At 59.5% G+C, this 273,264-nt stretch overlaps 11 protein-coding genes across 15 annotated transcripts; 9 read left to right on the forward strand and 2 right to left on the reverse strand.

Annotated features, from left to right (window-relative positions):
- Nucleotides 1-3,755: 3,755 nt before the first annotated feature.
- On the forward strand, nt 3,756-46,269 carry LOC135894375 (signal transducer and activator of transcription 5B). Of its 2 annotated transcripts, none has more exons than XM_065422434.1 (19): nt 3,756-3,809; nt 34,432-34,569; nt 35,377-35,533; nt 36,031-36,120; nt 36,359-36,533; nt 37,158-37,288; nt 37,407-37,558; nt 38,020-38,175; nt 38,625-38,804; nt 39,364-39,451; nt 39,533-39,655; nt 40,357-40,449; nt 40,971-41,177; nt 42,165-42,259; nt 42,347-42,477; nt 43,603-43,758; nt 44,087-44,138; nt 44,974-45,081; nt 45,238-46,269. In XM_065422434.1, the coding sequence occupies exons 2-19, from the start codon at nt 34,442-34,444 to the stop codon at nt 45,362-45,364; spliced, it is 2,349 nt and encodes a 782-aa protein (XP_065278506.1). In that variant the 5' UTR covers nt 3,756-3,809; nt 34,432-34,441; the 3' UTR covers nt 45,365-46,269. The 2 variants fall into 2 exon arrangements, with proteins under 2 accessions (XP_065278506.1, XP_065278507.1); XM_065422435.1 differs by lacking the exon at nt 3,756-3,809 and adding an exon at nt 13,742-13,770.
- A 3,716-nt stretch (nt 46,270-49,985) lies between these two features.
- Nucleotides 49,986-55,626, forward strand: GHDC (GH3 domain containing). Its single transcript, XM_065422662.1, has 8 exons — nt 49,986-50,241; nt 50,430-50,566; nt 50,905-51,478; nt 51,747-51,936; nt 52,797-52,868; nt 53,136-53,269; nt 54,476-54,564; nt 55,426-55,626. The coding sequence occupies exons 1-8, from the start codon at nt 49,986-49,988 to the stop codon at nt 55,624-55,626; spliced, it is 1,653 nt and encodes a 550-aa protein (XP_065278734.1).
- Nucleotides 55,627-73,265: 17,639 nt separating this feature from the next.
- Nucleotides 73,266-86,660, forward strand: LOC135894545 (inactive phospholipase C-like protein 2). The gene is made up of 5 exons (XM_065422661.1): nt 73,266-75,677; nt 76,470-76,673; nt 77,137-77,212; nt 80,791-80,900; nt 86,475-86,660. The coding sequence occupies exons 1-5, from the start codon at nt 73,281-73,283 to the stop codon at nt 86,658-86,660; spliced, it is 2,973 nt and encodes a 990-aa protein (XP_065278733.1). The 5' UTR covers nt 73,266-73,280.
- Nucleotides 86,661-89,371: 2,711 nt separating this feature from the next.
- On the forward strand, nt 89,372-91,458 carry HCRT (hypocretin neuropeptide precursor). Its single transcript, XM_065422850.1, has 2 exons — nt 89,372-89,434; nt 91,003-91,458. The coding sequence occupies exons 1-2, from the start codon at nt 89,372-89,374 to the stop codon at nt 91,456-91,458; spliced, it is 519 nt and encodes a 172-aa protein (XP_065278922.1).
- A 3,040-nt stretch (nt 91,459-94,498) lies between these two features.
- On the forward strand, nt 94,499-124,368 carry KCNH4 (potassium voltage-gated channel subfamily H member 4). Its single transcript, XM_065422811.1, has 17 exons — nt 94,499-94,574; nt 103,808-104,041; nt 104,504-104,690; nt 105,004-105,118; nt 107,798-108,041; nt 108,393-108,550; nt 109,455-109,662; nt 112,151-112,345; nt 113,616-113,815; nt 114,227-114,476; nt 115,321-115,535; nt 119,538-119,576; nt 120,057-120,409; nt 121,369-121,453; nt 122,081-122,114; nt 122,160-122,209; nt 123,763-124,368. Exons 1-17 carry the CDS (start codon nt 94,499-94,501, stop codon nt 124,366-124,368), a joined length of 3,249 nt encoding a protein of 1,082 aa, XP_065278883.1.
- A 6,253-nt stretch (nt 124,369-130,621) lies between these two features.
- Nucleotides 130,622-162,609, forward strand: RAB5C (RAB5C, member RAS oncogene family). 2 transcript variants are annotated; one of them, XM_065422537.1, is made up of 6 exons: nt 130,622-130,712; nt 152,215-152,480; nt 158,313-158,464; nt 159,790-159,912; nt 160,846-160,939; nt 161,396-162,609. In XM_065422537.1, the coding sequence occupies exons 2-6, from the start codon at nt 152,315-152,317 to the stop codon at nt 161,509-161,511; spliced, it is 651 nt and encodes a 216-aa protein (XP_065278609.1). In that variant the 5' UTR covers nt 130,622-130,712; nt 152,215-152,314; the 3' UTR covers nt 161,512-162,609. The 2 variants fall into 2 exon arrangements, with proteins under 2 accessions (XP_065278609.1, XP_065278610.1); XM_065422538.1 differs by lacking the exon at nt 159,790-159,912.
- A 3,168-nt stretch (nt 162,610-165,777) lies between these two features.
- Nucleotides 165,778-166,389, reverse strand: LOC135894700 (heat shock protein 30C-like). Its single transcript, XM_065422838.1, has one exon. The coding sequence runs from the start codon at nt 166,387-166,389 to the stop codon at nt 165,778-165,780; it is 612 nt and encodes a 203-aa protein (XP_065278910.1).
- Nucleotides 166,390-169,040: 2,651 nt separating this feature from the next.
- LOC135894665 (heat shock protein 30C-like) lies at nt 169,041-169,652 on the forward strand. Its single transcript, XM_065422804.1, has one exon. The coding sequence runs from the start codon at nt 169,041-169,043 to the stop codon at nt 169,650-169,652; it is 612 nt and encodes a 203-aa protein (XP_065278876.1).
- A 2,117-nt stretch (nt 169,653-171,769) lies between these two features.
- LOC135894674 (heat shock protein 30C-like) lies at nt 171,770-172,345 on the reverse strand. The gene has a single exon (XM_065422812.1). The coding sequence runs from the start codon at nt 172,343-172,345 to the stop codon at nt 171,770-171,772; it is 576 nt and encodes a 191-aa protein (XP_065278884.1).
- Nucleotides 172,346-174,533: 2,188 nt separating this feature from the next.
- On the forward strand, nt 174,534-188,954 carry KAT2A (lysine acetyltransferase 2A). 3 transcript variants are annotated; one of them, XM_065422452.1, is made up of 18 exons: nt 174,534-174,752; nt 175,955-176,078; nt 176,294-176,439; nt 178,232-178,321; nt 179,223-179,404; nt 180,054-180,245; nt 180,527-180,633; nt 180,870-180,980; nt 181,740-181,876; nt 182,211-182,419; nt 182,899-183,025; nt 183,896-184,006; nt 184,121-184,264; nt 184,751-184,865; nt 185,509-185,545; nt 186,079-186,142; nt 186,523-186,607; nt 186,963-188,954. In XM_065422452.1, the coding sequence occupies exons 1-18, from the start codon at nt 174,534-174,536 to the stop codon at nt 187,154-187,156; spliced, it is 2,394 nt and encodes a 797-aa protein (XP_065278524.1). In that variant the 3' UTR covers nt 187,157-188,954. The 3 variants fall into 3 exon arrangements, with proteins under 3 accessions (XP_065278524.1, XP_065278525.1, XP_065278526.1); XM_065422453.1 differs by lacking the exon at nt 174,534-174,752 and adding an exon at nt 175,331-175,345; XM_065422454.1 differs by lacking the exons at nt 174,534-174,752; nt 175,955-176,078; nt 176,294-176,439; nt 178,232-178,321 and adding an exon at nt 178,746-178,753.
- Nucleotides 188,955-191,003: 2,049 nt separating this feature from the next.
- On the forward strand, nt 191,004-203,675 carry DHX58 (DExH-box helicase 58). Its single transcript, XM_065422511.1, has 13 exons — nt 191,004-191,084; nt 193,088-193,274; nt 194,164-194,365; nt 194,985-195,175; nt 195,646-195,762; nt 196,065-196,191; nt 197,260-197,451; nt 197,984-198,240; nt 199,959-200,108; nt 200,718-200,879; nt 201,209-201,399; nt 201,946-202,042; nt 202,750-203,675. Exons 2-13 carry the CDS (start codon nt 193,107-193,109, stop codon nt 202,921-202,923), a joined length of 2,028 nt encoding a protein of 675 aa, XP_065278583.1. The 5' UTR covers nt 191,004-191,084; nt 193,088-193,106; the 3' UTR covers nt 202,924-203,675.
- The last annotated feature ends 69,589 nt before the right edge of the window (nt 203,676-273,264 follow it).

Genomic DNA, 273,264 nt, shown 5'->3' on the forward strand with positions numbered 1-273,264 from the left:
CCGCTGGGCTGGGCCCTGTGGCATGGGCAGAGATGTTTGCAGAAGGTCAGGCTGTGGTTAATAGCCCTGCGGGACACCAGATCCAGTGCTGGGGGGACAGGTGCTTCTGGCCGCCATGTGTGACCCAGTCGCCCCACGTTGGCAACAGAGCGGGGTTGCCTACACCAGGGCCGGCTCCAGGCACCAGCTTGGCACACAGGTGCTTGGGGCGGCCACTCCAGAGAGGGGCAGCAGGTCCAGCTATTCGGCGGCAATTCGGCGGACGGTCCCTCACTCCCGCTCGGAGCGAAGGACCTCCCGCCGAATTGCTGCCGCAGATCGCGATCGCAGCTTTTTTTTTTTTTTTTTGGCTGCTTGGGGCGGCCAAAACCCTGGAGCCGGCCCTGGCCTACACACACCCAGACAGGCCTGTTTCCCCAGTGGCCGCCACCTTCACGGTATTTCACCAAAGAGGCTGTGGGGGGCGGCTCTGCTGCAAGCTGAGAACTTGGTGGTTGCCATGCCTGCCGTCTTTTAGAGGGTAATAACTGTCCTTTGTTGGGGAAACAGAACCAGTGGAGATGAGTTGCAGCTGTTACAGTTGCTGTTGGTGAAGTCTGATCCCTTTTCCCAAGGAGAGACAGAGTTGGGGGCGTCGTATCTTATACTGGACCAACTTCTGTTGGTGGAAGAGACGAGCTTTCCAGCTTCCCTGGGCTCTTTGAGTGTCCCAGCTATATACCGTGGCCCAGATTGTTAAGCATAAGGGGTTATTAACATGTTGCAAGAAACCACTTCAAGTGAAGTGGGCAATTAACACTTCTGCAATCTTGGGACAAAGGAGGGTTAGTAGGTTACCAATTGTTATAATGAGCCGTAAAACCAGCATCTCAAGAAGAGACCATGCTGTCAGTAGTATCTAGCCGAGTTATCTGAGTTCCCAGGCTTGTCTTTTGAAGGTGCCGTGTGGCTTTCCTTTGACCACAGGGGCTGATAGGTCAGATCTGGAGTGATCGCTTTGTGAAGCCTGTTCGCCCACAGGTGATGGGGTGTTTTGTCTTGTATCATTTTCTTGGTGAGTTCATTCCAGAGTATAGCGATTGTCTGATTTCACCCACATAGTTCTTGCATTAGATACACTTACTGAGGTGCACCACATGTTGTGACAGGCATGTGTAGGACCCATGGATCTGGAAAGGTGTGTTGTGGGGGGGTGTTCATCATCGTAGCTATGGAGATATGTCTGGAGGATTTAAATCGGAACCCCAGCACCCCTGGGGCTAGCTGGGGCCAGATGGCTTCTTGAGTGCAGCTTTTCTGTCTCAATTAGGGCCAAGTGGTCTTCCTGGCTTCAGTGGGGCCCGTTTGGGAAGGAAAGATCTGTTCACCGTGAGCGTGGGTGTCTGCGGATGGCCCTTGGAAAGTTGGAAAGTTCTGTTCAGCAGAGTTCACAGGCTGGTACTGGTAGTGAAACTGAAAGCCCAGCAAATCCCATGTGGCCAGCAAGAGTGCTGAAGCAGAAGCAAACAATACTGAGTATTGCTTCCTGCAGCAGAACCCTGGCTACAGGAACTGCCCAGCAGATGCTGCCTCTGGGCCATTATCCTGTCTCCCTCAGTGACCTACACAGGAAGGCAAAAACCCCAGCCTCAGGATGTCCACAGGCAGCCCTGGGCACAGACAGCTGCCTCTTAGAAGCTGCCCTTGCCAGCACTGCAAGGGGACCCTGCACATTTGATAGCTCAGTGGTGCCTGTGGCCATGGGTTAGTAGCTGCTCTCCATCCCTCACCCCCAGCGGTGTGGGGTCCGTGTTATGGAGAAGCACCATACATACATGGGAGGGAGGGGGCAGCTGTGACTCAGTGTGGCCCAGGGAGGAATTGGAAGCCCCGGGGAGCCAGAAGAGCCAGAAATGTTGCTGGCTTCTCTTCCCCTTCCGTCTTCAGGAGCGACAAACCAACTTGCCTGGGCCCCCAATGACACGCAAGGCCCACTTCACACAACAGGAAGTTCTGACCCCATTGCAGGGAAACCAAGCCACTGACAGTGACTCAGACTTACCGGAGTTATAGTGACCCACCTTCGGGACATCCAGGCTTTATTATCGTAACTCTCTGCACTTAGGCATGAAACCACCAACCTCAGTGCTACAATTGGGTCAGAATCCAGCAGCCCGTGCACTTAGTAACACAGGCTGCTGGGAGGCCATCCCGCAGTACTCCGTTTTGCCTTGGGTCTCCTACAGGCAGCTGCCCTGCAGTGGTAAGGAACAGGTACCATGACAGGGGTATTAAACCTTGTGGATCAGGGCTCACACCAATCTCTAACTACCAGAGACCAAGATGAGACTACATAGGGGCAGATTATCCCACAACTGCTTCCCAGAGAGCTCTTTCACCTCCCTGGGAAGCATGCGCTGTTGGAGGTGGGATACTGGACCTTTGGTCTGATCCAATTCCTACATTCCCAAGCAATACCCTAACTATTGCAATTGGGGACGCTCCCCTTATTCATGTGTGTCTAATCTATTTGATCTTCAGCTGTATCCTGCAGCAGGGAGCATACGATTTTGTGTTCCGCCTTTGCCTCACTGGTGCCACAAGCTAACCCCTTCTCCTGCCACCCGCAGAGGGGAAGCCAAGCCGGTGAGAACTGGAACCCCAACTCCAGAGGGAAAGGCAGCTGCCCTGTTGGGGGGGGGGGGGGGTTGATCCCTGCCCCTGCCCCACAGAGGGGCAAAAGGAGGCACAAATCCCATTACTATTCACTCTGCAAGTCACCTCTACTGTTCTGCCGGCGGGGGGGGGGGGGGGGGTAAAGAGGGCAGGGAGGAATGTGGGGCTGCACTGGGGATAGGAAGGTGAATGGGGCTGTGGGGGCAGGTAATCACAGGGCCGCCCAGAGCGGGGGGCAAGTGGGGCAATTTGCCCCAGGCCCCAAAGGGCCCCCACGAGAATATAGTATTCTATAGTATTGCAACTTTTTTTTATGGAAGGGGCCCCCGAAATTGCTTTGCCCCAGGCCCCCCGAGTCAGTGGGGTGCGGGGGGAAGGGGTAGTGGGTACCTGGGGGGGGCGGTACCGGGTGCTGGGGCCATGGGGAAACCGAGGGGGCGGTCCCAGGGTGCTGGGCCCATCAGGGGTTTGGGGGGGTGGTCCTGGGTGCTGGGCCCATAGGGGGCTGGGTCCCTTGGGGGACTCGGGGGGGGGGCGGTGCCGGGTGCATGCGGGGCCGGGTCGGGGGGGGGGCGGGGCCGGGCCGGCGGGGGGTCCTGGGCCCCGGCGGTGCTGGGCCCATGGGGGGCCGGGTGCATGCGGGGCCGGGGCGGGGCGTCCCGGGCCCGGAGGGAGGGCGGTGCCGGGTGCATGCGGGGCCGGGGCGGGGCCGTGCGGGGGGGGGTCCCGGGCCCGGAGGGAGGGCGGTGCCGGGCCCATGGGGGTCGGGGGGGGGGGGGGTCCCGGAGGGAGGGCGGTGCCGGGTGCATGCGGGGCCGGGGCGGGGCCGTGCGGGGGGGGGTCCCGGGCCCGGAGGGAGGGCGGTGCCGGGCCCATGGGGGTCGGGGGGGGGGGGGGGTCCCGGAGGGAGGGCGGTGCCGGGCCCATGGGGGTCCCGGGCCCGGAGGGAGGGCGGTGCCGGGCCCATGGGGTCGGGGGGGCGGTCCCGGGCTCGGGTCCCCGCACCGGGCGCTGCGCTGGGCCGGGGGGCGGTGCCGGGGGGAGGGACCGGCGGGGGCGGTGCAGGCGGCGGCCGGAGGGGGCAGAGCCGGCCCCGGAGCCGAGTCGGGAGCAGCCGCCGCGGAGCGAAGCCGGAGCCGCCGGCGCGGCCGGAGGTAGGAGCGGGCCGGGCCGGGCCGGGTTTAGCTCCGGGGACGCCGCCGCCACCTGCGGGCCGGGCCCGGGGACACCGCGCGGGCCGGGCCGGGGCCTGCGGGCAGCGGGGCGGTAAACAAGGGAAGGCGGCAGCGCGCGGCCTGGCCGGGGCTGCGACACAGACACAGCCAGACACTGACTGACTGACAGCCATTGACAGACAGACAGACACAGGCTGACTGACAGACAGACACAGGCTGACTGACACAGACAGACACTGACTGACTGCCATTGACACACACAGACACACACTGACTGACACACACAGACACACACTGACTGACTGACAGCCATTGACACACACACAGCCAGACACTGACTGACACACACAGCCAGACACTGACTGATTGACAGCCATTGACACACACAGACCCAGGCTGGCTGACACACACACAGCCAGACACTGACTGACACACGCAGCCAGACACTGACTGACTGACAGCCATTGACACACACAGACCCAGGCTGACTGACACAGACAGACACAGGCTGACTGACAGACAGACAGACCCAGACTGACACAGACAGACCCAGGCTGACTGACACAGACAGACCCAGGCTGACTGACACAGACAGACACAGGCTGACTGACAGACAGACAGACACTGACTGACACACACAGACACAGGCTGACTGACAGACAAACAGACACTGACTGACAACCTTTGACAGGCTGACACACACAGACTGACAGCCAAACAGACACTGACTGACACACACAGCCAGGCACTGACTGACTGACAGCCATTGACAGACAGACAGACACAGGCTGACTGACACAGACAGACACTGACTGACTGCCATTGACACACACACAGACACACACTGACTGACACACACAGACACACACTGACTGACTGACAGCCATTGACAGACAGACAGACACACACTGACTGACACACACAGACACACACTGACTGACTGACAGCCATTGACAGACAGACAGACACAGGCTGACTGACACAGACAGACACAGGCTGACTGCCATTGACACACACACAGACACACACTGACTGACACACACAGACACACACTGACTGACTGACAGACACTGACTGACACACACAGACAGACTGCCATTGACAGAGAGAGACTGACTGACAGGCTGACACACAGAGAGACAGACAGACAGACACTGACTGACACAGACAGACAGACCCAGACAAACTGCCATTGACAGGCTGATGCTGCTGGGCTGTTGGGTGAGACAGGCCCAGACAGACAGACCGTCACCGGTCTGGGCCATCCCGGGTGGCTGTGGGGAAAGCGAGGCAGGAGGAGTCCCGTGGGGCGCAGGTCCCTGTGCTAGGAGGTGACGGGACCCCCATTTCCCTCTCACCCGTGGCTGGTGCTTCCCCGCCTGCACTTTGAGCTGTGAACGCAGGGGGCGGATTGCTTTGGCTCCCCAGTTCTTGGGATGGGGTTGTGAACCTGGTGAGAAGAGCAGGGCATTTACCTCCCAGATGCAGGGTGAGGACATTCCCATATGCTGCTCTCTCCCCTCCTAAGTCCTTGAAGGAACCTCACACTCCCTCCTTCCGGAAGAGAATGGTGTTCCCAGAGCCATCAGAACGGCCAGACTGGGTCAGACCACAGGTCCATCTAGCCCAGTGTCCTGTCTTCCAACAGTGGCCAATGCCACGTGCCCCGAGGGAATGAACAGCACAGGGAATCATCAAGTGATCCATCCCCTGCCGCCCATTCCCAGCTTCTGGCAAACAGAGGCTAGGGACACCATCCCTGCCCATCCTGGCTAATAGTCACTGATGGACCCATCGTCCATTAATTTATCTAGTTCTTTTTTGAACCTGTTAAAGTCTTGGCCTTCACAAAATCCTCTGCAAAGAGTTCTACAGGTTGACTGTGCATTTGTGAAAAACTACTTCCTTTTGTTTGTTTTAAACCTGCTGCCTATTAATTTCATTTGGTGACCCCTAGCTCTTGTCTTATGACAAGGAGTAAATAACACTTCCTTATTTACTTTCTCCACACCAGTCATGATTTTATAGACCTCTATCATATCCCCCTTAGTCGTCGTTTTTCCAAGCCAAGAAGTCCCAGTCTTATTAATCTCTCCTCCTATGGCAGCCGTTCCATACCCCTAATAATTTGTGTTGCCCTTTTCTGAACCTTTTCAAATTCCAATCTATCTTTTTTGAGATGGGGCGACCACATCTGAACGCAGTATTCCAGATGTGGGCGTACGTACCATGGATTTATATAGAGGCCAGGGTTAGTGCGTGATCCCTTTCGTCACTGCGGGTGTCCCCGCTCTTAACTGGCACTGTCCTGCCATCAGCCTGGCTCCATTGTTGCTCAGTGAAGTTGCTGCAGACTTTGGGTTCAGATGTTTTTATCTCGTGCTGTAGTTCAAAGCGCTGCATGAAAGTCTGGTCCTGGTGATTGCACTCGGGATAGTAGCTGATTTGGCTAGAGCCGGGGGCGTCTAGTGCAGGAAAGCCACTCCCACCAGCTGTGTCTAATTGAGCAGTTTGGGAACAAACCAGCTTCCATTGTTTTGCTAGCTCCACCGATGGTATTGGCAATGGTGCTAGGGTAAGGCCTTGCTTCTATGCAGACAGTGCACTGCTTAAACTACCCCAATGCAGCTAAAGCCGTGTACCTGCCACCCCTCCTCCCCCCATGTGGCTGAGGTTTTGCCAGTATGACAGGGCTTTTACCCATATAGCTTATTCCAATATGGGACGGACAATACGATATATTGGTACAAGGCACCTTTATATGGGTATAACTGCATCCTCAGCAGGGATCGTACTGGTACACCTACGTCAGTAACAAATCACCCGCCAGCCCACATAGGTATTCTGGTACAAAACCTGTGGTTGGCCAGACGTAAGAGAGGGCAAGAGTGTGTGTGACTGCAGTGTTGTACAACGGGGCACTGACCTGGTCAGGGCCTCTAGGCCCGACTGCAATATGCATAGCTAATAATACTTTCGACCTGCTTGAAGCAAAATTATGCAACATGGTGGTAAAAAGGCTTGTGCTTTCTCTGCACCAGAGCTAATGCCGTGGTAGGAGACCACCTGAAGAACCCTAGCTTAGGAAGGCAAGGAGGGCAGGAGATATTGCAGGATGGGTGAGTCAGTGACAGGGCAGAGAAGATGCCAGCCACGGAGGACAATTTGAACAAGTAAAAGAAATGGAATGTTTTGTGTTGTCAAAGCCCTGATCCTGTAATCGGACCTGTACGGAGCCCCATAGACTTCACCAGGACTACGTACGAGTGCATGGGTCTGTCTGCTCGGGTCCAGTTGTTGGATCGGGGCCTAACTGTACGCGTCTGAAATGCACAGCCCCCAGATTGTATTGCCCAGAAACCAAAGTGAAACCAACATCTTGGTTTTAGAGTTGTTTTGTACCTGCCCTTTGAAGAGGGGATTTCTTCAAACACCTGCTTCACATGAGCCAGGATGGGGTGGGGAGGAAGTGTTAAAGTCGGCCAAGAGAGGTAACGGCTTTGTAAATATTTTGGTCATTGTGAAACTCAGTGTCACTAAACCCGACGTAAAAAACCCCAACCCTTGGGTGCAGGCCATAGGTAGTTTTTGCAGTGTCAGTACCAGGGCCTTACTGCCGGCAGTGTGTTTGTGTGGTGAGAACAGAGACAAACTACTTAATTCAGTTCTCAAGCTGGTTGCATGGAATCTCTGTGTCTCAGTGAAATTCACATCCTGTCTCACAGAACCGGCATAACTTCTCTTCTTATCCTAGGTAAGGCCTATGGGGTGTGAAAGACAGGTCTCGTGTGGCCATCACCCAGTGTCCTTTCTAGAGTGACCTCCATACCATGCTTGCGGTATAGGGCATTAGTCTGAAATGTTGGACTTCTCGCTCTTCCCCACAACACTATCCCCTCCCCCAACCTACTTCAGTGCAGACAAGGTGTCTTGGCCTGGGAATGATAGGCCAGTTAGGATTGGCTGGCATGGTAGAGTCCCTGTCCTGGAGGTGACTGTGAGGATGGAGGTGAGCGTTCAGCCTGCTGCCTCGCTCCAGGTACCGTTTGCATTCCGTGTTGCATGGTGGGAGAAAGTGGATTTCCCCTCCGCAGCTTAAACCTCCAGGGCATGTTGCCATAGTCTATATTATTTGTATTATCATAGCACCCAGGAGACCTACTCATGGACCAGCACCCCACTGTGCCAGGCACTGTACAAACAGTACAAACCAGATGGTAGCATGACACTACTTGGCACTTCCCCATATGGGTCTCTTTGTACGTAGGTGTTTCGTTTCCTAGCCTTGTGTGTCATCCCGGGAACTGGGCTGAGGACAGTTGAAAAGCTGAAATCCAAACAACTGAAGAAAGGGTAATTTTCATTTTTTTTAATGAGGCAAAGGGACTTTTGGTAGCTTTTGTCTTCTTCTCTATTCGGTTTTTAACATTACCATTTTGTTTCAGATTCAGTAGTGGTTGATAGAGTGACACTGCAGAAAAACCTGCAGGGCTTAGGGACAGGGACTGTTTGTAAACGGCTTCTGGCTGTGGAAGGGAGATCTGATACTCGAGTAGCACTTCACACCCTCCCAATGTGGGGCAATCACAAACAAGGCCTGGTAGTCACTCCCTGTTGCAGCACTGCAGCTCCACCTCCCCCCCACCCCATGCAGACATGATTTACACTGGTGCAATGTGACTTGCACCAGGGCAGCTTACTCCAGTTTCAGACTAGGATAGGCAGCAAGGTGCAAATTGAGTTGGCAGTGGTGCAAATCCACCAGTGGTGGATGTCCCAGTGTAGACCAAGGCAGAGCATCACTAGCCACCTCCCTGCTCCATGATTATCCCTGTGTTACTGATGAGGAAGAGGAGGCCTTGCCCAGGGTCACCCAGGGAATTATTGGCAGTCTGGGAGTACAATTTGGGAATTTTTGGGTGCTGGGTTTCTGCCCAGACCACTAGACGTACTGCTTGGAACCCAGGGGGCGTGAGCAGCAGGGTGGATTACCTTGGTCTAGTCTGCAGGAACTGTACTCACCTGGTTGGTTCACATCTGGTAGCTCTCAGGAATGTGCAGGCTGAATTAGACTCTGGCCCCTCTCGAGGCCGGGGTCTCACTTAGCACCAGCGCTGTACCAAGCTGTGGGTGGGACAGAGCTGGGCAGCACTGGCTGCCCCTTACAGGGCTCTGCCCCATGTTGTGTAACGTGTTTAGAGCAGGAAGTAATCTGTGGGATCTTATTTCATTCACCGCGCTGCCCTGGGAGCCGATTTGGGGGCTGTTCGAGGGCTTGTGGGTAGTAATACACTTCAGCTCCAGCCTGTTGGGCCTACTGGCCAGACTGCACTTTCCCTACTGTATTATGAGCTCAGGTTCTGGTAACGCCCCATGGGTCAGTTACCCAGCCCAGCTGAAGGCCCCCAAATTAGGTGGTTGTTTCTTTGCAGTAGCACTGGCTGCATGCCAGCACCTTTCCAAACATGTAAGGACGGCCCCTGCTCCCGGGGACTCGCAGCTGAATGACAAAGGTCAGTGGAAGCAGGGCACAGACAGGCAGCTTACGTACAGCTCATACTCAGACCCAGGAGATTCACTATCGCAGCAGGGCAGAGGTGTTTTTAAGAGGGACTGAAATGTGGGCAGGCTGGGGCCCAGCAAAGGAGCTCAGGGCGGTTCAGTGTTGCCTGCGGGGCCGCCTGGGTAAGGCCTGGGAGAATCTGGTGACAAAGCTGGCTGCCTTAGCAGAGTACATTGGCAAAGAGAAGCTGCTCTCTAGCTTAGAAGCAAAGTTTTGGAGACTTTTTTGTTTTGTTTTGTTTTGTTTTGCTGAAGCCTAATGTACAAACCCTTCCCTTTGGAAAAGGAAAACCCTGCGGAGACAGGCAGCGGTGGAGTTGCAGGTCTCAACCCCCTATGACAGCGGGAGACTGGCCTGTCTAATGTCCAGGCACTCAGATGTGAGGAGCAGGAGGCAGCTAGATTCTAACATTCGTTTACGAAGCGAAGCTTTTCCCACTCGTTTGCCCCAGGGATGTTCAATTCGTCCCTGGAAGAGTAAGAAGAATCTCCGCTTCTGGCAGCACTTTGAGCTGCTGTCCAAGCACAGGGCCGTTGAACTGCGTTGGCACTCAGCGCATGTCTGACTGTGGGTGCTGAGCTCCTGGGGAAAGCAGACCCTGCGTGGCCTGGCGTTTCTGCCTGTGTCTGCGCGCTCGCTCCTGCGGGATCCCCCAGCGAGGCCTGGACCCGTGCTGGGTGGCTGCTGCTCCGATTCAGTCCCCTGCTGTAACTCGGCTGCAGGGTATTCGCCTGGTGTGGTTTCAGTTCCCTTTTCATGGTGATATTGAGAAGAGGGCGGACCCCTTGTTCTGCCTTCCGTATCTCAATATTGGGCTGACTCAGTGATGCGGGTCCTGTTTCAAATGTCATCATCACCTGTGAGGGAGCGGACCCTGGATGGGTGTGGGTGTGGATGGAGCCAGCCAGAGACACTTCTTCCCTCCGAGGCTGTTTGCTCTAGGGAAGTGGTGGGGCATGGGGACGCTGGCACAGCACCTTTCGCAGAGTTCATAGCGTATACGGTTAACTCCTTGAGTGCTGGTGAGGCAGAGGGCGAGTGTCCTAGGGCTTGTCTATGCATAGAAGCTGCACCGGGATAGCTCACACCTCTTGGCTGGCCTGTGTTCATGCCGTGGCAAGCAAGCCGCAGGCATCGCTTTTGGAACTCTCTACCCACATGGTGCTGTGCTGGCTGGTTGCAGCCCGTCGCTGTGCAGGTTGGTGTCCCAGGATAACTCGCCTGCCTCCAGGCCAGCAGCATTCTAGGCTATTTCCGGGGTGGCTTTGGGACGCAGCCTGGAGGCTGGAGGAATGTGCACTGGAGTCATGCTCTCAGGATGGATGAGGGAACAGCAGGGGCTGCAGTCAGAGGTGATGTGGAAGGAGGTGCCATGTGCCAGGTGTAAGGGGCGCTGAGAGAGCCTGTATTGCCATAATGGACAAGTAAGACTGTCTCCTGCCAGTGCTTGTACTGCGACAGCCCTCTCCTCCAGCCCCTAGGGGCACCCCTGGGTTTGGCATGGCACGCAGGATCGGTACCTCTCTGACTCCAGTGTCAGAGTCAGAAATCAGCAGAAGCTCTCGAGTGTCAGCTGGGGGTTCCCGTGTTCCCTTCAGGAGCAGGTTGGCACCTGCGGGAGAGCGGATGCCCACGGTTTGATCATGAAGAGTGATGGTAGAGTCTCTCGCCTTCCAATGCAAGTGACAGTCCCGTAGAAGAGGACAGGGTGGCAACAAGGCCATGCTAGCGGTGCCCAGGGCACTGTGGGGAATGTTTGCTCTGCTGGTCTGGGGATGGAGCCCAGCAGCCGGCAGGGTTCTCAGCACTTGATTCGCTGCCATATCTCAATGGAGCTGCCTTGCTGAGAGCCGGGGAAGCTTTGACCCCAGATAAGCAGTGAAGTCTCTGCTCATGGGATTTCCCGGCTCTGTCTAGCTGATGCAAAATCCCTGCTCCCTGCGCTCACCACTGCATAGGTGTGATGGAGCAGTTGGTGGCTGTGCGCCGGAGAGTACAGTGAAGAAGCACCTTTGACTCAGAAATGGCTTTTGTGCTGAGCAGGAATTACTGTAGGGGCGACTTGGACGTACCTCTGAGTGATCCAGGTGGGGATCATCCCTGCAGAATTCAGCCGACTGCCAGGTTTTCCTAGACACATTGGCGCGTACGTTCTCTCTGCGCTATAGAACTTTACAGCTAGGGTCGGCAGAATTGGAGACTGATTTTTTTATGAGTTCAGCAGATAATACTGATGCTTATTTTTAAGCATTTTTTTCTTCAATTTTTATCAATTTGAAATTGTCACAGTTGCAGGAAATGTTGGGGGTGTCAGACAATAATTATTTAACGACAGTCTCTAGTAAGTTCTCAACCAGCATTTTGCTTACTTTGCCTATCTGTTCATTTTGATTATTACTGATGGGAGTATTTTTTTATCGGGCTGTGTGTGTACAGTGAAATCAAGGTTTACCAACATTTATTGATTAAAATCTAATCCTTCCAAGCCTATTTATAGCGTCATTGAGAGAACCCTATAGAAGTGAGCTCATTCTCTATTAAATTCTGTAGGGGTTTAGAGTGATTTCTATAGGACCCCCATTGGTTTCATTCCCATTAAATTCTTTAGGGCCTTTTAAAGGCCCTCTCTGCTTGGTGTCACTGTATTTCTGTGTTTGGTTTGAATGCACCCAGTATGATGCCTTGGGGTACATGCACATCACAGCGTTTCATGTGGCCCCTAGCTTCCGAGAACACCCTGGGAGGGAGCTGTGGGGCCCAGCAGGCTTTAGGATCTCCAGGTGAAAAGGTGGTTGTAGAAGTGCAGCGTGTTACCCTCTAGTCTCTAGAAAGGCCCAGGTGGTGCTCGGAGCCCCATGGCAGGAAATGTGAGTCAGACACTTGGGGGAATCCACTCAGCTGGTTTTAAAAGCCGCTTTCTCAATGCGTTTGGCTTGAAGCCACAGGCAGCCAGGTGGGGGTGGGACCTGTTTGCAAGAGGGGGCAGGAGCAGGAAGTCCCAACTGGTGGGGCACCTGTTCCAGTCCAGGGAGGGCTCAGGCCTGTCCAGCCCCATGTCCCTGACCGGTTTCTGCTGCTTTTTGCCTCTTGGCCACCCGGGGAGCCTGCCCCTTCCCAGCGCTCTGGTGCAGCAGGCTGAGCGGATGGGTGGGGGCTGGGCTGGTAGCTAGGTAGAGTGCATTGGGGGCCCCTCGGGCACACAGGTCCTTGCCTCCAAAGGACAACACTGTCCCAGCTGGAAGCAGTGAGTGCCTGCTCCGGTCCTGCTGAACCAGAGCCACCTGCAGTGCTTTGCCCCAGCCACAGGCCGGTTTCCCCCAGGTTCAGCCTTTCTTCCCCTACAAGCCACGGCCTTGGTGGTGTCATTGCTGAGACCGGACGTCATCTGGGAAGCAGCCTGAGCATCCGGAGCATTATTTGAATGGAGGAAAGTCACTGGAAGGAAGCCCAGGTCGACAGAGACCCGAGCCCCTTTCCCCAGTCCCGCGGCTCATGCGGGAGGCTCACTGAGTCAGACCCCAGGGGAGCCCAGCAGCTTCTGTCAGCTCATGGGGGTTCGGTTTATAAAACTCCTCGGGTGCGGAGAGAGAGGGGCCGTCACTGCCAGGGTGAGGAGAGGTGGTGCTGCTGGTTAAACGTAAGCCTGGCCCTCCCGATTCTCTTACTGGGGGGCTTCCCGGATACCTCGCTCATCACCCTCCTGCTTCCCTGAGCTCCGTCCTGAATGCTGCCCTTGAGCCAGAGGGGGTAGCTGGATCCTAGGGATCCCTTTGCTTGGCTGAGCCAGGCTCTCGGGCTCCTCCGTGGTAGCCAAAGCAGCCTCGGCAGCTGTATTGTTTTCTGATGTGCCTTTCCCGCGGTGGGGAGTGGATTGACAAACCCAGGGGCTTTGGTCCTGCAGCCTGTTCGCCCAGGAGCAGCCGGTGTGTTGGAAGGGCCTGAGCCGGCTCTGCCTGCCTGAAACGGACATGCTGGGTACAGGGATAGTTTTAGCCTGGCAGCCTCTGCCCCTTGCTAGAAGGTGCTTTGCCGTCAGCTGCTTCTCCCTGCAGCGTTGGGAAACGTCAGGGGGAGGCGCGTATGTGTACACAGCTTCCTGGATGATAGGGGTGAGCTGAGCTGCTGATAAAGCGGAATCCGCCCATCTAGCTGCACCAGAGAGGGGACGGGAGTGCTTGTTGCTTGCAAAACAAAATATGGTCGTTGGTGCACATTTCCCCTGCTGCAGACGCTCACGTTCGGCTTAGTCCGGGATCCAGGTTTTACCTTGTAACAGCAGGCTGGATTCCCACCAGGGCTGTACGGCTTCTTGCCCTGGAATGTTATAGTCCAGCCATAACATGGTCACGGCTTGTTCTTTATTTAAACAGTTGGTTGGTAAGTTTTGCAATCTCTGCTTTCGCTCTGGCTTCTGACCTCCTTGCTGTTGTGACATGGACATTGTGGTTTGCAACATGGCTGTGTGTGTGATCGGGGGGATTGCTAGGGTTTTGTTAGACACCGTGCGGGCGGCTCGCTCTCCGAGAGTGCTCTGTGCTCCATTGTTGATGAGAAAGCCGAGTGCGGTGAACACATTCCTGTCTGCCTACTCCCCGTGCACAAACGCTGGCTCTTCAGCTTGGCCTGTTGTGTGTCATAACCCCTTGCCCAGGCTGAGGACGGGTGTCCAGTGCTCGCGAGTCTCTCCCATTTGTTGTTGTTTGGCCGCGGCATTTCTGCTGTGCGACGCGTGTGCTGGGCATGGCCTCTGCAGCCCGACGGGCCCATTAGTCACCGGTGCCTTTTAGAAGTGCTTAGAATGGGAGTGCTGCTTTCCCAGGGCAAGGGGCTGCGATGCCAGGACGTTCCCGGGGTCCCTGTTTCCCAGGAGTCCCGAGGGGAAGAGAGCAGAAACTGCACATGTTTCTGGTAGCTCAGTTGGCAGTGGGGAGGAGGGGGAGGTTGTCAGATAGTTTAATCTTAGGATTGTCACCATATGGGAGCAAGCTCCTTCCCCAGGGTCTGTGCTATGCCTGCCTCCCGAAGGGCCGTGTGGTCCCAGCTCCGCTCCCCCCAACCTCTCCATCTCCCTTCTGTATGGAGCGAGGAATGAGTTCCCCCTGCCTCCAGCCTGCCGCATGCCGGCCAGCTCATCACACCAGTTCTTGCTTTGAGCCTCTCGTTTTTCCGGGCTCCTCTGTTAGTCGTATTTCTAATTTTAGTCTCCATTTTTTTAAAGTCCCTTTTCCAAATCTGCTCTCCAGGGACTTTTGTTATACACGTGTCTGCCTTTAACCCCCGTCAGCAGCTGTCGGTTCAGCACAGTTGTTTGGTGTGTTCAGAAACACTCGGTTTATTTCCCAGCAGGTTTCCAAGGATCCGTTGATTTTCCATTTCCACTGAGCTTCCTTCGTTCTTGGTCCATGGTTCACACTAGCCCACTCTTCTTCCTCCTGTTTAATGGGCCTTGTGAACCATTCCTCTCGCTTTGTTTGCCATGCGGCTTGGTCAGGAGTCGCTCACCGGTGGAGAAACACGGACAGAGTAGGGCTATGGAGCGTGGATTTCTGGAGTGCTTCAGAAAGCCAGAGATGTTTGGGGATGGGGGCTGCAGGCTCTAGGATGGCCCGGGTGGGTTCAAACTATTCTTGCGGGACGTTCTGGTCGCTGAACCTTGGCCCGGGCGATTTCTGTTGTGCAGTTGCTGTTGGGGTGCGAGAGGCTGGGGGAGCCTGGGCTCATGGGGGAGACACACAGAAATGAACGTGTCACATTTTTGATCAGATGAGAGAAAGCTTCATCAAAGCGCAAGCCTGTGAGCGTGATGCCAAATCCCAGAAGCTTTACAGACAGAGACACCTTCATAGCTCCTGGGCCATCCAATGTGCCAGGTCCCAGCCCCTGACAGGCCCCAGGGACGTGCCAGAGCTGGCGTGGAGTGCAGCCGGCAGTACCGAGAGGGGTGTGTGAAACTGTTCATTGCAATGTATGTCAGCAACAAAGGAGTGAATTTCAGCTCGTCTTTAACCCATCTTGGGCTAGGTGCCTGCAGTCAGAGCTGGTTTCCAGGGGTTTATTGGCAAAGGAGAGTCAGCGGGGCTGTGATGGGCAGGTTCAGGCAAGGTGTAGATGTGCTGGTCACTAGTCTGGAGTTGGCACGCGGGTGCCCACCTGGCTTGGGGGTGCTGGTCCGTTCAGTGCAAAGGGTTTGTCGCTGTTGGCGTTGGCATCCCGGAAGAGGCTGTGCCTGCCCTTGCCCATGAAGGGTTTAATTGAGAGTGGCCCCAAACTCCTTGCAGACAAGGCCTGGTTGGTTTGAGACGTAGGTGTGGCTTTGCAATGCCCCGGGCTTGGCTGAGATCTGGAAAAAAATGATGTGGCTGCTTCCCAGGTCAGACATGGACCCTTTCCCGGCTCCCTTTATTCCTCCCCAGGTCGGATATGGACCCTTCCCCGTCTCCCCTTTTTGTCTCTAGTTGAAGCAGAAGGCAAACCTAGCTCTGTTTGTCGGGCGGTGCACCTGCGCCATGCAGAGCGGCCCTGCGAAGGCCAGTTACTGGCAGTGGTATCGGGCTGCATTAGGGTTAGCTGCTGATGGACTGATGTACCCGAGTCCCCTCCCTGGGGTGTGGTCAGGGCCACTGTAGGAGCAAGTCACGTTCTTGCGCTAAGGTGAGCGCCGGTTTCGCACGTGCTCTGAGGTGCTGGGAGTTTGTCAGCTACGCGGGGACGGCTCGGCTGCTCCAGAGACTCAGACGACCAATGGGTTTTTATTTCAGTATTTTGGGGGGTGGCCTCTCCATAACGTAACCTCCAAAGCTGGGGGCAGCTTTGCACAGAACAGTTTTCCATTGAAAAATGCAGGTTTGTCGAAATCAAAACGTCTTGTGGGACTGTTTCAATGTCAATTAAAATGTTGATGGAAAAAGTCCAAATGAAACGTGATTTTTATATTAAAGTAGTAATGTTAATACAATGTTTATGTAATACTCAATATTAGGAACATATTGCATTGTATTTCATATTTTAATACAATGTAAAAGTCAAAATGATAAAGGGGAAACAAAATATTTCAGTGGTCCCAAATCAAAACAATTGTTACATTTCGTTTTGCAGGAAATTTTGAGATTTCAGCTTTTTCTTTTCAATCCAGAATGGTTTTATCCCAAAATGTCAGAATTTCCCCCGGAATAGAAATCCCAGCTCCTGAACTCTAGTCAAATCCAAAACTCCTCCCCCCATCTCAGCCCAGAGGAGAGTCTGTTTTCCTTCCCTCCCCTGTCTGATCTGACCACCCCTTTCACTGGGTTTCCAGGCAGCTTCTCTCCCCACGCAGTTGGGGGATCCTGTGGGGTGAGGTCGAAGTCTCCTGCAGTGCACTCAGGGCACAGAAGAGCAGAGAACGTCAAGAAATCCCAGTGGAGCTGGGCTCTGCCAGTTTGTATGAGGCCTTTCCCCAGGTTACTATCCCTTGGTTCATTTCACTGGGCTGCTCTGTTGCTTCTCCGGAGCTTGGCGCTTGCATGCCGGAGCCTGGCTTGCCCACGCCGCTGCTTGGTGCCAGAGCCCAGCTAGCCCATGCAGCTGCGCGGAGCCTGGTGCCCGGTGCTGGAGAACGGAGGCTGTTGCTGCCCGGAGGCCCTGGGCGTCAGGTACCTTTCTCTTAACTGGATACGCATCGGCCACAAATCCTCACGCGAAAGAAGCCGGTTGGTCTGTGTTTCTCCTTCAAGAGTCTCTCTGGAAAGCCCAGCTGCTTTGCTCCTTGGCTGGGGAGGCAGAGCTGCTGTGGCCATGCCAGCGGAGGAGAGCCCAAAAGCCCTAGTTTGGGACCCACGAAGGTTCAGAGAGCAGCATGTGGGCTGGTTCACCCCCCTAGCTGGCTGATCGGCACCGTAGCAGCTGTTGCTCTTCGGAGGGCATGGAACGCAGGATATCTTCACTCCAGACCTTCCGAGTGGGGGAGAGGGCTGCCCTGCCCAACAACTGGCTGACTGCAGCAAAAAATATTAACGGGCAAACTTAGGTGCTGGTTGTCTGAGCCTCTGCCTTGCTTGCCCATCTTGTGTCCCTGTGAAGTGTAGCCTTGTGTAGGAGGCGTTCTGGGAAGTGGATCTGCAGCACAGACCTCTTGCTTTCTGAATGCCAAGATGGCTTTGATCCTGGCTGTGTGGTCAGTACGTCTGTAACAGAATCCTGCGCAAGGATGGGCTCTGAATAGAGCATCAGATCTCAGCTGATGGGATGGGTGCGGAACAGTAACGTCTTAGGGACGGCGGGGGTGGGGGGGCGAGCTGGCCTGGGAGTCAGGAGGGCCCATTGTGTGATGCTGGGGGAGTCTCTGCACCCCAGTTACCCCATCGATGGAATCACTAGCCTCCTCTGTGAGGTGCTGGGAGATCCCTGGGTGCAGAGCACGGTCAGGGTTGTGCGGCAGTGTGATCTGGAGAAATGTCGGTGCTGGCGTTATGAGCTGACGGGCTTGCGTTGCCGTGTGTTAGCCAGTGTGTGGCAGATGCACACGTGTGGAAACGTGTTGTGTAACTGATCTCACGTCTCAGCTCTTCCCTAAAAATATTTGATCTAGGGCTGGCAAGTGATTACAAAAATTAATCACGCTGTTAAACAATAATAGAATACCATTTATTTAAATATTTTTGGATGTTTTCTACATTTTCAAATATATTGATTTCCATTACAACACAGAATACAAAGTGTACAGTGCTCACTTTATATTTATTTTTGATTACAAGTACTTGCACTGTAAAAAACAATAGAAATAGCACCTAATTCACCTAATACAAATACTGTAGTGCAATCTCTTTATCATGAAAGTTGAACTTACAAATGTAGAATTATGTACAAAAAAATAACTGCATTCAAAAATAAAACAATGTAAAACTTTAGAGCCTACAAGTCCACTCAGTCCTACTTCAGCCAATCAAGTTTGTTTACATTTGCAAGAGATAACGCTGCCAGCTTCTTGTTTACAACATCACCTGAAAATGAGAACAGGCGTTCACATGGCACTGTTGTAATTGGCGTCGCAAGATATTTACTTTCCAGACGCACTAAAGATTCAGATGTCCCTTCGTGCTTCAACCATCATTCCAGAGGACATGCGTCCATGCTGATGACGGGTTCTGCTCGATAACGATCCAAAGCAGAGCGGACTGATGCATGTTCATTTTCATCATCTGAGTCAGATGCCACGAGCAGAAGGTTGATTTTCTTTTTTGATGGTTTGGGTTCTGTAGTTTCCGCATCTAAATGTTGCTCTTTTAAGACTTCTAAAAGCATGCTCCACACCTCATCCCTCTCAGATTTTGGAAGGCACTTCAGATTCTTAAACCTTGGGTCGAGTGCTGTAGCTATTTTTAGAAATCTCACATCGGTACCTTCTTTGTGCTTTGTCAAATCTGCAGTGACAGTGTTCGTAAATCAAATAACATGTGCTGGGTCATCAACTGATACTGTTATAACATGAAATATATGGCAGAATGCGCGTAAAACAGAGCAGGGGACATACAATTCTCCCCTAAAGAATTCAGTCACAAATTTAATTCACGCACTATTTTTTTAACAAGCATCATCAGCATGGAAGCACACATCACACTACTTTTGGAATGGTAGCCGATGCATGAAGGGGAATACGAATGGTTAGCATATCTGGCACGTAAATACCTTGCAATGCCGGCTACAAAAGTGCCATGCGAACGCCTGTTCTCACTTTCTGGTGACATTGTAAATAAGAAGCGGGCAGCATTATCTCCTGCAAATGTAAACAAACTTGTTTGTCTGAGCGATTGGCTGAACAAGAAGTAGGACTGAGTGGACCTGTAGGCTCTAAAGTTCCACATTATTTTGTTTTTGAGTGCAGTTATGTAACAAAAAAATCTACATTTGTAAATTGCACTTTCACAATAAAGAGATTGCACTACAGTACTTGTCTGAGGTGAACTGAAAAATACTATTTCTTTTGTTTATTATTTTTAAAGTGCAAATATTTGTAATAAAAAGTAATGGAAAGTGAGCACTGTGCACTTTGTATTCTGTGTTGTAATAGAAATCAATATATTTAAAAATGTAGAAAAACATTCAAAATATTTAATAAATTGGTATTCTGTTGTTTAACAGTGTGATTAATCGCTATTAATTTTTTTAATCGCAGTTAATTTTTTTGAGTTAATCATGTGAGTTAGCTGTGATTAATTGACAGCCCTCATTTGATCTCTAACTTCATAAGGCTCCTGATGGAACGGGGCTGCAGTGTCCAGGAGACTTATTAGCCTAGGCTTCCAGGAGCGGATTTCCTTTGGCAAAAGTCACTTAGGCCGTGTCTAGACACCCAGCTTCCACTGATTTAACTGAAATGGATTACAAACTGGTTTAGTGATATGGGTGAAACACCCTAATTCTGGCTTTTAATTTTCTGCCTCTGACTCTCTTTAATTCAGCTTAAGAGAGCATCTGCTTAAGCTAACTCAGTGTCAGGCATGCCAAAATCAATGTACAAGGGTCCATAAAAGGGGATTGGTCACACCAGTTTCCACACCGATTCAGTTAAATAGTGCAACAGGACAAGGGTTTCGTCTTTATCCCATCACGAGTAGAAACTTTGCTTTAAAATGTGTCTTTACAAATTGTGTTTCCTGGAGGGTGAAGGAAAAATACAGTTTGTTCTCTGACGGAGGCTGGAGCATCGTGAAAAGATGGGAAATCTCTCCCGAGACGGAGCGCTGTTTGCTTTCAGCGAGGCTAAAATTGCTAAGGCTCTCGCTTCACTCGGCCTTGTCGATCCTGATCTGTATCGCAGGAGCAGCCAGAGGCCCGCTGTCTGGGCGCTGCACAAACATGCCACAAGGAGCTGGCACTTCTCAAGGGGGTTTTGGTCACAACAGACATTTTAAAACAAGTGTTTAATAGTCATTCCTCTGAGTCCATAAAGCATGAGTAGTGACCGATTGCTGCCTGGATCGGGGGTGTCCGTCCGTCTGCTGGCTGGCTCTGCTGCCCCCTGCTGGCACGGATGAGCCTTGCTTTCTGTGTGTAACTTTTTGCAGGTTAAAATGAGTGACTGGTAGAACTGCCTAGCGCCAGCTGTCCTGTAGGCAGGAATCCTGAAAACTCCCCGCGCATCTGCTGGTGCCCCTCAATCCTGACCCACAGCCCCCCAATGCTCTTCTAGCCCTGGGTTGCTCCCCTCCCGCTCTGACCCTGCCTATCCCTCATTCTTGACGGGCAGTGCCCCGGCTATTCTAGCCTGGGCCCCAGTCGCGGCTCTGTCGATGGACCTTGGTCCTGTCCCCCCCTCACCCTCCCCAGCTGGTTCAGGCCTGACCGCTCTCGAGTGGGCTGCCAGGCACGGCTGTTCCTGGATGTGGACAGTGTCCCTGAAATTACTTTGATTGAGCTTTCCTGCTCCCATGGTGAGCCCCCGTTTTCCCCTTCAGGCCAGGACTCCAGAGGAGAAGAGAGAGGGCGCTTGCTGTATAGCCCGGCCCCCTGCCAATCAGTGTGAATGCAGGGTCCTGGCTGCTCCCCCCACTTCCCATGGCAGAGGTGTGGACTGGTTGTGGAAGGTGAAGGCAGCCTGGGGGTGCCTGTGACAGTGCTGCAGTGTTCCCAGGAGCAGGGGGCGCATGCTGCTGCTGGCGAGATGAGCTGGCGTTTGCCATCAGTCTCCCCAGCCCCTTTGCTGTGTCCTGCGGTTACACTCCGTGCTGCGGCTCTCAAATGCCCCTTAGCCAAGCCCAGGCGCTGAAAATCCCTCGACTCCCGTTGGTGCCTGTGGGCATCGAGGGCACTCGGCACTTCCCCAGATCCAGCCTCGAGTGACTCCATGTCCCTTGTGTGGGTCGCAAGAGGGACGAGGATTTTGGGTGCCTGACCCTGTTGTGCCTCCTCCCTGTGGGAATAGGCTGGGCTGCCGACCCTTGCCACAGCAGCGTGGACCGTCACCCAGCCTGTGCCAGCAGCCGTGGCGTTGTTTGGAGGGCGGGAGGGAGGGTGGGGGAGAAGCCGGTGGACGATGTTTCCAAGTGCACTTGACTCAAAGGAAGGAGTTTGTAAATGTCAAGCTACAGCCCCCGCCCTGCCTGGCTGGTGTGGATTGCAGCTTCTGAGCGTAGCCACTGAGGCCCCTGCATAGCGCCAGGGTGGCACCAGTAGGGCACTGGCGAGCAGGGGAACGCGCCAGCTGCTGTGATCAGCAGCCTGGGACGTCAGAGTCTGTCCTGCTCAAGGCGAGGGAGGCTGGCCAAGATGCAGGGTCTTCCTGCTGCCCCTGAAAATGGCGCAAGGAGCTGACTTGAATGACTCAGCCGGAGAACGGCACCAGCTTTTTCCCACCTTGTTCTAGGCAGCCTCAGCCGGCCGGGCTCTGGGCTGGCCTGTGGCTCAGACTCGTGACTTGACCTGTGTCCGAGCCATTGGCGCCAGCCACAAGGGACCACGTTCCCAGAACCCCCCTCCCTCCCCACGAGTGTGCACAGAAAATGGCCTGAGATGCTGAAAGCTACTGGGGCCCCCCTAGGGCCGTCTGGGCCCAGCTTGGCAGCTAAGTGGATTTGTCCTATTGTATGTGCTTGCCTGAGCGTAACAGATACAATGAAATTGTGTCTCCAGGCCCGTTCCCCACTCAACCATGTGTAATCCTTGGCTCCCTTCGCCCAGCCCAGCCCGCCCGTGCCCACGTTGTGTCTGGAGACAGATTAGCAGCCCTGCCTAGGCACCAGCTCATGGCGGGCCTGCCAGAGGATGTTGAAGGGCTGGCAGCCAGTTTCCTCTGGCAGGGCACGGGCTCCCAAGCCCTGGGGGAGCTGCCTCCCCTAGAAATGAATCAGACGCGGCAAATTCCCTGCTGGATTCCCTGTTCTGGCTGTGCCTGTCCAGGGTAGAGTCCTGACTCCTTTTGAGGGATTAACTGGGGCAACGGAAGTGGCCAGAAGGTGTCTCTGGAGCCATGGATGCTCTCCTTCACCGTCCAGGCCTGGCATTGTGAGCCACATCCTTCTGGCTGTGCGCGAGGTTGGGGTCCCCTTTGGGGGGCCGTCTGGTCAGCACTGCATGGTGTGTCAACCGGGGTTCGTGCTGCCCGGACGCCGGCAGTGGCAGCAGGCTGGGAGTGTGTCCCCAGAGTGGCTCTGCGGAGCATCCAGCGGGGAGTGGCAGGCAGTGTGTTTTGTACAACAAGGTTACGCTTTGCAGTGGGGCCCTGCCGAGCCTCTGTCTGTATCTGGGAGGGTTTTGTTCAGCCAGCGATTGCATTATGGAGATCGAGGGCAGGCCTGGCCGGCCGGGAATCTCTGCCCCAGATTGAGATCTCAGTGACATGGCTCATCGTGTAGGGAAAATACCTTGTTTGATCCAGTGTGTCGGGTTAGGGACTGAGAAGAGCGGCTGTCCAGCAGCATGTGGTCGCTGCAGCTTTGGCCTCCGCCACCCCTCGCGCACCTCATTGAAATGCACCACAGCGTGTCTGCAGCGCAGCCCTTGCCCTGCGCTCCCTTCCCACTCAGGAAAGGTGGGGAGAGCTAATCCCGTAGCCCAGGAGCCAGCAAAGGTGGGGAGACGGCTGCAGAGCACCCAGACCCTATTTTATATCCTGGCCACTGTAAACGCTTGAAATAATCTCTTGTTTCTAAATGTGTCGCTTTATCTACACTCCTCCGTGCTGGGAGTCTGCTCCTCTGTTTTGGTAGGGCTGATGTGGGCGGTGCATGGCTCCGGGTTAGGGCTTGCTAAGCCCTGTTTGCTCTAGCAGGCAGCGAGGAACCAGCCTGGGGCTCTGGGAATAGAACTGGAAAGGGACTGCGCTTTGGGGAGCAGGCGGGGCCTGCACATTAGGTCACGAGCTTTCCGTGCTGACTGCCCAGCTGAATCCTCCACCAAGCCGGGGGTGTGTTATCCCAGCTGCTCTAGTCATTCTGAACGGGCCTGGGCGAAGCCCGGATGAGGGCAGACCTGCCTGCTGTGCTGGGGAACCCACTGGATCTGCAGCCCCGGAGCGCAGACCTGCCTGGGGTTCTGGGGAACTCACTGGATCTGCAGCCCCGGAGCGCAGACCTGCCTGGGGTTCTGGGGAACTCACTGGATCTGCAGCCCCAGAGCGCAGACCTGCCTGGGGTTCTGGGGAACTCACTGGATCTGCAGCTCAAATCACCCAGGGGCTGCCCCTTGTAACGACCCCCGGGCTTGGTCGCCTGCGGGCTCGGGTCTGGGAGCTCTGGAGCCTTTCCTGCAGGCAGGTTTAGCTGTGGGTCGGGGTTAGTTCCGCCGGTGGCCCAGCCAGAGCGTTTCAGCACAGAACGGGGGGGGCGGGGGGGGGGGGCGGGGGCAGCCAGGTGGCAACTCCGCTGCGTGTCCTAGCCAGACGAAGTGCGAAGGAGCGGCTCCCGTGGGAGGCTGGGCTGGGCTGGTTGCACTCAGGCCAGCAGAGCCCGGGTTCCTGGGCCCCTTACTGCAGGGGGGTACGCTTCGGGTTAACCCTTGATTGTCCCCGTGTGCTAGCCGCTGGCTTGCTCTGCTGCAGTGGAGGGAAGAGGGGGAAATAGTGCAGGCCTCGGTCCTTCCCTGGCTGCAGGGAGAGGCACGGGGGCACTGGGCTTGCTGGGCCCTTTGGGAGGAGGGAAGTGGCTGGATGGGATGGAGCTGGCTGAGCCGAGGAGGCGGCCGGCTCGGAGTTCCTGCCCTGGGGAATCCCGTCTGAGCAGGGAAAGCCCCTGGGCTGTGGCAGAGCCTGTACAGTGGTGGGTCCCTGCTTTGTGCCTCGCTGGCTCCAGCTGGTCAAGCCCCTGTCGCCTCTCCCCCCCCGAGCGAGGGGAATTGGGCCGCGTGGCCACGGGGACCGTTATTAAAGTGCCACCAAGGCCTGTCTAATCCGTGTCTGGGTTTATCCACAAGGGGGGCGCTGGCGTTAATAGCAGAGATTAGGCTTTCCCAGGTCTTGCTAAGCCGCCCGGTCGCGTCCTCCCGGCCGGATTACTGTCTGCAGAGCTGCTCCTGCACGGGGGCTCTAGGCATGGCCATGATAGCCCCCGTCCCCACGGCCGAGCCCCCGGCGGCTCTGCTCCCTTGGGAGGGCTGCGAGTCGTTTTCCTGAGCCAGGATTGAGATTCCTCTCTGGTGTACGTCCGGGCGGGGCAATTCTCGAGAGTGGCGCCAGAGTAAACTCAACAAGGGAGGGAAATCGGGCCCTGGATGTGCAGCGCTTGGGTCTGCGCCGGCTCCGGCTATGCCCGCCCTTCCCTTCCCATCCCATCCCATCTGCAATTCCTAAACACGCCCTGCTCCAGAGTGAGGGCTGGCTGTTCTTTCAGGCACAGCTGGCTCCCCTTAGGACCCGGCGAGTTCAACTCCATCTCCTGCATTTCCTGTCCCCTGGTAGCTAAGTTTCAGTGCCCCTGAGATTAGGTCTGGCTTGGGGTCTCCAGCTGCTTAGTGCCAGCGTTCCAGCAGGCAGCGTGCGATGCCTGGGGAGGTGAAGGGAACAGCTCCTGGCTCCAACCTGCGAAGGGGGCTCTGGGTGCAGACAGCCCTCGCCAGGTCCCTCTCTGCAGCGGAGCAGCGATGGAGCCACGCACACCGCCCGGCTCTGGGGGGAAGCTGGTGTGGCCAGCGTGTTGAGCTGCGTGTGTTGTTCCCATGGGGCCGGAACAATGGTGCATGTGGAGCCTCCTTCCTTGAGCCCGGGTTGCCAAGAGAATTGGCGCGGAGGGCTGGGAAGAGCCGCGGATCCCGGGCACTCCCTGGGTTGGGCTCTGCAGTGTTCACTCTGAAACACTCGCTGATTTTCTCTGTGAAAGCGTAACTGCCATCCGCTTGAGACCGCCTCACTGGGCTTTGCGTGGGGTTCCTGCAGCTCGGCATTCAGGATGCTCTGGGTCTGGGATAACTTTCAAACTCTGTGAGCCAGCCAGGGAACCAACCGGCAGGAAAGCTGCGCTGTGAGTGTGTTTGTACTGCGACACCTTGGCAGGCCCAGCCTCTGCTGAGCAGGGGGGGCTGCCTGCCGGGGAATGAACGCCTGGATGGATTGGCAAAGCTTGTGGGTATTTCTGCAGAGAGTTCAGAAAATACACAGTCCCTGTGCTGCAGCAACCAGAGGATGGCCTGGGCCTCAGAGTAGCATGTTTGAAACCTGCCCTGGGATGAATGCACCCTTTGACCTTATGCCACGGAAAAGCATGTGCTCTAATGGACTGAGTGCCAGGCTGGGACCCAGGACTCGTGGGTTCTGTTCTCAGCTCTACTACCAAGCTCCCCGTGTGCCCTTGGGCATGTCTCCATCCCTCTCTCTTTGTGCCCCATTTTCCCACGTGGAGTAGTTTAGACAGCCTGGTGGTTAAGGCATATGGGGCCACTGTGAACTAGCCCTCCCCCCCATTGCTGCCACTCATGGAGCTGCTGGGACGGGCAGTTTGGAGGGAAATGCTGGTGCAGATGAGGCTGCAAAGTGCCCAGATGCCATCTGCGAGAAATCTCTCATTCGCTGAATGGCTGTTTTCATTCAACTTCAGGTTTTGTTTGTGAGGAGGTTTCTCAGGGTGGCCAACTCCTGCGATTGCATCACACGTCTTACAATACTTGCAATACTTTTTTGCAAAGCCCCAGCTCCTGGAGTCACGTGAAATCTCCGCTTTCAGTCCTCTATTGTGGTTGTATGTTTCTAGCCCTCATGGCTGCAGAGAGAAGCCTGAAAACCCCCGAGTGGGACCCAACAGCAAAGCAAAGGACTCCAGCATTGATTTGTGGTTTTTTGAACTAATCTCAGTATTTTGGCCTGACTCCTGCTTTCCAAGTACTTGACACTGGTGAATCTGATCACTGCCTCCTGCATCCAGAGGGAATGAACAGAACAGGGAATCATCAAGTGATCCATCCCCTGTCGCCCATTCCCAGCTTCTGGCAAACAGAGGCTAGGGACACCATCCCTGCCCATCCTGGCTAATAGCCATTGATGGACCTATCCTCCATGAACTTATCTAGTTCTTTTTTGAACCCTGTTTACAGCCTTGGCTTTCACAACATCCTCTGGCAAAGAGTTCCACAGACTGACTGCATTGTGTGAAAAAATACTTCCTTTTGTTTGTTTTAAACCTGCTGTCTGTTAATTTCATTGGGTGACCCCTAGTTCTTGTGTTATGACAAGGAGTAAATAACACTTCCTTATTTACCGTCTCCACACCAGTCATGCTGGCCCTGCAGAGGATAAAGAAATGCCCCATCAGAAGCTCTTTATGAGGATTCACAGCTTATTTTCCTCTTGTTTCTCCTGCCATTTGGATTCTCTCCACAGGTTTTTCTGAGGGCTTGTCTACATGGGGTGTTATTCCGCAAGAGCTAGTCCTGATTAACTCCACTTTACCCCACCACACATGGAGCTAATCAGGAACAGTTGAACTACTTTTACTTCACACCCTGCCTGACTCCAGGTGGACTTTCATGTGCAGACCAGCCCTGAGTGAGATGTCGGTATTTGGGCAGCGTCGTTATGTGCCGGCAAAGAATGTAAAGGTCCAGGTTGGTTCAGGGTCTTGCCTCTGAACTTTCAATTCATACGTGGCTCTTCAGAAATTTCAGGCAGGGAGCCAGTCCCCTCTCCGGCGTGTGTCTGCTCCTGTGTGTTTCTGGCCGATACACTATCAGGGAGGACAAGTGTATGTCGAGTGTGAGCTCTGAGATCCAGTCAATCTTTATTCCACTGCTTGGTCCCTGAGTGGCGGGTGGCAGAGTAGGACATGGGGTTACATATCGCCAATGTGATTACTGTGTGCCTGAACTATTGTGTTTCCATGGCAACTTTCATCCTGAAAGATCCCCAAGCACATCGCAGAGTGTACGGAGTGACCGGTCTCCTCAGAGATGCAGCCAGCTCAGGGGCAGAGCAGAGCAGCGTTTTAGCAGCACAATGCAAGAGTGTCAAGACCGGAAGCGAGGAGCTTGGGTGCAGTGGTAGTGAGGGACTTCCGGGAAGCAGAGCACGGATGATGGGAGTTGGAAGGGCACCCGAGTTAACAGTGAAAAGTACCGTGAGTGCTCAGAACGCATCTTTCCCACCTCCAGCGTCTCTCCCCCTCCGCTCCTCCAGGTGCCACGTTGGCGTCACGAGTGACTGAGAGGAGAGCGCCTCCTGCTGGAGCGTTCATGTGGCAGCACCAGGTTTCTCGTGGGCTCTGCTGCGCTGGTGACCCCGCCCAAGCGTCGAGCCCGTGGGGGCACGTGCAGAGCTGCGGGCTCTCGACCGTTGGGTTTCAAAGGCTTTGCCTGTAGCTGGGCCCTTCGCCTTTGCTCTCAAGAGGAAATATTTTATTTCCACAACTGATACTGTCTCTCTTCTGTGAGTGCGGAGCAGGCCTTGACGTTCCCTTCCCTCGCTCGCCTGGCACAGATCGTTCCAGTGTGGGCTGTCAGGGGGAGCGCGGGCTGGCCTGCGTGGAGCAGCTGGTTCTTTGTCTCCAGCTGCAGCGAAAGACTGGCAGGGCGAACGCCGTGCTCTTCTGCAAGAGAAGAACAAAAACCTGTTGGTGCACCGAACCTTTAGAGCAGCCTGTCTCCCCAGCACAGCTGGTGCCAGCGCCGCCTGAAACAAACGCACTGGAAACCACAGGCAGACGTGAAGCGACCCAACCACACAGTCGGTTCCAAAGCGAAGGGCTTGCAGGCAGCATGGAGGAGAGGTGAGGCGTTCACATCTCCAGCTCTCCTGTCCCTGGGCCCTGGCAGGGTTTGCCGGCTCTTCTGGTGAGCTTCCTAAAGCTCCAGCCTCTGGAATCCTGAGATTGTGTGAGAATCTGTCTGAAGGGAAAGGAAGTTTGTAGCCTGGTGGTTGCAGAGAAAGGCTCGGGACATGGCGCCTGCTGGCTTTATCCTCAGAAGGCAAAGAAAGGAACCCAAGATCTGTGTAGGGCTTGCCTTGAGATTTGTGAATGCTTGGGTTGGCCATGCTGCTTAGAGAGCAGTCCCCTGGCCAGTGGGCTCTGGGCTCTCATCCCTCCTCGCCCATGGGCCCTACCCCTTTATGGGCTGGAGGGGCCCCTGCTGAGCTCCTAAGGCACTGGTGGTGAGCCCAACCTCCCAGAACTTCACTCCAGGTGCTGCTTCCGAAGCATGCCTGGGGCCGGGCTAGTGGCTGAATGGTGCCAAGCAGTGAGCGCACAAGTGATATTAAAATGGAGGCGAAGGTGCAGCAGCCAGCGCCTGCTCGCGGGCTCAGCCTGCCAGCTGCTGGGTAGAGTCTGGGGCTGCTTCCTTGCCTGACCCTGTGCTAAGAGCAGTGACCTCGGGGGAGGGAGCCCAGGCGCCAACACAGGCTGTGCAGTGGTCACTGCGAAGCGGGAGAGGCCAGGTGTGGGCTGTGCAGTGGTCACTGCGAAGCGGGAGGGGCCAGACGTGGGCTGTGCAGTGGCCACTGCGCAGCGGGAGAGGCCAGGTGCGGGCTGTGCAGTGGTCACTGCGAAGCGGGAGGGGCCAGACACGGGCTGTGCAGTGGTCACTGCGAAGCGGGAGAGGCCAGGCGCGGGCTGTGCAGTGGTCACTGCGAAGCGGGAGAGGCCAGGCGCGGGCTGTGCAGTGGTCACTGCGAAGCGGGAGAGGCCAGGCGCGGGCTGTGCAGTGGTCACTGCGAAGCGGGAGAGGCCAGGCGCGGGCTGTGCAGTGGTCACTGCGAAGCGGGAGAGGCCAGGCGCGGGCTGTGCAGTGGTCACTGCGAAGCGGGAGAGGCCAGGCGCGGGCTGTGCAGTGGCACTGCGAAGCGGGAGAGGCCAGGCGCGGGCTGTGCAGTGGTCACTGCGAAGCGGGAGAGGCCAGGCGCGGGCTGTGCAGTGGTCACTGCGAAGCGGGAGAGGCCAGGCGCGGGCTGTGCAGTGGTCACTGCGAAGCGGGAGAGGCCAGGCGCGGGCTGTGCAGTGGCACTGCGAAGCGGGAGAGGCCAGGCGCGGGCTGTGCAGTGGTCACTGCGAAGCGGGAGAGGCCAGGCGCGGGCTGTGCAGTGGTCACTGCGAAGCGGGAGAGGCCAGGCGCGGGCTGTGCAGTGGTCACTGCGAAGCGGGAGAGGCCAGGCGTGGGCTGTGCAGTGGTCACTGCGAAGCGGGAGAGGCCAGGCGTGGGCTGTGCAGTGGCACTGCGAAGCGGGAGAGGCCAGGCGTGGGCTGTGCAGTGGCACTGCGAAGCGGGAGAGGCCAGGCGTGGGCTGTGCAGTGGTCACTGCGAAGCGGGAGGGGCCAGGCGTGGGCTGTGCAGTGGTCACTGTGAAGCGGGAGGGGCCAGGCGTGGGCTGTGCAGTGGTCACTGCGAAGCGGGAGAGGCCAGGCGCGGGCTGTGCAGTGGTCACTGCGAAGCGGGAGAGGCCAGGCGCGGGCTGTGCAGTGGTCACTGCGAAGCGGGAGAGGCCAGGCGTGGGCTGTGCAGTGGCACTGCGAAGCGGGAGAGGCCAGGCGCGGGCTGTGCAGTGGTCACTGCGAAGCGGGAGAGGCCAGGCGCGGGCTGTGCAGTGGTCACTGCGAAGCGGGAGAGGCCAGGCGCGGGCTGTGCAGTGGTCACTGCGAAGCGGGAGAGGCCAGGCGTGGGCTGTGCAGTGGCACTGCGAAGCGGGAGAGGCCAGGCGTGGGCTGTGCAGTGGTCACTGCGAAGCGGGAGAGGCCAGGCGTGGGCTGTGCAGTGGTCACTGCGAAGCGGGAGAGGCCAGGCGTGCCAGGCATGGGCTGTGGAGCACTGCGAAGTACAGGATGGCCCTGCTGGAAGAGGGACTTTTTCACATGGCCTGATGGCAGGAAACATGCTTCCAGGGTAGGCATCACCCATCCCCTCCTCGGAGCCGCTTCCTGGGCACAGCCAAGGGTGCTGTGTGTTCTGTGCCTTTCGTGAAATGCCTCCCCTTCTCCCCTGCTGTCTCCCTACCCCCCCATGGCAGGCATTTCAGCTCCTTGGGCAGGTCTCTCTCTCCTGGCATTGCCAGGTGTCCAGGGCACGTCTGGGCCCTGTAATACCAAAGCAGCAGTGAGTGCTGCGGGGTGGGGGGGTCACAGCTCGTGTTGTGGCCCACTGAGTACATGTGATCTGTCAGGCCTGAGGTCAGCCTCCTTCCCTTTCTTCTGTGCCCTGTTGAAGAGCAGGAGCAGCCAGGCATGGAGACCCCCAGGTGCAAACACCCACCTGAGGCCCTGCAGTGGGCCGCTGCCCTGCTGGTTTTATGGCCTGTCTTCAGCTGAGTGAGACACTTGTGCTGCTGCCGGCCCCACGCGGCCTCGCGCTGGCGCTCCCAGCGAGCGTGGCTGGATCTGCGCACGGCTGCGCGCTCGCTGCAGCGGCAGGGAGGAAGCTGCCAGGAGCCCAGCGCTTGCTGTTTGGTCTGCGAGAGGCAGCTGACATTTTGGAAGGAAATAGCTGCTGTTCGCTCCTTCCTGTAGCAGGGCAGCCTGTGGAGCAGCAGCGCCGGGCTGTCCCTGCGGGCGCGAACCCTTTGCCAAGAGGCAGGATCCCCCTCGGTGCCCAGGTGCCTGGCAAGGCGCTGCCAGGGCGGTGCATGGGGCAGGGCAGAGCGAGGAGAACACCTGTTCCTGCCGTGAGTATCCCCTGCACTCGGGGAAGGGACCAGCAGCTTCTGACCCGGCGCCGAGAGAGAGATTTGTCGCCAGGGCCACCGCTCCGTGCTGGAAGCAGTGAGTTTGCTGCCGGCCCCCCGGCTCTCCAGCAAAAGCTTCCGGGGGCATTGGCGAGATGCCAGCATGGGAAGGTTCTGGGTCTGTATGGCACTCCGCTCTGCACAGAACCTTTCCTCCCCCCCCATGCTCGCAGCCCCCACTGCTTAGCAGGAGCTCGGGAGTCGCCAGATGTGGCATGAGGCTCACAGCTGCCTCGTTGGGGTGTGCGGGGAAGTGCTGTGCCCTGGGGCCCCAGAACAGCTCGGACTGAGATAGGGTTCGGCTGGGGTCCAAGGGGTCATAGCCCTCCCTGTTCACAACGTTATGAAATATTTGTTCCCCTCGTAGGTACTTACACCCTTGAACCGTCTCTGTGTTAAGCTAAATAGACTGTGCTCCCTGAGTCTGTCACTGTAAGGCAGGTTTCTAACCCTTTCAGCATTCTCGGGCCTCTTCTCTGACCTTTCTCCAATTTACCAACATCCTGCTGGCACCAGAACTGAGCACAGGATTCCAGCCAGGCCAAACACGGAGGTAAAATAACCTCTCTGCTCCTGCTCAAGAGTCCCTGTTTCTGCAGCCCGGGATCACATCAGCTCTTTTGGCCTCAGCGTCAGGCTGGGCACTCATGTTCCGCTGATTATCCCCCACACCCCCCACATTTTTTTTGGAGTCCCTGCTTCCCAGGGGAGAGTCCCCCTCCTGGAAGTACGGCCTACCTGTAAATGGGGTGCGGGAGATTGGGGCCAGGAGAGATAGGGCCTGAGGGTTGGGAACTGGGAACCAGGGAGGGAAATAATGGGGTGACTGGTTCAGCAAGGAGTCTGGACTGAGAACTAGTGAGGCAGGAGGAAGGAGGCAAGGGAGACCGATCTAAGGAACCTGGGCATGGGGGGAGAACTGGGACTGGCTGGGCAAAGAGGCTGGAAAGGCACTGATATTGGACAAGGAGATCAGGGAGGGAGCCTGGGACTGGGAACCAGTGGGCTTGGGGATCATGGGGGGAGGCAGGAAGAGGCTGGGGTGGAAGGAGAGAGGCAGACTGGACTCAGAGCTGGCAGGGAGTGGGAGGGAGACAGGGTCTGATGGAGGAGGGCACTGGAAGTGAGTGGAGAGGAACTCCAGATGGGCGGCTAGGACTGTCTGGGTAAGGAGACTGGGACTGATGAGAAACTGTGGAGACAGGGACTGGTTGGGTGAGGAGAATGGGACTGAGAGCCAGGACTGGGACAGGTTGGAGGGGACAGGGCAGAAGAGGCCAAGCGTAGGGGGAATGGGCAGAACACACTCCCATCCAGAGCCTGGAACCCATGGCTTCTAAGGCTCAGCGTTCCTCTGCTGTCGGGAATGAGGTGAAACCACCGGCTAAGGGGCTCATCCTCCTCTAGCTTTGGTCCAGGTATAGAATGACAACCTGCTACTGCTGTTGGTTAACACTTAGCTCAAGTGGCCGAGGTCTGTGTGGTGGATGTGAAGGTCCAACCCTGCTGATGACTCCTGGGGATCGATGTGAAGTCACATGATGGAGTTCATGTTTGGTGGATTCTTCCCCAATTCATTTGGTTTCCTAAAAACCTAGGAAATTGCACAGAGAAAAGTGTTTTAAACGAATGTTAATAAGGGTGCGAAGTCCAACACTCAGCAGTTAGGAAGTGCCAAAGGAAGGTTGCCCAGGCATTAATTGTGGCATTTCCTAACTTTTCAGTGCTTGATTTGAACCCTGAGTCATGTTCTGTAAGGTTGTTTGTGCTTGTGGTATTCATACCAGCACCCTAGGCTGGCGCTGCTCACCCCGGCCCATAGTGCCTCATTGCACCACCTGTAAAAACTCCCTGATGGACGAGTTGTTTTTCCAAGACCTGTCAAGCTGGACGAGGGAAGCTCTTGCTGGCTCTCTGTCCGGCCGTTCTATATTTGCCTCCAGGGATTGCATGTGTTGCCGTGTGTGCTCTTGCTACGAGCCAGTTTAAATGCCTATACCCCCAGAATAAAGTGCAAGGCAGGAGCGTGGCTGCGCGGCGCGGGCTGGGCCCGGAATAGAAGCTGGCACCTCTCCCCTAGTGTTTGGAGAGTCTGACTGGCCTGAAATAGCTCCAAGAATCTGATTTCAGAACCGACCGCGACCTTGCCCGTTTGTTTTCTCCAGAGTGTTTGTGTACAGTTGAGAGCGGGCGTGCGCTGAGCGTGCTCCCAAACCCAGGGCCCCCGCGGTCTGCGTGCTGCAAGGACCTCGCGGGAGGCACATAAGACCCCATCCCTGGGCTGGCAGCTGCGCTGTGGCAGATGGGCTGTCCTGGATGAAGGGCCCTGAATGCTTGGTCATTTCATGGTCCCATGGCAGGTTAACAGGGCAGCGACATTTCTGTAGCAGAGCTGGGTCTCTCTGCCCCGAGGGCTGTGCTGGGCGAATCCCCGAGAACCTGTGCCATGTGCATGTGGGTGATTCCCAAATGGGTGCTGGCCCGTTCCGTCACACCCTTGGCCAGCTCCTCCCATCAGCTGCTCAGGGAAGGCGGCCAGGGAAGGTGGTGTGGGGCTGGGGGGCCGGGGAAGGCAGGCGAGGGGCCGGGGAAGTTGGCTGGGCGCTGGGGGGCGGGGGAAAGGCGGGCGAGGGGCCGGGGAAGGTGGCTGGGCGCTGGGGGGCGGGGGAAAGGCGGGCGAGGGGCCGGGGAAGGTGGCTGGGCACTGGGGGGCGGGGGAAAGGCGGGCGAGGGGCCGGGGAAGGTGGCTGGGGGCGGGGGGAAGGCGGGCGAGGGGCCGGGGAAGGTGGCTGGGCGCTGGGGGGCGGGGGGAAGGCGGGCGAGGGGCCGGGGAAGGTGGCTGGGCGCTGGGGGGCGGGGGGAAGGCGGGCGAGGGGCCGGGGAAGGTGGCTGGGCGCTGGGGGGCGGGGGGAAGGCGGGCGAGGGGCCGGGGAAGGTGGCTGGGCGCTGGGGGGCGGGGGGAAGGCGGGCGAGGGGCCGGGGAAGGTGGCTGGGCGCTGGGGGGGCCAGGGAGGGTGGCCGGGGAAGGCGGGCGAGGGATCGGGGAAGGTGGCCAGGCGCTGGTGCGGACATTTCCTCTGCGCTGGTCAGTTCCCCTTTTCCCCTTTTCACAGTGGATGATTTTGCTTGGCCAGACCGAGGCTGAGCTCTCTGGGAGCGTGCTAAGGGAGATGGTTATTGCGTTGCATGCGATTACAAGGGACTGTACATCACTGGATTCTCCAGGGACTCTCCCTGGGAGACGGAGGGGGAGTCGGAACCTGAGTCCCAGCAGTGCACTGTGATGTCAGAGCCAGGAAGTCTCTCTCTGCGTTAGAATAGAGTCTGCCCCGGGCAGCGTTGTCTGATGCTGCTCTAGGCTGGGGGCACAGAGGGCCCTTCTCCCCCTCAGTGTTCATGGAGGGTCCTTGCCCTGATGGTGTCTCCTTGCCCCCCAGGTTCTGAACAATGGCCGTGTGGATCCAGGCCCAGCAGCTGCAGGGAGAGGCCCTGCGCCAGATGCAGGCGCTGTACGGCCAGCACTTCCCCATCGAGGTGCGGCATTACCTGTCGCAGTGGATCGAGAGCCAAGCATGGTAGGTGAGCCTGCCCCGTGGCTGCCAGACACGCTCCAGCCGGTCCTTCGGGCCTTGGCTGCCAGGTGCCCTGACAAACCTATGTCTAAGGGGCTGGAAATGGGGCCGTGGGCTTGGCCTCACCGACCCGCTAGCTCCCGTCACCATGTCTGTGGGGGATCCCTGCCGAGCGCTACACTCCAGAGGCCACGGCACATAGACCAGCTGCACAGCCACCTCTCGCCTGTCTCCAGGCAGGGCCAAGGCATGGGGGGGGGGGGGGGGGGGACACGGGACGGGACTCAGAGCTGGGAGAAGGCGGAAGGTTAAGGCTTCGCGGGGTCCCCTGGGCTGTTGGGCAGTCCTGGGATCTGACAGCCCCACAGCTGAGTGGAGCCTGGCCTAGCAGTTAGAGTTGAGCCTGGGGACTCTTGGGTCCGACCCTCCTCCTCCCTGTCCCGCCACCTGTTCTCTGGGGCCTTGGCCAGTCGCTACTATGCTCCGGGCCTCACTTTCCCCTTACCCACCCCAACGAAAGCCAGGGCCCTCCCTGTCCGTGACCCACACGTCTGGCCTGGGGGCATGGCTGCAATGGGGGGCTGGCACTGTGCTGGGGGGCAGGCTCAGGGCGGGGCTTTGCTCCCATTCGCTCTGGGCTTTGTGTGGCGGGTTGGCTGGATCGTCCCAGTTTGCTGAGGGACAGACACACGAGGGGCCTCACTGGCGGGGGGTTGGGTTCCCCCAGCAGATACAGTCCCTGCGCCGAGCTGGGGCGGGCAGGTCGGGCCCTAGCTGAGCCCTGCCCCCCCCCTTCTCTCTCTGTGCCAGGGACTCCATCGACCTCGATAACCCCCAGGAGAACCTCAAAGCCACCCAGCTGCTGGAGGGGCTGATCCAGGAGCTGCAGAAGAAGGCGGATCACCAAGTGGGCGAGGACGGGTTCTTGCTGAAGATCAAGCTGGGGCACTATGCCACGCAGCTGCAGGTCGGTGCCCGGAGTCGCAATGGGGCAGCCTTGCTCCTCGTGCCCTGCCAGGGGCCGGCCACTCCCACTGGGCGCTCCCCCGTGGGCTGGCCAAGCCTGGCGCGGAGCAAGGGGCTGAGACAGCAGCAGAGTGCGTGATGGCAGGTGCCGTCTCTCCCCTCCCCTCACCGCGTGGGGCCAGCGCATCCCTGAGCCCCCTCTGCTGCTGCCCCGAGCTCCCTCCCCTGCCAAGTTGCAGCCCCCCCAGCCGCTGCCATCCCCCGCGGGCTCCTTGTCTGGCCATGGGGAGCTGCCGTCCTGGCATGGGCTGGCTGGGGTGACCCCCATCCTCACCCACGTGCCCTGGGAGCGGGGATGCCGGCAGAGTAGGTTAGGGCAGGAGCAGCCCCCCTGCCCAGTGCCCTTGGGACCCCCTTTGCCCCCAGCCTGGGGCGGTGAGAGCCCCTGACTAGCCCCGCTCTGCGCCTGGCTCAGGGCCTTTGCTTTCCCCCCTGCAGAACACGTACGACCGGTGCCCCATGGAGCTGGTGCGCTGCATCCGCCACATCCTGTACCACGAGCAGCGGCTGGTTCGGGAGGCCACTAACGTGAGTAGCCAGGCAGGGGGGCCTTGTCTCTCTCCCCTGTCTCTCTGGGGCCCGTGGACACTGCCCCAGCCCAGCCACGGGCACCTCACCCTGTGCCCCCTCACCCCACCCTGTGCCTGTGGCTCCAGCCACTGCCCCACAGCGTGAGCCTCGGCCTCTGTGCTCTGGGGCCCATCGCTGCCCCCCATGGCAGTCCCCGAGGCCCTGCCTCTCCCTGACCTGACGCCCCCCTCTGCAGAGCCCCTCCCCGGCCAGCAGCCTGGCGGACTCCATGTCCCAGAAGCACCTGCAGATAAACCAGACCTTCGAGGAGCTGCGTCTCGTCACCCAGGACACGGAGAACGAGCTGAAGAAGCTGCAGCAGACACAGGAGTATTTCATCATCCAGTACCAGGAGAACATGCGCCTGCAAGGTGCGGGTGGGGGGGCTCTAGCCGTGGGGAGAGGGAGAGGCCGTGGGGATGGGCTGATGGGGCAGGGACCCGCAGAGCAGAGGCAGCTTCGCCCTGAGATCCCGTCCTCGGGGAGACACCGACCCGTGCCAGCAAACGTCCCGAAGCACTTGCCCCGTCCCAGCTGCCGAGGGGGCGCCAGGCGCTGGGGTCCGGCGGGGGGCTGCAGCTGGCGCAGAATGCTGCCTGTGCAGCTCCGTGCCTCGCGCCCCCTGCTGCCCACTCCGCCCTGGGACCAGGGGTGTCTGGAGGGGGTCACAGCCCCCCTCCCCCCCCCCGGCACGGGGGAGACTCTGCCGTAGCATCTGGGGGCTGGGGCATCGTCTCACCCACCCTCCGCGCCCCCGTGAGGAGGCTGCAGGTATCTGAGCACCCACGGGACGGTTCCCCTCCCTCCACAGTCCCATGGGAGTCCCCAGCTCAGCACTGTCCCACCGGCTCCGTGGGGCTGGGGAGCGAGTCCCGAGTGCCCCCCCTCATCCTCAGGGGCAGGCCTGGTGTAGGGGTTCTGGGGATGCTGCTGAGGGTCGGGGAGCCCCCGGGGCAGGCGGGGCTCAGACCTAACGCTCTTGGCCTCCTCCCCAGCTCAGTTCTCCCAGCTCTCCCAACTGGGCCCCCAGGAGCGCATGTCCCGCGAGACGACGCTGCAGCAGAAGAAGGCGTCGCTGGAGGCCTGGCTGCACCGGGAGGCCCAGACACTACAGCAGTACCGAGTGGTGAGTGCCAGCCCCGGGGGGACCCCACTCCTCTCCCCGGTGCCAGCAGGGGGCGATGACGCCCCCGTGCGGTGCCGCTGCCTGCCCCGTCCCACGCTAACACCCCGTCCCCTCACAGGAGCTGGCGGAGAAGCACCAGAAAACCCTGCAGCTGCTGCGCAAGCAACAGACGACCATCCTGGACGACGAGCTGATCCAGTGGAAGCGGCGGCAGCAGCTGGCGGGGAACGGCGGGCCCCCCGAGGGCACCCTGGACGTGCTGCAGTCCTGGTGCGTCCGCCCCTCCCAGTGCTGCCCCGTGGGAAACGGGGGCTGGGCACCCGGGAGCTGCCGCTTGGCCCCTGGGCGGTTGGCTGGGAAACCAGGGAACGGTGCCACCGGCAGCAGGGAATCCGGGGGGGCTGCCCTGGGTCCCAAGAGGCTCCCCCGGGGGGTGACCCTGGCAGGTGACGCTGCCCCCGCTGGGGTTGTTAGTCCAGGGCACTAGGGGTCACCTGCCCCCATCGCCAGGAACGTGGGACTGGATTCCTGGGGTGGCTGAGCTCCCCACAGGGCGAGGCTAAGGCCGGACCGCGACGGCCTGGGGGGACCCCGGCCTGGGGGGACCCCGAGGGGGGCGCGCAGACCGGGAGCCCCATGACCAGCAGACACGGGACACCCAGGCCTGGGGCTCCGTGATGTCCCTGGGCCTTGCCAGAGCACTGACCTGGCCCGGGGGCCCCTCGCCCCAGGTGTGAGAAGCTGGCCGAGATCATCTGGCAGAACCGGCAGCAGATCCGTCGGGCCGAGCACCTGTGCCAGCAGCTGCCCATCCCGGGGCCCGTGGAGGAGATGCTGTCCGAGCTCAACGGCACCATCACAGACATCATCTCCGCCCTGGTGACCAGGTACCGCTGGGGGCAGAGCTGGGCTGGGCCCCGATTGGGTCTGGGCATGTGTGCGCTGGGGTGTCAGAGTTGGGCTGGGCCCGGCTGCCCCACACAGGCTGGGGGGCCGAGGCTGAACTCGGGGCACGGTTGGGATGAGGTTCAGGCTCTGACCTGGGCAGGTAGGAATTGGGCTGCGAGGGGCCAGGGGCTGGCTGGATCGGGGGGTGGGGATGCTGCTGGCACTGCGGGGCGGGTGGCAAGAGAAAGGGGCTCGTGGGGCAAGTGCTTTGGGCGGGAGGGGATACGGCCTGGGGACTGGGAAGGGGGATCTGGGTGCAGGGGCTGTGAGCTGGGGTGGGGATGTGCCAGGTCGTCCCCCCGCCCCCGCGCACGTCTGGCGGTCGTAGCTCCGGCCCCCGGCCCCATCTCACAGCCGCAGGCCCCGTGACGCTGGCTCCTCCCCCCAGCACCTTCATCATCGAGAAGCAGCCCCCCCAGGTGCTGAAGACGCAGACCAAGTTCGCGGCCACGGTGCGGCTGCTGGTGGGGGGGAAGCTGAACGTGCACATGAACCCGCCCCAGGTGAAGGCCACCATCATCAGCGAGCAGCAAGCCAAGGCCCTGCTGAAGAACGAAAGCACCCGCAAGTAATGCCCCCCCCCCGCCCCTGCCACTCGCCCGGGGCAGGTCCTGGGAGACGCCCGAGCTGGCCCCGCTGAGCCGCGCGGCTCCTGTTGGGTCTCGGGGGGGAAACTGGGGGGCTCTGTCAGGGCCCTGTGGGGCTGGTTCCTTGTTCTCTCTGCGTCCCATGCTCACGTAGCCTGGATCCCCTGGAGCGTCCAGCACAGCGTGTGGCTGGAGCTGCCCCCTCTCACACCTGGGGTATCGCTGAGCGGAGGGAGGGTCAGCCCCACGCCTGTGGGGTTGGCAACTGGCCCCTTTCCCAGCACCCCCAGTGGGGTCCAATCCCCAGGAGACCCCCCTGCCCGGCCTGGTTGGCACATGGGGCCCCGTGTCCCCCCAGGCCCCGAGCCACTGCCCGTTCTCTGAGCCCATAGCCGGACTCCAGGCCCCTGAGTGGGTTCCCTGGGCCCAGAGGGAGCTTCCCCCCATGGTGACTGTCGGCACCGCCCTGCCCCCCAACGCCCCATTGCAGTCGGAGCTGGCCCAGTGCCTGCCCTCCCTGACCTGCCTTTCCCATTGCAGCGAGAGCAGCGGGGAGATCCTGAACAACTGCTGCGTGATGGAGTACCACCAGGCCACGGGCACCCTGAGCGCCCACTTCAGGAACATGGTGAGAGCCAAGCCCCCGGCACCGCCCCCGTCCCCCGCCCCCCCCCCGCCCACCTCTCACGCCCTCTCCTGCCTCCCGCAGTCCCTGAAGCGCATCAAGCGCTCGGATCGGCGCGGCGCCGAGTCGGTGACCGAGGAGAAATTCACCATCCTCTTCGAGTCGCAATTCAGCGTCGGCGGCAACGAGCTGGTCTTCCAGGTCAAGGTAAAGCTGGTGCCGCGCTGGCACCGCTGCCCTGGGCCCTGCCCGGCTCTGGGCCCTGCGCTGGCACCGCTGCCCTGGGCCCTGCCCGGCTCTGGGCCCTGCACTGGCACCGCTGCCCTGGGGACTGCCCGGCTCTGGGCCCTGCGCTGGCACCGCTGCCCTGGGGCCTGCCCGGCTCTGGGCCCTGCGCTGGCACCGCTGCCCTGGGGCCTGCCCGGCGCTGGGCCCTGCGCTGGCTCCGCTGCCCTGCGCTGGCTCCGCTGCCCTGGGCCCTGCCCGGCTCTGGGCCCTGCACTGGCACCGCTGCCCTGGGCCCTGCCCGGCTCTGGGCCCTGCGCTGGCTCCGCTGCCCTGGGCCCTGCCCGGCTCTGGGCCCTGCACTGGCACCGCTGCCCTGGGGCCTGCCCGGCGCTGGGCCCTAGGAGCCCTTCTGGGGCTGGTGTCAGGCTTGGCCGTGTCGCCCGTCCCCAGAATGGCGTCTCTGGGTTGAGGGAGGGACCCAGGAATTCCCGAGTCTCAGTCACTAGCTGGGGCAGCCCCAGGGGGTGCGGGGTCCGTGGGGTGGGCATGGGGGCGAGGAGCACAGGGGGGCTTGGTCTGCTTGAGACTCGCCCAGTGGCAGTGGGGGAAGGGCAGGACCCGGAGCTGGGTCCAGCCCCACCCCCGCCCCACACTCAGCCCGGCCCGGCCGGTTCCCACAGACGCTGTCCCTGCCCGTGGTGGTGATCGTGCACGGGAGCCAGGACAACAACGCCACGGCCACCGTGCTCTGGGATAACGCCTTCGCCGAGCCGGTGAGCAGCCAGCGCCGCCGGGGGGCAGATTCCCACACCCAGGGGGCCTGCCCCCCGTCACTTGGGGCCCAGATCTGCAGTGCCCTTGGGCCCCCCACATCAGCAGGTCCCTTGATCTGGGCCCCCCTCACCTGGCCCCTCCTGCAGCCCTCTGTGTTCTCGCCTGGGCGGTCTCCCATTTCTGCCCCCATCCGGCCTCTGCGCCGGGAGCGCTGCGGGAGGGGGACAGGAGTTCTGGGGAGGAGGAGTGGGGAAGGAGCTCTGAGAGTGGGGGGTGCAGGGGGAGGGAGAGGGGCGCTGGGGGGTGAGGGCCAGGGGGAGGGAGACGCTGGGGGAGGGCAGCTGGGGGAGGGGGTGCAGGAGGAGGGAGGTTGAGGTGGAGGGGGACACTGGAGGGCGGCGCTGGGGGGGTGAGGGCCGGGGGAGGGAGACGCTGGGGGAGGGGGGGTGATGCTCCCTTCTCCTGGGGCTGGAGCCCTCCCCGCTGGGTTCCCTGAGCCAGGCGCCGCCCCCTCCCGCAGGGCCGGGTCCCGTTCGCCGTGCCCGAGAAGGTGCTGTGGCCCCAGCTGTGCGAGGCGCTCAACATGAAGTTCAAGGCCGAGGTGCAGAGCAGTCGGGGGCTGACGAAGGAGAATTTGCTCTTCCTGGCACAGAAGCTCTTCAACAGCAGCAGTGCCCAGCTGGAGGAGTACAGCGCCATGGCCGTCTCCTGGTCCCAGTTCAACAGGGTGAGCTGCGCCAGCGGGGCCCGGGCCGGGAGGGCGCTGGGGGCGGGGCGGGGGAAAGGATCCTGTGGTAGCTGAATGGCATCACTTGTGGGTACTGAACATAAGAACGGCCGTACCGGGTCAGACCAAAGGTCCATCTAGCCCCGTGTCCTGTCTACCGACAGTGGCCAATGCCAGGTGCCCCAGAGGGAGTGGACCAACAGGCAATGATCAATTGATCTCTCTCCTGCCATCCATCTCCATCCTCTGACAGACAGAGGCTAGGGACACCATTCCTTACCCATCCTGGCTAATAGCCATTAATGGACTTAACCACCATGAATTTATCCAGTTCTCTTTTAAACTGGTGAGATGCCACAGCAGTGCGCGTCCCCTCGGGCTCCTGGCCAGGGCAGCCTGGCGTGGAGACTTGCTGTCCCATCGGGGCAGCCAGCCAGGAATCCCTTTGGCATAGGCTGGCGGGCGCATCTCGCTGCAGAGCAGCGCACGCAGGAGCAAGAAGCAAATGGTGCTGAGAGACTGGGAGGGATGGGACCCCAGGACCCTCCTGCCAGGCACTGGTCTCAGCTCACGCTGGCGCTGGACCGGCTCTCCTCTCCCAAGGAAGCTGGCAGGGATGGTGGCAATCCATAACCCTCTGGGTTAGGGGCCCGGCACTTCCACTGTGCCACTCTGCTGCCTGCCTCCCTCCCTCTGGCTAGCACAGGAGAGATGGCGGGCTTGCCTGCCCTGGCAGGACTGTGCCCATAGCTGCTCCCAGGAGCACAGCCTGCTTACAGGGCACCTGGCGCTGAAGGGGGGAACTCGGTACCCAGTGCCCGTTCCGCAGCCAGCGTTCAGAGTGATGCCCACATGCACGGTAGGTGTGTGCGTTGCCCTGGTGCCAAGCCAGGTCTCCCTGTGGCCAGAGTGGGGCTGGGGAACAGGAGTGGCTGTCGTAGGGCATGCTGGGCTCAGAGACGCTCAGGGTCTTTTGTAATTACCCAGGAAAACTTGCCAGGGCGGAATTACACCTTCTGGCAGTGGTTCGACGGGGTCATGGAGGTGCTGAAGAAGCATCTTAAGCCTCACTGGAACGACGGGTGAGAACCTCCTTCCCATAACGGCCGGCACTGCACAGCCCCCCCCCACCCGCCTGCCAGCCCCTCACCCCCCTCTCTGTACTCCAGGGCCATCCTGGGCTTCGTCAACAAGCAGCAAGCGCACGACCTGCTGATCAACAAGCCGGACGGGACCTTCCTGCTGCGGTTCAGTGACTCCGAGATCGGGGGCATCACCATCGCCTGGAAGTTCGACTCGCGTGAGTCAGGGTGGGCCCGGGGCAGCATGGAACCAGACCCGTGCCTGGGGCTGGAACGGGGCCAGCTCAGCCCTGGCGTGTGAGTCAGTTGATGGCTCGTGAGCTGTGCGTGGTGCAGAGCAAACCCAGTCATCGTGCTGGTGCAAGCCCTGTCCTGCTGTCTCACCTCGGTCACCATTAACTGTACCAGCACGACAGCCTCCGCTGGCTGGCTGGGAGCCCTGGAGAGCCTTTGGAAAGGGCAGCTTTGGCTTTTCTCTTTCTAGCTCAGAACACGTGACCTAGGTTGCTCCAGGCTGTCACAAGGATTCTTTTCCCATTTATGAAATCCAGGGCAGTCCATTGGGCGGCGGGTCTGTGCTGAGCAGTACGGTAAATCTTCCAAACGGTGTTTTGTCACGAGAGCTGTGTTTAGAGAGACCTACGTGAAAATACAACCAGAGCAGAGGCCTTCTCTGTGTCCCTCGCAACGAATGAGACTCCATGTTAAACCTGAAATAACATCAGGGCTCTGCTTCGCCTCTGGCTCTCAGCTCCGCCTGGCCCGTCGCAGAGGAGTTTTCGTTTCACTTTTGTTTCTAGTTAGTTTCACTTTCTGGCTCTCCCTGGAGCTGTGGTGTGATGGCGTGTTGCAGGGGTGCGGGTGAGCGCGAAGAAAAGCTGTTTTCATTAACTTGAGATTTTAAACCAATATGCTAGTGAAACGTGTCAGAGGAGTTTGTACGTCCTGAATGCAGCGGCAGCCCTGGCGCGCCGCACGAGCTGGTGGGAAACTCACGGGACTTGAATTGAAAGTCTGGTGCTATTTGGGTTTTTTCTTAAAGCCCCAGGTCCCGGGCTCAGGCGATTCCATGAGAATCTCACCTTTCGTGTACACAAACAGTATGTTTCCAGCCCTGGGGCAAGCAGGGCGGGAATCCTAAAGCGCAAAGCCAGAAGGTGGAGAAAAAGAACCCGATGTTGATTCTTATTGGAGGTCTCATGATTTTGAAGCCAGTCTCGCGATTCCTCGAGGCCTGAGTCCTAGGGGCCAGCTGTGCCACACAAGGGCCTGACTGGAGCAGTGGTGTTGCCCGCGGCTCCGGACTCTGCGTCTCACTGTCGTCTCTGCTGTTGCGTTTCTAGCTGAGAGGATGTTTTGGAACCTCATGCCCTTCACGACCAGAGACTTCTCCATCCGCTCGCTGGCCGATCGCCTGGGTGACCTCAATTACCTCATCTACGTGTTCCCCGACCGACCCAAGGACGAGGTCTTCTCCAAGTACTACACGCCGGTTCTCTGTGAGTCGCTCTCGGCGCTGGGCTCTCCACTGGCCTGTGCTCCCCTCACCCTGCCGCGCACACACCCTCAGACTCTGGGGCCGTGGGAGCTGGCACCAGCTCGTACCCCTGAGGGCCTGGCCCGTTAGCAGCGATCGGTTCCTCTTGGTGGTGTCTGGCCTCGTGGCACAGAGACCCGAACCCAACGGCGCTGACGGGCTCTCTTGCTCGTTGGAGCCCTCGTGCCGACCGGCTGCTAGCCCAGGTGACGCTGTCAGGTCAGTGCCTGGAACGTCCCCCGGCCTTTCCGTGCCTTAGCACTGTCTCCTCTCTCTCGCCCTGTCTGCAGCTAAAGCCGTGGATGGATACGTGAAGCCACAGATCAAACAAGTGGTGCCAGAGTAAGTCCGTCTGGGTGTGCGTCTGTCTGTCCGTCTGGGCATGCATGTGTCTGTCTGTGTGCTGTCCTCGGCCCGTGTCTCCCTCTGCCCCTCCGTTATCACCCCTTGCTGAGGAAATGTCGGATTCTGACCAGTGTCCCAGCCCCGAGTCTGTTCCGTAGCCTTGTGCCTTACCAGGGGATGAGGTACCGGGTGGGGGAGAGCTGCTTGCCCTGTTGCTCACACGGGGGCAGAGCAGATGGTCAGGGGAGGAGCGCTCCAGGCTGGCGGCCCCGCAGGCTGCAGGAGGAAGTGATGGGTGTCGGGATCCTGTGACAGGGCTGGAGCCTGGCTCTGGCGCCGGGTGTGTGCTGCACTGGGAGGATTTAAAACACCCCTGAGAAGCGAACTGGCCAAGGGGGTGTTTGCTGGGCAGTTGGGAGGGGCTCGCGTGGGCCGAGCAGGATGTGCACAGACGAGGCTGGTTCTGATTGTGGCTGTCCCCACTGGCATGGCTTCCCCTGGACCGCGTGGGAGGGTGTAAAGCACCATCCGTGCAGCTATGGGCACGGCCTCCTTCCCCCCGGCCCCGGGGGAGCTGAGCGCGGCATCGATCCAGGAACTGGACCCGTGTGAAATCCCTCGGCCCCCTCACTTACAATTAGTAGCCAGAGGCCACGGCGCCGAGCTGGTGGACGGGGCTGGCAGGACAGAAGCTGCCATTGCAGCCAGGGAGAGGAACCGGCAGGCTGGGGCAGAGTTGCAGTCTGCCCTGCAGTGCAATGCCTCCTCGCCCCCACGCTCCAGTCACCCTCCCCATGGCCCGGCTGACGCGCCGGCCCCTCGTCTGTTCCAGGTTTGCCAGCGCCTCCGGGGATCCCGCCGCCGGAACGGTCACCTACATGGATCAGGCGCCGTCGCCGGCCGTGTGCTCCCAGCCGCATTACAACGTCTACCCACAGAAGTAGGTGCTGCTCCTTCCCCGGCCCTGAGCCGCGTTCCGGGGGCGAGGGGCTCCCCGTGCTGGGGGGGGCGTTTAGCTGGAGCACGCTGCTCCCGGCCCCCCGGCGTGGCTATTCTGGGATGCCTCCCCCAGGCTCGCCCTGTCTCTCTCTCTCAGTCCCGACTCTGTGCTGGATCCCGAGGGCGAGTTCGACCTGGACGACACGATGGACGTCGCGCGACACGTGGAGGAGCTTCTGCGGCGGCCCATGGACACTCAGTGGATCCCCCACAGCCAGTCGTGACCCTGTGCCGTGGTACGGCCCGGCCCGGCAGCCGTGTCCCTGGGAGCCGATCCGGGGAGCATGCCCCGTGGAGAGCAGCCCTGTGTTCGTGTCTCTGTGCGTGGGCCCATGTGTGGGGGGTGCTCATCCGGGGGCTTTGCTCTGCGCCAGCTGCAGTGTCCATGGCTGCGCTTGGCTCTTTGGTGTTTATCCCCGTGTACTAAAGGCAGTGGGCTTGTCGTATGGTTTCCTTATCTGTTACTTTGAGGCCTGCCTTCAGCTTCCCGCTTCTGCAGCGCTGCTCCTCCCCGTGCAGCAGATCCCTGGAGCCCCGTGCGTTCTCAGCGCCCACTGGACTCGGATCCCTACCCTTGGGCCCAGGGGCCTCTCAGCGTGGGGGGCGGGCCTGGGAGTTTGTTTGCAGTAATTGTCACATCTAGGACTTTCGTGTTCAAATTCTTTCCTTTTGTTACCAGCTCCCCCGTCCCGGGGGGCATGTGCGTGTGCGTTGGGTCCTGTTTGTGTGCGCAGAGACCTGGGGGCAAAGACTCTTTCTTCTCAGCCCAGGCAGCAGCATCTGCGCCTTGGGCGTGGCTTGCTGGGAAGGCGTCCCACCGGGGCCCTTTTCTCCTCCCGGTTCCTGCCTGGCCCGTGTCCGCTCAGCCAGTGGGACGCTGCCCTTCCCCCCGGCCTAGAGCTGGGGGGTGTTTAACAAACCCTGAGAGGAAGGAGGGGGTTGCAGATGGACACGACTGCTCTGTGTGCAGGAGGAACGGGGCTCCCGGCTGGGGTCAGGGCAAGGCGCGGCTCAGGCTGGGGGTGAGAGGCTGCTGGTCCCCCCCCCTCGGGGTCCCGCCCTCCCTCCGCATCGACATTATTTTTCTATGGCTGAGTAAATAAAGCACAGAATATTTTTTTAACACAAAGCTCTGGATTCCGCGTGTCTCTGTGGGAGCACCAGCTCTGGGCTCAGCAGCCCGCTGGCGTCCTGGGGAAGGGTCAGACAGAGCCCCTGGGGCTGGGGCTGTCGGTGGGCCGGGCAGCAGGTGTTTGAGCCCAGGGCTGAGCCGCACCCTGTGCGGATGTCCTGCCGAGGAGCTGCTCTGGGGAAAACGCTGCATTTGCCAGCTGGGTTCAGTGGTCAGACTCCGTGGGGGCAGCCAGGCGGGAGGACGGGGCTGCCCCCGCTTTCTAAAGGACTTGCAGCAGCCCCCAGACGATCGACTGGCTGGGCTGGCCCCGCATGGCTGGAGGCAGCAGGCGCCGAACCTGGCTACGGGCTTGTAGGGGCTGCAGCCAGGCCCTCGCCCCTCTGCCGCTTCCCTGTGTTCGGAGTGCCCTTCGCTGCATGAGGGGAGCCGTGCCGCTGGGTCAACCCTGATCCACGTCTGTGCCCAGAGCCCCATGAGCCCGGACCCAGAGGCACCGTGCTCCTTCCAGCTTTGCAAAGGACGCTCCACAGTGCGTTCTGGGCCGTGGCAGCGTGAGCCACTGGCGAAGCAGCGCTAGGGCCAGGTGGGTCCCAGCACGGACACCATTTGCACCAGTGCTGTCTGTCCTGGTTTGAACCTGGGACAAGCTGCCCCGGTGCAAAGCGTGGCTGCCCCCAGGCGTTGCATTAGTCGCTGAAATTCCAGAGCCCTGGACGCAGGCAGGGCATGTGGGGAGGAGGCCGGGGAGCGTTGTCCGAATGGTCTGTCCCTAACCTGTTTCAGTGCTGCAGTCAGCGGGGGCAGCTGGTGTGTGAGTGTGTGCTTGGCTCAGCTGCAAGTCCTGCACGTGGCCTTTCATGTGAGTAACTCCACAACCACCTGCTTTGCCAGGCTGCACGTCCGCAGGGCGAGGCTGGGGGCGAGCCCCTGGCCCTGCAGATTGGGCTGAGATGGTCCTCAGAAAAAAAAAATTCCATTCTTTTTTTAAAAAGAAAAATTCTCTTGCCAAAGCCCCGACCAGGCGGGGATGAGTTCTCGTCTTTTGGAATTACAAGCGAATTTCAAAGAGAAGCAGGAAAAGCTTTGGTGCGAGGTTAGATCACAACTTTTGTAGAAAGGAAAAAAATATATATAATTTTAAAAACAGCCATGGTGAAACTTTTTGATAATTTTATTTAAAAAAAAAAAAAAAAACCCACCAGAAAACCTTGTATGTGGAAACTGAATTATTTCAACTGCCTATTTTTAGTGTTGCAGTCTGCTCCTGACTTGCATAGGCACTAATAAAGTATTGTCGACTCTGCCGGGGGCTGCAAAATTGTATTTTTTTGTGTTTACAATACAGGCCCCATCTGTCCTGACCGCTCCCCCCGGGCCCCCATCTGCCCTGCCCCCCCTGCCCCGCAGTGTCTGGCCCTGTATGCCCCACGCCATCTGACTGGGATGGGAACTCCTTCGGTGCTATTTAAGCCTCCAAACACAGTGCCCGATAGCCTGGGGAACTCCCTGCCACAAGAGCAGGCTACAGGAAGAGAACTGGATCTTTACGGCACGGCTCTGATGGGGCGGCAGGGATGCCAGCCACCCTCCCATTGGCAGGGGCAGGAAGAAACTCCTTTGGGGGGCAGATTTTCTTGCACCTTCCACTGAACTAGTTGGGCTTGGCCTCAAGTTGGAGCCAGGAGCTGAGGGCTGGGAGCCCTGGGCAGTGCCTGCTTTGCTGTGCTGGGGATGGCAGCTGCTGCCCGGGCAAGGGGCCTTGGAGACGTTGGGGGTGTCATGGAGGCAGGGGAGGAGCAGAGACAAGGGGCTCATCGACCTGCTGGCTGGCAGCTGGGGTTGGGCTGGCCAGAGCTGTAGCCTACTGCCCGTCACCATGGTGTCTGGGCCCCCGCCCCTTAAAATGGATAGCAGCAGCCAAGTCCCTGGTGGGATCCTGGGGGCCCCGGCTCTGCTCCCGTGGGGAGGGGAAAGCTCTGCTGTGGGTCTCCGGTTCGCTGTTTGGGATGTCGGGGCCGCGGGGGGCGGCGAGTCGCTCACTGGGGCAGAAAGGCCGGTTCCAGGGGGAAGGTTTGGTGATTCCTGCCTCTGGCCTCGCCCAGCTCCCCGGGGGTGGTGCCCAGAGCCCTTGGCCTCAGGATGCTGCGATTAGCGCTGCCGGTGCCCCCCCACTCCCGGCCCTGGCCCCCCCCAGCTCTGCCGGTACCCCCCCCCCACTCCTGGCCCTGGCCCCCCCCAGCCCTGCTGGTGCCCCCCACTCCCGGCCCTGCCCCCCCCGCTCTACTGGTGCCCCCCACTTCCAACCCCTGGCCCTGCCCCCCCCAGCCCTGCAGGTGCCCCCCACTCCCGGCCCTGCCCCCCCAGCTCTGCCGGTGCCCTCCACAGCTCTGCCGGTGCCCCCCACTCCCGGCTCTGCCCCCCACAGCTCTGCCGGTGCCCTCCACAGCTCTGCCGGTGCCCCCCACTCCCGGCTCTGCCCCCCCAGCTCTGCCGGTGCCCCTCACTCCTGGCCCTGCCCCCCCCAGCCCTGCCGGTGCCCCTCACTCCTGGCCTTGCCAGCCCAGCCCTGGGTGCCCCCTGCCCCGGGGGCCACAGGGGGGGACCCCCGTTCTGGGGGGTGTCAGGGAGTTTGGGGGAGACCAGGCCCTGCACCCCCCTTCCTGCGATTCACCAGGACTCTCAGCCAGCCAGTAAAGCAGAAGGTTTATTTAGACGACAGGAACACGGCCCAAGACAGGTCTTGCAGGCGCAGACAACAGGACCCCCTCAGTTTGGTCCATCTAGGGGCCCCAGGGACACCACAGCCCCATGGGGGGGGGGGGGGCAGAGCCCGGGGGGGGTCATTCGGCATCTGGCCCTTTAAGAGCGGAGGCTGCTCCCGTCCTTTTAATTCTCCGTCAGTTCAGCAGGAGGCGGGATATCCGGGGGGGGCGACACGGGGGGGGGCTGGTAGGAGACGCGGCTCCCAGCGGGGCCGGGGGCACTGGGGGGCCCGGGTGGGGCACTGGGGGCCATTGAGGTGTTGGGGGCCCGGGTGGGGTTGTGGGGGACACTGGGGGCCATTGAGGTGGGGGGGCCCGGGTGGGGTTATGGGGGGCATTGGGGGCCATTGAGGTGTGGGGGGCCCGGGTGGGGTTATGGGGGGCATTGGGGGCCATTGAGGTGTGGGGGGCCCGGGTGGGGGTGTGGGGGGCACTGGGGACCATTGAGGTGTGGGGGGCCCAGGTGGGGGTGTGGGGGGCACTGGGGACCATTGAGGTGTGGGGGGCCCGGGTGGGGTTATGGGGGGCATTGGGGGCCATTGAGGTGTGGGGGGCCCGGGTGGGGGTGTGGGGGGCACTGGGGACCATTGAGGTGTGGGGGGCCCGGGTGGGGTTGTTGGGGGGCCCGGGTGGGGGACACTGGGGGCCATTGAGGTGGGGGGGCCCGGGTGGGGTTATGGGGGGCATTGGGGGCCATTGAGGTGTGGGGGGCCCGGGTGGGGGTGTGGGGGGCACTGGGGACCATTGAGGTTTGGGGGGCCCAGGTGGGGTTGTGGGGGGCATTGGGGCCATTGAGGTGTGGGGGGCCCGGGTGGGCACTGGGGGCCATTGAGGTGGGGGGGCTAGGTGAGGTTGTGGGGGGCACTGGGGGCCCGGGTGGGGTTGTGGGGGGCACTGGGGGTCCATGTCTCTCTCTGTGCTGACAATCCCCCTCCCCACAGGGCCGCGATGCTGCTCGCCGGGCTGGCCGTGGCGCTGGCCCTGCTGCTCTGGGCCTGGCGCTGCCGCCCGGGGGGCGCGGGATGCTGGGGGGCCCGGCGGCGGCCCTGGGGGCTCGTTCTCTGGCACTGGCTGGCGCTGCGGGTGCTGGGCCGGGCCGTGGGCTGGCAGCGCCGGCACCTGGAGCAGGCGTCCAAGGACGTGCGGCGGAGCCAGGAGCGCCTCCTGCTGCGGCTGCTGGGGGGAACCGGGGCCGCGGAGCCAGGTACCGGGGCAGGACGTCGGGCGCCCGCGGGCAGGCAGGGCCCGGTGCTGGGCGAGGGTGCCAGCCCCTGGGCCCTGGCCCCTTGTGGGCAGCCCAGAGCCCGGCGGGGGGATGGGGGTGGGCTGGGCCTGCCCCCTCCCAGCAGGGCGTGGGGGGCTCAGCCTGACCCCGGCACGTTCTCCCCGCAGACTCGGCCGTGTTCCGGGCGCGTCACCCCCTGGCAGAGCGCGGCTCCAACGGGGGCGAGACCCCTGCCCACCCGGCACTGCCGAAGGGGCCCTGGGCTCTGCTTCGGAGCAGCTGCACCGCGGACTCCCCCCTGCAGGTACGTGGGGGCAGCCGGGCAGGTCCTGCAGGCCAGGGCTCCCCCCTCCCCCGCGGGTCTCGGGGCCTCTTCAGGGTGCCCGGGGAGGAATGTGCCTCGGCCCCCATCCGTGTGCCACACGGCCCTGCTGCACCAACCTGGGGCTGAGCCAGAGGGGGCTGGGGGGAGGCTTCCCCCAGTCGGGTGACTGAGTGGGAGAAAGCTACAGGGGAGGGAGGTGTTCCCCCGGGGGTGGGGAGGGAGGTAGGTGTTACAGGCTGGTACCCGGGGGTGGGGGAATACAGTGACTGTGTCTGGCTGCCCTGGCTCTGTCTCCATCTCGCTCTGTCCCCACCCAGGGGCCCGTGTTGTACCTGGACGTCCTGAGCAGAGTCTTCCCGGAGGCCCTGAGCCCGCGGGGCACTGCCCGCTTCTCCTGGGCCCAGGGCAGCTCCCTGCCGGCCGCAGCCTGGCCGCTGCCCACCTTGTACTGCACTCCGGAGGAGGCGGGCACGGTGCCCTCGCGCGCCGCGGCCCTGTATGTGCAGCTGTTGTTTGCCCTGCGGGAGCGGGAGCTGCGGGCGCTGGAGGCCGGGCTGGTCTCGGAGCTGTACGATGCCCTGGGCGTGCTGCGCGCCGGCTGGGAGGGCCTGGCGCAGGACCTGGCCTTGGGGAGGCTGAGTCCCCGGCTGGAGCTGCCTGAGGGGACCCGGCGCCGGCTGGAGCAGCTGCTGGCTCCTGACGCAGCGCGGGCGGCGGAGCTGAGGGCACAGTGCGCCAGGGGCTGGGACGGTGTCGCCCGGCGCCTGTGGCCGCGGCTCCAGGTGGTGGTGGCGGCAGAGCCCAGTGGCGAGCAGCTCTACGGGGAGGCCCTGCGGGAGTCGGAGTGCCAGGGCCTCTCCTTCTACTGCCCCTTCTACGGCGCCGCAGGAGGTAAAGGGGCATCGGCCGGGCCGGGCAGGGGCAGGTCAGCGCCGTGTGCAGGCAGCAGCCCCGTAAGCAGCGCCCAGTGGGGGGGTGCAGTGCGCCCCAGCCCTGCGTAGCAATGGGGGGGCCAGCGCTGGCTGTGAGGGTGTTTCCAGCCCCCCGCCCCCGAGGCAGCAGCAGCTCTATGCTGCACAAGGGGGCTGCTATGGGTCTGTCTGCGGGGGCCGGGGGGCCGTGTGCTCTCCCTGCTGACTGACCCAGTGTCCCCCACCAGCTCTGCTCGGGGTGAACCTGTGGCCGGAGCAGCCCGACTCCCGCTACCTGCTGTGCCCAGACTGGGCTTTCTGCGAGTTCCTGCCGGCGGGGCCGGGCTCTGAGGGGCCCCCGGGGACCGTGCTGCTGGCGGACGTGCAGGGGGGCAAGGAGTACGAGCTGGTGCTGACGGCCCAGGCTGGATTGTCCAGGTGCCCCCTTTCCTGCCACCCCCACACGCCCTGTGCCCCACACCAGTCCCCTCTGCTCCGCCACCCCCACTCGCCCTGTGCCCTGCACCAGTCCCCTCTGCTCCGCCACCCCCACACGCCCTGTGCCCCGCACCAGTCCCCTCTGCTCTGCATCCCCACAAGCCTTGCATCTCCCACCAGTCCCCACTGCTCCGCCACCCCCACGCGCCCTGTGCCCCGCACCAGTCCCCTCTGCTCCGCCACCCCCACACGCCCTGTGCCCCGCACCACTCCCCTCTGCTCTGCCACCCCCACACGCCCTGTGCCCCGCACCACTCCCCTCTGCTCCGCCACCCCCACACGCCCTGTGCCCCGCGCCAGTCCCCTCTGCTCCGCCACCCCCACACGCCCTGTGCCCTGCACCAGTCCCCTCTGCTCCGCCACCCCCACACGCCCTGTGCCCTGCACCAGTCCCCTCTGCTCCGCCACCCCCACACGCCCTGTGCCCTGCACCAGTCCCCTCCGCTCTGCACCCCCACGCGCCCTCTGCTCTGCACCCCCACACGCCCTGCGTCTCCCACCAGTCCCCTCTGCTCCGCCACCCCCACACGCCCTGTGCCCCGCTCCAGTCCCCTCTGCTCTGCCACCCCCATACACCCTGCGTCTCCCACCAGTCCTTTATGCTCCACCACCACCCCATACACACCACACCAGTCCCGTACGCCCCGTGCCCCCTGCCCCCACCTCTCAGCATCTGCCCCCCACCCCCACCCCAGTATGCCCCATGCCCCCTGCTGTTCATGGGAGGCCGCGATGGAATGGGGCCGGTTGCGGGGGGATACGGCCGTGGCTCATGTTCTCTCTCCCCCTTTGTCTGTTAGGTGCCGCGTCGGGGAGGTGCTGAAGGTGGCTGAATTCCACAACCAGTGCCCCGTGGTGGGGCTCGTGCGCAGGTGGGGAGAGTCAGCTCCACACACTCCCCCTGCCGGCTCCCCACTCACTCAGCTGCTGCCTGGGGAACGCTGGGGACCAGATGGGAGCTGCCCCTGCAGGGTGGTTTGGGGGGAGGCTGAAGTGGGGTGGGGGCTCCCCTCCCCAGTGCTTTGAGGGCGGGGGTGGGGCTGTTCTGGCCAGAAAGTCTGAGGCCATGGCACTGCCCCCTGCTGGCAGAGGTGGAGTCACCTGATTCCCACCCTCACCCCCTGCCCTTGGCTCCCCAGGCTGAGCCAGACCCTGAGCGTGCGTGGGGAAGGCGTCCCCGAGGAGCGCTTCTACCAGAGCCTGCGCCGCGCCGTGGCCATGTGGCCGGGAGCCCGGCTGGTCGATTACGTCTGCGCAGAGAGCAGCCTTCTGGGTAAGTGTCGCTCCCGGTACCCAGCCCCATGCTGGCCTGGCCGGGCCAGTCCTGGCCAAGGGCCCTGTACGCATCCTAGGACTCCTGGCTTGAGACGGCCTGGCCCCCCTCTGCCCCACTGGCTCTGCCTCCGGGGCTGCTGCTCCTTTCAGCACCCCTGGGTTTGCCTGACCCTGACTGTGCTCAGGCCCGGCTGGCCGTGCCCCCAGCCTGGCTCAGCTGGGCCTGGTTGTGGGGGTGTCACGGAGTCCCCGGGCGATGCTCTGGAACTGCTCCCCACAAAGCCAGGCAGGACTTTGGGGAGCCTCCTCTCCCTCGGAGCAGACTGTCTCCAGGGCAAGAAGCTCACACGGCTTCACCTCCTGGGTCTGACCTTGGAGCATTCAGCATATGCCCCTCTGTGCGCTTCCCACAGCGAGTCCGCCCCGGCGGGGTCCTGGGGAAGCCAGAGGGTCCTGCACCCCCACTTCGAGTCAGGCGTGATTCTTAGCCAGCCAGTAAAACAGAGGTTTATTAGATGACAGGAACAGGGTCTAAAACAGAGCTTGTCGGTCCAGCGAACGGGACCCCTCGGCCGGGTCCATTCTGGGGCCCAGTGAGCCAGACACCCCCGTCTTCTGCCCTCACTCCTAGTCCCCAGCCAGCTCCAAACTGAAACCCCCTCCAGCCCCTCCTTTCTGGCCTTTGTCTCTTTCCTGGGCCAGGAGGTCACCTGATCTCTTTGTTCACCTTTAGCTATCCCCTTGCAGGGGGGAAGGGCCCTGGCCATTTGTTGCTAGGAGACTTAAGAAATGCATAGGGGAAATGGAGGCACCTACACAGTATTCAGAGGAAACATTAAGACCAGTCCTACTTCCTCACAGGGGGCTGGTGAGACGGCTGGGCAGGAGGGGGCCGAGCTGCCCGGGGCTGTGCCTGGCACTAGCCTTGGTGTTGTGGAGTGGCCCGGCTAGGCTGGGTGAAGCCCATTGGATCCCCACGTGCGGTCCAGATCCCAGTGCTCCGCTGAGGAGGGAGCGGCTTGATGACAAGATGACACCTCCTGGGAGCGGCTCTGTGCCTGTCGAGCCAGGTGCTGCCCCAGGGTGGTCTGGGTCCCTGCCCCGCCACAGGGTTTTTCCACCCCCATCCCTCAGCTCCCAGCGTGGGGTGTCTCTCCTGCCCTTCCAGCTGGGTGGGTTAACGTGGGTCCGTGCTGCCCCCCAGGTGCCTCCTCCGGGGTCTGCGCCCCCCATTACCAGGTGTTCGTGGAGCTGCGGGGCGTGCGTGATCTGTCGGAGGTGCAGCGCTATAAGGTGAGCGGCTTGGGGAAGCAGCGGCACGGGGCAGGGCTGGGCAGGGGCAGTTGGTGCCATGGGCAGGTGGGTGTCCCCCTGCCCCTGCCCCTGGAAGGCTTTGGGGGGTGGAGCCCTTCCTCCTCCAGCCTGCAGGAGGGAGCGATCCTGCCAGCTCGGGGCTGCTCCCAGCACGGGGCTTTGGCCCCAAAAGCGCCGCACAGGTCCCCCCGCCTGGCCTGGGGTTTTCCCCCGGGGAGGTCTGTGCTGCCATGGCTGGGGTTGGCCACTAGGTGGCAGCACTCTCTGATCAGGTGCCCAGGTCGGCTGGCTGCAGAGCCGGACCTGGACGTGGAGCGCTTCCAGCTGTGCCGCTGGGGACAGGGCCTCGGCTCCTTGTGCGCTCCCGGGCTGGGAGCGCACAAGGGTGCACACAGCAATGTCTGGGGCAGAGAGGGGCACCGTCACCCTCACGGCGCAGGGGGGCACTTGGTACAGCAGAAGAGCCAGATGCTTGGCCAGTGGAACTCCTCGCCACAAGGTCTGACTGAGGCTGGGAGCAGAGCTGGATTCCAAAGGGGCCTGGATGTTGCCAGGGGTAACGAGACCCTCCAGATGCAAATGAGAGGAGAAAACATGGATGGGGGAGAGCCCCTCCTGCTAACAGTGTCCCGGCACTGCAGGGCATCTGGCACCTTCCCCCGGCCGCAGCTGGGACCGGCCACTGTGGGCAGAGGCGCCTGGGCTTGCCGGGCCCAGCCAGGCCAGGCTGGCGACCTGTGGGGTTAGAAGGAGCTTTGGGGCACGTGTGAGGTGGAGGGTCTGACGCGAACCTCGGCTCCCGGGGCCTGAGCTCAGCTGCACCCCTCTCTCTTCCTGCAGCTGGATCAGTGTCTCCAGGAGGATTTTCTGGTCTACAAAACCTTCCGCTTAAAGGGCAGCATTGGGCCGGTGCGGCTGCACCTGGTGGCGGCCGGGGCCTTCAGGGAGCTGCGCGATGCTGCGGGCTCCCTGGGCCCCATGGCCAGAGTCCTGAGGGAGAAGCGCCTGCTGCACTTCATCCAGAGCAGAGTCGTCTCGTGAGGCCGGCCAGCCCTGCGGCGCCGTTGGCCCAGCGTGCCCTCGCTCGGGCTCTGCTTGTGCTGCTGCTCGCAGGGGGGCAGGGAGGGTCCCTGGTGTGGGGCAGGAGGCTGGGGAGGTCCCGTGGGGCGGCTCCCTGTCTGGCAGAGGCTGCCCGCAGAGCTGGTGGGAGGCACGCACAGCGTTTCATGGTGCTACCGCAGGCGGGGGGCCCTGTTGGCGCGCTGCATCCTGCGTGGCCTCCCCGTCACAGAGCGTGCTGTGGGGAGCCGCGGGCCCCCGCCTGCAGCCCAAGGGCACGGGGCAGAGTGGAGAAGTTGCCTGATCCCGCCCCTGAGACCTGCCAGCTCCCTGCGTTCGGGGCCCGACCTGCTGGCGATGCTGCGCCAAGCATGGCCCTGTCGGGGAGCGGCTTGTCCACCAGATGGCGCCAGCGTCAAGTTCACCGCCCAGCTTGGCGCCAGGTGCTGGCTGTTTGGAGACCCAGCCCCCGGCGTGGGGAGAAGCAGGGCTGGCTGCCCTGTGCCCCCAGGTGGGGAAGGAGGTTTGCCCGGGGCAGAGGGTTGAAGAGGTTGAGGCGGCTGGTGAGATCAGGGCTGATCGCTAAAGGGCAGCAGCTGCCCCTTCCCCATAGTCTCTGCTGCTGGCAGCGGGGCAGCGCAGGGCTGGTCTCCCCATGGCACAGCTTGGGGGCCGCGGCTCAGAGAGGCCCGGAGCCTCTGGGGCAGAGCCAGGAATCGAACCCCGGCTAATGCTCTGACCATTGCACCCTACTTCCTCCATCAGCGGAGCTTGCTCCTGCTCCCCCCCCCCCCCGCCCCCCAGCAGCACGAGGGCTGGCTGGCTGGCTGCAGAGGAAGCTGCCCCCCCGGCTGGAATTTCTCCTCTCCCGCGGCTTCGTGACTGTGATCCTTCCTGACACATTTATTACAGGCGTTCTGCTTGTGCCTTTTGCCCCAGGCTCTGCCTTTGCAGCACCCTTGGAATGCAGCCACCTCTGGGGTGGAAGGTGGTGGCTGCAGAAGGGAGGCCAAAGACATGGGGGAACCACCCCTGGATCCTGGGGCCCGCACAGCGCTGACAGGCCCTTGGTTTGCAGGGCTGGGAACTAAATCGTCTGCTCCGTGGAGCTGAGCTGGGGCTGCTGGGAGCTGCAGGGCAGGTATGGATGTCTAGCACCTGCCCCTGGCTTGAAGCTCCCAGCTAGGGTGTCCTACATTGTGCCAGCAGCCTGGGTCACGGCGCGTCGGATCTGCTCCTGCGCTTGTGCGGCCCTGCAAGGCAGGGGCTGGGGCTGGGGCTTGGGAGGCCGAGATCGCCGGCAGCCCGTAAACTGCTCTGCAGCACGTGCCCTCCGGTTTATGAAACAATGGGCTGGGGGGGGGGGGCTGCTTTTAATGTTTCAAAAAGCAAAATAAAGACGGATTATCTCTGAACATAACCACCGGGCCGTGCGCTGTGATTGGGGCTTTAATCCCCATTAAGAGATTTCTAGCTCAAAGGCCGACTCTGGGCTTGATTAACGAGTTCCCCTTGTATCTGTTACGAGGCAGCCGCCCCATGAATAGTTCACCAATTCGGCATCTGTCGAGGGGACCCTGGGACCGTCTGGCTGCCTTGGAGATCCCAGCACAGCGGGCACAGGAGGCGGCTCTTCCCAACAGCTTGTTACGGGTTTATTCTGAAGGCAACTGAGCTGTGATGCGTAGGAAGCCTGCTGGGCGGACAGCTGGGCCTGGGGTCGGGAAAGCAAAGCCCCTCGCAGGAGGTCTTGCCTTAGGAAGACACAAAAAGCAGCCCCCAGCGTGGGACTGAAATTGCTCATCAGCCATAGAAAATACGCTGGCAAAAGGCCCTTGTCCAGCCTTGCCCCCCCGCCCCGTCCATGCTGGGCGAAAAGTTTCAACCAGCGTTCTGGTTGCAAGTGGAGACAAAATGTTGGTGGGCTGGGGCAGGGAGAGGGGCCTGGAGCTCTGCTGGGAGCCGGCACGCCTGGCCTCGCGCCAGTGGCTCCCGCTCTGCAAAGCGCATGGTGCAGGCGGCTGGTGAAAGCCCCCTGGCTGGATTCTGGGGGGCAGCTGGCTCCGTACAGCACCCCGTCAGGGCCTGCTGCGTGCCCAGCCATCAGCCAGTGAGTTAATGGGCCCGTTCCCTCCTGCAGGCTCCGTTCAAATCCACCTTCTGCAACACCCCCGCCCCCCCCGGGCTGCATTAGGGGCAGCCGGCCTCCTGCAGTACCTGGTGCTGAGCGATGCTTTGCCGTGGTCAGAGTACGCCTGGCCCGCTCCAAAGCACTCGCTGGTCCAGGGCCCCCGCCTGCTCCCTGGGCGGCTCAGGGCAGTTTGAGATTAACTCTGCAGGGACAGGCACTGACCGCACAGTAACCCGGGCGGCAGGGGGGAGCAGCCCGAGTGATTTCAGCCCTGGCTTGGCTTGCAGGAATTCCGTCTGGTCCTCGGCGCGCCTGGTGGGAGCTGCGGGGCCTTGCCTCCGCTGGATTGTTTCCTGCTGTGGGGGCAGCAACCGTGGAGACCAGGGTGAGCCCTAGACAGGAGATATATACACATGGACGCAGCCTTCCCAGAGGCGCACTGAGCTGTTCCCCATCCCGTTCTTGTCCCTGTCCCGATGCCCTGTGCTAGTGAGCGTCCCGCGGCGCTGCCCTCCCTGGGGCCCATCCCTGCGTTCTCTAGGCGGGAGCCCGCAAGCTGCTCGCTTTATTTTCTTTTCCTCGCTGCCACCTGCTCCGGTGCCAGGGTGGAAGCCGGGTTAGTCACTGCTATCGAACGGGAACGTCTGTGTGTCTGAGTGGACGTGGCCAGGGCAGCCCGGGGCATTGCACACACGGGGTCAGGGACCTTTCCTGCCTGCAGTTTGGGGCCCCTCACATCCCGCACTGCAGGGAAGCGGCAGGGGGTCCGTCCCTCACAAGGGCCCACACCAGTGGACGAATTCATTTCCTCCCCTTAGCGCCCCTCTGTGTGCGATGAAGCCCAGCCCGTTCGCTCTGCCTAGCTGACGGCGGGCTCCCGGGGCCGGGCTGCCAGGTACAGTGGGGCTTTGCATGGAGCTTATCTCCTTACGCCTCCCTCCCTGGAATCAACGGAGACTGGCGGATTGCAGCAGGCCCAGTGCTGGGGCGGCTCTAAGCGCTCACATGGGGTGATTAGCTGCTGCTGCCAGGCACCGAGGCTGCTGCTAGGAACACCTCAGCCTGCTGGCCTGAAATGACCACTGGCTGCTTTGCAAACCTGAATGCGTTGGGTTATTTGTGTTCAGGGCCGCCCAGAGGGGGGGCAAGTGGGGCAATTTGCCCCGGGCCCCGCAGGGGCCCCGCGAGTCCTGGCCTGGCGGCGGTCCGGGTCTTCGGCGGCATTTCGGCGGCGGGTCCTTCAGTGCTGCCGAAGACGTGGAGCGACTGAAGGGCCCCCCCGCCGCCGAAGACCCGGACCGCTGCCGGGTGAGTACAAGCGCCGCAGCTCCCCCGCTTTGCCCCAGACCCCCTGAATCCTCTGGGTGGCCCTGTTTGTGTTATGGTCACCCCTGGAGATCCCAGCTGAGATCAGGGCCCCGTCGCGCCGGGCGCTGCCCAGACCCCAACCGAGATCAGGGCCCCGGCGCGCCGGGCGCTGCCCAGACCCCAACCGAGATCAGGGCCCCGGCACGCCGGGCGCTGCCCAGACCCCAACCGAGATCAGGGCCCCGGCGCGCCGGGCACTGCCCAGACCCCAACTGAGATCAGGGCCCCGTCGTGCCGGGCGCTGCCCAGACCCCAACTGAGATCAGGGCCCCGGCGCGCCGGGCGCTGCACAGACCCCAACCGAGATCAGGGCCCCGGAGCGCCGGGCGCTGCACAGACCCCAACCGAGATCAGGGCCCCGGCGCGCCGGGCGCGGCCCAGACCCCAACTGAGATCAGGGCCCCGGCGCGCCGGGCGCTGCCTGGACCCCAACTGAGATAAAAGAGCGAGGTAAGTTCATGGAGGATAGGTCCATCAATGGCTGTTAGCCAGGCTGGGCAGGGATGGTGTCCCTAGCCTCTGTTTGCCAGAAGCTGGGAATGGGCGGCAGGGGATGGATCACTTGGTGATTCCCTGTGCTGTTCATCCCCTCTGGGGCACCTGGCTCTGGCCACGGTCGGAGGACAGGACACTGGGCTGGACGGGCCCTGGGTCTGACCCGGTCTGGATGTTCTGATGCGCTCAGGGCCCCCATTGTGCAGGTACCACCCAGCCCTGGCAGCACAGGGCCCCCGTGGGCTGGGAGTGGCCCAGCTGCACAGAGCTCACAATCCGGATCAAACAACGACCACAACAAGGGTTAGGAAGTAGGTGGGGCGGGGGCAGTAGGAGCCATTCTCACTGTTTAGAGAGGGAAGTTATGTGCTGCCAAGCGCCCGCTCCTGCCCCCCCCCCCCCACTGACTGACTCTGTGTGGGGTGGGGGGGCTGAGGTGGGAGGCTTGGGGGGCAGACGAGGTGAGGAGCGGGGGATCCTGCTGGGGGTAGATTGGGGGGCTAGGGTGAGTGCTGTGTGCAGGGAGGGTGTTTGTGGGGCTTGATAGGGTTGTGTTGGTGGGTGCCTGGAGTGGGGGGGAGCAGTTTGTGCTGGGGAGGGGTGGGGGCTGTATTGGGGTGTGTGGGGGTGCAGATGGTGTGGGGGTGCAGAGGGCGGGGCTGTGTGGGCTGGGCAGATAGGGCAGGGGTGTTTGGGGCACAGAGGGGAGGGGGTGCAGAGGGGAGGGGTGGGGGGATGCAGAGGATGGGGTGGATGGAGTGGGGGGATGCAGAGGATGGGGTAGATGGGGCGGGGGTGTTTGGGGTGCAGGGGAGGGGTGGGGGTGTTTTGGGTGGGGGGATGCAGAGGACGGGGGGTGCAGGGGGTGGGCGCGGGGGGCGGTGTCGGCTCCCCGGGGGCGGGCTGGGCTCGGACCCCCTCGCCCCAGCGCGGCAGGGGGTCAGGCTCGGAGCTCGGGGCGGGCTCGGCTGGGCCCCGCCCCCGCCCCGCCTCCCGGCAGAGCCGCGCGGGGCTGCGGGGCGCGGGGCGGCGGAGCTGGGGAGCGGCCCCGCCGCGGAGCCCCGAGCCGGGGATGGCGGACGGGCCCCGGGGCGGGGGGAGCCCGAGCTCCGGCTCCGGCAGCAGCCGCGAGAACTCGGCGGAGCGGAGCCCGGTGCCCGCCGCGCCCCGCGCCAGCATCATGAAGGTGAGACCAGGACCGCGGCCCCCCCCGCACCCCACCTGCACCCCCCCGGCTTCCCCCCGCATCCCCCTGCACCCCCCGTGCCCCCCTGCACCCCCGCATCACCGCCCCCGGCCCCCTCCGGCCCCCCGCAACCCTCCCGCGCCCCCCTGCACCCCCCGCATCCCCCCCACACTCCCAGTCCCTCCGGCCCCCCACATCCCCCTGGCCCTTCCCGCATCACCGCGCCCCCCTGCATCCCCCCGGCCGGGACCCGCATCACCGGCCCCTTCTTCTCAGTCCCCCCACCCGCCCCGCCACCCGGGACCCCAGGCCCCCGCATCCCCCCTGCCCTCCTTGGCCGGGACTTGCATCATCTGCCCCCCCCCCGTGCCCCACATCCCCCCCAGACCTGCATTCCCCCTCCCCCACCGGATTGGGACCTGCATTAGCTGCCCCCCCTGGACCCTGGGACCTACATACCATCCCCCGGCTGGGACCTTGGGGCCCCCATCACCCACCTCCCCCTGGCCAGGACACTTCCCCACCCCCACCCCCCGCACCCAGACGGGATCCTCATCATGCTCCCCCCATCTTCCCTGCTCACCTGGCACCGCTGCCCACTATTCCCGCACCCTGCCTGCCCCCCCGCCCTGCGCCCTCCCTTCCTGGATGGGACCAGGGACCCCCCTTCCTCTGGGTATCCCCCCATCCAGAGCCTCTGACCCAGCTCCTGTTTCCCTCTGGGCCTTCACTACATGTCCCCCCCTCCCTAAGGCTAATCCCCCCAAGCCCTCCTCCCTTCAGCTCACTGACAGCCTCCAGATACCCCTCCCCCACCAAACGGGGGGATCCTGCCCCAGCCCCCACCCCTTGGTAAACGGCTCCACCATTGGGGCTGACTGGGGTAGAAAGCAACGGGGGGAGCTGGCTGGTGGGTGCCCCCACGCGCCCTGGGGGAGGCAGGCAGGGCGAGGGGGCCTGGGGGAGCGGTGGGGGGCAGGGGGGGCTGTTCACTTGTTCCCATCCAGCCTGGTCTCTAGGTGATGCTGAGCTGTGGGGGGCTTCCCAGTTGCTCGGAAAGGTTGGGGGCGAGGCCCGGGGCCCCCATCGGTATCTGTCTAGAAGGCGCTAGGCCCCATGGGGTGTCAATGCGGATTGGCTCTGGATTGACCTTGCTGTACCTGCGAGCGGGGGAGGGGGCCTTGCACTGTGGCTCTTCATCCAGCTCCCAGGGGTCCCCACCCCGGGTGTCCGTGTTTATCTCATGCCGGGGGGAGAGGGGCAGCTCCAGGTTTCAGGGCAGCTGGCAGACTGGGTTGTCTCGGCGCCTGCTGGGACTGGCAGCGACCCCTCTGGGGAGGCGCACAAGGCCTGGCCCGGGCCAACCCGTTGGGTTCAGGCCGGGGGCTGGCCCCTGATGCTCTGGGCTTGGAGTTCAGCCAGGTGCGCACAGCACCAGTGCCGGGTTGTATGCGCCTTGGGACAGGGCCTGTCTGGGGGATGTCCCCCCGGCTTGCCATGCACAGGCCCCCTGGCAGCCCCCAATCGCCTGGCGTCCCGAGGCCCCAGGGCTGGGGTTAGGAGCGGCTCTGTTCAGTGACGTTGAGGGCTGTGCATGGGGAGGGGACGTTGCTTCTGCATTCTGGGGGCTTCACCCCCTTTTTCTTGGTGGATTGGTGCGTCCCCGTGGAAGGAGGAACTTTCGAGTGGCTCCCTGCCTGACCTCTGGGCACTCGCTCGCAGGGGAAGTCTCTTGCTGGAAGGTCGAGGGAGGGTCTGAATGTGCCCCCGGTGAGGACGGTCCTGGGGATGCGCCGGAGCTGGGGGGTGGAGAGTCGCACGTGTATTTCTAAATCTGTCCCCCAGTTGTGCCTGCGTCACCATTGCTGGGCCGTGCAATAGGTCGCCTTTGTCCAGAGCCCGCCTCCTCTCTTCTCACAGCCTATTTTAAGATGAAATTGCTGCTGTACTATTAATACCTGGCGTGTGGGCTGCTCCCCGTGCTGCTGGCCCCTGCCCACGCCTCCTTTGTCGAGCACCGCGTTGTCTTGGCAAAGGGAGCGTTCGCGATCTTCGTAATGTGCGTACAGGGCAATTACAGCGCGATTGTTCCCCGTTCTCCAGGCAACTGAGCAGCCTCATTGTGTTCCCGGGGCCCTTGTGGGACGGTTGTGAGCGCGCTGTGGGTGGGAAGGCAGGGCGCGTGAAATGGACCGGGAGCGGCTCCCCGAACGCCGCGGCTCCAGCTGCGCTGGCCAAGGTTCCCCAGAGGTGCCCGCAGCCAGAACCGTTCGCAGCTCTGCCCTCGTTTTCCGCCCTGCCAGCTGCTTGCTGAGTTGATTTCCCCGAGTCTGGGAGACGTAGCAGGGCTCTGCAGGGCCTGGAATGACCCATGGTCCAGCTCATGGACTGTAAGGCCAGAAGGGACCCTGTGATCATCTTGTCTGACCTCCTGCCTGTCGCAGGCCACAGAACCTCGCCCACCCCTCTTGCAATAGACCCCTCACCTCTGGCTGAGTCACTGACGTCCTCAGATCAGAGATTCCACCATTGATGCCAGTGTAACCCTACCAGGGACCCGCGCCCGTTAGCTTGCAGCCAAAGACGTTGGAGAGGAAAAATGCCCACGGAGTATCTTACTGGTGGCCCGAGAGTCTCCCTTGGAGAGGCCCTTGGCCGTCGGGGCAACGGGGGGCATATCTATACGGGGTGGTGCCGTCTGCAGCCAGCGATCGTCCCTGCGGCTGGGCGTGCAGAGACTAGCGGCGCTGCAGGAACTGGCTGGATCTACGGGAGGGTCTTACGGACAAGAGGCGGGAATTGCTGCCTGCGCCCTGACGGTCACACTGAGGATCGTAACTGTCCCCTCTGGCCTTTGAATCGAATCCCTTCTCTGAGTCCCACTGAATGCCTGGGCACCCTGGTCCCCTTGCCTTGACGATCTCCTGCAGCTGTGAGTTCCACGGGTTAGTTCCATGCTGGGCTTGTCTCTGCCCTGATCCCAAGTGCGCTCTCCTCCAGATGGTGGGATGGGGCGAAGAGGAGTCCAGTCGCTATGTGACACGGCTCGTCGCCGCTTGCTCTTTGGGGGCTGCTCAATGCAACTGCCCCAGACCTCCGCTCGCCCCGTCAGGCTCGTGCTTTTCCTGCTGGTGCCCGTTCGGAGGCAGCTGCTGTGCCCTCCTCCCAAGAGCCACTGCGGCTTGGGCCTTGGCATGAGGGACGGCTGCATCCGGTGCCTGGACTCTGCCCCGTCCCTGCCCCAACGCTGCTCTGGGTCTCTGTGCCCGTGACCCCACGCGAAGGTTAGCTCTGGAGTTGGCCTGGGGGACTGGAGCTCCGGGCGGGGGCGGGGCTGCAGAAGGGGTGTTTGGCAGGGGCAGTTGTGGGTAGAACGACAAAGCAGCCCCCACGGCCACGTCACGTAGTTGACGTCAAGATGGCTCTAGAGCAAATGTCCTTCACCCTAATTGGATCCCGGCTCCTGCCTTGCTGGGTTCCCCGCACGCAGCCGGCTAATCTCGCCTCTGCTGGGGGGCCGGGCAGCTCCTTTCCTCTTGGCACTTGCCTTTGTCCGAGGCCTGATGAGCTGGCTGGGCCTGCAGGGCCTGGATTGTGGGTGGCAGCGTTTGTCACATGGCGTTGGAGGCGCCTGGCAGGAACTGGGCAGCGGGTCTCTCCTCTTTCCTGAGCGGGTTTGGGAGCTTCCCCCAGCACGGAGCGGGAGCCACATGGCACCTTCAGTCCTCGGCAAAGACCCCGACGCAGGGGCCGGCTGTGAGGGCCGGAAGGGCAGTTCTGGGAGGAGTGGGCGTCTGGCTGGAAGAAAGGCCGAGCACTCGGACCAGGCCCGTCGGGTTCGCCCTGGGCCAGCACCCAGCACAGGCCTCGCAGGGCAGCAGTAAACGTCTACAGTGTTCGAGTGCCCCCAGGGCAGGAACCCCCCTAGACCTGACCGCCCCGCCCCGGGGGCTGTGGGGGTGGGTATCTCACAGGCTGGGCCCGTGCCAGCCCCTCGCTGCGGGCGGCAGCTGGTGCTTCTTGGCAGGGAACAAGCCCTGGCTGAGCCCAGCCGCCCGGAGGGGGGCGCTGCCCGCCTGGGCTTCCCGTGGCCGTGGGAGGCTGAGGGGCTGGGGCTGAGGGGCAGCCACCTGCTTTCGAGTAACGTGGCATTGCCCCCCCCCCCCCCCCGTGGCCCCCGCTGCCCTGGAGCTGAACTCAGCACAGGGCCTTGGCGTCTCTCCAGCGAGCAGTGGGGCAGGGCACCTGGTTTCTGTAGCCGGGGGGCCCCGCTGCGGTGGCTCCGTGTTAGAACATTACCCCCAAGGCGGGGATCTTGCGACTGTTCCTCAGGGACTCTCCCGCGCCGTGGGATGTCTGGGGGGCCGGGCGGGGGGGCAACTCTTGGCGTGAGCCAGGGGCCCAAGTGGTGGTGAAAGAGCCTCTCTGCTACGCATGTGTCTTCCCAGCAGCACGGCCTGAGATCCAGACCTGCCCCCAGCCTCCCATGGCCGAAACTCGGCTGCTTTCAGTTCCTCTGTGTCTCACGGTCCCCAGCAGCCAAACCCCACGGGGTGTGAGCAAGTTACCCAGAGCTCGGTGCCCGATCGGCTCACGGGGCCTCGGAGGCCAAAGCAGCGAACCCGGACGGGGCCCTACGCGCGGCAGGTCACTGGCCATGGAGCCGTGGCAGGTACGGCATCGGAGCCCGGAGAGAGCCCGGCATGGTGCCGGGGAGCGCAGGGAGCTGGTGTTTTGGAAGGGGTTTGGCACGGCCCCTAGTGCCTGAGGGCGACCCGGAGGGGACGTCCCAGGTTGTTTTGGCCCGTGTGATTGGCTGAGCGGTGTCGGCTTCTCCTGCAAAAGCATCTGTCTTGTGCCTGGCCTGGCAGGCGTGACCGGGCGTGCCACTCGCCCTGTGCTGTTGTGGTGCATTCGCTGCCCCCGGCCGCGGGGGCATGCGGTGAGAGCCACGCTGGGCACCTGTGCCTCAGTGGTGCATGGCGCCCCGCGCCCCGTACTGCCCCTGGCTGCCAGGGAGTCTCTTTCCTCTGCAGCATGGACAGCTGCAGTGTCCAGGCCCGGCCCCTTCTCATCTCGGCAGGAGCCCCGGTTCCCTGAGCCGCCTCCGAGAGCTTCCCTGGGCTGGGCTGTGCATTGCTCAGGTACTGGCTGCCGAGACGTGAGGCTTCCTCTTCCTGCCCTCGATCAAGGCTCACGTAACCGCCGGCAGGAGCTGCCTCGCTGGGCCGGAGTCAGGCAGTGTGCGGTTAGCTCCATCCTGTACCGGGAAGCGAGTCTCTGTACCATCTGCAAAGCGCTTGGCGGGGCCGGGGCGGAGCGTGCCGCTGCGTGTGCCAAGGCGGGGGTGCCTGGCGGGGGGAGCGCCGAGTCTGGCTATCCTGGGGCCCAGGAGCAGGGCCGCTCTGGCAGCACGGACCAGCCGCTCAGCCAGGTGCCATCTGACCTAGGTCGAGCAAAGCCGGCCTGGGGCGTCTCCGCCAGCTGGGGTCACCCCCAAGTGCAGCGCAGAGAGGCCAGAGTGCTTGATGCAGTGGCAGCCTCTCCCCGTGCGTCCAGCCACCACTGCCCATCAGCACCCGGCGACCGCGTTCCCCGAGCGCGAGGGACAGGCGGGCCATCGACCAGCCCCCCAAAGTGAAACCATCACCCCACCCCCAGGTTGTGCCCCAGCTAGGTCGGGGGGTTCCTGCTGACTGTACTGGGGGGCACCCAGGCATTGGGGGGTGTCGGCCTGACATGACCCCCCAGCGGCTGGGTCTCAGTCCAGTCGTGTGGACTCTAGGCCTGTTTCTCCCTGGCAGGCGAGGACAGGCCTGCGAGGTCACATCTGGCATGGAAGCCGTTTGATCAAAGCAGCTCCCCGCCCGGCGGTTCCTTTCCGGGTAGATTTCCTGTTTTCGGTTCTGGGCCAGGGCAGGGCTGTGCAGGGCGTGGGGCGAGCAGGGCGGTGCCTCTGGGCCGTGACCCCGTGTGTGCAGCCGACCCTGCTGGGAACACAGCCCCCACCCCTGGGCCGGGGGCTGCGGGAGGGGCAGAGAGCTCCCTGCCTTGGACGGGAGCCGTAGGCTCAGGGCGCGGAGCTTCGCCCCTGTGCTGAGCGCCCCTTCCAGGCTGCTTGGGGTGCAGCGACGGCTGGTCTGGTCTCTGCTCCACGGGACCCGTTCTCCCCCCGCCCATGCAGGGGGTTCCCCTGGGGGCTCCGCGCAGGAGCGGTGGGTGCAGGACAGCTGGGAGGGGGTTGGAGCATGGGGCCTGCTCAGGGAGAAGGGGAAGTACCCTCTGATTGCCAGCCAGAACCCCCAAACTGGAGCCAGGATGAGAGTGGGGAACCCCCCAAGCACTGCCTGGCCCTTCCCTGAGCTGCGGAGGGAGCCAGCCCTCCCCCCCGCCCCGCTGGGCTCGCCACTCGCCCCATGGGAGCAGGGACGTCTCCCAGGGGGTTGTCTCCGTGTCCCGTGGCTGCGCCTGGCTCTGGCCAGGGGGCTGGTGGATGGCACCCGGGCATAGTAACCGGAGTGATGCCACGTTCAGTACCTCCCCGACCTGACTCGTCCCTCCGAGCTCACCCCCTGGGAACCCCGTGACTCGTTCCCCCGCCCCGTGAAGGGCTGCTGGAGTGGGGGGAGCCGGCCGGTCCCCGGGACGACTCTGCCTGTCGGTGGCCTTTGGAACCTGCTCCTGGCCTGAGTTTCTGCCCAGTGCTGGGTGCAAGGTGCCAGCGAGCCAGGTGGGTGTCGGGCGCAGTGTGATCGGTGCCAGCTCCCATCCCCTGCACATGTCCCCTGGGCACGGGGAATCCCTGGGCAGGATGTGCCCTGAACCGATGTCCCGCTGGGAGCCCTGTGCCGGCCAGTCTGCTGCCACCACCCCATGCGGCCTATTGCCCAGCCTAGTCCAGACTCCCGCGTCGGGGGCGGGGGTGGGGCTGCAGCGCCCAGCCCATCAGGGCCCCGATCCTGGCTGGGGCCGCTAGGTGCCACCAGAACGGTGTGCAGGCTGCCCTAGCCCCGCGCCTGCTGCCCCCGGCTAGGTCCTCGCCGTCCAGCTGGTGCTGGCTGGGGCCCTTTGCCGCTGGCCCTGGGTGCTCTGCCCGCTCCCTGGTGCCTTTAAATACCGCGGCCTCTGCCCCCCAGGTCCTGCAGCGTCCCAGGCTGGCGCCTCGGCAGGTGGCAGGGTCTCTGCCGGGCAGGAGGCGCTGTGGGGCCCTGGGGCCCAGCCCCATAAGTAAAGCAGCTTTGGCTGAACCAACAGTGGGTGTTTGTCTTGGGGCGGGCGCGAGGGCCCGGCGGCTGGTTAGTTCTGGCCTGGTGGGAGCCGGGAGCAGGTGCCTTGAGCACCAGACGCTGCCTGAGTCCGGTGCAGCTTGGCCGTGACCCCCTCCTGTGGCTGGTTGGGGGCCCCTTGGTGGGTTCAGCTTGTTTCCCACCAGGGCCAGCGGCACCGACCGGCTCCCTGCCCACCTGCAGCCCCACAGGACCCAGCTCTGGCTTCTGGCGCGACCGGCCCAGTCTCGCTGGCGGACGCCTGGTGGAGCAGAGGCTGCTGGCGCCGGGCTGCCTCTCCAGAGCAATCTGGCAGCGAGGGGGGAGCAGAAGCCAGGGGACGCAAGCGGATTGTGAAGCTGCTAACGGCACGTGTGGGGGATGCAGCGGGCCCAGGACCCGTCGGCGTCACCATCAGCTGGTGACCGAGAGCAGAGGAGGCGCCAGCCCCCAGCTAGGGTGGCCCCAGGCTCCACCGGCTGTTTTCATGTCCTGCCTTATCCTGGTCTGTATGCTGCTGGGCTCTGGTTTGGAGCATCCCTGGGGTCTGTGCAGCCCCCTCATGGGCCCCCTACGGGCTGTGCTGCCAGCCTGGCCCCGGTGCTCTGCCATCAATAAAGGGACGATGCACCCTAATTAAATCAGCATGGCATCTGTGCAGCCGGCGCTTGGGCCACGTCTGTGTCGTGCTGCCCCGCTCTCCGGGCTGCGAGCGTCAGCACAGGGAGGGGCCTGTCTCCTGCCAGAGCTGGGGACGTTGGGAGTGGGGGGTTTGTGTCCTGGGGTGTTCATACCTTTAACAGAAAATATCTGCCGGTGCCCCTCACTCCCGACCCGCAGCCCCCTGCTAGCCCAGCCCTGGGCTCCCCCCAACACTGCTCTGCCTGAGACCCTCCCGACTTGCAGCCCCCTGCTAGCCCAGCCCTGGGCTCCCCCCAACACTGCTCTGCCTGAGACCCTCCCGACTCGCAGCCCCCAGCTAGCCCAGCCCTGGGCTCCCCCCAACACTGCCGGTGCCCCTCACTCCTGACCTGCAGCCCCCTGCTAGCCCAGCCCTGGGCTGGTGGCGCTGAGCCTGCCAGCCCCCCAAACTGTACAGTGGCTTCGTAATTGGAACAGCCCCAGTTTCTGTCGGCTCCTGGGACGACCAAAGGCGGGTTGGGTGCTGGTGCCCTCCCAGCTGGTGCTTTACCCCTCCCCTGGGAGTGGAGTCCCAGGGCTCTGCAGGCACTTCGGGCTGGTGGATGCGTCTGGAAGCCCCGACCTGTCCCCCTCCCCCCAGAACTCAGCCCCCCAACCTGGAGATTTCGTCCTTCCCAGGGAGTTTCTATCCCTGAGAGAGCAGCACGTCAGGCTTCCAGCCCTGAGCGCCAGGGCCAATACACAGTATAGACACTGCCTGTGTGGCCCGGCTGTTTCAGGAAGGGAGGGGCCGATGGACTGACCCGGGCCAGGGAAGGGGCAGCCGCAGGGACAGGGCAGCCGGCTACTTTGCCTGAGGTTTCACTGCCGCTCTGGGTTGCCCCAGGCCTGGCTCCGGAGAGCAGCCCTCTAGGGTGGGGGACAAGCAGGGCCCTCTGAGGGCAGCCGTGTGTGTTCCCTGTGGGCCTTGGCCTGGGGGTCACAGGGCAGCCCGGTAAGGGGTCGCTCCTGCTCCGACACAGCCCTGCCTGGGGCGGGGGGGGGGTCTGTCCCTCCAGGCATCCAGGTCCCGGTGCTGGGCTCTGCTGCCAGGCCACGCTAAGATGCAGCCTTCAGCAGGGCCTGGGCCACAGGCCCCCCCCAGGGCTGGCTTTGGGGGATACCGTGGTGAATGGGCCCCATGCGGGGGGGCAGGGGCCTCTCCGGGTAGCCAGCTGGGCAGGCAGGGGGTGTCTGTGGCGTTTTCTTTTCCCTTTGCGGGTGTCTGTCGGGCGCAGGGCACCTGGGGGTCTGGCATGCTGCTGGGGGGGCAGTGCCATCGCTGGGCAGGACTGAATTGTAGCGCCAGGGTCGTTAGCGCTGATGGGCTAAGGGGGCTGCGGGCACGTCCATCCCTGGGGGGAGACGGGGGCAGGTTCACGGTGGGGGGCAGGGGTCTGGACTCATGGGGCAGCCCAACAGGGGCCCATGTCAGAGCTGGGGCCTGGGGCCAAGCTGCTCTAGCCCCAGGTCTGGTGGGGCAGCTACGATGGGCTGGACTGGGCTGTGCAGGGAGGAAGCCCCGAGTGGCCAGGCCGCGGGGGGGGGGGGGAGGAGTGCGGGGGGAGCAGCCGGCAGGATCCTGGCTCCCGGCCTTGAGAGAGAGGAAGGAAGGAAGGAAGGAAAACGGAGCCTAAACAAGCTGGCTCGGCCGAGCAGGAACCTCTCCCCACTGGGCCACGTGTGTGGGGCTGGTAGAGCCGGGGGCTCCCCTGAGGGTGTGGGGGCTGCTTAGTGCGCAGCCCAGGGAGCCCTGGTGACTCCTGGCTGAACAAGCCACGTGCCGCTGGCTCCGGGTCTCTCAGCCGCGAGGGGTGTGTGTGGGGGTGTGTGTGAGGGGGTACATGAGGGGGTGTGGGGGTGCGTGAGGGTGTGGGGGTACATGTGGGGGTGCATGAGGGTGTGGGGGTGGGGGTGCGTGAGGGGGTGTGGGGGTGCGTGAGAGGGTGTGGGGGTGCGTGAGGGTGTGGGTGAGGGTGTGGGGGTGCGCACGGGGGCCCCTTGCCCGATGGCGACGGCGACGCCTGGGTACCTGGCAGGGGCGGGGGAAGTTCAGTGGGGCTGAGCAGGATACGGGGATCAGGCCGCGCCAGCTGCTCTTGATTGGAAAATCCTCTGGATTAAAAGGGCAGCAAGTCCTGCTTGGGGGGGGCTCAGCAGTGGAGCCACGTGGGGGAGACACTGGCTCAGCGCATTTCTGCTCGGGGGATGAGTGAGGCCCAGGGCTGGGCTAGCAGGGGCTGCGGGTCGGGAGTGAGGGGCACTGACGATTCCTGTCAGCTCCTTTGTTTCGTTTCATTGTCCCGTTGCTGCTCATTGGCAAAGGCCAGGCAGGGACCAGCCCCTGCGGATGGTGCCTGTCCGTGAGATCCAGCCGAGGCTGCTGTGTCCTTGGGCTCCCCCCCCCCTTCACCTCCTGGGCCTTGATGGGCCTCGCAAAGCGCCCCCAGCAGGATCCCCCCCCGCCTGTTGGGCTGAGGGGTCTGGTTTGCTGAGACCCGGCTACTCCCCCGACCCCTTATCTCCTAGGAGCAGCCCTCGGAGGCTTCCCTTTGAAGAAACCCCAGGCAGGATCTGCTCATCCCAGCCCCAGGCCTCCTCCAGCTGTTCTCTGCCCCCCGGGAAGCACCCGCTGGGGAGGCTGGGCAGGGGGCAGGCTGGGGGAGCTCCCTGCTCAGTGGGGGCAGGGGTTGGCATGAGGCTGGGGGAGCTGGGTGGGGGGCAGGGCAGGGGTTGGCATGAGGCTGGTTGCCCGTGGATGCTGGGGGCTCCCCAGCTGGTCTGGGAGGTTTCAGGGCCACGGGGCTATTTTGTCTCTCCAAGGCCTGAGCCGGTGAATCACCTTGAGACAGAGCCCTGTGGGGGAGGGGAGCTGGAGCCGGGATCCCCCCCTCCCCCCCAGCTGCTCAGCATGAGCGGCTAATCGTCTATGGGATGGTCGGTTCCTTCACCTCCAGTTCCCGCTTGCTGGAATCTGGATCGTGGTGCCCGTTTGGGCATTCATTCTGGGCTGCGGGTCGGGAGTGAGGGGCACCGGCAGGGCTGGGGGGAGCCCAGGCTGGGCTAGCAGGGGCTGTGGGTCAGAGGAGAAGCAGATGCCGGGGCACAGGGTCCGTGTGCGGTGTCATAGGGAGCACACACCGCCCATGGGGAACCGGGAAGGGCCCTCAGGAAGGCGCCTCCTGCCCCCAGCTCCCAGCAGGAAGAGCTCAGCAGCTGGCTGGTGGCGGGAGGAAGGGGGCGGGGGTCCCTGTGTGGCGGTCGCAGGCCATGGGAGGATGTGCCCTATATTTAGCTCGAAAGGGCCACGCTGGCTCCAGCCTTATCAGGCCCCTGCACCTTGCCGGGACGGAAGGAGGGACAGAGGCTTTGAGGCGGCCGCTGTCGAGCCCCTGTCTGGGGGCTGGCTGGGGGGTCACTGCCGGGGGAGGGGGGGTTGGGCCTGTCTGGGGGCTGGCTGGGGGGTCACTGTCGGGGGCGGGGGGTTGGGCCTGTCTGGGGGCTGTCTGGGGGGTCACTGCCGGGGGGGGGGTTGGGCCTGGCTGGGGGCTGGCTGGGGGGTCACTGCCGGGAGGGGGTTGGGCCTGGCTGGGGGCTGGCTGGGGGGGTCACTGCCGGGGGAGGGTTGGGCCTGGCTGGGGGCTGGCTGGGGGGTCACTGCCGGGGGGGGTTGGGCCTGGCTGGGGGCTGGCTGGGGGGGTCACTGCTGGGGGGGTTGGGCCTGTCTGGGGGCTGGCTGGGGGGTCACTGCCGGGGGGGGGGGTTGGGCCTGGCTGGGGGCTGGCTGGGGGGGTCACTGCCGGGGGGGGGTGTTGGGCCTGTCTGGGGGCTGGCTGGGGGGCCCTGCGGGGGGGGGGGGGTGTTGGGCCTGTCTGGCCACCTCACAGGAGATGGACCAGCTGCTCCGAACAGTTTTTTCCCTCTGGAGCAAAACCAACCGTGGCAGTAACGCCGGAAAGAACCAGCCCCCCATGAGGGCTGCGCTGTCCCCTGTGCGGCTGGGCAGGCTCCCTGAGGGGCGTCGAGGGGCCTGAGTTTGCCCCCAGCCGGTTCGCTGCCGGGAGCACAGGGTTTGCGTGGCCCTAAGGTACAGGGAGAAGAAGGGACGTGCCCAGGGTCACCCAACAGGGCTGGGCCGGAGCTGGGCCTTCCCCCCAGCTCCCTGGCTTGAGCCCGAACGTCTGTGCTCTGCTTCGAAGGAGCCTGCCCGCTGCTGGGCTCCGGCCCTGGGCAGTCGGTGCCAGGGCTGGGCTGGCAGAGGGGCCTGGCTGCGTGACGTCTCCGTGTCAGCAGGGGCAGGAGTCCGCGCCTGGGTCCCGTGAGCAGATGGCGCTCGCCCCAGTCCCTGTGCGGGGCGTCGCCCCTTGCCCCTCCGGTCTGCCTCTGCGCAGCCCGGCCCGTGGCCCGGCCTGTCGGTCTCTGCGCCGGGCCTGACCGCTGTGTTCTCCCTCTGCAGGACGGCTCTCGCCAGAGGCCAGTTCAGAAGAAGAAGACCGTGTCCTTCAGCACCATGCCCCACGACCGGAAGATCAACAGCACGGCGGCCTGCATCTCCTTCATGCTGCAGGGCTGTGAGATGAAGAAAGTTCGCTCCAACTCCCGCATGTACAGCCGCTTCTTCCTGCTGGCCCCGGACATGCGCTGCCTGCGGTGGGAGCCCTCCAAGAAGGACTCGGAGAAGGCCAAGATCGAGATCGAGCTGGTCAAGGAGGTGCGAGTGGGGAAGAAAACGCCTGTGCTGCGCAGCAACGGCCTCTCCGACCAGTTCCCGGACGAGTGCGCCTTCTCCATCATCCACGGCGACAACTACGAATCCCTGGACCTGGTGGCCAGCTCGGCCGAGGTGGTGAACGCCTGGGTGATGGGGCTGAGGTACCTGGTGTCCTACGGGAAGCACACGCCGGAGGCGCCCGAGGCCGGCCATCCCAGCCTCCGGACCTCCTGGATCTCCTCGGTCTTTGAGGTGGCGGACCTGGAGAAAGTGGGCCGGATCCCCGTGGCCCAGGCCGTGCAGCTCATCAAGGCTCTGAACCCGGGCATGAAGGCCTCCACCATCGAGCTGAAGTTCAAGGAGCTACAGAAGGCCGGCGAGCGGCCAGGGAGCGACGTGGCCTGCGACCTGTTTGTGGAGGCCTATTGCGACCTCTGCACCAGGCCCGAGATCTTTTTCCTCCTGGTCCAGTTCTCCAGCGACAAGGAGTCGCTGGGGCTGAAGGACCTACTGACGTTCCTGGAGGTGGAGCAGGGCATGGAGGGGGTGACCGAGGAGACGTGCCTGGAGATCGTTGGCAAATACGAGCCCTCCAGCGAGGGCCGGGAGAAGGGCTACCTGGCCATCGACGGCTTCACCCGCTACCTGCTCTCCCCCGACTGCTCCATCTTCGACCCGCAGCACCGCCGGGTGTGCCAGGACATGACGCAGCCCCTGTCCCACTACTACATCAGCTCGGCCCACAGCGCCTGCCTGCGGGAGGACAGCTCCTGGGGCAGCGCGGGCCTGGGCGGCTACGTCATGGCCCTGCGCATGGGCTGCCGCAGCCTGGAGCTGGTGGTGTGGGACGGCCCGGACGGCGAGCCCCTGGTCTCCGGGGGCCGCTCGGCCGCCTCCCGCGTGGCCTGTCGCAGCGTGGTGGGTGTGATCGACCGGTACGCCTTCGAGGCCTCTGAATACCCCCTCATCCTGTGCCTGGCCGTGCGCTGCTCGCCCGCCCAGCAGCGGCTGATGGCGCAGTGCCTGAGGAAAACCCTGGGCGCCAAGCTGTACCTGGACCCCCCCGCCCCCGAGGAGGCCTACCTGCCCTCCCCGGAGACACTCAAGGGCAGGGTCCTCATCAAGGGTAGGAAGCTGCCGCCCAGCTGCCACGAGAGCGAGGGGGAGGTGACGGACGAGGAGGAGGGCCCGGGCGAGGCCGACGGGCGGCGCAGGCTGCGGCTGAGCAGGGAGCTGTCGGCGCTCGTGAGCCTGTGCCAGGCGGTGCCCTTCCGGGACTTTGAGGCCTCGCGGCGCGGGCAGCGCTACTGGGAGCTCTGCTCCTTCAGCGAGGTGGAGGCCGGGCGCTTCGCCAGCGAGTGCCCCGCCGAGCTGGTGAGCTACAACAAGCGGTTCCTGTCGCGGGTCTACCCCAGCCCCCTGCGCATCGACGCCAGCAACATGAACCCGCAGGACTTCTGGAAGTGCGGCTGCCAGATGGTGGCCATGAACTTCCAGACGCCGGGGCTCATGATGGACCTGAACGCGGGCTGGTTCCACCAGAACGGGGCCTGCGGGTACGTGCTGCGCCCCGCCGTCATGCGGGAGGAGGTCTCCTACTTCAGCGCCAACGCCAAGGACTCGCTGCCCGGCGTGCCGGCCCAGCTGCTGCACCTCCGGGTGATCAGCGGGCAGAACCTGCCCAAGCCCCGGGGCTCGGGCGCCAAGGGCGACGTGGTGGAGCCCTACGTCTGCGCCGAGATCCACGGCATCCCGGCCGACTGCGCCGAGCGGCGCACCAAGACGGCGCTGCAGAGCGGGGACAACCCGGTCTTCGAGGAGAGCCTGGAGTTCCAGGTGAACCTGCCTGAGCTGGCCCTGCTGCGCCTGGTCGTGCTGGACGACGACTACATCGGTGACGAGTTCATCGCCCAGTACACCATCCCTTTCGAGTGCCTGCAGAGCGGCTACCGTCACGTGCCCCTGCAGTCCCTGGCCGGAGACCTGCTGCCCCACGCCACCCTCTTCCTGCACGTGGCCATCGCCGACCGGCCCGGCGGGGGCAAGGGGCAGCGGCGGGGGCGCGCCGGGCGCCGGGGCCGGCGGCTGCGGGAATACACCTCCGCCAAGACCACCGGCATCAAGGCCATCGACGAGGTGTTCCGCACGGCCGGCCAGCCGCTGCGCGAGGCCACCGACCTGCGGGAGAACATGCAGGTACCGCGCCGGGCTGGGGGCAGGACGCCTGGGTTCTCTCCCTCTCGGGGAGGGGAGTGGGGTCTAGAGGGTTGGAGTGTCTGGGGGAGGGGCGGGGGTCAGGACGCCTGGGTTCTCTCCCCCTCGGGGCGGGGAGTGGGGTCTAGTGGGTTGGAGTGTCTGGGGGAGGGGCAGGGGTCAGGACGCCTGGGTTCTCTCTCCCTCGGGGAGGGGAGTGGGGTCTAGTGGGTTAGAGGGGCTGGGAGAGGGGCGGGGGGCAGGACGCCTGGGTTCTCTCCCCCTCGGGGAGGGGAGTGGGGTCTAGTGGGTTGGAGTGTCTGGGGCAGGACGCCTGGGTTCTCTCCCCCTCGGGGAGGGGAGTGGGGTCTAGTGGGTTGGAGTGTCTAGGGGAGGGGCGGGGGTCAGGATGCCTGGGTTCTCTCCCCCTCGGGGAGGGGAGTGGGGTCTAGTGGGTTGGAGTGTCTGGGGGAGGGGCGGGGGTCAGGACGCCTGGGTTCTCTCCCCCTCGGGGAGGGGAGTGGGGTCTAGTGGGTTGGAGTGTCTGGGGGAGGGGCGGGGGTCAGGACGCCTGGGTTCTCTCCCCCTCGGGGAGGGGAGTGGGGTCTAGTGGGTTGGAGTGTCTGGGGCAGGGGTGGGGGGCAGGACGCCTGGGTTCTATTCAGGAGGCCCCCAGCCTGTGTTTGTGTCAGCGCCCCAGGCCAGGCTGCGCAGGCTCCTAGCGGGGGCTGTGGCCCTGCCCCCCCCACGCAGCGCGCAGTGGGGGGCCCGGCTCACCTGTTTCTCCGTCTCCAGAACGCCCTGGTCTCCTTCAAGGAGCTGTGCGGCCTGGCGCCGGCGGCCACCATGAAGCAGTGCATCCTGACGGTGGCCGCGTGGCTGCTGCGTAGTGAGAGCGCCCCCAGCGTGACGCTGAACCTGGGCCAGCAGTACCCCCCCATGGAGGCCCAGGGGCCCGTCCCGGAGCTGCTCCGCAAAGTGCTCACTGCCTACGAGACCGTAAGCACCTGCCCTCCCCTCGCCGGCCCCTTGCTCACGCATCGTCCCCTGGCCTGGTCCGGGAAGTGCCAGCCCCTCCCTGGGCCGGGAGAGCAAGTTCCCAGCATGGCCTGGTCCTGCCACCTGCCGCGCTGGCAGCCGAGCCCCTGCGGCCCCTCGGGGTCCCGTAGCCAGCGCAGCCCCTGGTGCCATCCCAGCGGGTGGCAGGAGTCCCGCTAACAGCCGGAGCCGCTTCCTTCCTTCGTGCTCCCCGGAGCTGGCACCTGGCCCGGGCATCGCTGGGAGCCGGGAGGCCTGGCCGGGGGAGCGTCTCCTCCCTTCCCCCCGCCCCCCAAATCTGGAGCTGCCTCTTTCAAGGCTGGAGCTGGGGGGAGCCTGCGTGGGCCCGTGCGGGAAGGGTTCCCCGGGGTGCTGGGCTGCCCCTCGTCCTGCTCCCTCACTCCCCCCGTCTCTGCTCCCACAGACGATCCAGACCAGCCGGACCCTGATCGAATCGGCCGACGCTGTGCACAGCAAGCTGATGCAAGCCCAGCAGGCGGGTATGTGCCGCAGGGGGCAGGCGCCGCTGGGCCCGGCTGCAGAGCGGGGTGGGTTTGGGGGCCCCGACTCTGCTCCCCCCGGGATGCTGGGGGGCTGTGGGCACCTGGGGCCACAGGGGGCGGCCTTTGTGCTGGCACCAGTGACACCTGCTGGCAGGACGAGGTGCGGTGCTAATGGGGCCTCTGGGCGCCCTCTTGGCTGGAGGTTACCTGGCCCGTCCCCCCCCTCCCCCCCTCCCCGGGGCTGGATGGGAGCCGGCGCCCCTGGAGGGGAAAGACCCTGGGCCCAGCCAGCCAGCTGGGGCAGTGACCTCTCCACGCCCAGCCACATGGGAGTCTGCTGGGCTGCTCCACCCCCCCCCCCCCGGACCTCCCGTGTCTCCTGTTTCCCAGGCAGCCGAGTGGCGTTGCTGGGCAGGGAATGGGGCTGTGGGCGTGGCGGGGGCAGGGGTATTTGGCTTACATGGGGTGAGCGTCTAGGACACGGCTCTGTCCCCCTCCTGACTGCTCCCAGCTGAGACACCCGATCGGTGGGGCGAGCGCCTGGGCCCCATCCTGCTCGAACTCCGTGGGGGGCCAGGGCACGAGCGAGCCCCAGCGCCCGGCACTGAGAGGTGGGCAGCAGGGCCGCAGAGGGGCCGGCGCTGGGGGAGCGGAGCCGTACGGGGGAGGCTGACGAGGAAGCAGAGAGGAATCGTTAACTGCCAAACCCCGGAATATAATTAGCATCAGAAATAACAGACTGGGGCTGACGGCGTAAGTGGCGACGAGTGTTGTGGCATAAAAGACACGTGGCTGAACCCACACAGGCAGGTGCTGCTGTCAGGCTGTGCCAGTGCCCCTCCCTCCGGGCCCCCATGCCTGCTCGCCTGGCCCTGGGCTCCCCCAGCTCTGCCGGCGCCCCTCACTCCCGACCCGCAGCCCCCTGCTAGCCCAGCCCTGGGCTCCCCCCACCTCTGCCGGTGCCCCTCACTCCCGACCCGCAGCCCCCTGCTACCCAGCCCTTGGCTCCCCCCAGCTCTGCCGGTGCCCCTCACTCCTGACCCGCAGCCCCCTGCTAGCCCAGCCCTGGGCTCCCCCAGCTCTGCCGGTGCCCCTCACTCCCGACCCGCAGCCCCCTGCTAGCCCAGCCCTTGGCTCCCCCCACCTCTGCCGGTGCCCCTCACTCCCAACCCGCAGCCCCCTGCTAGCCCAGCCCTTGGCTCCCCCCACCTCTGCCGGTGCCCCTCACTCCCGACCCGGAGCCCCCTGCTAGCCTGGGCTCCCCCCAGCTCTGCCGGTGCCCCTCAGTCGGTGCAGCGCTGGGCGTGGATCATGGCACCCAGGAGTGCCGGGGGTCAGAGCGCGCCGCGCCCTGGCTGGCTGGATCCTGGGGGAGCACCAGGACCTTGGAGCGCTATAAATTAGCCCGGGATCTCTGCCCCTCCCAGGCCCAGGGCCCCACAACCTGCCCTGCCCCCAGCATGGACCCTAACGCACACTGCGGGGGCCGGATCCCCCCGAGTTAATAACCCGGGGGGGGGGGGCGTGGGGGGATGATTGACAGCAGGTGGGCGAACCGCAGTGCGTGGGCCTGGAGCCGGCACTGCGTTGGGGGGGTAACGCGCTCGGGGCGGGGTGCAGGGTGTCCCTTAACCACTCGTGTGCCGTCCCCAGTGGGAGCAGGAGAGTCCAGCGGGGCCAGCTCAGCACAGTGCCCGCGGGGGCGGGGTGTTACTGCACCTCTTCACTTAGTGTCGGGTTGGTGGGGGGTCGCTGTGGTGGATGGGGGCCGTGGTGGGGGGTATCAGGGGGGTGGTATCTGTGTGGGGTCTCGGGGGGGTGTGTGGTATCGGTGGGGGGTGTCTTGGGGGGATGGGGGCCATGGTGTGGGGTCTCGGGAGGGTGGTATTGGTGGGGGGTGTCTGGGGGGATGGGGGTCGTGGTGTGATGTCTCGGGGGGTGGTGGTATTGGTGAGGAGTGTCTGGGGGGATGGGGGCCATGGTGTGGGGTCTCGGGAGGGTGGTATTGGGGGGGATGGGGGCTGTGGTGGGGGGTATCGGGGGGGTGTCTGGGGGGATGGGGGTCGTGGTGTGGGGTCTCGGGGGGTGGTGGTATTGGTGAGGAGTGTCTGGGGGGATGGGGGCCATGGTGTGGGGTCTTGGGGGGGTGGTATCAATGGGGGGTGTCGGGGGGGGAGCTGCCTGTGCTGGGTAGGCCCCCATAGCACTCTCGGCTCCAGACACTGAGAGGCTCGGCAGGCGGCGAGGGAGTGGTACCCCGTGCCCCATGGCCCCTGAACAATCTCCCTCCGCTGCCTGGGGGGGGCACTACATGGCCATGTGTGGTGCTGGCTGCCCCCCCGTCCCAGGGCCTGTTGCACCAGGCGATCGCTGGGGCTCCCAGCCCTGCCCAGCCCCCCCCCCCCCCCCCGAGGCTGGTGCGGTCGTTTCCCATCAGCGTCAGCAGAGATAACGAGCCGGAGCCCTGAGCTAATGAAGGGGGATCCGTGCGGGGGGCAGGCAGGGCCCTGCGTGAGCTCCCACAAGGAGGAGGGGTCTTTGGGGGGGTCACCGGGCTCCCCCACCGGGCTGTGCCGGTGCCCGTGGTGGGGCTGGGAGGGGCTGTTCTGCAGGCAACTCCCAGGCTTCTCGCTCAGCAGAGGTCTGGGGGTGGGGGGGCGGCCTTGGCTGCTCCCTCCCCCGCCGGCTCTCGAGGCCGTTCCCTTGTCCCCGGCGCGGAGGACGCCAGGACGCAGCTGAAAGCTGCTGGCTCGTGCGTGGGAGGCCAGCGAGTCCGCGGGAAAGGCTCCTGCTGGGGGCGCTGCACCTTGTCCCTTCCCACACGGGCCCCCCGGCAGCACCGCCTGGGCAGACCCCACTGGGCCAGTGTCACCATCTGCCCAGCCAAGGGCTCGGATTGGGCCCGGTGCCACCCCCTGGGGCGACTCCTCCCTACGCGGCTCGGCCCTGGAGCCCGCCCAGCCGCCTGCTCCCAGGGGCACAGGCCCCCCAGCCACCGTCCTGTGGTGCTGCCATTGCAGCTCCAGGCACTCAGAGCCCGGGACTCCCATGTACACCCCGTCCCTGGCTGCAGGGTGCTGCCGGCCCCACGCCGGGGCCCACGGGAACCTGCCGCTGCTCCCCGCAGGGTTGGTGACAGCAGCCACCTGGGCCCTGCCCTGCCGCTGGCTGGGATCACACCTGAGCCGGGCGTCGGGCGTCCCGTGCACCCTCTGGGCTCGGGCCTGCACCGGTCCCCTAGGGGCAGCCAAGGGCCCTGCCTTACTGGGGACCCCCCTCTGTGACATGGAATTCCCTTGTTCCTGCCTGAGTGGGGTGCAGTGCTGGGTATCTCCTGACCCCAGCCCCCCTGCTCTCCCCTGCCCATGGGCTGTGCACGGGGCGCTGTTCTGGGACAGCGACTCCTCGGGGGCTCCTTGTGCAGCCGGGGCACCAGCGAGCAGCACAGGGCGATCACCATATGGAGCCAGCCCTGGGCACCTTGCTGCCAGCTTTGCTGTGTTCCCGGTCGCTGTGGCCCCTCCGGTCGGCGCCAGCAGCTCCGCCTGACGGCTCCCCTCTGCTCCGCTCCCCAGGGATGGATTTCCACAAGGAGCTGCGCCGGCTCGAGGCCGAGGAGGGGCTGACTGGCAGGAAGCTGCAGAAGGCCCTGGAGAGCTTCGCCTGGAACATCACGGTGCTGAAGGTAACACCGGGGCCTGGCTGCTGGCGTTGGGGGCCTCCCTCGAGATTTTCCTCTGCAGTGGTTTTCTCTTGACTCAGTTTCCCCCGTGTTAAAGGAGCCCTGGAGACTGGAGCCCGAGGACCAGTGGGACCGAGAGCCGGGATCGCTGGGCCCATCCCTCCCCGGGTCTGTTTCCTCACCTGGACCTGGGACCTGGGGCTGGCCTGACGGGGTCTCATGGACTCACAGATCGTGCCCATTCGTGGCCCCGTGCGGTCCATGGGGGGGTGCCCCTTTCAGTGAGACAGCCCTTCTCGGGGGTCCACTCTCTCTCGGGGCCAGGCCCCTCCATCTCCTGGAGCCGCACCTCTCTGAGCCTTAGCACGTCTGTCTCTTGCCGTGGGCCCCCTCAGGGAGTCCCCTCGCTCCGGGCCCCCGGGGCCTCCACCCCCCGAAGGGGTTGATGCATCCCTGTTCTCTAGCCCGAAGCGACTCTCAGCCAGTGTAACACAGGAGGGTTTATCGAGCGTTGAACACAGCACAGGAAACTCTCAGGGCCTCAGGCCTGGCCTCCCTCAGCCCAGCACATCCCAGTCTCCCCTGCATCCAGGTGGGCTCTGCCTGCTCCCCCTCTCCAGCCCTGAGCCCCCCTGCTTCCTAGCTGGGCCTCTGAGATCCCCGGCCCCAAGCCCCGCCTCTGTCTATTGTCTTCTCTCCAGAGAAACAGGGTTGTAAACAGGGTCGCCTGGGCCTCCTCTGGCCCCCTCGGGCTGGAACCGTCTAGTCAGGTCACCAGGGTCCTCTCTCCGCAGCCCATCGTCCTCCCACTGGCCAGAACCGGCTGCGACTCCTGAGCTGGGTCTCCAGGTTGCCAAGTCACTGGTCGCTGGGGTCTCCATTCTCCAGGCCATCGGCTGGGGTCCCAAGTTCCCCCCTCCGGTCCTCTGTAACAACAAACTCCCTCTCCCCTCCCTCGTTAAACCAGTAGCCCCCAGGGACACTGAGTCCCACCCCCTCTGGATGCAAACCATTGGAAAAACAAGGAAAACACAAGAAAATCCCCCACTTCGTCACATCGGGTGACGCTTCTGGGGGTGGTGGGACGCCAGACCGCGCCGGGTGACGGTGTTTCCTCTGCCGCTCGGAGTGCTGGGCCGGGACGCCCAGGAGAGCGATGCCCATGCTGAGCGTTCGCGTCACCTCCACACGTAGCAAACCCGGCCAGATTCACATGCCCACGGGAAGGGCGTTATCCCTGCGCTCCTAGGGGGAAACTGAGGCACGGGGGAGGGAATTCCCTAAGGCCACACTGAGCGTCAGTGGCGGATCCAGGAATGGAATCCAGGAGTCCCGCTCCGCTCTTGCGGTGCTAGCGCTGGCAGCTGCCCCTGTGCATCCTGCCGGGGTGGTCCTAGCTGTCTGCCATGCCCTCCCCGGTCCCTGCTGATTGTCTGCCTGCCCCTGGCTTCCAGGCCCCTGGCTCCCAGCCCAGCCTTGCCCTGGGCCCTGCTTGGTGCCGGCTCACGTGGCAGAGCTGAGACTGCCGGGGAGCCAGGCCAGCGGGGCTGGGCGCAGTCCAGGCTGCAGACAAAGGGGCATTGTTGGTGGCCAGGGCTGGTTGCCTCAGCCCACCCCAGAGCCTGGCTCACCCGGCCCCCATGGGGCCCAGCAGCTTCAGCTCCCTGAGAGCCATTCCCAGCCGCTCCAGCGCCCGCGGGGCTGAGTCACCCGGTCAGCAGGCACTGCTGGACCTGGTGGTGGCCGAGGACGTCAGGCGGATCCCAACCCCTGTGTGGGGAGTGGGGCTCCAGCCCCCCAAGGACTGGCCTGCCTGCCAGGTGCAGAAATTCCCCGGAGCAGCCTCCAGCCGCGGCCCCTGCAGCCATCACCGGCCCCCCCGGCGAGCGTCCTTCGCCCTTTGCTAGGACAGAGCCTGCTTCAGCAAGCCCTGCAGGGGCCGCAGCTCCGGCTGCCGCGGAAGAGCTAAATGGGCGTGCACAGGTGTGTGTATGTGGCGGGCTGTAGGGCCGCGGGCGTGCACAGGTGTGTGTGTGTGTGGCGGGCTGTAGGCCGCGGGCGTGCACAGGTGTGTGTCTGTGGCGGGCTGTAGGGCCGCGGGCGTGCACAGGTGTGTGTGTGTGTGTGGCGGGCTGAAGGCCGCGGGCGTGCACAGGTGTGTGTCTGTGGCAGGCTGTAGGGCCGTAGGTGTGCACAGGTGTGGTGTGTGTGGCGGGCTGTAGGGCCACAGGTGTGCACAGGTGTGGTGTCTGTGGCGGGCTGAAGGCCGCGGGTGTGCACAGGTGTGTGTCTGTGGCGGGCTGTAGGGCCGCAGGCGTGCACAGGTGTGGTGTGTGTGGCGGGCTGTAGGGCCGCAGGCGTGCACAGGTGTGGTGTGTGTGGCGGGCTGAAGGCCGCGGGCGTGCACAGGTGTGTGTCTGTGGCGGGCTGTAGGGCCGCGGGCGTGCACAGGTGTGTGTGTGTGGCAGGCTGAAGGCCGCGGGCGTGCACAGGTGTGTGTCTGTGGCGGGCTGTAGGGCCGCAGGTGTGCACAGGTGTGGTGTGTGTGGCGGGCTGTAGGGCCGCAGGTGTGCACAGGTGTGTGTGTGTGTGGCGGGCTGAAGGCCGCGGGTGTGCACAGGTGTGTGTCTGTGGCGGGCTGTAGGGCCGCGGGCGTGCACAGGTGTGTGTGTGTGTGTGTGGCGGGCTGTAGGCCGCGGGCGTGCACAGGTGTGTGTCTGTGGCGGGCTGTAGGGCCGCGGGCGTGCACAGGTGTGTGTGTGTGTGGCGGGCTGAAGGCCGCGGGCGTGCACAGGTGTGTGTCTGTGGCGGGCTGTAGGGCCGCAGGCGTGCACAGGTGTGGTGTGTGTGGCGGGCTGAAGGCTGCGGGCGTGCACAGGTGTGTGTGCGTGTGGCGGGCTGCCGGGCTCTGCACTGGCACTGTGTGTGCATTGTCGGGCTGCGCACACGTGGAGGGCTGTGAGCGCGTTTGGAGGAGGGTATGTGGCTGTGTGGGCGTGCGCATGGGCTGTACACGGCTGGCTGTGCACGGCTGGAGCAGTGTGTTGGGCTGCGTGTGCGAGCGCGTGGGACGCACACGTCTGGGCAGGTATTTCTGGGCCCTTTGCACGCCGGCTCCCAGCATGCCCTGCTCCACAGCCCCTCGCCCCAGGGTTTGGCCCGCTGGCTGCATGTTGTGGTCAGTGCGCTGCCCGGTCTCCGCCGGCTGGGCCGGGGGGTTCGGTTCCCAGCAGGTGCCGGGTGGACGCTGGCTTGGTGCTGCGCCTCGGGGCAGGAGGAGGAGAGCGGCCGAAGCCGAAGGACGAGGCTGGCATCAGCAGGCCGGGGATAGAGTCGGGCTGGGAAGGGGAAGGGGGGGCACCGTGAGGAGTGGGAGGTGCGAGTAGGGGGCTGGATGATGCCCAGCAGGGCCCTGCTGGTCCAGTGACCCCTCCAGGCCCTGGGCCTGGCCCTGGGCCCCAGCTGAGCCCCCCCGCCTCAGGGTGAGGCCAGGACAGGGCTTGTCTCTGCATCTCCTGCGAGGGTTTAAGCCGAGAACTTCACCCCTCGCAGGCCGGGTCCCTGGGTTTCCCAGCCGGCAGCAGGAGCTCAGAGCTGGGCCCGCAGCCGTGTGGGGTCTGGGGGGCCGGTGGCTGCAGGGAGGGAGCAGTGCCCTGTGATGCCGGCTTGCACTGGACGCTGCCATGTTCTCGCCCTTCTTCCTGGGCTGGGAGTGCCTGGGGCGCAGGCTGGCTCTGGGGGGTGCTGAGCTCCCAGCCTGCCCTGCCAAGAGACTGTCCATGAGCTGTTCTGTGGGGGTGGGGCGAACCCCGACATCCTGATCTCCCCCCACCCCTCAGGCCTGGCTGCCATGGTCCCTGCTGGGCTGTGCCGGGGGTGCCATGGGGCACACACAGGTGAGGACAGCTCTGTGCCCTCTGGACTGGGCTCTGCCCTGCCTGGATCTGGACCGGGGCCCTGTTGTTCTGGGCGTGGGGTGGGCTCTGGGGAGACCCAGGCCCTGCTCCCGTGGGACCCGTCAGAGGCAGGTTGGATCAAGGAGCTGGGCCCACGGTGCGGTGATCCCGTGCTGCCATCTAGGGGCTGTGTGGGGCACGAGCGTCCCTCGGAGCTGGGTGATGGCTAAGGGGGCCTTGTGGGGCTGAGCCAGGGAGCGTATGGGGCAGTGCCACAGGGGTAGGGGCTGGAACTGGGGGGGCTGCCGCGCCCTCTGGCTCAATGTGGTTTCCATCATGTACAGGGCTGTTTGGTTCAATGGCTCTCAGCCCCTCCCCCCCCCCCCCAGTATGAATTGTTCCCAGGGCCCCGGTACGCAGGTGGGATGTTGGAGGGGGCAGGTCTGCGGCGAGTGTGGTGCCCGTGGCTGCCCGCAGAGGGGAGAACAGCCTACTGCTGCTGCCAGCAAAGGGAGCTGCTCCTCTAGCTCAGGCTCTGTGCCGAGCGTCACAGGTTTGGCCTCAGCTCGGGGGGGGGGTTCCCAGCACCGTGCCGCTGGCCGGGCTCGGCGTTCTGGCTGGTTCTCGGGGCTCTGCCCGGACAGGGGCTCTGTGAAGTCAGCAGCACACCAGGCTGTTCGGGGGCCATTGCCTGGAACCGCTTCCCCCCCACACCCCACGACACCCCACCCGCTGGGCGTGAAAACGCTGCTTCCTGCTGGACACTGCCGGCCCAGGGAACCAGCTGGGCTTGGACGGGGAGGCACAGAGCTGCAGTACCCAGAGTGGACTCCGGGTGGCACCAGAGCAGTAGCCCACAGGGCTAGTGAGCAGCGAAGGGGGCCGGGCGGGGCTGGGGCCCTGTATGTGCCGGGTTGGACAGGTGACCCCCAGCCCCAGGCTCTGCTAGCGCCTGATAGCAGAGCCCCCCCCCCATGTAAACGAGAGGGGGAGGGACACGGCGTCGCCCTGCTCCTTTAAGGCCCGTGTCCTGCCAGGCGTCGGGGGTCTCGGCTCTGCTCCGGGTCCGTAGGGACTGAGCGTGAGGCTCCCTGGCCTGCACCCCGCAGGGCGTCCCATTCAGATCTCTGCATTTATCATCAGCTCTCAGCTCCCTGTCCCACTGGGGGGCTGGGCTGGGCTGAGATCCCCCGTTCACCCCACAGAGGCCACGGGGGGGGAGGGGGGACTCCAGCCTGTGAGGAGCTGACTGTGAGGCCGGTGTGAAAGGGGGATTCGCTGCCGCGGGACTGACCCATGATCCGAGGCGTTAGGGACTCAGCCGGAGGCGAGGGGTCTCTTGCAGGAGTGGGGGGGCCAGGGTCTGTGCAGGAGGTCAGACGAGAGGATCACGCTGCTCCCTTCTGGCTCCCGGGCAGGGCTGGGGCGGGGGGTTAGGGGGCAGCCCCTGAGCAGTGACTCTGCCTGGGGAGGGGAGACGGCTCGGCTGGGTTAGGGTCTCTGCGTGTCACAAGCTGGGCCCATCTCCCCGCAGCCCAGGGGCCAGTTCTCGCTGGGGGGGGGAGCCCCTGCCCCCAGGTCCAGGCTGCTCCCCCAGAGCGGAGACCTCGAAGGAGCCAGCCCCCACACCTCTGCCCCCCGCCCCACCTCACCCCTGACCTTTGGCCTTTCCCTGCTGCAGGGCCAGGCAGATCTCCTGAAGCAGGCCAAGGCGGAGGCTCTGGACAACCTGTGGCAGATCCACAACGCGGGGCAGTCATGTGGCATCGGCAGGAACGGCTCTGCCTCCCCCGACCTCGGCCGGGCCCGGACCCCGCTGGAGCCCATCTCAGAGACAGAAGGAGGCAGCGACACCGGGTCCTGCTGACCGCGGGGCAGGGCGTGGGGGCCAGGACTGAGCCCGCGGCCCCTCCATCGCCCGGGGCCCCCAGCGCTCCTGCCACGGACCCAGGATTGTACGGGCACCGGCCCCGCCCCAGGCTCCAGAATGCCCGGGCCTTTGACCGTGCGTCTGGGAGACAGGAGCCCGGCCGGGGTGGGGGCTACACGGGCCGTCCCGGGGCGATCCAGGCGGGTGATTCGGGTGGGGGTGCGGTTAGCACTCTGCCTGGCCCTGGGCTGTGCCCTCGGGCTGGGCTGGGGTGTCGTTTCAGGCAGGGATTGGGCTCGGGAATGTATAGTGGGGACCTGCAGGAATCTGCTCTGGGACGAGGCGCTGGGAGTGAGGGGGGGTCAGGCTGGATCCAGCCTGTCTCTCTCAGTCACACTGGGGCCCTGAGCCCCCAGAGCCTCCCCCCAGCCCGGGCCCTGCTCCAACTGCGCTTGCTGAAGGAGCGTCTCTGTCCTGCTGCATGTGGCTGGGCGTCTCTGTCCTGCTGCATGTGGCTGGGCCGGGGGGGGGGGGGTGTTGTGTGGGGGGGGGCTGGCGTACTCTGAGAGGTTAGGTCGACATAGCTGCAGTGCTCAGCTGTGAAAAATCCCCCCCCTCCCCGGGCTGCAGCTGCCCCCCCACACACAGTGCAGATGCAGTCGGGTGGTCCCGTCGTGGGGGGAGTTGGAACCCCCGTCGGAGGGCATCGACTGTGTCTGCCCTGCGGGGTTGGGCCAGCGTGTTACAGGGCATCGCTGGGCACCCAGCGTGCTGACGTGGGGGTCTCCGAGAGGAGCTCACGCCTGGTCCGGCTCACCACCAGCTTGCCAACCTGCCGCTGCCCCAGAGCTTCCCGGCAAGGAAACGTTCCTGGATGGGGCTCAGGGGCCAGGAAGCCACCAGCTGTGCCCTGGCTCATGGGCTGCCTTCCCGGCCCCACCTGGGGGTCAGGGCCCAGGGCGGAGCTGGTGAGTGCAGCCTGGAGCAGGGGCCTGGCCATGGGGCTGGGCAGGGAACTGCCCCAGGGGGTTGGGCGCGATTACCAGGGTTCTGCTGGTGGGACTCCGGCGGCAGGATCGAGTCACAGAGCAATAGGGGGCTGCCCGGCCCAGCGCGAGCCGAGAAACCAGCGCTGAGCCGGGCGGGGTTTCCGCACAGGCAGCAGAAGCTGGGAGCAGCCCCCCCCCATGTTTTCAGAGCAGGGTCAAAGCTGCGGCGTTATAAAGAGCAAACCCCAAGCTGATGCAGCGGCTGCTGTTTGTCTGGGGGGCGGGGGCGGAGGCAGGGCGGGGACTGGTTGCACTCCCGAGATGGGCAGCCACAGCTGGGTCCGGGGAGCTCAGCAAATCTGGCCCTTCGCCGCCAGGAGCCAAGCTGGGCCCGGCATGGGGCACCCCTGGGGCACAGGCTGTACGTGCCCCCCCCCCCCCGCGGGAGGAGGACCCTCGCTGCTCCCGTGGTGACCGTGTGATGCCCGGGAAGGAGGCAGCGGCTGGAGCAGCCGGAGGCGCAGCCAGTCGCTGCTGGGACTCGGCCTGCCTGGGCTCCCGGCCCCGCTCTCCGGCCAGGTCGGAGTGCCAGGTGCCCGCCCCCAGCGCCACCCGCAGGTGGGGCTCCTGCCAGCTGGGCGGCTTTGCTGGTGACAAACCCTGGCCCGTTGCCTTGGCGATTGCCCACAGTCGTCTCCTGCCCTTGGTGCGCAGGGATGGAGCTCCTGGCCCTCCCCAGTTCCCGCAGGAGTGATGGGGAGGCCCTGGGTCATGGACCCTCAGGGGATGTCTCTGCCCCCCTGCCCAGTCCTCTGCAGGGCACGGTCCGTCAGGGAGCAGCCTGTCCCTGGGGGCACCCCCCGCACCGCCCCCCAAGTGCCATCCAGCTTGCAGCAAGGTGCCCATGGCTGGGCACAGATGCCAGCTTGGGGGTGGCAGCGCGGAGGTTCTTGGCCTGAGCTGTGGCTGCCCCTCCCAGGCCACGGGGCCTGACCCACAGGCAGGGTGAGGACTGACAGGGCCCCAGGGCTGAGCAGGGGCCTCCTTTGGGGCTGGAAATGGGGGGTGCTGCCCCTGGCTTGGAGAAGTAATAGCCCAAATCTGGGGTTTCCATCACCAGTGCCCCCCCTCCAATAAAACATGTTCCAGCGTCCCTGGGGGGCGGATTCTCCCTCCGCGCTCTCCGCCTGCAGGGCCTGGCTCTCCGGGGGCTCGGAGGTGCACCGTGCCACGGCCACGTGCGGCCACGCCGGCACCTCTGACGTGCCAGGGACGGAAGCAGCTCGGCTGCCGGGCCCCCTTTGTTGGGGCCAGGTAATTAGCCTAATGGGGCCCAGTCTCCCCCTCCCCCCCCGCCGCTGACCTTCTGGCTGCTTTGTGCCGTGCGGGCCGGCGGATTCCTTCGGAAGTTACAGGCTCATTAGCGCCAGGCGACGCGGCCTGTCTCCATCCCGCACGACCACCAGCCACTCGGCTCCGGCCGCCGCATAATGGGGAGCCACAAATGAGGGAACGGGCCTCGCCCGTCTCCAAGCAACGGGGGACAATGGGCACGTGTCTCCCAGAGACTGGCCCGTCCTGCAGCCCCAGCCCACTGCTGGCAGCACGGTTGTGCGGGGGCTGGGGAGGGCAGGGAATGAGTTTCGGGGCAGCCTGGCCCTATAAAAGCCTGGGCTGCCAGGGAGAGCGGCTCAGGGTGTCGCTGCTCCTCACCGGGTCATGCCCAAGCTTCGCTCAGGTCCTCGCAGACACCTCGGACCCATGGAGGTGCCCAACGCCAAGGTACGGCGCCAGGGCCTGGCCACCAGGGCTGGGCTGGGCAGAAGAGAGGCCGCAGTGCAGGGAGGTCTCGCGCCAGCAAGGGCACAGTTGGGAAGGGGCAGGTGTGCAGCACGAGGGGGAGGCGAGCACGGTGACTGGGGGTGGCGCGATGGTGGCCTTGAACCCCAGGCTGGCATGTCTCCGTGTCTCCCCGCCCCATGTGCCACCCTGGTGAGCAGCTCTGGGGAGGAGCCCAGCCTGTCCTGCCCTCGGGGGACGCAGGCCGGGGTGCAAATGGCATCTGCTTTGTCCATTCCCGGTGTCTCTCCTGATCCCAGTGGGGTCCCAGAACCCACCGAGACGCCCCCTCCCCTGCCCCACGAGCCCTGGAGCCGGCCTGCTGGGCCACGTAGGACACTGGGGAGGCAAAGACCTGCTAGGGCTGCACGCTGGGCCCGGGTCTGTCCCGCCTGGCGCCTGTGGTCCAAGCCGCCCTGGCCTTGCGTCCGCTGCGTGAACCGCTCCCCACTCAGCACCGTGGTGCGTTGCACGAGCGTTGCATGGGGTCAGTGGTCTGGCTGAGCGCCAGGTGTCGCAGAACCGAGTCCCACTCAGTGTTAAAGGGAGACCCAGCAGCTGTTATATTTAACCCCTTCCCGACCCTGCCCGGGTGCAGCCTGACCCTGCCGGCCACGCCCGAAACGGGGTGAGCTTCCCACCTGCCCCAGACCCGCCTCACCCCGGAGGGCTCCCTGGGGGCAGCTTGGTCTCCATGACGCACCCTCTGCCAGCCAGGGGGCCAATTAGCGCTAATTGCAGCCGTGGCTGTTTCTCCTGCATGGAAAGGGGCGGGGGCTGCAGTGTTGCCATGGGGTGAGAGGCAGGGGACAGTGTGTGGCTGGTCCCTTTGTCTTGGATTTTGGAGCAGGTTGCTAGGGCCTGTGCAAAGGGCGTGTGACAGGCAGGACTCCTGGATTCTGGGAGGGCAGTGGGGGCTAGTGGTTAGGGGCAGGGGCTCAGGACTCCTGGGTTCTAGTCCTGCCATGGGAGGGTCGTGCAGCCCAGCTAGTGCAGAAGGGTGTGGTGAGGTGTGAAGCCGGCTGGGGGGTGGCTATGGGAGACTGGGGCGTGCTGGTTCTTTTAGGGGAAGCGTTTGCTGAGGGTTCACAGTGGGGCAGGGCAGTGAGGTGGCGCCCACGTGGGGTTTGCTGGGAGAGGGTGGGGCTGGGCCTGTGAGGTGTGTGGGGTTGGCTGGGGGAGCTTGTTGGGGGCCCCCCCGCAGGCTGGGATGGGCCGGTCGCTGGGCACTACCCAACCAGTCACTAGTGGGGTCAGGGTCAGGGCTCCCGGAGCTGGGCAGCCCAGCACTGCAGGGCGTCTTGCTGGAGCTGTCAGAGCCAGGATGCCAAGCTAGATGGGCCCCTGGGCTGAGCCCGTCTGGCAGCTCCTTTGGGGGGGGGGAAACAGCTTCTTTGCAGCTTGGCTCTGAGATCCGCAGCCTGGGGCAGAGGGGGGCTGAGGCGTCTCTGGGTTTAATCCCATCAATGCCAGCCTGTCCCTGCACTAATGCCTGCCTCTTGCGCCCGCAGCTCCACAGGGCCTGCTGCCTCCTGGTCCTGGCCCTGCTCTGCTCCCTGGCTGCGGCCCGGCAGAGCGTGCCCACGTGCTGCCGCCAGAAGACCTGCCCCTGCCGTGTCTACGACCTGCTGCACGGCTTGGGCAACCACGCCGCCGGCATCCTCACGCTGGGCAAGAGGAAGAGCGGCTCGCGGGCCTTCCAGAGCCAGCTCTACCGCCTCCTGCACGGCTCGGGCAAGCACGCCGCCGGCATCCTCACCATGGGCAAGCGGGCGGAGCTGGCGCCAGAGCAGCCAGCCTCGGCCTGCCGGGCCGTCTCCCCCCGCCCCCCCAGCACGGACGCCCTGCTGCCCCCAGCCATGTGTGCGGCCAACACCGCCCCCGCCAGCACCAGGGAGTGCCGGGGCTTGCTGGACAAGGACTCTGCCAAGGGCCAGAGCGGGGCGGCTGCAAAGAGCTTTTCCTGAAATGGCCGGGGGAGCAGCAGCCCGGGGGGGGCAGCAGCCTGGGGGGGCAGGGGGGATCCACGGGGACTCTTTCAATGACTGTGGGCACCACGGGTCGTTTACAAATAAACTCCAGCCTGAGGCTCACAGCTGTCTGCCTGGCATGTTGTCTCCCAGGAACAGCGCGGCTGGGGGGGAGAGATGGGGTGCCCGGGGACCAGCGGCCAGCTGCTGTCACACGGGTGTGAGAGGCCCAGGTTTGAGCCCCGCTGCCTGGGCTGAAGCAGAAGAGAGGAGGTGCTGGGACCACCCTGAGTGGGGCGAGCTCAGCTCATGGCAGCTCCCCCGGCGGTGGGGGGAGGGGGGACTGCTGCAGGAGCCCATGGCTAAGGGGAGGGTCTCTCGAGAAAGATCGAAGGAGCCTAGGAGCCGGGCTGCGCTCACGGGGAACTGGCCCCCGTGGCCGGCAGGCCGAGCGCTGGGCAAGGCCAGGCGGGCCTGGGAGGGGGCGAGCTGGCTGCACGGGCCTGGCTGGGACGGCTACGGCCTGAGCCCCGAGCACCCCGCGTTCGCACTGCAGGCACCCGGGGGCTGTTCTCCCACTAGCCGGCAGCAGGGCTGTGGCTGGGGTTCCCGGGCTGGTGGTCCGCGGCTCGCAGCATCCGATTTATGTAGCAGATGCTCCGATCTATTGCTCGGTGTCTGAACACCCCACCCCAGCACAGGGGCTGGGCAGTGCTGGCAGCCAGAGGGCAGTGTTGGAAAATAAACCAGCCTGGCTGGGTTGCTGCTGCGGATAGACTCACAGCCAGGGGTCAGCTCCAGGCCTGCCCTGGGCAAGGGGGGGGGGGGGAAGAGCAGCCCCCAGCTCTTGAGCCTGGGGAAGCAAACCCCCCCTTACAGTTAGCGAGCCCCTGGTTCCCCGCCCCTGCCCTGCCTGCTCCACCCCCTGCAGCCCCCGGCGCAGGGCAGGAGCTGAGGAACAGGGCTGCGACGTGACTGGCCCCAGTGCCCACAGGGGTGTGGCAGAGCAAGGACTCGAACCTGGGTCTCCTGCCCTGCCCACGGTGCCAGTTTTCCTCTAGGACACCCCACTGCAGCCAGACTCTTCTCCCACACCCACCCCGGCGCCCTTCGCTGTGGCCCCTTCCTGGGCCCCAGGTTTGACGGGAAACCCTACGCTCCTCCCCTGGATCCTTTGTGAGCCCCTTTATTGCTCCCGCCTGGAACACCCTGTGGAGACGCCAGGCCAGGGCGGGAGGCCAGGGACTTCTCCAAGGACCAGGCTCTGCACCCGGCCACCTGCTCCACCTAAGGCCCGGGGAGGCCAGTCTCTGCTTGGCAGGCCAGGCTGAGCCACCCTGAGCGTCCAGGGCCGGCTCCAGGCACCAGCAAACCAAGCACGTGCTTGGGGCGGCACAATTTCAGGGCCGGCATTCTGGCCATCTTTTTGTTTGGTTGGTTTTTTTTGCTTTGGGCGGCAAAAGCCTAGAGCCGGCCCTGGGGCCGCTGCGGTTCGCGCCGCGGGGGAGCAGCGCCCGCACCTTGTGGCTGGGCCGGGCAGGCTCCGAGCAGGGGACACTCGGGCTGGGGGCCGCCCCGCGGGGCACACGGAGCCACCTGCAGGTGCCGCAGGGCAGCCGCCCCCCCAGCGCCGCAGCCGGGGCTGGGCGAAGCGGCCCGAGCCGCCCAGGGGCTGCGGCAGGGCGGCCAGAAGCAGCAGCGGGGCCATAGAGGGCAGGGTTCTGCCGTGTGGGGCCCATGTCCCGCTCTCCGGGGCTCTACTCCCTCTGGGGCTACCCTGCCCCAGCTCCACAGCCCCCTACCGGGCCCTGGCTCTGCCCTCCCGGGTCCCGGCCGGCCCTGGAGGCGGGAGCCCTGGCTGGAGGGACCCTGGGCTGAGGCGTGGCCCGGGAGCGCCCCTGCTTACCCCGACCCTGCCAGCGCAGGACCAGCTGGAGGCGAGGGGGGAGCGGGCGGAGTCAGCGCTGGTGGGGTGGAGAGCCCAGGGCTGGGGAGGCGGGGGGGGGGGAAGAGAGAGCCCAGAGTTGGGGTGGCAGGGGGTGTGGGTGGGGGAGGGCAGTGGGGGGGGGGTGCAGAGCCCAGGGCTGGGGTGACAAGGGGTGCGGGCGGGGGGGAGAGCCCAGGGCTGGGGTGGCAGGGGGTGCAGGTGGGGGAGGGCACTGGTGGGAGGGGTGAGAGCCCAGGGCTGGGGTGGGGGGCAGCCAAAATTTTTTTTGCTTGGGGCGGCAAAAAACGTAGAGCCGCCCCCTGAGCGTCCCCCCGGGGCTGCGCTGCTTGAACCAGTTTCCGAAGGTCAATGAAAGCAGCGGTGGCACCTGGTGCTGGCAGGGAGCCCTGGCACAGAGCTGAGATTTCAGCGCCACCAGCCAACGCGCTGCAGCGTCAGCCTGGGGCGGATGTACCCGGTGGGGGGCTCAGCCCCTCTTGGGCCCATCGCCGCTCCACACTGATGTGCGCTCAGCCAGGTCAGTGGGAAGGAAAACCCGCTTCAGGCTGGGGCAGCGACCCCAGAGCCTCCCCCCCACATGGTCCCTGGGTGCAGAGCCCTCCCCCCCCCCGCACTGTCAGGGTCCCCCCTCCCACCTGCACAGTCCCTGGGTTCAGAGCCATCCCCCCTCAGCACAGTCCCTGCGTGCAGGGTCCCCCCCCGCACTGTCCCTGGGTGCAGGGTCCCCCCCCGCACTGTCCCTGGGTGCAGGCTCCCCCCCCCCCCGCACTGTCCCTGGGTGCAGAGCCCTCCCCCCCCCCCGCACAGTCCCTGGGTTCAGAGCCATCCCCCCTCAGCACAGTCCCTGCGTGCAGGGTCCTCCCCCCCCCCCGGTCCCTGGGTGCAGGGTCCCCCCCGGCACATCCCTGGGCCCAGGTTTCCCGCCCCGCCTGCAGGGTCCCCCGGGGCGGGGCCGCGCCGAGCAGCCCGGCCGGGATTAGCGGGGGGCGGAGCGGGGCGGCGCACGGGCTGCACCTGCCGCTGGAGCCCCGCTGCCCGAGCTGCAGCCCGCGGGCCGGGCCGGGGAGCGGGCGGGCGGGCGGCGGGGCCATGCCGGTGATGAAGGGGTTGCTGGCCCCGCAGAACACGTTCCTGGACACCATCGCCTCGCGCTTCGATGGCAGCCGTGAGTCTCCGCCGCGCAGCCGGGGGGCCCGGGGCCGGCCGCGGCAGGGCTGGGCTGGGCTGGGCTGGGGGGGGGAACCCGCCTGCGCCCCGGGGCTGGGCTGGGGCAGGGCTGGGGTCCTACTGGACAATAGGGTTGGACTCTCCGGGCCGGGCTTAGAGGGACCCCTCCCCTGGGACCGGGTTCCCTCCGGAGGAAGCTGCCACCCCCCCCCCCAGCTATTTCTTCCCCCCCTCCCCGAGGCTCTGGGTAGTAGCAGAACTGCGTGTGGGGTGTGTCTGTGTGGGGGGGAGGTATCGATACCAGGGATCCATGACCTCAGCCCCAGGCCAGCTGCCCTGCGTGACCCCCTTCTGCAGCTGGGGGGTAAGGTCAGTAGCAGGGATCCCTGGCCACACAGACCCCCCCACAACCCCAGGGCTGGGGATTGGTCTTCTATTGTTGAACCAAGTGCAATGACCCCCCCTCTGCCCCGGGCCCTGCGAAGGGGGGGCCCTGTGAGTGCCTGCGCTGGGTCCCCGCAGACCCAGGGGGGTTGGGGAGGGGGTGACTTCATCAGTGCCCTGGGATCCAGGGAGCTGCCAGGCATGTCCCCTTCCTGCTGCTTCTGGGAGACTGCTCAAGGATCCCCAGCTCATGGGGGCTGCCTCCCCCCAGCTCAGCCAGGCCCCCCACGCTGATCCCCAGCCCATCCCTGTGCCCCCACTATAAAGATGACTGGTCATTTCCAAATAACGCTGCTCCCCTCTGCTGCCGTGGGAGATGGGCTGTGTCCGAGGGGCACCTGGGGGTGTGAGAAGGTTTGGTGTGTCTGGCCAGCACTGAGGCTATTCTGTGTCACCCCACAGCACCCCAGGGAGCAGTGATGGTGGCCAGGAACGCTCTCTCCTGCCAGGTCTCGCTCCCTGGGCAGGAGGGGCCCATAAGGCTCCGATTTTGGCATGAGTATTTTTATGAAAAGTCACGGACAGGACGCAGGCAATAAACAAGAAATCATGGGTTTATTTTTGCCCAAGCTCCGTCGCCAGGGGCTGAAACCCGAGCCCCACATCTGGAGCTGAATTATTGGGATTTTCGAGGGGTCATGGCGGTCTCATAAAATCACGGACTCCGTGACAGATTCGTCGCCCGAGGTCTAAGGCGGGGACACTGGCGTAACAGCCCCTGGCGAAGGCGGGGGCTGGGATCTCTCTCCAAGCGCGCTGCTCACTCCTACCCACGGTGTGCACAATCTGTGTGCGTCCCGGAGAAGGGAAAAGTATCTTTATATCTTCCTGCTGACCTGTCAGTTGGTGGAAAGTGTCAAAAAACCTTCCGCAGACTTCATCTGCCCCTGTCCTGGGAGAGCTTGGCCTGTTCGGAGCCCTCGCTCGGATTAACCCCCCCACTGGCATTCACAATACAGCCTGTTTAAAGTGCTGCCCCCCCAGGGGGAAGGTGTAGTAAGCGTGGCGTTTTGTAAATAAAATGCCATATTGCAGACGTGGGGATTTTCACCCTAAGAGGATTGCGATTTAAATACTTCCAGAAAGATCAATGAAAACTAATTTACCTTTTCCTGGGGCCCCCTGACAGCTTTTCCTAATGAAACCGTCCTAACCCCTTTGCCTGGTGCAGGGAGCGAGCCACCGGCCTCTCCCTGACAGGCTGTCCCACGAGGGAGCCTGAGTCACTGGGGAGATAACCAGGGCGGCTTAGAGCACTGAGCCCCCCACTGCGGAGCCATAGCAGTGCCCAGAATTATGTAAGTGTGGATTAAACGGAATATGGTTTGGGTCAGGCCAGAGGGGAGCACGGCCGGATTTCAGGAGTCCAACCGGAACGTATTGTATTAGGGCACATCGAGTCTTTTGTTGTCTTGATGGACTGGAGGGATTTGGTGCCTCTCCTCTGCGTTGCCAGCTTGTCCCAGACTCAGCACCAGGGACAGTTACCATTGGCCTCCAAGCGCACAGCTCAGCACTGGCCCGGCCCACGTGGAGCGGGGAATGGGGCTTTGTCAAGGGTCCATTTGGAACAACGCTAAGCCCAGCCTGGGGCTGCATTTTCTCCCAGGCCTCCGCAGCTCACCGCAGGCAGAGCACAGACACCGGACACCCAGCTGACTCGGGGCTGGCTAGCGGTGTAGATGGTGAGGCAGGCACTGCTCAGGCGAGCAGACTATCCTAAGGTTCATCCCAGAGGGTCTCTGGACGTGGTTTCCCGATAGCCACAGGTGGCTGGTTAGCCCATCTCGGCCTGGCGGCTGGGATAGGGGGTTGTCTGGTTTGGCTTGTGCTGTTAGCACGTCCCAGGCCAGCCACAGGGGGAGGAAGTACCAGGGAGCAGCTGGGAAGGGAGCAAACGGCCCAGGGCTGCTTATGGTGCTGGCATGCTTGGGAAAGGGCAGGCCAGCTGCTCACGTGCCCGGTGGCTGCCGCTCACCCCAGAGAGCAGCTGCTGGCAAACTGCTGAATTTTCCCCAGCAGAAAATTGAGTTGAAAACAGGTGGTTTTTTTGTTTGTTGTGGAAATTTGGTTTTTTTGGTCAAAAGAACCCCCTGAAGTCTTCTAGTTGCCAAAAGCTGGGACTTCTTCAGCGTTCAGAGTTTCATTTTTTTAAACAAATCTGCCCAATTTTTTTTAAGTGGATATTTTTGGGTGAAAATTCCCATTTTGTCAAAGATCCCTTTTCTGCTGAAGAGACGGCCGCCTGGGGACTTTTCTGCTGGCTGTGCAAGGCTGGACTCCTCCGCCAGTCGCTTGTCTGAGCACCAGCTGCTGAATCCGCGGGCCAGGTGATGGCCGAGCTGCCCGAAGGAGCTCCCCTCAACCTGCTCTGATCCCAGCCCCGGCACTTGGGGAACCCCTTGCTCACGTGGGGAGATGATGTACGTTTGGGATGGAGGCAGCCCTGGTTGGTGCCGCCGTTAATAACCTGAGACAGGCCCAGCCATGGCAGATCCGAGCCCCTTGGACTCTGGGGCAGACTGGGTCCCAATGTGCAGCTGGGGCAGGGGGCTCTCTGAAGATAATGCCAATGGCACCAGAGGGAGCACCTCCAACCCACCAGTCACTTCCCTGGGGACTCTCCTGTTCCCAGGGCGTGTTCTTAGGTACCCAGGAGAGATGGAGAGATCCACAGGGCTGCAGAAGAGCCTCCCAAGGGAGGGGGCAGATGCTTAAAACTGGCCAGGGTGGATCCTCCCCAGGGGCTGGGGCCTGACCCCTAATGTCTGTGATTCTGTTGGAGGAAGAGGCAGCCCGACCCCCAGTCTGTGAGCTGCTGGCACGGTGTGTGGCAATGGCAGATGGCCGCTCCCTGCGTACCCAGCGCCAGCGGGAGAGCTGTGCTGGCGAGGACGGGCTGTGTCTGGGTGAGGGGCGGGCCCTGGGGCACGGCTTGGGCCCTGGGAGCTGGCTGGCCGGGGGCCGAGAGCAAGCAGTCACCGCAGCTGTGCCCAGTGGGCAGAGACAATACAGATAAAGGCACATGCAATTACCGCCCGGCTGGGCGCCCTGGCTCCCCTGCAGCCGCCAGTCCCCGCAGCCCAGATGTTTCAGACAATGACACGGCTCCTGCCCACCCCCAGGAATGATATTTTCAAAGCCCATCCCCCACTTGGCTCCCAGCGTGCTGCAGCACAGGGCTTTGTTCCCCCACCACAGCCACACGCACCAGATGTTTGCATAACGACCTGAGCTCCCAGCAGCGCTGGGGAGAGGCTGCAACTGGGGTTAGGAGAAAGGAGCCAGGACTCCTGGGCTCTGTTCTAGGGAGTGGAGTTGCCTGCAGGGTCCAGGAAAGGGTTAACCCCCTCTGGAGAGGAAGCAGATTTGCCTCTAAGGGCTGCCAGGGCTGGGAAGTGCTGACAGGTTCTGCTCCTTGAGCCCTGGCAGAGGGTCTCGGACCCCTTCAGCCGGCTGAGGGCAGGGCCAGCCCTGGCTCATGTCCCACCCGCTCACCAGTCACTGCACTGCCTGCCACCGATGGGGTGTTGGCGCTTAGTTTGCCAGCTAGCCGGGGGCATTTCGCTGGGCTCAGACATTAGAAACCCCCAGAGCCTCAGTCCTGAGGGGCTGCAGTGTTACCGGTGCCATCCCGGCAGCATCTCCCCGGCTGTACACACACAGGTCTGTGCGCTGTCCCGGGCCGCGGCATGGGTCGGTCGGCAGGAGGCGGCACCGAGAAGGGAGGGGCAGTGGGAACGGAGACACACGTGGGGCCATTGCCCCCGGAGCGACGGCGGAGCTGGCCTGCACCGGGGCGAGGAGCAGGGCGCCCCGGGCCCGCGTGGGGAGAGGCTCCCCGCGATGCTGTGTTTGCGTTTCCAGGGCGATGCGCCGCTGGCGAGGCTCTTTGAGAGACTCTCGGCTTCAGGCCTCAGTGTGGCTTTGATGGGTTTAATGAGGCGTGAAAGGGGGCTCCTCCCAGCGAGGCCTGGTGCTAAATGAACCCTGGCTCACCCATGCAGCAGGCCCGGGCCTGCTGCGTGATGCCGCCCCCCTGGTGGCCCCTTTGGTGCCTGGGCAGCACAGGCGGGGGCAGCAGGGCATGGGGCAGGAGCCCCGGCTGTGCCGTGGTGGGGACCCTGCATTGCCGAGAGTGGAGCCTCTACTAATTCCCCGCCCCGGCCAAGCCAGCAACCCCGGCCCCAGGAGCCAAGAACCTCGCCATGGCCGTTGGGTGTTGATTCCCCAATGCCTCCCGCTCTGAGCTGCAGCAGCGAGGCCCCGGGGCCTCCCCTGGCGGGGGCAGGCGGCCCAGGAGCTGGGGCTTTTTCCAGCCATGGCCTCAGCTGTCCTTGCTCCTGCCCTCGGGCCGCGGGTGCCATTGCTGCCTGTTGTCATGGAAACAAGTGCTGTCGAATGGTGCCGGTGCTGGGTTTACAGCCCCTGGGCCGCAGGGCTACAGCCAAGGCACCGCTGGGCTGGCAGCAGCCTGCGAGCCACGTGCACGCTGGCCGTGGGGGGAAGGGGGCCACCGCTCTGCCCTTGGCGGGTGGAAACCAGCCCGGCTGGCCCCGCTGACTGCACTCAAAGCCATCTGTCTGCGCTGGCCGGGAGCCCGCCAGCAAGGTGCCGTTCCTGACCCTGCCGGGCAGCACTCCCACCCAGTCACCAGCAGCCCGTCGCATGGGGCCGGCTGGCAGCAGCGAGGCCAGGGGCTCGGCCGCGCTGGTTCATGCCCCCTTGGGCCCAGGAGCAAGGCTCTCCCGGCCTAGCGCTACTTAGGCATTGCACGGGCTCGTTCTCAGTGGTGCCAGGGTAAACGCTAATGATCCGACCTTGCCACCCTATAGCATCCTCTGGGACCCTGCAGGGCACCCTGCGTTTAGGATACTGGTGTCTCCTCACGCTAACCCTGCTGCGGGCGGACGCCTGGCGTGGCAGGGATAGGCACTCGGCGCTGGGCTCATCTCCCCGCAGCTTGCCCTGTGCCCATGGCAAGCCCCCGGCTGTCGCGCCTGCGGGGAGCCCTGGCACAGCCCCCGGCTGGGTTTGTTGTTGTTGCTGTTAAGCTGCCTTAGCCCTGCCGGGGGGTGGAGGCACCAGCTGGCGAGGGGGAGGTGCGGCTCGCTTGGCACCACTTCTCTGTGAAGATGGGAGCCAGAAGCTATATCTGGGCTCCCGCGCTCGCCTTCCCACTGAATGGCGAGGGGCAGGGCGTAGCCAGCTCACCCAGCCGGGAGGAGGGGCTGCAGCCCGCGTTGGCCACCGTCACGGGCGCGGGGGTGGGCAAAGCGAGGAGGGGCCCTCAGGAATAGCAGCAGGACGTGGCTGCACAGGGTGACTCCCGGGCACTTTCCGTGGGGTCACCCCGGGGTTGGCGACGTGGCTCTGCTTGGCATGGGGGGTTCCGGAGGCTGGAGAGGAGCAGGGCCAGTGCTGGTGATGTACGACGCATCCCCTAGCCCTGGCCCTTCCTCGCCCCAACTGCCCCCTCTGCATCCTAGGTTCATCGATCCCAAGGCCGGAAGGGACCGTTGTCCTCAGCTGGTCTGACCTCCTGTGTGACCCAGGCCAGGGACCTTCCCCACAGTAATCCTAGAGCAGATCAACAGCCAGCCTTGATTTTTAAATGATCCACCATGACCCCTGGTGAATTGTTCCAAGGATTAATTACTCTCACCATTAAAAACTTACCCCTTATTCCAGTCTGAATTTGTCTAGCTTCCACTTCCAGCCACTGGATCCTTTATACCTTTCTCTGCTAGATTGAGGAGCCCATGATTAAATATTTGTTCGCCATGAAGGCAGGGCCAACGAGACGGGGGGGAAGCCGGTACAAATTACCGGGGCCCGGCGGTCTGGAAGGGGGCCTGGGGCCCGGCTTCCCCCCCGCCCCCCGTCGCCTTACTGGGGCCTGGCGGTCCGGAAGGGGGCCCGGGACCCGGCTTCCCCGGCTTCCCCCCCCCCCCTCATCGGCCCTGTTTAGCCAGTCCGCCCTTGCTGGGGGGCCCGAAAATTTTTTTTCACCGGGGCCTGAACCTGCTTTCGGCGGCCCTGCATGAAGGTACTTGCAGACGGTGATCAGATCACCCCTTAACCTGCTCGTTGGTAAGAGAAATAGATCGAGCTCCTTGAGTCTCACTGTCAGGTAGGTTTTCTAACACTTTAATCATTTTCATTGCTCTTCTCTGACCCCTCTTTGATTTATCAACCTCCTTCCTGAACTATGGGTACCAGAACTGGACCCAGGATTCCAGCAGCGGTCGTGTTAGCTCTTTTGCCACAGCGTCACACTGGGAACTCGTTCAGCTGATTATCACCCCCTGCTCCCAAATCTTGAGTCTCTGCTTCCCGAGGTAGAGTCCCCATCCTGTAAGTGTGGCCTGCATTCTTTGGTCCTAGCTGGCTTGTGACGGAGCAGGGAGCAGGGCGGATTTGTCCTGGGAATGTTGCAGGGGAGTTACATTGGGGATGGAGGACTTCCCTTGAAGGAAGCTACCTGAGCTGTAACCTGAGCCAGGAGGGGGGTTGGGAGAAGTGACACCTTCTGCCCGGGAGACTGAACAAAGGAGAGGAGGAGCAGAGGGGAGGGGGCAGAGAGCTGCCGGAGGAGGTTTTGTTTTCAGTCTTGGGCTGGGTGGAGGAACGCAGGGAACCCCAAGCTGGGGTCTAAGCTCCCTAAACCCCCCAGAAGGACTTGATTGAGGGGTTCTGGTTGTACCTACACGCTCTGCTTGGGACTGTGTTCCTGTCATCTAATAAACCTTCCGTTTTACTGGCTGGCTGAGAGTCACGGTGAATCTCAGGAAGAGGGGTGCAGGGCCTTGACTCCCCCACACTCCGTGACATGGCTACGTTGACATTTGGCCATATTAAAACACACAGTGTTTGCCAGCACCCAGTTTACCAAGTGATCTATCACTCTGTATCAGTGACCTGTCCTCTTAGCTATTTACCACTCCCCAATTTTTGTGTCATCTGCAAACTTTATCAGTGGTGATTTTATGTTTTCTTCCAGGTCGTTGATAAAAATGTTAAATAGTGTAGGGCCAAGAACAGGTACCTTTGGGACTCCAGTGGAAGCAAGCTCCTCAGCCAGCTCTTTTAAAACTCTTGGATGCAAGTTATCTGGACCTGCTGATTTAAACATGTCTGACTTTATTAGCTGCTGTTTAACATCCTCCGGAGATGCTAGTGGAATGGAAAGAGAGTTATCTTATGACACGACTACATCATAGGTTTTTCCCGAAATACAGAACAGAAATATTTATTTAACGCTTCTGTCTGTGACGATGCTGCCTGTGGGAACCAGCTGAGGTCACTCAATTAGCGTGAACTGCAAACAGAACAGGGCAGACAAACCCCAAAAGCTGGTGGTTATTCCAGTACTTAGATTTACCAAGCCAGCCCAAAACACCTTCTGTAGAACCTCACTGGTTACTCAGAGTCCAAACAACGCAGTTCCCTTAAAGTGCCCATCCTCAGGCCTCGGTCCAGACACACCTGTCAGATATGATGCTGATTACTGAAAATCTTATCTCATCATATAAAAGAAAAGGTTCTTCCAATCCCAAAGGATCAGCCACATATCCAGGTCCAATTATAACTTAGATCTTACCCAAAATAGACGCTTATAGCCAATTCTTATTAACTAAGCTAAAATTTGTTAAAAAAGAAAAGAGAGTGTTGGTTAAAAGACAGACAGACTTGAATTCAATTCTTGAGGTTCAGATACATAGCAGAGATGAGCTTGTAGTTGCCAAAAGTCCTTTTAGAAATAGTCCATAGGTTACAGTCCAATGTCCATATTCAGGGTGGCTCCAGTCAATGACTGGGGATCTCAATCCTTGTGGCTTAAGGTTCCCCCTCTTGAAACCCAAAGCAGATCTGAGATGAAGCAGGATTGTGTCCCAGGGTTCTTATACATTTCCAGCAGCCTTTTGGCCTGAGAAAACAGGCTTAATTCTCCTTCTCCCAAACATCCTGGCAATTAGCACAGGGTAATTTATCCATTAAACAGTTCACATACAGGTTACCACAACCTTCAAAGAGACATAGAGACAATAATACTATTTCCCTCAAGTGCCTTCCTAAATGTTAATACTCCTTTTTTTGATCTTTGAATCAAAGCTATAGCAATAGACAAGACTTGTTTACTTTCATCACAAGACCTGAGCAAACATCTCCCCTTCTACCTCTAACAGTGCAGACTTACATTTCAAAGCTCTGTTCATTTACAGATCCTCCTAACCAGTCTCTAAAGTTCGGCCATGGGTAGGTCAGTCTGGGAGTTAATTAACTCTTTCTGGCCCTGTCACCTTTCAATGAGATATTATATCACTCATAACGTCACGCTGCCTTTGCTGCATTATTACTGAGAATTCTACCATTTCCATTTAGTAATGGATCAATGCTATTGTTAGGATTCTCGTTGTTCCTAATATACTTACAAACTCCTTCTATTTCTGGCTTAGCAAGGATGGGGGCGTTGCTAGTTGTTAGAGCAGGAAGGGGAGAGCTGGGAGCTGAAATTCCTGGGTTCCAGCCCAAGCTCTGGGAAGGGGGTGGGGGTCTAGTGGTTAGAGCAGAAGGGCCTGGGAGTCAGGACTCCTGGGTTCTATCCCTGGCTCTGGGAGGAGAGTGGGGACTAGTGGGTTTGAGTGGGGGTGGGGCTGGGAGCCAGGACTCCTGGGTTCTATCCCTGGCTCTGGGAGGGGAGGCTCAGAATGGAAATGCTTCCCAGGATCCCTCCAGAGCACTAACCTGGCCCTGGGGGGGTGGGGTCTGTTTGCTTCTTTCCAGACAGCAACTTCATCCTGGCCAACGCTCAGGTTCACCGCGGCTTCCCTATCGTCTACTGCTCTGACGGCTTCTGCGACCTCACCGGCTTCGCCCGCACCGAGGTCATGCAGAAGAACTGCAGCTGTCGCTTCCTGTACGGGGCCGAGACCAGCGAGTCCGTCCTGCAGTGCATCGAGAAGGTGCTGGATGGGAGGCAGGAGTACCAGACTGAGGTCTGCTTCTACAAGAAGGGCGGTGAGTGGGGCAGCGGGCGCGTGGCTCGCTGCACTCCCAGGGGCCAGCCCCGGCCCATATACTACATGGGTCCCCCGAGCAGAGGAGCCGGCTCCAGGCCCTTAGCTTAACAGCACGTCTGATCCTGCCCAGGCAGCTGCTCCCAACGCCCCAGGCCTTTCACGTAACCCCATGGGTTCAGTGTGTGTCCTGTGGCCCTCTCTAGTGGCTGGCTGATGTGGGGATAACAGCCTACTACTGCTACCAGGTCCTAGAGTTACTCCTGTAACTCACTTCTTAGAGCCTCCTGCTTTTGCGGCTGAAGCTGCAGAGTTGGGTCCCTGCTGGCTGTGGGGATGGGGGGGTTGTGCGCCAACCCGGTCTCATAACGGGAGCGGTGCTGACTAGCCCTGCCCGGCGGCGGTGGGGGTCACTGGCCTTGGGGGCGTTTCCTGGCTCAGCTCCTTTCCCTCCTCCCCGCAGGAGCCGCCTTCTGGTGCCTGCTGGACATCGTGCCCATCAAGAACGAGAAGGGGGAGGTGGTTCTCTTCCTCGTCTCCTTCAAGGACATCACGGAGAGCCGGGGCAAGAGCCACCCGGGCGACAGGAGAGATGGTGCGCCCTGGCCGGGGGCAGGAAGCAAGTGGGGCTGGGGGGAGAATGCCAGGGGGTGGAGTCGGGGCATGGAGCAGGCTGGGGGGAGGGGACAAGCCAGTGTGGTCCTGGTGGCATCTGCTCGGAACCAGGCCGGGCCCTTTCCTGAGGGACCCGCCAGCCCGGATGCTCCCTGGATAGTCGTCGCTCACTCAGGTGGTGAGGAGTGTGAATGAGAAGGGGGAGGGGGCCTTCCCAGGACGGCCCCCGTGTCCAGACGCGGGGCAGCTGGGATGGGGCCCCATCCCAGCACACCTGGTGCCTGCCCCCTGCCCCAGCTCTGAGCACTACCTGAGCCGCTTTCCACCTGTTTCAGAGAAGCACCGGAGCAAGAAGGCGGGGAGCTCCCACCTGCGGGCGGCGCGCAGGCAGGGCCGGACGGTGCTGCACCAGCTCACGCGCCAGTTCACCGGCAAGGAGCGGGGCGAGATGAAGATCAACAGCGTAAGAACCTGCCCCCTGCACCCATGGCTTCCGTCCGGCTCCGAACCACCCCAGCCTGTGCTCCCGGCGTGGCACCGTCCCCTGCCTCTGTGCTGGGCTCCTAGGTCATCCGCGTGACTGCAGTGAGCTAGGTTCTGCTTCCCGCTACCTGTCCACAGTCCGCCTGTGGGTGTCCGGGGGCAGGGGGCAGTGACGGCCCAGGAGCTGCAGGAACCCCCTACCCAAGGAGCCCCTGAGCCCTGTGGGCCAGCTGCTGCCAGGCGGAGGGAGGCGTTTACCCAGCGTTATTCTCCAGTGCTTTGTGCATTAGCCCCTGGGACAGGGAGGTGAGAGAGGCACTAGAGACCAGCCCTGTTCCCAGGGCCGTAGCCTCGTCGGGGCTGGATTAGCTGCCCCGCAGTGGAGCTGTTCGCCAGGCGTCGTGCAAGTGGACAGCAGCTCTGGCTCTGCCCTTGACTGCCAGAGCCATGAAAATTTGCACCTTTAACTGTTTTGGGCAACAGCAGGCAGCACGGGTGGATTATTGTTAATAGCATTAGTGTGAAATGAATTTAGAGGCTGTAATCGGGCGTTCTGCACCTGGCACATCATAATGCTGCTGCTGGGGTCACCTTACACCAGCCTGCGCTTCATGTGCTGCTCCGTACAGAACTGCAGCTCGCAGACGTGCCAGCCCTGCGTAGTGGCGTCTGGACCTGGGTCCCCCTGCAGCGTTCGGCAACGGGAGCGCTGACTCCTGCAGGGAGTTCTGGTGGGGCCTCGTTCCTCCTCCGCTCGCTGCTCTGAGTGAGCAGCCCCGGCCCGACCCCCAGCCAGCCGGGCCTTCCTCCGCGGTCGGGCGCGTGCTCGCTCGTCTTGGGCAGGGCTTCCCAGAGGATTCAGGGGGCCGGGGGCAAAGCCATTTCAGGGGCCCCTTCCATTAAAAAAAAGTTGCAATACTATAGAATACTATATTCTCATGGGGGCCCCAGTGGGGTCTGGGGCAAATTGTTCCACTTGCCCCCCCCTCTGGGTGGCCCTGGTCTCGGGAGGGCTGCTCGGGGGCCAGCACGCTGGTTTGTTATTGTAGGCTTGCTGCGGGAGGGCTGGGGGCCAGCATGTCGGTTTGTTATTGTAGAGTTTCTGGGGGAGGGCTGAGTCCCAGCATGCTGGTTTGTTATTGTAGGGTTGCTGGGGGAGGGCTGGGGGCCAGCACGCTGGTTTGTTATTGTAGGGTTGCTCGGGGGAGGGCTGGGGGCCAGCACGCTGGTTTGTTATTGTAGGGTTGCTGGGGGAGGGCTGAGTCCCAGCACGCTGGTTTGTTATTGTAGGGTTGCTGGGGGAGGGCTGGGGGCCAGCATGTTGGTTTGTTATTGTAGGGTTGCTGGGGGAGGGCTGAGTCCCAGCACGCTGGTTTGTTATTGTAGGGTTGCTGGGGGAGGGCTGAGTCCCAGCACGCTGGTTTGTTATTGTAGGGTTGCTGGGGGAGGGCTGGGGGCCAGCATGTTGGTTTGTTATTGTAGGGTTGCTGGGGGAGGGCTGAGTCCCAGCACGCTGGTTTGTTATTGTAGGGTTGCTGGGGGAGGGCTGAGTCCCAGCACGCTGGTTTGTTATTGTAGGGCTGCTGGGGGAGGGCTGGGGGCCAGCACCCTGGTTTGTTATTGTAGGGTTGCTTGGGGGAGGGCTGAGTCCCAGCACGCTGGTTTGTTATTGTAGGGTTGCTTGGGGGAGGGCTGAGTCCCAGCACGCTGGTTTGTTGTTGTAGGGTTGCTGCGGGAGGGCTGGGGTCAGCACGCTGGTTTGTTATTGTAGGGTTGCTGGGGGAGGGCTGAGTCCCAGCACGCTGGTTTGTTGTTGTAGGGTTGCTGGGGGAGGGCTGGGGGCCAGCACGCTTGTTTGCTTTCCCCACTCTGCTCCTGGGCTGCCCCATTCCCCACCCCCAGGCCTGGCTGCCTCCGGAGAGGGTTCGGGGCAGGGGCTGACTTGAGCAGATGGTGCTCCAAGCCAATGGCCCTACGTGCCTGGGGCGGAGGATGGAAACACCCTTGTCTCTACGACTGCAAATCACCTCCGAGCCTGCTTAGGGCAAGCTGCTGATGGCGGGTGTCCCCTTGCGGCCCGCGGGACCCTCGCCAAGCCGGGAGCCGCCCGGCAGCCTGGATTCACTGCCGGACTAAGGAGCTTTCGGGGAGTGCAGGTGCTGAGTGGTTAGTGCAGCGGCTGCTGTGGTGCAGATTATCCTGGCCTGATGGAGATGACAGAGAGATTCCCTCCCCCCCCCCCCAGCACTCCCTGCATTACCCCAGTCGCCCCGGGTCAGGTCATGCCTGCAGCTGGCTGGCGCTCCTGAGGGGTGGGGAGGTTGTATTGGGCTCAGAATGGGCGAGGAGGTTGGTGGGTGTCAGGGCGTCTGTGTCCCTGCCCGGGGATGCCTGTCCTGTTTGTCAGAGCAGCTCTCTGGGGCACAGGCCTGGTGCTATTCGTAGCAATCTCTGCTGCAGGCCCCTCACCCTGGTATTGGGCCTTGTGCATCGTGCTGATAGCCATGGGGGACTGTCCCTCCCCTCGTGCCTCGTGACATGTGCCCCTCTGTGCCTGACCCCCACTGGACGTGAGTCTGCTCCCACCCCCTGCAGCTGGCTCCACAGGTCCTCGGCTGGATCCCAGCTAGTGCCAGCCTCTGCTGTCTTCCTTCCCCAGAGCGTCTTTGGGAGCAAGCCGTCTGTTCCCGAGTACAAAGTGGCCTCGGTGCAGAAATCCCGCTTCATCTTGCTGCACTACAGCATCTTCAAGGCCCTGTGGGACTGGCTCATCCTGCTGGCCACCTTCTACGTGGCCGTCACCGTCCCCTACAACGTCTGCTTCACCGGCACCGAGGACAGTCTGGCCGCCGCCCGCAGCACCATCGTCAGCGACATCGCCGTGGAGATGCTCTTCATCCTGGGTAGGGCCGAGGCTGGGCTGGGCTGTGGGGGCCTGGGCAGGGGGGTTCACTCAGCGCGGGGCGGTCAGACCCTCTTGGCTGGGGAAGCGGGAGCCTGCTCTCAGCGGGCTGACACCACTGCAAGTAGCTGAGACGACGTCGAGGCCGGAGCTCAGCTCTGTGCCGGGGGCGCGGCTCCATGGGTGCTCAGAGTGCTCTGGGCTGGGTCTGAGTGCCCGGGGTCCAGGCTGGCGTCTGCCCCGGGGAGCAGGGCCCTGCAGCGCGGGGTGCGGCGGGGGCCAAGGCTGGGCGGCTGTGATCAGGGTTCTGGCGGCAGTGCGGGGCAGTGACCGGGTCGGCCCTTCTCTGCAGACATCGTCCTGAACTTCCGCACCACCTTCGTCAGCCAGTCGGGGCAGGTGGTGTACGACACCCGCTCCATCTGCATCCACTACGTGGCCACCTGGTTCTTCGTGGACCTGATCGCAGCCTTGCCCTTCGACCTCCTGTACGCCTTCAACGTGACCGTGGTGAGTGCCAACCCGGGGGGGGGGGGCGCTGGGGTCTCCCCTGTCCCGTCTCCGCAGGAGCCATCGGGGTGAGGGGAGAGCAGCCCACCCAGCCCAGTTGAACCCGAGAGAGCCGCAAACCGTCCGCAGCGTGAAATCTCCCCCCGGCTGAATCCTCACCCTGCAAAGTAGCTGGACACACGTGTGAACGGACGCACGCGTGCAAACACACCTGTGCATGTGCAAACGGGCACAGCAAGGCCTCCGTGCTCCAAGAGACACACACACACGTGCAAATGCATTCTCCTGCACACCCAGCTTCGTTTGCACCTGCAGAGACGTGTGTAAAATTACAGACACACGTGCTGCCAGGTGAACACATAGTGTTCCGATAATGCCGAGAGACCAGACAGCGGCTGGGGTGGGCAGGGAGGGCCCGGGCCCCAGCCCGTCCACAGAGGCCCTGGGCAGGAGCGACGGATGCATTAGGAGCGCCATATTCACCTCAGGCATCAGCCATCAGGAACAGGGGGTGTCGGCCCGGGCCAGGAGGGGGGCCTGTGCCTTGCATGATGCTGCGGCTCATGCCCGGGCCCCACGTGCCGTGGGAATGGATCCAAGTTCAGGGGCTGCCAGCAGCAGGGTGTGACCCAGAGTAGCCCACTGACGGGAGCATCCTGGCAACAAACTGCTGGTCTCGAGCCCCTTCCCAGCGTGAGACCTCGGGCTGCAGCGGGACGTCAGCCAGGCGGGGGAGGGCAGTGGTGCCGAGGCCTGCCGGGCACCGGGCTGGGCTGCGCCCAGGGCTGAATTTCCCCCGGACTAGTTCTTTAAGCTGTTTCCCATCCGGCCCTGGGCAGAGGCTGCCCTAGCGCCCGCTCTCAGTGACGAGCGCCTCTGCTTCTCTCCCCGCCCGCCAACCCAGACCTCGCTGGTGCACCTGCTGAAGACCGTGCGTCTCCTGAGGCTGCTGCGCCTGCTGCAGAAGCTGGACCGCTACTCCCAGTACAGCGCCATGGTGCTCACCCTGCTCATGTCCATGTTCGCCCTGCTCGCCCATTGGCTGGCCTGCATCTGGTACGTGATCGGCCGGAAGGAGATGGAAAGTAACGACCCCCTGACCTGGGACATCGGTGAGTCAGGCGGGGTGCACGGGTCTGAGCCGGGCGGGTCCGAGCGGGTGGGCACAGGACTCCTGGGTTCTGTTGCTAGCTCTGGGAGGGGAGTGGGATCTAGTGGTTAGAGCAGGTGGGGCTGGGAGTCAGGATGCCTGGGTTCTATTCTAGCTTTCCCATGGACTGCTTGTGTGATCTAGGCAAGTTACTGCCTTGCCCCGTGCCTCAGTTTCCCCACCTGTACAAGGCAGATACTGAGGCTGGCCCACCCCCCAGGGTCCTGTGCTGAGGGCCCAGGACTAGATTTGGCTGGCGGGTGGCTATCGACGAGCAACGCATCCTTCCCGCTGCCGCCGCTCAGCAGGAGCCTTCTGTAACGGTGCTGGTTCTGGTGGGACACTGCTTTGAGCAGGGGGTGGGATGACCTCCTGAGGTCCCTTCCAACCCTGAGATTTTAGGATTCTATGATTCTGAGAGTGCCAGTTCAGGACAAATTGCTTCGAGCAGGGCAGTTACAGCCCCAAACCAGCCAGACTAAGAGGACTTTGGTCTCACCCCACTGGCTAACCACAAGTCTCACAAGCAATCTCCTTAGACACTCCAGTTTCCCAGTATCACCACCAGCGCCACTCGTTATGGGGACAAATGGTTATGAAAACCAAGACCCCAGTAAAAGAAAAAAGGTTCTCTCAATCCCAAAGGACCAAACCCCAGACCCAGGTCAATATACAAATCAGATCTTACCCACAAATCATGGTGTTGCCAGTCCTTTGGAATCTAAAATCTAAAGGTTTATTTATAAAAGGAAAAAGATAGAGATGAGAGCTAACATTGTTTAAATGGAATCAATGACATATAGTAATGGCAAAGTTCTTGGTTCAGTCTTGTAGCAGTGATGGAATAAACTGCAGGTTCAAATCAAGTCTCTAGAACATCCCCCGCTGGGATGGGTCATTCAGTCCTTTGTTCAGAGCTTCAGTTTGTAGCAAAGTCCCTCCAGAGGCAAGAAGCAGGATTGAAGACAAGATGGAGATGAGGCAGCTGCCTTTTATAGTCTCTCCCAGGTGTAAGGACACCTCTTCGTTCTTACTGTGGAAAATTACAGCAAAATGGAGTCTGGAGTCACATGGGCAAGTCACATGTCCTTGCATGACTCAGTGCTTTACAGGCGGCAGCCGTTGCTCACACGCCATCTTGAACATCCCCGGTAGACTTCTTATGTGGATTGGAGTCCTCCAGGGTCTATTGTCCGTTAAGTGTTTCTTGATTGGGCCCTTAACTTGCAAATTCCTTTCTCAAGAAGCTGACCAAATGCTTTACTTCTTAGGCTTCTTAGAATCAAAACACATTGAGATACAAGTACCTAGCCAATACTCCTTACTTTAACTACACAAATGGTACACACATACAGCCAGCATCATCCTAACCAGCCAGCCATAACCTTCCACAGACACCTCACACGACAACCTTTGTACAATATTTGCTGTGAATATATAACAGCGGTTGCACCGATGATCTGTTCGGTCACAGGTGATGTCAGTACTGTCACACCTTCAAAGGAGGCGGAGGCCAGGTCTGGTGGGGGCCAGCAGGGCCGGGCACTAGACTGTTCTGTGCGGCCTGGGGGATGTGCGCAAAGGCCCAGCACAAGATGGGGGGCATGGCTGCAGCCATGGGGCATCCCCAGGCCTCATGCTGGCTCCGTGCGCAGGACTCAAGCACGGGTGGTGGAGGGCCAGCCTGCCCCCTCCGCAGGGGGAGTCCAGCCGCCTGCAGCCGCTGGGGTGAGCCAGGCCCCCCCGCTGCAGGCAGGGAGAGCTCTCCAAGCCGTGGGGGTGGCCTGGCAGTCGTAGGGCCCAGGGGCAGTGGTGCGAGAAGCCCCTGGCTGCATTGGGCAGGCCAGGATGGGTGGGGGAAGGGAGGGCACTGGGGGAGTTGATGGCCAGGCAGGGATCCGATCCCCTCTCGCTCTAGGAGCCGTTGGGTGGGAGCTCCTGGTCTGGCAGAGCGACGGGGCAGCCAGGCAGGCACAGCCGGGGGCTTACCAAAGCGCATCTCGCCCTGGCAGACACCACGCCGGGCTGCGTGGACCCCACCCCGTCGCTCGTCCCTGCCTTAGTCAGGGGATCGAGCCCTGAGCGCCTGTGCCGGCGGCGAGCGCTTGGCCCCGGTGATGCGGAGGGAGGGAGACGTGGCCCCGCTCCAGCCGAAGCCTGGGGCCAGAGAGCGGGCTCTGGCTGTGGAGCTGAAGGCTCTGGGACTAGCTGGCCCGAGTGAGACGGGAATGACCCAGCCGGGCTGGCCCCGCTCCCAGGGCAAGTCGCGGTGGCAGCATGTGGCACAGACACTGGCCGGGCCAATGCTCCTGGGTGCCACGCTGGAGCCGAGGGGCAGCGATGCCCAGCAGGGGGCTGCTCTGGGCTCCCCCGTGGGCTGGCTGTCGGGGCGCTGGACCGGCCCCCACCGCGAGCGCCAGCCGACTGTAACTCCTCGCTGTGCTTGGCAGGCTGGCTCCATGAGCTGGGCAAGAGGCTGGAGGCGCCCTACGTCAACAGCTCCGTGGGGGGCCCGTCTGTCCGCAGCACCTACATTGCCTCCCTCTACTTCACCCTCAGCAGCCTCACCAGCGTGGGCTTCGGCAACGTCTGTGCCAACACCGACGCCGAGAAGATCTTCTCCATCTGCACCATGCTGATCGGGGGTGAGCCGGGCGGGGCCAGGCAAGGGGGCATGCGTCCTGTGCTGGGGGGGAGCCAGGCAGGGCCAGGCAAAGGGACATGCGTCCTGTGCTGTGGGGGGAGCCGGGCAGGGCCAGGCAAAGGGACATGCGTCCTGTGCTGGGGGGGAGCCATGCGGGGCCAGGCAAGGGGACATGCGTCCTGTGCTGGGGGAGAGCCAGGCAGGGCCAGGCAAAGGGACATGCGTCCTGTGCTGTGGGGGGAGCCGGGCAGGGCCAGGCAAGGGGACATGCGTCCTGTGCTGGGGGGGAGCCAGGCAGGGCCAGGCAAAGGGACATGCGTCCTGTGCTGGGGGGGAGCCAGGCAGGGCCAGGCAAAGGGACATGCGTCCTGTGCTGGGGGAGAGCCAGGCAGGGCCAGGCAAAGGGACATGTGTCCTGTGCTGGGGGGGAGCCAGGCAGGGTCAGGCAAAGGGACATGCGTCCTGTGCTGGGGGGGAGCCAGGCAGGGCCAGGCAAAGGGACATGCGTCCTGTGCTGGGGGGGAGCCAGGCAGGGCCAGGCAAAGGGACATGCGTCCTGTGCTGGGGGGGAGCCGGGCAGGGCCAGGCAAAGGGACATGCGTCCTGTGCTGGGGGGGAGCCGGGCGGGGCCAGGCAAGGGGACATGCGTCCTGTGCTGGGGGGGGAGCCAGGCAGGGCCAGGCAAAGGGACATGCGTCCTGTGCTGTGGGGGGAGCCGGGCAGGGCCAGGCAAGGGCACATGCGTCCTGTGCTGGGGGGGAGCCGGGCGGGGCCAGGCAAAGGGAAATGCGCCATGTGCTGGGGGGAGCTGGGCAGGGCCAGGCAAGGGGACATGCGCCCTGTGCTGGGGGGGAGCCGGGCAGGGCCAGGCAAGGGGACATGCGCCCTGTGCTGGGGGGGAGCCGGGTAGGGTCGGGGCAAGGGGACACTCCCTGCACTTCCAGTGCGGGGGGACTAGGGTGCAAGCCCTGGGGGTGAGTGGGGGGTGGCAGGATCACACACTCCCTGGCGTGCCAACTCCCCAAGTGTCTGGCTGCTGAAGTGGGAAGGTTTAACGGGAGCCCTGTGTCCAGGGGAGGTGAACATGACACCACCACCCCCCACAAGCTGGCCTCGAGCTGCCGGGGCTGGCAGAAAAGGCCCCTCGCGGCTAGGTTGCCCCGGCGCTGCAGGGCACCTGGCAGAGAGGAGCTCGGCCCTGGGCTGGTGCAGCCTGGGGTCCGGGCTCCCTGCTCCCTTGGCGCTGACATGGCGCCGGGCTCTCCCCACAGCCCTGATGCACGCCGTGGTGTTTGGCAACGTCACGGCCATCATCCAGCGCATGTACTCCCGCCGTTCCCTCTACCACACCCGCATGAAGGACCTCAAGGACTTCATCCGCGTGCATCGCCTCCCGCAGCAGCTCAAGCAGAGGATGCTGGAGTACTTCCAGACCACCTGGTCGGTGAACAACGGCATCGACGCCAACGAGGTAGGAGGTGCCCCCGCGCCCATGCCAGGCGCTGCCCACTGAACACAGAGCATGGAGGGACGGAGCCAGGGGAGCCGGCTCTCTGGCTGGGGCACGTGCTCGCTGCAGCTGCAGAGGGTCAGAGCTCTGTGCCGGGGGCAGGGCGGGGCAGGGGCTTGTGCGTCTGGGGCCGAGGGGTCCAGGTCCCATTGCTGCTGCTGAGTGCCCGATGCTGGGCCGGTAACGCTGGGGTGCCCGGGCGGGCAGGGCTGTGAGCGTGCAGGGGACAGTACGTCCGTATCTCCAACAGCCTTGGCATCTCCTGCAGGAGGGCGGGTGCGTGGCTGTTCCCCTCCAGCGCCCTGGGGAGCCGGGTGCCGGGCAAACCCACCCCCCGCCAGCACCCCTGACTCCCTCCCGCTGCCCCTGCAGCTGCTGCGCGACTTCCCCGACGAGCTGCGGGCCGACATCGCCATGCACCTCAACAAAGACATCCTGCAGCTGCCGCTCTTCGAGACGGCCAGCCGGGGCTGCCTGCGCGCCCTGTCCCTGCATATCAAGACCTCCTTCTGCGCCCCCGGCGAGTACCTGCTGCGCCAGGGTGACGCCCTGCAGGCCCACTACTTCGTCTGCTCCGGCTCCCTCGAGGTTCTGAAGGACAACATGGTGCTGGCCATCCTGGGTAAGGCAGTGCCCGGCGTGCGCCAGCCCCACCCCTGGTCTCACGGGCAGCAGGGGGCACCGGGCCTTGGGGAAGGGCCGACAGCCAAAGGGGGGGTTCCCTGGGGACGGGGCAGAGCTGCCAGGGGCAGAGCCTGTGGCCGGCCTGTCAAGCCCTGTGGCTTTCTGTCCGTCCACCTGTCCTGCTGTTTCCTGGCTGTGTTGGGGGGTTTCCCACACACCCCGGCAGCAAGTTTCTGAGGTGCTGGGGCCTCACCGGGCAGTGGGTGGCGGTTGCTCCGAGGCGCCCGTCTCCCCCCCTCCCCACTTGGCGGAGGGACCTGCTGAGAGCAGGGCCTGGTTCCCTGGTCACACGGCGGCGGTGGAGATGGGCACTCCTGTGGGAGCCCCGTGCCGTGAAGGGAGCCGGCAAAGCCCCACCCTTGGGTTCAGGGTCTCAGATACGCCATGTGAGGGGCCAGGCAGTGCCCTGTGGCCAATCCAGATTGCTGCTGGGCCGGTGGCAACCCCCAGCATCGCCACAAGCTTCTCTTGGGGCCAGTCCAAAGGGCCCTCCCTGGCCAGCAAGGTGCCCAGCTCCCCTGTGAGATGAACGGCAGGTCCTGGTGCCCCCCAGCTGGGCCGGAGCAGCGGAAGCTGGGTCTCCTCCCTGGGCGGAGTCAGGACTCCTGGGTTCCATTCCTGGCTAGAAGGGGACCAGGCCCTTCCCCCAGCTCTGTGCCTCAGGTTCCCATCCCTACAATGGGCCTGCCAGGAGGCGCGTGAACCCTCCGAGGCCTGGGCTATATTGGGGCCTGGCCAGGGAACCCCTCGTCCTGCTCACCCCCCTTTCCTGATGCCCGCAGGCAAAGGGGACCTGATTGGGGCCGACCTGCCCGGCAAGGACCAGGTGATCAAAACCAACGCGGACGTCAAGGCGCTGACCTACTGCGACCTGCAGTACATCACCCTGCGCGGCCTGGTGGAGGTGCTGGAGCTGTACCCTGAGTACTCCAGCAAGTTCATGGCCGACATCCACCAGGACCTCACCTTCAACCTGCGGGAAGGCAGCGAGATCGAGGTGGGTGCGCCCCTCCCCCCGAGCCGCCTCCGCCGCCCCTCCCCCCGTCCAAGCCCTGGCACCGGGGGATGCTGGCTGACCCCGCAGGGCCATTGGGGCTCTTCAGCCCCAAGGGGTGGGCTGGGTGGGGGAGATTAGGCGAGACGGTGGCTCCCTGAGTCGCTCCTGCAGCCGGGAGGCTAGAGGAGACCTAGCGCAGGCTGTCCGGCCCTGCTGCGGGCGGGAACTCTGCACAAGTGCGAACACCAGCGGGGCTCGTGCGTGGGACTGGAGAGCATGAAACACTCGTGGAGATACACATGGACGCCCCACTGCCCCATCTCCCCTCCCTGCCACACCACTCGAAGACAAGCTCCAGGCTCTGGGACTCCCGGAGGGTTTCTATACCAGAAGTGGAGCCTGCTCCATGCCCGCAGGCCCGTGGCCTGACCCAGGGGCTCCCCTCTTTCTGCTGAGTGGGCCCCACCTCCGGGAAAGGCCCTGAGTTGGACTCAAAGCGTGGAAGTCAGCCAGTCCAGGAACTCCGCTCTTCCTGCCGGGGGCACCCCGAGATTGAATTGTGCCTGGGGAGCTGAGCTCTCCGTCCCTGGGGGGAGCATCTCGCTGCAGCCCAGCGCAGAGCCCGGGGGCCGGGCTGGCAGGTTTAGTCATTCTGCTGACTCCCACAATCAGGCGGGAACGTTCTGCTTCAGAAATAGCAGCTCATTGCTCATCCGCCCGGAATAGTTGCCTACTTTGTATCAGCTGAAATGAAGAAGAGCTCGGGATTTTTTACAGCTGTGTCTCCCTGTAGGTCCCAGATGTGCCCTGCAGAGAATAGCTAGCAGAGCCTGAAGAGAACCCAGTGGGAAATTTCCCTCTGGGTTCTAAACACCTGTTAAAAAATCCACCACCAAGTCATTTCTAAATGAATACATAGGTAAAAACAGTGGCCCGTGTTTGCACAGGACCTACAAAAACAAGTGTTGTGTGCGCCCTCTGCTGGTTAGCTGGCCAACCTCAGTCTCCGAGCTGTGCAGACCTTCCCTTGATAACTGCAGCACATCGAACAAAGACGTTAAGATGCAATAGGTGGGTCAAGGAGACAACGGTCGGGTCTGGAGGCCGTTTAGCTGAGAGTCCAGCGTGGGGCCTGCCAGGGTTTGGTTCTGGTTCAGCAGCGCTGACCCCTCCTGAGCTGCTGCTGTAGTGGGTTCCGCCTGAAGTGGCAGATGTCTTGCGAGATCAGATGTTTCCGTGAGGTTTCGGCTGACCAGGACCAGAAAATAGCTTCCTTCCTGCTTTGGACCTGACCGAGAAGCAGGTTCTGCTCGGGAGCACTCGGAGATGAGGTTCTGCTTTTGGTCCATAATAAAAATAGGGAGAAAATAGGAACTTGGGGATAGCTGCGCCTGTGTTTTCAAACCGTTTAGGACGTAAAACCCGGTCGAGATTGACAAACAAACCTCATGAGGGACCCGTCCCCCTGAGGCCCCTCCCATGGCTGCTCCACTCGGTGAGGCCACAGTCCGGCACTTATGACATCACCGTCACCTTTGTGGTGATGCCTTGTGCTGTCACTTGCTCTGGATTGTGACATCAGCAAACGGGAAGATGGATGCACCGATCCCCCCCCGGGCAGCATCTTCCAAGCCAGCCTGGACCCAGCGGCAGGTGCCGAGTGCAGGAGCAGCTTTGCTGATTGGCTGAAAGGTGCTGGCTCAACCCCGCTGAGCAGGGAGAGGCTGGGCAGCGCCGGTACCAACTGTCTCCCGCTGCCCCCTGCCAACGCTCTCCATCTCTGCTCTGCCGGCTGCGGGGCGACGCCAATTGTGATGGGTGGTTTCTGTCCACTAGGACCTGGAGCGAGACCAGCCAGTCATTTCGCACAGGCCACTGAACAGCCGGCGGATGGTAACGTGCTTCGGTCGCTACCGACCCAGGCTGCATTCGAAGCCGTGACCTCGAGGTGAAAGGCTGCGTGTCCCATTCCCGACCCCTGAGCTGTTCCTCCACCCATCCGGCCGCTGTGGTCCTTTGAGTGTGAATGGTTCCCAGCCTCCCTGCAGCCCCTGCTCCCCGCTCGCCCCCCCCACTCTTCGCGTAGGTTTAGTCAAGAACCACCCCAAAATCTCTGTGTCTCCAAAGTCCTCGCCAAACCACTCTCTGTGGGCATGAGGCGCTGATCCAGCCGGCTCCCAGCGGGACCCCGTAGGGCTAGCCAGGGAAGGGTGGGGAGAACCTGGAGACAAGGCACCCGCTGGGTATGGCTCATACCGACGCAAAGCCAGCGGCAGGCCTAGGCACCACTTCGGGCTGAAGCAGGACTTGAGCGGCGTCGGGCCTTGTGGGACTGGAGTGAGGGATAAGCAGTGCCTGGCCCTTGTGCCGGACCCCCTGCGTGGGGCGGCTTCCCCCCCAAGTGACCTATTTCTGCTCTCAAGGGCAGGCTGTGAGGTCTCCCTCCCCCCTCCCCCCTCGCTCCCATCCACCCTCCAGCCTCCTCGTGGCCCCATGGAATCTGGCCTCGAGGAGCTGGTAAAATAGACCCTGGTGGTAAAATCCACGTGCCTGAGGCCTCAGCTCGGGCATGGCTCCGTCTCTTCCACCCTCGCCCTGCTGCTCCCAGCCTCCAGCCGATCTGCAGCCGGGGGCAGCTTTTGGGCAATGCTGCCCTCTCGGCAGACACTGGTTGGACGCTGGCTCAAGCCCCCGATGCCCCTGGGAAGTGGAGGGCCAGTCCCAATTTGGGGTGAAGACGCAGGAAACGGGGCAGCCATTCTCTGCGATGGGAGCAGAGCGGCCTTAGGTCTGAAGCCCAGGCTGCAGGAGTGGAAGATTTTCCCTGGACACCAAGCAGGATGGTTGGAGGTGACCCGCTCTCCCGGTCGCATTAACGAGGGGCCGTCCTTGGCAGCACCCGAGTGCTGGGAGACTGGGAGCTGTGGGGCACGAGAGGAGAACCTTCCCCGTTCGCCGCGGCACTGGCCCAAGGCTGAGCATCAGGCGGTCACTGGTCCCTACGTCCGGCTTGAATCATGGAGATCCCTCGTCACATCCTTGGAAAAGCCACGTGCCAACAGGCCAGGGCTCTCTCTCCTCAGGCTCTGCCAGTGACCAGGCCATGTGCTGTTTGCTGTTGTGCCCACCACGTGCCAGCTGCCTTCCAGACCCTTAGGGGCTGTCCCTGCCAACAGCGGCCAGGGGAGGGGATCACAGGCGCAGAGTACGAACAGGTCAGACCCACAGCAGGGGCCGGGGCAGGGGATCACAGGCGCCGGGTACGTACAGGTCAGACCCAGAGCAGGGGCCGGGGCAGGGGATCACAGGCGCAGAGTACGAACAGGTCAGACCCAGAGCAGCGGCCGGGGCAGGGGATCACAGGTGCAGGGTACGAGGAGGTCAGACCCAGAGCAGGGGCCGGGACAGGGGATCACAGGCGCAGAGTACGAACAGGTCAGACCCAGAGCAGGGGCCGTGGCAGGGGATCACAGGCGCAGGGTATGTGCAGGTCAGACCCACAGCAGGGGCCGGGGCAGGGGATCACAGGCGCAGAGTACGTACAGGTCAGACCCAGAGCAGGGGCCAGGACAGGGGATCACAGGCGCAGAGTACAAACAGGTCAGACCCAGAGCAGGGGCCGGGGCAGGGGATCACAGGCGCAGAGTATGAACAGGTCAGACCCAGAGCAGGGGACGGGGCAGGGGATCACAGGCGCAGAGTACGTACAGGTCAGACCCAGAGCAGCGAGATTCCGCACAGGCGGCCGGGCAGAGATGGGCGTTGAGACAGAGACGCGGTGCCCGGAGGGCTGGGTTATTCTGTCCCGGTACTGGTGGGGAAACCTCTTCCTGCCTTTCCTGTCCATGTCTGGAGCCAGGAGGATCCCTAGCGTTTGCTCAGTGTCCTCCTCTGCTAACCCAGTGGCGGGCGGCTACTCGGAGGTGGCCGGTACCAGTGGGTGTTGGTCTGAATGGAGTTTGCTGGGTGGCACTAACAAGCCGTTCTCTGCTTTGTTTCCAGGGGCTCCTGCGATTTCCCAGATCCCCTCGGTTATCCCAGGTAGGTTGGGTTTGTGCCAGGCTGGGTTGGCAGCTGCTCGTACCCCCCTGAGTTCGCAATTAGTGCCAGGGGCTCATCTGAACCCAAACGCAATAGGCGGGAAGTGGCCGCTCACCAGAGTGACTCCCCCGCTCTCGGGCCTTTCTGAGCAGGACACTCCCATGCCCCTGGGCTGGGCAGTGGTGGGGATCAAGCCGTGGCAGCTCCTCCTGGCTCAGCCTGCAGGCGAATGGAGCCGAGCCGACTTCGGGAGCTGAGTGCCGAGGGGCTGGCTGCGGTCACACCACACACACCTGAGGGGCCTCGGAGCAGGGAGCCCACTTCCTCGCTCTCCCTGCCCCGCTGGCCTGGCTGGGCGATGCCAGGAGGGCATTTCCCCGGGGAATGTCCTGCCCTTCGAGCCAGCGGCCAGCTCCAGGTGCAGCAGCCCTGGGGCGAGTCTCCTCGCCTTGTCACCCAGCTCCCTCCCTCTGCCCGCAGCCTCGCCCCGAGAGCGGCGCCAGCCCTGAGAAGCCCCTCCACTCCATCCTGGAGGACGAGGAGGAGCCCGACAACGTCTTCCACCCTTCGCCCGCCAGCCTGACCCACCGCAAGCTGCTGCTGCCCACCCTGCACAGCCCCGTGCGGCGTGGCTCTCTCAGTAGCCTGCTGGGCGACGAGCTGCGCCAGTTCTCAGCTCTGCGCCGCACCTGCCGCTCCCCTGCCCGCTGCAGCCGGGGCAGGAGCCCCTCTCCGCGGTGTCCGAGAGACGTCGAGAGCAGCAACGGCCGCAAGCCAGCCAAGCTCCTCATCCCCTCCCTGCACACCTCCGGCCCCCCGGACCTGAGCCCCAGGTAAGGACAGGCAGCGCTGGCAGTGCCATGTTCTTGGGACCCCGCAGCTGTGTGGCAAGCCACCAAACCAGCGTGTGAAGGTTTGCACGTGTGCCTCGGCTGCACACATCTGAGTGCATCACCATGTGCTCGCACGCCTGCGCACGTTGGCAGGGGTGAACTCATTAGCACGCGTGTGTGCACATGTTGGAAAGACAGCAACTCTCTGCATGCCTGGAGCATGCGTGGCCTCATTCACATGCCTGCACGTCTCTCACCAGTTCTCCAGGCAATCGCCCATCTGCAGCGCTGGCTGGCCCCAGCTTGTGCATCGCACTCACAGTGGCTTCGGGTGCGTTTGGCCTGTGTGATGTAGGCCCTGGTGCAGCTCCCACCCCAGTGGCTTAGGGGGATTCCAACTCCTCGGGCTGGAAGCTCCCGGCGTGAGAGCCCTGGAGGCTGAATACTCCAGTTATCGCCCACAGCCGCAAGGGAAGCACCCTACACGCCTGCCTGGCCATGCCATGCGCCCGCACCCCTCCCCTTGAGCCCGCCCCGCCTGCCCTAGAGATGAGTGGCTCAGTCTCCCCTCCCCACCCAGCCCTGGCCTCTCTGCTGGTGCTGCCAGCATGGGGGTGGGCGGTTAGTGCCACGGGGTGGGGATGGGATTGGCCCATGGAGTCATCTGCCTGGATCAGGGCTGAGACCCACTCGCTCATTTCACCTCAGGCACCTGGTGGCAACAGCTGCCGTCCTCCGCTCAGCTGGCCACGATGAAATCATTGGGAGTTGCCCCATATGGGCCAGTGAGCCCGGGGCTCAGTCCCCCCGGGCCGCCCAGACCGCATTCCCCAGTCGGGTTCTGCCTGCCAGTGCTTGAATTTCCACCCGTGCCCGGGAGGCAAAGGGGCCGGTTAGCGATGCCCAGCGGTGCTGCGCCAGCCGATCATGTCGGTAGGATTAACACCCCCCCCCCTTAGGGTCGTTGACGGGATCGAGGATGATGGCGGGACATCGGAGATGCAAACCTTCCATTTCAACGTGGAGCCGCCTAGGCAGAGCTTGGTCGTAGACTCGCCGACGTCCGGTAACCGCCTGCTGCCCCGGCACTGCCCCGGCGCTGGGGATAGGATGCGCGCTCTGGCCCAGGGAGAACGGCTTGACATGAATAAGCGACTGTTTCCTCTGGGCCTGGGGAGTGCTTGTCCCAGGGTTTGGAGGGGAGGAGGTTTGCAGGGGGTCAGGACGCCTGGGTCCTATCCCTGGCTGTGACTCACCGTGTGCCCTTGGGCACGTCACTCATGCTGGCCGGCCCCCGGGGGGACGGGGCGCTGACGTCGTTTGTGCTGGTTCGGTCCCTGGAGGCAGAGCCAAGCGCGCGGCGTTGGGATGAGCAGCGGCTAGTTCCGATGCTGGCGGAAAAGCTCCAACTCCTGCCCGCAGGGCCTGAACAGCTTGTGGGGGGGGGGGGCAGCTGGTGCCCTCCCACTCCGCCCATCCAGAAGCTCCCCCGTCTCCGAACGTTCGGGGCTTGGGCCCAGAATGAGGCCTGGCGGGGGAGGGGTTGTATGCCAAGGGGTCGGCCGGTCCCAATGCTGGGCCAGGTGAATGGATGCGGGGCTCGCTCGGGGAGGCTTTGCCCCTGGCCTGTTGTCCTGGCATGGCCGTGAGTCCCAGTGGGCTGGGGTCAAGGCCCATGGGGGCGCTCGGCCTTCCCCTGAGATCGGTCTGGGGTTCCTTGCAGGGACGGATGAGGCCAGCCCAGCCTTAGGCGCAGAAGCGGAGGAGATAAAGCAGAACGTCAGCAGACTGAACCACGAGGTACAGCCTGGAGCCCCTGCGGCCGGGGCGGGGGGTGGGGGAGAGAAGAGGTGGGCGCTGCAGGGCTGGCTCTCCTGGGGTTCGCATCCGCCTGGACCCCCCCGGCACCGACCGACCCGCTGCTGCCTGGCGCATTCTGCAGGAGGTGAAGTGGCCCCAGCTGGTAGCAGCTCCCCACTTCCAGCGCTGAGCCCGCTCCGGATCGGGCTGTTCGGCGGCTCTGCCCTGACTCAGGCGATCGGGTTTACAATGAGCCCAGGCTGTCTCTGTAAGGATTTCATAGCAACAAACGCAGCTCCAGGAGCAGCCCCTCCTCCTCCGTGCCTTCTCCCACCTCCCGCGGGCTGTGTGCTGGAGGGTAGGGTACGCTATGTAGCAGGCAGGGTCTCTGTAGCCTGGGGGCAGCTCCGGAGTGAGGCCGCTTGCTCGGTGCAGCCCGGGAGAGCAGCGTGCTGGCTTTGCCCTGTCCAGGTTCCAGGCTGCTGCAGGGACAGAAATGTTTCCTGGCGTAAGCTAGAGCAGCCTCAGGGTGGCTTAATGTCAGGGTTGTGCTGGGACTCTAGACTGTCCGTAGCCAGCCATGATCTTGGCCTCAGATCCCCGAGGGAGGTCCTTGCATTACGTCCCCCATGGCCTGTGGCCAAGGTGCTCCGTGGCCACGTGTGGAAGCTCACAGACCAGCAGGGCCGGGTTGCGGAGAGCGCGTCCCCTCTGACTGATTCTGGCTCATCAGCGTGCTGGGGCTGGGCCTACCCGCTGCGGGGGCTGCTGCTGGGTCCTGGCCCTCTGGGCTTCCCTCTCCTTTGCAGCCAGTGTGCATGGTAAACAGCGGCCCCCAGGAGAGGCAGGGCTGGTACACTGGGCTGCTGTGAGTAGCTGGGTGAGCAATTAGCATCCCGGATCCAGCAGGAGGTTACACCTGCCATCCCTGCAGAGAGGTAACAGCAGTGGCCACTAAACATTTTTTGGATAGGACCTACAATAACAAAAGGTCTCCTGCTTCCGCTGCTTATTTTTCCTTTCTGCAGCAGCAGCAGGTAACAAGCCACTTCCCTGGGGTGCGTTGCCAATGGGGCTGGTGAACCAAACACAGGGCAATAGGCCCAGTGGGCAAGTCGGGGCATGTGTCCCACGCTGTCCGAGGTCAGGATAAGTGGATACATGGGGTAAAAGAGCCCCAATGGGCTGTGCTGGGGCCGCAGGCAGGCGCTAGATAGACTGCTGTCTCTGGGGGGTGCGTCACAGCAACCCTGACACACACACACACACACCCCGGTCAGGTCACCCACCGCCAGCCGCGTCCTGATCCACACTCCGTTGGCTGCAGATCCCGGAGCAGCCGGATCCAAAGGGGCGTCCCTGCCCCATGCTCCCAGAATCCTTTGCTTCTCCATTGGAAGTGGGGCAACAGCCAGCGTGAAGAGTAGCCTGGCCATGCCTGGCGCCACTGCGGGGCGCTGCTGAGCTGGGGGCAGGGGGCGTGGGCACAGGGCGTGACGCCGCCTCCTCGGGGCACTGTCCCCTTGCTCAGCACGGTTTGTGTCTCTTTCCAGATCAATAACCTCAACCAGGAAGTTTCCCACCTCAGCCGGGAGCTGCAGCGCATGATGCACCTGCTCCGGAGCCAGCTGCTGTGCGCCCCAGCCTTGGCCTGCCCCTACAGCCTCCCCGTTCTCTCCTCCCCGCCCCCGAAACCCAGCAGCGGGAGCGAGCAGCCGCCCAGACTGCCCCCAGCGGCAGTGCCACCTCGTCTGCCTTTGGCTCACGGCTCCATCTCGGTGCCACTGTCACCACCGCCAGGGGACGCTGGAGTCTCTCATGGCACCACCTCTGCCGAGGTCCCTGGCTCCCGGAGCTCGCCCCCAGACAGCCCCCGGGAGCCGGAGGGGCTCCACGCTTCCAGAGACTCATCCCACGCGCCTTCCAGCCATTACCGCCTGCCCCGGGCGGACGTGGACGGGGCCCACCTCCCACCGACACAAGCTGCCCCGCTCTGCGGTCAGACTCCCAGTCTTCCCTACTCGCTCGCAGGTTCCCCGGTCCTGTGCCCTCTGCCCTCGCCCCCTGCCGGCCCTGGCCCGGCCTTCCCCAACTGCTCCTCTCAGAGCCACCCCCCGCCACACCTCTGCTGCAGATCAGACTCGGAAAGCTTCCATTGACGCCCCCCTGCCTTCTGCCCATAACCCCCTGCCGCGCCCCCGCCTCCTGTACCGCTCGCCTGGGAGCTGCAGCGAGCCGAGTGGATGGAGCGCGCTGGGGGGGCCTTGCCAGCGGTTTCCGGTGATGTCGTTGGGATGATGGCTCCTTTCTGCCAGCGTCGATTTTCCTTCTCTCTGCAGGTGAATTGCAAGAGTTGGGGGCCGGTCGGGGGGTGGACGAGAGCCCCCCTGTGGCTCTTCCAGGGCACTTCCCGCTCCAGCTGTGACCCCACCTGCTCACAGCGCTGCGGAGCGGGCGCATTTTCTACAAAATGACGGTTTTTGTTTGTGACGAGGAATTTATTCTGAGAGCCTTAGAACTCCTCGGAGGACCTGTCCTCTGCCCCCGGACCAGCCCCACGGGCGCCCTGCAGGCCTGGAGCGCCCCCAAGCCAGGTACCTCTCTGCTCCCCCGGCGGGAGTTCGATACGCCGCTCTCGCCGCAGCCTTCCGCTCCCATCTTCAGTATGTGTTTGCCTGACTTGTACGGGGTCAGGTCCCGCGGAGGGGGTGGAGGCTGCGCTGGTGGCCCGGCGGGGTCGGGCTGGGTGTAATTTCCAGAGCGAACGGCCTGCGTGAAACGTACGATGCTGGAAACCAGGCCCGGCAGGGCCGGACCAGCTCTGGCTGACCCCACCCGACTCTGTGGAAGTCCCCGGGGCAGTAGTTTGTAGGACTGGACTGTGCAGCCCCTGGGCCAGTCCCGTAATCTCTCCCCCTCCCCCACGGGCTGATTCAGAGCCGCTTTGTGTTCGGCAGCTTAGGGCTCAGTTTCGAGGCGTTGCAAGGTTGTGTCTGGAACTCGCCTTACGGACGTAGCTGGGGGAGGGGCAGGCTCTGCCCATTTGGGGAGCGTGACAGCAACTCCCCTGGGGCTGGGGGTCACATCTCCACCTGCTACACAACCCTCTCCCTCCGCCCAAGCTGCGGCTCCCCAAAACTGCACGTCCCGGCGTGCAAGTGTAACCCCTGGCTCAGTGCGTGCTGGATCTGTCACCCCGCTGCGGGGGTGGAGGGGGACGTGCACGTGATCCACCAGCATCCTCTGTTCCAACACAGCCCTGCCTGGCCGCCCTGGCTCCTGGGTGTTCTCTGCACTGGCCGAAGCCTCTCGTCCGGGCAGTGCATCCCCCAACCAGCCTCCGGAGGCTGCAGGCCACGCAGGGCCATGGCTGGCTCTGAGATGGATTTCAACACCTCTAGGCTGTTGCCACCAAGTGCCCGTGCTCGGGAGCCTGCACGGTGGCATTTCCCGGCCTGCTCCCCCCCACGGGACCTCAGCTGCCCCCGCCACAAGCCGCCAGCATCTCCAGCTCCTCTGTGCGAAGGAGCGGGGGGCAGGGGGAGGCCGGATGAGCCCCGCTCCAGGGAACGGGAGGTGGGTGGGGAGGCCTTAGTGCTCAGGTTTAGGATAGCAGGGGAAGCCCCTCCCCACAAAGCTGCCTGTTCCCACTGCCCGGGGCACATGGCCAGGCCCCGGCTGGGTGGGGTCGCTTTGCGGCCTGCAGCCCCAGCTCTGCAAACCAGCAGAGGCAGGGGGGATTTAAAGCCTTTTGATACTATTTTTCCCAAAGGTTTTTTAACATTTTTTATTTCCTGGTGGGATTTTTCTCCCCCGCCCCTGATGACACGGATGGGCAGCTCTGGGCCAGCACGGGGGGAGCCGGCCCCTGCTCCAGTCAGGGCTGGTGCTGCTGTCTGTATGGCTGGTGACTCGGCCCCGTGCATTGAGTTTGGGGGGTCTCAGGCCTGTTCTCAGTGGGCCAAGGCATCAGCGGGCTCAGGAGAGGGGCAGCCGAGCTAGAGCCCCCTGCTCAGCCCCTGTCCTAGGCTGGGAGCGTGGGCTCCAGACTGCCAGGCGCAGCGCCGGCCCTCGCTCTGAAAAGCAAAGGAGCCCGCAGGACAGGCCTGGCTGGGCGAGGGGAGCTAGCGGCTCGGGACACCAGGGGTCCTCATTCCCCGTGGCACCTTATCAGCCCCCGGGGGATGGGAGGTTTCCCGAATGGCCTTCGGGGACTCCCCCCACCCCCCGGCTCATCCCCGATGGGCCAGCGGCAGTGGAGCACTCAGCTGGGCGGGGCCGGCCCGTCAGCGCTCTGGGGTCAGCTGCGCCTCCAGGACAATGGGCAGAGCTGGGGGGTGGGCACAGGGCAGGGCGCTCTCTGGGTGCCCAGGGGCCTGGCAGCGCCAGCACTGACCCCCACACCCCAGCGCTGTCTCTGATTCCCCGTAACATGTCTGGGGAACCCCCTGGCCTGCCCCGTGGGCTCATGGGTATTCCCCCCCCCCCCTTTGATACAACTGCCATGGTGGTGACATGACAGTCGTCCCTGCGACTGTTGGCCACTGTCCTGGGAACAGGCAGAGCCCTCCCCGTGCCGAGCTCTGGCTGCTTGTCCCACGAGTGCTGCACCAGCCTGGCTATTCGGGGTGAGCACGTACCAGCCATGGGGGCACTGTCCAAGGAGACGCCTCTGTCGGCATCCTTCCCCTCCCCCCTGCTGAGGCAGCCTGGCTTGGCTGCTACCCGTCCCTCTCCTCCCTGGGCCCAGAGGCGCACTGACTGCAGCCTTCACCCATCCCGTAACCCCTCTGCTGCTGCAGCGCTCGGCTCCGGGGCTCCGCTCCCCGCAGGGAAGTTTTGTGCTTCTCTAGAATTTTGTTCCATTTTATTTTTGACCCCCCCCACAAATGACCCCCCCCCCTTGTCTTCCACCAGCATGCGCCACCGCTGCTACCCACTGCCCAGCCACCACCTCCATGGTGCTGCAAAGACACAACCTGTAATAAAAGCTCTATTTTTACAGCCGCTGGCTCTGGGTGGTTGTGTCCCTGCTGCTTGGGGCGGGGGGGGGGGGGGGGGGAGGGTTGTGCCCCTGCTGCCTAGGAAATGGGTTGGACTAGATACCTCCTGAGGTCCCTTCCAACCCTGATAGTCTATGATTCTAAGTGGTACAGTCCAGGGTTGGAGAGAAATGGGGGGGGGGGGGAGGGCTTCATGCCTATTTGGTTCCCAAAATACCTGGTCCCCCGGAGCCCCACGCTGCAAAGCCCCCGTATGTTCCAGCTCCCAGACGCTGGAGAGCCCATGTCCCCATTCGCAGCTCCCACCCCGGCTGACGGGCAGGGGAACCTTCGCATCTGCATCAATGCCAGCTGGCTCCATCTGCTCAGAGCCCTCCCATGGCGCTAGCTAGGATCCCCAGTGACCAATTCAGGGCTCGCCACCCCCACCCCCGCTAGCCATCACAGCTACCTGGGAGGGGCTGCCGGAGGGGGATCCCAGGCCTTGGAGCTGCAGCTCGGCCCCATGGGCAGACATTAGCACTTGAAGGTTTGGTTGAGCTGTTTTGCATTTGCAAAGTGCTCTCGCATGGGCAGCTGTTCCTGTAAGCTGCCTTCCTCCACACACCTCCCCCCAGCACCAGCTGCCCACGAAGAATATTTAATCTCTGCATTATTTAGTATTTATTTTTAAAGAAAACAATGGAGTGGCAAAGGGCTTCATGCTGCGGCTGCCAGGGGAGCGCGTGGGCGTGGTGCCCCCAGGGAGCAGCCAGCAGCTTCTCCAGCCAGATATGGGGGAGGCTGTATTGTGTGGGAGTCAGTTGCTCTGAAGCAGGAGAGGGGCCAAGGTCATTCCAGGGCTGGGGAACTGGCTTTTCTCCTCCACATCCCACGTGGCTCAGATTCAGAGGGAGCTGTGCAGTGGCCTCCCGGTCCCCCATCCACCATCCCCGCTGGCCCTTTGTCTGCCAGGACCCAGACGGGCCAGCTGAACTCTCCCCTATCTGTGCTGCTGCTCCTGGGTGTGTGTGTGCAAACAGGGGGGGTGTCTTGCACAACTGCTGCCTGTATTGCCCTGCTTCAGGCTCCAGGGCCCTGTCTGCCTGAATCCCACCCTCACCTGCTTGCCTGAGCACCAGGACTGACCAAAAATGCTGTGCTCAGTGGGGCCGTGCCAGCCTGCTGCCCAGGCTAGGCAGGCAGGGGGACCACCCTGCCTGGGAAGGGGGCAGTTAACTGTTGGCTCCTTTTCCTGGCAGCCCAGCCCAGCTCTTGGGCACCAGGACCCACCTGTCCTTGCCCGCGGGGGCTGCTGGCACTCAGCCATTGATAGATTGGCCAGCCCCAGTTTGCTGGCACCCTGCTCTCTAGTGCCGCATGGGGCAGCGGTTTTAATGCTGACCTGCAGCGCCCCCTGCAGGTCTCTACGTGCTCTGTGGCGCTCGCCCAGCCCTGCTCAGCGACTGGGGCCCCCGTACTGAGTTCCCTGGCACTGCCGTGGCTCTGGCAGCTCGGTTCATTGCGGGTTCTCTGCCCGCCCTGCCCCAGCCACACTCTCGGGCCCCAGAGAGGAGGGCAGGGATGTGCAAATCTCCCCTAGGCCCAGGGCTGGCGCCAGCAGGTCCCAGGTCTCTGCTAGCAACAAACAACACACACAGCCTCACCTCTCCTCTAACAAGCCCTCTGGGTGGATTGCATCACCTGCCCTCCAGTCAGCCCGGGCTGCCTGGCCAAGCCAAAGGGAGGGGGCAGGTCGCGGATCCCATCCTCCGACCCAGCCGGTCCCTGTGGCCCACTACCCCCCTGCATCCATTGCTCCTTGTGCTTAACGAGCTGTGGGACGGACCCTGCACTGCGGTGAGTCACAGCAATGCCACAACAGCTCCCCAGAGGCGCCGACGTAACCGAGCCCAGGACCGTCACCCAGCCCCAAGCACCCACATGGACCCTGCAGCCAGCTCCTAGCTCTGCCTGTTAAATTCTCTCTTCCTGGAAGGCCGGGCCCCTGCCCTAGCAACCTGTCGGGCCCCGGGCACCTCCAGCTGCCGGTTCCACCCTTCCCTGGGAGGCGTTTTGAGCCCCAGAGCCCTCGTCTCCAGGGCGCTGCACAAGGCTGCACTCTGCTCTCCCGGCCAGGAGGCACTGCTGCAGAAGAGACGGCGGCTATTCTCCGTGATGGCGCCCCCACTCCAGGGGCTGCGGGAGTTCCCCTCCTCCAGGGATGTTCACCTCACCTTTCTCCAGCCCTTTTCTCTCCAATGTTCATTGGCTGCTCTCTGCACACAGGATCCCCTTCACCCGCCGCTGAAATGCAGCCACCTCTGGGGTGGCTGTGCCCTGTATGCATTAGCAGCAGTGTCTGAACCCAGAACCTTCAGCTGCGCTGCACAGCCCTCTCGTGCTGGAAGTAGCTGGTGCCAGCCTCGAGAGGGAGACGCAGCCCAGCCAGCACCCAGCTGGGGGGGGGGGGGGGAACTATCTCCTAAGCATGGAGCAGCAGCCTGGGTTTGCAGGGCTGGGTCCTGCCAGCATCCCGGGGCTGAATCATGTGTAGCTGGGTCACCCGGCACAGCTTGGGTTGGCGGTTGGACTTGGGCAGAGTTTGCCTCCTTCTGTGGCCGGGTAAGAGGGGAGATGGGGACACTAGGGCTGTCTGGAAACAACATCCCCGTCCAGGTGCCCTCGCGGCCAGCTCCAGCCTTGGGCACAGGGCTGACTGCATGGGTGCAGCATGGCACACCCGTCTCCAACGCCCCCACCTCCTTGCCGAGCTAACGCTGCCCCTCCACGCACCCGTCCCCAGCCCGCAGGCTTCGCTGGCCCAGAACCGCTCCCCGAGTTCTTTCAAAGCAGCTAAGGCGGATCCAGGCGGTTCAAGGGATCCCCCTACTGCCACCAGGGCAAATGACAGCCCTGCTCAGCTGCCTGTCCCCTGCCCCAGGCTCCCCCCTGCCCCAGGCTCCTCTTCCCCCTCCCTCAGCCCCCCCCCGCAGCACCAGGCTCCCCCCCCCCGGCTCCTCTCCCCTTCCCCTCCCCCCTGCCTCAGGCTCCTCTCCCCCCTCCCTCAGCCCCCCCCCCCCAGCACCAGGCTCCCCCCCCCCGGCTCCTCTCCCCCCTCCCTCAGCCCCCCCCCCGCACCAGGCTCCGCTCCACCCACCCACGCACCAGGCTCCTCCCCTCCCCGCACCAGGCAGCACCAGGAGCAGCGACTCACCTCGGGTTTTTCCCACGCCGCTTCCCCCGGACCCTCCCCCTTGTGGACTACAACTCCCATCGGTCCCCGCGGGTGCGTCACGTGCCTCCGCCCAGCCATCCTGCGCCCCACGTCCGGCAGCGCGAAGAGGGGCGGGCCTCAGGGTGGGCAGGGCTTCGATGATTGGCGCAGGCCGCTGCCTCTCACCCCGCCCGGCCGGAGCGGAAGGGGTGGGCGGATCCGGAAACGGAGCAGCTGAAAGGCGGAAGTGGAGGCCGCAGCCTGAGACCCAGCTGGGGCGGGGGCGAGAGGAGACCCCGGAGCTGTGAGTAGGGCCGGGAGGGGCTCTGAGCCTGGGGTCCTGCCCCCTGGAGCCGGGGGGAGGCAGGCCCTGGGGGTGGGGGGCTCTGAGCTGGGGGGTCGTGCACCCTGGAGCCGGGGGGAGGCAGGCCCTGGGGGTGGGGGGCTCTGAGCTGGGGGTCCTGCCCCCTGGAGCCGGGGGGAGGCAGGCCCTGGGGGTGGGGGGCTCTGAGCTGGGGGGTCGTGCACCCTGGACCCGGGGGAGGCAGGCCCTGGGGGTGGGGGGCTCTGAGCTGGGGGTCCTGCCCCCTGGAGCTGGGGGGAGGCAGGCCCTGGGGGTGGGGGGCTCTGAGCTGGGGGGTCGCGCACCCTGGAGCCGGGGGGAGGCAGGCCCTGGGGGTGGGGGGTCGCGCACCCTGGAGCCGGGGGGAGGCAGGCCCTGGGGGTGGGGGACTCTGAGCTGGGGGTCCTGCCCCCTGGAGCTGGGGGGAGGCAGGCCCTGTGGGTGGGGGGCTCTGAGCTGGGGGCAAGGGTGTGATCTGACAAGCAGGGACTGGGCTGGGGCAGGGGTGCTCTGAGCTCAGGAGACCCTGTTTCGCATGCTATCCTTTTTATTTTCTGCCCCACATGTAAGGTCGTACCCATGGGGTGTGATTGCACGGAGCTTTGGCCAACCGTCCCTGTCAAGGGTTACCAGAGATTAGCCCAGGCCCAATGGGTACTGGGGAGTTATTCTGTCTGTAACTTGACTGGGTTCCTAGCTAGCCGGCTGGGTGTGTAAATGGGGCTGGGGAGCAGCTGAGAGCTTGGGCTATTTGCACAGGTAACCTCCACTTCCCTGATCACCTGAGACCAGTTTAGGTGGATGTGGGGAGAAGTGGGGTTAGAGCAGAAGGTTATTTTGGATGAGGCTGACTCCATAATCTTGTGCCTTCTCTCACCCCACCCCCACCCCCTGTACCCAGGACAGCAGCTGCTGGTAACTGTCTTATTACAGGAGGGGAAAAGAGAAGCAAACTCAAGTCCGCCCCCCACCCCATTCATTCTAATGCCTCTCTGGCTCTGAACAGTCAGTAACTTCATAGTAACTTCCCCTTCCTCTGGTTTGTATTGTCACTTGGTAAATGTGTTCTGACTCATGATTCACTTTGCCCCTGCAAACAGAGCTCTGTGGCCTGCCCATCATTGGGGATCTCCCAGATAACTGGATTGGTTGATTGGGTAATGCCATAATCTTTCACTTTCTTTCTGGGTATTGGACCAGACACAGGTCTGGTCTGACATAGTGTTTCCGAGGGCTAGACTTTCTAGTGTATGTGTAGAAGTTGACTGTAATTTTATAGGTTTATGGCAGTTGGTGCTGATTTACTATTGGGCAGAAATGTCAAGGCAGGAAATTATGTCCAAACCAGGGCTTTGAGGAGCCACTTAGTCTGGAATGAGCACTGGCTTGTGAGGTGGGGAGACTTTCACTTCCAATCCTGACTTGGACATAAACTTGTAATGTGGCCTTGGAGGAAGATGGTGTCTTATTCTCTGACATGGGCATGATACTTGGCTCAAAAGACTGGGAGGTTGTCGCCTAATGTGAATCACTGAAAGTGCAACGAATAAAGGGTTTAACAGAAGAAAAGATGGTGTTCTAAAGTAGATTCCTCTAGCTAAAGCTCTTTAATAAAAGTGTAAATTCCCCATACTGGGATTTCACTTGTTTTACACCAGCATGTGTATGACAGACCCTTCTTGGTAGAGGGTCCTGTGTTGTAGCACACTCCCACAGTAAGTGTGCAAGATATTTTTCTATAGCACAGAATGCAGGTGCTGTCCCTGAGTATCAAATCTTGGTTAGATAATAGTGCAATAATATTTACTTATTACAGTTCATTTCCTTATTTAAAAGCAGCGTACTTGCAAGCTGACTAGTTAATGTCACAGCTAGTGTGGCAATATGGCTCTTTCTTCGGACTTGACTCTAATCATAGGTGCTGCTTGAGTTACTAGTTAATAGGCTTTTCACATGGGGGGCGGGGGGAATTACTATGCTGTGGCAGGTTTACAGAATGACAACCACAACATCTAGCTGTAACTGTTCTGGTTATTTATGAGCAAGTGTTGTACTGCATATTTCTCTACATCTCCTACACTGGTGTTTGTATAGACATTCTCTAATAGAAATTAGGACAAATCAATGACTTGTAGCAAAGGTTATTGCACTTCTTTCTGAGAGCTTGTATTTCTTAGAAAATTGTCTTGTGTGGGAGACCAAAAGAAAACTGCCCCGGAATTTCAAAAATGGGAGCCTAAAGTTAAGTACAAAAAAGGCACAAAAATATCAGGTTCCTTATTTCAAGTGTTAAGAACCCAGCAGCTGCCAATGGATTTAGGACCCTAATGTCAGTCTCCTATTTCAGAAAGTCTTGCCCTCTGTGTGTTTTAAGTGAAGAAAGTAGTTGGCGCTGGAGTTCAGTTGAATATGTATCAAGTTGAAGGTGACTTAACACCTTTAGAGGAGAGGTCATACTGCATTTAAATTGCGTGACAGTAGGATCAGACATAGACCTCACTAATACACTGAACTGTAACAAAAAACAAAGGTGAACGGAGTCAAAATGTGGTATTACTAACACTTAAAGAGTCCAGGAGCAGTCTTCCTGACCACTCTTCTGGGCATTAGTGATATTAACTGTCACTGAGGGGACAGGACTCTGAATTCCTGTCTTGGTAGGTAAGTGAAACAGCAACTAACTTTTCATTTACAAGTTATGAAAAGTTTGGAAATCAGCGTGTTAAAGTCAGCACTGTCTGGTTTGGGATCTTACAGGCAGCGTTCGTGTATTTTGATTCACCTTTAGGGTGAGCAGACAACAAAGGTGAAAAATCAGGACAGGGGTGGGGGTGAGGGGGGGCTAATAGGAGCCTATATAAGAAAAAGATCCCAAAATCGTGACTGTCCCTATAAAATCGGGACATCTGGTCACCCTATTTACCTTTAACATCTTGTACCTCTGTAAATGGCTGTTTACAACTTTGACCTTGATTTAAGTCTTAAGAACGTACAAAGAGAGTTCACACTGGGACAGTTCTGTTTTAAGGCTGTTGCATGAGACCATATACCTCTTCTATTCCTGGCTTTCTGTTTAGAGAAGAGCTCAAAATGATTGAGATGTACTGCATGTACTAGATCAAATTGGCAGAAGAGACAATGTATCCGAACCTTGGTGCCAAGGTAATAGATCACTTGTGGGCTCTTCCTGTTTGAGGTCATTGTATCCAAACTCTTAATCTCCAAGGCCAGGAGTGCTGAGGGGCCTGTTAGTCTGGGATACAATAGGCCATGGCCTAACAGGGATTGCTTGAGTTAATGTGCTCATGTCTTTGGAACTTCCTGTTAATATCCCCACAATATACTTGGTTGCTTCTCCTCTGACCACACTCTGGATTGTTCTTTTAAACTTGTAGCTGATAACCGGTGCTTTGGGTGGCCAGACATGGAAGCAGCTATGATTGTTGTGACCTGAATGTGTAATTCTGAGAGCAGTGCATGTAGTCGGCCACCCTGCACCAGGGGTCTGCTACACACAGTGACTGAGTGACCCAGAACTGCAATGTTGAGAAATAACTCAACGTTTCTGGGTCACTGAGTAGCTCGCTTTGTTCTGATTGGCTGAAATAATCCTGTTTTGGAATCTTGCCCTACATCTTCAACTAATGTTATCTTCCAGAGTCATATGTCCAGGTATCTAGATGTTTTTCATCTCTGTTTAACAGTCACCCTTCCAGAGAGTGAGCCAATGGCCTATACACTTTTATAGGCTACTCCAAGTTACTGTCCGTGTGCTCCAGAAAATGAGCCAGATGAGGGGGTGTATGTTCCTTCATACAACCTGTGAGTTTGTGTAGGCATTCTGGTTAGCCTTCAGACAAGGCAAAACTTAAGCAATTTAAAACGAGACACTTGAGTACTTTAAATTGCTAAATTCAAGAGCAATAAAAGGGACAGTCAACTTGGTGTAGGCCTGTAAATTTTTTTGTGGAGGTGCAGGGGGAAGGCTTCCTAATCTCCCCTGTGTGGGGCGAGGCTAATTGAGAAATAAAGCAAAGCTGTCTGGAAATGAAAGTGCAATTCAAGTGTATCAACAGCGGAGGAGTAACCCTATTCTAAGAATTGCTTCAGTTCTGGTAAGAGAAGCTAGAGATGGAAAAGATCCATCTTCTGTCGGTACATCCTTGTTCCCTCTGGATTTAGGCACCAACTTCAATTCTAGTCAATTACAGTTCAAGTGAGCTTCAGTCTGGGCCAGTCCCCTGACAAATCATCTTTGTGGTCTTACAGCCTCCTTCCTATTAACCATCTTTCTCCCTGCTGCTGTGCAGAAGACCCCAGACAGGTGAAAATGGTGACCTAATAAATTACAAAGGAGAGGAGGACAGGTTAAAAAACAAAACAAAAAACCCCACTGTAAAGTCCTTTCACATGCAGGAATTAAAACTAGCAACTTTTTCCCTATAATATTGGGTGTTAACAGCTAATGATAGAAGCTTACAAAATCCTGTAAGACAAATGACTCCCCATATTTCTAAGAATTATTCCAATGTGTTTCTGCATCTCCTTGGCCAGGGTGTTAGAAAACCGTGTAGTGGGGCAGTAGTAATGTCAGTTTCTTGCTGCCGTCCCTCAGGGTATGAACTTTAGTCACTCTTAGGCAAGCAAGGCCTGTTTCTGGTTTTCAGAGCAACTCCATAAAAATTCCAAGCAGTTGCCAGGAAAGTTCATATTGTCTTTGGCTACTACCAACAATGTCTCTGGGAGCAATCAGGTTTATTTTAAGCTCTAAAATAGGTGCCATTTCCTGTTCGCGAGCTGGAATGAGCTGCATGAATCGATTAAAATAATCGGCTTGGCATCTCATCCTTGTTTTACATTGTAGCGCTCCATGCAGCGAGTTGTTGAGGGGGTGATGTTTTCACAAAACACCTTTTCAAGAATGTATATAGGACACTAACACGTGAGCATGCTGCTACCTTGCTGTGCTACTCGGCATCACCCATGTAACCCCTCCACTAACAAAGGCGTGGGGAGCTCTCCAGTCCTGGTTCAGAAGTAGGCAGAGGGATCCTTTGGGTGGCAGAGTTCCTGTTACAAGTGGGTTGGGCTCCTCTGTTACTCTGAGCTAAGCATTATCTCTCCCCCCCGCCGCCCCCCACCACCACTGCGAATGTACAGACACGGTGAGAGCGGCAAGCTGAAGGTCCTTGTGGGGAAGGCATTGGACTGGGATGTGGACTCCTGGGTTCAAGTGCTAGCTGCTGCAGACTTTGTTCGTCTTGAGCAAGCCATGTCATCTAGCTGGGCCTCCATTCCCATCTGTAAAATGGCGCTAATACTCCCCGACATCACAGATGTCTAAGGAGACCGTCACAATATACGTGGGGTGAACAAAAATTAGAGATGGGGGATCGTATTAGACTGAGTGATTCTGCCTTCAGGAGCTTACGCTGGGATAAACTCTCGTTCTTGGGCAAGAGCTCTCTGTGCTCCCAGAACCACGCTATGTGCTCTATACGTGTTCAGAAAGAGACCCTTTCCCAGAAGGGTTTTACCCTCTACCCAGATAACAGAAGAGGGAAGAAGACACTGCACAATCCTTTCTTTGGCTTGTGACACCACTTTTTACCGTATTCTTATAGCACTTAATGGGGAAGTGCCATCCCCTTACACTTGAGATCTTAGTGCGGGTGTTGGCAAAAGTGATTTGAATGGAATCCAAGCGTTGTCCCTGGGGGTGACCGATGAGCCAAGTACAGGGCTTAGCCAAAGCCATATTCTAAGACTTGCTTCTGTGGCTGCCTTCCATCGTTTTGATCTAGTCTGTCATCCCAGTTTGCATCGCTGTAGTAGCGTAAACAAAAACGCTATGCTTGGGTGCCATTAACGAGACTGCAACATCTAATAATATCCTTGTCACCTTCCTTGTGTGCTAGTAACGTGTACAAACACAATACCTCAGCCTGTTCTAAGTGTATGTCTCAGTTCAGCCATGGTGATCTAATAGGGCACTATTAGCGGTTTCTAAAGCATTAGTCATACTGTTCAGCTAAATTAAAGCCCCAACCAGAGCAGCCATGCAACTTCTTCTGAATCTTGTAGAGCTGGTATGACCCCGTCTTGGTCACTTTCATAGTTGGATTAAAATCTTACTTAACTGTTGTGCTTTGTCAGGAGTAAGCTGATGCATTTAACAGTACTTGATCCTAGCAGGTACTAGCATCCTATAACTTCTCAATTTCCTTCTCCCTTTATAGATTCATAGATTCTAGGACTGGAAGGGACCTCGAGAGGTCATCGAGTCCAGTCCCCTGCCCACATGGCAGGACCAAATACTGTCTAGACCATCCCTGATAGACATTTATCTAACCTACTCTTAAATATCTCCAGAGATGGAGATTCCACAACCTCTCTAGGCAATTTATTCCAGTGTTTAACCACCCTGACAGTTAGGAACTTTTTCCTAATGTCCAACCTAGACCTCCCTTGCTGCAGTTTAAGCCCATTGCTTCTTGTTCTATCCTTAGAGGCTAAGGTGAACAAGTTTTCTCCCTCCTCCTTATGACACCCTTTTAGATACCTGAAAACTGCTATCTTATGTTAAGTCTGTTCTTCTAATGGGGGGTGGCTGATTGAACCCTGTAAAGCCTTAGATGTGGTCTAATAAAATAATACATTTTCCTTTCATGAATCAGAAAGGAATTCATGTGCATAGTTCCTTGTACTTCATTTTCACCTTATTGCTCCCACTACATGGGTGACCCCTTCTTGCCATAGTGAGGGGAGTGTTTTCCCCAACTTGCCTGAATTTTAAGGTGAAGGACTGAGGTTAAATGATGTACCGAGCACAACACACAGCCAGTGGAACAGAAATTATCCAGCTGACTGCAGACAGAGAGCACCACATCAGTTACACTTGGTTCACGTTTTAAAGATCTGTTTTCACAATCATGAGTGCTAGAAATAGAACTAGCAATGAGGGCTCTAATCTGTGGCAATGGCTGGATTCCATAGCTACAGAACACGGAGTCTTGTCTTAAACATGCCACATTGGCTATCACCACTATAACATCCACAATCTCTAGGTACCTCTGAACATAACAAATAGCGATCTTTTTCTACTTGGTTTTTTAGTGAGCTTACCACACCCATGAGCCCCATTAAAGAGCATGCCTCCAGTTACTGAAACTGGTAGATGTTACTTTGCTATTACCTGTGGAGACTTAACCTTAATAGCAGTACTCCTCAAAATAGCGAACTAGTTCGAATCCTCATTTAAGGACTTTCCCCATTAACTCTTCCTGAGACCCAGATAAAGATCTGAGGTGGTGATGGCAATGTAACTAAATTGCCAGATACTGTAATCCTGCCAAGGATCTTGGGTATGTGGCAGTGTTTGAGTTGATCTAATTGAATATCCTGAATTCCTGTGGCTTACTGCAGACTTAACTTGTGTAATGACCTTCCAAAGTATCAACTTGTCCACATAGGGGTAGTGGAGGTTCTGGCCTCTTCACCTTCTGTTCATCGGGTTTAAAAACTTTATCTGTGTGGAGACATTAACATAAGACCAGCCACTGACCATTCCAAGCAGATACAAAACCTAGCACCAAGACAGGTGTGTAACCAGTGCGCCATGGGAGTTACATTTCTGTGAATTGTTTAAGCTGAAGTGAATACTACAGCCTCCTAGCTTCATGTCAACACTCTTAGCATTGACTTTTTAAAACCATTTTCTACACAAGATGTTGATACAAGTGACTCAAACACCCACCTTCCTTGTTGGATGAGAAATTGGTGTTGTAGCATCAGTGGCATGATTCTTCCCCCCCGCAACAGTTGAACTAAAGAACAGAAATGCTTTCTACAGGACCTGTTCCTGGAAACAGTAAAATAGGCATAAGTGGCTCCTGTGAATGGTCTATGAAATGACAACTCTGAAAACATTAGATCAGCTTTAATTTCTCAGGTGCGAATACATTGATTAGGGAGAAAATACTTCACACTGTGTGTGCTGAGGATGTCTAACTGGTTCCCAAATGCCAGCTACAGACTGTGCTTAGCAGATGTGCTCCAAGCAGCTGTCACAAGTATAACACATCAGAGTATTCCTTGTAACACTAGTAAGTAGAACACTTTTAGACCGTGATTCCGTCCCCTGATGCCCTGTTCTAGCTACAGAGTCTCTTTCCAGAAGCTCTCCAAGGGTGTCACTGACAAGCCAGTGTCCCTCCGGACAGGGTTTATACCCACTTTGCAGAAGTGAAGTGACTCCTCCAGAACAATTCAGTGACTGGCAGAGCTGGGAACAGAACCTCTCTTGCCGTAGGGTTGGAAGAAAATCCAGCAGAAGGCGCCGCCGTAGCCAGAACTGTAGCACTACAGGTGGCCGTACGAGTCCTCGGGGCACAGTCGCACTCTGATCACTGCTTGTTGCTGATTAAAGTCCTGTGCATGTTTTTTACTTGACTTCAGTTATGCAAGTTCTGATAATTCCCTTGCCATGTAAAGATATCACTGAGCTAAATTGGCACACTCAGACTGGTACTAGACATGAATTACCTGACACCTTCCTGAGCCCCGTTTTTATAATGGACTGACTTGGGCCCTGCCTGCCGGCTTTGCCAACTGGTGGTAAAGCAGGAAGATACCTTGGTTAGCAGATGAGTTTGTGCTTTACTGGGCAGTTAATGGCTGGCTTGAGAATATCAATCAAGTCAAAATGCAAGAGTTGTCACTGTAGTCAGTGCGTTCTGGATCTTGGGAAGCTGAAGTCTATGGCTGAAGCCTGTACAGCTGTAACATAGTTATAGTAATTGAAAGTTACTATAACTATCTATCTGACCGTCATTCTTAAACTGAATTCTAGGGTCTCTGTAGCCTTGTCCCACTAGCATTGCCCTGTTCAAATATTAGCAACTTAATTCTCAACTGAATTTCCTCTTTGTGGGTTTGCCTTGCAGTGAGAAGATTCTGTTAATGAAGCTGAATGACTTAAGGAGACAGCATCTCCATTAGCTTGAATGCGGCTTAAATTGTTTGCCTCAATTGAATCACTTAGTAAAGCTTCCGCTGGGAGACGCTCCCAGGAGTCTGGCTGGAATTCTTATCCTGCTCCACACTAAAACGCCTCTTTGGGCAGAACAGATTGGCTTGAGACATGTGTGAGTGTCCCGTGTGCAAACTGGCAGACAGATGGCATGTTCTGCGTTGGTGCTAGGGAAAAGCTGCATATCCTGTAGGTTCTTCACATAACTTCAGAAGTGACAGATCTAGACTTTCTCAGTGGCCTTTCAAAGGCAAACGGTTTCCATTCTCTTTAGAGAACAGCCAGGTGTTGAGTTCCGGGGTAGCCATGCCTCTAACTGTATTTCTGATGAAAGACTAACTCTCTTCCTTTTTAGAATGGAAGCACTTTTAAAATCCAGTTGGCAGTTCCAGTTCTCCTAGGTAAGGTAGATTTACTTTGAAACTCTAGCATGACTTGTGCCAGCACAGTAGCAATGTGCTACCACTTGACTTGTGATTTGAGCACCTAGATTAGAACCTTGACAGGGGCACTTCCTACTGTTCAGCTGCTAGCTCGGTGGACACGGGACCTGTTCATTGGCTACAGCCCTCCCCAGACGTGTTCCTTCCTTTAGCTTGCAGAGGGAAGTGCACTGTGCAGGTAGTGGCTGTAGAAATTGTGAAGTGCAAAGTTGTTCAGGAGATGATGTGGGCTCGGGATAGGGTATCTGGGCGAGGAAAGTTCTAAGCTTGCCTGTGTAGTACACGTCCTGCTGTTAGCTGGATCAACTCTCATATGGTAAGATGACAGTTATGGCTTTCCTCTTGCAAGGCTAGCTTGTCAACTAGCTTATCAGGTTTTTGGCTGGGGGAGTGTTCAATCAAAAGGGCTCTGTGCCTCCGAGTCAGGTAGCTAAACATGTGTTAGTACCCCATGAAGTGTGTACTTCAGTACCGTGGCAACCAAGCCCCTCAGAGTTTGGAGAAAAGCTTGTGGCAGGGGGTAGGTCAGAACACGTCTAACCAGTGGTCTTTAAAGAACCCTTAGACAGGAACCTGCTTTTGTACCAAGGTTTTAGTCTCTCCCTGCCACAGCATGTTGCTTCTCTAGGGCCTGTTTGTGAATGCCGACATCTTTATTAGGGGAAGAAAATAGTTGTTAAATGCCTAATACACAGGTTTTGCAAAGGTAAAGGAGTTTAAGGGGTCAAACATTGTACTAACCTTGAGAGAGAGCAAGTGTGCCTTTAATGATCTTAGGTGAAGCAAAACCTAATTGTCACTAACTCCAAGGTGTCCCTGCCAAGGAATTTAGGCAGCATCTTAAGTAGTTGACAGTCTAAGTACTTCATTGGGGCTTTTTCTTGAGTGGTTGTCACCCAAACAGAGTGAGGCTATTTGCATAGCTTGCTGCAGATGCAGTCCTCCATCTTTGTGCACAGGTTCAACCATTCAGTATAGCCCTCTCCAGTGATGGGTAGTGGGCCCACTGCCGCAAAGACGTTAATGCACTGAGTGGATCATGCAAAGCTGTTCTTCCCAGTTATCCCTCAGAATAAATTAATGCAAGCAGAAATTAAGCCACTAACTTGGTTGTCAAAGGGGTCCTATAAAGCCGTAGGATTTATATGAGCTTGCATGGGAGCCTGGCTATAGTAGGGTACGTCTACGTTGCAATTAAAAACTCACGCCTGGGCCGTGCCAGCTGACTCAGGCTCGTGGGTCTGGGTGAAGAGGCTGTTTAATTGGAGTGTAGATGTCCGGGCTCAGGCTGAAGCCCGAGCTCTAGGATTTTGCGAGATGGGAGGGTCCCAGAGCTTGGGCTGCAGCCCAGGTCAGATGTCTGCACTGCAATTAACAGTCCTGTAGCTGGAGCCCAAGTCAGCTGGAACAGGCAAGACGCAGGTGTCTAACTGCGGTGTAGACATACCTGTAGTGTACATCTGCCGGTGCTTTGAGCTGCAATCAGATGTCCTGTATTAAGGCTGGTGGGCTTGAGTGTAGCAGAAGTGGCTTACTCAGACCCTGATATAGGAAGTAACGCCCACTGAGTAATTTAGGTTATCAGCAAATCACACTTCACCCTCTTCCCGGATGTGAAATTGGGAACCCTTCTCAGGGAGGGGAATCCCTGGTGCTCTGACCTGTGCTGGTTGCTGCAGGTTATTGGTTAATTGTTAAGATGCCGTTGTTAGACCCTTACAGCTCTCCATGCCCTCTGTTCTGCCTGTTTGAGACCTCCTCAGCTCAGGTTACAGCAGGTGCTCAGATCTGGAGTTCCCCTGCTCAGACCTGGCTCGGTGGGAAGGGCCGTTGGCTTTGGAACTTCTCCCTTGGTCTGAATGAGCCCAGTGTGTCGGCTTTCAGAGCAGGTTGCAAGGCTCCACTTGGGTGGTTTTTGGGGGGGGGATGTTGATGGGGAAAGCTGCTTTCTGGCTGTGCTTTTAAACAATTGTTGGGGTGCCTAGGTACTAGGATAGTACCTTATTTGCTAAATCTCTAAAATCAGCATGACCTGCCTTGCACTGCGGTTTGCTTCTAAACTGAAATGCCCCAAGAGCTCAGGTACCCTAAATAGGACCAAATAAAGGAACCCTGCAGCCCAGTGTCCTGTCCAGATGCTCCCTGCAGAAATCTAGCCTGGTTACCAAACGCTGACACCCAGAATCCCTGAACGTGCACTTAATTCTAATCCGTTTCTCAGACACTCCATTGGTCAAGTCTAACTTCATGGCCATTGAAACTTTGTTGTCCAGCAATACCCTTCTAGGGCTTGCAGCGTGTGGCTAGCAATTGGGCTAATGCATTGGGCCCCTAACAAGCCCTTCATAGCAAATGTAAAGCTGACAGCTTCTTTTCAGTGCTCTTCTACTTATTTCTTCCTCTATGTATCAGTCCAGCTCCCCCCGCTGAGCCTACCCTGTGACAGTGAAGGGTAGAAGGCAGAGAGAGCTGCGTGAAGTCCTCTCTAAGGCGTCCGACTAGCCAGCTAAGGCGTTGGTTTAAATTAAAATCCCAGCTATAAACTGGTGTTGCAATAATTGTCTGCAAAACCATTTTGAATAAGCTGGTGATCTCGTAAATGAAACTCGCCTCTGAAAGCTGAGTGGCAAGACGCCATCTGAAGCTCTTTGTCACTATTCTCTCTAACGAAGGGTGGCAGACAGCAGCTGTGGCAGGCAAGGTTGAGGACTGATCAGAGCTGGATGCTATAGGGGCATCAGTGATGGGCTGAATCATTATAAACTGCTAGGTAGGGTCTTTGGTAATAAACCTCTATCCCTTGCCTCAAAGCCGGCAGGGCTGCTGGGAGGGGTTTGTAGTTTGTAGTTATGTAAGAGCAGTGACTCATCCAGCAGGAGCACACGCCTCTCCACAGCAAAGCAAGGAAACACAAAGGTACAAGCTTTTGCCTGAACCTCATGTGACCTCCGACTTCTGGGTTCTCTACCTCTAAAGAACTCCAGTTTCCAGCAACTGTATGGTATGAACCGAACTGCATATTCGTCAGTCCTGAGTGTTTGAACAATTTATTTAGGGTAGTTGCAGTTGGTGGTTGTTCCTGCTCTGCCAAAGTCCCGAACTGCAGCACTTGGCTTTCACCGGAGAGTCCAGTTTTCCTCTACCCCCAAACAAAACTGGTCTTAAATCAGCAAGAAGTGTTTCTGAAGATGGCCTGGTGCTCCCTGCAGCTCTTGGTAGAAGTCTGCTAAATATTGTTGCCTCAGGCTTGATTCTTGACACGTCTGTTTTAGGGTTCAATCCTTGAATCTTTTGGCAAAACTTACTGGAGGCTGCCGTCACCACAAACTTTGGGCAGGTACATGGACAACATGTTTAATATATGTTCTCTTGCTTCACTTAAGTCTGTCCCCTTCCTGCTTATTGAAAAGGGATTCACTTCTGTGCATTCAGATTTGATGTGTAAAAATAACTCCTTGTATCAGGTCCTAAAGTGTTGCTCACCTGTACTCCGAACCCCCCCCTTCCCCATCGTATCAGTTTCTAGCTGTCCGTTCCAATGTGCCACAACAGGCACAAACTGCTCTCTTACGCTTTCCCTGGCTTGCCTCTGCCCACTGACAGGATTGGCAGTCTGCAGCTTCAGCTTGTACTTTCCGTTCATTTGTGTCCCAGCTACACTGTTAACATATGTGGTAGACTGTGATCTGCCTCTCCTAGCTGAAACGCCCATGGTAGTGAGACCATGTTGTTAAACCAAAAAGTACCACTGCATCAATTTTGGCTTGTGGTAAAAAGGAGACCGGAAAATAGCTATAAACACTAATAGAACAAATGACAATGACTTGTAATGCAAGTTGTTAGCTGGTAGATATCCCTAGCTAGGCGGTCTCATTTGCCTCTTAAAAAGTTTGTGTGTGTACATACATACATTTCCCCCCCCCCCCCCTCCCTTAGTCTGCATTCTGAAATCTCACTAATTGGAATAGGCCCCATGGCTTGGCTTGCATCATAACCAAGATTGCAGAGGTTCTCCTCTGAACTTCTCCTGCGCCAGCCTTTCTCTGATCAGTTGAATAGCGAGCAGTCGCTTCCTGTGCACGGGAAGGAGTTATTGAAAGCGAGAAGCTAAAGATCCAGAAATCCTCTGGAAGTGGTAACTTGAGGCAAGGGGTGGAGGATGCAGCAAGTGCTGGGATTCCTCCTCTTAACCAGTCTCTGCAGTTCCCTTCTGGGAGGAGGCATCGGCGCGCAGACTGGATGGTAGGAGTCTGGACCAGGCACTGACGTGCAAGTCTTCGTTCAAACTCATTATGATGCTACTTTCTTTTAAATGATGAGAGAAACAGACTTCAGAAATAAGCTCCTACTCCAGCAAGTGTAACTGAGGACTCCAGTCTAATTGTATGGGGGCGCGAGTCCATCAGCTCTCAAGAATGCCTGCTTGACTGGCTGGGGACTTGAACTTCCGTGGTGTGAACATACCCTTAAAGCTGAGCTGAGAATTGGCAGCCTGTCTGTCATGCTGCCCCATGTCCCAGCACACCTACTTGGTTTAAAGTTGTCAGTCTTTCAGCTGAGCAGTATTGACCCAAAGCACCGTTGTCCAGTCACTTGCAGATGTTCATGCAAAAGGGTTGTAAAATAAAAATGCTTTTGTGACTGGCAGGAGCTGATCTGCAGCAAGGCATAGTGTGGACGGGAGCTGCTGAGCTTCCATACACTTACTGATGTTAGACTATGCGTCGCAGCACATCTTGTGAGAGCAGAACTGCACCCATATTTGGCATATGCACAAACTGAACACTGCTATTTTTAATGTGGCTAATTATATAAACTGTCTTCTGTCTGAAATCAGTTAGCTATTTGTTCTGCTTTAGGCCTTTGCCAACTTTGAGTTTAATTCAGAATGTTTTTATACCTAGTTGTAGGCCGCAAGACATCAAATAGACTTAAAGCCAAGCAAGAGACAGCAAATACTTACGTCATGCAGCAGGGAAGGTACAGTATCTCTCAATGATTGCATGGATATAAGACACACAGTGCTTTCCCAATTGTAAGACCGCACTGTAGCTGGCAGTGAAGGCTAGACAAAAGTCCAAGTTGCAGTTGCAAGAAACTGCTTACAGCTGGCATCAGGAAGTCAGGGAATTTGTCTCTCCAAGTGAAGTGTTGGGCATGATCCCTTCTGTACTGGTTTGGTGTGTGCTAGCTTTGGGACCGAAACCCAGCAGTGCACTGCTGAATTATGTCAAGGACCTAAAGAAAGCTTGTGTGGAGTGCCTAGCAAAGTATGGCCCTGGTGCCTGATTTGAGCTACTGTGCTTCAAATATTCTTCTGAATCAGAGACTAGAATGCATACGTTCATCATCCTTTAACCAGCTCCAGCACTGGTAAAAGGTGCTGCATTTACAACCCTGAGCGCGAGTTCTCGTTCCCCGTGGAACACCTACAGAAGCAGGGCCAGGTTCCTCCTGGCCCTTACCTCCCCCAAACACGTGGAGGGGCCACCGTTATGGAGGCACGAGGTATTGCCGCTTTGGCCAGTAGTCTAGTCCCAGGAGTAAGATGCTTCAAACCCCTGGACCATGCAGTCTCCTTATAAACTTTTCTTTGGGAGTGGGTGACTTGGCGCCTGCTGAGAGCAGTCGTACAAGCTGTACTTCCTCCGGTGATTCTGCTCTGGCTTATGTGATATGACCTGATTGCAGGATCCTGGGTCTTCGCTTTACTTGGGAGGTAGTGAAATAGGAATATGGGTCACATTGAGACTTGATGTTGCCAGCAAACTGGTTTCCTTCTGTTGCCTGCTCTGGGAATCTCCCAATCTCATTTCAGAGGTCATTGTTTGGTTGAGGAATAATTTGCATGGTATTCAATGTGCAGAATGTGACCGATCTGAAAGAGCAGCTTAGTGTTTGCCTGTTGCTGATAGAAGCTGCCCTCTTAAACCAAGTCAAGGTTAAACAAGCAAAAGCTATTCTGCCACAAGGAGGGCTACATGATTAGAGGAGAAATTCTGAGGGGTGGAGGAGGCCAAGTGCCTCAGCCTGGTACGGAGGCAGAGCCTTTCACATGCACATCTCTGATCTGGATGGGAACCAAGTTGGCTGTGGCTAGAAGTAATGAACGTCGATCTCGTCAGAGTCTTGCAAGACTTTCTGGTGAAGTGACGTCTGTGTCTCCAGAACCAACCCAGCTGGCATTCTCAGAGGACATGGGGGGGGCTGACGCGTAACATCTTAACTAGAAGTGCCTTTCCAGAAAGGGATTGGGGAATGCTAACGGCATTTTGGGCTGTATAAGTAGGGGCATTGCCAGCAGATCAAGGGACGTGATCATTTATCTCTATTCAACATTGGTGAGGCCTCATCTGGAGTACTGTGTCCAGTTTTGGGCCCCACACTAAAAGAAGGATGTGGAAAAATTGGAAAGAGTCCAGCGGAGGGCAACAAAAATGATTAGGGGTCTGGAGCACATGACTTACGAGGAGAGGCTGAGGGAACTGAGATTGTTTATTCTGCAGAAGAGAAGAATGAGGGGGGATTTGATAGCTGCTTTCCCCTACCTGAAAGGGGGTTCCAAAGAGGATGGATCTAGACTGTTCTCAGTGGTACCTGATGACAGAACAAGGAGTAATGGTCTCAAGTTGCAGTAGGGGAGGTTTAGGTTGGATATTAGGAAAAACATTTTCACTAGGAGGGTGGTGAAGCACTGGAATGGGTTACCTAGGGAGGTGGTGGAATCTCCTTCCTTAGAGGTTTTTAAGGTCAGGCTTGACAATGCCCTGGCTGGGATGATTTAGTTGGGAATTGGTCCTGCTTTGAGCAGGGGGTTGGACTAGATGACCTCCTGAGGTCCCTTCCAGCCCTGATATTCTATGGTTCTATTATTCTAATGCTGGGAAGCTCTGTTCTCATCCCAATGGATGTTGAAAAGACAAACCGAGGGCTTACAGGTGCAGCTCACGCATGGTACCCAGACACAGCTTTTCCTGGTAGGACTGTCTCTAGCTAGTGTGACCAAGGGTTAGTGCTTCGGGACCCTGAATTCACTGCATTATCTAGCTGTGAATGTTGGTGACATGAGTAGTCATCAAATTCTAGGGGTGTTCTCTCCTTGTTCTGCATCAGGAACAGCACACGCTTCCTTTGTTCCTAACGAATGAATTCCCATATGCTTAATGTCATCGGGTATGATCCTTTTATAGCAGAGCATTATGGCATTTAACAGAAAAACCGGATAATCAAAAGCAAATCAATCTCTTTTCCCAGCAGTGTCTTGTACAGATGGGCTTCTGGTGAAAGATGGTCCTTCCAAAGGAAATCATGTGAAACGTTTGTCATGGCTTTCTGCCTTAGTCTGCAGGTAGAGAGAACTGTGGCAGGAATGCCTGGCTTTCTAGTCACTCATTACATGTACAGTTATAATGCACATTCAAATGAGCCTCATCCCTGGGTGGAGTGAAACCTGCATCCAATCCTGTTTGCCTGTAATAACTTGGTTGTCGGTAGTGTCATGAGAAAGTTTAGCATTGTTGCAGGATTCATTCTAGACAAACTTGCTGGAAGCATGGTTTTGCTGGTAATCTGGAATTTGTTGATAAGATGGACTGTGGGGAGCCGATGCTGCTTCCCTTACCTATGACCATGACACCCTAGAGCATGCTGAACTCCGAACCCTGGCCTTTGCTAAGGAATTGCACTAGCGTAAGTGTGACAAGGCGCTGAGCAGGAAGAGCGCAGAATCCGCCCCCTGCCATGCCAGCCCCATCTAAGTGAATAAAGTGGAGCTGGCTAGGACCTGCCCTAAGTGGGGAATGAGAGCCAGCTGCCAGCCTGGGGCTATACAAGAGGCTGGGAAGAAGGAAGCGAAGGTGGGACAAGAGGAGAGTGAGGGGGTGCAGGCAGGCAGAGAGAAAGCTCTTCCCTCCTGGGTTCAGACACGAGGAACCCAGAGCTGTGCACACTGTGTGGTGAGAAGGTGGTGGGAGCACAAATGTGTAAATAAAAGCACCAGTGGTTTCAGAATCCGAGGGTCTGAGTGACTTTATCTCAGCCCGGCAGGAGCCAAGAGGCCCCTGCTGTGAACGGTTACTGTAAGAAATGACAGGTGTATCTTTCTTCATGTTCTGTGATCAGGGGCTGAAATCTTCTTCAATGTCACTGTTTCTATACATGCACATTCCCAAATCCTGTCCGGAGTTGGTGTGGGAGTGGTTTTCCATAGCTGCCTTCACAAACCAGTAATTACTGACCAGGGGTTCTTCACATGTCTTGGCAATGTGACATTTGATGGATGATCACTCAAGTAGTGCTTGTATTGTGGTACTACTCAGATATTCTCTCCCCCGCCGCTCCCCAAATCAGGGCTCCATTCTGTTTCGGGGGACAGCCTCTCGGAAGCTGCTCCGGTTCCAAAGAGATTACAATCTAAAGTGGTTTGTCCTGCAGGAAAACTCCTAGGTAGCTCAACCTGAAAGCAAGATTAGTCCTACTTGAAGTTCTGAAGTCTCTTCCAAACGTCCTTGCTACCCGCAGAGTTTCTTTAGGGTCAGAAAGCTCAAGGTTCTGTTCTCTAACTCCTCAGTGTCCCTACAGCGCAGTTAGGTACAATCCTGAACAGAGTGCTTCCAAAGCAAGCCATTTTTCTGTAGGCCATCTCTGGCAGCCCAAGCTGGACTGCTCCTTGCAGCTTGTCAAGTGCCACCTGGACATGTGTGCACTGCCAATCTGGAGCAGCTGGGAATCCTAATGACCAAGTCCAATCTGTGGCTGGGTGAAATGATGGCTGAGAAATGATTCTATCTAAGTCGGTCTTTGCAAATTAAGATATTGACCTCTGAGCTCTGTGACCTGGGGTCCTGGAAGTCTACTGCTTGAGAAGGCTTGGGCTAGAGTTTCTTTTCAGGAAACTACCAAAAGGGAGTCCTGCCTGTCATGCTTGGGATGCCAACCCAGGAAGACAACACTGGCTTTTCGAAGCTTCCCCTAGGCTGCTCTTCATCAAACCGGAAGCGCATTCACTTATGAAGCTGAAGTGCTGATAAGGAAATAACTGTTTTCATATCTGATTGGGCTAAAAATTCTTCACTGTGGCTAAAATGATAAAATATATATTAAACAAAGAGATAAAGGAAAAGGGAGCCATTAACAGCTGCAAGCCAAGGTAATTATCCTTCCCCGACAGTGACTAGCGCTACGTGGCTGGAGGAGGCACAGTTGTGGGGCTTTCATGTGTGTGGGACTTTGTCTGTTTTGTGTGATACAGCAACTCGCCTGTCGCTTTTACTCATGCCTTTGGGATAATCCGTATACATTTGCAGTGTTGGGTTAGTATTGCACCTCTACCGTAAGAGGAACAGAACTGTGACAAAGCAGTATAAATAGACCAGTGCACTGGGGTAAAACGCTCTGGATGATAACCTACTGTGGGGGGTGTGTCATGCTGAGACTAATGCCTTTAAATAAAACAAAACCACAAAAAACAAAACCTTGCATGTATTGGGATGGTGAAGCGCAGGAGTAGCAGCATGGCATAGGCTGGACTGAAGTGACAGACTGGACAGGGATTGAAAGCGCACAGTAGAACCCCAGAGTTACAAACGGACTTGTCAACCACACACCTCATTTGGAACTGGAATTACGCAATCCGGTAGCAGCAGAGACACCGTTCCAATACTGTTAAATGTAAACTACTAAAACATAAAGATTTGACAAGGTAAGCAAGCTGTTTCTGTGCTTGTTTCATTTAAATTAAGATGGTTTAAAAGCATTTTCTTCTGCATAGTAAAGTTTCAAAGCTGTATTGTCAATCATCGGTTGAAAACTTTTTGAAAGAATCCTAATGTTTTGTTCAAAGTTATGAACACCAGGAATGGAAGATTTTCAGAACACTTGGAGGTTCTACTATATCAAGTTAATATAACCCTTGCTTCCCACTGCATATGCCAAAATTGATAACTGGTTGATTTTGTCATTGCTCCCACTAGCAGCGTTAGTAGCAATCACTAGAGCTCCTGTTGATTTCTATGTAGGAGACTGGTCACTTCATAGCCTCTGCTATGTCTACTACATTGTCTACTACAGTGAGGTGGCAAAATCTGTAGATAGTTTAAATCCAGAGCAGGCTGCAAAGAGTTCAAAGGGATCTCTCAAAACTGGGTGACTGGGTAACAGAACGGCAGATGAAATTCACTATTGATAAATGCAAAGTAATGCACATTGGAAAACATAATCCTAATTATACATACAAAATCATGGGGTCTACATTAGCTACAGTCAGATTTTGGAGTCCTTGTGAATGGTTCTGTGAAAACATCTGCTCGATGTGCAGCAGCAGTAATCAAAAAGCTAATTATTAGAAACCATGAGGAAAGGGATAGATAATAAGACAGAAAATTATCCTAATGCCATATGCAAATCCATGGTATGCCCACACCTTGAATGCTGCTTGCAATTCTGGTTAATCCATCTCAAAGATGCATTAGAGTTGGAAAAGGTACCGAGAAGGGCAACAAAAATGATTGAGGGTATGGAACAGCTTCTGTATGCAGAGAAATTAAAAAGATGGGGGCTGTCCATCTTGCAAAAGAGATGACTTGGGGTGGGGGGGAAGATACGAGGGGTCTATAAAAGTATGACTGGTGTGGAGAAAGCAAATAAGTATTATTTACCTCTTCACATAAAACACAAACCAGGGATCAGCCAATGAAGCAACAGGCAGCAGGTTTAAAACAAACTTCATCCAGTGCCAAGTCCATCTGTGGAACTTGTTGAACAGGGGATGTTGTGAAAGCCAAATGTATAACTGGGTTCACAAAAGAATGAGAGAAGTTGATGGAGGGTAGGTCCAGCAATGGCTGCTAGCAAAGTTGGTCAGGGGCACAATCCCATGCTCTGGGTGTCCCTAAACCTCTGATTGCCAGTAGCTGGGGGTGGATGTCGGGGGCTGGATTGCTTGATAAATTGCGTAGTTCTGTTCATTCCCTCTGAAGCATCTGGCATGGGCCACAGTCACAAGACCGGTTATTGGGCAAGATGGACCATTGGTCTGACATAGTCTGGCCGTTCTTGTGTTCTTAGTTGGGAGTCTCTCTTCCCATCCAAACAGAGTAAATGTTTGACTTCCTTAGTGGTGTGATTCTCCATACAATGATTCTTAATGTGTGTCATCGTACAGACTACTTTGTAAGATCCTCTGCCCTTAACACCCCAACTCCCCATGACTTCCTGTGTTCCAATCTCTGGACCACCCAGTGCTTCAGGAACCCCTGGTTTAACAGACTGCATTTGGCTAAGCCACCTAAGCTCTTACAGTTGTAAGCATTCCTGAGCTCCGACCACGTCTTCACTTTATGGAGGTGGCTTGATACTCCGTTTGCTCATAAGGGAGGAAAGGGGCTCTGTCGTACCGTACATGCCAGGGCACTGAAGATGGGTTAATCCCACTCCATGTGTAGCTAGCGTGACTTGCGAGAGCAAGTACCCTAGTGTGTGTATTGGTTCTAATGACTTCTGCCATCGAACAGTTTCACAAAGGGACTGGAGGTGGGGGAGGCTCATGCAATTTGGCTGATCTGTGGCCTGTATGAAACTAGTCTGTTCGTGATCCAGTTTTCGGTAGGCAAGTATCCAAACACTTGGCAGGAATTGCTTTAGGGTTCTCTGCTACCTGTCTTAGCAGCGAGGAGAGCATGGTGCATGGCTAGTGTCCCTGGTGGCAGGCTCCGGAGTCTGGGACTCACTTCAAACGAAGTACTCGGTGAGATCACTGGCGAGGGCGAGCTGAGGGGGGTTGGTCTCGAGCATTAACAAGTACCTGATCCTTCCTCCAAGGATGGACCGATAATGCACCCTGTTTACTTGGAGATTCTGATTGGGTGGGGTGGGAGGGGATTCCTTCCTGCTTCTGCAGGAGATGAGCTCGCTTCTGGAATACATGATCAGACCAAAATCCTTCTGCAGGGGATGCTACTAATGTGCAATCTCAAATGTCTTCCTCTTCCAGTTGGAAACCCACCTTCCCTGAGTGAATCTGAGTCCACAACCAGCACAATCCCCTTGCCCCTGAAGTCTGGGCTCTTGGCACTGCCGCACTGTAACGGACCATGGCGGGTCGAGGTGGAGCTGCTCGACCGAATGGACCAGCTGCTGGAAACAAAATTTGTCAATTTAAACTTGTCCTCTTGGGGGAGTCGGCAGTGGGGAAATCCAGCCTCGTCCTGCGGTTTGTCAAGGGCCAGTTTCACGAGTACCAGGAAAGCACAATCGGAGGTGAGTGCTCAGGGCCGTGATGGGGAAGCCGCAAGAGCCCCGGTCCATGAACTAGAGGGTTGGTTTCAAAGGAGCAGGCTAGTGGCTAATGCAGGGGTTAGGCTAGAACTCAGAACTCCCTAGTTGTGCCACTGATGCTCACCTTGGGTGAGTCCCTTCCCATGCCGGAGTTCCTGATTTGTAAAACGAGTGTAATTCTTGCCGGGCTCAGCAGTTCGGGATCTGCTGTAAGTGTTCATTAAAGCACTCTGCAGTTCTTGGGTAAAAGGACCTCTCTGTTTAAAGGCTGGCTTGGATCCCAGTGTTAGGTGTGGGGTGGGTAAACTCGGCTTGTCGTCTTTCCAAAGCCGGTGAAGGGAGTTCTAGAATCCTTACGCTGTCCTAGGCTGACGACCTTGCTCCAATGTCCCCTCTCGCTGCGATGGGGGAAGTTGTCACAGGCACATTACGTTGTTGCCTGTGTGGAAAAGTTCACTGAGACCCAACCTACTTTGTGCTGAGATTGATGTGTTCTCAAGGGGGACCCAGGAGAGTCTGCTCAGCACTCTGCCAGCTGGGAACCCCTGCCCTGAGGGAAGGCGATCTTGAAATGACGTTCTTAGAAAGCTGCTGCTGTGCATGGCGAGCATGGGGTTTCCCCAGTGTCCTCGACTCACTTTCCCTTCCCGCCCAACTGGCTGCCGCTCTCCACCCCACAGCCGAGAAGCTGCTGGGCTTGGAAACAGCGGAAATGAACCTGGCAGCCTGAGCTAGTCTGGCTTGGCAATCGTGTTTCCTGCTGCTGGAAAGTCCTAAGACTGGGCTGATCCAGTATGGCCAATGGTCCATCTACCAATATTAGGATGCTCACTTCTAACAGTGGCTGGTGCCAGAAGCTTCAGAGGGAGTGAACAGAACAGGGCAGAAGAGATCCAGTCCCAGCTTCTGGAAGTCAGAGGTTTAGGGACACCGAGCATGGGGTTGTGCCCTGACCATCTTCGCTACTAGCCATTGCTGGACCTACCCACCATGAACTTTTGAACCCAGTTATACACCACATCTCCTGGCAACGAGTCCCACTGTAGACTCTGCGTTGCGTGAAAAAGTTCTTCCTTCTGTTTGTTTCCACCTGCCTATTGATTTCATTGGGTGACCCCTGGTTCTCGTGTTGTACAAAGAGGTAAATAACTCCTCCCTTTTCACTTTCTCCACACCAGGCATGATATTCTAGACTTCTATCAACCCCCATCCCTCCCTTAGTTGTCTCTTCCAAACTGAATAGTCCTGGTCTCTTTGCTCTCTCCTCATATGGAAGCCGTTCCAGACCGCTAATTATTTTTGTTGCCCTTCTCTGTACCTTTTCCAGTTCTAATGTCTTTTCCCTGTCAGCAGGGAAGCTGTAGTGACTGATATCCATTTTACTTAACTGCTGTCCATTCTCCACTGCTCCCCAGAGTAACCCAACATAGACAATAACTTCATAGTTGGCCTCAGTCTGGCATTAAGTCCAGAATATCTGGTCTAGGAATTCTCTAGATACAGAAATGCAGTTCTTCACAAATATTCTCTGGCGTCTGTGGGACTGGTGAACCTTGATTGCTTTCAATGCGTTCATCTGAGCTGAAGAAAGCATGTTCCATTAGTCAAGCAGGACCTTTAGACCTGTCCTATGAATGGCCTCTTCCGTTTGAAGCAGGTGAACCGCTGGCCGTGATCTTGCTTCTCCAGCCCAGTGTTCTCACTTTGAGCACTGCACAGTTTACCTCAGACATTCGATGGCATGTCTGCCCGACTGAGGGTGTCGGGCCTAGGAAACAGAGCTAACTTAACACCCATCCTACTTGATTTGGTTGTCAAATCTCACAGCCTTGTATTGATCTTAAATAACCAGAAAGCAAACCGGCCTTTGCCATTTGTAAAGGAAAACTGGAGGCTGAATATCCTGGAGGGCTGCCGAATAGCGCTCCCAGGGGAGTCTGGAGGAATGTTAACGAGACGGGAAAGCTTGTTCTGGAACTCTAGAAATGACTCTGCTGTCTGATGCAGTCTGTGGCAGAGTAAATGGGCCACTGGCAAAGAGCTTTTTTTTTTTTTTTTGGCTGCAGTTACCTGGCTGAAGAGACTTGCTGGCTGGCCATTGGTAGAGTGCGTATTAAAGTGCTCCTGCTGTTGAGAAGCTTCCAGGGCCCCCTCGAAAGGGTTAAGACAAAAGGCACTTTTCTGTGCAGAGTAATCTTTTTAAAAAAAAAAAAGGGGGGGGGGGGGCGTGCATACAAACCCCTTTGCAGGCTTCATGTAAAAAGCAGCCTCCACTTGGCTTTGAGCTTCACTTGTAAGTGTTGGCAAACTGGCTTTTTACCCACGCTGCTGGGAAGTAACTTTACATGCATTGTGCAGGTGAAATGGAAGGCTTCAGCCTTCCTCCTGGTAGGGCATAACTAGTGCCACAATAGCGAAGAGGAAGCTGTCGAATGTCTGCGCCCCACTCAGCACTGCCTGATAGAGAACTCCTGGCGTGTCCGAACCTCAGGAAGGTCTAAACCCCAGCTTTCCACCAGCATGTGCTAGTTTGCCTGTGATAGCAGCTCTCCCCTTCCACCTCTGCCCCTGGGAGCTGGTTAGGGCATTGAGCCTGACAGTCCCTGGGTGCAGGGGCCATGGGAACATGCTCCCCCAATGCAGGGGGTGTGCACAGCAGGTCTGGGCCCTCTATCGAGAATGGCAGAAAGGGAACACACAGAGCATGGCCCTCTGGTTGGAAGGGCAGAGTTACCTTTCACTTTCATTTCATGGAGGGGACCTTTCCAAGCGCATAAAAACAGGAAGAGACAACAGCCTGGTGCCTTGATGTACGGTCAGTGACTTGGGTGAGACGTGCAGGACTAGACACTCACCTGCGCTAGTCACGCCAGCCGAATGACGTGGACGTGGTAGTGAATCTATTCGGGAAGCCACATGGGTGTGTTTGGATCAGCTGTTCTGCCCAGAAAGCCGCTTCCAGACACGCCCATCTCTGTCTGACCCACGTGTCTCTGGAGTGGAGCAGGGCCCCAGCGTGTTCTACTGGATCAGCAGCCTGGGCATTGATGTCCTCTTGGCCCAGAACACCCTGCGACTGCCTGCGTAGCACTTAATTCTTCTCCATCGCCCCGCCAGCTCTGGCCTGGCCCCCACCTGCTGAGGAGAGGGAGGCTGCATTGTCCACCCAGCCGTGACCTCTCCGAGCCTGGCAAGGGGCTAGCTGGGATGGGGAGAACTAGGAAGGAATTTGTCAGTGTGGCTAGACAGCTTTCAGGTGACAATCACTGCTGTCCAATGACTCGGGCTGGATTTCACCCTGTGACACAGACCCCTCTCAGCATATGCACAGTGTGCCCGGCCGTTTAACAGCATCGTCAGCTGGGTGAAGAGCTGCTAGCCCGCCGTTGCAGTCAGTCAGCAGGCGCCCCTTGAGGATCTGCAGCTGGCCTCAGCTACCTTGTGCGGGGTTGGAGGGACCCCATTTGAAGAGTGGCCACACAATTGCCCTGCCCTTGAAACCACTTCAGGGATGACGCCTGGGCAGTCAGAACCTGGTGGGCCGATGGCTGGGTCGGTGATAGTCATTAACAACGGTCGTCGCTGCCCACTCATTACACCAAGCAGATTCCACTGTCCTGTCCTGTGGGGGCATACGTGACCGTAACGACACACAGGAGAGGCTTAGTCCATTCCAATCCCCTGAGCCGTCACTCCCTTGGTCTGTGGTAACTTGAACTTAAAAGCGCGCTGCAGAGCAGGCAAACCGTATGAAAGTGACCCTGCCCCAGGAGCTACCTGGCCTATAGTGACCTGCTTTTCTGACCGCGGTCGGGGGCTGAATGACACCGTCCCCTAGAGGGACCCTGGGCAGCTTTACATGTAACTAGTGGCCTCAGCTCTATTTGTAGCACTTTCCGGATGTAGCTGGCTCCCTCAGTGCAGCACCATGGTCAGAAACGGGATTCACAGTAAGGAGGCATAAGAACAAGTGGCTAGAACCTGACCACTGACAACAGGGCAGGAGACAAGGAGCCAGGACAGCTGGGCTCCATTCCTGGCTCTGCTACACGGATCTCCTAGCTCAGGAACCCGCTCCACGCCTCACTGGTAAACGCGCTGAGATCTCCAGAGGTGCTAGGGGCACATCATCCTCGCGTCCCAGGGCTGTCGACGTGAGCACTGGAAGACACGCTGAGATCCCACTCTGGGCCTTAGCAACCATGTGAAGAGCGCCTCTAAGCTAGCCTAGCTGTCGACTGTGTGAGGAGCAAGTCCTCTCCCAGTGTGCTGCAGGGGCTAGGCGCGCAGTAGCGTGCTGTGCTCGGATGCACCATGGGGCAGACCAGTTCGGCTGTGTCTCTGGCTGCTGTAACTATGGTTTAGTTCCTGTCTCTAGCTCATGATTGTTGTAGTGTTAAGATACCCTAGCTGTAGCCACTGGCAGCATACCTGACTGCTGGGTAATGTAGCCCTCACTGGGGCTTCCCCCAATTCCTAGCTGTGACATTCCCCAGGGTGCAACCTGGACTGTTGTGTCCCCGTAACTCTGTAGCCCGGAGTGCCTTTTACACTGCTGGGCTGTCCGAACAGCCACTCCTGGCCTGCCCTCGGCCTTCAGCCTGCAAAATCCCACCCAGCTGAGTACACACATGCTCTCCAGCCCTCCATGAGGGGATTACCTGCAGGGCAGCACCCGCCTAGCCCCAGCCTTGATTCCCAGAAATGTCATGTTCTCTTCAGCACCCTCCTGGACAGGATGAGCTCGGAGATGGTCCATCGTTCCCACACTGGGAGTGATCCCGCACCAGCCTTTATCCCCAGGAGAGGTTCTCAAACACACTGGTTTAGCTAAAACACGTTTATTAACGAGAGAGAGTTCAAGTGGTAAGGCATAAAAGTCAGAAGTGGTTACAAAAGAAATAAAAGGAGAAAACCGCAAGCTAATTCCAAAACTTTACCAAGACTAATAGGTTTAAAAGCAGAAAAGATTTCTCACCAATAGCTTCTGGCAGTCTGGAGTGGCTGGAAAACCTCCTGGCCAGGATGTACGCCCCCAGTTCAATGTTTCTTTCGGTCTTTCAAGTACTGTAGGCAAGAGTGCTGGAAGCTCCCTGGAAGAGGGGGGGTACTAGCATCTGAGCCATGGCCCCACACCTGTTCCGCCCCTCCCCTGAGGCCTTGCCCCCTGCTTGCTCCTCTCCGCTCCTTCCCCCAGTCACGCGCCCTTAAGGCAGGTAAAAAGTGATGGAGCCGTAGCCCTCTGGTCCCCCTGTTCTGGCACCCTTGGGAAGAGGTTGTTAGGGACACTTCCTTTCTCTCTTCTCTCTTTTCCCCCTCTCTCCCCCCCCCCCCCCCACTTCATCCCTTTCTGCTGGAAAAACCCTGGCTGGGTCATGAGGGCAGGCAGCTCCCTTGTGTATGGGAGCTCCAAACTGTCCTTCAGATGAACTGTCAATGTCCTGTTCACAGCTCCCCTCTGCTGGTGAATGCCCCGTTCAGCAGGTAATGGCTCTTTAGCTCTTGGCTGGCGTGCTAGGGTGTCTGTCTCTGAGCATTGCCCAGAACTACATCTTACAGTGACACTGCAGAGCCAAATCTCCTCATTTGACATGCAGTGATGTTACACCCATTTCAATGGGATCATATGCAGCAGATTAGGAGTTTTCAAAGGGTACCTCCCAAGGCATCCTTGGTACCAATCGAACCGTATAAAGGCAGTGAACATGGGGTGGGTCTCTCACTAGCGCAAAGAGAACCAGGTTCTCAAAGGCCGGCTGGCTTAACCCAGGGCTGTCCGGCTCCCTTAGAACTGACCAGTCACTTCGCCCACAGCTGCCTTCCTAACGCAGACAGTCTGTCTGGATGACACGACGGTGAAGTTTGAGATCTGGGATACAGCGGGACAAGAAAGATACCACAGCTTGGCCCCGATGTATTACAGGGGCGCCCAGGCAGCCATTGTAGTCTACGACATCACCAACACGGTGAGTACTGAGCTGCTGGCCAGACTGGCTTGCTGGAGGGGAGAAGGGCCAGTGTCTGGGTACCCTGCTCCTTGGGACGCTGCAGGGATGGTGTCAGCTCAGGACTGGGGGCCAGCAGTTTGGGGGGGGTAACCCCTCCTCTGACATGCCCCATGTGTCACTTCCCCTTGGCTCTGTACTGGGCTCTGTAGTGACCTAGCCACTGAGCCTTGGCCCACAGTGCTTGGAGGCAAACCATTCTCCTTGCTGACTAGAATCCTAGAATATCCGGGTTGGAAGGGACCTCAGGAGGTATCTAGTCCAACCCCCTGCTCAAAGCAGGACCAATTCCCAACTAAATCATCCCAGCCAGGGCTTTGTCAAGCCTGACCTTAAAAAACCCTCTAAGGATGGAGATTCCACCACCTCCCTAGGGAACCCATTCCAGTGCTTCACCGCCCTCCTAAGGAAAATCTTTTTCACAATATCCAACCTAAACCTCCCCCACTGCAACTTGAGACCATTGCTTCTTTTTCCGCCACCCCTGAGAACAGTCTAGATCCATCCTTTTTGGAACCCCCTTTCAGGTAGTTGAAAGCAGCTATCGAATCCCCCCTCATGCTTCTCTTCTGCAGACTAAATAATCCCAGTTCCCTCAGCCTCTCCTCATAAGTCATGTGCTCCAGCCCCCTAATCATTTTTGTTGCCCTCCGCTGGACTCTGCAATTTTTCCACATCCTTCTTGTAGTGTGGGGCCCAAAACTGGACACAGTACTCCAGATGAGGACTCACCAATGCCAAATAGAGGGGAATGATCACGTCCCTCGATCTGCTGGCAATGCCCCTACTTACACAGCCCAAAATGCCGTTAGCCTTCTTGGCAACAAGGGCACACTGTTGACTCCTATCCAGCTTCTCGTCCACTGTAACCCCTAGGTCCTTTTCTGCAGAACTGCTGCCGAGCCATTCGGTCCCTAGTCTGTAGCTGTGCATGGGAGTCTTCCGTCCTAAGTGCAGGACTCTGCACTTGTCCTTGTTGAACCTCATCAGATTTCTTTTGGCCCAATCCTCCCTCTGTATCCTATCCCTACCCTCCAGCGTATCTACCACGCCTCCCAGTTTAGTGTCCTCTGCAAACTTGCTGAGGGTGCAATCCACGCCATCCTCCAGACCATTAATGAAGATATTGAACAAAACCGGCCCCAGGACCGACCCTTGGGGCACTCCGCTTGAAACCGGCTGTGAACTAGACATGGAGCCATTGATCCCTTCCCTCTCCTGCCTCTGTTCTGGGCAGGAAGGGGGAGGGGCTGCCCTCCCTCACCCTGCCTCCTGCCTCCTTCTAGGACACGTTTGTACGGGCCAAGAACTGGGTGAAGGAGCTGCAGAGGCAGGCCAGCCCCAACATCGTAATTGCATTAGCAGGCAACAAGGCCGACCTTGCCAGCAAGAGAGCTGTGGATTTCCAGGTAACAGGAAGCGGCGCAGACGCTGCCCTAGTTCAGACTTTTTCCTTCCTTGATCTCCAGTGTCCGGCTGGAGCCTATCCAAGCGGCTGCATTGTTCCAGGCGGCTGCAACATGGGAACCCCCCAGCCCTGCTGGAAGGGAAGTGGAGCCCACTTGTGTCCATCCACTCCTTTCAGAGCCCATGTCTCCTCCGTGGGGCAGCCCCGTCTCTGGGGTGGGGATTGGAACAGGCTGACCCCCTAAAGCGTCTCCGCTGGTGTGCTCTGCCCACGCTCGCTGTGCTGCCACCCTTCAGCCAGCTGCCTCCTTCCCCAAGGCAGGTGAGCCACGTCCCACCAGCAGCCAGACGTCTGAGGAGCCTTTCCAAGGCAGCTCTTTAAACAGATTCCCTGCCAGCTCCCACCTCACCGAGGGAGCTTGGTTAATGCTGAGCTTGTGTCCTGAGGCTTTTCCTTGTCGCTTGGGCAGCAGCTTCCCATCACGCTGCAGTTCTGTGCGTGGCACTGAGATGCAGGTTGGGTCGCTACCGTAGCAGCCTGGCCCATGTGCCTCCCGGCTAGCGGCCGTCGGAGCGGGTGTCGTACAGAACCCTTGCGAGCAGCGCCCCAGACAGGCCCGCCTCGTGCTCCTGCAGCAGGGCAGCTGGCTCCCGCTGGTGGGAGATCTCGGTGGTGCTGTCAGATGTGTGGGTGGGGAGGTGGGATGCCAGCCCGAGCAGCACCGTCAAGTGCAGCCGCACGAGTCCTCCGGGGCGCGAGGGGACTTGTCGGAAGAAGGCAAAGCAGCAGGACCTAGTGTGATGGGGCTGCAGAGGACCCAGGCTGCTGGTCTGTCCTTTGCCTGCCTTCCAGCCCCCCCACCCCCCAGTGAAGGGGGAGTTCTGGGCCTTGTGTGAGCCTAAGGCCAGCCTTACACTCTTGTGATTGCCTCCAGGAAGCCCAGACGTATGCGGACGACAACAGCTTGCTGTTCATGGAGACCTCGGCGAAGACGGCGATGAATGTGAATGAAATCTTTATGGCAATAGGTAAGTGGGGTAGCTGCAGTGCCATTAGCAATGTCTGTATGCACCCTCGCAAACCAGCGTTGTGCTGCGTGCCACCTGCCTGCCCAGCAATCCCCTGACTCAGCGCCCCAGGGCAGCGAGGGGGAGCAGGACCAAGTCACTGCCCGGGGAGCAGTCCAGTTGCCCGGCTGGACACAGCCACCCCTGCTGGTTAAAGGCCCTCTTCTCCCCCCCCCCCCCAGTAGGAGCAGCCAGAGAGAGAGAATCTGAGCCTGCCCACTACAGTTGAGTGCTGCCAGAGTCCTGGGCAGCCCATGTGCTGGGCACACCTGGAATTGGCACTTACCTTTCCAATCCCAAGTCCTGCCTGACGCAGCACGCGAGAGCTCCGTGTCGGAGCAGAGCTCTGTGAGCGGACGTCAGGAGTCACCAGCTCCTCTGCAGATGAGCTGCATTGACCCATTCCTCTCCCTCCAGCCAAGAAGCTGCCGAAAAACGAGCCCCAAACCGCGGCCGGCACTCAGGGCAGGAATCGGGGTGTGGACCTGCAAGAGACCAGCCAGCCCGGCAGGAGCCAGTGCTGCAGCAACTGAGCCGCCGTTCCCACCCGACCGACACCCTTCCAATGACCTGGCTGGAATCCACTCGACCCCATCGCACTTACGGTAGAGCAGCTGGCAATGGCAGCTGCCGTGATTTCTCCATCTCCTTCTGATCCTAGGCTGGAGGGAGCTAGTCCACCTGCACCTTTCTGTACAAATACTAATTCCATTTTAAGTCTTAAGTCACTTTTTTAATATATGAACTGCTCTTCCCTCTTCTTGGTGGTGGATCCGTGGGCTGGCCTCTTCCCGCCTTTGCTAGGTGAGGGCTAGAGCCGAACGGCTCCCACAAGCTTCTCGTTCGCTATTGGAAACAAGGGTCCTTCGTCCCTTAGCTGGGCTCTTGCTTCAGAGCTATCCACGTGAACAAGCCACGGCTCATTCAGTGCCACATGCCTAGAACAACCACGAAACACAACCACAGCATTAGAATGCCATTCAGCTCCGGCGTCCGAGCTCTGGCTTGACCAAATCACAATGAGTATTTTGGGGTGAGGGTGAGGGGGGGCAGAGGGGAGCAAAACTGGTTTCTTCTGTATTTTGTATTGTACGTTTCTTCAACATGTAACCAATCAGTATCTTGTCAATATAGTACATACCAACTAGCCTTCTGTCGTCCTCTTGGTGTTGGACTTTAGCATGCCAACTCTTTTCTAGCTCTTCAGTTCTGGTGTAATGCACTAATAATCCTCTTGCAATTTTTTGCAAAAAAAAAAAAAAATCTTGTATAAAAAAAACAAAAGAAAATTGTCCTTTTTGACAGTGATGTGATGCCACTAATGTTAATAACCTTGCTCTAGTGCAAACCGCTCTGGTTTACTGATGTACAGAGATGGGGGTGGGGGAGACTGGGAGGAATTTGTCTGTGGAAACCATCTGTATTAAACCTGTAATTCCACAAAATAAAACCTGGAGGGAGGTATTAAAATTGCTTCTGTTGCTGGAGTCTAACTCACGTTGGCTGCTGCCTAGTGCCTGATGCAATGTTATACAGATTGGTATTTAAAGAGGAACTGTCAACTTAGTCTTCATCACAAACTTATGTTGTGTGATTAAAAAAAAATTTTATAAATCCAATGTGACCAGAAACGTTTGAGTTTTATTAAAGCCACGTAAATGAAACGTGGGTTTGGGTGTTCCCCACGCATCACGCTAGTACCTGAAAGTGAAACTGGCCACTGTAGTTTCATTATGAATTTGTTCTGCTTGTGCACAACACGAAAGATCTCAAAGCACTCGACCAAAGAGGTCAGTATTGTTACCGCCACTCTCCACGTGGGGAAATGGAGGCACAAGTGCCTTACCCAGATCCTCCAGCAGGCCAGTGGCCCATCAGGACTAGAACCCAGGTCTCCTGAATCCATCACACTTCTTCTCGCTCCTCCTTGTCGATTACGGTGGCAGTGTCTGGATTCCCCGTTGCGCTAGGTGCAGCTGCCTAACGTGCATGGAAATGCCGATGGTAAAGGGCAGGCATGGTGGAGAAAACTGAATGGATTCCCTTGAGAACACAGGGACTCTACAAGGCGCAGAACCAGTGCCAGCTTGAACCAGGCCTAGAGGGTGGCAAAATGCACAGGAAAAACCAGCCTCCCATAAAATGAAAGTGGCCGTATCTGGCTACAGATGGCAGCCTGGAGGAAAAGGTCTAAAGCCCAGCATGCCCATCCCCTGTCTGATGGCTTGAAGGATTTAGTAACTATTCCCACAACTGCAGCACCATTGAGCACTAGCAACGCGCAGAGGAAGCTGGAGAGCAATCCTGAATTTCAGAAATCCCACGAGACAGGTTGTAGTTTGCCATGTGGAAAATGACAGCGCCGTTAACTGAACTTCCTTTTTCCAGTTCTGAACAGGGCAAAGGTCAAAGCAACAACCAGCCCAGCTGTCTTAATCAGTAACCACACCTCCCCCCCATGTTCATACAGACAGAGGAATTGCTCTACCTAGTAGCAGGTTGCATTAGCCAATGGCTGGAGTGGGTGTTGTGAGGTGTCCCTCAGCATGGGCAGCGCTTTGCTGAAAGGGACCATCACGCCTGCCCTCTGTACCTTAACTTCATGCTACAGTAAAAGCTAGTTGGCAGGGTAGTGCTGCAGTCAGAGGCGCCTCATTCCTGCCACTAGCAGGGTCCCTTATCCCAGGAAAGCGAACATCAGCCTCTTCCCTCGCTGATCCTACGTGTACAAGGGGAGCATTTCAGGAAAGATGTAGGCAAACAGGAGAGAGTCCAGAGAAGAGCAACAAATGATTAAAGGTCTAGAAAACATGATCTATGAGGGAAGATTTGAAAAAAGTGGATTGGGTTAGTCTGGAGAAGACAGGAGAACACTTTTCAAGTACATAAAAGGTTGTTACAAGGAGGAGGGAGAAAAATTGTTGTTAACCTCTGAGGACAGGACAAGAAGCAATGGGCTTAAATTGCAGCAATAGGAAAAACTTCTTAACGGTCAGGGTAGTTAAGTACTGGAATAAATTGCCCAGGGAGGGTGTGGAATCTCAGTCATTAGGAATTTTTAAGAGCATGTTGGACAGACACCTGTCAGGGATGGTCTAGATAATACTCAGTCCTCCCGTGCGTGCGGGGGACTGGACTAGATGACCTCTCGAGGTCCCTTCCAGTCCTGTGATTAAAAGCAAAGTGAGACATGCTGCGTATGGTAGAACCAAGCTGAGAGTAGGGAGGATCCCAGCCCCAGATCAGCAGCTCCATGATCGTAAAGGTGTTGAACAGACATGTACAGTGTGAAGATCAGCCCACTTCCTAATTCTCTGCACCCTCCTTTCCAATGCCATGGGAAAGCCACTCTAACTCGCCTCAGACCGCTGCTGTTAGCTGCGGGCAGACACCGCACAGGGGCAGTGTTAAGGGTGCAGGCTCTGTACTGTATTTTCCTCACACAATTGCTCCTGCTTGGCTTGTTCCTTTGTTGGGCAAACCTGGCCTCTCCTATTTTCCAACTGGAATCTTGGTGGCAGCTGCTCTCGAGATTAATGGGAGATGCAGGAAGCACCCAGCAGTCTCCCACAGACCACCTCCAGCTTCTCGCTAGAAACCGTTCAAAGCGGTAACGGGGAGCTGTTTCTACCACCACTGCAAGGTGAAGAGCTGACTTGCTCTAGGGCTGGGGGCATCTAAACTTCCCGGTGCTTTGGCCGAGACCAGCTCAGGCCAGCGGGAATGTCTGGCTTTCACTTCACTAAAGGGATAAAACGCTGCCATCTAGTGCCTGTTCTGCTTAGCCTGCACCTCCTGAGTCTGGTGAATTGCAAATGCTCCTGTCTCCTTTCACTTACAGCCTCCTGGCCCGAGTTCCTGTGGTCGGAGCTCAGCACCTTCGTAGCAATGAAATAGGGCAGCAAGTTACGGGCTGCAGGCGTTCTGCTGCAGCTCGAAGCACCCCCCGTCCCTGGATTGCCTGGGTCAGTCTCATGAGAAGCTTCTACCTGATCACAAAGGGTTTAGGAGCCAGCCTCTTCCCACCCTTGTCCTGATGGAGAGCCCGGAGCTAGGGAGTGACTTGCCCACCACCTGTGTAGGACGGATGCCATGGTATCGAGCTGCTTGTCCCTACAAGGATCTGTGACTAATTAACAGTAAAGGGGTGAGCCTGGGGCTAGAACCCAGGTGTCCGAGGTTGCCAGCTCTTCTCTCTATCCATTAGATAGCCGCCCCCTTTCTGGGGACTTGAGCTGAATGTCCTGTAACCTCCCCACCTTTTCTTGCAGCTGGGCCTGGCGCTGGTACCTGCACAGGATGATGCAAAGGCCCTGGCAGTGCTAGAAGGGGCCCTGCTCTGGGAGGGAGCCCTGCTTGCCCCTTCCCTCCCTGCGGGAGGGACCCCCAGGCCTGTTCCCTTGGAGCAGGGCTCCCCTGGCAGCAGGGTGGGCCGAGACCCCCTCTTTCCTGCAGGTTCTGCTGAGTTCAGTGAGCTGCTCGAGGGTGGGCTTGGAAGCTCCATGGCTGCAGAGCCAGGGTTGTGTGCGGTGTAGACGGACCTGGGGCTGCTTCTCCTGCTGCTCTGTCCTGCCCTATGGGGCCTAATCCTTGTACATCAGCAGCCAAGACTCACCCACACCAACCAGCAGGGGCTGACTTCTAGGGAGAGAAATTTATTTGGTACAAAAACTATTTGGAATCACTTTTGCTCTGACCATAGTGACAAAAACTGATGCTAGTTTTGAAGCCACTTGTTTTAGGCTCCAAAAATCTGTTCTTGGCTGCTCTGCCGGGGCCGTTGCCAGCAGCTCAGGTGGTTACCCCCGGGCTCTGCCGTCGGCCCTGTCCTCTGAGCCCGGCTCAGCCGGTGCCGCCGAGCTGCCCACAGGGCCGAGCTGGATGGGCACGTTCCTCGCGGGGAGGGCTGGGGGGGCCAGGCACGGGGCTTCGATGCACAGCTGCCCCTCCCTGGAGATGGAGCAGGTCAGGCGGTCGGTGTCCACGGCCTCGGGCACATCCCACTCCCTCTTGAACACCTCGTACTTGTAGGAGAAGGAGCCTTTGCCGTCTTCGCTCTGCGTCTCCTTCCTGCCCGTCAGCAGCACCTTCCTTCCCACCAGCTTCACCGCCAGCTGCTCGGGCGCAAAGCCCCGGACGTCCTGCCGCACGGCGAAGGGCTCGGCCGTCCCCTGGGCCAGGGCCACGCTGGAGCTCTGGCCTGGCTCCCCGCCGGGGCTGCCGCTCCCTCCGCCAGTCAGGAGCCGCCCCATGCTGCTGACAAACTCCCTGGCCTGCTCCAGCTCCCGCAGCAGCTCCTGCTCCAGCTCAGCGAAGAGGGCACCCGGGGCCGGCCACAGAGTGCGCACAGGGCCCAGCCGGGCAGCCAGGGGGTCGTGGGGGGGCCGCAGGAGGTGCAGGCGCCACAACATCACTGCTTCTTGGGCTGCTGCTGGCTCGGGGCTGAGTCCTCTCAGGCGGGGCTGGGGGCCGATCTGGTCGGTGCCGGGGGCCGGCAGCTTTTATCCCCTCACGTGGGGGCCTGGCCCCTTCCAGAGCCCTCTGGCTGAATGGGACAGCTCATTCCCCTTACTCAGTGCCCAGAACAGGCAGCTCCCAGCCGCATGCCTGGCTCACGGCTCTGCCCTCCTGCCAGCTTATAATTAGCAACCTCGTCTCAGCCTCTAAATAAAAACTCCTGGCAGCTCTGCGACCCCCCTGCCAACGGCCTGTGACTGTCCTTCCTTCGCCAGCCCTGCCCCAGGCCTCCAGGGCTGGTCTCCCCCCTCTGGTGCCAGCTCCGCCCCGCCCCGCCAGGCTGCGCACACCGGGCAGCGGGAATGACTGCCCTTAGCTGAATGCCCAGGGTGCACCTGCCCGGCTCAGAAGACCCTGCCCCACAGAACTTAGGCACGTCCCCAATTCAATGTAGCCAGCAGAGAGGCAGTGGGGTGGAGTGGGTCGGCCCATGGGCTGGGACTTGGGGGACCCGGCGTCTATTCCCAGCTCTGCCGGTGACCTTGGGCATGTCACGTCCCCTGTTCTGTGCCTCAGTTTCTCCTCCCTACACCTTGACTAGCTTGTAAATGCTTGAGGCCGGGAATTCCTCACTGTGTGTACCAGGCCCAGCACACGGGTCACAGGTGTCCCAGCTCAGGTTGCTACTGCCATACAAGTGATAACTCATCACGCGATGGGCTAACGAGGGGACTCAAGCCCCACCCAAGGGCGGTTGTTGATTTCCCAGCCAGGGCACTGAAGGGCCCGTCCCACGGCCTGGCCTGGCCTGGCAGAGCCATAGTGCTGGGGGTCCGTTTACGGGGGGCTAGAGGTGACAGACCTGTGTTGTGTGCCCCTCAGCCTGCCTCGCTGGGGAGTGCGCTGAACAGCTGGCTGGCCTCTGGAATCGCCAGGCGCTAAAGAACTGCCCCCTTGCCCCCAAGCGAGACCCTCGGTGCCGGGGGGCAGGGGAAGCACGCAGGGGCTGAAAGACGCCCCTGGCCTTGTGCTGCTCGGCCGTGAGCCCCTCTCAGCCCCAGGGGTTTCCTGCCCCGCTGCTCCCCAGGCCGGATGGGACCCTTGTGATCACACCGGAGCCCCCGCTCCAGGCTAATCCCCACAGCAGGTAAAAGCAGGCGCCAAGGTGTTTCCCCTCCCCCGGCCCCGGCTGGCGGGGGTGGGGGGGAGCACTTGCTGTAACCCGAGCGGTGGCTGCGTGTCCCGCTGCTCTATTTGGAGTGGGGGAAGCCAGGCCAGGGATGCAGTCACTGTTATTTTGCCCCATGAGTAATCCCGAGCCATCAGCCTCGTAAAAATAGGCAATGGTGCCTGGCGGGGGCGTCAGGGCCAGAGGGCTCTGGAAGGGGAAACACCTTGGCGCCTGCTTTTACCTGCTGTGGGGATTAGCCTGGAGCGGGGGCTCCGGTGTGATCACAAGGGTCCCATCCGGCCTGGGGAGCAGCGGGGCAGGAAACCCCTGGGGCTGAGAGGGGCTCACGGCCGAGCAGCACAAGGCCAGGGGCGTCTTTCAGCCCCTGCGTGCTTCCCCTGCCCCCCGGCACCGAGGGTCTCGCTTGGGGGCAAGGGGGCAGTTCTTTAGCGCCTGGCGATTCCAGAGGCCAGCCAGCTGTTCAGCGCACTCCCCAGCGAGGCAGGCTGAGGGGCACACAACACAGGTCTGTCACCTCTAGCCCCCCGTAAACGGACCCCCAGCACTATGGCTCTGCCAGGCCAGGCCAGGCCGTGGGACGGGCCCTTCAGTGCCCTGGCTGGGAAATCAACAACCGCCCTTGGGTGGGGCTTGAGTCCCCTCGTTAGCCCATCGCGTGATGAGTTATCACTTGTATGGCAGTAGCAACCTGAGCTGGGACACCTGTGACCCGTGTGCTGGGCCTGGTACACACAGTGAGGAATTCCCGGCCTCAAGCATTTACAAGCTAGTCAAGGTGTAGGGAGGAGAAACTGAGGCACAGAACAGGGGACGTGACATGCCCAAGGTCACCGGCAGAGCTGGGAATAGACGCCGGGTCCCCCAAGTCCCAGCCCATGGGCCGACCCACTCCACCCCACTGCCTCTCTGCTGGCTACATTGAATTGGGGACGTGCCTAAGTTCTGTGGGGCAGGGTCTTCTGAGCCGGGCAGGTGCACCCTGGGCATTCAGCTAAGGGCAGTCATTCCCGCTGCCCGGTGTGCGCAGCCTGGCGGGGCGGGGCGGAGCTGGCACCAGAGGGGGGAGACCAGCCCTGGAGGCCTGGGGCAGGGCTGGCGAAGGAAGGACAGTCACAGGCCGTTGGCAGGGGGGTCGCAGAGCTGCCAGGAGTTTTTATTTAGAGGCTGAGACGAGGTTGCTAATTATAAGCTGGCAGGAGGGCAGAGCCGTGAGCCAGGCATGCGGCTGGGAGCTGCCTGTTCTGGGCACTGAGTAAGGGGAATGAGCTGTCCCATTCAGCCAGAGGGCTCTGGAAGGGGCCAGGCCCCCACGTGAGGGGATAAAAGCTGCCGGCCCCTGGCACCGACCAGATCGGCCCCCAGCCCCGCCTGAGAGGACTCAGCCCCGAGCCAGCAGCAGCCCAAGAAGCAGTGATGTTGTGGCGCCTGCACCTCCTGCGGCCCCCCCACGACCCCCTGGCTGCCCGGCTGGGCCCTGTGCGCACTCTGTGGCCGGCCCCGGGTGCCCTCTTCGCTGAGCTGGAGCAGGAGCTGCTGCGGGAGCTGGAGCAGGCCAGGGAGTTTGTCAGCAGCATGGGGCGGCTCCTGACTGGCGGAGGGAGCGGCAGCCCCGGCGGGGAGCCAGGCCAGAGCTCCAGCGTGGCCCTGGCCCAGGGGACGGCCGAGCCCTTCGCCGTGCGGCAGGACGTCCGGGGCTTTGCGCCCGAGCAGCTGGCGGTGAAGCTGGTGGGAAGGAAGGTGCTGCTGACGGGCAGGAAGGAGACGCAGAGCGAGGACGGCAAAGGCTCCTTCTCCTACAAGTACGAGGTGTTCAAGAGGGAGTGGGATGTGCCCGAGGCCGTGGACACCGACCGCCTGACCTGCTCCATCTCCAGGGAGGGGCAGCTGTGCATCGAAGCCCCGTGCCTGGCCCCCCCAGCCCTCCCCGCGAGGGACGTGCCCATCCAGCTCGGCCCTGTGGGCAGCTCAGCGGCACCGGCTGAGCCGGGCTCAGAGGACGGGGCCGACGGCAGAGCCCGGGGGTAACCACCTGAGCTGCTGGCAGCGGCCCCGGCAGAGCTGGGCGGAGAAGGGGGAGCAGAATCCAGGGCCCAGGGCTGAGACTTGACTTTTTTTTTTTGCTTCGGCGGCGCTCCGGACCTGCCCCCCGGCCCCATGCGTCCCGCTATTTTGTTCATGTAATGTGGTCACCCTAGCTGGGCCCTGGGTACCCGGCTGGCTGCAAGCCAGATTCACGGCGTGTAATGTATTTTATATGAAATAAACGTTCCTGATTTTCCCCTGGGCTGGTGCTGCCTTCGCCAGGACCGGCCGGTGCCAGCACTCGCTGCGGGCGCCTCCTCGGGCCACGTCTACGCTATCATGTCGCAGGCTGGCCCCGCGCAGCTGGCCCCTTCTGGGGAGGTGGGTTCCCCCCTGTGACACGCCCAGCTTGCCTGCCTTGCGGGGAACATCGGGGGCGGGGGGGGGGGGGGGGGCAGGCAGGCTCCTGGGCTCTACTGGAGGCTGGGGGTGCGGCACAGGCTGAGCCGGCGGAGCTCAGCTAGCACAAAGCCCAGAGGGGCAGGGCCATGCAAACCCAGAGCCTAGTGCTGGGTGAAAGGGGCTGGCGTGCAGGGCTCGCCTGGGGTACATAAATCAGACCTCCCCCCCGAGGGAAGTGGGAGGGGCATTATTTAAAAGATTATTTCCAGGAACCTGGGAGGGAAACTGAGGAAGGGTGCTTGCTGGGCCATCCCAAGCCACCAGGGGGACAGGGGAGGTGGGGACCCCGGTGCAGAGACCTGCCACATCCACAGAGCACCGGGGAGGATGAGCGCAGCTCCTCCATGCAGCCGCCTCTCACCTGCACGGAGCCCTGGGGCTTTACCGCTGGTGCCAGCCCCTTCGGTCCCTGCTTCCTACCGGCCCAAGGAGCCGGTCCAGCGCCAAGCCCAGTCATTCCCGTAGCGCCTGCATGGCCAGAGAATGGGCTCCCCTCGGCTCTGCTCAGCGCACCAGCATGTGCCAAGCCGGGATCCATCCAACTGCCCCACGGCTCTGGGTCAGTGGCAGTGACCGAGGACGGCGCTAGGCCCCCATCAGCTCCAGCCACATGCAGGCAGTAACTCCGGGGAGCGCCTGGCCCTGCCCAGGGACCCAGAGTCTCACGCAGGGGCGGGAAGTTTGCAGTACGGCCAGTCTCGGCTCCAGGGCCCTGCTGTGCCAAGCAGCCTGTGTGCACGGGAGCCCGGGCAGGGGGCGGGCATGTGCCAGCCGGCGGCTGTTTGTCCCAGGGCCAGTGTGCTCCTCACCCGGAACCCCTCTCCATCAGTCCCTCATTAGGGCCCCATCCCCCAAGCCCCCATGCAGAGCGGCAGCCACTCAGCCAATGGGCTCGCTGCTGCCAGTTGGACCCGCAGGACTGGGCCTGACCGCTCTGCCAGGCTCACGCCAATGACATTAGCTATGACTGTGTATAAACCTCTAGCAGGAAGCGGGGCCCCGACGGCTCAGCCAGTGCATGAGGCGGCCACATGTGGGGGACGGGGCTCGGGCTCCAGCCTGCCCCGATCAGTGGGAAATCGGAGTAAAAACCATTTCTACAAAGTCCACTGACAACGGGAACGTGGGGAAAACAGGTTTATTCCAGCGGCGACACAAACTAGAGACACCCAGAGAGAATCGTCACCTGGCAACACAGCCAGGGGGGAACAGGGAGATGGTGACACTTGCGCATTCGTTACAGGTACCAGAATCCTGCCGGGAGCCTCCGGCGGATCTAACCCGCCCCAGAGACAGGGCAGTTCCCCAGGCTCTGCTCCGGAAGAGGCGTGGGGGGGCACAGTACCCCACGAGCACGCAGGGCCGGAGCGGGCAGGGCTGGCAGCCCGGCCATGGCTGCGGACTCTGGGGCGAGGGGCGCTGGCACCTCTGGTGGGTCAGGACCCCCTCGTTCCCCCGCTCCCTCCCGCAGGTCCCCTGCCCAGCCCCCCCTCCCCAGCTTCCTCCACCTGCTGGATGCCGATGGGAAGGGCTCTCCTAGGGTGACCAGATGTCCCGATTTTATAGGGACAGTCCCAATTTTTGGGTCTTTTCCTTATATAGGCTCCTATTACCCTCCACCCCCTGTCCCGATTTTTCACATTTGCTGTCTGGTCACCCTAGGCTCTCCCCTCCACGGGCGCCGGGGCCAGGCGCGGAGCCTGGATGCAGAGCTGTCCGTCCCGGGACAGGGAGCAGGTCACGGCCTGGAGATCCACGTCCTCTGGCAGCACAGCCTGTGTGCGCAGCTCCCTGTATTCCCGGCTGCGGCCCCCCTCTTCCCACGTGCTTTGCTTTTCACGCTTCCCAGTCACCGTCATGCTCCTCCCCTCCAGCCTCACCGTCAGCTCCTCTGGGGAGAAGCCGGCCACGTCCACAGAGAGCTGGAACTTCTCCTCCCGCGGCCCCGGGGAGCCCAGCTCCGCCTTGGCATCCCCAGCCTCCCCCAGCTGCCTCTGGCCCGCAGGCTCCCAGCGGAGGGGCGGCTGGGCCTGGCAGACAGCGCGGCGTATCCTGGCCATCTCCTCCAGGTGTCTGCGCACGTCGCCCGCCACCTGCACGAAGCAGCTCTGGGGGGCCGGCCCCAGGAGGGGGCTCCCCGGCTCGCTGCTGCAGACCCACGTGGGGCCAAAGCCCCGCGACGGCCACCGTCTGAGTGGGAGCAGCCGCACCAGGGACCGGGAGCAGCTCGTCATGGTACTGCTGCCCAGACTCCAGCTGCCTTCGCCTGCCTGGCGCGCTGGGGGCTCTGGCTCTGGCAGCAGCCGCAGGGCCGCCTTATATAGCCACCCGGCCTTCCAGGCCCTTCCTCCTCCGCCCTGAGCCGGCCTCCTCTGCCCGTACACGGTGCTGGGGGCCGGACGAGCCTGGCCCTGTGAGTTACCTAATGGGGCTGCAGAGCCCAGCCAGCAGCTTCTGGCAGCCAGGAGCAGGGCCTGGCATCTCTCCCTGCCCCAAAGTCTCTGGGAATTTCTAGAGCCCCCCTGAAGTTGGCCCCTGTTGTCTGTATCAGAGGCTGGTGGGAGGGGCCTGGCTACAGACAACAGGGGCCAACTTCAGGGGGGCTCTAGAAATTCCCAGAGACTTTGGGGCAGGGAGTGCGCGATAGCTCCCGGGGCACGGGCACGGGCACGGTGTGGGGGCGGGAAAGGGTGAAGTCCCTTATTTGCGTAGGGCCCACGTGTGGGCCGTGTGTGTGTGTGTGTGTGTGTGTGTGTGTGTGACCGCACGGCTCGGTACATGTGTCCGATCTGTGACCCTCCGTCAACCAACTCGCCCAACAACAACAGCTGCCCCGGGGGAGCAGCGTCCGGCCCTGGGCCTGGCCCCTCCCTGCAGACACAAAGGCCTGGGATCACCCAGCAGTGCCAGGCCCTGCTCCTGGCTGCCAGAAGCTGCACACTCACAAGGTACTGTGCCCCCCACGCCTCTTCCAGAGCAGAGTCGGGGGAACTGCCCTGTCTCTGGGGCAGGTTAGATCCGCCGGAGGCTCCCGGCAGGATTCTGGTACCTGTAACGAATGCGCAATTGTCACCATCTCCCTGTTCCTCCTGGTGTGTTGCCAGGTGACAATTCTCTCCGGGTGTCTCTAGTTTGTGTCACCTGTTTTCCCCACGTTCCCGTTGTCAGTGGACTTTGTAGAAATGGTTTTTACTCCGATTTCCAAACAGACTCCAAAGGGAGAGACGTGATATTGCTCTGTGCTAGGGACCCGCAATTCCAGGGGCTAGTTCAGAGGAAACTGGACAAGTGCCGGGATTGTGAGGTCCTGGGTAATAGGGGATTGGGAATGAAATAGAATTCAGGGCCCTGTACAGGTTCAGGCTGGGAAATATTTGCGCATGAGGTAAAAGTGTAACAAATCCAATTTGGGAAGAGGGGACTCAAAAGAGGGGTTAGGAAGATTTTCCTGATATCTAATCTATGACCAGAGGAGGTGGTGGAATCCCTCTCATTGTCTAATCTGTTCTTAAAACCCCTCTCCTCTCAGAGATGTTTAGTTGGTCCTGCCTTGGTGTTGGCGGCTTGGCCAGATGACCCTTTCCAGCCTACCAGTTCTGAGTCTGTCTGGGGGATGGGGATGGACACAAGGCTAGAAAACTGCTCTGCAGGTAAATGGATTTTTAACATAACTGGGGGGGCTGGGCAGAGAGAGGTTTCATACTGGGTGAGCTCCAGCACCCACCCCAACAATGATCCCTTGGCAGACAGACAGACCCTTTCCCAGGGCCTCGGGGCTGGCCCAAGCTGTCAGCGCTCGCCGGGTGTTTTCTGAAAGGCCCAGCGCCCGTGTGACAGGAGCCCCTTGGAATCTCAGCGGTTATTCTGCGTTCTCTTTCTAGCCCTTATGGTTAGCAAGAAAAGCTGGACCCTGCGCCCTAAAGCTGCCCAGGCCGGAGGCCCGTGAGAAGACCTGCACTCCCTCCCCAGCCCCTTTGGGGACCTGCTTGCTGGTGTGTGCACCTTTGGGTGGGGGGTGCTGCACCCTGGGATGTGGGGCTGGGGTTCTGGCCACGCTGTGCTGCTCTGGGCCGAGTCCTGCTGTGGGGCAGGGCTGGGAGTTAGGGCTCCCTAGACCTGCTGGGAAGTCTGCACCCCACATGGTGAGAATCCCGTTTTCCCACATGCATGGGGGGCGGGGTGATCCCACTGTGGGAGGTTAGGTGAAAAGGAGGGGGGTATTTACCCCCACACACACACTGGGGTGCTGTAGGGAGGTATTTCCCTCCTCCCCCCCGAGGGCTTACCCGCATTAAGGGGGCTCTGGCTGGCTCCGCCCCGGGCAGGCTAAGCCCCTCCCCCGGCTCGGGGACTACATCTCCCAGCAGCCCCTGGGCCCGCGCAGGCGCAGTGCCGGCCTGGCGCGCACGCCGCGGTCCCGGCATGGCGGAGCCGGAGGCCTCGCAGCCCGGGCGGACCCCGCCGCCCCCGCCGGCCGCTCCCGGGTCTGGGCCGGGCCCCGCGGGCGGCGCCGCCGGCTCCAGCGACCCGGCCCGGCCCGGGCTGAGCCAGCAGCAGCGCGCGAGTCAGCGCAAGGCCCAGGTGCGGGGCTTCCCGCGGGCCAAGAAGCTGGAGAAGCTGGGGGTGTTCTCGGCCTGCAAGGTGCGGGGGGGTCCAGGGGGGGGTGTTCTCGGCCCGCAAGGTGCGGGGGGGGGGTGGTCTCGGCCCGCAAGGTGCGGGGGGGGGTGGTCTCGGCCCGCAAGGTGCGGGGGGGGGGCGGTCTCGGCCCGCAAGGTGCGGGGGGTGATGGTCTCGGCCCGCAAGGTGCGGGGGGGGGGGGTGTTCTCGGCCTGCAAGGTGCGGGGGGGTGTTCTCGGCCCGCAAGGTGCGGGGGGGGGTGTTCTCGGCCTGCAAGGTGCGGGGGGGTGTTCTCGGCCCGCAAGGTGCGGGGGGGGGTGGTCTCGGCCCGCAAGGTGCGGGGGGGGGGGCGGTCTCGGCCCGCAAGGTGCGGGGGGGGGGCGGTCTCGGCCCGCAAGGTGCGGGGGGTGATGGTCTCGGCCCGCAAGGTGCGGGGGGGGGGGGGTGTTCTCGGCCCGCAAGGTGCGGGGGGGGGGTGTTCTCGGCCCGCAAGGTGCGGGGGGGGGGTGTTCTCGGCCCGCAAGGTGCGGGGGGTGATGGTCTCGGCCCGCAAGGTGCGGGGGGTGATGGTCTCGGCCCGCAAGGTGCGGGGGGGGGGGGTGTTCTCGGCCTGCAAGGTGCGGGGGGTGGTGGTCTCGGCCCGCAAGGTGCGGGGGGGGGGGGTGGTCTCGGCCCGCAAGGTGCGGGGGGGGGGTGGTCTCGGCCCGCAAGGTGCGGGGGGGGGGGCGGTCTCGGCCCGCAAGGTGCGGGGGGGGGGCGGTCTCGGCCCGCAAGGTGCGGGGGGGGGCGGTCTCGGCCCGCAAGGTGCGGGGGGGGGCGGTCTCGGCCCGCAAGGTGCGGGGGGGGGCGGTCTCGGCCCGCAAGGTGCGGGGGGGGGGGGCGGTCTCGGCCCGCAAGGTGCGGGGGGGGGGGCGGTCTCGGCCTGCAAGGTGCGGGGGGGGGGGGCGGTCTCGGCCTGCAAGGTGCGGGGGGGGGCCGGGGGGGCGTTCTCGGCCTGCAAGGTGCGGGGGTGGGGGGGGGGCGTTCTCGGCCTGCAAGGTGCGGGGGTGGGGGTGAGTCCGGGGGGGTTTCTCGGCCTGCAAGGTGCGGGGGGGGGCGGTTCTTGGCCTGCAAGGGGCGGGGTTCCCTGGCTGTTCCACCCCTCCGGGGTCACACGGAATTGGGAAGGGAAAGGGCCGCGCTGCCCCAGGACCCCGCACCAATCGCCTGGCCTGTCCCTGGCTTAGGCCAACGATGCCTGCAAGTGCAACGGCTGGAAGAACCCCAACCCGCCCACTGCCCCCCGCATGGACCTGCAGCAGCCCGTGACCAACCTGAGCGAGCTGTGCCGGAGCTGTGGACATGCTCTGGGTAAGGCCTGGCAGCGCCTCCCCCTGGCGCGGGGACCCAGGGCGGGCACGGGCTGGGAGAGCGTCGGGCTCTGCTCTGGTGGGGCTGGCAGAACGGGCCGGGGCTGCATTTAGTGCTGTGCATGTCTCTGCGGCTCCCGGGCGATGCCCCCGCTGGGCGATGCCAGGGTGTCACCACCTAAGCCTGTCCATCTTCTTCGCTGCTCCCCCGTCCAGCTGACCACGTGTCCCACCTGGAGAACGTCTCGGAAGAGGAGATCAACCGGCTGCTGGGGATGGTGGTGGACGTGGAAAATCTCTTTATGTCCGTCCACAAAGAGGAGGACACGGACACCAAGCAAGTGTATTTCTACCTGTTCAAGGTACGGTGGGGGAGCAGCGGCTTGGCTCTGCCTTCGAGCCGCAAGGCTCCTCCGTGTAGCCGTTAGGGCGTTACGATACGCAGCGAAGGCGTCCAGTTTCCAGCCTAAAATCTGGCACATCTCTGCCTGCCTCTGGTCTGGTCGCTGGTCACGTTTCCAGGGCACGTTTGGTTGTAGTCAGCTCTGGGGCGGGGATTCCACTTTGTTCCATGGGCGTCCCTCTTCATTTCTGCCTCCTGCCCAGAAGCGTTCACAGTCCTTCTCCGTGATATGTCACCAGGCTGTCCTCAAGGCAGGCGTCCCCTCGGCCTCAGGGCTGCGCCTTTCTGGAGGGCGTGCTTGTTATTCCACCTTCGATAAATGGAGAGTTTGTTCCCTTCCTGGGGAAACAGTCTGCACGTGTCCAGCAGCACGTGTTATCCACTGAGAATGCATCTGATTTGTGTAGGACTTAGAGTAACTATCCCGTTGCTTTGTATCCTGCCTGGCAAGGGATGGAACTCTGCATTCCCGACATCTTCATGGCTATGTGTTCTGGTGGGCTCAGAAGCCCCCAGTATCCCTCTTCTTGAGCGAGGAATGCTAGTTCCTCGTCATACGAGGTTGAAAGAGCCACTCCTCTCCTAACCTGCATCTTGCCTAAAATTCCTGGATTCACAGCTGATCTCTGCTCCTTTATTGGTGCTGTGAACTGTTCACCAGGCCCAAGGTGCGGCTGGCGGGACGTGGGAAGGAGCAGCGGATGGATTACATGAGACGCGGGGGAGAGTCTGTGTGTGGTCTCCGTTAGGCCTGGGAATAACGCGCTCATGTAGGGATCTAAGGCCAGTGAGCTGCTGATTTATTACAGTGGTTCTCAACCAGGGGTACGTACCCCAGGGGTACACAGATCTTCCGGGGGGTCCATCAACTTACCTAGATATTTGCCGTGTTTTACAACAGCCTACACAAAAAACACTAGCGAAATCGGTACAAAGTAACACGTCATACAGTGACTCGTTTATACTGCTCTAGATATTGTATACTAAAACGTAAGCACAATATTTATATTCCAATTGCTTTATTTTATAATTATATGGTAAAATGAGAAAATCAGCCATTGGGCTGTAGTAGTGTACTGTGACGTTTTTGTGTTTTTATGTCTGATTTTGTAAGCGAGTAGTTTTTAAGTGAGGTCTCGAGTTGCAGTGGGGGAGGTCTAGGTTGGATATTAGGAAAATCTCTTTCACTAGGAGGGTGGTGAAGCACTGGAATGGGTTACCTAGGGAGGTGGTGGAATCTCCTTCCTTAGAGGTTTTTAAGGTCAGGCTTGGCAAAGCCCTGGCTGGGATGATTTAGTTGGGGTTGGTCCTGCTTTGAGCAGGGGGTTGGACTAGATACCTCCTGAGGTCCCTTCCAACCCTGAGATTCAATGATCTGTAACTTGGGCTACACAAGCCTCCTGAAAGTGGTACCATTGTCTGGAAAGGCTGAGCGCTGGTGATTTATTGTATGTCTGGCAACCTGCCTCAGGCAGCCCAACTGAAGACTGGCTTAAAAGCAGAAGCTTTGCTGGAAACCAGATGTTGTCCCTGCCACCCCCGTCCCGAGCTGAATCCCCTGGGAGATACACTTCCAGGGAAGGTGTAAATCAACACAGCCCATTAAAGGCACCAGCGTGGCATCATTTAAGCCAGCCGAGGCTCTGGCCGGCTGCTCCTGGCCCAGCTTGTAATGGTCACAGCTTTCTGTGGCTGCTGTAAGCCTCGCCTCGCCCCAGTCTCTGGTGTGACACATCCCCTTGTCTCCCCAGCTGCTGAGGAAATGCATCCTGCAGATGAGCCGTCCTGTTGTCGAAGGGTCCCTTGGCAGCCCCCCCTTCGAGAAGCCGAACATCGAGCAGGTAACGCCAGTGCTCTGTAGCAGCTGTCCATTGTCACGGTGACCCAAAGACTGGTACGCCCTCTGCTGTAACATGCAGCTGGCCCCGAGCTAACATGTCTGCCTGGACGCCCCCAGCGGGGGGAGAGGTGCTGGTGTCTTCCAATGACCCTCTTTTAAGCCTGACCGTGTGGCTTTTAGCTTCCTGGTGTCTCTTCCCCCTGCCCGAATAATCCTTGTATAACTCGGAGACGTTCCCTGCAACTGGCTGACTTGTTATCCACCCAGGGTCTGACATGGACGCGTCACTGTACATCTGGGTGCCTCAGTAGCAAACCAAGCCGCGTGTTAGCGCTGGTCCAAGGAAATCCATCCCCGGGGGCCAGTGCAGGCGCGTTTGTTTCTCGTGGAGGTGACTGGTCTCCCGCCCTCACCCTGGAAGTGGGAGATCTTCGTAAGTCGGAGGGCAGGGGCGGGGAGGGCTCTGGTGAAGCTTGAGGGACAGGTCAGGAATTGCCAGGCGGGGTCAGACCAGGCTCCGTCTTGTCCAGTGTCGCGTCTCCAGGCTTGGGCCAGTGCATCTCCGAGCCGCAGCACTTGGAGAGCCTCCTGTGCTCCCAGTATTCCGGTCTGGGCTCTGCCGCCGCCCCTCGGTCCCAGCCCTGGGTCTCGCCGGTTGACCAAACCGGTCCGTGATGATCTCGTAGTGTTGATAAATCACCTGGGAATACTCGTCCCGCTACACCCGATCCATAACTGAACGCGGGTCTCGGCTGCTCCATCCCACACCTCCTGCAACTCCTCAGCTGCGTTAACCTTGCCTCGTGCAGCCCCCCCGCCCTGTGTTCATGCACAGAGCCAGCCCTGCGTCGGCTGCTGTGTGACAAAGCCCCTGACGCTCCGCCGGCACCCTGCCCCCACAGGGAGTCTTCAACTTTGTCCAGTACAAATTCAGCCACCTGCCCCCCAAGGAGCGGCAGACCATGTACGAGCTCTCCAAGATGTTCCTGCTCTGCCTCAACTACTGGAAGCTGGAGACGCCCTCCCAGTTCCGGCAGCGCTCGCAGAACGACGACGTGGCCACCTACAAAGTCAACTACACCCGGTGAGTGCTGGGGAGAGGGGCCGGTGCAGACCCCGTCGACCGTTCGTTGCATGCTTTGCTAACGGGGCTTTAGCTTGTGCCCCGCCCCCAAGTCTGGGGGAGCTCCCCTCACTTCACATCCCCAGTGGGGGGGTCTGGTCTCGCCCTCCTCTCCTGAGCTGCCACGTGCTGGTCCTGATCTCCCTCACCGCACTCCCTGCTGTATTCCCAGCGACGAGCCCTGGAGATCCTGAGCCTGCCGCTCTTAAGCACAGCACCTGCTGTGTCCCCGGAGTGCTGCCAGCAGCTGGCTCTGCCCCCCGGCGGCTCAGTATGGCGCACAGCTTGCACCTGGGCTGGCCCGGCGGGTGGGCTTGTGGGTACTCGTGATGGTTCAGCGCCATGAAGCCAGCGTGCCTTGCCCCGGCCGGCTTGGAGAGACGGCGTCTCTGTGCTCCACACTCCGCTGGGAAAGGTCCCCTCTCTCGGCTACCCCAGCCGCTGCCTCTCTGCCCCCACTGCCCCTCCATTCCCAACAAGATGCAGCTGCTGCGCTTTGCACCCCAGCCCATGGCTGCGACCCCAGTCATAACGCCAGCCCCTTGGGGGCGCTGGTACTGGCGTCCAGGAGCGGGCAGGTCCCTGGGAGTGTGCCCCCTTTCTCCCCCAGCTGGCTGTGTTACTGCCACGTGCCCCAGAGCTGCGACAGCCTCCCCCGCTACGAGACCACCCACGTCTTCGGGCGCAGCCTGCTCAAGTCCATTTTCACCGTCACCCGCCGGCAGCTGCTGGAGAAGTTCCGGGTGGAGAAGGACAAGCTGGTGCCGGAGAAGCGGACGCTCATCCTCACCCATTTCCCCAAGTAGGTGGGGCTGGCTCCCGGGGCGTGGGGCTGAGTTCTCGCTGGCCCTGGCGAACCCAGAGGTGGCTGTGATTGGTGGGTCACGTCTGGTCTCTGCGTGCCAGGTCCCCTGGCCCTGCTCACTGGGTGAGACTCCTCCCTATGGGGTACCTGCCCGTTAATCTGGGTTGCCATGTGTGGGGGCCCCCCCCCAATGCTGCTCAGGGTTGGCAGCTCTAATGCGGCCGTGCCACTAGCCTGCCTGCTGCTGGCTAACCTGCCCCGTCGCCCGCCCTGCCCAGGTTTCTGTCGATGCTGGAAGAGGAGATCTACGGGGAGAACTCGCCCATCTGGGAATCTGACTTCACCATGCCGGCCACGGAAGGCGCCCCGCTGGTCCCACGCCCAGGTACTTGGCTGGGAAAATGCCCGAGCGCCCCGGGAGCAATTGAGCTCATGCCAGGCCAGCTCCGTTGCAAGCGGGGGCTTGGCTTGGCTTGGCTTGGCTTGGCACGGGCCGGTGTTCTGGGCTGCAGAGGGCCAGTGCAAACGCGTCCTGTCCAGGGCCACGTGGGCACCGACCCTGGGGCGGGAGGCTGTGGGCGAGCGGGTTCGGCTAGTGAACGGTTCTGTTCTCGTTCCCAGCAGCCGTCAGCACCGTGGCCGTGCCCAGCACCCCGATGTTCAGCAAGAAGCTCAGTAGCAGCTCCTTGTCCTCCATGAGCCTGGACGCCAGCACGGCCGAGCCCGTGCCAGGTAATGCCAGCCCCAGCTGTGGGTGCGCGGAGGGGCTGAGACGGCCCTGGGGCACTGCTGGGCGGCAAAAACCTTTATGGCCTCAACGCCTCTGGGACTGGCCAGGGGCTAGTGCCCGAGGACTCAGTGCCCTGGGAGGGGTCAGCCTCCGGCCAGCACCACCTCCCCTGGAGCCAAAGGGGCAAAGCGCTGCCAGCCCGGGGTGATCCGCAGTTAACCCGTGAGAGTCCATGGGGTTGCTCGGGTCTCAAGTGTGGGCTGGGGGAGGGTCTGTGGGGGGCGGGAGGGAGGCGCTGCCGTGAGCAGACAGGTTCTGCCCTCGCGATACATGTGGACGGTGGATGCCCGAGTGGATCGTCGTCAGCCAGCTCGGGAACACCCTGGCACCTGTTAGTCACAAGCCGTTCTGCTCAAAGGGGGGAAATGAAAGAACAACCTTTAGATCCTCGTCTGTCACCCGCCCCCCGAGCCTAGACTGCCTGGGACGGGACGGGGATGCCATGCCCACTTCCCTGGCCGGCAGCGCCACGCAGGAAGCCATGGAGCACCCGGTCGACCTGGCCCCTGCTGGGTGACAGCAAGGCCTCCCAGCCGTGCTCACGCCCCAGCAGCACCGGTTCCCGTGGGTCCCAGCCCTGCCGACTCCCTTGCCGTGTGGCTTGGCGGGAGGCGGCGTCCTGAGCCACGTGGGGCGGGAGATGCAGGGAAGCAAGTGGCCTGTGGCCCTGCCAGCGTGACCATCCTCTGCTGCCCGAGCAGGCGAGAAGCGGAAGCTGCCCGAGAGCCTGACGCTGGAGGATGCCAAGCGGATCCGGGTCATGGGCGACATCCCCATGGAGCTGGTCAACGAGGTGATGCTGACCATCACGGACCCGGCCGCCATGCTGGGCCCGGAGGTACGGGGCAGGGAGCGGCGGGGATGGGCGTGGGCCCTGCAGTGCTGGGCCAGGGTTGCTGGTGACTGTAGGAGCGGCTGTGCCAGACCTCGGCTGGCGCCTGCTCTGACCCCATGCTGGGGCCTGGCATGACTGTTGTGGGGGAGGGGGCGGGACTGGCAGCCGCCAAGGAGCAATCCAGTGCCATGCTGGGCGGGAGGGTCCGGGCTTGCCCTGGGCAGCTTGGCCTCTAAATATTCCCCTAGGCTGGCTCCTGGCTGGGCGTCAGTGGGTCGGGGGGTGAGGGGGTAAGTAGGCGGGGCTTTGTCCCTTACACCCCCCGCTCCGCCCCCAGACCAGCCTGCTGTCGGCCAATGCGGCGCGGGACGAGACGGCGCGGCTGGAGGAGAGACGTGGTATCATCGAGTTCCACGTCATCGGCAACGCGCTCTCGCAGAAATCCAACAAGCGGATCCTGATGTGGCTGGTGGGGCTGCAGAACGTCTTCTCCCACCAGCTGCCCCGCATGCCCAAGGAGTACATCACCCGCCTCGTCTTCGACCCGTACGTGGGGCGCGGGCTGCTCCGGCGAGCCAGGCTCAGGCTCTGGTGGGGGGCGGGGGGGGCTGCTCTGGGGAGCCAGGCTCGGGCGGGGGGAGGGGCGGAGGGGCTGCTCCGGGGAGCTGGGCTCGGGCGGGGGGCGGGCTCGGGCTCCGTCGCGGTCCCGGCTCACGCAGGAAATAGACGGCCCCAGTTCGGTCCCTGCGTCCTGGCTGCTCCAGAGCCCCAGGCCCAGCGTGACCCCAGCAGCTGTGGGGGGGTGGGAATGGTCTGGACCCCTGAGCCAGGCTGACACCGGCCCCCAGATCCCTCCCCAGCCCCATAACATTAACTCAGACGGGTCCGTTCCTGCCTGAGCTGCAAACTCCTCCCCCTCCCCCACTACTGCTGCAGCGACGCATTGGGGGTGGAGGGCAGGATAGTGCATTGAGTGGGGGCTCCCCCAGCCCCCTGTGTGACTCTGGCTGTGCCTTTCCCGGCAGCAAACACAAGACCCTGGCTCTGATCAAGGACGGCCGGGTGATCGGGGGCATCTGCTTCCGGATGTTCCCCACCCAGGGCTTCACGGAGATCGTCTTCTGCGCCGTCACCTCCAACGAGCAAGTGAAGGTGAAGGCAAAACTGCAGCTCGCCTGGTGGGGAGGCAATGAGAGAGAACAGCGGGGAGCTGCAGGTCGGGATTGGGGAGCCTAGGGCTGGGATAGCAGAGGCTGCGAGTCAGGAGTGAGGGGCCCTGGCAGAGCAGGGGGGAGCCCAGGGCTGGGATAGCAGGGGCCAGCGGGTTGGGATTGTGGGGTGCTGGCAGAGCAGGGGGGAGCCCAGGGCTGGGATAGCAGGGGCCAGTTGGTTGGGAGTGAGGGGCCCTGGCAGAGCTGGGGGGTGCCCAGGGCTGGGATAGCAGGGGGCTGCAAGTCAGGAGTGAGGGGCCATGGCAGAGCAGGGGGGAGCCCAGGGCTGGGATAGCAGGGGCCAGTGGGTTGGGATTGTGGGGTGCTGGCAGAGAGGTTTGGGTGGGGAGCCCAGGGTTGGGATTGTGGGGTGCTGGCAGAGCAGGGGGGAGCCCAGGGCTGGGATAGAAGGGGGCTGTGGGTTGGGAGTGAGGGGCCCTGGCAGAGCAGGGGGGAGCCCAGGGCTGGGATAGCAGGGGCCAGCGGGTTGGGATTGTGGGGTGCTGGCAGAGAGGTTTGGGTGGGGAGCCCAGGGCTGGGCTAGCAGGGGGAGGTTGCAGGCCATGGCTCTGAGGCTGCGCGAGCTGCGAGGGAGGCAGGAGCTGATGCTTTACCCCAGGCCTGGGACGGGGACCATGTTTAACGCTGGCGGTTCCTGCGGCCGAGCAATCGCTCTGCTGGGATCTGTTCCCCAAACACGTCCCGGGGCAGGGCCAGCCTGGGGCATCTCCCCACAACCCCTCCCTGGGAGACTGAGCCCTGCCTGCCCCGGGGCGTCTGCCTGACGGGCGTCTGTCTGTCTGCCTCCCAGGGGTACGGGACGCACCTGATGAACCACCTGAAGGAGTATCACATCAAGCACAACATCCTCTACTTCCTGACCTACGCCGACGAGTACGCCATCGGCTACTTCAAGAAGCAGGTCCAGCTCCCGGCGCCGCCTGCCCCCGCCCACCTGGGGGAGTGTCCTAATGCCTGCCCTCCCCACCCCACCCCCACGGTGTCGCTCGCTCTCACAACCCCCCTTCCTTTCCAGGGCTTCTCCAAGGACATCAAAGTGCCCAAGGGCCGCTACCTGGGCTACATCAAGGACTACGAAGGGGCGACGCTGATGGAGTGTGAGCTCAACCCCCGCATCCCCTACACCGAGCTCTCGCACATCATCAAGAAGCAGAAGGAGGTATCTCCTGCGGGGGGGGGCTCCACTCAGCCTGGCTCCTCGCGCCAGCCCCGCCCGCGCTGCCGTATCACCTTGATGCTAGTGCAGGGAAAGGGGCAACGCTGCTGGCCCAGGAGGCCGCTGTCCTGGGAGCGCCCCTCTTGGGCACTGTCTCCATGGCCCACGCAGCTCCCAGCACGGCTTTGCCATGTGCGTGCTAGTTACGGTCCAGTTCCTCCAGGCCAGCGTCCGGCCGCGACACAGCACCCGCCTCCGTTCAGACCCGAACCAGCCACCCGGAGCTGCTGCCTGGCTCTGGCTTGCCCTGGGCAAGCACTGCTTCCCTGCCCCTGGGCACAAGGCAGCCTTCAGGGCCCGCAGGCATGGCCCTGCGGCCGGCTCCCCTGCAAAGGCCTGAGGGTGGGGGGAGCGGGCCTGGACCAGCCAGACTCTGCCCTCGCCGGGCCTTCCCCTGCTCGCTTCTAGCCTCTGCCGCTCCCACTGCAGATCATCAAGAAGCTGATCGAGAGGAAGCAGGCTCAGATCCGCAAGGTCTACCCGGGCCTGACCTGCTTCAAGGAGGGCGTGCGGCAGATCCCTGTCGAGAGCATCCCTGGGATCAGTAAGTTTGGGCCACAAACATCTGCCACCCCGGCAGCAGGGCAGGGCTCTGACAGCTACCCCTGCCCCCCAGAGCCTGTCACTGCAGCTGTAGCTACACCCCTAGTGCCTGTGCGCTGCACCACTGCCACACCTGTAGGCAGCCGGTGTCACCTTGCGAATAGTCTGTGCTGCAGGCAGTGCTGCTGCCACCTTGTGGCCAGGCTGTGCCACTGCACTATCCTCTGTGGTGTGCAGCATCCGAAGGGTCCGGGCTGAGACGTCCAGGGAGCGGTGCCCTTGTACTGGGGGGTGAGGCTGGGCAGCGGCTGGCTCCGCCCTTAATGCAGTAACAAAAGCAGGCGCATCAGGAAAGAGCAGAGGGGTCGAATGGCTCTGCAGCCCGCCACCTGGCAGTGGCTCTGATCTGTGCATCCCAGCCTCGGCTCTGTGCTGGACTAGTACAGCTCCGGGCACATCTCCGTGGAGCAGTGCGTTCTGGGGGCAGCGGAGGGGTGGTCGTGGCCCTCACAGCCAGGTTCTGGAGGGCTGGGTCGAGCAGCTCGGAGGCAGTGGAGGCAGAGTGCTGCCCAGGGACTGCGCTTGGGGAGGGGATTGGGACTCGGTGGATGGCATGTGAGCCAACGCCTCTTCCTGCCTTCCAGGAGACACGGGATGGCGGCCGCTGGGGAAGGAGAAAGGGTAAGTGCCGTTCCCAGCCCTGTGTCCGTCGCCGCTGGCCCGGGGAGCTCACCGGGGTACTGAGTGGGGGGGGGAGCAGCGGCACAGGTGTGATATCCCACCCCTGTCAGCAGCCCAGGCCAAAAGGGGCGATTGCCTGAGCCCTGGTGCTGGCTCCCTGGCCTGGCAGACAGTGCAGGGATGGCACGTGGCTGTAATCCATTCTCAGCATCCCAGCAGGGTCCCCCGGGCTGCCAGACCTCGAGGCAGCAGCATCCTTGGGGCGTCTGGGCCATAGCTGTGTGGGAGCAGCCGTGACACACGTGGTCTGAGGCTGGTCACGCTGCCCCGGGGATCCCTCGTGTGGCTCTGTCCCTGGCAGGCTGCTGTCCCCAGCACAGAGGCAGCGTGTCCTGAGTGCCCTAGAGCAGGCTGCCCAGGAGGGAGGGCCAGGGGCTCGCCCAGCCACGAGAGCTTGGTGCCCGCTCACCTACAGGTGCTGGGAGGGGACAAACGCGGTGGGTGCTGACCTCATCTGACCCTTTCTCCGGCAGGAAGGAACCCAAGGACCCAGACCAGCTGTACAACACCTTGAAAAACCTCCTGGCCCAAATCAAGGTGCCGGGGCGGGGGGGGCGGCTCCCCTGGGGTCTCCCTCTGGGCACCGAGAGCTGCTGGAGGCCAAGACCTCGCTGGGTAGCGAGAGCTTCAGTGGGTCCATTAGAGCCTCCACGTCTGGGCACAAGCCGGTCGCCAACTGGGGGCTCTGGGCGGGTTCTCCCAGCTCCATGGGGTGTCTGGGGCCAGCAGCTGGTTCTGATCCGTGGCCCCCGAGCCCAGCGCATCTCGCTCTGACTGAGCTCCCTGTGCTCAGGGTGGGGGCCAGGAGCCACGCACCTCCCGGGCCTGGTTCTGGAAGGGGGGCTGGCTGTGCAGCGGGAGGGGAGTCCAAGCTGTCCCCTATGTGTGAGTCTCTGACTGCCCCTTGCCCCCCACAGACGCACCCCAGCGCCTGGCCCTTCATGGAGCCCGTGAAGAAGTCGGAGGCCCCCGATTACTATGAGATCATTCGCTTCCCCATTGGTAGGTGGCCGATCTGCCCGAGGCCCACGCGGCACCGGGAGGGCCGCACGCCCTGGGGGGGTGGGGTGAGCATGGGCTGTGTGGCGTATACATTGGCAGTGGGGGACCGGACTCCTGGGAGGGAAGTGAAATCTAGTGGCTGGAGGGGGGCTGGGTTCTGCCCTTTCCTGTGGCAGGGGTATGGGGGATTCTTAGTGGCCAGCGCAGAGGTGGGGAGCCCGGACTCCTGGGTTCTGTTCCTGGCTCCGTCACTGACTTGCTGCACCCCCGTTTCCCCTCTGCGGGGCTGAGGGCGCTGGGACCCGAGGTGGGGGGGGGACCTAGCCAGCTGCGCGCTGATCACTGACCCCCGCAGACCTGAAGACCATGACCGAGCGCCTGAAGAATCGCTACTACGTCACCAAGAAGCTCTTCATCGCCGACCTGCAGCGCATCATCACCAACTGCCGGGAGTACAACCCCCCCGACAGCGACTACTGCAAGTGCGCCAACACCCTCGAGAAGTTCTTCTACTTCAAGCTCAAGGAGGCCGGGCTCATCGACAAGTAGGGTCGCGGGGGGGCCTGGCGCTCCAGCATCATCTCCTGGCCTCACTCCCCCCTTGTATCTGGAGCCCCCGGCCGAGGCATCGCTTCCTGCCTCGCTCTCCCAGGAGGGGCTCTTGGGCTTCTCTGAGCCCGGCTCAGCTGCTGACAGGTGGGGCAGGGCAAGGGGCATGGGTAGCTGCTGAACGACCAGTGTGTGGGGCCAGCTCCCCTCCTGCTGCTAGGGGAGGCCCCTGGGACACGCTGGCTCACCCCTGGCCTCTCCCCTTGGTGCCAGGGCTGTGTTAGCCACCGGGGCCCCTCTGCACCAGTCCAGGTGGCACTCAACCTGGGGTGTCTCCGCCCAAACTCAGAGCCTCGCCCTGGAGGTGGGAGCCCGGGCAGCCTGGCCACAGGGCGCTCTTGGCTCTGCAGTGCGTTCAGCCGGGGCATGGACCCGCTGGGCTGGGCAGCACAGGCTCCACCCCGGACGAGCCGCACCATGTCTCTCCGGCCCGGGGGTGTAGGCGGGTGTTGGCCAAGGCTGCCCCACGCCCCTGGGCTCTGCACACGTACGTCTCTGCTTTATGGGGCCGAGGCCCAGCCCCTGCTCCCCCCAGAGCCCAGCTGCCTGCTCCAGCCCCACTGCTCCTGCCGCAGCCGCCTGTGTTCCCTTCACTCCTGTTCCTGCCCACAGGGAGCATCTGTCCCTGCCACTCACCGCCTGAATGTAAAACGGGGGTCGGCGTGTTCCTCCCCTGCCGCCCGGGGGCTGCGGGGACGGGAGCTGCCCTCCTCAGGCTGTGCTAGGTGGAGATGATCGGAGATGGATCAGCTCTCAGCCATTCCTCCCCCCCCGCAGCTCGGCCTGGGGCTGATCCTCTGTCCTCTCCTGCCCCCGGCGCTGCACGGTCCCCTCTGGCTGGGCCCTTGGCTGTCAGTCCTGCCCCAGCCCTGCCTCCCTGGGCTGAGCTATTGGGCTAGTGTTAGCCCCTGCGCTGTCACTCCTGATGGGGGCTGTCTGCGCTGCACCAGGGTCTGACCCCATCTCCCCTGCTCTGTGCCCCAGGGGTCCTCCCAGCTCACAGCGCTGAGCCGGGGGGGGAGGGGGGAATGCTATGCCCCTCTTCATGCCATGGGCCGGTGCCCCTACATGTCAGTGGGGCTTGGGCTGCAGGGTCTGGGGCAGGGCAGGGTTCTCCTGGGTGGGGCATTTCAAAGGAGGGTGCGGGGGGGGGGTGACAGCTCAGGGGAATTGGGTCCCAGGCTGGAGCCCCGTGTTGTGCCGGGGTGAACAGAGCGGTTAGTGTGGGAAGCGGCTAAACCAGGCCCCCTCCTTGCTCTTTCCTCGGGGGCCTGACTGGAGTCACCTGGGCAAGGGGATTATGGGGCTGCGTCTCCCTGCTGCACAGCTGGGTTACTGACCTATCCTACAACCCCTCGGGGAACAGCCTTCTGCCTCCCCTCCGTGGCAGGGGGCACCTGAGTCCTGGCAGAGCGACAGGCCCCCTCTGGCTCATCGGCAGGTGGTACAAACCTCTGCAGCTCCTGGCCCTTGGCGTTCTCTGGCTCCTGGCTGATGGCGCTAGACGCAGGCAGCAAAGATTTCTCCCCGCAGTGGAACGGATGGAAGAACAGCCAGGCTGCGGAAGCATTTTGCTGTCGTGTTCCCCACACCCTGCTCCCAGACTGGTCACTGTTGCCTTATTCCCCCCATGCACTGGCCTGTCCCTTGTGCGCTGCCGTGGGCCCTTCCCATCTCCCCATTTCATTTTTATTTTCCTTTATTTTTATTTTTTTTTAAATAAATGTACATGGCCCCAGTGAAGCACCTGTCTGTCTGTCTCCTGGTGTCCTGGGCCCCACAGCAGCAAGGCATTGTGGGTGGGTAGCGCCCCCCCCCCCCCCCCCCCGAGATGAGCATGGTGCTGCTGTGTGCCAGACTGTCACCCCTTCCTCTGACAGCAGTGCCACCCCCTCTGCCCAGCTGCAGCAGGAAGCAGTGAGTGCCAGCGCTGGAGATGGGCAAACAGCCTGCCAGGCGATTCCTTCTCCCACCCCCAGCCGGGGGGCAACTCCCCCTCGGCCCTGACTCAGCAGGGAGCCCAGGGCATGGAGCAAACCCTCCCCCCACGTGCTCTACGGTGCCCGGTGCCCCTGGGCGTGGGGGTAACGGTACCACCGGCTGAGGCCAGCCGTGGCTGCGCTCTGGGTGGGGTTAGTGCCTGCCGTGTGGAAGCCGGAGTCCCGGCTGGCTGCTCCCCCAGGGGGATGAGGGTACAGCAATGCTATGCCCTCCTCCCCCTGGCACACCTGGTAGCTGGAGCTAGAGTCTTGGGCCTGTCTATTGTACCATGGGGCCGGCCCCAGCTGAGCTCAGGGCCCTGGTGTGCCAGGTGCTGCCCCAGAGCTCCCAGTGTCAAGCCGAGCCGGGGCGACGGGACTTGCCCAAGGTCACACGTGAGGGCCAAAGCAGAGCTAGGAGTTGAACTCCACCCACTGCATCCCGCTGCGTGTGGTGAGCGGCTAAGTGCAGCAGCGTAAGGACGAAGGCGACGGTCGGTGGCTGTGCACAGAGATCTCTGCTGGCAGGTGCCGCTAAACAGCAGCCGGGTCAATATGGCTGGGCCAAGGCATCCTTCATTCAGGCTACATCGGAGGAGCAATTAAATACCCCAACATGTAGTGATAGCTGGAAACAATAGGAGGCCACCACCCATGTCACTGGGCCACAGGCTGGAGCTAAGCGGTGGGGTCTGAGAGGTTTCCTCAGGCCTGGTTGCAGAGGCAGGAGGCCGGGGCTGGTTGGTTGCAGCTGTGTGCGAGAGAGAGCAGAATGCCGAGAGAACGGTGGGAGAAGCAGTGGAGAGCGTGGCCCTGAGTGGTAGCCAAGACAGTGGCCTGGTGCACGGGGCTGGCTGGGAAAGGGTGAGGCAGGAGCCAAACTGCCGCTATTTGTTTCCTTGCGATTCAGGGCCAGACTGGGTCAGACAAAGGTCCATCTAGCCCAGTGTCCTGTCTGCCGACAGTGGCCAATGCCACGTGCCCCAGAGGGGATGAACAGAACAGGGAATCACCAAGTGATCCATCCCCTGTCGCCCATTCCCAGCTTCCGGCAAACAGAGGCTAGGGCCACCATCCCTGCCCAGCCTGGCTAACAGCCATTGATGGACCTATCCTCCATTAACTTATCTAGTTCCTTTTTGAACCCTGTTATGGTCTTGGCTTTCACAACATCCTCTGGCAAAGAGTTCTACAGTTGACTCTGTGTTACGGGAAGAAATACTTCCTTGTGTTTGTTTTAAACCTGCTGCCTGTTAATTTCATTGGGTGACCCCTAGCTCTTGTGTTATAAGAAGGCGTAAATAACACTTCCTTATTTACCGTCTCCACACCAGTCATGATTGGATAGACCTCTATCATCTCCCCCTTAGTCGTCTCTTTTCCAAGCTGAACAGTCCCAGTCTGATTAATCTCTCCTCAGATGGCAGCCGTTCCAGACCCTTCATTATTTTTGTTGCCCTTCTTTGACCCTTTTCCAATCCCAATAGCTCTGTTTTTTGGAGCTGGGGCGACCACGTCTGCAGCACTATTGAAGGGGGGGGTGTACCCTGGATTTATACAGAGGCAGTATGATATTTTCTGGCTTATTATCGATCCCTTTCCTAATGAGTCCCACCATTCACTTTGCTTTTTTAATGCCAGGCCCCCAGGAAATTGCTGGACCGTCTGCTCCTGGGGCTAGCGGGGGCAGGCCCTGCCTGGGGGCTGAGCTCGGGGTGGGGCTGCCCTGGTTTCTGTGTCTAGCACTGGATTCAGTTTCGATTTCTGTCTATGACAGCTTGGCTGAGGGATCCCCGAGGGGGACTCCAGCCGGTGCAGCGACCGACCGCGGATTCACTGTGGTGTAGCCGAGCCCTGCGCTGGGCTCGTGTCTCGGTCCGCGGATCCAGGTCAGTGTCATTGGGGTTAAACGTGCCTGGCGCAGGGGGGCTGGAATAATGTGTGTGTGTGTGTGTGGGGGGGTGCTAAGAGCCATTGAGCCAAACTAAACCCTGGAAATAATGGAAACCACTTCAAGCCGGGGGGGGGGGGGGGGTGCTGCAGCCCCTCCCAGCCCCCCCAGTTCCAGCACCCCAGCCCGGAGCCGCAGCTGGCAGGAGGTGGGCGGCCAGGCTCCAGGGAGTGGAGCTGCTGGGAGCCCCCTGGCTGGGCCCCCCGAAGGGTTTTGCTTTCAGGCTCTGGGGGTCTCGGGTGGGGTGGGCAGATCCCCTGGCAGAGGCAGCAGCTGCCAGGCCACGGGGGAGCAGGCGACTCGCCCGGGTCCGTTTGCCAGCGGGGTGATTCTGGGCGGAGAGGGGCGCTGCTGGGCGAGAAGTGCCCGCCTGCTTCTGCCACCCACCCCTGCCCTTGCCCTCCGCCTGGGGGTGCCCTGGGGCCGCCTGGGCTCATGGGCGCTGGGGGGCCAGACGAGCTAACCCTGCGGGTGCAGGGTTCTACGGTGCGGGGCTGGGGGCGGCGCTGGGCGGTGGGTGACTCAGTGGCCCAGGCTCCTGTCTGACCTGACCGGTCTCTGCCTGCAGGGAGCTGGGGCTGCCAGGCGGGGGGGAGGGGGGAGATTGGATGAGGCCAGGAGAGGGGATGGAAGATGTGGGGGGATGATGGATTGGGGGCAGGGCAGGGGGTGGAGAGAGGTGTAGGTTGGAAGCCCAGGAAGGGGTTGGGAAATGGGGAAGGGCGTCAGATTGGGGGCTGGGCAGGGGGTGGAGAGGGGGAGGGGTTGGAGGGCAGGGCAGGGGGTGGAGAGAGGTGTAGGTTGGAAGCCCAGGAAGGGGTTGGGAAATGGGGAAGGGGGTCAGATTGGGGGCTGGGCAGGGGGTGGAGAGGGGGAGGGGTTGGAGGCAGGGCTGGTTCTAGGCACCAGCTGAGCAAGCTGGTGCTTGGGGCGGCAGATTGTTCGAGGCGGCGTTCTGCCCAATCCTAGGGCGGCACGGCCGCTTTTTTTTTTTTTTTTTGGTTCTTGTTCTGCTCCGGCCGCCCTGTAGGGGGCGGCGGTGCGGAGAACCAGAGCGCCCTGCAGGGGGCAGCGGCGCGGAGAACCAGAGCGCCCTGTAGGGGGCAGCGGCGCGGAGAACCAGAGCGCCCTGTAGGGGGCAGCGGCGTGGAGAACCAGAGCGCCCTGCAGGGGGCGGCGGCGCGGAGAACCAGAGCGCCCTGTAGGGGGCAGCGGCGCGGAGAACCAGAGCGCCCTGTAGGGGGCAGCGGCGTGGAGAACCAGAGCGCCCTGCAGGGGGCGGCGGCGCGGAGAACCAGAGCGCCCTGTAGGGGGCGGCGGCGCGGAGAACCAGAGCGCCCTGCAGGGGGCAGCGGCGCGGAGAACCAGAGCGCCCTGCAGGGCAGTCTTCTTCCTTCCCTCCCCGCCGACCGGAGCGGAGCCCTTGTGGCAGGCGGCAGGAGGCGGCGCAGCGGGAGGGGCCGCGTGGCAGCGCCCCTGCTGTAGCCCTGGCCACCCCCTTCTCTCTCTCTCCCGCCTGCTCCCTCCCCCTCCGCCCCCCCAGCCAGTCCCCCTGCACCTGCGCTCCGGCCGCGCCGCAGGTTTTTTTTTTTTTTTTTGCTTTGCCGTTCTGGCCGCCCCGTTTTTTTTTGCTTGGGGCGGCCAAAAAGCCAGAGCCGGCCCTGGTTGGAGGGCAGGGCAGGGACTGGAGAGGGGGAGGGGTTGGAGGGCAGGGCAGGGGGTGGAGAGAGGTAGGCTGGAAGCCCAGGAAGGGGTTGGGAAATGGGGTAGGGGGTCAGATTGGGGGCTGGGCAAGGGATGTAGAGGGGGAGGGGTTGGAGGGCAGGGCAAGGGGTGGAGAGGGGGAGGGGTTGGAGGGCAGGGCAGGGGGCTAGTCCCTCTTGCTTGGTCCATGCTGATACCAGCTTTGCCCCCTTCACACTGGCCCGGTGCTTCCTGCAGGTGCCCAGCGCCCGCCCGCATGGAGCTGCGTGACTACCAGTGGGAGGTGATCCTGCCTGCCCTGGAGGGCGAGAACATCATCATCTGGCTGCCCACGGGGGCAGGGAAGACCCGGGCAGCGGCCTACGTGTGCAAGAGGCACCTGGAGACCCGGGAGCGGGCCAAGGTGGCCGTGCTGGTGAACAGGGTGAGACCGGAGTTGCACTGGTGGGGGGGGGGGAATGGCTCACGCCGGGGTGGGGCTGATTCTCCCAGCCTGGCCTGCAAGGCGCTCCCCTCGGCCTGTCCCCGGCCAGACATGATGGGGACGCCGGACGTGCTGGGGCTGCAGCCGGAGAGGGACCAGCCAGAGTGAGGAACCGCCCCCACCCCAGGCCTTCAGGTCTTTGCACACAGACGTGCTACGGAGGAACTGTGGCCGAGTCCCCACGTTCTCTGGGTCGTCGCCATGTGCCAGGCATGGCTGCGGGGGCAGCGGGCAGTCGGGCTAGTCACCCGCATCAGGCTGGCCTCACGGTCTCAAGGGGGCGGACTTGACGCCAGGTGGGGGAGCTGTGTTCACGCAGGGGGTGGGAAAGCAAGCGGGCAAAACATGCCCACCTCGCCCTCTGCCCAGGCCGCCGAGAGCTGGCTCAGTCCCAGCATGGCCAGCGCCAGGCCTCGTGACCGCCCATCCTCCCCCATGGCACCCCAGCACTGTGTGCTGTGCTCTCTGCATAGCTGGTCCATGTGAGAGGATAACAGCCTACTACTGCTGCTAGCTAATGGCATTACCCTGTTAGTTGTGCTGAAGGTCCTGGGTTCAAAACCTGCCAATGACCCATGCTAAGGAGGGAGGGTCCCCAAACGCCTGCTCTACGCTGGAGCCCCCTAGACAGGCAGGGTGTGGCTGGCTCGGGCTGGGCAGGGGGCTGTGCTGCTTTGCCTCTGTTGTCCATGGGAGGTTGCTCAGCTCAGCGGCCAGGGCTCTCCCCAGGCCCTGTTCTCCGCCCCACCCTTAGCTCGGGGGCGGTTCTCGGCTGATGTTGCTCAGCACACAAGCCTCACAGGGCGTCTCTTGCGTGTTGGGTGGCCAGGTGCACCTGGTGGCCCAGCACTACACGCAGGAATTCCAGGCGCTGCAGGATCGCTTCCGGGTCACGCCCATCAGCAGCGACAGCGACCAGAAATTCTTCTTCTCCAAGGAGGTGAAGCTGAGCGACGTGATGATCTGCACGGCGAAGATCCTGCAGAACGCCCTGACCAGCCAGGACGAGGACATGCACGTGGAGCTGAACGGTAGGAGCCCGGCCAGCTGGGAGCCGGCCCACGTGGGGCTTGGATCTCAGGGCCGGATCCCCAGCTCGTGTCAATCGGCTGTGCCCATGTCAATTCCGATTGACACCAGCTGAGGATCTGGCCTTTGGTTACTGCTGAGCGTGCACAAGCCAGCGAGAAAACCCAGCTTGACTCTCAGCTCCTGGGGGATGGAGATGGTGGGAGTGAGGGAAAAGGGCTGGTCCCTGGACAGAGCCCTGGGTGGCCTGTTGATACAGTGGGGACAGGGAGGCTGCCTTGCCTTGGAGATCGAGAGGCAGAAGGGCTAGTGCCGGCGTTTTGTAAACTGCGCACATTTGAGCTGGAGTCCATGGGAGGCAGAAAAGACAGTGTCATTCCCCCTGCCCCCGGCAGTTGCTGGTCACCTTGCATTGCAGACCCCCGCTCTGTCCACCTGCCCACATGGTCCCCTCGAAATCCTCCCAAGGCACCCCGGGGAGTCTGTGGCAAAGCTGGGAACTGACCCCGGGCCCCCAGCTAGCACCCTAGTCACTTCCCCTCCTTCCGGAGCTTCTCCCCCCCGCCCTGTCAGCCTCGCTCCGGGGCCCTCAGCTTGGCTCAGCCCCATCTCCCTGGGCAGATTTCTCCCTGCTGGTGATTGACGAATGCCACCACACCCACAAAGACGGCGTCTACAACCAGATCATGGAGGATTACCTGGAGCGCAAGCTGACAGGCCAGCGGAAGCTGCCGCAGATCCTGGGCCTCACCGCCTCGCCCGGCACCGGGGGGGCCACCAGTGTCCAGGGGGCCAAGCAGCACATCCTGCAGGTGAGCGGAGTGTTCCTCACGCCCCCCCATCCCAGCTAAGCGGGGGACGTGGCTGGCTGCCACCCCAGTGGCCCAGGAACTGCTGAACCTCCCTGAGATTGCACCAGGCTTGTCTTTTGGCTGCTGGAAAAGGCCCTTGGAGCAGGAATTGGGGCCGCGCAAACTGTCTGCCAAGGGAGCCCATCTCCTCGGCTTCTGGTCGCCTGACACACCTGAGAGTCTAGCCACGGCAGCCACATGGGTCACGGAGCTGCAGTGTTGTTCCCCCTGGCGTCTGTCAGGAGACGTCCCTAGGGTGTGTGTGTGGGGGGCGGGGAGTGGCTGCTGGTGCCAGATGTGCCCATGCTGATGGTACCCCTGCCTGGGTACATCTGGGATACCCCCCCCCCCCATTGACTGGGACCTTCCCAGCTCAGTGCGTCCATGGCATGTGGCTCATATGGCTCGGGGGGGGTGTTTAACCCTTTTAGATCTGCGCCAACCTGGACACCGCCAAAATCATGTCGTCTCAGAAGCACCGTGTCCACCTGCAGGCTCAAGTCCCTCATCCCAGGAAGCAGTACGACGTGTCCTACGAGAGGCCGCAGGTAAAGGGCTCTCAGAGCCGCCGGGGCTGCACATGGGCACAGACCCCAGGGGAGAAGAGAGAGACCCCACTGCAGGGGAGACCAGCGACAGCCCTTGAGGGTTTAAACCCCTCAGTCAGCTCTGCTTAGCTCAGGGCCTGGGAGGTGGGGAGGGGTAGCCGAGCCCACCCCATAATCAGCTGGGTCCCCTGTGCTCCCAGCCTGCGACCCGACCCGGCTTGCACCGTGCCCTCGGGGCGTGCCACGGGCAGCAGCCTTCCCCTCGAGACTCTGAGCCCTCCCTGCCTCGCTCTGCTCCCCAGGATCCCTTGGGCCGGAAGCTGAAGGAGACCATGGCCCACATCCACCAGTACCTGGACGTTCGCGGCCTCCCGCGGGACTTCGGCACCCAGAGCTACGAGCAGCGCATTGTCGAGCTGGGGAAGGAAGGTGAGGGGCTGTGTGCCAGCGCAGGGGAGGGGTTAACGGGGGTTGGGAGAAATCTAGAGCTAATCAGGGGGAGGAAGGTTGAGCTTGTGGCTCAGGCATTGGATTGGATTCAATTCCCAGCTCCGCCTGGCCTTGGGCAAGTCAGTTCATTGCTCTGTGCCTCAGTTTCCCCACCTGTAAAATGGCGATAACGATCCTCCCTTTGTGTTGCCTCTTTCGACTGAGCGCTCTTGGGGGCAGGGCTGGTCTCTTATTACATGTCCACGGGGTGCCCAGCACAATGGGATCCCTCCAGGCGTTACTGTATCTACACACAAATGGCCTAGATAAACCACCTGGGCTCCAGAACGGGCACCCAATGACAGTGCCTGCGAGAGGGCAGAATGCTGCCTGCAGCATGTCCCTTAGCTGTGGGACTTCCTGCTGCAGGGTGGGAGGGAAGCTAATAGCCCTGTAGGGTTTTTGTGCGGAATGGTGCCTGCAGTGACTCAAGCCATGAATCTGATCCCAAGGATTGTGCAGCCTCATGCGCCGAGGTGCAAAGCGATCTGGGGAAGGAATTACCCCGCCCCTCCCGTGGGATAGCCTGGGGCCTCTGATCCCGCGCCCTGGCTGCTGTGCGGGACTGAGCCAGGTTATACAGCGCAGTAACAACAGTCACCATTGTGGCATTTTCTGTTATTGCCTTTTCCTCCTCGCTGTGTAATGGGCCTTTGACACATGCTTTCTTCCCGGAGCCGGAATAGAACCCAGGAGTCCGGGCTCCCAGCCTCCCCTGCTCTAACACTAGATACCCCCCTCCCGGAGCCGGAATAGAACCCAGGAGTCCGGGCTCCCAGCCTCCCCTGCTCTAACACTAGATACCCCCCTCCCGGAGCCGGAATAGAACCCAGGCATCCTGGCTCCCAGCCCCCCCCTGCTCTAACACTAGATACCCCCTTCCTGGAGCCGGAATAGAACCCAGGAGTCCGGAGCCCAGTCCCCACACTGGCCCCGCTCTCAGTGACTGCCCAAGGCGCCGTGCTGGGGGATTGGCTCTCAGTGGTTGCTACAGTGGTTTTGTTCCAGGAGCCCAGTCGTTCTGCCGTAAGACGCGCACGTGCGCCCTGCACCTGCGGAAGTACAACGACGCGCTGCTGATCAATGACACGGTGCGCATGATCGATGCCTTCAACGCCCTGGACGAGTTCTACCAGCTGGAAAAGGCCACCAAGGTTCTGCAGGACCCCACAGAGCGCTTCCTCGTCAGCACCTTCGAGGGTAAGGGCTGGAAGCAGGATACGGGGGGAGGGAGGGGGGTTGTAGCCCATAACAAAGCAAGGGGAGGGGTCAGCAAGGCCCAATGTGCTCATCTAGGCTGGCCTCCTGCATAGGGCAGGCCAGAGAACCCTGCCCAGGTACCTGCCCAGGCAGGCCAGTGGCAGACCCCATGTGTCCTGACTCCCAGGTCAGTGTCCCAACCACTAGGCCATGCTGCCCCTCGCAGTGCTGGGCTTATGGGACCTCTCTCCGGGAGGACTCGCTGCCAGACGTACATTACGTGTGACGAGCCCCTTGAGAAACGTTAGGATGAATGTAACCCATGGGGAGGGGGCTGGTCCCCAGGAGCGGATAAGAGCCTACAGCTGCAGCTAATAGAGTCACTCCTTTCACTTCAGCAGTAGAAGTGTGTGTTCTTAGCGCTGCAGGCCCTGGGTTTGAATCCTGGGCCAGGGTGCATGTGCTGTAAAGTAGCCCTGGGGCTCGCTGGCTCAGAGCTGCCGCTCTCACCTGCCTGCACGCTCCGTTGCAGAGATCAAGGCAGCCCTGCTGGCTCTGGCCAGCGACCCGCGCTACGAGAACCCCAAGCTGAGCAAGCTGGAGGACATCCTCCAGGAGCAGTTCCGGACCCTGGACCGCTCCCGCGGCATCATCTTCACCAAGACGCGCCAGAGCGCCCACGCCCTGCACAAGTGGAGCCAGGAGAACGCAAAGCTGGCAAGGCTGGACATTAAGGCAGCTGTCCTGACTGGAGCCGGCTACAGCAACCAGACCAAGCACATGACCCAGGTGGGTGTGCGAGGGAGGGAGGGAGGGGGCAGACGGTGCTGAAGGCAGCTGTGCCCTGCACGGCTCTTCTCAGCCCAGGAGCTCCAGGTGCTTTGCACACCCCCCCACTCTTGAGAGAGGCCAGGGGAAAGAGCGAGAAACTGAGGCCCAAAGAAGGAAGTGCCGTGCTCCCCAGGCTGGTGACAGAGCTGGGAAGAGAACCCAGGCGTCCTGACCCCCAAGCTCTACCCCACTAGAACGCAGCTGGGAGAAGAGAACCCTGGAATCTCCTCCCCTCCAAGAGTGGGGTGTTGTACCAATAAAAACTAGCAGGATCTTATTAAAGGGGACAAGATAAAGATGCCACATCTATTATTAACCTGTAACTATTAGCAAATACCTTAATGCTTATACACATACACTCACACACACACACACACACACACACACACACCAAAATGTTCTGCAGCTGCTGGATAGTTACCGGTCCTGATTGTAGTTTGAGTTCGCAGCTTGGGATCGGAGCTCGTGGCAGCTAACTGGCCAGGAAGGCTGAGCCCGAGGAGGAGCTGGGTCTCTGTCGGGCACGCACCGATGCTCCTTGATGTTGATAGCAGAACATTACCCAAAGTCTCTCATCTCACCCTTCCTTTTTTATAGGCTTTTTTTTGGATTCAAAGTCTCTAGGTCTCGCTGTGTCACGCCGCCTCTGGGTTTGGTGCTTGATCACCCGTCAATTGCAGGCGTGACTGTCAGCCTGGGACCTGGCTTTGATCTTCCTTCTGTTGTTTTTTTCTTTTTAGGGTGGATGCTTCTTGCTTGAGTTAGGGCTGTTGTCTAGTTCTTCAGCCGTTGGTATTTGAACTTTATCTCATCAGGACGGGCTGGTGCTGGAGGTTGATTCTATCACCCATGCATCCCTCATTCACACATCTCAACTAGACTAATACAATTACAGTCTGGCTTGCAAAAATGGAGGCTGCAGCACAAGCCTTCTACAAAATGGAGTCAGCATTTTAAAATGGGTTTTGAGTTACAATATTGCACAAAAGTTGCAATGTTACAATGTAGGCAAAATGGCAAGTGTAATGAAATGGTGAACAGAAGTTACAATGGTACAGTGAATAACTAAAAACAATTTCATTCACATTGGTTCTACAGGGGAAAAGAACCCAGGAGTCCTGACTCCTGCCCCCTCCTCTGTTCTAACCACTAGGCCCTCCCCCTGGAGCCTCTCCTGCCCCACCCCACCCCACTGGGTGAGCAGAAGGAAGCGTGGGGGACCTGTCCCCTCACACTTGGGAGGGGAGGGACGAGTCAGTAGCTTTAATCTGTGTGATTCTCGCCCTGTCGTGGCCGGGGGGCCCTGGAGCTGTGTCCTGGGGAGTCCCCATGCGGAGTTGCAGCTTTGGGCTCTGTGTCCCAGGTTCCCTGTTGTCCTTTCGCCCTGCGGCTGGGTGATTGCAGAGGGGCCTGGGGGCCTGGGATCCCTGCGGCTGGGTGATTGCTTAGGGGCCTGGGGGCCTGGGATCCCTGCGGCTGGGTGATTGCAGAGGGGCCTGGGGGCCTGGGATCCCTGCGGCTGGGTGATTGCAGAGGGGCCTGGGGGCCTGGGATCCCTGCGGCTGGGTGATTGTTTAGGGGCCTGCCTGGCATCGCTGCGGGCCTGGGATCCCGGCGGCGCCGGGCCAGGCCCACGGTGGGTGGGAACAACAGCTCCGTCCCTTCTCTCTTCCCAGAACGAGCAGCAAGACGTGATCAAGTTGTTCCGCAAGGGAGACCTCAACCTGCTTTTCTCCACCAGCGTGGCTGAGGAGGGCCTGGACATCCCAGAATGCAACATCGTGGTTCGCTACGGGCTGATGACCAACGAGATCGCCATGGTGCAGGTAGCCGGCCGCTCCCCGGGCCTGGCCAGGCTCTGCCCTTGTTCCCCGGATCCCTCCCTCCTGGCTCCGAGGGACCGACCACTAGGCTGGGCCGGATGGGGTGGGGGGAGCCGCTGCCTTCCTCAGTGCAGGGGGAAACCGGCTGTCCCAGGCCCACCCAGCTGGGTCTGTCTGACACACACCCAGCCCCCGGCCCCCTGGAGTCCTGCCGAGCGCCGCTCGCAGCCGGGTCCCTCTCGATGGAGCTGATGCAGAGCTCAGGAGCGGGAGCTGTGCGGCGAGGCCAGGACCACATGGGGCACAGAGACCAGACTCCCCACTCCTCTCTGGGGGCTCCCTGCAGGCCAGGGTCAAGGCACGCTTGAGGAGGCTGCGCCCAGGAGGCCTTCCATCCCGAGTGCCATCTGCCAGCAGTACCAGGGGATGGCGAATCCACCCGGACCTCGTAGGCTCAGCGTTCACCCAACCCCCTCGCTGGGGGGCGTTGCAGACCTCCCATGCCCCCACTCCTGAGTGGGGTGGCGGGAGGGGCTCTGCCGGCGCTTTCCCTGGGGCTCCTTCCTGAGCCGACCCCAGGCGTGACCCGACTGCGCGTCCCTGTTTGCACAGGCCAGGGGCCGCGCCCGCGCCGAGAACAGTCTGTACTCCGTCCTCGCCAAGGCCAACAGCAAGGAGGTGTCGCGGGAGCGGCTGAACGAGACCTTGGAGGAGCTCACGCAAAGAGTCATCGAAGAGGTGCAGGCCATGCCGGAGAAGGAGTACCGGGACACGGTGAGGGGCCGGCGCTCGGGCACAGCCCTGGGGGCCAGCAGCTCCTGACCCGTGTCCATGCTCCATGGCACAGAGCGGGGTTCCCTGTGCACTGGGCTGGCTGGGGCCTCAGGCCCCGTTCTCCACCCCGGCCACACTGCTCAGACAGCCTGTGTGTTGTGCTAAGGCCCCCAGGTGCCCGCCCCACAGGGTGGTGGATGGCAGCAGCTGGGGAGGGGACAGAGCGGAGTTGAGGGGGCTGGTGGTGCCTCTTGCTGCGTGTCTGTGGGTGTCTCCTTGCGGTTGTGTTCCTGTCGCACCTCCGTTGAGCTGCCCCTCCCCTCCCCCAGATCACAGCCCTGCAGCGAAGCGCCATCGTTAGCCGGAAGGTGAAGAAGGCTGAAGGCAACCAGAAGCGGCAGCTGCATGACCCGGACGCCGTCCGCCTCCACTGCATAAACTGCAACATGGCCGTGTGCCACGGCAGCGACCTGCGCACCGTGGAGAAGATGCACCATGTCAACGTCAACCCGGACTTCAAGTGAGGGCGGGACTGGGGGCCGGGGACCCGAGCGAGCGGAGCCCTGCCCATGTGCCCCGGGGGCCCCCGGCCGTTCGCTCTGTGTCACGTGGGCTGCCGGAGCTGGGAGGGGAGGTGGGCAGCAGCACCAGCACCCACTGGGGACAGTTGCTAGCGCAGGCATGTGTAATGCTGTAGTAGATGTTCCCCAGCCCCCTGCCCTCAGACCTCGCTCTCCTTCTGCGCGGAGGCCTCCGGCCTGGCAGCCCTGCTGGCCCCTCGCTCAGCGCTGGGACTCCCTGCGGGACCAGCTTCGCAGCCTCTCCTAGCAAGAGCCTGGAGAGACACGTCTGTGGGCCCCATCAGGCCGGGGTCCTTCCCGTCCGCTCCAGGGACAGATCCAGGGAGCAGCTTGGGGCTGGGATTGTCCCTCTTCCGGGGTGGTGGGCGGGGAGCTCCCCTCCCCAGGTGGCTGCGTGCTGGCTCCGCTCGTGAGCCCGGCATTCTTGGCCCACGCCCCCTCTGCTTCGCCCCTTATGGCAACGGCTCTTGGTGCATTTCCCGCAGGATTTACTACAATGCCACGTCCAACAACGTGGAGATTCCCCGGAACTTCAAGGACTGGAAGCCAGGGGGCAGCATCAGCTGTGCGAGCTGCGGCCAGGTGGGTACGCGGCTGAGACACCCACAGGTGACTCTCCCCTACTGGGTAAGCAGGCGCTGAGGTCGAACTGGAAATACACCCAGTCTGCATGTACAGAGCCCGAGTGACGGAGAATCCACACCTCCCTTGGGGATCCCAGGCTGCCAGCCCCAAACGTTCAAAACCCATGAGGTTTTAAAAAAGGGGGTTTCTGAGCCTTTAGGGGTCACAGCTCCCCTCCCCCAGCTTTTCTGCACAGCCATGAGGGCTAGAAACTTCCTTTTTATTTTAAGGGAAAGCTGAGATTCCCCCCCATATCACATGACTCCAAGAGCTGGGGCTTTAAGGAAAGCATCAAATTTTAAATCCCGGGAATTGGCAATAGTGGGGTCTGCTCCGATGGCAAATTATCCACATTTCAGAATGGGTGACGTATTTCCAGTGTGAGTTTTTCTGCATTAAACTTCCAGCCATTGGAGCTTGGGTGTATGTGGGAGTGAGTGTTTGTGAGCATGTGTCTGCGTGCACGTGTCGGTCTGTGTGTGACTGGGCATGTGTGGTTAAGGTCTATACACTCCCCTGTATATAAGTAGGAGATGTTTGTACAGTTCAGCTCTGGGATCAGATTCTAAGTCCCGTCGCCCAGATGTGCGACTGTTTAGTCCCGGCGATTTGCGGTGGGTCCTGCCTGTCCGTCCGGGTGATGTGTCCCTCGTCCGTCCGTGCAGGCCTGGGGCATGGAGATGATCTACCGCAGCGTGACGCTGCCCATCCTCTCCATCAAAAACTTCGTGGTGGCGACGCCAGACGGGAACAAACAGCCCAAGCAATGGAGCCGGGTGACTTTCACCATCGAGGAGTTTGACTACGTGGAGTACTGCAGCAGGAACCTGGACATGTAGCACCTGGCCGAGCCCCAAGCACCGTCCCGTGGCGATAGGGCGCCTTAGCCCAGCCCTTGGCATGGTAGGCAGGAGCGCCCCTCCCAGAGATCAGCATTGGGCACAGTGGAAGCATTTTAACCCTGCTTTGCCCAGGTGTGGCTCTGTCTTTCCTCCATACACTCTGCAGCGCCCGGGCACTGGGCAGAGATAGACCAATGGAGGAGTAAGGACCCCCTGGAGATGGGCCCCCCTGCGCTCCTGCCCCTCTCTGCTCTGCTGGGCCCCTCTGGGCCCACACAGCATCAGGAGCAGGATTGGGACCTAGGGGGACTGCCACCCCCAGAGACCAGGCTCTGGGCTGGGAGGTGGTCTGGTGATGGGACTGACGTGTCCCGGCCAAACAGGGCAAGGAACCATAGACCCACAGGGTTAGAAGGGACCGTGGGGGTCATGTTATCTGACCCCCAGCCAACAGCTGTACTGTTCAGCCCAGGATTGACCATAAAACCCCTCCTGCCCTCCCCAGGCATCTAACACACTCCCCCATCCTCCCTGCCCTGCCCCTCAACACTCACTGGTAAGGAGCCGAGTGTTGTGACCAAATCACAGACCGGGGTCCTGTTCCCAGCTCCGCCGCTGACTCACTGGCTGATCTCACACAAGTCTCGTCCCGCCTCTGTGCCCAGGGCCGACTCCAGGCACCAGCTTGCCAAGCAGGTGCTTGGGGCGGCCACTTCGGAGAGGGGCGGCACGTCCACCTATTCCGCGGCAATTCGGCGGACGGTCCCTCACTCCCGCTCGGAGCGAAGGACCTTCCGCTGAATTGTCGCCGCAGATCGCGATCACGGCTTTTTTTTTTTTTTTTTTGCGCCGCTTGGGGCGGCAAAAACCCTGGAGCCGGCCCTGTCTGTGCCTCAGTTTCCCTACCCGTCAGACAAGGATAATGCCGCGCCCCTTCTAGGGGGAGTTGCAGGTACATTTCTTTGTGGTTCTGTGAAGAACAGGACAGGACACATCTCTCCCACCTGCCCCTGTCCAGGAGCCCCCCCCCACCCCCCCGATCTCGATCACAGCTTGCAATGATTCTGCGCAATGCGCAGAAGCCACGTTTTTTCCTGCTCGGCTGCATGAAGCCGAGTGCGTGTCGAGTGATCGGTTTGCAGAACTGCCACCAGCCCCTCTGCTGTCCGAACCGCCAGCCCGTGCAGCCGCCCGTGCTTAGCCAGAGGGGAGGAGCCAATACGAAAACAGGCAAGTTCTTATGAAAATAATAATAATAGAGCCAATAGGGGGCCTCCTTGAGCCTCTCGGGGCCCTACGCCATTGCTCAGTCTGCTGATGCCTAGCGCCAGCTCTGGCTGGGTAGGAAATACAAGCCCCATGGAGTCCCTAGACCCCACACAATGCGGTCGGGAGTGGCCAGCGAGTTGCTTTGCACGCTGATCTCCAAGCAGCCCGCTGCCACTTGGGGGTTTGAGGCTGTGACGCTGGCAGGCCAGGTGCCAGCTCATGCCCAGGTCCCCAGGCCTCCACTGAACACTGACAAATCCACGGCGGGCACCAGTCTGGCTCCCCGAGGGTTAGTGGTGTTAAAATAGGTAGTAGAATTATCAGCATGTGCTTAGTGCTTAGACTTTATGGGATTGCTGTGAGTTGCCACGTGCGTTGATCTCAGTCACACTCTGTGTCCCACACTGTAAGGTAATCGCTGAGCATTTGCGCTGTCAGCCTCTGTGACTGTGTAAAGACAGGGCCGGAGAGCGCGATTAGTGTGAAGTGCCGGTCCCCGCCAGCAGGTGTTACTGCCAGCCCACAAGGAAGGCCCATCCACACCAGACAGACTAGAGCGGAACATTCAAGTGGACAAAAGACTTGGTTGTTTACGCTCCCCCACCCTATTAAGATGAGTCTCGCCCGTGAATTCCTCCCATCAGCTGAGTTTCAACTCCAAGCAGAAGAGGGGCAGGGAATAAAAACCCCTAACAAGGAGGAACTGGATCTTTATGCTGCTTTGCATGGGACAAGGATCGCTAGGCATAAGCAAAAGGCTTGGCTTAGCCCCGCGGGACATACAGAGCTTGCATGGCATAGAAGCTCCTGTTACTTTTTGAAACTGAAGATTGGAACTTATTTGTGTGCCTATGTCTACCTGCTTTAACTGTATGACTAACTCGGATTTCCTTTTCTATAGAATAAATCTTGAGATAGGTTAGTATAGGGTTGGTTACACATGTCATCTTTGGTGTGTGATCTGAGGTGCACTTAACCTGGGGTAAGGGACGGTCCTTCGGGATTGGGAGTAACCTGAATATTGCTGTGATTCTTGGTGTAAGGGACCATCTCTCACAAAGGCAGGCCCACCTGGGTGGCCAGACAGATCAGAGTGCCCCGGGGACTGTCTGTGAGTCCGTGGCTAGGTTGTTATGGTGCCTGAGGAGTTCACACGCGATAATTGACGGGTGAGATCTCAGCGTGGCACTCACAGCCAGGTAGGGGTTGGTGCGCTGCTTCCTAACAGGCTGCCACTCACGCCCTTGAGCCACTGCAGGACAGCTTGGCAGAGGCATGTGGTCTCAGACCGTGTTTGTATTTGCCGAGTTTCTCTTAGCGCAGAAGAGCGCAGGCTGGAGGCCCGAGGAAAGGCAGAGTCCATGAGCCATCTCACATATCCCCCCCCGCCAGCCCGCTCAATGCGCTCATGTCCCACGAAACAGGGCTCCAGCCTTCACAGCTCCTCAGAACAGCTGATCTCCAGACCATGTGCGTGGCACATCCAGCACACCACGGGCACGGAGCAGCTCCGGCCCATGAGTCTCTGCCCACGAACCCTGAGCAGAGCAAACAGCCTGATTAGGACCTGGTCTGAAGAACGCACCTGAGCTCAGCTTGTCCACCTGACAGGGAGGAAGCAGCCGGGCCGGGCTCTGAACCTGCCCCAGGGGGTATTTCAGAGCTGACGCTCAGATCCCTCTGGCAGGAGATTAAAGGATCAACGTGGGAGCTGCAGCAAGGCAGGTCTGAGAACCAGCCGAAGTGGCAGCCTGCAAATATTCAGCAAGGTTATCTGGCGTCGCTAGGGCAAAGGCAGCCTTGCTCCTGGCACGTCGGGACAGCCCCTGGCTTTTCTGCATCTCATGTTTTGCTTTTTAGTTAATTCGCCATGTTACCATTTTAACACTTGAGCAAAGCAGCCAGTGAATCCGATCTGGCTGGAACAGCTGATCCCTGCGCTGCTGGGAGCGTAACTGCACCAAGGGGCTGAGGGCTAGAGGAAGGCGCATGCCCCCGCTCCGTGGCCCAGCCAGCCAGCAGAGACGCTGCAGCAGCCATCAGCACCGGGGAAGAGTTGTCTTAGTTAATGGGATTGGTTTGTTTCTTCACTGGGAACTCAGCTGAGACCCCACCAAACTCATTGCACATGCCCCAGTTATTTATTTTAAACATTACAAGACGACAGCTGTGCAAGCCCTCTCCTCCTCAGTGCATCAGCCTCTCCCGGGCGGGCCAGCCCCACCCTCAGTGTAACCCTGAATGGATTTAACTTGCAAAATCAAACTGATCACAAACAACAGGTTCGGGACTCGAATGGCTACCTGAGAAAAACGTATTCAGGCTGAGTTTGAGATGGGTTAGCGACACATGGAGACCCAAAACTTCTAATCAAAAGCCAAAGCAAACGATAAACACGGGCCAATAAATGGACACAAAGTATAAAACTGTCCACAAAGTTGACACACTCACAACTTCATGGAGCAATGAAAACAGAGACAGGCAGTGGAGGGCACCATAAATCGCCTATGTCCCACTGGTAAATATCCCTACATCAGTTTTTGTACTCCTTTGTTTACATATTAACATCCCTGGCCACATGTAATTAAATCTCCACCTGTTGTCCATATGGAGCCTTCTAGGTAACCATAATTGGTGTTCTGATTAGTGATAGAGCTGTTTGTGTCAACACATTCGTTAACATTGTCAATGCACTTAGAGTAAGGTACATTACTTAACCCCCCACCTCCCCAGAATGCTATTCAGATTTCACGATTTGTGGTAACTTGTTCATGCCCCAGCTCTTAGCGCTCCACCTCGTCACCCCAGGTCACTTACTCCTCCTGACGCTTATGCTGGCAAACTTTTAACTCCCAGGCTTAAGCTGATGGCCAAGCCGAGCTTAATGTTAACCCTCAGCTGGTACATTCTCCTACTTGTGTTTCAGCTAGAGGGGACTGGGCTAGATGAGCCCCCAAGGTCCCTTCCGCTCCTGCGACGCTATGTTGGCATCACTCAGCCAACTGCACTGTCTCTATATAAAGTAAGCTTGTTTTGTAACCTCTGCAGGCTCAGGTTAGGGGACACAGACCCACACTCAGCCTGTAGCAATAGCAGAGACACAGTGGCTGGCTGGTTCTTTATAACTTCTCCAGGGCGAGGCAGGCTCAGGTGTCCTGGGTGGAGGGATGTCTGACTCCGCCCCTGCTACCTCCAGGTATGCCCCGCCCTAGACTGGCACCCACAGCAGGGGCTGTGAGTGTGGCAGCTTCCGAAATGAGCAGGGCTTGTACTAGAGACCGTCGTTAGTGAGCGAGTCTGGCTAGAGAAACATAGCAGGGCTTGTCTACACATGAACCTTAATTCAGAATAAAGTAGGGTGAGGACGTAAAGTGGATTAACGGTTCCTGGTTAATGCCACATGTGGACATTTTTGTTCAGGAATAAGGCTAGGTCTACACTACCCGCCTGAATCGGCGGGTAGAAATCGATCTCTTGGGGATCGACTTATCGCGTCTCATCAGGACGCGACAATCGATCCCCGAATCGACGCGCTTACTCCACCAGCGGAGGTGGGAGTAAGCGCCGTCGACTGGGAGCCGCGGCAGTCGATTTTGCCGCCGTCCTCACAACAGGGTAAGTCGGATCTGATACGTCGAATTCAGCTACGCTATTCGCGTAGCTGAATTTGCGTATCTTAAATCGACTCCCCCCTGTAGTGTAGATGTAGCCTAAGAGTGCTTTATTCCAAATTAACTTAATCCACTATTCATTTAAGCCACTCATTCAGAACAAGGCACTCTTATTCCAGAATAAAAACATCCACACAGGGAGTTAATCGGGGTAATTAAGCCACTTTACATTCACACCCTAGCGTATTCCAAATTAATTTCCCTATGCAGACAAACAGTTATTTCAAATTAGCTTAATCCACTTCTGAAGTGGATTCATTTTTGGAATGACACTTTTATTGCAGCGTAAGAGCATTCACACAGGGAGTGACTTAAAACTGGAATAACTCCCTTTGTAGCCAAGCCCTTAGGCTATGTCTTCACTACGCGGAAGGGCGGGGGGGGTCTGTCGATTTAAGATACGCAAATTCAGCTACGTGAATAGCGTAGCTGAATTCGACGTATCCGAGCTGACTTACCCCGCTGTGAGGACGGCGGCAAATCGACCTCTGCGGCTCCCCCGTCGACGGCGCTTACTCCTACCTGCACTGGTGGAGTACAAGCGTCGATTCAGGGATCGATTGTCGCGTCCCGACGAGACGCGATAATTCGTTCCCCGAGAGATCGATTTCTACCCGCCGATTCAGGCAGGTAGTGAAGACCTAGCCTTAGTTTTCAGGCCAACCTAAAGCCTGTTTTACTCCCCTTAGTGCACCCACAGCAGGGGACTGCAGTGCACCCCTGCAAAGATCCCCCCAGAGCCAGCCTGAGGCGCCAGCCCTCCAGAGATCACTGCATCAGGCCAGCACCTTCCCTTGCACAGCGTATGACAGACCTGACGGAAGAGGCAGAGCCTGCTCCGAGATCAGCCCGAAGCAGGCCAGGATGCCCAGGCACAGTCACTTCCAGCTAAACAACTTGGATTCCAGCAGGTCCCACAAAAAGCCCAGCTGCCCCTGTTAAGCCACTGCCCCTCGCAGCTCACGGCACATTCGCTTTAAACCCCCCACAGCTGCTGTGCCCTTACAGCCAGTAAATCGTGCCAGTCTGGCCTATCTACACAGGAGGCTGGCCTGGTGCACAAACCCCTTGGATAGCCAGGCCCTGGCAGCCGGGACCTGCATTTCCTCCCAGAGTCACTAGAGGGAAGCCCAGGTCTGGCCACTGAGCTCAGCCCCTCTCTCAGGGCTCTGAGCCGGCCTGGGGGCGCTGGGCTGCCTGGGGCTGTAGGGGGTCTCTGTCCCTTGGGGGGCCTGTGAAGGGAAAGGCCGGTTACCGCTGGGCCCTCAGACCGGCTGCGAGCCTGAGATGGGCTCTCAGAGGCAAGTGGCAAACTGAATGATCAGAGGCGGCCATGTGGGGCTCTGGTCCCAGCTCGGCCAGGGGTGGAGCAGACAAGGCCCCACTTAATCCAGTGTCTGCTGTGTAAGCGTCCTCCTGGGGCCGCTCCAGCTTCCCTCAGCCCTGGGCCACGCCGCCCAGCCTCCTCGCAGGCCCTGGCGGTGGCGGCCCCGGCTGCCCTCCCGGGCTCCCTCAGATGGGCCCTGGGGCCTGCACCCCGCTCCGGCTAGCAGGAGGGTTTGGTGTTTGCTGTGGATACCCCAGTGCGTGGATCCCGATGGCAATGCAGTGGCCCTCTTGGCCGCTGTGCCGGGAGCCGGGACCAAGTGAGGACCTCCAGGTAAACACCTTGGCCCTGTGGGGCTGTGACTGCCCCGTATCGGCGGGGGGTCGGGAACGCCCGCCGGGTCACACAGCCGTGAGAGCTGCTTTTGGGGCGGGCTTTCGGCTCCCCCCAGGCCTAGAAAGCGCGCCTGGGCCCCTTGCAAACGCTGACTTGTGGGGAGTGTTGGGGGGCTCAGCTCCCAGAGTCCCTTGTGATTTCCTCTGTTGCCCGCCAGCCCTGTTACAGCCCCTGGGGCCCGGGGGGTTAGTTTATGGGGGGCTGCGCATTTCTAGCCACTGCCTTGCTCCCAGGGCTGGTGAGCAGCATGGGGCCCTTTGAGCCCAGCCCCGAGCGCTAGGGGAGCCACAGAGGCTGCAGGGAGTCACTCGGCCGGAGCCTGTTCCCACTGGTGAGTCATTTACGCTCTAGTTCCCGCCCCACACGCTCCAGGGCGGGGTTCCCTCCTCACCTTGCCCTCTGCACCCCTGGGGTCTCCCCATTCGGGGGCTTCTGCCACCTCCCGAGCGCTGCCGGTGGCGTCTCGAGCTCTGTGGCCGTGGCCCCTGTGCAGCTCAGGAATGTGGCCTCCGTGGCCGTTCTCCTGGCACTGGTATAGAGCAAGGCCCATTAATGGACGGCAGCAGCGTGGCCTAATGGCTCTCAGGAGCCCTGGGTTCTAATCCCTGGCTCTGCCCCTGGCTTGCTGACCTCCAAGCGCTTTGAGTTCTGGGGCAGAGAAGTGCTGGCTGGGGGCTCTTTGTTCCTGGCACCGTGGGGCAGACATTTGTGCTGGTTGCTTTCTAGGCAGCCAAAGCACAACCCGGAGGGTGAGGAGAAGGAGATCTTCCCCCTCCCCAGCTACCGTCCTGCTGCATGTGCCTGCAGGTCTCTTGCTCTCTCAGACACAGCCCCTCCCCTGCCTTGTGCCATGACAGCCTTGCAGAGCCTGTCGGGCTCCCAGGACCCCAAATACTGGGGCGCGGGGGCCTCTTGGCTAGCAGTGTCATGAGCTCGTGGCCGCCAATGGCTAGTGACTTGCCAGGAACACACAACGCCAGGGCACAGCTTGGACGCCCAGTTGTAAAACCCACTGGCCTCTGGGGCAAAGCGCTGCTTGTGCTGGTTTACAGCTAGGCTGCAGGGAGGCCTGGTGAATAGGGAGCGGGCCTGGGAGTCAGGACCCCTGGGTTCCAGGCCCGGTTCTGCTGCTGACTCCCTGTGTGACTGTAGGGAACGTGGCCTGGGAAGGAATTTGCCCATCTGTAAAATGGGCAGGCCAGCCCTGCCCTGCCCATCTCTCTGTAACGCTTGCAGAGACTGAAAGCTAAAGCAGGAGCTAAGTGTTATGATGGTCACTAAAGCCACTGCCCTGGCTGGCAGTGCAGGGTCCGTATCCAGTGCGGTCCGGGGCCGAGCAGACAAGCGAGCCAGTTATGCCCCAGCTGGAGGGAGAAACCTCCTTATTGCAACAGCTCCTGGCAGATGGAGCGAGAGCGCCTTGGCCACCTCCCCGCTGATACTCTTGTCTTTGTTCCCCTGCAGCATCTGGCTGGTGGCAGGTCCTGTCCGTGCCTCCTGTCCGTGCACTCAGCAAGGGCCTGGGACGAGGATGGGACAGATCCTATGGGAGCAGAGCTGACAGTAGGGGCAGGTGAGAACCTCTGGTACAGCGCGCATATGATCGGGTCCGTGGATAGAGAATTGCTCTTGGCCTTGACCCCGAGCGCCCCCCGCCAGGCTGAATGGCACGGTTGGTGACCGGGTGGTAGAGCGGTAGGAGGACGTGGGTTAAGGAGGAGCCTGGGAACCCAATGAATGCGGCCTCGGTTGGCTGGCCCGGCAGAGAGCCCTGCCCTGCAGTGGCGAGTTCAGTGCCTGAGCTGTGACTTAGCACTGCCGAGCAAACAGCCCAGGCGAGCCGCCGGCTTTGGGGATCTCTGAGAAGCTGGTATTTGGGCGCAAAATATGAGATGACTTTTTGCCAGGATCAGGTCGGTTTCCAAGGGCCTTCCCGTGGCACAGGCCCCTCCCGGCGCGGAGCTCTGCAGTCAGGGGCCACGCGGGGCGGAGCGGGGCACCAGGCACCCGCTCACAGGGTCTTGGTTGGGAGTTGGATGCCAAACTGCAATCTGTGACTGTGCGGCAGCAGGCAGGTGCTGCGCAGTGAGTACAAATATCCCTTGCTCTCGGGTACGTCGTGTCCTCTCCTTCGACCTCACCTCTCGCTGCCAACGCTCCCGAGTGCCTTCTGCTATTTGAAGTGGCTGCTAAGCCAAGTTCAAACCCTCTCACCCCTTCAACCCATTAGGAGGCAGGCAGGTGACATCTGTCACGTTCCTCAGGGCCGCCTTCCCCGGGCTCATCCTCTGAATCTGATCCAAGCCCATCGAACGTCTTCCTGAGCTGGCTTGGCCCAGGCCTGGACACGAGGCACATGCCATTCCCCTGTCCCCCTCCATCTCTGGGCTGGGCCGGGGGGGACCTGGCTAATTAGCCCAGTAGGAAGGGGGCGGGGATTGGAGGGATACAGCTGTGATTGTTGCCGGTTGGGAAGAGCTGGCTGGGGCAAGCAGCGTCGAAGCACCACGGCCGTAAAGCAGGCCTCCCGGGCGCTTGCTGCGAGAGACCGCTGGGCCCTATGCAGAGCTTTGTTCTTAGCACAGTACACGGAGCTTTCTCCTGCTCTCCGGGAGAAAGGCGGCTCAGGTGACGGGCAGATGCCCTGCTTGGGAGGGATGTTGTGCCTTTGGAAAGAGCTGGCTTGTGGGGCTGCTCATCAGGTCAGATGGTGGCACCTGATCTAGCTCAGATGCCCGACGGGGGAATCATGGCAGGTTTTCTGCTTTGTCCATTTCGGGAGGGGAACAGTAAATGTTTGGGACGATGCATGAACTGGCCCGTGCAAATGGAACGAGCTGGGTTAGCCTTGCTGAGTGCTATTGGTTTGCGGAGCATCACGAGCGTACGTGGCATTTCAAAAGCCCAAGGTCCCTGCCCCAAGGAGTCTAACACAGTGGAGACAAGTAAGGTGGTGCGTCCGACGCCAGTGGGTGAAGGAGGCGGCGAGGGGAGGGTGCCTGGGAAGAGGGAGCCGGTTCTAGGTGAAGTGGGAATGACGGCCCAAAGGGGCGAGTGAGAGGAGATGGGGGGTGGGGGAGCTGACGCAGACAGAGGTAGGAGTGGGAGCAGGGACGGGGCGATGGACTCACAGCATCGCACACAGGTGGGCTGTTCAATGAAAGCCAGAGAGGCCAAGGACAGGTGACTCCAAACCGTGACCGTGGTACAGAGCAGCGATTCCCGTCTCCCGCGGAGCAGCCGCTCTGATCAGCTATTCAGCTCATTCCTGTATCGATCCCCTCTGTGGCACCGTTGATAAGATGATCTCGAACGGCGGCTCAACCGCAGCCCTTCAAAGAGTTGCGCGACCGAGAAGCAGCGGGGACTGCTGCTCAAGTCTTTAACCCAGCCGCTTGTGTGGGGCAGCGAGAGGCACTGGCTCAAAGGCATTGAACAACCAAGGAACACAGTGTCTGGCTAACGGGGAGCGTGTGTGAAATGCTGGCTAACAGCCTAAAACCTACCGCGGAGCGTTCGCCGTCCCAGCCCGGTGGAGGAATAGTCTGTGTGCCATGCTCGGTGCTGTGGGCACACAGCGCAATGACAATCCCTGCCCCACGGACACCCGAGCTGGTTCTGGCCCTGGCCCCTTAGTTCAGAGGGTCCCCGGTCTGTGGCTTTTTCTACCATAAAGACAATGAAAATACACCAGTGCTCTGCTCCTGGTGCTTCCCCATGGAAACTGCCAGGCCAACTCCAGTGCTGCTGACACGTGGTCATGGGCGGGAGGAGACGGTCTGTGCAGCGGTGAATGGGCGGAAGGAGACGGTCTGTGCAGCGGTGACTGGGCGGGAGGAGACGGTCTGTGCAGCGGTGACTGGGCGGGAGGAGACGGTCTGTGCAGCGGTGAATGGGCGGGAGGAGACGGTCTGTGCAGTGGTGACTGGGCGGGAGGAGACGGTCTGTGCAGTGGTGAATGGGTGGGGGCTGAGAGATTCATAATGACAGCACAGTGCAGACCCTGCTCCCGTCCTGGAGGTTCAGACCGATTGTCTGCAGTTTCTCCAGCAGGAAGGGTCTGATGCAAAGTCCCAAGAGGCAGGTGCGGCTCCCCGGCTGAGCTCATTGCCCCAGGGCCCCTGCAGAGAAAGGCAGGACAGGCCCCAAGGCTGGAAGCTGAAGCCAGACAAATTCCAGTTAGAAATTAGGCCGTTTTTTCACAGCTCCCCAGGGCGGTGGGGGAGTCTCCATTCCTTGGTGTCTTCAGAGCCAGGCTGGCTGCCTTTCTGGATGACACGTTAGCCCAACGCGAGTTCCTGAGCTCGGGACAGGGGGAAGCGGGTGAAAATCTCTGGCTGGCTTGTGTCACGCGGGAGGGCAGGCTAGATGAGCTAATGGCACCTTGGGTGCGCCTCGTCAGGGCGCTGGCCGCACTCTGCACGCTCCCTTCCTGTTCGGAAGGGCTAGAATCAAGGGTCTTACCCTGATTGCGTAGAACGTTGTGCCCGCGCCCCCAGGCTGAGAGTGGCTGTCCCAGGGGGTGGTGAGAGCTGCTGCTCCGATATGGGAGTACACGGAGCTCTCGGAGCCAGGGTGCTGGTGAGGTTGGGCGGCGGGCGGGTGGGGGGAAGGGGTGCGGAGCAGAAGTTTGTCAGCTAGAAAAACTGAGCCACTGATGGGACCCGGGGGCCAAGGTGGGACAGCTGGGCCCATGCGAGGGCAGCCTAGGGGAGGGCAGGAGGCATCAGGGCGCAGGCTGTGGGGGGGAGAGCTGGGGGCACAGAAGGGAGTTCATTCCCAGGCGCTGTGTCTGGACTCAGAGCTAAAGTTTCCCAATTTGAGGGGCGCTTCAGTTCTGGCGCTGACTCGCCACAGAGCAGAACCGGGACTTGATTAGGTTCCCCTCTCCGAACCCCCAAACCATATTCTAGACCCCCCAAGACGGACGAGCTGAGATGTCCCCCTAGCCTGCAGGCCACGCGATGCCTCAGACCTTCTGGGCAGTAAGTGCGGACGTGGAGCCAGCCTCCCGGGTAGGGGGGACCCCACTCTCCATTCAAGCCCTTGGTGCTTCCCTGGGCTGAGGGGGAGCCCAGTTCGCCAGGCTCTCCTGCCCACGTCTCACTCTGTTAATAGTTCAGCCGTGTGGCCAGCCGCAGCCCTAGGGGGAGAACCCCCTGCTCCATGGCTCTGGGGTGCTGCATCTTTCTCAGCTCATCTGCTGCTATCAGTAGCTTTGATAGTGTGGACGGAGAGAAAATCAATATGCAGCTTAAATCCATCTTCAGCAACTTTGTTTGGGAGCTAAATCCGGCCAGCGGGAGAATGATAACCCTGGCATCATCCGCTTGGGAGCCTCTGTTCCTTCCCCTCCCCCTTCCAAAGCCAAATCTGCCTCCCTCGGTGCTATCCTTTCTCTGCGCCGTCACAATCCACGGTGCAAATGGGATACGTTAACTTTCCCTGCGTTTGCAACCACTGCTAATAATCCCTGAAGGCTGCGGCCTGCCCCTCTCACCGGCTCTTCAGAAAGGTGCATGTTTCACAGCGTCAGGGCTGAGCTGTTTTCTCTCCAGAATATTAAGTGAATTTAGGTGGAGGTGCCAGCTGGATGGACTGATCTATTGTATCTTTATAATAGCGAACGCTGGGAAGCGAAGCCTTCCGTTACTGATGGGTGACTATTAACGTTTGGCCTTTTCTCTAGTGCCTTTCTGCGGCTGATCTCAAAGCACTTCCGAGCAGGAGTATGTTTGGCCTGTGCCCAATTTAGAGTTGGTCAGGAAAGGATCTTTCCTGTGAAAAATGTCAGCAAAAGTGATTTTTTTCTATTAAATTGTGTTTGGTTTTTTTTCAATAGAAAAACTGAAGTTTTTTCAACGGGCAAAAACTGGAAAATTTTCAGCCAATTGTGGGAAATTTTTTGGTGAAACCAAGAACTTTTGCCCAGCTGGCCGAAATGTTTCCATTTCTGTTTCCCAAACACTGTTAGATTTGGGGGGTTTCATTCAAAGGTGTAGATTCATAGAGCAAGGCCAGAAGGAACCATTATGATCAGTCTGACCCCCTGCATAATCCAGACCAGAGAACGTCACTCAATGGTTCCTTCAAGCCGTAGCTTCTGTCTGAGCCAGGGCATGCTCCTAGAAAGCTGTCCAGTCTTGATTTAAAGAATGCAAGTGCTGGAGAGCCCAGGTCAGTTATTCTCACATGTGCCTCTTCTCTTGCCTGAATGTGAGGTGGGGGTGGGGGGGCGTCCTGTGCCTTGCATATAAAAGTGATGGGGCCTCCAAGCCAGCGTCCCATCAGCTCTGAGGACGGTCTTGCCCAGCAGCAGTAGGAGCCGAGGACTTTCCTAGAGCTGGGGGGGATTTTTCAAAGAAACGTTTTGGTTGGAAAATGGTGATTTGTCAGAACAGAATGTATTGGTTTTGACTGCAGTTGGGTGGGAAGGGTTCTCAGGCCCAGGATGGAATTTCTGGTCAAAACCAGAGAGTGTGAAATGGGAGACCCAGGTTCAGGGCTTGGCGCTGAATCAAACTGCGTGGATCTTGAACCTGGGTCACTGGCACCCGGGTGAGTGCCCTCTGCCCTGGGCTGCTGGTGTTCCTGGGACTGACCTCGCCTTGTAAAATCTCAGCTCTCGGCTTTGCTCCCATGCGGAATGAAAACAAAGGTCACAACCTTAAGATTTGTCACGAAATGGAATGAAGCCTCATTTTCCGGCCAGCTGCTCCCTGACATTGGGGCTGTTTTGGATCGACGTGAAGGTGTTTCCTGAGGCAGGGTATCTGGCACATCTTAAACCCTGACTCTCGACGAAATCTGATGGCTACGTTCCCCCAGAGTCTGAGAAGATCCTGTGCAAGCCGGTAGAGAACAGGGCCGCTAGTCCCCTTCTCGCCAGCACGATCTCTCCCCACAGGCAGGACGTGCCTGACTCGCTCTCCTGATCTGTGAGTGCTCTTCTGCCCCGGGCCCGGGCCCCAGCGGGCTATTCTCGCAGGGAATCACAGCTGCGAGTGGAGAAGAATCAGACAGCCGGGCGTAGCTGCCATTTCACAAGCTTCTCTCCGTTCGAAGGGCATCGCAGTCTCAGCTGTAACTCCAGCAGCGTAACGCGCGTCATGGCGGGCTCAGTTTTCATGGCCTTCGGGCAGCGTGATTCACCTTTACGCTTGCGGGTCCTGGCGTTTATCGCACTCGTTGGAAACAGGTTATCTTGTTTGCGTTACGGCGGCACCTGGAGCCCCCAGCTGAGATCAGGGCCATGGGTCCTGGGAGCTGCGCAGCGCAGGGCGAGAGATGGGCCCCGCGCCACAGGCTCAGGTGGACAAAAGGGGAGACAGAGGCCCGGAGGGGCAGGGGCCTTGCCCAAGGTCACTCTGCAGGCCCAAGGCAGAGCTGGGAACACCCGGGTCTCCCAGCCCCACGCCGGTGTCCTTCCCACTAGGCCATGCTGCCCCTCCCTGGCGCTTGCTGGAAGGACCTGAAAGCGCCTTTGCCTTTCTCCAGAATGCAAACCTGGCTTTCACACCTGGCTCTCGTCTCTCCCGAGACAGACCCGCCTCCAGCTCGGAGTCCTGCACCTCCGTCCTCCCTCCAGCAGGTGAACTAGCCTGGAGCTTTCTCCTGGCCCCATTGGACTCCCTCTCATGTAGGTAGCAGAGCTAGGTGGGCAGCAAATTGGCTGATGCCAGCTCCTGCGTCTAAGCAGGCTCCGGATCCCTTCACTTCCCCCCTGGCTGGCGGTGACGTCCTACCTCAAGTTACTAGCATGATCTTCCTAAATCCCAAAGCTGCTTAGGTCCTTAATCTGTGCGGAAGCCATTAACCCTTCCCGAGATCTCGCTAACCAGCTTTTCCCCTGGGTCCTGGCGAGAGAGATTTAAAAAAACGCTTTGGGGTGGAGGACCCCTGCCCCGGAACCTCCCGGCTCTGTGTGTAGCATGGGCTGGGTTTGCATCGCTCCCTGGCTAGCGGCAGGGCTCCTCGGCCCTGCCGTCCTTTCCTAAGACGTGACTGCTCCGGAGATGCCCGACCCTGATCCCATTGTCCTCCCTTGCAGGGAATACGGAATGACGGAAAGTGGCATGCTCCATGTGGGAGACTGGAGGTAGCTCCCGAGAGAGACCTTTGTCCTGTGGAGGTCTGGCCTTATCCGGCCCTCATTGCTGTTACGGATCATCAGTAGCTTTTCTCTACACACCCCTGGGAGGTTGGGGTGTATTAGCCCCACTTCTTACAGGTGGCGAACGGAGGCACAGGGTAGGTAAGTGAGTTAACTAGGGTCACATAAGAGCCAGGCTCCTAAAAGTGTAACAGCAACAGACCATGGGCGCTTGCCACACGGGCAGGAGAAAACGGGGTGCTTCTGCATCGGTTATCCCGAGTCAGCCCGTGCAGCAGGAGTCCTGGAGAGACGCAGCCATGGGACCTTGGGGCATTTCGCAGGTCCAGCAGGGCTGCAGCTAGTCAGGACTTGGAGAGGGAAACACGCCTGCTGCAGAAAGCCGTGGTGGCCAGTTAGTGGGAGGCGTTCTAGGCAGCGCCTGTCCCCAAGCGCTGGTAAAACAGCCTCCCTACAGCTCCAGCCCAGCAGGTTGAGTTGTCTGGCCCCTTCCAGGACCTAGGACAGCCCTCCAGCCTGCCGCATTTCTCACCGCTGACGGTCACCTGCCCAGGATCTGCCTGCAGCTCCAGTCAGGGCATCAGCGCCTGGGCGGCTCTCTCTGGCTTCGTCACTAGTCCGTCAGGGCTCCGTCGTGCCTGCCTTGCCCCGCTATCCCTTTCCCTTTGTTTCTGAAGGAGCTGAGCCCTTTGGCTCAGTTTGTGACTGGGAAGCGCCAGCCCCTGAGTCGTGACAGTGAAGAGCGAGAATCCGTTTGTGCTCCCAGAGCACAGAACCTTTCATGAACGGGGCTCAGCGCTCCCCACTGTTCACCAACCACCTTCAGCTGCAGTAAGGTGGGCTAGAACGTTCCTCTCCGGGTACATGAGGGGAAACTGAGGCACGGAGGCTTGCCCAAAGTCTAACTGGAATGTAGTGGCAGGTCCAGGAAGGAGCCCTCAGGACTCCAGTGTTGCAGTCCTGCCTTCTAACCTCACTGCCAAAAGGGGTCCCCTCCACCTCACCCCATGCCTAGACGAGTGCACTACACGCATGGTGTCCACATGCATTCTGGCCCCGCCGCCGCCTACACACTGAGTGCTTTTGTGCGCCTGTCTAGGCGTTCATCTCCCCCCTTCACTGACGGCTTGAGGACGGCGCAGAGGTAATAAATCCACTTGCTGGGGTGGGATGGGAATGGAAAGTCCTGAGATTCCAGAAATAGCTGGAATTTCCCAGGGTCGGTGCTCAGTGTGTGAGCCATGGTATGTGGGCACCTCTGCGCACTGGCTACCTCGTCCCAAGGGTGTGGCTGGACGCCTGCTTCTGTAACAAGGCGAACTCCGGCCTAGCGAAAACCTGGGCTTGCTGGGCGGGCATGTACCCCCCATGCAGCCTGCCTCCGCTGCGAGCGGGCGGGAGCCAGAGCGGCCTACACGCAGGGCCCTGCGCTCTGACAACGGTGTGAAAAGCAGCCGGGAACATCCTAACCCTTCTCCGCCCGACAGCCCCTCCACACTCCCCAACTGCGGCACGTCTAATGAATCCCTGTGGGGCGTTAATCCCGAGTGTGAGCATGTCAGATTGCCATGGATTGAACAAGGGGATTCGCGTCCAACAATTCCCCCGCCACCCCCCATGGGAAGTAGGAAATATAATTGCCACGGGCTGGCCTGACCAGGTAGGAGAAACCTCAGCCTATGGACATAGACATGGACACCGTGTGCACAGCCAGCGGTGTCGCAGCGCGCAGAGTCCTGCATGGGAGCCCAGCGCTGTCTGTGCTGCATAGGGGCACGTGCCTGGCCCCGTCTGCCCCGCAGGAGGCACCGCGGTCACTCTTTAATGCACTCGCAAAGGACCCAGCCATCTCATCGGGGAGGTTCGGGGAGTCGTCGTCGGCACGTTCCACGTGTTTAGCTGCCGGGGTGCAAGCCCGTTCCCTGGCGAGCTCCGCTGCAAAGGCAGGAAGTGCTGGAGCAGCTTTCAGGCCTGAAAGCACAACTGGGCAGGTCGTGGTAGGGAAAGAATCGCCCTTGTCACGCACCAGCCTTCCCAAACAAACTGTCTTCCAGCCTCTCTGAGTGATTGAATGCCTGCCACTTCTATTTCCCCTGGCCCAGCTGCTCTTCAAAGTGCTGGCCCGGCTGGGGCAGCCTCCCTTTGTCAAGCGCTCACGGAGCAGATGCGGTGGTGGCTGGGCCTTGTTAGATGATGAAAGGGAAGTGCCTGTTAGTTTTCGCTAGCAGGGGCTTGGCTGTTTGCAGCAGAGGCAGCAGCGAGTGTAAACTGCTTACAGGTGTGGAAAGGAATCTGTATTCCCAGGGGCGCCGAGGTTTCCAAGCCAGAAGGGACCGTTATGTGGATTTAGTATGACCTCCCTCAGGCATCAGTGTCAACTCTCCTGCTTTTATCTCGTGTCTCATGGTAGCTGGTCAAGGCAGGATGAAATCTCGTCTTTCGTTCAAAAAGTGTTTCTAATACTGACGATTGCAGAAGCAACGTGAAATGAACACAGCCTGTGACGTTATTGACATAAACTGGGACCATATAGATCATTGTTGCAACCAAGGTCCTGTAGTGGCACCCAAATCGTGTATAAAGGGGGTCAAATGAGGTGTCTAAGACAAGGGTATGGTTTACTGGTTATTATTATGCTGTCTATATGTGTGTATCAGTTTTGTAGTTGAAGTTATGAATATTGGCTCTATACTGTCTGTATGGCAAGCTTATGCTATGCTTCTGGGTGACATCCCAGACAAGCTGGGATTAGCTCTGCCTAGCCTGCTTGATGGCCCATTAAGGACCATCAGCTATACAATGGACTCATTGAGAGAAGGCAAATATGCCTTCAGACTCAGCAAAGTATGCAGGGACTGGCCCATGTGACTCCAGACTCCATTTTGCTGTAATTTTCCACAGTAAGAACAAAGAGGTGTTCTTACACCTGGAAAAGACTATATAAGGCTGATGCCTCATCTCCATTGGGTCTTCAATCCTGCTTCATACCTCTGGAGGAACTTTGCTACAAGCTGAAGCCTTGAACAAAGGACTGAGGACCCATCCCAGCTGGGGATGTATTCCAGAGACTTGATTTGAACCTGCAGTTTATTCTATCACTGCTGCAAGCCTGAACCAAGAACTTTGCCATTACTGTATGTAATTGATTCCATTTAACCAATTCTAGCTCTCATCTCTGTCTTTTTCCTTTTATGAATAAACCTTTAGATTTTAGATTCTAAAGGATTGGCAACAGCGTGATTTGTGGGTAAGATCTGATTTGTATATTGACCTGGGTCTGGGGCTTGGTCCTTTGGGATCAGGAGAACCTTTTTCTTTGATTTGGGTATTGGTTTTCATAACCATTTGTCCCCATAACGAGTGGCACTGGTGGTAATACTGGGAAACTGGAGTGTCTAAGGAGATTGCTTGTGAGACTTGCGGTTAGCCAGTGGGGTGAGACTGAAGTCCTCTTAGTCTGGCTGGTTTGGTTTGCCTTAGAGGTGGAAAAACCCCAGCCTTGGGCTGTAACTGCCCTGTTTGAGCAATTTGTCCTGAGTTGGCACTCTCAGTTGGGTTCCGCCAGAACCGCATTGTCACACAGCCGGATGGCTCAGAAAGCAAAGACAGGAACTCCAAACTCTTCTTATTGTTAAGCCGATCTCCTGATTTCCGGGGGGCCAGGCTCCTGGTTTCTGAATGCTTGGGGGGTGGGGCCAGGCCAGAGATTCCGGCACTGAGCCCAGGAGCCCCGGCTTGAACGAGAGCAGCTCTTCTAGAGAGGCAGCAGTGGCTGGAATTCGGAAATGCCAGCTCCGAGGGCTCGCTCCCCGCTCCGTGCATTGGGGTAACGACTGTCTTGGCCCTTGGGAATCACACGCTTACATACTCCACTGGTCTTCAAAAGCAACGTCGCTGCTGGTGGCCTGCCCATGGCAATGAAAGAGGCCTAATGTTAGCTGCTGTCGGCTCTGGCCTCACCTACGCTGTCTTGCACCTCTGGGCGGAGAAGCACGGTAGACAGAGCCTGGCAAGAAGGGCCAAGTTCTTCCCTTCCTCCCTCTGGGGGAAGGAAGAAAACTCCGTGGGGTTCCCCGCTAGCCTTCCCCCAGCCTCCCTCGACTCTCAGCCACGAACAGAGTGACTACCCCTGCTCCGGTGCCTTCCTGGCGGTGGTTTGGAGAGGGGTGACTTCACACAACACACAGTCAATCTGTGGAACTCCTTGCCAGAGGATGTTGTGAAGGCCAAGACTATAACAGGGTTCAATAAAGACCTAGATAAGTTCATGGAGGATAGGTCCATCAATGGCTATTAGCCAGGCTGGGCAGGGATGGTGTCCCTAGCCTCTGTTTGCCAGAAGCTGGGAGTGGGCGACGGGATGGATCACTTGATGATTCCCTGTTCTGTTCTTTCCCTCTGGGGCACCTGGCATTGCCCACTTTCGGCAGACAGGACACTGGGCTAGATGGACCTTTGGTCTGAACCAGCTATGTACATGTTCCTACATGCGGGCCAAACAGCTGCTTTCGTTGCCGGCTGACCCTGTCTGACTTTGGTGCCTGGCTCTGTGAGAGAGAGAGAGGCTGAGGGGGGCTGATCCCGGGTGTGACCAGGGCTGCCTGCAATTGGAACCAGCCTGCTCAGCATGCTGCTTGGTGTCCGAATGGAGTGGGGGTCTCCTTCCCCAGCCGCCGGAATCTCAATATTTGGATCTCATTGCAGGCCCTGGCCTAAAACGCTGGGATCTGGCTGCAAGTAGCCCAGAGTTGGCCGGGCCCCTGTTGGGCAGTTTTCTGGCAGAGGCTGGTCTGGTGTTGGCTCTCAGCCGGCGTGGTACGTGCTCTGTGCTGGCGGAGAGGTCGGACTAGCAGCGTTCAGAGCTTGCAGGGAGTTCGGGCCTGTCTGAGCTCGACCCCCCAGCAGCGCTCTGCCCTTCGCCATGAGCCGGTCCCTGCCACGCTGGAAAGGCTGAGAGGTCGGGGGCTTGCATAAGCCGGCACCCCCCCGCTGCAGGAGCCGGGGGTTGAGCCCTCTGCAGATTTTCCTGTGTTTTTTGGGGCAGTCGCTGACCACTGCCTAAGGGAGCGAGTGGGGCCCGGATCCTGCAGAACCTCCGAGATTAATGAGTCTTAGCACGCCGCTTGGGCCCATCTGGCCTAGGAACCTTCCCCCTTTCCCCCTTTAGCCAAGTCCTGCAACCTCCGCTCCCTTGTGGCAGAATGACAGGGCTGGGCTTAAATAGCCGGGGGTGATTCACAGGGTATTTAACACGGTCAATGGCGCTCGCTGGGTATTCTAGACACACACACACACACACACACACACACACACACACCCGCCCCCATGCTGATTGCACGGACCGGGCGGCAGTGGGTTCCTGTCGCTAATCGCCCGCCCAGCTCAGAGGGGAGAAGAAACGCGCCGAGAAGGCTGCTGGTGCGATTGCTGCCCAAGCGTGAGTCTCTGCTCCGTGTCTCATCGCTGTCAATATTTCGTGACCTACTTAGCTCCACCGGGCTGCGCTGTGCGCCGTGATGTGCTCCGTGTGGGTTGCTATGGTGCCAAGTGGCTGGGGAGGGGGAGCTCAAGGACCAGCCCCAAAGGTCTGTCTGCACGGCAGAGCTAATTCCAGCTCTTACCCGGGTGTTGCCTCCACCTCCCGCCCATCCACGCACACAAACCCAGGTGTGGTGCTCTCAGCCCATCCCAGGAACAGGCGCTGCTCTCCCTCGGGCTGGGCCCCCCCGCCCGCATTGCTGTGAGTGCTGATGCTCCTCTAACACCATCACTTCCCCCGCATGTCCAGGACAGACGCGCTCTCCCGCTATGCACTGGGCGGCTCAGCTCAGTGCAGCACAAAGACGCCTGCCCGGCGCTGCCCTGCGGCTCCAGGGGGAAGGCTGAGGGTGGCGCTGCTGGCTGGGCGTACAGCCCGGTTAATTTCCATGGCCTTACGCCCAGGCTCTGCCTGGCTGCCCCAGTGTGGAGCACTGGGATGAAACCAGACGCAGGTTACTGTTGCTATTATAGTGCCAGCAGCGACTGGGGCCCCACTGTGCTGGGTGCTGCACAGACACCCCTGGAGACCTGATGATCTAAATAGACAAGGGGGTGGAGGGGAAATTGAGGCGCATACACAGGAACGGACATGCCCAAGGTCACACAGCAGGTCAGCGGCAGAGCCTTCAACAGAACGCCGGTCTCCTGAGTCCCCGCTCAGTGCACTGTCTACATCTGCTGCACTCGGGCTGGTTTTGAATTCCCCACCCCCCAACCCCCAGTTAATCCTGGTTCAGCTCCGTCCACACTAGCGATGGCGGGAGCCCTAGCCGAGGCGGACTGCCGCCGCTCTTTGCAGCACCACAGCCGACCGTCTTGTGCCCACTGGCCGGGGTGACGCAAGGCCAAACGCTGGATCCGCGGCTCATTTCCACGGGGGCTGCCCGTGCTGCGAGCGTCAGTGGAGATGGAGCAGCATTGGCAAGGGTGGAGATTCGCCTGGTCGGGGCCGGTGCACAGAAATCCACCCTGGTGCTCAGAGCTGAGTGGGAATCACAGCAGCCGTGCTTCCCAGGAGCGAAGCATAAACCAGCGCAGCCTGCAGAGACGTCTCCGGGAGGGAGGTCCCTGTCGCTATTGGGAGGCGCCCTGATGTTACAGAGGCAGTGGGGGTATAAAACCCCCAGACAGACCGACAGACTTCCCTGCAGAGCGGTACGAACTGCCCCTTCCCTTCGTGGGATGTGATGACCACTGGACACTGTTCGTAGAAAACCTTTGCGAGGCCTCCCAGTGGGACACTCCTAAGAGAAGCAGTAACATGGCATCTGTGTCACCTCACTTTTCACACCCCATTAAGTACAAAAAACAAAGAAGAGAAAAATCAAAGTTTTTCAGTCTAAATGGAGTTGCCCCAGAATCTCTAGCTTGCCGCCGAATCCAGGGACCTCATGGGAGGCTTTAGGCCTCGCTCACCCCAATCCTTTGCTTTCGACTGGCTAACATGAGGTATCTTTGTCTCGCCTGTCTCCTGCCCCGGCTGCCAGGGCCGGCTCTACGCTGTTTGCAGAACTGATGTTATTAGAACAGCCAGAAACCAGGACCCAGGGTGAAGTTTGACTCCAAGAAGGAAAAACGTACATTTGTCTCCCCTGCTCAGATGACGGGTGTGTCTGCATCTCTTCCTTGAGGAGTTCTGTACAACGGAAAGGCCGTGCTAGCCGTACGCAGGAACAGAGCAGGCCACATCCTCAGCTCCTGGAAGTGACTGTGAGGGACAATCACAGGAGAGGCTCCTGGGCCCGCACCAAGATCAGGGCCCCACTGCACCTAGGAAGAGACCGTCCCTCCCCCCAACAAGCCGACAAGACAAAGAGTGGCAGGGCTATCGTTCCCATCTCCCAGCTGGGGGACTGAGACACAGAGAGGTGAAGTTATACAGGGAGGCTGCGTCTCAGAACTTCCTGGCAGTGTGAAGCTCAGATTTGGACAGCGCACAGGACTGGGATGCGGGAGCCCTGGGTTCGGTGTCCCGCTTTGTCGCTGACCTGCTGGATGACTTTGGGCAAATCGCTTCCCCTCTTTGTGCCTCAGTTTCCCCATCTGCAAAATGGGGATAACAATACTGACCTCCTTCATAAAGCATTCGGGGAGCGATAGCTGCTGATTTTCAGCTTTTCACCCCACTCCGTTCTGCGTGCATCCCAGTTTGTTATTGTAGGGTTGATCAGCTGGATTGCCCATGCCAAATTGTAGGATTATTCTTGCGTGGCAGGGCTAGGGTTATTGTGGCAGTCCTTGAACAGAGGGGGTCACAAACAGCATGCAGACAACTGCCTCTCTTCTTTTGAAATCTGAGCCCAGCAGTGTCCAGGTCCAGGGAAGCAGCTCTGCCTTATGGCCTGACTCCAGTTCGAGAGAGCCAGCCCTCCTGCTGCTTGCTACAGCTCCCCCCAGAAGAGATGCATCACACAAGTAACAAGGATGCACTGTGTTTTCAAAGTCTGTATGCTGCTCGCTAAGAAACTCCCTGGATGTAGGTAACAGGCCATCTGCTGCCTCCAGCCATAGCACTGTGTCCCAGCTGCTCAGGAGAGCAGGGCTGCCGCACACGCGATACCCATCCTCTCTTCAGTAAATATGTATCTCTTGTCCCCCCCCCCCCCCCCCCGTCTGTAAGGCCAGCTGCATGGGGAGGGGCTGGGGTGTTTTGATTCCACACCCGACAGTCTCGCTGGGATTAAAAGTAGAACACCCAGCCCCTCGAGTTCCTCTGCTGTGTGTAGGGAGGAGCAGGGCCGGGGGGCTGGGCAAATGCCAAGAGTCTGCGGGCGGAGGAGAGGGGCTGGGGGAGTTGAGGGGCAGGGGACACGCTCCTGCTCAGCCATAAACTGTGGGCCTGATTCTCTGCCCTCAGGGTGTGTCTAGACGAGGGAAGTGTGCCGTGATTACACCGACATAGGCCCCAGCGCAGGCAGGCTGCGTCCGTGCAAAATGGGGCTTCCACCAGGGTCACTTAGCGCTCAAAAAAGCCCACAAATCCACTGCCGTCTGGACAGGGCCTGGCTTCTGCAGCAACCCCATGGCAATGACTGGAGCTAGGGTGAAATTCACCCCGGCCAGCAGGAGCCTGAGGCACCACGTCTAGCCCAAGTGATACTAACGCCTTGAGCTGCCGGCTCTGCAAGAAGGGGTGTCAATCCCCCCTGCCCCCCGAGGCTAACAGAGAGCAGCCTGGAGCCCTCTGGCTGTTAAATAGATGGGGGGGGGGTTACCTTTATTTCTGCCTCCCCCCAAGTAGTGCAACTTTAAAAAAAAAAAACCAGAAACAAAATTTCATGCACTAAATATCAGGGCCTGGGATTCTGCAGAGACCTGGCTTTATAATTGGATCTGTCAAAAACCCGTCACACTTAATGTGCAGCTGTCAACAAGACGTGTTGTTACTTGCTGCACTTCAAGGATGCTGTGCTTCCCCCCCCTCTTCCTGATGACGCACCAGAGCGGAGTCCAGCACGGATTGCCCCTACGCTGGGTGCCCCAGCCGGCCCCTCCCATCCTGGAGAGACTTGGAGTGACACATCCATCAAATTAACTCGCTGCAAACTGGGCTTGAAAACAGTAAGTCCATCCTTCCCCACGGAAACGTCTCTTGTTTTCTCCTTAGGAGCCACCTGCAGTCGGAGTGTTTGGATAATGGGCCAGATCCTCTGCTGGTGTCAATGGCGCTATCGCGGTTTAGACAGCTCAGGATCTGGTCTGCGATTTTAGACTTGCATGCAAGGGGCGTGTTTGGGTAACGAGCCAGCTCCTCTGCTGGTGTAGATGGCCGGAGCTCCGCTGAAGTCCAAGCCCATTGACCCCAGGTGGGGATCTGGCCCAATATTTCCGCTCTCCAGTGTGCTACTAATTTTTTATTTTCCTCCTGCGGTCTAATAACTTAGCCAGGGTTTTGCAAGTACGCTGGGCTGCCCTGAAGGGATGAGTTACCATAATGCTGTCTTATTTATCATTTGTATAAGGGGGGAAATCTAATTTCTGAAACCAGCCACAAGCCTGGATCCTTCCCCAACCAGCCACTGGAGGAAAACAACGTTCGAGAGCCCAGCTCCTCGGCTGTTGTAAATCGGTGTGACTCTGTTAACATTAGTGCGCGGTGAGCTCCGTTGCCTTTGACGGCGTGACGATGATCTGCATTTGCTGCACATCTGGCCCCACCCAGCTGTGCAGATGTGACTCTCTGCTCTGCGCAGCTCTGAGCTTCTCCCTCGGGCCTCCATCCTACAAAAATGCAGCTTAACTTTAAGCACCTGTGATTTCAGCAGGACGACTGGAGCTCAATGTTAAGCATGTGTAATCGACTGGGGAGTGTGTTACTCGTCCCTGCCCAGGCCCAGCTACGGACCGTAGGAGTTGGTACGGCCTCAGCTACAGCGCTTGATTCTTTAGCTTACTCGCTAGTCGCTTGCGCGGAGGGTCCCTGGGTCGCTCCCTGAGGTTGGCCAAGAGGGGGACTGGCCCATGTGCATGGCAGTGTTTGCAGGATCGGGCCTAGACCCAGGACCCTGCTGTCCCCTGCCCTGCAAGTTGTGGTGTCATTTACAGCCGGGAGTGTGAAATGCAGCTGTGTGAGGCGGTGGAGGAGTCCTAGTGCGGGGTGATTCCCTGAGGCCTTCTAGTCTGACTTGTCCTTCCAAACCTCAGCGAAAAGCCACGTCCCAATTGCTTTCCAGCTCCGGAACCTCGGCTCCAGTTGCCAAAAGAATTCCAACCCCTGAGCGCGTTGGGAGTGCGAATACCCTCGCCTGGCGTTGTCCCTCGAGCAAGAAGAGACTTCAGCATAGCTGTGTTACCCATTCACATCACCTGGTTACATTATCCCTCCCTCCATGCTCCCAGGCCTTCTGTGTCTGACGCCGTCTCTCCCGGTTTGTTGTGTTTGACGAATATTTTAAGCACAACAGGGCAGGAACATCGCCTCTTAGTTGTGGGTAGCAGGCCGCGCACACCCATGGCGCTGCGTCAGTGGGGCTGGGAGCTGATCAATGCACACGGATGTGCCCGGGGACTGCACCGTGTGACATGTTTAGGACTCTGAGATGGGCATTATATTGCACAGCGCCAGTGAGCTGAAAACTGATGCTCTGCCTCTCACGGCACAGCTCCTTGCCAGCTGGGCTAAAGGCCGCGGGGCCCCAGAGCCGTTAATCTGCTCCTCAGGACGCAGTCGTGTAACTGGGACCGAATCAGCAACGCAAGCTCAGCAGAGTCGTAGAACATATTAAGTGCGCCCTGTCGCGGCGCTGTTCAGCCCAAGCAAGGTCAGGGCCGTGGTGCTGGGCACCGAGCACACAGCCGGTGAGGGACAGTCCTGGCCTGAACAGCTTACAGTCGAACCAGACAAGACAAAGGGTGGGTGGGGAAACTGAGGCAGGGAGAGGGGACGTGATTTGCCCAAGGTCTCCCAGCAGATCAGTAGCAGAGCTGGGGACAGAACCCAGATCTCCCCCTCCCCAACCGGGGCCCTACCCACTGGGCCAGACTGCCTTTCCAGATCTTTAGTGGAGTTGGTTCAAAGCTCATGGTAGAGCTTACACATGGTTTTTCAGAGGCCAGGCTATCTTGGGACCCCCTCAGGTTTTTTCCTGCCATGGGAATGTGTTGTTACAAACCCAGTTTTGCCTGGGGCTCTGCACCTTCAGACATTGCTGTGCCTCGCCACGCTTTCCCTTCCGCTCTAGTGTTGTCACCCAACTGGCTCTGCCAGCACCGAGGCCGCACAGAGCGAAAAGGAGGCTAAAACAACCCTTTGAAGGAGAGGAAATGAGATCAGAGAGAGGCGTGGCCGGAACCTTCCTGTCAGGGGTGTTCTTCTCCTAGGGTGACCAGACAGCAAGGGTGAAAAATCGGGACGGGGGTGGGGGGGAATAGGCACCTATATAAGACAAAGCCCCAAATATCGGGACTGTCCCTATAAAATCGGGACGTCTGGTCACCCTCGTTTCTCCAGGCCAGATCCCCTTGGGATATACCTAGGACCAGCCTATCTCCCCCATGCAGCAGCTCCAGCAGGATTCCTGCGTGGGGGATATGAGAGGCGCATACCGTGAAGCATGCAGCTCATCTGGCCACAGCTTGCTCAGCCCGCGCATCTCGTCTGTTTCTAGCACGTAAAGGGCTGCGTCGCTTCCCTGATCTCGACCTCGGAAAAAGTGACCGGTTCAAATGTGCATTGACAATGCTTGTGCCATCCGAAGAGAATGAACCCCTCCCGAAGCCTGGCTTTGTCCAGGTGAGGCTGGGAGCCTTGAAAGCACTGTTGTGTTTTCAACAGGGTGGCTGTGATGTTTGAACCTGGGACCCTCAGCATGTCGCCCTTCCTCTCACATTGTAGAGAGAGTTCTCTTTAGCTGCTGGTAGTAGCAAGTTGTTATCCTCTCAGTGTGCCCACGTTGGTTCACTGCATGTGTGTCCTTGGGCATGTCATTCATCCCTCCCCTTGCCTCAGTTTCTCCAGCTGTGTAATGGGGCTAATGAGACCTGGTTACTCTGCAGGGGTGTTGGCTGAACGCTCATACACCACTGAGGGGTGATTATAGGAAGAGGGAGAATTACATTACAACGTGATGGGCCGGTGTCTCAGGCACTGGCCTCTGGCTTTGCAGGCTGAAATTACATGTAGGTCCCTGACTCGTCTAATTGCCAGGTTTGTCATTTCAGTCGGGCGCAGCCATGGGCATGACATAAATCTCGCCTGCCAAATTGCACCCACAATTCTGTTTTGCCTGCCCAAATGGCAGCCTGCTGGAAAGCATGTTCTCCTGCAGCTGCCCTGCTCTCCGGCTGGCTAGCCTGCCGCCCACGCCTGCCACGGGGGTCTCCTCAGCCCACTTGGTGCTGCATCAGACAGATCCCTGCCCTGGACGGCTTGCAGTTGGGGAGACACCAAGAAAGGGAGTCACAAAAATCCAGGAATCTATAACCTTAGTCCTGTTTTTTTGTGTGCTGGGCAGGGAGGGACCCTGCCTCCTGACTGGCTGTGTGCGTAGGGACGCTAGCAGGCTTTGGGGCCTGGGATTGGTGATAATATTCTGCCGCCTTCAGGGAACCAGAACAGAACTGGGGGGTCGTCTAGACCAGCGTTCCTTTTCCTATTACACTAAGGTGCTCTGGGCCAATATTCCACCTCCTGCTCTCGGTCCCTCTAGGCTGGTACCCGGCTTCCTGTCACCCTGGAGAAGAGTGCTCGCCGTCCTGTCCTCCAAAACATCAGCGGCAGCACCTTGAGAGGTGGGCAAAGCTCCTCTGCATAAGACCATTGGGCAAGTGCACTTCCATCTGCACCCCCTGCGGACTCACCCCCCAAAGCCTGTGGATTGGATGGATCTCCCCAGCATCACAGCTCACCCCACAACCATTACAGCGCGGCACACCAGTCCTGCAGGGAAAGCGTCAGCCGTCCTCAGCCCGGGTGCCCCATGTGAAGTGCCACAACGCAGCTGCCCTCTGATGTGACAGGACTACAGCAGGGACACGCTTAAGGCTCTTCTTTGGTGTAGCTTCAAACACATAACAAAATCCAGCAATGCGACAGTTCTTAGCAGAAAAAAGGAGCCTGAGAGATTATCCCAGAGCTGAGGGACAGCTTGGCCGCCCCACGGAGATGGCAGGTGTAGTGTTTTACTTTGCAGGTGCTATTCTCCGCCTGTGGGTCCAAGCTGATCTAGACTTTTCTGTTCAAAGGACCTTGCTGTCCCTTCATAGCAGCCTGGGTTGACCTTCCAGGGTGATTCATTGACAGGTGCTACTAATTAATCAAATACTTCCACCGTGGCGGGAGGCGTGAGGACAGTTCCCCAGCAGGGGGCCTTCTCAGATTCCTCTCTTGCTATTTTTTATTTTAAGGAAACCGTTTTTTCTGCAGATCAGTTTGGCTCCGTGTCTTTCCCCTGTGTTTTGCGTGAAGGAAGAGGAAGGCCTGTACATTGCGCATGCACGCACACACGTGTGCCCTCCCAAGAGTGTTCACCAGCACCACTTCTGTCTCCGCCACTAGGGTCTCTGCAGCATTCCCAGCTGGGGGGACGAGAAATCTGCCTGGGGACTGGAACCCTCATAGTGTTAAAACCAGGGTCATAGGCTCCAGTTCAATGTGAAATTCCACTTGCATATGTCGTAGCTCTTCACGGTTCTGTCTTAAACTCCCATGTCCAGGGAGGAAGGTGTCACGGACTCACAGATCGTGCCCACTCTTGGCCCCATGCGGTCTGGCCCTTTCAGTGAGACAGCCCTTCTCGGGGGTCCACTCTCTCTTGGGAGGCAGGCCCTGAGCTTCCAGAGCTCTGGGTTCCATTCCTGATTCTGCCACAGACCCCCGGGGTCACTTTGAGCAAGTCACTTCATTTCCCTGGGCCTCAGTTCTCCCTCTGTAACGAGGAGGGGAGAGTTCTCTCTTCCCCGTCTCTTTGGACTGGAAGCTGTTTGGGGCAGGGACTTTCCCTCACTATGCATCTGTGCAGCACCTGGCACGTTGGGGCCCATCGTCAGTACTGTAATATAATGGCATCTGTCTCATCACCACTGCGCTGTCCCCGTGGTGTCTTAGCTAAGTGCAGGCAATTTCTCCACAGTGCTGCCCCGAGCCGTGTCAGGGCTCCGACTGTCTGCACCAACTGGTGAGTTTAGCAAATCTTATTAACATTTCTAAAAGCCCTTTTCATGCTTTAGACAAGAGGACAAAATTCTGGGCACGTCAGTGGTTTTTGCTCGTAAAGATGGAGCGTGTAACACAGAGACGTCTAAGTGCCAATTATGCATGTGGACAGATCCAATTTGTACTCTCTAGCTCTGGAACCTTGAGTGCTTAGCAGATTTTTTTCGGGGTGTGTGTGGGGCGGAATGTTTTTAATGTGTTCCTGGAAATTCTTTGAAGTCTTTTACTTTCCACAGCCTCTATGCAAAGCCTGGCTGTGCAGGGGGGCTTGTAGCTATGGTGCTGCTGGGTGGGTTTGGTGGTTTTTTCCCCAGGAGATACGGAATGATGCTGGATATTTGGCTAATCTGAAATTCAGGGATGGGTCTGCCAGGATTCCGTCTCCTCCACTGCGTGCTCCATGTGGGAACCGGACAGGGAGCAGGGAGTGAGGTCCAATGAGTTAGAGCTAGGGAGCGGGAGCTACATTTTCAAAAGTGGCTAGTGGGTTTGGGTGCCATATTGGGCCCTGATTTTCAGAAAGGGCTCAGCACCTGCCTTCTGAGAACCTGACCCCTTAAGGTGTCTTTGAACAGCGCAACAACAGTTGAGATGCCCCAAATCGCTAGCCATTTTGAAAACCTTTAATTCCCTAGTTCCCAATTTCCCCTAACTTGTGCCAGGACTCCGGGCTTCTATTCCTAGCTCTGGGGTCTAGAGTAGTGGGCTGGGAATCAGGACTCAGGGTTCTCTGTAAAGAGAGTGGTGTCTACTGGTTAGAGCTGGGGGGGCCTGGGAGTCTGGACTCCTGGGTTCTGTTCCAGCTCTGGCAAGGGAGTGCAGTCCAGAGGAGCCGGGGAGTCACCTCTGCTTCCTTCTACTCCTAGCTTTGTCGCCGATTCACTGTGTGGCTTTGGGCAAGTCGTTGCCCCTCTTTGTGCCTCAGTTTCCCCATCTCCCAGTTGGGAAGTGGAGCCTTCACAAGGGGGATGTATCAGACTACGACCGTAAAGCAGATCCATCGCTGAGGGGGGCGGCAGCCAAACTAGGTGCTGCTGCGAAGTGTGGATGTGTGGTTCTGTTTGTCACCCCAGCAATCAAACCCTTGTCGCCTGTGTTTGATTAAAGGCCACGACACGTGTTACCTTTTGATTCCTTCTCTTTATTTATTTTTTTCCCTTCATTTGTCCCTGGGAGATGAGCGTTGGTCTGGAACTTATTAGTCACAAAGCCCTAACCTCTCGCGCATTCTTGCTATCTGAGAAATGAATTATTAATGGTGCATTAAACAGAGCCTGGAAAGGGGCCCCGGGACACTGATAATCAGGAGCTAATTGAGGAAGAAATGAGATACCGCTCCCATCGCAGAGTGAGGAGCGTGCCGCACTGTGATACCAAAGGTGACCCTGCTGCAGCGGCGGGGCTGCCAGCACCGGGCGAGCTGCTCACAAACTATCACTGAGGGGCCAAGGGCACGGCGGGGGGGGGGGGGGGGGGGAGAGACTTGCTCTTCCTGGCTCTGGGACTGCATTCAGGCTTCCTCGTCCCTGCTTTAACCATTAGCCCACGCTCCCATCCCAGAGCTGGGCTAGAACTCAGGAAGACCGAGGTGAAACGTAAGCTGGCTCTGGGGGAAACGCTGCCTGCCAGTGAGATTTCATCCCACGGGGAAATCCTTCGCACAAGGAGGGGCGAGGAACCCCATCTCTGGAGACGTTTTCAACCAGCCTCGATGAACGATGGGAGAATGCGCTCTGGGGCACAGGCCTGCCCCGGATGCGGGGAGAGACTGGGACTTTCCTGCCTCTCTAACGCTGGTGTCCCAGATTCTCGGCTGGTGCAAACCAGCAGAGCTCCCATGGTGTCGGTGGAGTGACACCAGTTCACACCAGCCGAGCTCGGGAGATGGATTCCCAGGCCCGGAACGTGTCGCTCAGCGAAGGCCAGAAAGAAATATACGCAAAGCTGGTGCCTGCCTTCCTACACGAGAAGACCTTGAAACAGTTTGGATGCAGATGAAGAGTTGGTTTTAATCCCCCCCACCACGCGCACACACACGCTCCACCCCACCCATGAAACGAAATCCACAAGCACAGCGGGTTTTCGGCCCCTGCCCTCCAGAATCGCCCTTGCCAATGTGCAGTACAGACTGCGTTGAGCAGCAGGGAATGTCAGCTGCTAGGTTGAGGGGTGGGGGGTCGAGCAAGGGGGAAGGCACGGAGCCCGCCCCCTGCTGTGTTTAAAGCCTCAAGCAGCCACCTTCCTGCTGCAGAGGGCAGGCCAGAGCAGAGACCTTTCACCAGGAACCGCAGGAAGGTGCTACCCAAAGCTCTCTCCTACCAGCCTGGTAGTGACGGTGCCTGAGTGGCAAGAGACTTCTGCCACCTCTGTGGTGATGACGATCATCGTGTGCGAGTGTGGTGGCACAGCAGTGAGCAGCCCCCCCGCACCTGGCACACACGCACGTGCTTGCCAAGGAAGTTCATGAGCAGGATCCTGCAGCGATGGAAACCCGCCTGCCCCCAAGCGGTTCTGGTTTGAATTCCCCCCTCTGGGAGGGTAACCCCCATAGCCGGCCCTCCTGGCCCACCAGCCCCAGCCGACCTCTCCTGGCTGCCGAGGGAGGACGGAGGCAGCTCTTCGGATTCTCCATCCCTGAAGCCATTCTCACCCCTGACCTCCGCAGGCTGCAGCAGAACGTGCCTGTCTCTGCTCTGGGCAAGGCCTGGGCGTTGTGTCCCCCAGCTTCCATCTCTGCCTGCCGGTCACTGAGCCTGTATTTGCTGAGAATCGGCCTCCGTTTACTCCCTGGGGGGCTGGGGCTGGCAAGGGAGAACGCCAGGGAGAGCGGGGCCTAGGGTGACCAGACAGCAAGTGTGAAAAATTGGGACAGGGGGTGGGGGGTAAGAGCAGCCTATATATAAAAACCCCCCAAAAATCAGGACTGTCCCTATAAAACCAGGACATCTGGTCACCCTAGTGGGGCCCCGGTGGCGTCCGGAGAACCCGTCCCTATAGGAAGTTGTCAGGAGTCTCGCCGAGCTCTATATGTAGATTAGCCTTTTGCATTATTCATACGGGGACGCATTCTACTAGGCAGCGGAATGATGAAAGCAGGAGGGTAATTGGGGCCAGAGAACGCTCTGTCCGGATCTCCGGGAAGGACACAGCTTTACGGTGAGAGTAAGAGTGATGCTGCTGGGATCCAACGTGCATGTGAGACAAACAGACAGACCCACCCCTGCTGCAGCCAGCTAACGAGCAGGCAAATTATTTCCAAGGTCCAGTCGATGGCAAACCTTTCGCTGTCACTCCCTGATCACTGGAGACAGAGTGAGCCCCCCGCGCTGGGCCTGCTCGGCCCTGCTGTCGGAGCCCGTTCCTGTGCAGGACGGGGTCGGCGGGTGCAGGCTCCCATCTCGCCCAGACGCAGCTAACCCCTTGCAGGGCACAGGTGGAAATATCCGTGATTAAACCAAACTGCAGCATGAGGTGTCACCACACCGGGGCGCAGTGATCCCTGCCTGGCTGATCTGCCGTGGCAGGATGCCCTGCGGGCTGCATCGTAAGGGCAAGATGCTGAGCTTCCGACCAGATGCCGAGGGGACAGGCACAGAAGAGGGAACCCTCTGGCCAGCCCAGTGCCTGCGCAGCGTGTACCAGCTGCTGGGAGCAGACAATGTGTCCGGCCCCATGAGGGGAGGGAGCTGCCGCTGCAAAGGAAGGACTAAAACTGATGCATGTCAAAGACTGTGTTCTTCTGGAGGGGATCACTGGAGCTCATGATCTATTGCAGCTGGCCTCAGGCTGCCCCAGCGGCTCAGGGCAGTGCCCTGCCACGCTCCAACGCCTGCATTCCGAAATGTAGGTGGGTGCACAGCACCCAAATCAGGGGCCTGATTTTCATCGGGCCCGAGCGCCCACAGCTCTCTTTGGAGCCGACGGGAGGGCCAGGCACTCGGCACTTCTGCCAATCAGGCTTTTTCCGTAGGTGCCCACTTGTGACTGTTGTATTCATAGGAGGCTATGATGTGGGAGCACCTGCAGGCTGGAGCATTGCATGCTGGGATCGGTAGTCACCTCTGTATCAAAGGGGGGGGCTGTCATCTATAATTTAGAACTCCAGGTTCCCCCTTGTCTGTCTGTCTGTCTGATTCCTACTTATTCCCTCACTTCCTCCCTCCGTCTCACTTCAGTCACCTCTCAAAATACCCTGAGGTTCTGCGTCCGTGGGGTCCCATGCCAATCAGTTCACGGGGCAGCATGCCTCCCCCCTTGCTGTGAGCCTAGCGTCTGGGCGATGCCTCCACTTGTCCATCCACCCTGACATTTTAAACCAGCCCAGCCCAACCCAGGCCCGCTGGGGGGTGCTAAAGCAGTGTCAGAGCTCAGTGGCTGTGGGGGTCTGTGGGGAGGGGAAGCAGGTACTGTATACATCATGCATTTACTGCTCCCCTTGCAAGCTGTGCTAATGCATGCTACGCTGGCCTGGGCAGCAGGAACCACCAAGCAGCAGCATTCGGGGAGTTGTCTCTTCCGGGAAGCTTGGAGAACTAGCTTGAATTTTGCCCATGAAAATAGGTTCTAGCTCATTTATCTTTTGCCCCTCCCCAGCTAGTCTCTCGTGTGTTTGGACCTTTACAGAAATATTCTCCTGTCTTTTCAATTCACCTGCATCCCCTTCACATAACCCAGGTGTGGAAAGGGACAGTTCTGGCCAAATCCTGCAGTCCTCACTCAAGCAAAACTCACCATAGATGCCAAGCTCTGTCTTTGGGTGACCTGTGACTGATTGTTTAAAGAGCTGGGCCCTTCCCCCCGATCGGCCCTGTGGTTAGATGTTCAGTTGCGTGTGTGTGTTCTCCCTGTGTGCTGCCCCAGCTCTGCGCAGACAGCTGGCACAGCAGACCTCGAGTGAACTGCCTAATGACCACAAGATCTGTTAAGGGACGAAGGCACCGGGCCAGGTTTACTGTCAACAAAGCAAGGTAATAGCACCTGGCAGGCTCTACAAGGATACTAAGACCTGTATGCCTGTGACAGTGGACGCAGCTCAGTGAACGGCTTGGCTGGACAGAGATACTTCTTCTGAGATACATCTTTATAGCCTGATACAAACAAGTTAATACTGCCTCTGACAGTTAGTTACTGCCCCCTGACGTGGCTAGTTATTACCCATCACCTTGTACATGTTGGTTCAATCAAAACATCTCTATTATGTACGGTCATCCTGACCGTATCTTTTCGGAGGGCTCAGCGTGTTCCTGTTACCCTTGGGGAATGTGTCTGTACCATCCTTGATATCAGGATGTTCTGGTACCACTGGATAGCGGGATGTGTTTGCGTGAGCACTCTGTGACTAGCACTTCTTAGGAATGTGTGTTTCTGCATTATCAGCCCTCTTCTTGCCAGATTCTGTGAGCAGGACCTGCCTCACACCAGGGCTTATAACTCACGCTTTCTTCCTACTACAGGCCCGCAGTAGCAGGTGCTGGTTTCTCTCCAGGTCAGGCCATTCTAAGGGCCCTGCAGTGGCCGGGGCGGGAGGGGGCTGTGGTGAAGACTGCAGGGTTCACGGGAATACGGGAGCGAAAGGAAGACGTTGCTACCCTGGATCGGAACGTAGGGGTGGCCAGATCCACTCGGCTCTGCTCTGCCATCTCCAGCAGGGGCCTGTTCCAGCTGCTTCAGACGAAGGTAGAGACCCTGTGGGGACAGGAGAAATGGCCTAGAGGGGAAGCTTCTTCCCACCCCTTTCTGTTAGAGGTTGAAGCCGGAGGGTTCAGAGTCAACGTTTTTATTATTTATTTAAGGCAGACGTCACTGGGGACCAGCTCTGTTTGTCCCCCTTGCCTTGGTTTCCTGGCTGATACAAGAGACCGCCTGATCCCAGAGACGCTGTGAAACCAGCAGGCAAGACTGTGCTTTACTAAAACACGCTGACCCCAAGGGGTGATTTCTGTGGCTCACCCCCGGCTCTGGTGCTCAGGGACGCCAAGGCACTTAGCAGGAAATGGCTGGATTAATCGCACAGATACGGCGAGGCAATTGGAAGCAATCTATCCAGACTGAACTCTCTAGCACTCTTAATGAGCTCCAGACATCTGCGTGGGGAATTCCAGACCGACACAGAGGGGAATTCTCCTCCATCATGTTTCTCTAATGGCAGCCTATCTTTGCCTGCAATAGCACATGGGGATCAAAGCCTTGCGGGGTTTGTTTAGGATCGACTCCTGCTGGTTTTCTCCAAGTGGCGTCATGGGAAATAGCAACGGGAGGTTCTGTTTAATGACAGGAGATCTGAGCCTCTGGACCAAGCTGCCCACGGCTTTGATTAGGGGATGAAGCCCTTTCGGGAAGGACACCCTGAGGACACTGTTCAGATTGATGTGACAGTGGCAGCCCCATCGTGGGCTGAAGCTGCCAGAGAGGGTTTTCATCCCCCTGTCCACAGCCGGGGAAGGCATTTGCCCAAGCTCACATGAGCAGCCCTTGGCCGAGGCGGGAATTGAAACCCGTTTTCCTGCCTCCCCAGCCCAGGGCCTCAGCCACTGGACCACGCTGTCCTCTGAGCTGGTGACTGGGGAAGCCTTCAGCTGAGCACCTGGCTGGGGTGGGTCCTGGCGGTGGTGGGTGTGGTACAGAGCAGGGACAGCCAGTCGAGAGCAGGGAAGATCCTGTATTGATCTGACAGCCCCAAAGCCCTGAGCTAGCCCCATGGCAGCGAAATTCCTCCTACATCCCACGTTCCCCCGCAGGGCCCCCTCTCAGAGGGAAGAGAGGCAGCGCTCCAGGCACCTCCTTCCAGGCCTCGTCCTCCCTGCTGATTACCTGGCACTGTGCTGGCATGTGGACACACCCGGGACTGCCACCCACCCACTGCCCCAAACAGCCTGCTGGCCCATGCTGGGCCTACACCAGCTGCGGAGGGCGTGCCAGCCCATTGCCACTCCCTTGCGGCATCTACAGCCACAGCTCAGCTGGCCCCTGGCTACTGAAGAGTTATTCTGAGTCCCCCATGTGCTGATTAATCAGGTCCGAAACGTCCCCCCCCACCTCCTATGGGCTGGATTCTGCAGCATGGGTCTCCGGTGTATTCCTGGCCAGGATTTAGGGAAACTCCCATGTGGTGGCACTGGACAGTGCAGGCTGGAAGCTGGCGAGCCAGAGGGGACGGCAGGTGCTGTCAGCATCCAGCAGCCTCGGGAAAGATCCCTTGTTGTGTGTCCCTCGCATCAGGATTCTCCCCCTTCCCTGCCATGAGACAGGCAAGAGCGAGCGAGCAGAATTTGTGCCTCTGTGCTACGCTGCCCTAGAGAACTCACCTTTGCAATAGCAGCTTCCTCTCACGCTGCACCACCTCCACGTCGGTTTCATTTAACCCCCCCCGGGAGCCTGGAGACACGAGTTCTACCAAAGCTTTTCTGTCGGGGTTTTCACAGTGCAAGCCCAGGCGCCTTTCGCCTTTTTCAGCCTAAGCGACTCGGCGCAGAGTAACTGCTCTCACGTTTTAATTACTTCTGCTTTATCATCATTCTCCACGGCTAGGAGCCCTGCGGCTGTCAGATTTCTCCTCTGCCACTCAGCCTACATTCAAATATAGGCGACGGCTCCTTTTGGACCCACCCGAGTTAAATTGCACAGCTTGGGCGAGACATGCGACTTTCTGCAGCAGCTCATGCAAAGTGGTGAACAATCCGGCATAAATAATATCCAGTTCTTGCTATCGGAGGGAGTGACAAAGTCTGAAATTGCTTCTTGCTAATAGGACGTGATTGCTCAGAATACGTGCTCTTTGCTGCGCTGGAATTGACAGTAACGAGGCAGTGCATGGAGAAAGAAGAGGCCGGATTTTGTCTTGGGGAGGATTGAAAAACCATTTATTTTCACCTTACTGTCTCTCTTGAAGAAGGATGGCTTGTGGCTAACGCGCACAAGACAGCTGGGTTCAATCCATGGCTCTGCCACAGAACTCCCCGGGAGCCCTTTGGCATGTCACTTAACCGTGCAGTGCCTCAGTTTCCCTTCAGCAAAATGGAAATACTCTTCCATTCTCCTGCGCTTTGTGTGTCTTGTCTACATGGACTGTAAAGTCTTTGGGACAAGGCCTGCCTGTCACTAGGCGTTGGACACAACCGGGCACTGGGGGCCCCTCATTCCAGGGGCAGATGTGCTCCAGGGGCTGCTGTGATACAAAATCATTTATCTTCATTCAGGAGCATTTACACTTAATTTTATCCAACACATCTTGGCCTGTTCTATATTAGCTCCATGTCTTGCACTTTCTGAGTGCCCAGAATATCCACCGTCTGTCCTAACAGCGACGCTATCCGCTGTTTCTAACGTCACGGAATTACTCCTTTCACTCAAGGGAAGTGTTCTAGGGAGGGATTTCTGCAGCCCGCTGAATTTTCAGCCATTTCCCTCTTTTCAGGGCAATGCAGTAGAGGTGCCTGATAACAGCAATGACATCTTTAAATGCTATTAAAAGCTCCATTGTGTAGCAGCCAATGTCACCTCTAGCCCCATTTCAGTTGCCCTCAATCGTCCTGTTGCAGAGTCTCCCAGTTGTCTGATCGCTTGACAGTCAATGAATAGGAACATGAAGCTATTAATGAAGTAAATTGTTGAGTAAGCGGTTTCCTCTTGGTCGTAGCATGCTGGGTTTGACAATTGGTGCTCTGACAGGGCTGGAGGAGTTGTTTTAGCAGAAAGACAACGCGGTTTTCACCCCTGCCTGCAGTTTGCAAGTAACAACCTAAAAACCAACATACAGATCAAATGAATGAGCAGTCCTGGGAGTCTCACTGAGTGGGAGTTTTCACTTCCTGTCCTAAACTCTTGCATAGCATAACTGTGTGTTGTTGAAAAGCTGTCGTGTTGCCCCCACCCCAGAGGCAGCTGCATCTTAGTGATGGATAGCAACACGTGTTGCCCTGTGTTGGTTTGCGGCGCAAGGCTGTAACGCAGACTCAGGGACTTGAAGGCCAGAAGGGACCATCGTGATCTGGCCTCCTGCACATGGCAGGCCCCAGAACCTCACCCACCCCTCACATCTGCTGAGTTACTGACGGCCTCAGATCTTGATTTAAACACTTGGAGTTCCAGAGACTCCACCATTTACTCTAGTTCAGACCAGCAAGTGACTCGTGCCCTGCGCTGCAGAGGAAGGGGAAACCCCCCCAGGGTCTCTGCCAATCTGACCTAGGGGGAGATTCCCTCCCAACCCCCAGTATGGCGATCAGTTAGACCCTGAGCATGTGGGCAAACCCCCAGCCAGACACCTGGGAAAGAATTCTCTGTAGCAACTCAGAGCCCCACCCAGGCAATGTCCTGTCTCCAGCCACTGGAGGTATTTGCCAGTAGCAGTCGCGGATGGGCCACATGCCATGGTAGGAAACCTCATCACAGCCTCCCCTCCAGAAACGTCTCCAGCTCAGCCTTAAAGCAACGTAGTGCTTTTGCCCCCACTGCTCCCCTTGGGAGGCTGCTCCAGAACGTCGCTCCTCTGATGCTTGGAAACCTTCGTCTAATTTCAAGCCTGACCTTATTTCCAGCGAGTTGCAGGTGGCAAATTAAATGAAGGGGGTTTGCTAAATGAAATTTTAATGCCCAGTTTGTAAATTGCAGCCATTAGTCTCTAACCTCACGGCTTTCATGTAGCGTTTCTGTGTTCGGCTCCGGCCCCGGCCCTGGCGGTGGTTTGCAGAAGCCTGGGCTGTAGGTACCTTGGTACGTGGGCTCTGCTGAAATCTAATCATCTCATTGGACAATGGGCTGCAGGAAGTTTAGTGCTTGTGAAAGGTGCTGGATTGACAGCTCTGCAGCTGGGGCCTGTGCCCTGACTCCTGACTGGGAGGCCTCACCTCTCAGAATGAGAGCAGGTTTCCGCCTCCATTGGCCGCGTGAGTCGCTTAGAGCCACCTGTCCCCTTCAGGCAGCATTACGCCGCGGTGCTGTGTGCACTGCAGGGTGGATGCTGGCACGGGGCTGGGGAGAGTCTGGACCTGCTTGGGCCCGTTTCTAGGTGTCTTTTCCCCTCTGGGAGCCACGTAGCCGGAGCCACGTTCTGCTGCCCCTCGATGTGCTGGGCAGGCTGGTGGAGAACAGGCAGGACTGTCCCAGCATTAATTGCTTGCTAGGAGGCCGTGTGGCCTGGGGCATGGAGTCCTGGACAGGGAGTCCAGAGACCTGGGTTTAAGTCCCAGCTCTGCCTTTGACCCTGGGTGGTGCCGTGCCTCAGTTTCCCTGGCAATCTCTGCATGTGAGATCTGAGCATTATTAGCAACGTCTCGTATTTTAATTCCATTTTATCCCAGGGAGTCGGTTTGGCGGCTCAGCCTCCTCTGTCCCTTTAAAGCCAGCGGCCGAGTTGCCATGTTAGCAGCACTGAGGGAGGGACCCAAACTCCTTGTGCCTGTAAATTATCATTAAAAAGGGAATCTAGGTTTACTCTGCGGGGAGCTGGCTATTTCTGTAGCGGGAATGGAGCTGGCCTCCCTGACATTTTCTTAGCCCTGCAGGCAGGAGTAACCTTCAGGAAATAGCAAGCGCGTTCTGCTCCGCTCGCTGCACCAGCTGCAGGGGCGAGGCTCGGGACGGGAGAGAGGCGTAGGGATGGAGAGGCGTTGTCGGCAGGACGTGCAGGCCACAAACCACATACCGTGCATCTCTCGCTTTCCCCCTTAGAGTCACTCTGCCCTCGCCCCCACAGGACCCACCGGCGGGTTTTGACTGACCCTGGCACAGCGCCAGCTCGGTGTGCTCTGTCTCCCTCAGGAGGTTTGAGGGCCAGGCCTCGTCGCTCGGGGAGTGTTCCTCAATCTAGGGGTCGTGGGTTCGATTCCTGCTCCCGGCAATGGATGTGCGGGTAGTGCGGTGCACTGGCATGTGGCTCCCGTTGCCGGCTGGCACAGAGGGGCCCACCCCCTAGGCGGAGGTCTAGTGCTGGGAGCCACCCTAGGCTTGGCAGGAGTGCAGGGAGTGCCATTGTAACCAGGCCTGTGCAGCTCTACAGCGCCACGTCCCAGGGGCACCCATCCCTGGGCAGCACAGGGGCAAGAACACTGCCCTGGGCGTCAGGAGCCCTGAGCTCTCTCCTTGCTCTGCCACTGACCCCTGGGCACCCTTGGGCATGTCACTTCCCCTCCTGCCCATTGTCTGCCTTGCGCAGCTCGGGTGTAAGTGCCACAGGTCAAGGCCTGTCTCTTCTTCTCGAAAGGAGGGATGGCCCAGTGGATAGGGTGCCAGCCTTGGAGACTCAGCTCCAGATCCCTGCTCTGCCAGCCTCTCCCTGGGCCCGTCGCACGGTGCCTGTGCAGCACCTCGCACGAGGCCCTGATCTCAGCTACAATAATCATCCTTGCTGCAACTCAGTTTCCCTGTCTGTAAAATGGGCATCCGTCTTATTGCTCCAGCACTGTCAGGCTTGGATTCCTGGGGGCGGGTTAGAGAAGGGTGAGTGACAATGGCTGAGACATTCTGTGCACCTAAAGCATCCATCGCTTCGACCCGTGGGAGTCTGGCTAAGAGGCACTCTGGGCTGGTCGCTGATTTTCCTGGGCAGAGGAGCAGTCAGCCGGAGGGGGGCCATGTACCTCTTCGCCTCCAGGGCCCAGGGAGAGCTAATCCCAACCCTGCACACACGTGCCTCCGCCTGGGAGGTGGAGAGGGAGATGGGCTGATTTTAATTTGCAAGTGTAATTAATTATGACTAATATGCCCATATGCAAATAGGAAGTTACCTTGTGCATGCAAATGACAGTGGCTTGAACAACGACCAACGGGCTCTTTCTGGGGAAGCAGCGAGAAGCAAACAGAGTAAATGATGGCTTGACTGCCGGCCCCCGGGCCGAGAACGGACCTGGCCGTACCTTGCCGGGCGGGTTCCCAGCTCCAATGTGAGCAATAGCAGCAGCTGACTCGGCTGTGGTCGGTGCTAGGTTGAGCGGCCACAGAGCACGGGAAAGAATTAGTCGCTTTCTTCCAACACTGCCCAAGGGGCTTTCTTGGCATAAGAAGAACGGGATGGTCCGCGAGCTGGCCTGGCCTGTTTCTCTGCCTAGGAGTGCTGTGGGTGCTTCCCAGCCCGGGAACCCGTCCCATCCAGCCAGGCTTCCCTCGTTAGCGATACAGCAAGGGCAGGGTGCTCAGGACCCGGTGTGAACCTAGGGTAGGCCGGTCCCTACTCCCCACTGCTGTCTTGCTGCAGGCCTCGGCCGTGTGGGTCCTGCCGTCAGAGCAGACTGCAGCTTGGATCTTGCCAGCTGGCGTACCAAGAGCAGTGAAGCCGCGGCAGCAGGGGCTGGCTGCCCCAGTGTGTGCCCAGGGTCCCAGGCGGGGCTGCTGCTGCGACTAGAGCCAGCTCGGTCTGTCTATACCTGCCACAGCCACCCCTGGGCGCGCCCTTAAAGAGATAGCGCTCCCCCTGTGCTCTGTCAGGACAGGTGGCCATGACAAAAATAATCCCAATGCAGCACTCCCGATCAGGCAGATGAGCCAGGATTAGCCGTGGGAACAGGGATCCGCCGGCTCTTGATGAGCACGGAAGGGCAGGCTGGAGGTCAGTTCTAACGAAGTCGCCGGCATTACTGATTGTACGAGGGAGACGCGGCCCTGACCTCCCCGGGGCTCAATGCCAGGGGTGGCTCAGCTTGGAATGAAATAAGTAGATGAAGGAAGGTCTCTGGGCCCTTTATGAGCAGCCTGCGAGAGAACCCCGGCGTCCTGGTCACTGTTCCCACCCTCACGCTCTCCCTGGGGCAGTGCAAGGAGCAGCCGCAGGGCGGTGCACGGGCACTCGGTCTGGTGTTCCTTTGCGTGCAGGGCGCTGGGTGAGAAGTTGCTGAATGCCAGGCCTGCCTGGTGCAAAGGGGGCAGAGGGCGACTGCACACTGCATGGGGGGCAGAGCCAGCCCCAGGTGCAGGAGACAGAGGAGGGAGGGGGCAGAGCAGGGGGGAGAGGGGACAATGTCCAGATGATTTTGTACCCCACAGGGGCGCGCGTTAGGGCAGCCATCTGACCCCAAGTCAGCCAGCAGTGGCACCTGCTTCCTCCCTTCTCTCCCCAGCACAGGGGTGAATGGGGGTCTCTGTGGCTGGAGGCTGCACCGACCCCTCTGTGACCCTAACTCAAGGCCTCCAATAACCAAGGCCACTGGCATCGCCTGGTGATGTGTCCCCGTGGCTTCGCCTCCCAGACGCGAGCCCGTCTCTCCCCAGTGCAGATGGCATCCGTGCCAGTCGCTGACATGGTGCTTGCCTCGACTCTCGCCACCTGGCTCTCCCCCGATGCTCACACGCACCCCAGGCCGTGTGTCCTGCTCCCTGCGATCGGTGCACGGGGAGGAGGTTCCACCGGTGCTGGAGCGTGGGGCGGAGAGATCCTGCCCCGATGCTGGGGGTGACAGGACGCATGGAGTCCTGCCGGCTAACGCAGACGCCCCTCGTTGAAGGCGGTTATGGCAACACCGTTACCTTTCTCAAGCCAGCTTGTGAGCTCAGCAAACAACCGAAGCAAGTTTATTTGATGAGACCTATTTTCCCAGAGCCACGTTGATTGGCGTTAATCCGTGTCATCCTTTAGTTCTTTATTGATCGCCTCCAGCTTCCAGCGGGTCTCTGTGGCCACCAGCATCCCGGTCCCGTCGGGAAGGTCAAACTGTGACAACACTGCTGTGCCAAAAGCCAGGTTTCTCCCGTCGGCATCGCTAATCCGCTTCCCCGAGAGGCCGTAGCCAGGCTGCCGGGAGAGTCTCCCATCGACAGCCCTGTCTGCGCCGGGGGTGCGGTCGGTGTAACTGCGTCGCTCAGGGGTGCGGATTTCACCCATGTGTCTCGAGGACAGACCTGGCCTCAGAAAACTTCCGGCGGGGTGTGGCGGAGGTAGGAGGCGCCCTGGCCACCTGCGGGCAGCCGGAGGAGGTAATGAGGTGGTGAGCTCACCGGCTGGAGAACCCAGGAAGGGAAACTGCCTGCCTGAAAGCTAACTCTGGGTGCAGGAAAGGGGGCGCCTCCCCATCGCTGCTACGTGAGTGGACCTGTGTGCTGCTTAATTCACCCCCAGAGCTCGGCGCCTGGCCACAGCCTTCCCTACCCGCCTTGCTGTAGATTTGCCTGTGATTGTCGTCAGACTAATCAGCCTGTAGTTACCCGGATCATCCCACTCACCCTCGAAATAGTCACTCCGCCCCAGCTTCCTGGAGCTCCCCCAGTGCTCCAAGATCACCCCCCCCCGAAGGTTAACACGGGACTGACTCCCAGGCCCTTCCTCTGAGCACTCGGTAACCCCAGAGGAGCAAACCGGGTGTGTCTCTCCTGATGCTGTGCTAGCGTCGTCACATGGAAGCAGTCCCAGTCCATCCAGCCTGCCGGCATCAATATTTATATCCCGATGCGGCGCTCTTCTAAATATAAAGCTTTTGCTGGGATTTCATTTCAACGCTAAGTGTAGATAATTTATTTATAATTAATGTAGACATCAAGTTCCAGCTTGAGAGTGCCAGTGAGCTTTCATTTCTAATTGGAGGTAAGTCGGGAGGCAGCGGCTAGGCCTCTTATCAGTTTCATTTTAATTTTTCCTCCTGCAGCAGATGATGATGGCGCAATTCAGCATTCGTTGCAGGAAGCACAAAACTCCCCTAAAATAACCATTTCTCAGGGAGCGTCTTGTTTCTCTCTCTCTCTCCCTTTGATAGCGTTACCAGGGCTCACAGCTTTCTTCAAAGCGTTGCTTTTCCTTTAAAAATAAAAGTTGATTAAAAATTAAAACCACTTTTCAGTACAATAAAATTTACTCCCTGCAATTATGTGAGGGGGCTGGTTATCTCGCCTTTTGTAGATTTTAATTAAAAGGTACAACAGAAGGAAAGAACGACCTGCAGAAAATAATAGAAGTCTCTCTACTAACAATGACGTACGGGCACTTTTTTCAATCACAGGGTGTTTCATGTGTTGACTTCAGAACTAGGAGCTCTGTGCCTGGCGTTTGCACAGTGGCATGTGGGTGAGAATTGAGTGTGGGCCTGGGAAGAGATCGACTCGGCCTCGTGGCTGGGTGACGCAGGCGTGGCCGGCATGGGCAATAAGGGGTCGGGGTAGTGCAAAGAAGCGTGGACAGAAATGCTTCATTCATGAAAAGGGGACGTCTTCTGCTGTCCATTGACGGTGGAAGGAAGGGCTGGTGACTAAGCCACGTTGCACTGAGAGCGAGGTTCCTGGCTCTGCACAGACATCTTGGGTGAGTCGCAGGGGGTCAGATGGCCAAATGTCCTGAGGGTCCCCGCCACTGGGGCCAGATTGTCAGAGACGCTCAGTCCCCGTTGTCAATGGGGAGCTCGCCATTGTCCCCCAGGCTGGGCGGGGAGTTCGCCATGTCCCCCAGGCTGGGCGGGGAGTTTGCCACGTCCCCCAGGCCGGGTGGGGCGTTTGCCACGTCCCCCAGGCTGGGCGGGGAGTTCGCCACGTCCCCCAGGCCGGGTGGGGCGTTCGCCTAGGGTTACCATATTTCAGCAAGCAAAAAAGAGGACGGGAGGAGCCCCGCCCTAGCCCCGCCCCTGTCCTGCCCTAGCCCCGCCCCTGCCCCTTCCACTCCCTCCCACTTCCCGCCCCCCTCAGAACCCCCAACCCTCCCCCCGCTCCTTGTCCCCTGACTACCCCTCCTGGGACCCCTGCTCTTAACTGCCCTCCAGAACCCCACCCCCTACCTAAGCCTCCCTGTTCTTTGTCCCCTAACTGCCCCCTCCTGAGACCCTACCCTCTACCTGGACCCTGACTGCCCAAAACCTTATCCACACCCCCACCCCCAGAAAGCCCCCCCCGAACTCCTGACCCCCCCCCCCGCTCCCTGTCTCTTGACTGCCCCCTCCAGAACCTCCCTGCCCCTTCTCCGACCCCCTGGCCCCCTTACCCTGCCGCTCAGACCAGCGTGCCGGGGAGGAGGAGCAGGGGGAGGAGCTCCAGACTGCCGGTTCGAACGGCCGCCTGGTGATCTGCGAGGGAGGGAGGGAGGGAGTGCTCTCAGCTGCAGGGGAGAGGAGGGGGAAGCAGAGGAGGGGCTCTCTCTGGCTGTCGGAGCCCCATATAAGTGGCACCATCCGGCTGGCTGCCCTGTCAGCCGCGCGCACTCTGCATGGGGGGGAAGTCCGGACATTTACAAATTCCCCCCGGACGCTATTTTTAACTCTAAAAGCCGGACATGTCCTGGGGAATCCGGACGAATGGTAACCCTACGTTCGCCACATCCCCCAGGCCGGGCGGGGAGTTCGCCGTTGTACCTTAGGCCGGGCGGGGAGTTTGCCATGTCCCCCAGGCTGGGCGGGGAGTTCGCCGTTGTCTCCCAGGCCGGGCGGGGATGTCTGGGCTTCTGCTTGTCTGGCCCTTATTTAAGTCCCTGAATAGGAGCTGAGCTCTGGCGAAACCAGGTGGCAGCTGAAATTGTGTCTCTGAGCTCTCTCTCTCTGCGCCTCAGTTTCCCATTTGCACACTGAGTGTCTATTTCTACCCTCCATTAAATGAATAAATACCCAGCTATTGGAGGAAGAGTCTGTCATGAGGTTGGGGGGGCGTCATTACGGACACTCAGCTGGACACGTGGCTTTCATGCTCTGGCCCGTGGATTTGATCCTGAACTGGCGAGGGCCTGCCTGCCTTCCCCTTACTGCTCAGACGTTCCGGTTGCAGGGAGTGGGGCTGCTTGCATGAGCCAGGGGATCCGAATCTGGTCCTTAATTATCCTAGGCCATCAAACGCCTCGCACTTAGGAGCTGCTAATGAACTGGAGTCCTGGGACTAGAGCGTTATCCTGTTGCCACCTATCAAGACTTCTCGTAAAGCCCACAGCAACCCCCAGCCAGAGCGCGGTGTCCGGGGGAACGGAGGTGGGGTCAGTGTGCAGCCCACCATGCATGTTTTAAACCTGTCAGCACGTGGGACTGTGTGTGCGGACAGTCAGAGCCAAGCGGCAGCAACTCCCACCTCGGCAGTGCTCTGCGCCCCTGCAACAATCCGACGTCCGGAAGCGCCTTTGCACAGCACGTTCTCATGGAGCAATAGACCTGAGATGCTTTCATTTCACTCTCCTTTTTTTTACAAAGCTAATAAACGGATCAAAGAATGCTCAGCACCCAGGCTAAAAATAGCCAGTGCATCTGATAGGGGTGGGCGGACCCGCCAGGGTGACCAGTGCCAGAGGAACTGTAAAACACAGTAATCATCGCGCACAATAATCAAGTTAGGACTTGAACATCCCTGTCACTTACATTTTTTAAAAATCAGGTCTTGAAATGTCAGGTCCCTTAGGCTGTTGCATTTTCTGCGCATGCTGCCCCCTTGTGGGAGGAGACTGGCATGCACCTTCTGAGTTGGGTTTGGTGGTGGTTGGTACCGTCGCAGGCCCTGATCTCCATAGGTGGACCCCTGCGACTGCAGAGAGCCGTGGGGCCAGCCCACACGGAGCTCTCTTGCGGGACAGGAGCAGGCGTGGGCTCCCCCTGCGCAGTGAGCTGTCTAGTCCCGTATCCTGCCAGTCCCAGCTGCATCAGAGGAAGGTGAAAGAACCCAGCAGTGATGGGAGAACCTGCTCTCAGGGAAAAGCTTCATCGATTCCCATTGTGATCGTCCGGACTGATCTCCTGCAGAGCACAGGCAGAGACCTGCCCCGCAATAATTCCTGGGGCAGAGCTGTCAGAAGAACATCCCATCTTGATTTTAAAATGGCCAGTGATGGAGAATCCACCATGACGCTTGGTAAGTTGTTCCAAGGGTTAATTACGCTCCCTGTTAAAAGTTTACCCCTTATTTCCCGTCTGAATTTCTCTAGCTTCAACTTCCAGCCGTTGGATTGTGTGGGACCTCCTCTGCCAGACTGAAGGGCCCATTATTAAATATTTGTTCCCCATGTGAGTACTTACAGACTGATCAACTCACCCCTTCACTTTCTTTTTGTTAAGCTGAACAGATTGAGCTCCTGGAGTCTGTCACTGTAGGGCAAGTTTCTAATCCTGTCATCATTCTCGGGGCTCTTCTCTGACCCCCTCCACGTTATCAACACCCCTTCACAGACTAGTCAGCGATCAGCTGAACCCCTGAACCAATGTTCTGTATTAAGTATATGACAGGAGCACTTAGGAACCCAGTCACGGACCAGGACTTTGTTGTGCTAGGCGCTGTACAGACCAGGACAAAACAATGGCCCCTGCCTAAGAGCTAGTGCAGAACTGACTTGATCAAAGCGGCGCAGTGGCAGGGAAAGACGAACCATTGGACACAAGTGACGCTGCTTTATTTGCAATTCCCCCTTATAGGTTTGTACCTCCCCTCTGGGACAAATTCCTGCAGGAGCTGGTACAACTAGTAATGGCCTCATCAGCCAGGAACGTTCCAAAATCAGTCATCACCCCCCAAAAACCACATCAAACGGGCTTAAGATCATTCGATTTTTTAAAAAGTAAAAGCTGTTTAGTTCTTCCCCTTGGCGTTCTGGTTCCCGCACCCGCTTCATATTCACAAGCTTTCCTCACCAACCAGGAGGGCAGAACCTGACAAGCTGAGCTGGGCTCTAACGTCGTGAGCGTCGCAATCAAATCGCTGGAGTTGGTGCCTTGGCACCAGCCCCGTCGCAGGCAGGTTTGCTGGCTGGTCGGTCCTGGCCTTTGAAGGGAGTGGCCCCACTATACCACTGCTAAACTCACAGTATGCGGGAGCTGGGCCGCTCGGCTCACTCTGGACCGTTAGCAAATAGTATTTTTATCATTACGCTGCAGGACCAGCCGAGCTGCTTTCCTGCCCAGCCCAGAGAGGGCTTAGAGTGAGACCAGACGAGCCGGTCTTAGTGTCTGCAGCCAGAAGTGGCTGGTAGGGGGGGTTGCACTGTGCAGCAGGATCGCAGCCTTGTTACAATTGAACGGCTTTGCAGAAAATGCCATTTGCAAAAGGGGCGGCTTTCAATGCAAAATGTTTCATTTAAAAACCTCTCTGAAGCCCTGAACCTGCAAATATGTACTCATGTGAGTAACTCCGTCTCACATAATGAGCCTACTTCCAGGCAGAACATGTAGCTTGTGCATAAATATTTGCAGGAAGGACTGCGGTCTAAGGGTTAGGGTCTGCCACTCTTGCCCTGAGTTGCAGTACCGTATGCTTCAAGTATTCGCATTGATGGGTCCTTCTGTGGCCCATGATGGTGACTGAGCACCATGGACTCTCCTAGCGCAGGGCTGGTGAAGTCAGAGATCAAGAGAAAAAAATTACATGCTGGAAGGTAAAATAGTTATCATGGAGCTCAGAACAGCCAATCAGGACACAGTGGTTTGCATACTCAATTTGACTGGTTAATGTTGTTCCAGAGGTTTACATTGTCCTACAAGTTGAACAATGGCAAATTTGTTAGTCTCTAAGGTGCCACAAGTACTCCTGTTCTTTTAATGGCAATTTACTGATTTGTTTCAAACCTGTGTCCCAGGATTCCTCATGTGAACAATGGGACCTCATGGAAGGGCTCTGAGATTTAATTAAGAATCATCTGCAACGCCCTGGCGTGGAAGGGGCTGTCTAACTGGCGCAGTTTATTAATACTGGTTTTTATAACACCTCTTACAAAACGCATGGCTTGGGTTTCTTCTGAATCCGGATGGCACCGTACGCCTGGACATTTGTCCGTTATCCTCAGAGCGGGCATCTTCCCTTGGCAGAAAATGCATCCTGACCTGCTGGGCACATTTCCGTGTCTCATCGCTGTGTCTGTCAGGAGCCAGGTCAGTCGCTCATTCATCGAACGGACACACATACATGCGAGTGCCAAGATTATGCAAATGTTTGGGGTCAGGGTGGAAATGCTCCCGCAGTGTTGTCTTGTCAGGTTCCAGAAGCTTTTCTGAATGCTAATGAGGCTGCCCCGATGCCCTCTCCTGCCTGGCAGAGGACAGAGAGAGGATTTTCTGTCCTTGTCCACATTTCGCACCAGATCATCCATTTCCCAGCACCAGCCCTGCAGCCGCCTTTACCGTTCAGAAAGCCAGAGCTGTGTCTAAGTGCCAGGAGGCTGGGCTGTAATGGAGGCATCGCCTGCCGTGCTGGAGTTCTGTACAGGTCGGTCTGTCAACGGGGGTCGTGGCCATCTCTAGCTGCACTCTTCTAACCCAGCATTTCAAGACTTGACCTGTGTTTTTCCTCAGCCCCTCCCACTCAGGAAATACAAGCAAAAGAGAAAAATAGTCTGGCACAACTGGGCTCCGATCTCGGTCGGGGTCTGGGCAGCGCCCGGCCCGACGGGGCCCTGATCTCGGTCGGGGCCTGGGCAGCGCCCGGCACGACGGGGCCCTGATCTCGGTCGGGGTCTGGGCAGCGCCCGGCACGACGGGGCCCTGATCTCGGTCGGGGTCTGGGCAGCGCCCGGCACGACGGGGCCCTGATCTCGGTCGGGGTCTGGGCAGCGCCCGGCACGACGGGGCCCTGATCTCGGTCGGGGTCTGGGCAGCGCCCGGCACGACGGGGCCCTGATCTCGGTCGGGGCCTGGGCAGCGCCCGGCACGACGGGGCCCTGATCTCGGTTGGGGTCTGGGCAGCGCCCGGCACGACGGGGCCCTGATCTCGGTTGGGGTCTGGGCAGCACCCGGCACGACGGGGCTCTGATCTCGGCTGGGGTCTGGGCAGTGCCCGGCGCGACGGGGCCCTGATCTTGGTTGGGGTCTGGGCAGCGCCTGGCGTGACGGGGCCCTAATCTCAGATAGCACATCTAGGCAACACTGAAATACTGATAAGTAGATGGCAAGAGGGTGCTGGTTTGTGCTGTTCTGGAAGGTTCAGGCTGATCAATCGAAGCTCTTCTTTTGCTCTGTGAAACCAGCGTGAGCTGCGTTGCCGTGAATCGTGTCTACACTTAGGTTTGCTCTAGCTCAGCTCTGTCAGTGCAGCTAAAATCCCGGAGCAGACGCGGGCCTAAATCTCTCGGGATACCCACCGCTCCCAGGGCACAGTTCGATTCCCGGCTTTTCTTGGGGCCAGGAGCAGGGCCTAAAGAGGGCTGCTTGGCCCGGGCATGGCAAGGCGTGACCGGCGCTGACGAGATGGGCAGCTGGGGAGACGAGCAGGGAGGATGGATTTCAGAGGCTGTGAAGCCCAAGGGAGCAGGGCGGACTGCGGCGAGGTGCCGGCGGCTGGGAAGGTGCCGGAGCTGTCAGCGGGGACGGGGAAGGATGATAGATCAGCTGCTGATGTTATCGCTCCCCCCGCATGGCAGCAGGATTGATGTCGCTCGCCCGGCGCCGGCCCTGATGGATGCCGGCAATTCTCACCTTGAAAGGGTCGAGTGTCTCCTCCCGTCTCACTGCAAGGGCCTGATCCTGCTGCACAGGACGGTGGCTCCCTTCAGGATCAGGCCCTTGCCCTTCGTGGGCCGGGGCCTTGTTCTCTGCTGCCTGGTGCCTCTGGCCAGCCCTTTGCACCAGTGCCAGGCGGGCACGAAAGGCTGTGCTCTGCCAACCGGGTTCGGTAGCGTAAGGGCATTTGACCTCTAACCTGGGGCTGCTAGCAGGGGGACTGTCTGCATCATGCCATCTGTCCTTCCAGTCAACATGGCAACCCCTCTCCGTTTCCTCTTGCATCTGCCCCTCCCTCACTGGGCACCCCCTCCCCCAAGAACTGTCCCCAGCACTCTGGGACGCTTCGTTCTCCGTCCTCTGAGCTGAGCCCCATCCCTGACAGCGAGAGTTACGCTGCGGTAACTTAAGGCAGACAATACGGAGTCTAATGAAGACGGGCCTCTAGACGGGGGCTATTGATTCGCCGTCACAGTGGGTACGGAGCAGCGCTGCCCCGCACGACGGGCAGGGCTGGCTTGCGATGGCAAAGGGACGGCCTGGCATGGTGGTTTATCTGAGCAATGAAATCCCCCAACCCCCTTCTCCCTCCTCGAAAGACGCGAACCCTCCTGGATCCGGATTGTGAAATCTGTCCAGGCTTTGCCGAGGGTTCACTTCCCTGCCAACGCAGCTTTCGCACGCGCAATGACAGGCTTAGCCGCCGCTGCCGGGGTGAGGCAGCTCTTCGGGACTGCTCGGCTGGGTCGAACGCGGGAGCCAGAGCAGCTGCTGGGTCGGCCTGGCCTGCTGCTGCCCCGGGGGAAGAGTGACTCTGGCCGGCAGGCAGGGTTGTGCAGTGGGTAGGAGACTGGCCCGACAGTCACATGCTCTTCCCAGCTCTGCTACTGACCTGCTGGGCCACCTTGGGCCCCTCGCTTGCCGTTGTAGCGTATGGAGCTGGGAAGCTCTTCAGCACTGCGAGCGACTTGTCCTCTGCATCTGGGGCCCCTGGCTTAATACCCCGAACAGCCAGGAGGCCGTTGCCTGGATACCACTTCCCTCGGAGAGAGGCCTGGAAAAAGAAGAGCAAAGTTTTCGGTCTATGTTGGCTAATTGAAATATTCGAAACAAGCTGATGGAGGGAGCCCGGCTTAGCTGACAGGACACCTGAGTTCCAGCCCTGTCTCTGCCGCCGCTCTGCTGGGGGGCCTTGGGCAAGTCCCTTCCCTGCCCCGTGCCTCAGTTTCCCCTCCCACCCTGGGTCTGTCTGGTCTATTTCCATGGTAGGCTTGTCAGGGCAGGGACTGCCTCTCACTCTGCGCCTGGGCAGCGCCCGGCCCGAGGGAGCCCTGCTCTCCGTCTGACCACTGGGTGTTACTGTAACACAAACAACGTTACTAATAGTTGTAGTCAAGCAGGGGCCTGCGAGGAGGGGTGAGACCCCGACCCTGGGCTACGTTCAGCATCTGCTCTGCCACAGGAACCCCCAGTAACCTGGGGCAAAAGTCACTTACTGCCTCGGGGCCTGTCCCGTGGGGATAACGGCCCTCGCGGGGGGGGGGGGGTGAGAGTCTGACCACGTTAACGACTGGGAGTTGCTCAGATAACTGTGGAAATGGGGCTGAGTAGCTAAAATAAACAGATTGTGCTAGGCGCTGGACAAACTCAGAGCATAAGCCAGCCCCTGCCCTGAAGAGCTGGAAATGTAAAAGCTTTTAGCATTCAATCATAATTCACCGGATTAAAATCATGGGAGACAGCAGTTTCCAAACTGCGTGGTGAGTCATTTCTCTAGCCGGGTATCCTGCCTGGTGAGTGTGGGCCGAGCATCGGGTTCGGCTCCGGCGCAGGTCTTGGCATCAGGGAAATGCTCCCGTTGCGAAGTGAGCTCTGGGACTCCCTGGCAGCGTCCCAGTGGGCAGCACTGGAGCTGCAGACCATGTGCGTCTGTTTGTACAGAGCACAGCCGGCTTTGCAGGGCGCTTCTTGGGAAAGGAATTTGTCTCTCATGAATCATTCACACCGTACTGCGCTGGCAGCCCCAGCTGTGACTCTACCAACGCTGCGATTCAGTGTTTGAACACATGTTCCGCTCGGGGTGGATGTGCGCTCGGTGCTCCCGCAGCCTTGTGCTGGAAAGGAAATCGCCCGGCTCTCTCCCCTCCTGGCGGCCCGAGGTTTGCGCTGCTCATCAATGGAACTCGTTGACTCTGCAGAGAAAAGTCTTTTTTAAAAGAATGACTTCAATGAAAAGCTGTCTCTTTGCCATCTGTCCTAGCTCACCATGGAGGCTCCGTGATTGTGCTCCCTAATTGGGTTTGTCTAGAAGTCTGGACTAAATTTTTAAAGGCAGGTGCATATGTTTTGCCTGCAAAATCTCACCCATTTCTAGTATGTTTTGCCTGCAAAATCTCACCCATTTCTAGTCTCGTGATGGTTAAAAGTCCAGATCTGGGATCAGGACTCCTGGGTTCTATTCCCAGTCAGGGCACTGTCTGGCTGTGTGACCCTGCACTGAACCTTCCTGTTCCTTGGTTTCATGGTGTGTGAAATGCCAATAATGACTCTGACAGGCTCTCATAGCTGGCTTAGTTCATTCTTAGTAAAGTACTTTGAGATCCATGGATGGCAGATGCTATGGAAAACAGGAATGATAAGAATTGCTGTATGGCAACAGACCCGTAGTCCATCTAGGCCAGTGCCCTGTCTCTGACCATGGCCAGCACCTGCTGCATTAGAGGAAGAGCCAAAAACCCCACAGTTATGGGATAACCTGCCCCTAGGGGGAATTTCCTCCTGAATCCGTCAGCTGGATGTCAGTGCATGCCCTGAAGCAGGGGGGTTTAGCTGTAGAGCTGGTTGAAAAATGAATTTATTTCCCTGTGAAAAATTTCAGTGAGAACAAAAATGTTTTTTTTTTCTCAAAAAACGGTCTTTACATTTTTCAGGGTTTTGTTGAAAACCAAAAATGTCAGTTGTCAGCAACCAAAAACTCAAAAACATTGCCAAAAACTGAAAAACAAGAGAGATTTTTTTAATGAAAATTTTTGATGAAAAGAGAAATATTTCTGCCACAATTTCCATCTAATCAAAAAGCCATTTTCCAGCCAAAAGAAGTTCCAGTGGAAAATTTTCAAGGAGCCCTATTTATAACCCTCCGAAAGGTCTTTCTCATCCTTAAAAAATCCTTATTCTGATAATTCTGGGTGTTCTTGTTATCCATAGAAATATCCTCTGCTTTCCTGAATCCTGCTAAACTCTTGCGCTCAGTGGTAACTTGTGGCAATAAGTTCCATGGGCAAATTGTGCATTGCGTGAAGGGGGAAAAAAAGGGTTTTCCTTCAACTTTTTGGTGCTGGATTTCTGCTTCTAGTTTGAAAGTTGTTTTTATTTATTGGACATGGTTTTCGATTATAATTCCATGCATGAGAGGGAGGATAAAGTTTCAGCTTTAACACAACTGCTTGTTCCCAAATTTAAAGGATGTTCTGTGCTGAGCCTGCAAAGACAAACCAAAATCAAAAGATTTTTTTTTAAAGAATAAAAATGTATGCCATTTTGGCTTTGCACTGCTGCCCAGCAAAGATACTGCCCTCCGCACTGTTTAAAAGTCACCAGATACAAGCTTGCAAAAGAGTTTCCCTTCCCCTGCCTTTATAGAAGTATAAATAGTGTAAGGGGCTGGGGGGCTTTGTAAGAAAAATATAACAAAGGATTTTGAGCCAAGTGGTTCCTCCATTTGGTAAAACTTCTCCCAACATTTGTGTGCAGCGGCGATTCCAATAAGTAGGAGCTGGGGAACGAGTTTGTTTTAGTTTAACGATGGTGTTTAGTTTTGGAAATCTCCCCAGTGAACCCAGAGGATGAATGGAGTCAGTTCTCCACCGGCTCTGCTGCAGATGATTTTATAGGAACAAGCCGAACTAAAGGCAAAAAGAAGAGGCGACAGCAGCAAGATTGGAGGACCATGAGGAGATGGATCCTGTACTTATTGCTATTGCGGTCGCTACATCCCATGCCTTTGGTGCAGAGTTTACTGTCCAGCATTGTAAGGGACATTTGAGTTAGCTGAGGCCAAATATGTCAGTTTTCTGTGTTAAGCAGACAGGCAAAAGGATTGCAGAGTCAGCAATATTATCAAAATGTTTTCCTGACAAATTTAAGTAATAAAATCAGTTTGTGTTGAGGCCTCCCTCTGCTGGAGTACGAACACAAACCTACCCGGTGCCGCGCTGTCATGTGGAAACCAGCAAACGCCACTGGCTGGGCTAGTTTCACTAAGGCTTAGATGGTAAACTCTGACTTAGACGCTAAGCTGCTGGGGCAGGGGCTGTCTCTGTTCTGCGTGTGTCCAGGACGCTGTAACTGGGGCTCCTGTGATAATACAAATCATCATCATCCAAAACTTGGGTTCTTCTCCAACTAGCCCAGACATCATTAGAGGCCGGTCTGAAGATAAAGAAATAGGATTTTGAAAAGGTGTCAGATTATAGGAAATTAGCACAATGGCTTTTAGCTGTGGAAACTCAGACTTTGCAAGGAGCACAAGCCCAGCTTCTCAGAGACTCAGCACCCACTGAGACATCGAAATACGCGGCCAGATTTTCCTAAGCTCCCACTGTGAGACTTTCGGGGCCAGCCCCACGCTCTCTGCTCTGAGGTCATTTGCAAATCTGGCCTCTGATTCTGGGGCTGAAATGAGAGCTGAGCAGGTCTGAGAATCGGGCGTGGACAGCGGGTGCTTGGGCCCTTCTGAATATCCTGGCCATAGAAGGGACTTTCTCAGAGCAGTGCCACTCAGTGGGCAGGTTAGAGCATCTTGTTCAGTCCAGGTTCGGGCTCCTACCTGGGAGTGTGGTGGCCAGTCAGTTTCTGCTAATCTCTTGGTCAGACAGGAATCCAGTTAATTGGAGCCACATGTCTATTGTGCTTCTCATGCCCTGCATCCCAGGGAGCTCTCCACAACAATAAAATTAACAGCTCAAATGATTATGTGCGAGCCAGGTGAAATTGGCCTGTGTTAAGCTTGGGTTTAAGCCCTGAGCGTGTTGGCCTTGGGAGCTGCCAGAGGCCGGGATTCCAGATCTGAAGAATGGAGCAGCTGTAAAAGTTCTGTACCCGGGATGGGGGCGGGGAGGGGCTGATCCTTGGGAGTCCCCCGGGAGCCGAGTGTCAGCGCAGGATCTCACAGCGTGGACTCGCACAGAGAGCTCAGGCTCACCCTGGTGATCCCACGTCACGCCTGGAAATACCCTCAGAGGGCCCAGGGTTTCCAGCGCAGCCTTTAGCTTGGGGTGGTGAGTGCATGTGACAGGGGCCCCTCTGTCTGCTACCGAGCTGTAGCAGCAGACGCTCTGGGTCCAGTCCCTGGTATGTCACCTAAGAGAGGGCTCCACGTAGGCCTGGCTGGGGGCGTAAACCTGGTCCTGGGGAAGGCTCCTGCCTGGCTTTTGGAAGGAGAACATGGAGATAAGCTGCTCGGATTCCTAAATCATTCGGTTCTCCTGTCCCCAGGAAGGTCAGTGGTTATTTGCCCTTGGGAGCACAGGGCTCCTTCCTCGTTTCCCCTTAACGCCCTCCCCAGCCAGACACCAGGACGAGCCTTTCTGCTGCACAGGGCAGGCCTGGGAGTCCTGAGGGAGCCTCTCACCTCTCCATGGACCCCGAAACATCCCTTCCCCAACAACACCAGCCTCTGGTCCTGTCTGGGGAGCACCGCGGGTTCCCACCTGCGTAGGAGACTTCATGGCCCTGTCCAAACACACCGGAAGAGACAGTCCCTGCCCTACAGACCAGACACACCGGGGCTGGGAGGTGACTTGCCAAGGTCATGTGCGAGATCAGCGGCAGTCCTGCCCACTGGAGCACATCACTTCTCAGTCAGCGAGACACCAGTCTTAGCAATTGAACCGAAGGGTCTCCTGTGACACTGGTGCATCCTGTAAGTGGCTTACGTTGTTGGCTTCCTGGCATCGGCTTTTGGTTTGGGGTACAGAAAACAACCCCCTTTTAAAAAAAACCCAACAGCATGATTCTCTTTTTCAACAGGCCTGTTTCCCCCCGGCTGGGATGCTCCAGCGTAATCTCCGGGTGCGTCTGGTTCTGTGGAGCATGCTTCCTTGGGCTGTCCTGCTTCCTTCGCAGTTCAGGGTTTGTGCCTGTTCCTCTGACATTCTGTTCGCAGCTACGTCATTCTGTTCTGCTTTGTGTATTCCTCGCTGATATCCTGGCTTGTCCTTGACCATGCGTGATGGTGAATTACAGCAGCCAAGTCCAATCGGATTTTGTGAAATTTTAACATGCGGCTTGCACGTTCCTTGCAATTCCATTTATTTACCTCCCTGGCAGACCCAGAAAAGTGAAGCTCTGTGGCAGAGTGAATGCTGATTCCCGTGACAGTGGCTGGTTACGGTATTGCCTGTGCTGCTCCCGTGTGTTCACATCCAACTCACTGCACAACAAAAATCTCACGACACGATACCTTGCAAATGGTCCGCCAAACAAAGTGACCCCTGGTCTGGGTCTTAATGGGTTTCCTAAAGCGCTCAGGAGCGGGAGGGTTTGGGTTTGATTCAGAAAACCCTGCACACAGGCTTGGCAAATATATCGCGAAACCATCCATAGATGGGAAAAGTGGCAATGAAATTATTGCATTAGACTATTAATGCTTGGAGATTGTGGCTTTCAAATGGGACGAGGGACAGTATTGTCCAGTGGTTACAGCAGGGGGCTGTTAGGCAGCTCTCCTGGGGGTTGTATTCCTGCTGCTGATTGGCTGTATGGGCTTGATTAAGTCACAGTGCCGCTCCAGGCCTCAGTTTCCCTACCTGCAAGATGTGGGTAATACTTGCTTATCCCCCTCGTTGTGTGTGAGGGTTAATGAATGTTTGAAGAGCCCTTTAAAGGGGAGAAACACTGTGCCAGAACTGCAGGAACGCTCCCTCCTGGCCTCATCTCCTGCTTTTTGGAGAGCGGAGGAAGGCTAAGCCGTAATTGTCAAGTTCCTGACAGCTCAGGTAATGCAAGGTTTGAGATCCATTAGAGAGTCTGTAATTATTTATAGGGAGAGAAAATCCTGCATTGTAAAATCAGATAGCATAGCAAATACATGCTCTGGTGATGGAGAGAGGGTTCTTAAAAAATAAAGTAATTTATAATCACAGCTACCCAGCAGCGCAGCGGTTCCGCACTTTAATCTTGGCTCTGGCCCTGATCCTGCCATCAGATCCTAGTGCAGGATCGGGGCCTCTCTTCGTTCCCCTTAGGCAGAACAAGATCCATGTCACAGGGTCCCCATTGACTTCAGTAGCGGTTACACCAATGTTCCCGAGAGCAAGATTTGCTCAAAAGATGCTGGAACTAGACTGGGCCATCACTTCCAGCTCCTGACTAACTCAGGACTGTCCCTGCACTGATTCCCCCTAAACTGCACCTGAGCCGACAGCTCTCCTGGGGAGTGATCCACTTCGTCAGCCAGTGGGAGCTGGTCTCTTTGAGCAGCCTGAGCCATCCCTTTTCAACGTGGGATCTGTAGCAACCGTCTAAAAGCTCGTGGGTGAGCTCCATGTACTACGAATCGCACTCCTAGTCGGCGTGCCCTGGGATAACACCTCACTGCCCAGCTCCTTGGCTTCATTAGTGATTGTCAAGAGCTCTGAGCTCCTCTGAGTGTTGTTCTGCAGAGCATAGACGGTATTCTCTGTGGGGCAGGAACCATGTCTCCGGTGCATTTATACCGCGTCCAGCACAACCCGGCCCTGCTTAAGGGTGGGAGGAGCTGCTGCTGCACTATCAAACACAGGCTTTTCCACTTTAAAAAGATGTTGAGCTTAGCAAAAGCTCCCTCACGGCAGTGAAGAAATCTCTGCCTCGGGGGTGCCCTGCAGTCCCTTGGCTGCCAATGCCGTTCCCAGCAGCCAAGCTGTTGCTTAAATGCTAGCACCTTCTGGTGGTGGTGTTTTTTAAAAACACGTAACAAAACAACACAACACAATTGCTTGTGCCCCTCTTCCCACCAGCTAGTGCCTGTCTGGTGAATTCTGCCCCCCCGCCCATGCTCCTTAAAAGGGCTTAAAAGGGACCCAAGCAGTGACAGTGGCACGGATGCAACACACTGTATGTAATGCAAGCCTTCCTCCCCCTCCAAATATACCATCCCACGCTCCCTCCTCCCCTCTGGGCTCAGTCGGACCCCGCTGCGTTCCCAGCCATCACTGCTTCACGAGAGAAACACCTGCTTCACTTCCAGTTTGGGTAGAAATTAGAGGAAATTGCGACGTCCTTTGGGGAACTGAGGAACAGAGCAGGGCCCATGTAGCCCTGTCTCCTCTCGCCAAGAGGGGCCATTCCCAGTGGCTTCAGAGACAGTGAAAGAAGCCTGCAGTGATGGAATAACCTGCCCCCTGGGGAAGTTTCTTCCTAATCTCCATCAATCAGGGGTTGACCTGAAACAGGAGCGTTTATATCAACCCAAAACTCGTGTGTGTTTGTTTTTAAATCCTTATAAATTAAAGCTCTGGATGTTCTCATCATTCATATAAATCTCCAGTTCTTTCTGGACTCCTGCTAACTTCTTGGTCTCCGTGATATCTTGTGGCGGTGAGTTCCAAAGGCTAATCAGGTGTTGTGAAACTCTAATAAAACAGGGAATATGGCAGCATCCTGAAGGTCAGGGATTCTGATGTGTTCCCCTCCCGCCGCCCGATAACTCCCTGTTCAGGAGGGACCCTAGCTGCCTGGCATGAAGCAGGGGTGGCCGCATGGAGGCCTGTAGGCCGTCCCCGGCCATGTAGTTCCACCATGCGGCCCTTGGCTGCTTTCGTGTTTAATTCAGAAGGGCACATCCCTCGTGGGGCAGGTGCCCGCAGTGCTCCGCGCTGGTCTGGATGGAGGAGGGCAGGATGGCCCCTTGCTGGCGTGTTGCTCACCGGGACCTGTGTTGGTTTCCTGTGGCCCCCACTTTCCCCAGGAGACACCCCCACAGGCATGGCAGAGGTGGCTGGGCTGGGGCCCGGGAACCCCCCTTGTGAGCCCAGGATCAGCCCCCTCCAGGCAGCTCCCGGCTCTGGACCCAGCGGGTGGGGAGCACCCCAGGGTGCAGGCCGGGGGCGCTGATGTGCAACCAGCGGAGCGAGCCACGTGCAGCGGGGTGGGGGTGGGGGTGGGGGGGGGGCGGGTTAGGCGGCCGGCGCAGCCCTGGAGAACCAGCTGCTCCCCCCCCCCCGCCTCCTTCCCCCGGGCGCGCGCGCGCGTTCCCCCGGCTCTGTCCAGAGCGAGCGGCGGCGGCGGGCGCGCGCGGGGAGAATGTTGCCCAGAGCGGTACCGCTGAGCGGCTGGCCAGGTGAGCGGGGGCCGGGGGGGCTGGGCATGGGGGGCTGTGCCTCTGCCTGGTGCACCCCCCTCCGGACAGGCGCTGCAGCTGTGCAGAGGGCGATGCCCTGGGAAGGGCAGCATTGATTCATTCATTAAACTAATGAGCATTAGGGAGAGTTCTCCGGGAGGGCAGGTGCGTGCATGGACGGGACTTTGGAGGAAGGGGGGGGGGGGGCAGAATAGTTGTTGCAGCAGCGAAAGTTGCGGGGGCAGGATCTGTACACATGCAGCGTGAGACCGGATTTCGGCAGGACAGGAGAGAAGTGAACTAGAAGAGCCTGATCCAAGCGGTCCCTGCTCCTGTCCGAGCTTCCAGCAGCCGCGCTCCGCAGGCTCCGGGGGGTTCCCGTGACATGCCCTTGGAGAGCCGTGTGTGGGGCCATCCTGAGTGCAGGTGGGAAGTGCCCCCTAAACACTTCCATCCGCAGAGCCCGGGCGGCCGGGACAGGGGTGGGTCAGTGGGACCCTTCGGATTCTGTGCGTCCCAACCATTTGCTCTGACACGATCTCCGAAAAGAAGGGGATGGAGCTGGAGAAACAGGCGGGATTCTGCTTCCTCCTACGCTGGTGTAAACCAGGAGATGGAGCTGCTCCATCTGGAGTCAGAGTGAGTGAGGACGGGAGACCAGAATCGGGGCCGTTGTTTGTAAGTGGCTGTCCGCAAGGCAGCCCTTTGGATGCATCGGGTTGTTTTCCTGCTTTATTGTTGCTTCCTGTTTTCTTTGCATCTTGCAGCTGGAAATATCCAAGGTTCCCAGGAAACAGGAGTTTGTCGGTGTCTCGCTACATTGAGACACCTTCACCCTCCCCAGCTCCTTCCACTCCTAACCCTGCAAACTTTCACTCTTCTAAGGAAACACAAACTTTTGCAATCTCAGCATATTTGAATGAATCCAGTCTCCTTAAAGATCACTGCTGGGTTGCTTGGCCTTTTATTTATAGGTGTGTGTGATGCCCATGAGGGGAGATCAAACTTTATTCCTATTATTTTTTCTTTTAAAAAGTGTGAATTTTGCAAAGAAACCTGCTTTGAAGAACTTAAAATAAAACATATTGGGTTCTTTAAACCCCCTTTCTTGTTGCACTGGATGAGTAATTCATTTCAAGAACCATTTATCTTCAAAAAAAGGGCGGTTAGTTGGTGACGTCTGTGCAGTCTGGATTTGATTGCTGTGATAATAACTCCCATGTCCTGGGTTATATTAGCAAAGTTGTCAGCCTGCTGCAGTAAGTACGCAAAGTCATGTAATCTACATACCCTGCAGTTCCGTGACTGGCTGGGAGGGTGCTCCCATCGGTAGATTTCATTCAGTAATGGAATGGTTTATGTAGAAAATCAAGCCTGGGCTTTCTGGCTCTCTCCACAAGGGGTACTCAGCTTTTAAAGAAAAAGCCTTTTGCTGAGTCCTCATGAAAGCGTTTCCTGTGAGTGATTTGGGTAACGAGTGGGGCATTGCTCCAGCCTGCGTGTGAGTGGATTTCCTATTATGAACCAAATGTGATTCTAGCATGTTAACTTCAGTGATCAGCAATTACTTAGTCCCCAGAGTGTCACTCCTGTCCAGAAGATTTCTGACCCTCTTGTCCTCCAATATTGTTGTTCAGTTCATTTTATTACTCACTTGATAGCTGCGTAGTTACTGCTGTGAATTTTCCTGGGGGTTGTGCGAATGGTAGGGCTGGAAATCTTTTCCTTTTCCTGAATAGTAAATCCTAAGTATCTTAAAAAGAAGCTCCATGTCTATGATTTATCTTTGGCAGAACACCCGGGCAGAACTGTCAGCACTTAATGCCAAACGTATTAGAGTCACGCGGGAAAAACGACTCCTTTCACTGAATCTGAACACAGAGCTTGATGGGGTCGTGCAGCTGAGTTTTCTCTTTTTTTTCAGAGACAGAAATTCAACCTTTATCTTAAATACATCAGCTTTTAACCAGCAAAATGGGATGAAGTCTCTGGCTCTGGGTTAAAGTGAGGTCTGTAGGCCTGGTTTCCCAGCCTGGGAGGCTGTGTTAGGGGGCTTATGGGGAGACATTTACACCAGGCAGAGGGTTAGCAAAATGCCTGTGCACCACTCAACGCCTCTGATGACCTGAGCCTGTGCTTAACCTAACGCACCTCGTGTCACCCCTGGGAAGCTGATGGGGCTGGTTGCATTGTGCAAAGTTAGGCATGTGAGTAAGTCTTTGCAGGACTGGAGCACTGGCGACTTACGTAATGTATCGGCCTGGTGCTTGGTGTCTGCACAGGGTTAATTTCACCCTAGGTACTGATCTGAGCATCTAAGTGTGTGGTTTGGATAGTCTGTATAAGCTTCCATGCTTGCAAATGGGGCGCGGTCTCTCAAAATAGCCGTGTGACGCTGGAAGGTGGTGCTAGATGGAAGAGGCATGAAACAGACGAGTCTGTGTCCTCGGTTTCCAGCTTGATCATGTGTTTCTTCACCAAATAACATCAGTCAATTGCACAATCATTAATGTTTTTATGAGTGGCTGCAGGTGCTTGCAGAGGAGCCGTCCAGCCCAGTGGTGGCTCTTGGAGCAATCTGTTCTGTTTGTCTAGCACAGTTCTACGGGATACTGAGAACAGAACATTACGTTTACCGTGAAATGTAACTCTCTGGATGATAAAATTCTAATGTCCTGCCTGGAATGCCATTGAATTTAGCAATGGGCGCAGGGAATTTTGTTTTCTGTACATATATTTAAAATAAATACTCTTATGCTTTCAAATAGGAGAAAAAATAGAGGTCTTCAGGGTGAAATTTTATAGGATAGTTAAATTACACTGGGCTATAATTAGTAGGTGAGGATGCACTAGCAAAAAATGACGTAGCTGTTCTAATTGCATCCTGACGCACTGGCCTGAGCACTCCTCACCTCCTTCACTAGCTCAAGTGATGGTTTTGCGTTGGCAAGGTTCTTAACTCCAGATGTTCAGAAATCATGGGATCGGCTTAGAAATCATGAGATCAAAAAATGTTGGGTGGCCGGGTTCTTATTTCCTTCTAATTTCTGAGCCTTTAGCAGGTCGCACTTTTCTCTGTGACCACAAGGGCCAGAAACGTTCTTTTACAATGAAAACTGAGATTCACCCTACCACATGACTCCTGGAGCTGGGGCCTTGACACCAAATAGTTTGAGACCCAATAAAATCATGACAGCTTCTGCTTCTTATGAACTTGTGAGCAAAATTCCCATTCATATTGGTGGGAGCAGCATTGTGCTTTAAAGGTTAAACACATTGGCGGTGCCTTTAGGGGCAAATTCTTTGCTTGGCATACCTCCCTCCCCCCTTGCATTTGGCCCTTTCGTTTCGAAGCAGCGTGTCTTGGGAAGCAGCTGGTTTATGCCATGTCCAGCCTGTCTTGTTTAGGTTCCTTTGTTTAAGTCGTCACACAACACACGAGCATTTTAGGGTTGTTTTGTTTTGAACATATGCGATCAGCGCACAATGCAATTAAACTTGGAGGGCTGGTCCTGCTTTTCCCTCTGCATCCAAATGGCCCAGTTCAGTCTGTTGGGAACAGAACAACAGGGGATTTTCCCTGCCCCCCTTATTTTTGGATGGCTTCCGCCCTGTAAACTGACTCTCAAGGCTCTTGTGCAGAGCTAAATAATAACCAGCAGCAGAAAGGGGGACAAAAATGGCCGAGTACAGTCCGAGGAGGCTGGTTCAGAAGGCAGACGTTGGAAAGGAGAAGGCTCTTGTGCCTGCCGTGGCGATCAGGGCCGGGAATGTGCTCGTGTTGCACTCCCAGGCCAAGGAGCGTTTCAAAACGGGAGATTTATTAAGCTTAGGATCAAACAGACAGACTCATAAGCTAGCACAAGGCCTATGGCTGCCCCGTCCTTTGGGGGCACACGCAAGTCTGCTGCTACAACCAGAGCTAGCCCCACTGACCCCCACAACAGACCGTCAGTGCTTAAAGGGGCAGGGCACAGGGCTCTTTAACCGGACATTCCCTGGTGCGTGCTGTCCTCGCACGGATCGCTGTGCCCGCTTGGGGATCTGCACAGGCAGGGGGATCCGAGTGCAGGAAATCCAGCAAAGCTGGGGGCGGGGACCTGGGTTAGGATTTGCAGACTCGAGTATCGTGTCCTGCGGTTGAATCTGGGTGAACCAAAAGGGAACCTTTTCACCAAACGACGGTGATAGAACATTGGTTAAACGGCGGGAGAGCTGCGGCTGGGAGGACGGATTTATTTCTATTGCTCTGCAGTGCTCTCCTGAGGCTGCCCAGTTCAGATGGCGATAATGGGCCAAGGTGTGTGGGTCCTGCTGGGATTCTTTCTGCCCCCTGTAAGCTTGGGATGACTTCGTCTTCTTTCCTGACCTCCTTCCTTCCTGGGAGACCTTTCTATAACCTTCGCCAGCAAAGCTCTACCCACCAGGCCCAATTCTGCTCCCATAGAAACGTTTGCCGTGTATTTCTGTGGGGTTAGGGTCGGGCCCTCAGTCGGCAGAACCTTAGCGCATGTGCTGCATGTCAGTAATTCCCATCTGTGTTCATCAGAGCACCTCAGAATGGGCTGAAAGTCCCACTCAGGCCAGAGCGTTTAAGCATGTGCCTAAAGTTAAGCATGGGCTTAAGTGCTTTGCTCAATCGGAGCCTTCGTTACTAATCCCTTCTCTGCCCCCCCTCCGCCCCCAGCGCCCCCTCTTGGAGAGCCCCTCTCCTTTATTTTTGTAGAGGGAAGATACGCGACACCAGATTCAGACACTGAGTGTATTTGTGCTGGCAGGAAGTCGTGTAAATACTGCAGTTTAATTGAACAATAATAAACCACCTGCGTAGCCACGTCCCATTGAAATCTCTGCTGGGCTTTTCTCCCCTGCCCTCTGATCCCTGTAGTTGGTCGTGGTTTGCGGTGTTCTCTTGCTGCCTTCTAGTCCTGCAGCAGCCCATAAAAATCTCCTCTAGGAATTTTTCAGACGTGACCTCAGGGCAAAAGGTGTTTCTGTTGCCACGTGCAAGGAGCGTGTTATCACGGCAGGTTGGTTTCCTGACGGCGAAGGGGGCTGGCTTGGCAATCCTTGGAGACCGAAGGCCTCTATGTAGCTACAGCACGGGCAGATGCAGAGCGGACTTCTCCTTCCCCAGCGTGAGCGCCTCTGGGCTGACGCGCAGTTCTGTCTCGGTTGTCCAATCCGGCCTTGGCCTGTCTGCTGAGGCCGCCATCAAGGTCGCCACTTAGCATGCAGTGTCCCTGCATTCCCTCCAGGAATGGTGCATTATGGGATCGATCGGCTAGAATTCTGGGCGTGTGACCCACAACTCCTGCAGTTCCCTGCGATGCCAGCGGCTCTCCCACAATACACTGCAAATGTTTCCCACCTGGCGATGAGCCTACAGGTGGTGCAGAGGCCCCTGGGATACCAAGCCGCAGTGCACCGTGCTTTTTGGGATACAGCGCTGCTGTGTGGACACAGGCGATGTAACTGGAGCTGATCCAGGTGGCGCAGTGTGAATGCGCTCTACCGAAATGGTAGCTTTGATTTCGTGACACTGGTGTGTCTTTGTGCGTAGATCCGCACTGACGTGCAGCCAGATTCTGATCTCCAGCATGTAGATGTCATTCTGGAGTAACCGCACTGAAGGTGGTAGTTTACTTCTCCCTGTTTATTCCCACACACCTGAGATCGGATTTGAACTGACAACTCAGGTGTCGTGAGGCTTAATTCTTAAGGGCGAAACCGTGGCCCCCTTGAAGTCAGCGGCAAAACTCCCACTGACTTCAGTAGGGCCTGCATTGCTCCCTAAATGGTTAAATTAATGTTTTGCTAAGGGGCTCTCATCATAAAGGCACTAATGAAAGACAGCAAGTAGCAACCACACAAAATGAACACGCTTGCTGCTAACTTATTGCCTGCAAAGGGACACTGGATGCTGTGGCTATCATTTGAAATATAGCTACCCCAAGAGAAAGATCTTAATTTCTTGGATTCTGTCCTTCTTTTGCTTTTAATTTATTCTTGCAGCCCTGGGGATATATCTAGATCTATATTTTTAAAAGCGTCCAATGTACTGTAAGCCTGCCTCAGTAAACAAAGGCGTATGTTCAAACCTTTTCTACACTGGACTGAAAACCTTGACAGTGTTGCTTTGATTTGCCATTTGCCTTTAGTTCTGAAAATTCCCCTGTGTCTCAACAGATGATTTGCTTTTTTTTTGTAGCTAACGAAGAATCCCATAGAGCTGTTTTTCTGGCACTGCCGCCCTTTGGCGTTCGCATACCTTGAGCCCACTGTTCCACAGGCTCTTAATCATTCCGTGGCAAAGTAAAAAATGCAAAATGTGCCACCTGGAGCGGAGGAACAAAGCCCATGAGGTTCTTTGTCAGTTTAGAAATAACATTGGGATATACAAAGGCTGTTTCTTTGTCTGATGTTCTTAGATTGCGTCCAAAATAGTGTTATAATTTATATGTCAAGTAGCCCCTCTCAAGAATTACATCCCTGCTCTCAAGGAAATGTGGTCCATGGCTGCATGGTAACAAGTGCTCATTTTTTTACAGGCACCACAACAATTTACTTGTGAGTCGTTAAAAAAAATCTGTATCTTGAAGGAGCCTCTTGGGAGGCTGCAAAGGCCAGCCGTAGAGACATGCCAAAATTATTGTCGTGCACTGGGAAATTCCTCCTTCCTGTGTACCTGCACGGAAAGCTTGCCTCGAGTTCTCGCGGCCGGATGCCTCAGAGGCAGTACTTGCCTCTCTGAATTTGCTTGGTCCATATTCAGGTGTTGCAATTTTTTCTAAATCCCAATGATCTCCTTGTGTTTGTCCCTCGTACCTTTAGCCTCCAGACCTGAACTTTCTGACCTTAGCAGGCCCTGGTGTAATGGCACTGTCCAGATGGTCCAATATCCCACTTCATGCCACATGAGGACAGACAAGTGGTGCTTCCAGGCTGGTATCCTGCTTTCTGGCACATCAGCACAGGCCAGTAGTTGCTGCCAGACACAATGCTTGTGCTGCATGACGCAGAAGAGACCCAAACTCTTTCAACGCTCCTCCGTGTGCAATTAAGCAATTAAGGAGGAATTAATTTTCCAGAATCCCACGGGCCTCACAGGCTCAGTGCGTGGGAGGAAGGGTCTGTACTTGCTCTATGGGGCCTCTCACGCTAAAAGAGAGGAAGGAAGGCGTGGTCATTAGAGCCCTGTCCTGGGGTTTAGGGGGCTTGAGTTCAGTTCCCTGCTCCTTCAGACTCCCGGTGACCTTGGGCTAGTCTCTCTGTGCCACGGTTCCCCGGCTGCGTAATGGCCCTGCCCTGCCTGACGGAGGAGCTACAGTACCGGGGGCAGATGTTGTGTAGCACAGTGGGGCTGGGGGTTGCCTGGTGCTACCACAATACAAACGGTACATAATAGAGAAATGATTGAAGGCGAAGTCCCACTCCCGCATACATCACTGCGAGCATCCTCCACTCTCCTCGCTTCATCGGCAAGTCCCGTCAAGGCAAAAGGCCGGAAGGTGGGTAAGGGGGAGGAAGGGACGGAACTGTAGCAATAATCGTCACTTGGGTCCTGTAGGGTGGGTTGCTGCTGTTAACTTCCTGGAAAGCACCCCAGAGGGGGCGAGCGGGTCACAAAACCTCTTCTAAAAACAAAGTTCAAACTCTGTGGCAGCTGGGCAGCCCAAGCAGAGGTGAGGCTGGTACCAGCCGTGGGCAGGGCATCTCTGGGAAAGGCAGAAAGGAAGGGGCAGTTTGCTAAACCGGAGATCAGCCTGGAACTTTAAACTGCACTGGAACAAATTTGCTCTTGTTTGAAAAGGGGAATGTTCCCAAGTCTCGATTTCCCTGCCCTAATTATGGGAACTCTCTTAAAATGAGTTGATAATGGGAAATTGCAAGGGAATTTTTTCTAGGTTAAGTTTTAATGTTAATCTAGTCCCCCCGCCCCTCCCAGTCTATCTCAGTGCTGAGAGCTGCTGCTGCTTCGGTATGAATGTATAAAAAGGCTAATGTCATCCTGTTGATGCAGTGGTGGTATGTGAAAGCAAAGTGTATATGCTATTTCCTGTAGAAAAACAGCTGGGTTCCTTTTACCAACGGATCTTGGAGGAATTAAACCAAACTAGTTTTTGCTCAGTTTGGCTCCATGGTCAGTCTTTAATTTTGTACTTCCCAGGGTATGGAATTTGGATCTGAAGCGATGCTTGTTTTATTCACAAGGAGCAGCAGCGGGGCGGAGGGCAGAGAGGAGGGAAAGCCAGTTAGGGAGGGTGAAAAGACATGGGTCCTTTTTTGTGTTGCAAGTCTTAATTTGCTGAGCAAGCGGAGTGCTGCGTTTTCCTGCCCTGGCTGGCAATTTATTAAGGACAGTCTGGTCACGCTGTTCCCAACAATTTGGGGCACTTCAGTTTTTAGGTCCCCAACTTGGGATGTCTTCAAGGGACCTGGATTTCAAGGGGTGGGTGCTCAGCATCTACTGGAAAAGCCACGTGACCCCCAAAATCGCGAATCACTTTTGGAACCCTCGACCTCGGTTCCTCCTTTATCAGAGGTTGGGGACGGAGAACGGGAGCTCCCTGGCAGGGCGCAGCGTACGGTGCTGCTCGTGAGCGCCCACCTCGCTTTCAGATAGTGGTGGAGCCCCCTGAGGCGGCAGGTCAGTGTCTCTGGCTGAATTCTGCTCCCCAGACAGCTTCTGCGGTGTCAGCTCTTACGAGCGGAGCAGGGGTGAAGCTGGCCGGTGTTGTGATGGGAGATCTATAAGGAAAATCTCTTGTTACTGCAGGGAGAGATGTTGGGGTTTGAATAGGGGACGTCTTTCCCGCTGCGTCGGTGCTGAACAGAAAGTTTCAGGCCAGTTTTAGGGGATGCTCTATTGCTGTCTGACACCTGGGAACACAGGTTCCCTGTGTGCTTTTCCTAAGAGCAGGGTGTTAACTCTGAGTGCACCCCCCTCCCACCACACTAGCAGGGAGCTTTGGACATTCAGAGACCTGGCTGGGGCTTTGTCTGGACTGTGCTAATTGGCTGCTTGCTCTGACCATCACCCCATCTTCACCACACCTGCCCCTCTTCCTTTCTTCTCCCCTGCCTGCCTCCCTCATCCCTTGTGTCTTCGTGTGTCTCTCTCTCTCTGTCAATCATCATTTAACAGAATTCCTGCAGACAGCGGGGTCTGTCCCGGCATCAGCAACCCCTCTGGGTGGCGCTTCCCACCTGAGTGTCCCTCCTTGCTCCCCGCTTGGAAGGAGAGAAGCTCCCTGGAATGAGTGTAGGGTGAAGAGGTCAGTTCACAGGCTAGATGTCGAGGGGGACTCTGAGCATTTAACGAGGGTGAGAAAAATCAACCCTGCAGAGCCCTAGCAGGCTTGTCATGGGACAGTAACCCATCACCCAGCACTAGATGCAGGCGCAGCAAACACTTCGTTAACCCACAGGCCTTTCTGTGAAGCAGAAGTTCTGTTGAAAGGGTAAACGTGCGTTTTAGGTTGAAAAGCGCTGCAGGGTTTGGGGCTCCGTAGTCACAGTTGCTCTGCTAATTAGCATTTCACGTGATCACTAAAACCTAGGAACTTTCAGAGAGTGGATTTTCAGATCGGAACGATTGTGGATCAGAACGCACAGCATTTATAAATCAAATAAATAGGGAGGAGGCTGGCGCAAGGGGAGATGTGGTCTCTTCAGGAGCAAAGTCTCCCTTAGGGCATAATAGAGCGAACCAGCACCTCAAATTCAGTCCAGGGACTAAGAGGTCACTAGTGCTGGTCACAGAGTGGTCACACGAAGGTGTGTCTGCACCGCCAACCCTGGGCCGCTTAGCCTTGTTAGAGGCATCGGGGAGGGGGAGCGTGGCCCTGCTAAGAGCTTCATCATTCGCCTTGGGATCAGCGTCTGCCCCGTCCCCGTTCTAAGGGGCTCAAGCCCTCGAGTTGCAGCTCATCATCTCTTGGAATCAACCACGTTTTAGAGGACGTCGCTGCTTTTTTCTCCTTGGTTCCTGTCCTGTGGGGAAATCAGCATGACTGCTACAAGGGTGACCCAACGGGACAGCGCTGCATGAAGAGGTGGGTGCGGAGGTCACGGAATGGCGGCCTCGGGGGTAATCTATGACCGTCCTTGGCGGGGCATCACGGCTTGTTTTCTGGGCCTTGCGCAGGAGGGGCCCTGCTCACCATTGCATTCGGAATGGGCGGGCTTGGCGGTGCTGCGCTCCGAAGCCTTTTCCCCAGAGTTAGTTCCTTGGCTTGTACGAAAAACGCCATCGTGACCAGGTCAGTCAATAACCATGAACGCTCAGGACCTGGTCTTTCCATCGCCTCTGAACGCCAGCACCTGCAGTTAGCCCTTCCTTCGCTGCTGGGCTTTGGCTCAGGTGGGATTTAGACATTAACGTTCGTCCCGGGCCCCAGAGCAACCCCCAGGGCCGTCGACTCCAACGCAAGAGTGCCGACCGCTGAATCATCTAATGCACATGCCTCAGTCCCCCCCCCCCCCGCGCCTTTGACTGATCTCTGTGGGGCCGAGATGCTCTCACACTAACTGGGCAATGTCCAGCCAATGGGGCTCTGAGCTCAGTGGGGGCTTCTAGGCGCTACCGTGATATACATTGTTCACAGCTGTGACGGCCAGAAGGGGCCACTCCATGATCTTGTCTGACCTCCCGTCTCGCAGGAGCAGAGACTCTTGGCCGGTGATTTCAAACCCCAGTTATGGGCGTGATGCAGATTTACAGCGTCCAGGTGTGATTTAAAGACTTCTC

This window comes from Emys orbicularis, chromosome 25 (assembly GCF_028017835.1).
Source record: "Emys orbicularis isolate rEmyOrb1 chromosome 25, rEmyOrb1.hap1, whole genome shotgun sequence".
NCBI lineage: Eukaryota > Metazoa > Chordata > Testudines > Emydidae > Emys > Emys orbicularis.

What these genes read in the sequence shown, in the direction of transcription:
- LOC135894375 (XM_065422434.1), top strand. Translation starts at nt 34,442, where the DNA reads ATGGCCGTGTGGATCCAGGCCCAGCAGCTGCAGGGAGAGGCCCTGCGC. An exon ending in AAGAACGAAAGCACCCGCAA is followed by an intron (nt 38,805 to 39,363) that starts GTAATGCCCCCC and finishes TTCCCATTGCAG; the next exon opens with CGAGAGCAGCGGGGAGATCC. An exon ending in CCTGGTCCCAGTTCAACAGG is followed by an intron (nt 41,178 to 42,164) that starts GTGAGCTGCGCC and finishes GTAATTACCCAG; the next exon opens with GAAAACTTGCCAGGGCGGAA.
- GHDC (XM_065422662.1), top strand. Translation starts at nt 49,986, where the DNA reads ATGCTGCTCGCCGGGCTGGCCGTGGCGCTGGCCCTGCTGCTCTGGGCC. An exon ending in CGCAGAGAGCAGCCTTCTGG is followed by an intron (nt 53,270 to 54,475) that starts GTAAGTGTCGCT and finishes GCTGCCCCCCAG; the next exon opens with GTGCCTCCTCCGGGGTCTGC. An exon ending in CGGAGGTGCAGCGCTATAAG is followed by an intron (nt 54,565 to 55,425) that starts GTGAGCGGCTTG and finishes CTCTTCCTGCAG; the next exon opens with CTGGATCAGTGTCTCCAGGA.
- LOC135894545 (XM_065422661.1), top strand. Translation starts at nt 73,281, where the DNA reads ATGCCCCACGACCGGAAGATCAACAGCACGGCGGCCTGCATCTCCTTC. An exon ending in ACCTGCGGGAGAACATGCAG is followed by an intron (nt 75,678 to 76,469) that starts GTACCGCGCCGG and finishes CTCCGTCTCCAG; the next exon opens with AACGCCCTGGTCTCCTTCAA. An exon ending in GGAACATCACGGTGCTGAAG is followed by an intron (nt 80,901 to 86,474) that starts GTAACACCGGGG and finishes TCCCTGCTGCAG; the next exon opens with GGCCAGGCAGATCTCCTGAA.
- HCRT (XM_065422850.1), top strand. Translation starts at nt 89,372, where the DNA reads ATGCCCAAGCTTCGCTCAGGTCCTCGCAGACACCTCGGACCCATGGAG. An exon ending in TGGAGGTGCCCAACGCCAAG is followed by an intron (nt 89,435 to 91,002) that starts GTACGGCGCCAG and finishes TTGCGCCCGCAG; the next exon opens with CTCCACAGGGCCTGCTGCCT.
- KCNH4 (XM_065422811.1), top strand. Translation starts at nt 94,499, where the DNA reads ATGCCGGTGATGAAGGGGTTGCTGGCCCCGCAGAACACGTTCCTGGAC. An exon ending in CCCCCTGACCTGGGACATCG is followed by an intron (nt 109,663 to 112,150) that starts GTGAGTCAGGCG and finishes TGTGCTTGGCAG; the next exon opens with GCTGGCTCCATGAGCTGGGC. An exon ending in TCGGCCTTCCCCTGAGATCG is followed by an intron (nt 122,115 to 122,159) that starts GTCTGGGGTTCC and finishes GCCCAGCCTTAG; the next exon opens with GCGCAGAAGCGGAGGAGATA.
- RAB5C (XM_065422537.1), top strand. Translation starts at nt 152,315, where the DNA reads ATGGCGGGTCGAGGTGGAGCTGCTCGACCGAATGGACCAGCTGCTGGA. An exon ending in AGAGAGCTGTGGATTTCCAG is followed by an intron (nt 159,913 to 160,845) that starts GTAACAGGAAGC and finishes GATTGCCTCCAG; the next exon opens with GAAGCCCAGACGTATGCGGA. An exon ending in TGAAATCTTTATGGCAATAG is followed by an intron (nt 160,940 to 161,395) that starts GTAAGTGGGGTA and finishes CTCTCCCTCCAG; the next exon opens with CCAAGAAGCTGCCGAAAAAC.
- LOC135894700 (XM_065422838.1), bottom strand. Translation starts at nt 166,389, where the DNA reads ATGTTGTGGCGCCTGCACCTCCTGCGGCCCCCCCACGACCCCCTGGCT.
- LOC135894665 (XM_065422804.1), top strand. Translation starts at nt 169,041, where the DNA reads ATGTTGTGGCGCCTGCACCTCCTGCGGCCCCCCCACGACCCCCTGGCT.
- LOC135894674 (XM_065422812.1), bottom strand. Translation starts at nt 172,345, where the DNA reads ATGACGAGCTGCTCCCGGTCCCTGGTGCGGCTGCTCCCACTCAGACGG.
- KAT2A (XM_065422452.1), top strand. Translation starts at nt 174,534, where the DNA reads ATGGCGGAGCCGGAGGCCTCGCAGCCCGGGCGGACCCCGCCGCCCCCG. An exon ending in AGAAGCCGAACATCGAGCAG is followed by an intron (nt 178,322 to 179,222) that starts GTAACGCCAGTG and finishes CTGCCCCCACAG; the next exon opens with GGAGTCTTCAACTTTGTCCA. An exon ending in TCATCAAGAAGCAGAAGGAG is followed by an intron (nt 184,265 to 184,750) that starts GTATCTCCTGCG and finishes CTCCCACTGCAG; the next exon opens with ATCATCAAGAAGCTGATCGA.
- DHX58 (XM_065422511.1), top strand. Translation starts at nt 193,107, where the DNA reads ATGGAGCTGCGTGACTACCAGTGGGAGGTGATCCTGCCTGCCCTGGAG. An exon ending in TGTCGAGCTGGGGAAGGAAG is followed by an intron (nt 196,192 to 197,259) that starts GTGAGGGGCTGT and finishes GTTTTGTTCCAG; the next exon opens with GAGCCCAGTCGTTCTGCCGT. An exon ending in CCTCGTCAGCACCTTCGAGG is followed by an intron (nt 197,452 to 197,983) that starts GTAAGGGCTGGA and finishes GCTCCGTTGCAG; the next exon opens with AGATCAAGGCAGCCCTGCTG.